The sequence below is a fragment of the Tetranychus urticae genome, chromosome 3 (genome assembly GCF_039701765.1).
Source record: "Tetranychus urticae isolate SD_2017Ah chromosome 3, NJAU_TeUrti_SD_1.0, whole genome shotgun sequence".
Classification (NCBI taxonomy): domain Eukaryota; kingdom Metazoa; phylum Arthropoda; class Arachnida; order Trombidiformes; family Tetranychidae; genus Tetranychus; species Tetranychus urticae.
The window spans coordinates 18,037,579-18,310,148 of record NC_142960.1 but is presented as its reverse complement, the minus strand read 5'-3'; the positions used below and the strand labels follow the sequence as shown (position 1 = coordinate 18,310,148).

The window sequence follows — 272,570 nt, the reverse complement described above, 5'->3', positions numbered from 1 at the left end:
ATGAACTTCCAATCATCATCCTTAAGCCACGGTAAGGATCGAAGCACAGAAACCTTTTCATTTTCATCATCGAAATACAACAATTCAATATAATTCCATGTAGGAACTGGTTTAATTAAATTAGGATTGAATATTGTTGGAACATGAAGAGCTTCATTGTCACCAAAAGCTATTATTGAATCACTCAATTCACCAGAATATCCAATTTCTTTGATTTCCTTTTGATCAATCAGAATTTGAGGTTTCTTTTTATGAACGAACATCAATCGGTCTTTATTGATATTGACCACTTTCCAATCGAGGATCTCAGGCACACCAACAACACTTGTTGGAATGTCAATTGTTATTGTTTGACCAGCCACATAAATACCATAAGATGTTGTGTGGTTATCAGGATTCGTTAAGGAAACACTTGCATGTGTTTTATAATAAAAAGCTATATCATGTTTGGGTGTTCTAAATGAATATGCTTTTGGAATAAACAGACAAAATTGAAAGATCCATATTAGAAGTTTAATAAACATGATGAGTTTTTTTGAAAATTTTATATTATTCTTGTTCCCTTCCTTGACATCAGCAAATGATCCATTAAACTATCAAATCCTGATACAATCCTGATGCTTCTATTAAAAAGCGAGTGAAAAGATTTTTCGAATGAAAATAATAATATTTATTTACAAAATGCAACTTTGTTTGAAATCTCCATTCCAAATGGATATTTTCATCATTATTGGATAAAGAATACAATTATTTTTTTTGTAAACAAAATGATCTTGAAATTGCTATTGCTTTAATAGTTGCTAGAGTTTGGTGATTATCTCAATGAATGTAATTGTTAAAAATACAAATGATAAGTTACAGATCGCATTGGACTCCGAATTCAAACAGTTTACTTAATGGGCCATTTGTAAATGATTGAATAAAGTTATTTCAAGATTTAACTAGATAACTCGTTCATTTAGGATTTTTAGTGACAATGATTTTCGAGGTTGACTTTATGGATGAACTTTTTTGATTTTATACTTTTTAATGCGATTTTACTAAACATCGAAGCAATAGATGAATGATCCATTTATTGTAATGTTGTTACAAAGGTTATGACAAGCTTGGGTAACTAGATGCTCTAGAGAAGCCTTAAGCTCTTGTACAAATGGTATTTTACTTTGAATATTTAACCAGTTTACGGGTTGATTTAGGATGTGCGAAGACAATGGTTTTTGAGCTTGACCTCCACGTTGAATACGAACGACTTCTCGACTGAGAGGAAAATGCTAATCTAATATTTTTGGCCATTTTCATAAAATTTTTTGAACTTCCAACTACAAGAAACTCATTTGAATTTTTATTATTACTATTGGCACAAGCCAGCATTAAAAATAAACTAATAAATGAAACTGAAAATAATAGTAAAATTACTACAAATGCATAATCATGTTTACTTCCAGGTGCTGAAATTTTAACCTTGTCAGTAGATACAGCACTAATGACCGCTGCATCTGCATATCTATCATTTCGTAAACTAACATTGACCTTAAATTGACCCGATTTTTTTAAACGCATAGAGCAATTGATGAATGATCCTTTTCCCTTGCTTACTTTGGTGCAACGATTGAGACCAGCTTGGATAACTAGTTGCTCTTGATCATCCTTATTCAGTGGTCTATCAAGTTGAATAGTTAGTTTTGTCGGTAAAGAAGAGTTGAAGATTAAGGGTGAAATGTTGCTGATTTTGAAGCAATAGCCGACTGTTAGTGCAGCCTTGTTCTTAGGTTGAGTATCATGAATACACTTAGAGTTTGACCAAATGCAGTCAAAATAAAGTCCATACATAATACATTGAGTACAAGTTTTTAACTGTGAACACATTTCAATGGGAATAAAGAGGATTTCATTCGTTTCTTTATCGATGAAATGATATCCAAAAGGGTATCTATTAATATGGAATCCTGCTTGCGAGGACGTTTCAAGCAGGTTTGAGTTGATCGAATAAAGATCTAAGCATTGAATGGACAAATATTCACAAATAGCAGTATGAACGAGTGGTGTTGTGTGCAATAATATGATTCTATTTAAATGAGGATATGGCAGCGTATAAAACTGAATTTTGTGGACAAAAGTTGCTGTTGAACGAAACAGTGTATAAGAAGTATACACACCGATTAAATTGGTGACATTCTTTGAAGGAACAATATTTTCCTTCGTTAGACAACTTTTATAAGAAGTCTTTATACATTTACCAACTTTTGATCTTAAATGATACTGAAGTAAGTTAATGTTATCAGAACCAGAGGCGCATTCATTTGCAGTTTGTTCAAACAATGGAACAATATCGCGAAAATAATAGATATGATAAATTTGCGTGTTGTTAGGTTGTAATTGTGTTGTGTGCAATTGGTAACGATCATCATCTTTACCATAAGATCCAAAAATGAAAACGAAAATCAAATCGGTTATCTGATTAGTATTGAATTCTGGTCGACTGAAATGAATCTCAACTGCACTTGAAATAAGTTCAATTCCTCTGCCAAGACACAATCGTATTATTGATATCTCTTGAGTAACAGATTGAGAATTTGCATTCGAAATACTTCGCTTTATTGCAAGGTACAATTTATTTTCGAAATGAATATAATCAGTCATTTTCCATTCTTTGATGTACTTCCAATCATCTTTAAGCCAAGGTAAGGATCGACTTACAGAAACCTTTTCATTTTCATCATCGAAATGCAACAATTCTAGATAATTCCAGTTATGAACTGGTCCTGTTAGATTAGGATTGAATATTGTTGGAACATGAAGAGCTTCATTATCACCAAAAGCTATTATTGAATCACTCATTTCACCAGAATATTCAATTTCTTTGATTTCCTTTTGATTAATCAGAATTCGAGGTTTCTTTTTATGGACGAACATCAAGCGTTCTGCATTGATATTGACCACTTTCCAATCGAGGATGTCAGATACATTAGCTACACTTGTTGGTATATCAATTGTTATTGTTTGACCAGCCACATAAATACCATAAGATGTTGTGTGACTAGTGGGATTCGTCAAGAAAACACTGTCGATTGTTTTGTAATAAAAGGCTATATCATGTTTGGGTGTTCTAAATGAATATGTTATTTCAACTAAAAGGCAAAATTTAAAGACCCATATTGGAAGGTGAAGAAACATGACGAGTTTTCACAAAAATGTATTATTCTTATGTCTTCTCACACTAGCATCAACAAAGAACTCAATAAACTATCAAATCCTAATATTTATTATTAATAAAAGCTTCATTATGAAATTTTAAAATCCAATTCAAATTTATTCGCAACAAACAAAAAATTGTAAAAAATCGTGTAAAAATTGCAACAATATCTGATGTGATCTTGCATTTGATCTTCTTTGGCAAATCTCATCACGATACTGATTTAGGTGTGCTTTTTATTAATAATAAGGACGTTTAATACTTGAAAGGAACGTTCGGTTAGTTTGACTGTAAGAAACAATTCTGTCTGCCGAATACTTTTATGCCCATACTTCAAGCAAATGGATTCACCGAATTCAGCTTCTTCTTCATGAAATGTTTCCAGACATTGGATTTATCAAACAAGCACATCAAGATCAGAACTTTTGTAACCAAAACGAAGGCGATTGCCATCACGAATCATTTCATTCCCTCTTCGGTTCTTCCTGAAATCTCTATTGCCAAATGGGTATTCTTCATTATTAGAACGAAATTCTTGACCAATTTAGCTCTTGGTCATTTTGCATAAAAGCGAGTTTGCTGTCGAGTTTAAATTTTGGTTTTCCTGGTTTTAGTCATTTTGATTTTCGGTTCAATCTGGCACTTCGAGTTATGGTAATAGTAGTAATAATTGAAACCTGTTTACCGGTTCATTTGTAAATGATAAAGTTATTGTATACAAATGGTATTGTACTGCACATAATTAACGGGTTGATTTGGAAATGCTGGGGACAGACATTTCCGTGGTTGATTTCGGTTCTTGAAAACTTTTTATCCTTTCATCAGACATCGTTTTTGAAATCATAGTTTTTGAAACTTTTCTTATAACTTTTGCTGCTTTCCTGAATTCCAGAAACTCGCTCGAATCCTTCTTATTATTCGCTTTAAAACCCAACAACAAAATAAAACCAATAACCAAACCCAACGATAATAGCACAAATATATACCGACCGTTGGAAACACTAATATAAACCTGATCAACAGACACAGCTCTAAGCATTACTGCATCTGCATATTTATCGTTTTGTAGACTAACTTCAATATTAAATTTTCCCGATTCAAGTAAATTTAAAGTGCAATTGATGGAAAATGCATCTCGAGTAATGTCAGTGCAATGATTATCACCAGCTTGGATTACTAGCTGCTCTTGGGAGTCCGTGAAGTCAAGTGTTTTATCAAGTTTAATTGTTAGGTTTGTCGGTGATGAAGAGTTGAAGATTAAGGGGAAAATTTGGATGACTTTGAAGCAATGGTCGACTGTTAGTGCAATCTTGTTCTTAGGTTGAGTATCAGGAACACAAAAAAAGTTTGACCAAATGCAGTTGTAATAAAGTCCATACATAATACATTGAGTACAAGTTTTTAGATGTGAACACATTCCAATGGGAATAAAGAGGATTTTATTTGTTTCTTTATCGATGAAATTAAATCCAAAAGGGTATTTATTAATATGGAATTCTGCTTGCGAGGACATTTCAAAAAAGTTTGAGTTAATTAAGAAAAGATATAAGCATTGACTGGACAAATATTCACAAAAAGCAGTAAGCTCGAGTGGAATTGTGTGCATTAATATGATTTTTTTGAAATGTGGATACGGCAGTGTAACAAAGTGAATCTTATGGACAAAAGTTGCTCGAGTATCAAAAAGCGAAAAATTATAAAACGTTCCAGTAAAGAAGTCACTGACATTTCTTGAAGGGACAATATTTTCCATCGTTGAACAACTTTTTTGAGAAGTCTTTTTACAACCACCAACTTCTGACCTTAAATAGTGCCTTAATAAAGTGCTTTCACCAGAAGCAGAGGTGCATTCAATTGCAGTTTCTTCAAATAATAGGACAAAATCGCGTAAAAAATAGATATCATAAATTTTTGTATTACTTGAAGATTCTAATTGTGTTGTGTGCAATTGGTAACGATCATACTCAGTTTCATGTGGTGCAAAAAGGAAAACGAAAATTAAATCAATTAACTGATTAGTAATGAATTCCGGTCGAGTGAAATGAACTTCAACTGCACTTGAAATAAGTTCACTTCCCTTGTCGAGACACAATTGTACTATCGATATCTCTTGAGTAACAGATTGAGAATTTGCATTCGAAATACTTCGCTTTATTAGAAGGTACAATTTATTGTCGAAATGAATATAATCTGTCATGTTCCATTCTTTAATGAACTTCCAATCGTCATCTTTAAGCCACGGTAAGGATCGCTTCACAGAAACCTTTTCATTTTGATCATCGAAATACAACAATTCAATATAATTCCATTTATGAACTGGTTTAGTTAAATTAGGATTGAATATTGTTGGAACATGAAGAGCTTCATTATCACCAAAAGCTATTATTGATTCACTCAATTCACCAGAATAATTCATTTGCTTGATCCTCTGTTGATCAATCAGGATATACGGTTTATTTTTATGGACAAACATCAACCGATTTTTAATGAGACTGACCACTTTCCAATCGAGGATCTCAGATACATTAACAACACTTTTTGGTATATCAATTATTATTGTTTTACCAGCCACATAAATACCATAAGATGTTGTGTGGCTAGTGGGATTCGTCAAGAAAACACTGTCGATTGTTTTGTAATAAGAGGCGATATCATGTTTGAATGTTCTGAATGAATATGTCAGTTCAATCAAAAGCCAAAATTTAAAGAACCATATTAGAAGTTGAATAAACATGACGAGTTTTTCACAAAAATGTATTATTCTTATGTCTTCTCACACTAAGATCAACAAAGAACTCAAAAAACTATCAAATCCTAATATTTATTTTTATATCAATAAAAGCTTCATTATGAAATTTTAAAATCCAATTCAAATTTATTCGCAACAAACAAAAAATTGTAAGAAAGTCATATGAAACAATATTTAATGTGATCTTGCATTAGGTGAGCTTTTAAATAAGTGTGTGCAAAGTTTTTGATTTTGATTGAAAAGCAACAATTCTGAATACTTTTATACCCATGGTGCAACAAAATGAATTTATTGATTCAAAATCGACCGAACATTTTTCGAAGATTATCGACAGTTTTCTTGATTTGCAAACAGCGAATTAATCATTTAGAAAGAAATCATTGGAAATTATTTTAATTTTGATGGATACAAAGGATAAGGAACAGATCGCATTGCAACGCGAACCCAAATTAAAACCTTTGCACTGGTTCATTTGTAAATGATAAAGTTATTGTATACAAATGGCATTGTACTTTAACCAACACTGTTTGATTTGGAAATGCTGGGGACAGACATTTTGGCGGTTGATTTCGTTGACTGAACACTTTTCACCTTTTCATCAGACACCGTTTTTGAAATCGTAATTTTTATAGCCTTTTTCCTAAGTTTTCTTGCTTTCCTGAATTCCAGAAACTCATTCGAATCCTTCTTAATATTCTTTTTATAACCCAACAACAAAATCGAACCAATCACCAAACCCAACGATGATAGCACAAATATGTACCGACCGCTGGAAACACTAATATAAACCTGATCAACGGACACAGATCTAAGCATTACTACATCTATATATCTATCGTTTCGTAGACTAACTTCAATATTAAATTTACCCGATTCAAGTAAATTTAAAGTGCAATTGATGGAAAATGCATCTCGAGTAATGTCAGTGCAATAATTATCACCAGCTTGGATAACTAGCTGCTCTTGAGAGTCCGAGATTTCAAGTGTTTTATCAAGTTTAATTGTTAGGTTTGTCGGTGACGAAGAGTAGAAGCTTAAAGGTGAAACCTCGACGATGGTGAAGCAATAATCGACTGTTAGTTTAATCTCGTCCCTAGTTTCATGATTAGCAACACAGTCAGAGTTTGACCAAGTGCAGTTAAAATGAAATCCATACATTATACATTGAGTACAAGTTTTTAGATTTGGACACATTTCAAAGCTAACGAAAAAAATCTTTTTAGCTTCTTTATCAACGTAATTGAATCCATATGGTTTTTTATTGATATAAAAATCTGCTTGTGCAAAATCAGCTACACCATCTAGGTTTGCAATAAAATTATAGCATTTCAGGGAATACGATGAATATTCACAAAAAGATGAGCTCATAATAGGTTTTGTGTTCATCAATAAGTTGGTTTTATAATATGGAAAAGGCAATGTAAGCACCTGAATTTTTTGGTATAAACTTTCTAGAATTTCGAAAGCGGGATAAAGTTCTGACGATACAAGTAGTAAGAGATTGACACTTTTTGAAGGAACAATATTCTGCTTGGTTGAACAACTCATGTTTTTAGTTTTTGTACATTTACCAACTTCTGATCTTAAATGTTGCCGCATTAAAGTGATGTTACCAGAACCAGAGGCACATTCATTTGCAGTTTCTTCAAATAAGGAAACAAAATTGCTGATGGAATAGCTTTGATAGATTTTTATATTGTTGGAAGATTGCAATTGAATTGTGTGCAACTGGTAACGATGAATCTCAAAATGTGTAGGTTGGAAAAGGAAAAAGAAAATCAAATCGATTATCTGATTAGTCTGGAATTCTGGTTGAGTGGCATGAATCTCAACTGCACTTGAAATAAGTTCCCTTCCTTTGTCGAGACACAATCGTATTATTGATATCTCTTTAGTAACAGATGAAGAATTTGCCTGCAAAATACTTCGATATATTAAAAGGTACAATTTATCGTCGAAATGAATATAATCAGTCATTTTCCATTCTATAATGAATCTCCAATCATCTTTAAGCCAAGGTAAGGATCGAAGCACAGAAATCTTTATATTGTTATTTTTTTTATTATCGAAATGCAACAATTCCAGATAATTCCATGTAGGAACTGGTTCAGTTAAATTTGGATTGAATATTGTTGGTACATGAAGAGCTTCATTATCACCAAGAGCTATTATTGAACCACTCAATTCACCAGAATATTTAACTTCTTGTATTTCCTTTCGATTAATCATAATATACGGTTTCTTTTTATGGACGAACATCAATCGATTTCTCTTGGTATTGACCACTTTCCAATCGAGGATGTCAGGCACATTAGCAACTTTTTTTGAAATGTTAATCGTTGTTGTTTCACCAGCCACATAAATACCATAATATGTTTTGTGATCTTTGGGATTCGTCAAGAAAACACTGTTTTGTGTTTTATAGTAAAACAATGAATCATGTTTTGGTGTTCTAAATGAATTTGTCATAACAATTAAAAGGCAAAATTGAAAGATCCATATTGGAAGGTGAATAAACATGACGAATTTTTGACAGAAATTTTATATAATTCTTGTTTTATTTGCAATTAAAATAAACTATCAAATCCCGTTACTTTTATTAAACAAGCGAGTGAAAAGAAAGAGCTTAGCTGACAAGTTATAAAATTTAAATTGAATCGCAACAATGAACCATTTAATTAGAAACGAAAGTTACTTGTATGTTAAATGAAACAATATTTCATATGTTCTTGGTCGTCAAGTCCTTCATTTAGGATGTCTGGTTACCGATTTTGATTTCATTGCTAAGGTTGAACTTTTCTTGGGAGGCTTAGAGATCTTTTTTGATTTCACACTTTTCGGAGATATTTTCATTTGTTTGATGACATTGCTTTTCGATGTCAACTTCTTCTTCGAAGGCAGACGTTTCATCTTAAGAGAAACGTTTTTTGCTTTCATAGTTTTTGCTTGCATTTTCTTTTGGCTGGTGACTGTGCTTTTTGAGGTCGACTTCTTCATTGAAGGCAAATTTTCTTTCGAAAGAGAAACCTTTTTTGATTCCTTAGTTTTTGTATCGATTTTCATTTGTTTGGTGACAGCGATTTCGGATGTCGACCTCTTCTTTGCAGGCAGAGTTTCCATCGAAAGAGAAGGCTTTTTTGATTTCATAGGTTTCAAAGCAACTTTCGATTGTTTGGTGACAGCGCTTTTGGATGTCGACTTCTTCTTTGAAGGCAAATTTTCCTTCGAAACCTTTTTTGATTCCTTAGTTTTTGTATCGATTTTCATTTCTTTGGTGACAGTGATTTTGGATGTCGACTTCTTTGAAGGCAGACTTTTCATCTGTAGAGAAACCTCTTTTGATTTCATAGTTTTTGTAGCAATTTGCATAATTGCAGTTGATCTTGCAAATTTGAGAAACTCATTCAAATTCATCTTACGATTTTTATCATGATTTGTATAAGTTATAAATACAAAGGCACCAATAAGTAAGCCAAACAATAATATAATAATTATTGTAAATGTATTACCACTTTCAGGTAAAGAAATATTAACCTTTTCAGTAGATACAGCACTAATGATTGAAGCATCTGCATATCTATCATTTTGTAGACTAACATCGATCTTGAATTCACCCGATTTTGTTAAATTCATAGAGCAGTTCATGAATATTCCATTCGTTGTTATGTCAGTGCAATGATTGTCACCAGCTCGGATAACTAGATACTCTTGAGGGGCCTTAACCAGTGGTCTATCAAGTTGAATGGTTAGTCTTATCGGTGAGGAAGAGTCTAAGACTAAGAGTGCAATGTTGATGATTTTGAAGCAATAGTCAACTGTTAGTGCAGCCTTGTTCTTAGGTTGAGTATCATGAACACAAATAGAGTTTGACCAAATGCAGTTGTAATAAAGTCCATACATAATACATTGAGTACAAGTTTTTAGATGTAAACACATCTCAATGGGAAGGAAAAACAAGCCTTTATTTTGTTTAGCAATGTAATTAAATCCAAATGGATTTTTATTTATATAAAACTCTGTTGAAGAATTGTAAATCAAAACTGATTTATTGAAAGGGTTGCAATCTATTGACGAAATCGTGTAGCTACAAACTGTAGTATTTACGACAGATATTGCGTGCGACAAAATATGGTTTTTAAAGTGTGGATAGGGCAGCGATAAAAACTGAACTTTATGAACTGCAATTTGTTGAAGGTTAAATTGCGGGAAAAAAGTGACCGACGGTAAAAGCATTTGGCTGCCATCTCTCGAAGGAACGATATTTTCATTCGTTGAACAGCTTTTATAAGAAGTTTTTTTACATTCCCCGACTTCTGATGTTAAATGATGCCGTAATAAAGTGATGTTACCAAAACCAGAGGCACAGTCATTTGCAGTTTCGTCAAACAATGGGACAAAATTAAAGAGAGAATAGGTTATTTGTGCTGGTAAACTGAGAGGAGATATAAACTGTTCAGTGTACAAATGGAAATCCTTATTCTCATGATCTGAAGATGCCAGAATTAAAAAGAACTTCGCCGCAACTACTTTAACAGCCGTGAATTCAGGTTTAGTGAAACGAATCTCAACTGCACTTGAAATAAGTTCAATTCCTTTGTCGAGACACAATCGTATTATTGATATCTCTTGAATAACAGCTTTAGAATTTGCCTTCGAAATAGTTCGATGTATTAAAAGGTACAATTTATTGTCAAAATGAATATAATCCATCATTTTCCATTCTCTAATGAATTTCCAATCATCTTTAAGCCAAGGTAAGTATCGAATCACAGAAACCTTTTCATTTTCAGCATCGAAACGCAATAATTCAATATAATTCCATTTACGAGCTGGTTCAATTGGTAGTGGACTGACTATTGTTGGTACATGAAGAGCTTCATTTTCACCAAAAGCTATTATTGAATCACTCAATTCACCAGAATAATTCATTTGCTTGATTTGCTGTTGATTAATCAGAATTTGAGCTTTCTTATTATGGACGAACATCAATCGTTTTCTATCGATATTGACCACTTTCCAATCGAGTATGTCCGTCATATTAGCTACATTTTTTGGTATATCAATTGTTGTTGTTTGACCAGCCACATAAATACCATAAGATGTTGTGTGATTATTGGGATAATTCACAGACACACTTGCATGTGTTTTAAAATAAAAAGCTAAGTCATGTTTTGGTGGTCTAAATGAATTCGTTTTTTGAATCAAAAGACAAAATTTAAGGAGCCATATTAGAAGGTGAATAGACATGGTAAGTTTTACAGAAATATAATATTATTCCCGTTTCCTTGCAAATTAAGAAAAAAAAGATTAATTAAACTATCAAATCCCGATACTTTCATCTAAAATTAATCAATAAAATCCTATTATTAACAATTCCGACAAAAAGCGAGTGAAATGAAAAGATTTTTTTTGAAAAGAGTTAACAAAAAAACTTTAATTTCTAGTTAAGAGTTTGGATTTTGATGGATTGTAGCGGCATGAAATCCAAGCCATTATTTTAGCCTTAATTTGAGAGAAAAACAAAAATTTTAGAAAAGAAAAAGATTTAATGAAAAAGTTATGAAAGTATGAAAAATTTACAATGAAATCGGACAAAAGTAAAGATATTTGAGAGCTGTTCGAGCTCTGCAGTTTGAGTCTTTGCCGATCGCATTGTACTCCAAATCGAAACCTGTTTACTCGATGGGCCACTTGTGAATGATTGAATAAAGTTAATGGATACGAAAAGTATTTTACTTTAAATATTTAACCAGTTAACGGTTCCATTTGAAATGTTTGGGAACAATGGTTTTTGAGGTTGTCCTCCACGTTGAACGCGAACGACTGCTCGAAAGAGAGAACAGTGATGATTTAATACTTTTTGTAGCCATTCGCATGATATTTGCTGAACTTGCAACTTCAATAAACTCATTTTGATGTTTAGCATTATGAATTGAATAACCGAGCACTAAAAATGTACTAATAAGTGAAACTGTCATTATTATTAAAATTAACACAAATGTATAATAATAATCATTCTCAGGCGCTAATATCTTAACCTTCTCAGCAGATACAGAACTAAGGATCGCAGCATCTGCATATCTATCATTTCGTAGACTAACATCAATCTTAAAACGACCCGATTTTGTTAAATTCATAGAGCAAATGATGAATAGTCCATTCATTGTTATGTCAGTGCAATTATTGTCACCAGCTCGGATAAGTAGCTGCTCTTGAGAAGCCGTAAAATTCAGTGATTTGTCGAGTCCAATTGTTAGTATTGTCGGAAATGAAGAGTTGAATATTAAGGGTGAAATATTGATGACTTTGAAGCAATGGTCGACTGTTAGTGCAGCCTTGTTCTTAGGTTGAGTATCAGGAACACAATTAGAGTTTGACCAAATGCAGTCAAAATAAAGTCCATACATAATACATTGAGTACAAGTTTTTAGATTTGGGCACACTTCGATGGGAATGAAAAGGATTTGATTAGTTTCTTTCGTTACGTAAACGAATCCGTTTGGATATTTATTGATATGAAAATCGGCTTGTGCAAATGGAGCGAAATAGTCCGAGTTTGCAATGAAATTTTTGCAGGTTGAGGGCGCAGAGGTAATGTATTCACAAAAAGAAGTGTAAAAATTTGGTTTTACGTGCAACAATAAACTGCCTCTAAAGTATGGATAAGGAAGTGAAATATACTGAAACTTTTGGACTGCAGTTGCTCGAGTTTCGAGAAAAGTCGTATTAAGTACGAAATTTCTTGAAGGAACGATATTTTCCTTGGTTGAACAGCTTTCATGAGAAGTCTTTTTACATTTACCAATTTCTGATCTTAAATGGTGCTGTAATGGGTTAATGTTAACAGAACCAGAGGCGCATTCATTTGCAGTTTCTTCAAACAATGGCACAATATCACTGAGAGAATAGGTGTGATAAACATTTACACTGCTTTGAGATTGTTTTAATACTGTGTGCAATTGATAGCGATTATTGCCGTCAACTGAGGATCCAAATATGTAAACGAAAATCAAATCAATTATCTCGTCGTTATTGAATTCAGCTTTAGTGAAATGAATCTCAACTGCACTTGAAATAAGTTCCCTTCCTTTGTCGAGACACAATCGTATTATTGATATCTCTTGAGTAACAGATTGAGAATTTTCCTTCGAAATACTTCGCTTTATTAGAAGGTACAATTTATTGTCGAAATGAATATAATCCATCATTTTCCATTCCTTAATGAACTTCCAATCATCTTTAAGCCAAGGTAAGGATCGAATCACAGAGACATTTTCTTTTTTAGCATCGAAATACAACAATTCAATATAATTCCATGTATGAACTGGTTTAGTTAAACTTGGATTGGATATTGTTGGCACATGAAGAGCTTCATTGTCACCAAAAGCTATTATTGAATCAATCAATTCACCAGCATATTCCATTTCTCTGATAATTTGTTGATTAATCAGAATATACGGTTTATTTTTATGGACGAACATTAATTGATTTTCATTGATATCGACCACTTTCCAATCGAGAATGTCCGACATATTAGCTACATTTTTTGGTATATTAATCGTTGTTGTTTCACCAGCCACATAAATACCATAAGATGTTGTGTGATTAGTGGGATTCGTTAAGAAAACACTGTCATGTGTTTTGTAGTAAAAAAATATATCATGTTTGAATGTTCTGAATGAATTTGATATTTGAATTAAAAGGCAAAATTGAAAGATCCATATTAGATGGTGAATAAACATGACAAGTTTGCAGACAGAAACATTATATAATTCTTGTTCCTTTCAAATTAACATAAACAAATGATTCAATAAACTATCAAATCCTAATATCTTTATTTGTAATGAAATTATAAAATTCAATTATACAATTAAAATTCAATGCAAATCGAAATCACAATAAACAATTTTTCAATTACAAAGAAAATTCGATTGGTTCATTTAGTAAGTTTGCTGGAATCGGTTACAGATTTTGATCTCATCGTTAAGCTCGAACCTCTCCTGGAGCGAGAAATCTTTTTAGATTTCGATTTTTTCGGTGCAATTTCCAATTGGTTGGTGACAGCGATTTCGGAAGTCGACTTCTTCTTTGCAGGCAGAGTTTCCATCGAAAAAGAAACCTTTCTTGCTTCCTTAGTTTTCTTAGCAATTTTCCCTTGGTCGGTGACAGTGATTTTTGACTTCTTCGATAAAGACTTCGGACTTTCCATCGGAAGAGAAAACTCTGTTGATTTCACAGAGATCGACTTCTTCTTTGAAGCCAGTCTTTTCATCAAAGGAGAAAACTTTGATTTCATTGTTTCTGTAGCCGTTTGCATAATTTTTGTTGATCTCGCACGTTCATAAAACTCCTTCAAATGTTTCTTATTCTGATCTGTATATGAAGCCACCAATATAAATGAACTAACCAGTAGACCGAAAATCAAAATTAATGTAAGGTTATTATTGTCATGTTCCCTCTCAGGCGCTGAAATATTAACCTTGTCATTAGATACAGCACTAAGGGTCGCAGCATCTGCATATCTATCATTTTGTAGACTAACATCAATCTTAAATTCCCCCGATTCAGTTAAATCCATAGAGCAATTGAGGAATGGTCCATTCATTGTAAAGTTGGTGCAATGATTATGACCAGCTCGGATAACTAACTGCTCTTGAGAAGACCTAATCACTGGTTTATCAAGTTGAATTTTTAGTAGTCTCGGTAAAGAAGTGTTGAAGATTAAAGGTGAAATATCGATGACTTTAAAACAATAGTCGACTGTGAGTTCAGTCTTGTTTTTGGGTTGATCACCAAGAGTACAAATTGAATTTGACCAAATGCAATCAAAATAAAGTCCATACATTATACATCTAGTACAAGAGTTTAGATTTGAGCAAACTTCAATGGAATCGGAATAGACTCGACCAGTTTTTTTAGATACGATGAGAAGTGCGTGTGGATGTTTATTAACATGAAAATCCGCTTCTGCAAATTCAGTGTAATTATCGACGTTTCCAATGAAATTTCTGCATTCTATGGTCACAGCGGAAAATACACAGATAGAAGTATTGTAAATAGGCTTCGTGAGCATTAAGATACTGGCCTTAATGTATGGATACGGAAGTACAACAAACTGAATTTTATGGAAAACAGTTGCTAGAGAATTGAAAGTATTGGCGAAAGAAGTAGTCTGTCCAACTAGGACTCGACTCACATTCTTTGAAGGGACCATATTTCCCTTTGTTGAACAACTTTTATAAGAAGTCTTTTTACATTTACCGACTTCTGATCTTAAATGGTATTGCAACAAGTTGATGTTACCAGAACCAGAGGCGCATTCATTTGCAGTTTGTTCAAACAATGCAATGATATCACTCATGGCATAGATGTTGTATACTTTTGCATTGCTTGGAGATTGCACTTGTGTTGTGTGCAGTTCGAGTTCATGACTTTCTCTGAACAAAGTTCCGAAGATGAAAACGAAAATCGCATCATTTATCTTATTTGTAGTGAATTCTGGTCGAGTGAAGTGAATCTCAACTGCACTTGAAATAAGTTCAATTCCTTTGTCGAGACACAATCGTATTATTGATATCTCTCGATTAATAGATTGAGAATTTGCCTTCGAAATACTTCGACTTATCGCAAGGTACAATTTATCTTCGAAATGAATATAATCAGTCATTTTCCATTCTCTGATGAACTTCCAATCGTCGTCTTTAAGCCATTTTAAGGATCGAACTACAGAAACCTTTTCGTTGCTATCATCGAAATGCAACAATTCCAGATAATTCCATTGAGGAACTGGTCCGGTTAGATTAGGATTGAATATTGTTGGAACATGAAGAGCTTCATTGTCGCCAAAAGCTATTATTGAACCACTCAATTCACCCGAATAAGCAATTTCTTTGATTGTCTGTCGATTAATCAGAATTTGAGGTTTCTTTTTATGGACGAACATCAATCGATCTTTATTGATATTGACCACTTTCCAATCGAGTATCTCAGACACATTAACAACACTTGTTGGTATATCAACTGTTATTGTTTGACCAGCCACATAAATACCATAAGATGTTGTGTGATTTTTGGGATTCGTCACAGAAACACTTGCATGTGTTTTATAATAAAAAGATGAATCATGTTTGGGGGGTTTGAATGAATATGATATTTGATTTATAAGGGAAACTATCCATATTAGAAGGTGAAAAAACATGATTTTGTTATGAATTTTATATAATTCGTGTTTCCTTCCAAAGTAACACCAACAAATGATTCAATAAACTATCAAATCCCGATACTTTTATTAAAAACGAGTTGTAAGAAAGAGTTTATTGAGAGAAAAGAACAAATTTTATGACAAAATTAAACAATATTGTAAGGGATCTTGCCGTCCACTGCATTTGACCTTCTTCAGCAAAGCCTCAATACAATACTCGTTTATTAAAGAGTGGCCTTTTGAAACGGTGGAAACAGTGTGGTTGTCATTTCAATGGCTATACTTAGATTAGTATCATTCCAGTTAACTTAAGGAATATATACCTTTAATAGTTGATAGAGCTGTACACATCTTGATGAAAGTGAATCTGCTGTCGAGTAAATCTTGGTCTTTGAGTTTTACGGGCATGAAAAATGCTTCTATCCGTGCTTTTAACCTATGGTTTATCCGATCGACAGTTTTAGAGATCAAAGTTGGCACTTCATTCGCATTTATAAAATTAGGGAACCAGATTTTTCCAATGAAACCCATTTTCTTATGTAACCTTTAATAGTCAACCAGAAGATACACTCTTTTCGTCAAATGAAATTATGTTTCCATACTTCAGGTTATTTTGATTCTCGGTTAAATGTGGCACTTCGAGTGGTGCTTTAGCTTGAACTTATTATCCCTCGGATAGAAATGATTCGGGAACTTCAACGATCAAACATTTTTTCGAGTATAATAATTAATATCTACAGCGATCGGTATTCTTACGATTCTTATCGTTAAATTTCAATTTCTACATTTAATTATGTTATTTGTGGAAAAGATTATTCGTGATTTTATGGAGATAGATATCGAAGATTTTGAACATAGTTTAAAAACGTAAAGTTTTGTGTTATATTTGAACAAAAATTTAGAATCGAGGTCTTCTTGTGTATTTTCAAGTAAAATCATTGCGAGTCAATCAATAATTATTTTATAATCAGAAACAAATAACAACTTTTTCATGAAAGAGTAAAAACATGACAAAAATTTTTCTAAACAAATTTTTACCCAACAGAAATTATGAATCTTTGGTTTCTTTAATTATAATTGCGGCCGCTACCGAACTTTACTTTAAACTACGAAAACTAATCCATAGACAGCGAATCAATCAAGAAGTAAAAATCGTTTTGCGATTATTTTAATCTTGATGAATACAATTGTTTTGATAAATACAAATGATCGGGAACAGATCGCATTGAACTCCAAAGGGAAACCTGTTTACTCGAAGGTGCATTAGTAACGGTTGAATCTGTTATTGTATTCATTGTTGAGGATAGTATCTTTGATCTAACACGAGTAATTGCACTTTGAGCACCAATGAACCGGTTCGCTTTTCTTGTTCGAGAAAACTTTTTGAATCTATTTACATATTTGTTTTTATATTTTGTACGGACTATAAATATAAATGAACTAATAAGTAAACTTATCAATAGAAATAATATCACTATAAATGTAAAATCATATTCACTGTCAGGTACAGAAATATGAACCTTGTCAGTAGATGCAGAACTAAGGATCGCAGCATCTGCATATCTATCATTTCGTAGACTAACATCAACCGTAAATTCACCCGATTCAGATAAAGCCATTAAGCAATTGATGAATGCTCCATTCATTGTTATGTCAGTGCAATGATTGTCACCAGCTTGGATAACTAGTTGCTCTTGAGAGGCATTAACATTCAGTGGTCTATCAAGTTCAATTGTTAGTACTCTCGGTAAAGAAGAGTTAAACATTAAAGGTGAAATATTGATGACTTTGAAGCAATGGTTGATTGTTTGTGTAGCCTTATTTCTGGGTTGATCGTCAGGCTTACAAATTGAATTTGACCAAATGCAGCCTAAATAAAATCCATACATAATACACTCAGTACAAGTTTTTGGTTTTTCACATACTGCAAGACGACCGAAAACGAATTGATTAGTTTCTTTCGTTACGTAAACGATTCCGAGTGGATGTTTATTGACGTGAAAATGTGCTTGTGCAAATGCTTGACCGGAATTAATCGAGTTTCCATAGTTTATACAATCTAATGGCGCAGAGGTATATTCACAAGCAATAGTATAAAAAATTGGTTTTGTGTGAATAAATAAACTCGCTGAATAGTATGGATGAGGCAGCGTGAAAAACTGAAGTTTATGCAAATCATTTGCTACAGAATGCAAAAATATATCGAGAATATTTTTATATCCAGTTACATTGATACCGACATTTTTTGAAGCAAGACAGCTTTCATAAGAAGTAGTCTTACATTTAGTAACTTCTGATCTTGAACGAGAGCCACACATTTCAATTAAAGTTTCTTCAAACAATGAAACAATATCGCGAATAGAATAAATTTGATAAATTTTTGTGTTGTTAGGTTGCAATTGTGTTGTGTGCAATTGATAACGATCATGGCCCAAAGGTCCAAAAATGAAAACGAAAATCAAATCAATAATCTGATTAGTCTGCAATTCCGGTCGAATGAAACCAATTTCAACAAAACTTGAAATAAGTTCACTTCCTTGGTCGATACACATTTGTATTATTGATATCTCTTGAGTGAAAGATTGAGGATTATCCCTTGCAATAGTTCGCTTTATTAGAAGGTACAATTTTCCATCGAAATGAATATAATCAGTCATTTTCCATTCTTTAACTTGCTTCCAATCTTCTTCTTCAAACCAAGGCAATGATCTAATTACAGAAACCTTTTCATTTTGATCATCGAAATACAACAATTCAATATAATTCCATTTATGAACTGGTTCAGTTAAATTTGGATTGAATATTGTTGGAACATGAAGAGCTTCATTATCACCAAAAGCTATTATTGAATCACTCAATTCACCAGAATAATTCATTTGCTTGATCCTCTGTTGATTAATCAGAATTTGAGGTTTCTTATTATGGACGAACATCAATCGTTTTTCATTGATATTGACCACTTTCCAATCGAGTATCTCAGACACATTAACAACACTTGTTGGTATATCAATTGTTATTGTTTGACCAGCCACATAAATACCATAAGATGTTGTGTGGTTATCGGGATTCGTCAAGGAAACACTTGCATGTGTTTTATAATAAAAGGCTATATCATGTTTGAATGTTCTGAATGAATATGTTAGTTCAATTAAAAGACAAAAATTAAAGATCCATATTAGAAGACGATGTAACATGATTATGATATGAAATATTATATAATTCTTGTTTCCTTGCAAATAAACATAAAAAAGTCAATATCCTTATATTTCATTAAGAGTTAGTTAAAATCAAGAGATTTGTTTTTAAATTTTTTATTGCATTTTAATTGGAATCGCAGCAAAGATTCATTTAATCGCAAAACAAAATTGAGTTAAAAATTGGAACAATGTTCCATGTAATCTTTGCGTAAAGCATTTGATCCTTCTTCAGCGTAACTTCAATACAATACTGATCTAGGTAAGCCTTTGAATAGAGAGTTATAACAATTGGAAGCAACTTTATTGTTTCTATCGAAAAGCATGAGTCTTTTGCCTTCTAAACACTTACAAACCATGATGCAACAAAATGGATTTCTTACAAAATTCAACAACGAATCACGTCGATTTAGATTGATTTATTAAAAGATATAAAGTATTGTGGTAATGAAAATAATTTATCAATATCATTTAGCTTAAACTTGTCTATACTCGATAATAATTATCGATGAACATCAACAATCGGTCATTTTTTCAATTTATCGAAAGTTCTCTTGTTTTTGACCTAAATCATTTAAAATCCATACTTCGAGAATGATATAAATGAATGTTTTCATTCTTTCATTTGCCAGTGTTATTATTAAATTGTATTTTTTCTTAACAAATTTTAACCAACAACAATGTTACATCTTTGGGATTCTTTGGATACTGATGTGGCTACTACCGAACTGGATTTCAAACTAATACAAAAAACAAATCACTAAACAGTGAATCAATCAAACAGCTAGAAATACAGTTTGGTGGTTCTTTTGGTTTTGATAAATTTCATTCCAATGGGCAATTTGTATATGATTGAATAAAGTTATTAACACGAAAGGTATTGCACTTCAAATATTTAGCTACAGTTAACTGATTCATCTAGGATGGTTGGTGCCAATTGTATTTGTGGTTGAAGGCGACCTTTTCCTTGAGCGAGAAAATTTTTTTGCTTTCATGCTTTTTGAAGCAATATTCATAATTCTTGTTGATCTTGTGAATTCAAGAAACTCATTCGCATATTTCTTATTATAATTTGTATAAGTTACCAACAGAAATGTTGTAAAGATTGAAAATGTTACAAATAATATCACAATCGTATATCCACCTTTGGAAACACCAATATAAACCTTCTTAGTAGAGACTGCGCTAATTACTACAACATCTGCATATCTATCGTTTAGTAGACTAACATCAACCTTAAATCGGCCCGGTTTTGTTGGACGCAAAGAGCAACTGATAAATGATCCATTCATTTTAATGTCAGTGCAATGATTTTCACCAGCTTGGATAACTAGATACTCTTGAGAGGCATTGATCAGTGGTTTATCAAGTTCAATTGTTAGTCTTGTTGGTATAGAAGGTTTGAACACTAAAGGTGAAATTTGGATGATTTTAAAACAATTGTTGACTGTTAGTTCAGCTTTGTTTTTAGGTTGATTATCATGAACACAAACTGAAGTTGACCAAATGCAGTCAGAATAAAGTCCATACATAATACATTGAGTACAAGTTTTTAGATTTGAACACACTTCAATGGAAATGAAAAAGATTTTATTAGTTTCTTTAGTTACGTAAAGAGCTCCGAGTGGATGTTTATTGACGTGGAAATGTGCTTGTGAAAATGCTTGACCGGAATTAATCGAGGTTCCATATTTTATACAATCTAATATCGCAGAGGTATGTTTACAAGCAATAGTAGAAAAAATGGGGTTTGTGTGAATAAATAAACTCGCTGTGATGTATGGATGAGGCAGCGTGAAAAACTGAAGTTTGTGCAATACATTTGCTACAGAATGCAAAATTGTATCGAGAATATTTTTATATCCAGTTACATTGATACCGACATTTTTTGAAGCAAGACAGCTTTCATAAGAAGTAGTCTTACATTTATTAACTTGTGATCTTGAACCAGAGCCACAGGTTTTGATTAAAGTTTCTTCAAACAATGAAACAATATCGCTAGTAGAATAGATTTGATAAATTTTTGTGTTGTTAGGTTGCAATTGTGTTGTGTGCAATTGGTAACGATCATGGCCCAAAGGTCCAAAAATGAAAACGAAAATCAAATCAATAATCTGATTAGTCTGCAATTCCGGTCGAGTGAAATGAACTTCAACATAATTTGAAATAAGTTCACTTCCATGGTCGATACACAATTGAATTATTGATATCTCTTGAGTAACAGATTGATGATTATCCTCTAAAAAAGTTCGCTTTATTAGAAGGTACAATTTTCGATCGAAATGAATATAATCTGTCATTTTCCATTCTTTAACTTGCTTCCAATCTTCCTCTTGAGACCAAGGTAATGATCTAATTACAGAAACCTTTTCATTTTCATCATCGAAATGCAACAATTCAATATAATTCCATGTATGAACTGGTTTAGTTAAATTTGGATTGAATATTGTTGGAACATGAAGAGCTTCATTATCACCAAAAGCTATTATTGAATCACTCAATTCACCAGAATAATTCATTTTCTTGATTCTCTGTTGATTAATCAGAATATACGGATTATTTTTATGGACAAACATCAACCGATTTTTAATGAGACTGACTACTTTCCATTCGAGAATCTCAGACACATTAACAACACTTGTTGGTATATCAATTGTTATTGTTTTACCAGCCACATAAATACCATAAGATGTTGTGTGATTGAAAGGATTCGTCAAGAAAACACTGTCATGTGTTTTGTAGTAAAAAACTGTATCATGTTTGAATGTTCTGAATGAATTTGATATTTGAATTAAAAGGCAAAATTGAAAGATCCATATTAGAAGACGATGTAACATGATTATGATATGAAATATTATATAATTCTTGTTCCCTTGCAAATAAACATAAACAAGTCAATATCCTTACATTCATTAAGAGTAAGTGAAAAGAAAGAGATTTGTTTTTAAATTTTAAATTCAATTCAAATTGGAATCGCAGCAAACATTCATTTAATCGCAAAACAAAATTGAGTTAAAAAGTGGAACAATGTTTCATGTAATCTTTCCGTAAAGCATTCGATCCTTCTTCAGTGAAACTTCAATTCAATACTGATCTAATAGTTAACAGTTAATAGTTGTAGCAATTAACAATTGGAAGCAACTTTATTGCTTTGATTGAAAAGCATTAGTCTTTTGCCTCCCAAACACTTATAAACCCATGATTCAACAAAATGGATTTCTTAAAAAATTCAACAACGAATTACGTCGATTTAGATTGATTTATTAAAAGATATAAAGTATTCTGGTAATGAAAATAATTTATTATCTGATGGGTAGAGTTATCCAAAATCAAATTAAATCATTTAATCATTTATCACAAGGTTGACAGATAAGAGTTAAAGTTTAAAACTTGCTTCATAATCCCTTGTGTATTGAACATAATTTCATTTTTTTCTTAAACCAATTTTGTAATCGAGACTAGCCATTTTTTAATACATAAGCAATATTTCGAGCAATAAGACTAAGTCTTTTTTCTCTTTCTTCATTTTTCATGTTTTTTGATTTACTGTCTAATACACTGTCGATTGCCTTTCGTCATTTGTCTAAATTTATGATATTGTAAAGGAAAAGTTTCCTTTTGGTTAATCATTATTTGTTTATTCACATTGTACTCTAAAGTCCGTGTGAACTTTAAGAGAAGTTGCTTTTTGGGTGTTGTAAGTGGAGTTGAACTGTTAAGTTAAATTTGAGAAGATGAAGCATTTTGTAAACAATTCTTGGAATTGTTGAGTAGTTCTTGAGTAGTTAAGTGTCGAATATACATCACCATCGTTTGGGATCCTGCGGTGCAGTGTAGGCACATAATGCGCAGCCAAGAGCACCCTCTTTTATCACTATAAACTCATCTACCAAGTCTCCTTTCATCGCCCGTAACTCCTGTAGTTTGTTAGTTGCATTGAAACCTTGTCTGAATCCAGATGGCCCAGGCTGAGGATTGACAACTTAGGCTATAAGCTTGTTGCACTCGTTCTGATCAACGCGTTTTAACCTGATCACCGGACCATCCTCTTCCAAGTCGCAACCAATTCAGACATCGGTCTTCTTGCAGGACGTCTTGCAGGGGTCCTTCTTGCTCTCATGGGACCACGTGTTCGCCTTCTATTGTACCTCCCAGGATTTCGTAGGTTGTTCAACCGAGGCTCGTATTCCTGGTCGTCAGGGTCTTCAGACTCGGATTCACCACTTAATAACACAATAGGCTCTTGTTGTTCCAACACATGTCACTGAGAAGGAGAAGCACGAAAAGGTTGCGGGCGTGGAGAAGAGGGTCCATCTCTTCTGTATCAGAACCATGAGCTTCTAAAAGCAAAAAAAGGACATTATTAGTATATCTACTACTATATCGTCTTGTCAAGAGCGGAAGGATGTAAAGGTCAAGTTTCCTTTTGGTTAATCATTATTTGTTTATTTACATTGTACTCTAAAGTCCGTGTGAACTTTAAGAGAAGTTGAACTTTGGATGTTTTAAGTGTAGTTGAACTGTTAAGTTAAATTTGAGAAGATGAAGCATTTTGTAAACAATTCTTGGAATTGTTTACTAGTTAAGATTTTATGGTTAGAAAACAGAAAATGAACTCACTAAAAGGACCCGATATAAAAGGTCAACTCAAAAATAAGATTAGTTAGTGTGTGTTTTATTTACGTTTAAGATTATATTGAAGTTATCTACTTTTTGTATCCTACACTTATAAACACTCTCAATAAAGTTTGTTACAAACTACCCTCACTTTATCTCAGTTTTTCTTTTAAACGTCCATTTTATTTAGTCCCCTTTCCCTTAATTTTATATTGTTGCCCCAAGACGTCCTGAGACGTCCCCCTTAAATTCAATCTTTACAATATTCTTTCTTTTTTCTTTGTTCAGAAGATGGGGTTTCCTTCCGATCTAATTGGTATAAACACCACTGATTTTTCGCTAATTAATTATGTTCTAAATGTCTTAATAATCTTCAGATATTCAAAATTTCAAGTTTAAAACTTCTTTATGTTACAGTCAAATTGATGCAAGTGAAACACATTTAAAATCTATGCTAAAACATCCTAAAATTCATGTTTAATTAAAGTTTTCCTTTTTGTATTCTAAACCAAGTTTCCAGTCTAAGACTAATAATTAGAATCTCAAGTTTTCTCGAGTAAATCTACAATTTCTTAAGTGTTGATAAATCTGAACTTTGATTAAGATTTGCCTTGTTTGATTAATGTTCAACAATTGTAGAATAAGTCTAAGTGTTCAATGCTGATAGAGCTTAAAGCTTATGAGTTGTTCCTAATTGTTCTCATATTACTGTCCGAGCTTTGCTGTTCTACGCTAAGTTTATTTTGGTTGGAATTTTCATCTTTATTGCTAGCTTTCTGACTCGTGCCTAGTAGCTCTAGTACGCTATCTACCTGTCCAGTTAATCCTGTCTAAGACCTGACCAACAACATTCTTTGGTTGAATTTGTGGTTACTAATCTTGGTTAGAGAAAGCTAATTCATCAATAGTCTAAGACTTATACCAGTTGAACTCTAGGTGTTCCTAAAAGAACCTGAGTATTCAGGATTTGAAAGGCTTGAATAATCTTCTGAATTAAAGTGAATTGTGTTTAAATTGTACGTAATTGAAGTGAATTTATTTAATTTGGTGAAAAAGTTTAAAACTATGAACTCTTCCTTCCTCTGAAAATAATTTATTAATATCATTTTCCATTCTTGAATTAACTTCTAATCTTTAAGCCAAGGTAAGGATCGAATCACTGCAACTGATGCCGAAATTCAAATAATTCCGTTTACGAATTGATACAGCCAAATGTGATGCAGGATTAGCAGCTAAACGAGCCAGTGGTGTGTTTGGTCATCCTCATAATGGAGCCGTCCAACAGGTCATTTCGATCTGCACTTAAATCAAGCGCTTTGAAGATTATAGCTAAAGAGCATAAACTCTATCCTCGATAATAATTATTGATGAACATCGACAATCGGTCATTTTTTCACTCGATCGCACAGTTCTCTTGTCTTGGACCTTAATCACTTAAAATCCATGCTTGGAGAATGATATAAATGAATGTTTTCATAATTTCATTTGCCAGTGTTGTTATTAAATTGTATTTTTCTTAACAGATTTTAACCAACAACAATTAAGCATCTTTAGGATTCTTTTGGTACTAATGTGGTTATTGTGCCTACTACCGAACTGGATTTTAAACTGATACAAAAAACAAATCCATAAACAATGAATCAATCAAGTAACTAGAAATAGTTTAATGCTTCTTTTGGATTTGCATAAATTCATTTCAATGGGCCATTTGAAAATGATTGAATAAAGTTATGCGAAACAGATGGTATTGAACTTCAAGATTTGACAAGTTAACTGATTCCTTTAGGATGTTTAGCGAAAATGGGTTGACTTCGTCATTATGGGTGAACTTTTCCTCGAAAGAGAAAACTTTTTCGATTTCATGCTTTTTGAAGCAATTTTCATAATTCTTGTTGATCTTTGGAATTCAAGAAACTCATTCGCATATTTCTTATTATAATTTGTATAAGTTACCAATAGAAATGTTGTAAAGATTGAAAATATTAGAAATAATATCACAATCGTATATTGACCTTTGGAAACATCAATATAAACCTTTTTAGTAGAGACAGCACTGATGACTACAACATCTGCATATCTATCGATTCGTAGACTAACATCAATCTTAAATCGGCCCGGTTTTGTTGGACGCAAAGAGCAACTGATGAATGATCCATTCATTTTAATGTCAGTGCAATGATTTTCACCAGCTTGGATAACTAGATACTCTTGAGAGGCATTGATCAGTGGTTTATCAAGTTCAATTGTTAGTCTTGTTGGTAAAGAAGAGTTGAACACTACAGGTGAAATTTGGATAATTTTGAAACAATTGTTGACTGTTAGTGCAGTCTTGTTTTTAGGTTGATCATCACGAGTACAAATTGAATTTGACCAAATGCAGTCAAAATAAAGTCCATACATAATACATTGAGTACAAGTTTTTAGATGTGAACACACTTCAGTATGACCGAAAAAGATTTGATTAGTTTCTTTCGTTACGTAAAGAACTCCCAGTGGATGTTTATTGATATGAAAATTCGCTTGTGTAAATGTTTCAGCTAAATTGAGCAAGTTTTTACAATTTAATGGCGTAGATGCATATTCACAAACATAAGTAAAAATAACAGGTTTTGTATGCATCATTAATGTGCCTTGATAAAATGGACGAGGCAGCGTGAAAAACTGAAGTTTATGCAATACATTTGCTACCAAAGAATACAAAGTTGTATCAAGAATATTTTGTGAATATCCAGTTACATTGTCATCGACTTTTCTTGCAACAAAACAGCTTTTAGCAGAAGTAATCTTACATTTAGTAATTTTTGATCTTGAACCAGAGCCACAGGTTTTGATTAAAGTTTCTTCAAACAATGAAACAATATCGCGAATAGAATAAATTTGATAAATTTTTGTGTTGTCAGGTTGCAATTGTGTTGTGTGCAATTGATAACGATCTTCCTCATAGCCCAAAGGTTCAAGAATGAAAACGAAAATCAAATCAATAATCTGATTAGTCTGCAATTCCGGTGGAGTGAAATGAATTTCAACAAAACTTGAAATAAGTTCCCTTCCTTGGTCGATACATAATTGTATTATTGATACCGCTTGAGTGAAATATTGGTTACCGCGCAAAAAAGTTCGCTTTATTAGAAGGTACAATTTATTGTCGAAATGAATATAGTCTGTCATTTTCCATTCTTTGAAGTTCTTCCAAGCGTCCTCTGCAAGCCAAGGCAATGATCTAATTACAGAAACCTTTTCATTTTTATCATCGAAATGCAACAATTCAATAAAATTCCATGTATGAACTGGTTTAGTTAAATTTGGATTGAATATTGTTGGTACATGAAGAGCTTCATTGTCACCAAAAGCTATTATTGAATCACTCAATTCACCAGAATAATTCATTTTCTTGATTCTCTGTCGATTAATCAGAATATACGGTTTATTTTTATGGACGAACATTAATTGATTTTCATTGGTATTGACCATTTTCCAATTGAGGATGTCGGACACATTAACAACACTTTTTGGTATATCAATTGTTATTGTTTTACCAGCCACATAAATACCATAAGATGTTGTGTGATTGAAAGGATTCGTCAAGAAAACACTGTCGTGTGTTTTGTAATAAAAGGCTGTATTATGTTTGAATGTTCTGAATGAATATGTTAGTTCAATTAAAAGACAAAATTGAAAGATCCATATTAGAAGACGATGTAACATGATTATGATATGAAATATTATATTATTCTTGTTCCTTGCAAATAAACATAAACAAGTCAATATCCTTACATTTCATTGAGATTTAGTTAAAATTGAGAGATTTGTTGTGAAATTTTAAATTCAATTCAAAGTGAAATGTAATCTTTCCGTAAAGCATTCGATGCTTCTTCAGCGTAACTTCAATACAATACAACGTACTGATCTAAGTACCCCTTTGAATAGAGAGTTTAACAATTGGAAGCAACTTTATTGTTTCCATCGAAAAGCAAGGGTTTTTTGCCTTCCGAACACTTATATACTCACGATTCAACAAAATGGATTTCTTAAAAAATTTAACAACGAATTACGTCGATTTAGATTGATTTATTAAAAGATATAAAGTATTGTGGCAATGAAAATAATTTATTAATATCATTTTCCATTCTTAGATTAAGTCAGGTAGTAAGGATGGAATCACTGCAACTGGGGCCGAAATTCAAACTAATTCCGTTTATGAATTGCTTCAGTCAAATGTTATGCAGGAATAGCAGCTAAACGAGTCAGTGGAGTTTGTGGTCATCCTTACTATGGAACAACGATTCCATCCCTATCAGCCGCCAGAGTACGGCATCGCTCTCTTCTAACCCGTTTCATAGTAGTTCGAAGGCTTCCAAAGGATTGTATTGCCGCAGCGACTTCATCTTTGTTGAAACGGCCATCATTGAAAATTTGATCAGTCACCGCATCGTAAACTTCACGCAATTTCGGGTAATCTGACTATTTGATAAGTTTCTTGGCTGCATCTCTGTGTTCATAACGAACAAGTTCGCCAATATCAGGCTCATGGCTATGTTCAGTTGATTTGATTAATGATGAACTTTGCATAGTTGCACTTGATTTGCAGTTTAATTTTATGCAATAAAAATATTCAGTTTCATTTACACACTTTTTCCGACGGAAAATATAATTATCAATTACTAAAAGTTTACCTCCTCTTGATGAGGACACAAAACGAAAATTTGATTCACTCATTTGGGTAACAATTGAAAAAATGCGAAAGATGAAGTTCAATGACTGAGTTTAAAATGAAAAAGTTTGACAAATTATGTGCTAAAAAGCTCTTTATTTTATTAAACAGATTAAATTTCATTTTCCAGAATTTGCTTAAAGAGCTTTCACCCAAAAGAGTTTAGCAAAATGATTTTCGCCCAGTTGCTACAATCCCCGTACATCAGGTCATTTCGATCTGCCCTTAAATCAAGCTCTTTGAAGATAATAGCTAAAGAGCTTAAACTTGTCTATGCTCGATAATAATTATTGATGAACATCAAAAATCACTCATTTTATCACTTGATCGCACAGTTCTCTTGTCTTGGACCTAAACCATTTAAAATCCATGCTTCGAGAATGATATAAATGAATGTTTTCATAATTTCATTTGCCAGTGTTGTTATTAAATTGTATCTTTTCTTAACAGATTTTAACCAACAACAATCAAACATCTGCGGGATTCTTTTGGTACTATCCTCGATGAAAATTATTGATGAACATCAACAATCGGTCTTTTTGTAACAGATTTTAACCAACAACAATTAAGCATCTTAGGACTCTTTAGGTACTAATGTGGTTATTGGGGCCACTACCGTCTAGATTTTAAACTAATACAAAAAACAAATCCATAAACAGTGAATTGATCAAGTAACTAAAAATAGTTTGGTGGTTTTGATCAATTCATTTCAATGGGCCATTTGTAAATGATTGAATAAAGTTATGCGATACAGAAAGTATTGTACTTCAAGATTTGACTGGTTAACTGGTTCCTTTAGGATGTTTAGCGAGAATGGGTTAACTTTTTCATCATGGTTGAACTTTTCCTCGAAAGAGAAAACTTTTTGGATTTCATGCTTTTTGAAGCAATATTCATAATTCTTGTTGATCTTTTGAATTCAAGAAACTCATTTCCATGTTTCTTATTATAATTTGTATAAGTTATTAATAACAATGTAGTGGAGATAAAAAATATTAAAAATAACATCACGATCGTATATGGACCTCTGGAAACAACAATATAAATCTTCTTAGTAGATACAGCACTAATGACCACAGTATCTGCATATCTATCATTTCGTAGACTAACATCAATCTTAAAATGACCCGATCTTGTTAAATGCATAGAGCAATTGATGAATACTTCATTGCTTGTTATGTCAGTGCAACGATTATCACCAGCTTGGATAACTAGTTGCTCTTGATCTTTCTTATTCAGTGGTTTATCGAGTTTAATTGTTAGTCTTGTTGGTAAAGAAGGTTTGAAGACTAAAGGTGAAATTTGGATGATTTTAAAACAATAGTTGACTGTTAGTGCAGTCTTGTTTTTAGGTTGATCATCACGAGTACACATTGAATTTGACCAAATGCAGCCTAAATAAAATCCATACATAATACATTGAGTACAATTTTTTAGATTTGAACACACTTCAATGGGAATGAAAATGATTTTATTAGTTCCTTCCGTTACGTAAAGAACTCCCAGTGGATGTTTATTGATATGAAAATTCGCTTGTGTAAATGTTTCAGCTAAATTGAGCAAGTTTTTACAATTTAATGGCGTAGATGCATATTCACAAACATAAGTAAAAATAACAGGTTTTGTATGCATCATTAATGTGCCTTGATAAAATGGATGAGGCAGTGTGAAAAACTGAAGTTTATGCAACTCATTTGCTACAGAATACAAAGTTGTATCGAGAATATTTTTATATCCAGTTACATTGACACCGACATTTTTTGAAGCAAGACAGCTTTCATAAGAAGTAGTCTTACATTTATTAACTTGTGATCTTGAACCAGAGCCACAGGTTTCAATTAAAGTTTCTTCAAACAATGCAACAATATCGCTAATAGAATAGATTTGATAAATTTTTGTGTTGTTAGGTTGCAATTGTGTTGAGTGCAATTGGTAACGATCTTTCTCATTTCCCAAAGGTCCAAAAATGAAAACGAAAATCAAATCAATAATCTGATTAGTCTCCAATTCCAGTGGAATGAAACCAACTTCAACAAGACCTGAAATAAGTTCACTTCCTTGGTCGATACACAATTGTATTATTGATATCTTTTGAGTAACAGATTGAGGATTATCCTTTGCAATAATAGTTCCCTTTATTAGAAGGTACAATTTACTGTCGAAATGAATATAATCAGTCATTTTCCATTCTGGAAAGTACTTCCATTGGTCCTCAATAAACCAAGGTAAACATCGAATCACAGAAACCTTTTCATTTTTATCATCGAAATACAACAATTCAATAAAATTCCATGTATGAACTGGTTCTGTTAAATTTGGATTGAATATTTTTGGAACATGAAGAGCTTCATTATCACCAAAAGCTATTATTGAATCACTCAATTCACCAGAATATTCCATTTCCCCGATAATTTCTCGATTAATCAGAATATACGGTTTATTTTTATGGACGAACATCAAGCGCTCTTTATTGATATTGACCACTTTCCAATTGAGGATGTCGGACACATTAACAACACTTGTTGGTATATCAATTGTTATTGTTTTACCAGCCACATAAATACCATAAGATGTTGTGTGATTAGTAGGATTCGTCAAGAAAACACTGTCATGTGTTTTGTAATAAAAGGCTGTATTATGTTTGAATGTTCTGAATGAATATGTTAGTTCAATTAAAAGACAAAATTGAAAGATCCATATTAGAAGACGATGTAACATGATTATGATATGAAATATTATATAATTCTTGTTTCCACGCAAATAAACATAAACAAGTCAATATCCTTATATTGTATTAATAGCTAGTGAAAAGAAATAGATTTGTTGTTAAATTTTAAATTAAATTCAAAGTGAAATCGCAGCCACAATATTTCATGTAATCTTTCCGTAAAGCATTCGATGCTTCTTCAGCGTAACTTCAAAACAATACTGATCTAATAGGCAAGCCTTTGGATAGAGATTTTAACAATTAGAAGCGAATTTTATTGAAATGCTTGAACCTTCTGCCTTCCAAACACTTATAAACCCACTAGTCAACAAAATGGATTTCTATAAAAATAACGAGTTACGTCGATTTAGATTGATTTATTAAAAGATATAAAGTATTGTGGTAATGAAAATAATTTATTAATATCATTTTCCATTCTTAGATTAAGTCAACTAGTAAGGATGGAATCACTGCAACTGGGGCCGAAATTCAAACTAATTCCGTTTATGAATTAATTCAGTCAAATGTTATGCAGGAATAGCAGCTAAACGAGTCAGTGGAGTTTGTGGTCATCCTTATAATGGAACAACGATTCCATCTCTATCAGCCGGCAGAGTACGAAATCGCTCTTTTCTAACCCGTTTCATAGTGCTTCGAAGGCTTCCAAAGGGTTGTATTGCCGCAGCGACTTCATCTTTGTTGAAACGACCATCATTGAAAATTTGATCAGTCACCGCATCGTAAACTTCACGCAATTTCGGGTAATCTGACTCTTTGATAAGTTTCTTGGCTGCATCTCTGTGTTCATAACGAACAAGTTCGCCAATGTCAGGCTCATGACTATGTTCAGTTGATTTGATTAATGATGAACTTTGCATAGTTGCACTTGATTTGCAGTTTAATTTTATGCAATAAAAATATTCAGTTTCATTTACACACTTTTTCCGGCGGAAAATATAATTATCAATTACTAAAAGTTTACCTCCTCTCGACGAGGACACAAAACGAAAATTTGATTCACTTATTTAGGTAAAAATTGAGAAATGCGAAAGATGAAGTTCAATGACTGAGTTTAAAATGAAAAAGTTTGACAAATTATGTGCTAAAAAGTTCTTTATTTTATTAAACAGATTAAATTTCATTTTCCAGAATTTGCTTGAAGAGCTTTCAACCAAAAGAGTTTAGCAAAAATGATTTTCGCCCAGTTGCTACAACCCCCGTACATCAGGTCATTTCGATCTGCCCTTAAATCAAGCTCTTTGAAGATAATAGCTAAAGAGCTTAAACTTGTCTATCCTCGATAATAATTATTGATGAACATCAAAAATCACTCATTTTATCACTTGATCGCACAGTTCTCTTGTCTTGGACCTAAACCATTTAAAATCCATGCTTCGAGAATGATATAAATGAATGTTTTCATAATTTCATTTGCCAGTGTTGTTATTAAATTGTATCTTTTCTTAACAGATTTTAACCAACAACAATCAAACATCTGCGGGATTCTTTTGGTACTAATGTAGTTATTGTGAATACTCCCGAACTGGATTTCAAACTCATACGAAAACAAATCCATAAACAGTGAATTGATCAAGTAACTAAAAATAGTTTGGTGGTTTTGATCAATTCATTTCAATGGGCCATTTGTAAATGATTGAATAAAGTTATGCGATACAGAAAGTATTGTACTTCAAGATTTGACTGGTTAACTGGTTCCTTTAGGATGTTTAGCGAGAGTGGGTTAACTTTTTCATCATGGTTGAACTTTTCCTCGAAAGAGAAAACTTTTTTGATTTCATGCTTTTTGAAGCAATATTCATAATTCTTGTTGATCTATTAAATTCGAGAAACTCATTCCCATGTTTCTTATTATAATTTGTATAAGTTACCAATAAAAATGTTATAAAGATTGAAAATAGTACAAATAACATAACAATCGTATATTGACCTTTGGAAACATCAATATAAACCTTCTTAGTGGATACAGCACTAATGACCGCAGAATCTGCATATCTATCACTTCGTAGACTAACTTCAATCTTAAAATGGCCCGATTTCGTTAAAAGCATAGAGCAATTGATGAATGGTCCATTAATTGTAATGTCAGTGCAATGATTGTCACCAGCTTGGACAACTAGTTGCTCTTGATCTTTCTTATTCAGCGGTTTATCGAGTTTAATTGTTAGTCTTGTCGGTAAAGAAGGTTTGAAGACTAAAGGTGAAATTCGGATTATTTTAAAGCAATAGTTGACTGTTAGTGCAGTCTTGTTTTTAGTTTGATCATCATGAGTACAAATTGAATTTGACCAAATGCAGTTGTAATAAAATCAATACATAATACATTGAGTACAAGTTTTTAGATGTGAACACACTTCAATGGGACTGAAATGGATTTTATTAGTTTCTTCCGTTACGTAAAGAGCTTTGTGTGGACGTTTATTGACGTGAAAATACGCTTGTGCAAATGATTGAGCGGAATTAGTCGAGTTTCCATAATTTATACAATCTAATGGTGTATCGGTATATTGACAATCATCAGTAGAAAAAATTGGTTTTGTGTGCATAAATAAACTCGCTGTGATGTATGGATGAGGCAGCGTGAAAAACTGAAGTTTATGCAACTCATTTGCTACAGAATGCAAAAATATATCGAGAATATTTTTATATCCAGTTACATTGACGCCGACATTTTTTGAAGCAAGACACCTTTCATAAGAAGTAGTCTTACATTTATTAACTTGTGATCTTGAACCAGAGCCACAGGTTTCGATTAAAGTTTCTTCAAACAATGAAACAATATCGCTAATAGAATAGATTTGATAAATTTTTGTGTTGTTAGGTTGCAATTGTGTTGAGTGCAATTGATAACGATCTTCCTCATTGTTCAAAGGTCCAAAAATGAAAACGAAAATCAAATCAATAATCTGATTAGTCTGCAATTCCGGTGGAGTGAAATGAATTTCAACAAAACTTGAAATAAGTTCACTTCCATGGTCGATACACAATTGTATTATTGATATCTCTTGAGTAACAGATTGATTACTGTCCAAAAAAGTTCGCTTTATTAGAAGGTACAATTTATTGTCGAAATGAATATAATCAGTCATTTTCCATTCTTTGAAGTACTTCCAAGTGTCCTCTTGAGACCAAGGTAATGATCTAATTACAGAAACCTTTTCATTTTTATCATCGAAATGCAAAAATTCGATATAATTCCATTCATGAACTGGTTCAGTTAAATTTGGATTGAATATTGTTGGTACATGAAGAGCTTCATTGTCACCAAAAGCTATTATTGAATCACTCAATTCACCAGAATAATTCATTTTCTTGATTCTCTGTTGATTAATCAGAATATACGGTTTATTTTTATGGACGAACATTAATTGATTTTCATTGGTATTGACCACTTTCCAATTGAGGATGTCAGACACATTAACAACACTTTTTGGTATATCAATTGTTATTGTTTATCAGCCACATAAATACCATAAGATGTTGTATGATTAGTAGGATTCGTCACGAAAACATTGTCATGTGTTTTGTAGTAAAAAACTATATCATGTTTGGGTGTTCTGAATGAATATGTTTTTTGAATCAAAAGCCAAAATTTGACGATCCATATTAGAAGGTGAATAGGCATGGTGCGTTTTCACAGAAATATTATATAATTCTTGTTTACTTTAAACTAGCATAAACAAATGAGCTATAAATTAACAAATCCCTTTGATTTTTTTGATGAAACTTCATTAAAATACTGATTTTAGCAAGCTTTTAAACATAGAGTTTAACATTTGAAAGGAACGTTATTGCTTTGAATGAAAGTATGAATCTTTTGCCCTCCAAACACCTAAATATACAACAAAATAGATTCACGTTCAACTATCAATTTTGCTACCGCAAGATTGCATGGAAAGTTACAAGACGTTTCAAGAAAACCAAGAAAATGTTCAAAAAATTATTCTAAAATTAAAAGTGGAATAAACATGGAACTTTATCACAGAAATCAAATGAGATTATTGCATAAAGATTGATCGATGTCAAGTTATTTAACCAAAAAAAACAATTTGCAACCAGAACTAAAGATGGCGCCACTTTAGCTTTTAAAGGTACAAGCTCTTTAAATTATCTGTAAATTTACAAACAATCCCTATCTGTTGCTTGTTGCTCTGTTGCACATAAAACTGTATCTACAAGGTCTCACTCAATTTGTTTTAGTTGGGAACATTGGGAACTTGTTTATTTCGTTGCATTAGTTTCTTCTCTACTTTCCAGATAAATTTGTTTTTAAAAAATCATGTTTCATGTTTTTTTGTTTTTAAATCTTATTAAGCTAACCTACAGAGAAATTGGCTGTTTTGCACTTGTTTGATTCACTTTTTTTTTGCCAGATTAGTTGCAACATTGGATTAAAGTCAATTACTTTAAGGTAAGTTTCCTTTAATTTACCCGATTCCTTATCTGTTTTTTGATAATACAAAAATATTTACTTTATTCCTATACAATTTTTTTCAAGAAAATGTCTGATTCCAATGTTAACATGATGATAACTGATGTTAGCGCTATGCAAGATGACAGCAATGTTACCATGGGAGGAGCTGCAATTAATGGAAGCATCAATGGTGGTCCTACTGATCTTGAGGCTCTCTGTCAATCCCAGGCCAAATTGATTGAGAGTTTGAAATTAACTCTTGAAAAGCAGAATCATGAGATTCGCGAGATTAATAGTCAACTGGATATGTACAAATCAATTTTTAATGTTGGTTCTTCTCGACGAAGTCAAGCTGTTGATTCATTTGGTGTTCCTCTACCTTTCAATGTGCAACCTAAACAAAATCAACCCCGAAAAACTCGTCTCATGGGTATTTCGGCTGAACCACAAGCTTCACTTAGTTTACTGGAATTGATGGAAACCAAATTTGCGGAGTATCCGAAATCTCAAGCGTATGAATCAAATTTTAACATTAGACTTGCAAACTCTCATTGATATCACCTTAAGATTATTTCGCCTATTGAACTCAAATGTTTATTATTAACTATTTATGAGCCTTAGTTTAGTTTATGCTAGATATCAATTTACTTGTCCTAGAAAAGCCAAGCTACGAACTTTAGTTTTTTTTGTTGATTTATTTCTAACAATTTATCACCATTTGATCCAGATAAGCTGCTGGGAATATATTTAGCTTATTATTATAATTTATCCAATGTTACTGTTATATCACCGGCATCATTGAAGGCGGGTTCCCATCAACAGTTGAATTAGGTTATAAATAACAACAATTACATTCAACTGTATATATTAACATAAAAAAACGTAAGGGGATGAGAAGTGATGAACGAGTTAATATGCTTTGAAACCTATGACAGCCTATGAAAGATTGAACTATTTTTGATTTTTAAATTTCAATTACCTTTATCCGGTTATAACTAGATGAACTAATTGCAATATTTTCTTTTATCTTTTTCTTTCCTTTTAACATTTTTAACCTGGACTTTGTGGACAATTAATCAATGTGACTGAATATTCAATGGACACCAACACACATCGCTAACATATAGAGCACGTGATTTGATTGTAGCAGCAATACTCGAAAATGATTTCATGAAAAACTTGGGTCAACAGCAGATAGAGGAAATTACCGATGCCATGTCTCCAGTTAGTTATCAGCCGGATGATTTAATCATCAAAGAAGGAGACATTGGTTCAGACGTTTTCATTCTCGAAGAAGGAAGGGTTGAAGTTAGCAAAGAAGGTCGAGTTTTGCACACAATGGGACCAGGAAAAGTATTTGGTGAATTAGCTGTGCTATACAATTGTACTCGAACTGCGTCCGTTAAGGCGATTGGTCTGTGCAAGCTGTGGGCAATCCATAGGCAATGTTTCCAATCAATCATGATGAAAACAGGCTTAATTAAGCAAAAGGAGTACATGGAATTTTTAAAGACTGTGCCAAGTTTCTCAAAACTTCCTGATGAACATATAACCAAAATAGTTGATGTTCTCGAAGAGGTATATCCATCTACTCTAATTTACTCATTACTTTTTATTCATTTAACACTTTCATCAGTCTTCCCTGTATACCCGTCACGTTACTTGCATCAACAAAAATCATGATGAAGCTCATGTGTTCAATCAACACTAGGTTAAGAAACGATCACTCTGTCTCCATATGATTTACAAGTCATGTCAAGGAAACAAGTCTACCAACAATTATCCTGTTATCTTTCTCTATTCCAAAATTTAACCATAAAACGTTACTTTCAACTGCTATTAGATAATATTTAATTTATTATCAATATGTAGTATCTGATTAGTGTTTAGCTTAATTGAATTTTCAATTAATTGAACCTTGAGGATGATGATTCAATGCTAGATTTTCATTCTCTTTCATTATCTATTTTTACATTTAAACTAGAAATTTTTCTCCAAATTTTATCACCTTGCGCCTTTCCACTCAACTGTCCATTGTTAACACCAGTCAACACCTTAAACACCAATTATTCCCGCCGAACTTTAATGTCAGCCGACCTCATTGATTTGAATTTCAGATGCAAATAAGGTCATGAAATTACTGTAATTGAAATTAGGAAGTGATTAGAGGTCAAATACACTTAAAGTTGCTCAATTTTCCCCTCTCTTCTGTCTTCTTTCTCCTATCTTTTGCTCTCTCTCTCTCTTTCCAAATAGACTTACCTTTTAGTCATCTCAGCTCATACCTTTCTTTCGACCTTTCCTCTTTTCACTTTAAGTTTTCTTCCCTAACTGTCATTTTTTTGTTGTTTATTTATTTGTTCAGCGTGTTTTCCATCCATCTATTAATTTATTATTTAATTACTTATATATTTTGTGTATATTTTGGATTAACAACACTTGCCAAGCTGATAGGCTGCAAATTTTGGTCAACAAAAGATTGAAATAGAGAGATCTCACAATAGACCTTTTACCCTTTGAGACTTTTAGGTTGACCATTTGTCACAACAAAGTAATTTTCACTATTATTTTTGGACTTTATCTTATCAGCTATTGAATATTCCAGGATTGACACTTTTTACAATTTAATTGATTTATTGTCATTGATCATCACTTTACATTAACAAAGTTTCAATCTCGCAAACATTTCCGTATTCACTTTTCATGATCTTTATTATGATCACTGAGTTGACATATAGTCAGATTAAGGTTTTAAATTTTTCATCATATGTTTGTCTATCATTGACCTCAAAGTTTACCTTTCATCCGATACCAGATGAGGTTGACAATCAAATCATATTAATCATAATCATCTTAGATCATTAAACCATCTCTGTCATTATTTTGATTGTTTATGGTTCTTTAGTGTCACCCATTTCCCCGTGTTCACTGCACAATTTTGACTCTGAATTTCATTGAATTTTTCTTTCTCTTCTCTTATTAGGCTGTTTATAAACAAGGAGATTATATTATACGACAAGGTGCCAAAGGAGTTACCTTTTACATTATCAGAAAAGGAACCGTTCGAGTGACAATCAAAGATCCGGATGAACCTGGTGACTTAAATTCACCGCCGGGAGAAAAATTTATCCGTACTTTAGGCCGAGGTGATTCTTTTGGTGAAAGAGCCTTGACTTCAGATGATATTAGGACTGCCAATGTTATCGCTCATTCTGAAGACGTTCATTGTTTGGTAATGGATAGAGAGTGAGTAAAAGGACTACTTGATTGATGTCTAATCAACAATCAGATTGACAAATTTTTACCCAACAAATTTACCCAACTCATAACCTTTACTCAAACCCAAACTGGTTAATGGTTTGAATAGCAATTTTGATCAGATTTTTTCCATCATTCCATGTAGCCATTAACTCTATTTGTCATTTGGTTTGCCAACGAAGCATTTTTGTCTCACTAGACGTTTCCTTGATAAACCATTTATTTGTATTTTGATCTTGCTAGTTATTTGTATGGTAACTTCAGAGTAGATATAAACAGAAGGTACTCAGAAGACAGATTTTCAAGATATTTTCTCTCTTTTATTTTCGCTTAGATTGCTAATTAAGACAGTCTCATCATTTACATCACAATAAATGGTAGGAAAAAATCTTTCCTGATAAAGTATCATGAAATAATAATGTAGACCTCAACACACCTCCTTATTCACTGATTTACCCGTGAAAACCTGCAAAGCTACAGAGAGCAATGTCTAACATTACAGTTGCCATTGGTTTTAAAATTAATTTATAAATAGATTGTTGTCTATCAACAACTTGAATTAATATTTTTCGACCCAAAAGTTGCTTATTTTTCTTCTTCTTTTTTTCTCACTATCTTATCATTAGCAGTGTTAATTCACTTTGATTATCACCATTGCCATTAGATTACTTGTTGTTTTGAGGTTTTCGTATCATTGGATTCAGTTTTTACCTTCTTCGATGCTCCAAGTTGATTGTTTTCAATCTCTTTTGTTATTTACAATTGATTAGTTACATGATTGATTTACTTGTTCACCATTTTCATTATCAATTAATCTGGTTAGTTTTGATGTAAAACATTCAATTCACACTCCAATTTTTTGTACAACTGGTTAATCTTAATGGATTTGTTGTTTACACCATTAGACTTTCTGGTCAATGTTTAGTAAATTCTGGTTATGAGTGTTGATTCTATCAAATTTACCAGATTGTGATTCAAAATAGATTATTTTAATTTCTAATTTTAATTTTACCGGCTATATTTAGTTCATTTCCTAGTAAATGCATTTCCTAGAAAGTGAATTTGCAAAAGCTTTCACCATTGCAAGTAAAATTATCAGATTTACTTGAATAATGATCACAAGACTTGATGTTTAAACATGGCTCAATGTTATCCAATATCTGTTAATTATGAATTGACACTCTAATCAATTAATCATGATAAAAACTTTCTCAATTTCATCAAAGGCAACACTAAATTTAATCAAATTGTGTAACCATTTCTGTAACTGGTAATATATATCAGTTTATTGATTGTTTCACTCTTTATGTCTATTGCTCTTCAAATTATCAAATGAAGATAACAATCAACAAAATTAAGATAATCATCTAAACTCAAGTCATTTGTTGCCAGAATTGAAATCTAACTTTTCATCTTAAACTGAAAAACATTGATCCATTGAAGTTACTTAAGTTCAGTCATATTTTTTTCATCGTTATCTTCATCTTTGGAATCATTTTGGTTTTCATTTTCAAACAAAGAAACTCATTATATAACATTAGTTACCAACAATTAACCTCAAATAAACTATTAACCTTCGCTGTTGCTATCTTATAACTTATTCAAGAGCATGTTGTCACCCCATTGCTATCATTTAATCAGGTTTTTTTAAACCAAAAAATTCATCATTCACAAACTTGCTTCAGTCAGAATCATGAGAATCATGACTGCGTCTAGTATTATTTAGCTTTTTGATCAATGATCATTAGCTAAATCATAAATTGTCTTAACAATGTCTTAATCATTCGCTGTGTGTTCAATGGCAATGTTTAACCACATTTGAATTTTTTGGACACTTTTTGCTTCCATTATCTAACATCAAAAGCTTGACTCAACCATCAATATCGTATCATAATATTATCATAACATCATCATTATCATCATTCACAATCACTTTCACTTTGATTTCTCCTTTCTTCTATCATCTTTTTTACCTGTTTTCATCTAGGTCATCCCTGTTGATGATAATTTATCAATTAGTTTCTCTTTTTTATTTACCTTTATCATTCTAATTATTACATTTCAATATACAGTCAATTCAATCTTAAAACACAATTTCATTTAACCCACCAATCAACCAACCAACTTTGCTTTTAAATTGTTTTTCCTACCAATCATTTGCCAAGTGTAAAAACAATATCACACTGAGGTTAACTCTATTTTTTACATTATTTATTATTCCTTAATTGACTCACCATAATCTCAACAATCTCAATCTTTCACTCAACTCTATCAATGATTTATTTTTGTTGATCCATCTCACCTTTTCAATTTTCACATTCTGTCTATTCTCGTGAAACTTTTAACTCATCATCTTGTGTATATCAGTTCATTTCTTGTTTGTTTACATACTCAACTTTGCAACTCTGTAATGACAGCTTTATCCTGTTTATCTAATAGTGTTCATTTAGATCAACTAGTGCCCAATGACAATAGGCAAACTCAAAGACCTTCAATTAATCTAATTTTATCAGCATTTCTCAAAGTTTCAGTGTTTGCTATTAAACTCATCATAAACAGATTACCTGGGTTAGTGGTTAAAACTATCAAATGACCCGATCGTCTCCATTTGTCTTGAACCATTCACCATTTCCAATCAACTTATATCAATCATTGCCTTATAATTAATTGTGTCTTCTTAATTTTCTCATTACCAGGTCATTTAAGCAATTGTTTAACAACCTCGAAGATTTCAAATCCAAACAATATGATGACTCAAATCTGCATCTCCGTCAAAAGTAAGTAAACATTTCTCTATGTGTTGACTAGCAAAATCAAAAGGAAAGGGATCCAAGCGGAATACATTTTTAAAGTTACCTTTTAATTACCTCTATATTGACCTCATTACAATTTAACTTAAACTAATCTTGTTAACCTAAACTCTTTCTCTTTCCAATATCATCTTATTGCTGCCAAATGATTAGAGATCATAGAAAAGGTACTTCATTCAGTGGTCATAATCTCGTTTTTCTTGCTCATTTTGCGTTTTTTATTTACATTTTTATCATTGCTTTTTTGTTACATTTTATTTTGCTTTTATTTCAATGTCAATTAATTTTCCTTGTTTCTATTCAATTTCAGGTTAGAGGAACAGTTTGAAGGAATAAACTTATGTGATCTTCGAGTAGTTTCCACCCTTGGTGTTGGTGGATTCGGACGGGTTGAATTGGTTACCCTTGTAAATGACAGTGATCGCAGTTTTGCTCTAAAAGTGATGAAGAAAGCTCAAATTGTTGAGACTCGACAACAACAACATATTTTAAGTGAAAAGACAATCATGATGGAAGCTAATTGTCCTTTTATTGTTAAATTGTTCAAAACTTTCAAAGGTATTATCAAAGGTTGAACCAGGATCCATGCGAAGCATATTTCACCAATTCCATCATTTTTCATTTGATTGTGTGCTTTTTCAATCAATTTTACTTGCTGCACAAATTTTGAAGCTTAGTTTAGTCACATGATGCTCATTCATTTTTAGACTTGAAATCAACTCTTTTTCATCAATACCTGACAGAAATCAAAAGTGTGAACATTTTTATTTCTTCAGTTGAATCAATAATTCACAGGAATAAAAGATGTTGCTTGGAAACACTTTTTTTAGTTATAAGATAATGAATCAAGTGAAATTGAATGAACAGCGTCAACAAGATTCATACAAAATTATTTGAAAAAGATGCAATCTTATGAAAATTTGACATTTTTGCATTTTTTAGCTTCAAAATCAGATTATCTGAGTTGAAAGAAACTAAGCTTTATTTGTAAGCTTTTCAGCTAATTCATTGACTTGATTAACTGATACAATTCACTTTTATAGAGTTAGATTTGCAGTTTTTAATATTTTTTGTTGAAACTCATAATTGTGTGAATGTCATCAACCTGTTGGCAACCTTTTCATGTCAACTATCTGTTAACTTGCCAATTTGTGTAGACAGTCAAGATTTCAATTTTGATAATTCATCTTTATTTCATCTTTTGATTTCTTTAACCTTAACCTTGCCATTATCATGAATTAGAAGAAATTTTTATTGTAGAATTAATTTGTTATTAAATTTAACTCTAGTCCAACTCTTATCCTTTATCAAGACACATTCATCTGCTCATCGTAAGCCATTAATATAAACTTATTGATTAATCTGTTTCTAATATCTAACCAATAGTTCATTGACTCGCCATTAATCATAGTTTCATCTGGTTGATGTTTATATTTTTGTTTCAATGTTGATCATAATCACAAGCTTCAATCTTTTTTTAATACTAAAATCCTAATTCTTACATTTACCTTTTATCTTCAATTTAGATTCAAAGTACCTTTACATGTTAATGGAGTCTTGTCTTGGTGGGGAACTTTGGACCATTCTTCGCGATCGAGGTTACTTCGATGAACCCACAACTCGCTTCTACACCTCATGTGTTATTGAAGCCTTCGACTATCTCCATTCACGTAACATCATTTATCGAGATCTCAAACCTGAAAATATGCTTCTAGACCGATTTGGTTATGTTAAACTAACTGACTTTGGGTTTGCCAAAAAACTTCATCCTCCTGGACGTAAAACTTGGACTTTCTGTGGTACCCCTGAATATGTTGCACCTGAAGTTATACTTAACCGAGGTCACGATTATTCGGCTGATTATTGGTCCTTAGGAGTTCTTATGTTTGAATTATTGACCGGTACACCGCCTTTTACTGGCCCTGATCCAATGCAGACATATACGATAATTTTGAAAGGTAAATATGGAAAAGGTGACAACAATTAAAGAAAGAGTTTCTTTTTTCGTGATTTGCCTTTTTATCTATAGAGACAGTTTTATCAATGAAAAACACTCAGGATCAATTTTGCCATCTTAATCAAACAAAACTCATGTTTTCGATTAATCTTTTAGCAATTGTTGAATTATATTTATCTGCTTATTTCACTTACACTATCTTTTCAAAAACATAATGAAAGATACCATTGTAACTATAAAATGTTTCAATGAATTCCTGATCATTTACCTTTGTATCGAAGATTCATTTATTGCTATCAACTGTGATCTTTCTCATAAAAACTAATGTTTATTTTATTTTTATGTTAATCTTTTAGGAATAAATGCAATCGATTTTCCTAGGATGATATCCAGTAATGCAAATCATCTAATCAAAAAACTGTGTAAAGACAACCCATCTGAACGTTTAGGCTATCAAAAAGATGGAATAGATGATATTCGTAAACATAAATGGTTCGATGGCTTTTACTGGGAAGGTCTCAGAAATAGAACCCTAACACCGCCGATAGTTCCTGCTGTAAGTTTTAATCGTAAAATATTCTAATGTTCAAAATACTAATTTTTTGTATTCTTTCAGGTTCGACATCCAACAGATACATCTAATTTCGATAATTATCCTGCTGAGACAGATCCTCCTCCTACGGACGACAACAGTGGCTGGGACGAGCAATTCTAATCTTGTTGATTCGAGATTACTTCAAGAAAAAATATACATATTGACCAGTTAACATTTCGCCATATATATAACATTTTTTCATATTTTGTTTTTTCTTTTGATGTGGCTTCTATCATCTTCCCTTGCCTTCCTCATTCATCTTTCACCTATGAAATTGATCAATGATTATGCCATGCAATCGCCTTATCTCTCTGCCTCTTTACCCTCTCTCGGCCACTTTCACTTGTACTTTTCAAATGGTAGTCATATACATATATATATACAAAAAACGAAATTTTTTCCACAAATTAGAAATTGAGCAAAAAAAAATGAATTGTTTTGCATTCCTCTATATCTGTGAATAATCACCATGTTTTGAAACTATTTTATCTAATTTTTTGCACTATTTACATTCTTTGATATTGGATATCAATATTGACACAAATTTTGATCTTGAAAATGGTAGATTTATTTGCATTGGACGAGAATCAACATCATGAATATTAAATTAAGGTATAATCGTAAATAAAGGCATTTTTTTGCAAAAAAAAGTGAGGTATGAAACGTAAAAAAATATTTACACAGCAAAAATTGAGAAAACTGAATTATTTTCTAAGCATATTGCCATTAGTAAAGTCACTGTTGAAGCTTATTGGGTTCGACAGACATCGCGATTCTTTTTATTTCGTTTCTCGGTTGTAATTCTTCGTTGACCTTGTACGGGTTGATAGGCAAGATAGGATGAACCATCGTCAATAGACTCGGGCTCAGGAATTTCATTAAATGGTTTACAGTTTTCAGTTGGACTTTGTGATGATGATGATGATGAACACGGTGATACTCGGCATAATTGAGCGAAGTGAACACCAGTCAAATCAGTGGTAATTTCGGGTTCAATTTTTTTATTACTTTTTTGGCGTTTTTTATAAGTTGGATCAAGATCCATTGCAACATTATGAAAGCTTGGTATCGGAGGAAGATCACGTTTAGCCAAATCATTATTATCCAAAGAAACATTGGATAAATTAGCTTCAAGAGTTGGTGAACAATTGTTATCGTTGAATGATGTTTCCGACACTTCCAATTCTTGATATGATTCTTGTATTGGTTGCTTGTAAGAGTCGATTCGCTCTCTCGAATAATAATGGCCTCTACTGCTGTTACTTTTTGAAGTATTTGAACTGGTAGAAGTTGCATCGTCACCATTAGATTTATTGTAATTATTTTCTTGTTCTGCTCTTCGCAACCTTTCTCGTTCCAATTTAGCTTGACGAGCTCTTTCCCGAGCACGTTTAGCTCGTGCTCTTTCTTCTTCCTGTAAAATACGTGCAATTTCATAATCTTGAGATTCTATCCATTGTTTCTTTTCCTTAGCAATAGCAGCTTTCCTTGTTGTCTCATATTGATGTAAGAAGTGAGCCAATTCTTCATCTTGTTCAGCCATAAAATGATTCATTTCTTCATCAGTCAAACCAGATGGAGGTTTCATACAAAAATCAGATAAATCGTCTTCAGTTATTCCTGCCGAGTTTGATGTCCCAGCTATTGGATTTCCGAGATCTCCAATAACATCAGCGTCTTCCATATCTGCAATTGTCCTATTAACAGCATCTAAAAGATCAGGGTTCATGGAGCCAAACTTTTCCAACCTTATCTTTTCAACTTGTAACCTTTCTCTTTGTAGCTTTTTCCTCTTTAATCGTTCCTTCTCCTTTTCTTGTAATCTTAGAGCTAATTTTTCATCTTCTTCGGCAATTATATTCAGTTCCTCTGCTTTGCGCCTTTCCTCTTCCAAAAGAGCTTCTTGGATCTCTTTTGCTATCCTTTCATCTTCATCTGCAAGTCTTTGCTTTTCTCTTTCAAATTCCATCATTCTTTCAAATTCCTCATTCTCATGAATGTATCTTGCTTGTTCCAAATCACTTCGAAATACTTGATTCTTATAACGATTGCCTTCGTAAAATTGGTTGACTAGAAATAAAAGTAAAATGAAAATAAAGTAAATACACATGTAAGTATACAACACAAAGAAACCTCACTTTCTTCATCCTGTAACCTGTAAGCAATTGCATTGTCCTCCCTCACAAGCCATTCACGACAAACTGTAGACGAAAAGAGAATAACTGAGTCAGTTTAAGGGCACTAACTAGGGTCACATTGTACTAACCTTGGTTAACTTTACCCTCAGGTATATCTTCTTCTGTTAATCCAGCTTGAGCCATGGTGAATCCAAGGTAATTTTCAGTGTATACACTTAATTCAACTCATTAAAGTTGTCACAAGTAAGGATGAAACACCTTGTCAAGGCAAACTGTTTAATTTAATTGTCACATCAACCTAACATCAAGATTGATCTGACTAACCATTTGCACGTTGTCAGTCTCACAAATTTACAATCAATATTCCCGTTTAGCCAAATTTATTAGATTATAGTAAGAGAAGTTGCAACTTTTTCCTTTCTTTTTGCTGTTGTTGTTGTTATTTACAAACCTTACCCCAAGATTGACGATGACTGATGGCTGGTGATTATGATGTTGATTATAATGATGATAGCGGTGGTGCTGAGAGGTTGAATAATGGTTTATCGATCAATCAAGTTAACTCACCTAAAAGAGGTAAGAAAAGGAGAAACAGTGAATAAAAAAAAATGAGTAAAAACAAATGTTGGAAAGGATTAACTTAAGAGTAAAAGGTAAACACAACCAACTTACTTGTTTCCAATAAAAGGCATTCAAACTTGATCATCAAGATGATCTTATAAACAGTAGTAGCAATTATTGTGGTTTACAAGAAATAGATGAACTTGCTACCTGTTGATGTTAAACCACTAAACATGATTTGTATAATTTAATTGATTTAATTGTCTATTCAACCATAACCAAGTTAACAACAACAAACTAGAGAGGCAAAAATTGTAGACAAAAACATAAGAAAACAACAGACAGCAACAAATGACCTGTGAGACGCATAAAGAGCGTGAGCTATTTTAGGTTAACAGGTTGTTATGGTAAGCATTAAGAATCAACTGGTACTTAACATCATTGATTTTAACTATTGTGGACATATTTTGTAAGCATCTTTTAGGTATTTCAATGTCTTTACAGGTGCAAGTATCTTCGCCTCTTTGACCAACACATATTCAAATACAAGTAAACTGCTATTCAAAGCCCATCTCCTTGAATAAAATCGGGTTTTAATCACCTTTCAACTCAAATATCTGATAAACTCACATTAACTTGAGGTGAATTCAGTTACAGCTTTGATCAGACTCTAAAATAGATATATTAGGTGGTTTGATCGTTGAAATTGTCAGGATTGATGAAATGTGCGTCAATTTTGAGTGATATTAGATTGATTGCTTTCTTGAAAGCAAATTATGAATTTTTGAAATAAAAATTGAGATATTTATTTTGATGCTAGCATTTTTAATGGTATTTTTTGGTATCTAGTGAATGTATGAAGATTCAGTCTTCGTCTTTTGATGATAGTTTTTTACAATTTATCATTTTACATTTTATTAATTTATATTTGATGAATGATTGTTTTGTTTTGTTTCTCCTCTAAAAGTGGGCTTTGACTGATTTTTGAGTGTTTATGGAATGAATTGTCATGTTAATGTTGAGCATTGTTGATTGCAATAAGTTAAAGGTGTTGTTAACGATGAAGATGGGGATGTAACCCAAATAACTGTTGTCAACAGAATTGAGTTGATTAAAAAGAAACAGGAAGAGTTTTTGTTATAAATTTTTGATTGAATTTTCAGTATTAAGAAGAAGCTTGATGATTATCGTCCAAGGTCTATGAATGTCGTTGATGGTGTTTTGATTGGCGTAAGCACGCAACCACACACCAAACACACAGAGGCATAGTCAGACACATAAGATTAATACAAACATAACATTTACAGTATCGCATAACAGAGATATAATGATCACCAATTGTAGCACAAAAGCTGATTTGAACAGTGAAGCAAAAAAGTGATTCAATTGTAATAACCAATTGCTAGGGGAAGATTAATAAACATGTGTTAATTCTTTGGTATGATGGAAATTAATCAGTTTGTTGAAAAGGCATTTCAGATCAATCAAGTTAGATTAAAAATCGAAAACAAAATGTTGAATGCATTTTAAGTGGTTTCTTTGTGAGTTGTAAACAAGAGCATGTAAAGCACAAAATAACAAGATTCATTTGGCTCATGGAAATCATGGTAACAGAGTTTCAGGTTATACATTATTAAGATATCATGATGGTTCAAATACCATTGGACGATGATTTAAATTTACCAGATAAAACGTTAGATGTGTTGGTAGACCTGGTTACAGAGGAGAAACGAGGTACATATGATTTAGATGAGGCACTGGTTAGACAGAAAAGTGACTTTATTGATGTCCGAAATTTTCGACTCAGGATGAAATGAATTATTGGATTCATGCCAGAATTAACAACACCCAACCAGATAGCAAAATTATGGATTGGAGCTAAAAATTGTGTACATTCAGAGCAAAGGCAAATTATTGTGGACACAATGAAAAATGGCGCCCAACAAACTATGAAGACCAGCATGATTAATCCTAGGGTAAAAGATAGCTTGTGTTGGATCATCAAAGCTGAAAAGCGTGACATTTCATTACCATCTAAATCAACACCATTATTAATTCCACTATTTTCATCATTTGTGATATAATTAAATTTAGTTTTCAACCGAGATCGTCTCCTTTTAAGTGTTAAACTAGCCAAAGCCAAACGGTATGTGCCAACATTGAAGCAAATCATTAGTATGAGTGGTAAATAGAAGATAAGGAGAAGGATTACAACCAGAATTTCTTTACCATGGAGAAAATCACAGATGGCTGAATCTTCGTCATGAGTTCCAATACAAGCGTAATCCATTATGTGTGGTAATTTAACAATAACCAGTGTGGAAAACCAAACCAGAAAGATGTTTATATTCACCTGTCTGGTAGTCAGTTTACGTGAATAACCGATTGGCTTACGGATGGCCATGTAACGATCCATGGACAATACCGTCAGGTTAAAGATGGATGATATAACTGAGATTTCTTGGAATAGAAAGAGAAGATGATATTTGGCTATTTCTAGAATGTTTAAGGGAATAACTATCACACCAATGGTCAAGTCAGAGACGGCTAAGGAGATGATATACCGATTCGTTGATTTGGATCCAAAACACTTATATCTGAAGGCAACAATTATTACTAACAAATTACCAATTATAATCTCTAAGCAGATTGATATGGAAAACAGATCTAAAACAAAATTGCCCGATTCATGGAAATGAGGATAATTAACTTGCGAGAAATTGTCAAATTCACTTTCCACATCCATGGTTTGGATAGAGAAACAAGTGGAAAAGGTTTATTCCAATGGTGCTGATCAGAAGAGTCTTCAAATTAAGTCACAATTTAAAATCACATTCATTTATCTATCAACTTGAAAAAAATGGCTACGATTAAAAGATGGATAATTTTATGTTGAATTTTTTTGAATAAAAATGTTCACACTGATAAATGTCTACACAGTAAAGCTAGTAACAATAAACCTGAAGATGCTGGAACGATTAAGGAGGAAGTTGTCAATTCAGGCTAATTGTCAAGACCAGCCTTAGTTGTTATTGTTGTCTGGTTAGCAATCAGTACTAAACATCGTCTTCAATCAGTTTTGCTTCTTCAATTTTTCACTCTTTTTCATCAGTATTTTAATGTTTTCATCTCTTTGGCCTTGTTTTAATGCTTCTGTGGGGCAAAATTTTTGCTGTTACGAGATTGTTGGAAACAATTTATAAAAGCAAACAACTTAATTTTATATTAAAATTACCAAATTTTAAATTTCTTGCAAAGCTAATTCATGCAAAAAAACATTTGTTTATAATCAACAGTGAAAAACACTTGATTGAGAAAAGATCATAAACTTTCATATTTATAACTCAAGAGCAGTTAATCACAAAATCATTAACAAGGTCTTCATTGATAGAAAATTGACTGTCAAATCAGTTGATGGTTTGATGAGTTAACTTTGATAAAGATGATTCTCTTGATCTAGAATACAAGAATCAAAACCTTAACCATGATATTTAGTTGCAAAAAATACAACTCTTGCACCAAAATTTGATTGAAGTGCTCGGAAAATTTGTAAGCTTCAGTCGTGAAAATAACGTCAGCAGAGAAAGCTTTTCTCATGTTTAAATAATACAAAATACGACACAAAAACAATTATAAAATGACAATTGCAATAACAATTTTTGAAACAACAATACAAATAAGATTGACAATCGCTCTGGCTTTGAAGACCAGGTGAAAATGGCAGGGAATTTAGCAATGATCAGAATGTTATAGAGCAAATGAACATCTCAATGAAATGTCAAACTAAAATTCTGATCAAGTATAAATAACAATGGAAATTTCGCTGAAAAGGACAGAATATTTTACCGATCGGTTGAATTATAATCACAAGGATGGATTTCAAATTAGTTTTACTGTTAGTTTCAGTCGTCTCATGTTCCTTTGCCTTAAAATGTAAGGATGAAGAGGGAAACGATGTCGACTGGTATGTCATCTACAAATTACCCCGAGAAAGCGACGAAAGTCTGCAATCGACTTTAGCTGGACGAACTGGTTTCAACTATGCTTACATAACCTCAGACGATTTCAAAGATGGAAAATGGAAGATCTCAGAAAAGTCTGTCAAAGACAAGGACTCAATGTGGGGCCAAACCTTAGCTGCAGCCTACAAAGACCCATCCAAGTACACATACGCTCTCTGGAATGACGCTCCATCCAAGGGAAAAGGTCTGTTCCATAGTATTTATATAATTTTGAGCTAATCGAGAAATATTAATCAATTGATTTCTTTTACTTTTTTGGATCCTGAATGCAGAAAGTGGAACCAAAGCTCATTCAAAGGGAGTTATCGTTATGGACAAGTCAACTGGTTTCTACATAGTCCACTCCGTTCCTAAATTTGTTAATACTTTTGACGATTCCTATGATTATCCTGAATCTGGACGAGACAATGGTCAAACCTCAATGTGTATTTCATTCGATACTCAATCAGAAGGACCAAAATTGGCTCAACATCTTCTTTTGATGAAACCAAATGTCTTTTCAAACAACTTGGTTGATGGAATCCCATCTGACTCTGAAGGTTGGGCCAATCTTTTCAATAAGAAGTACCGAGCTCCAAAAGATGCTCCAGAAAGCTTGGAAACAGTCATCACCAGTCTTGGTGGAACCAAATTCCGTGCCTTCTCCAAAAATCCTAAAAATCTTGTTGATTTGTATGGAGCCATTGTAGCCCCAGCTCTTGATGTTCCCATGTATGTTGAAACCTGGAGACGAGGTGCAGGTGGTATCTTGGAGAGTGACTGTACACTTGATGACATTGTTAACAATGTTAAGGGATTGAAGATTGAATTCAAATCTGGTGAAACTTCAGGTGATTGGGAATTCATTAAGGATCACTCCAAGTGGGGAATCTCATCTGATTCAAAGAACCCATGGACCTGTGTTGGTGATGTTAACCGTATGCTTTCTCAAGCTAAGCGAGGAGGTGGAACTTTGTGTTTTGATAACAAGAAAGTCCATGAAGCATTCAGATCAGCAATCAAAACTATCGAACCATGTACTGCTGATGCCAATGGTGAATCACACTCAACCGCAGTTGAAGACAGTCAAGAAGTTTAAATATTCCCTGAAATTATAGAGAAGATTTAATTTAAAATGAAATAACGAGTTTCATGTTTTGTTAAGCCATTTCTATAAAATAAAATTCTGAATTTAAATTAAGATTTACTACTGAAATGTTGATTAATCATAAAATATGTAAAGTAAATAGAAAGAAATTCTCAGGATTCACTAGGACCAGATTTTTATCATATGTTTTTAAGGGTCTCTTGAATTCAAATATGAAAAATTACAGCATTGTCTGAATCACAACTCATGCTGAAGTTTAAAAAAATCAAGTTTCAAAATTCGGGCCTAAATCGCATGAAAAGCTAGAGAGTGCAAGTAAAAATTAGCAAAAAATTCACTCAAATGTCAACAATTGAGGCCTATTGATGATTTTTGCAAAAAATTAACTCAAAATTTATACAGAAGGTTTGCTGAAATTCAAAGACTTAAGGTGGCTTCCATCAAATCTCAATTCATCAAATCGAGATCAATTTTTTAAATTGAATGAATCAAAGAAAGAAGATAAGAAGATGTGATGTCACACCATAGATAACGACATATTGAGATTTTTAATTTCAATAAATGGTTGATGGAAGTCACCTTTAATCGATAGGATAAGGAGTAAATCAATGCAAGATGCAATTTACTTCTTGTATTCAAGGTGTTTAAGACTATTAGTTAAAAATTAAACGCCATTATTCATTAACTATTATTACTCTCTCAAAGCATGCAAAAAATAAAATGTCTATCATCAATATTTACTGAGTTATTGAAGACTGAAAATTATTTCCATTTTTATTTTACATACGTTAGATAAACATTTGATGTTATGAATAGTCAACAGTTGGAAAGGTAAAATAGTTGAAAAAATAGTGATAGACAGAAGTATAATAGACAGAGAAGAAGGGGATGAGAGGGGATGATGGAATAGGTTGAAAGATAGTGTGAAAAAGAGATTAGGTTAATTGTATGAAAATAGTGGTAACCATATCATTTTTTTTCATCATCATTGACTTCCAACTAGAGACATTCATTGTTTAAATAACTCGTATAATTACCTTCTCCTGGAATTATTAACCTTTACCAAATTTAACCAGTAATTCAGAAGCTGAAAATTCCGTTAACCATGATCAAAATATCTTCAAAACGTTTATTAACTTCCATCCTTATTTGTAAGTAATATCACTTCGCTACCATCTGGTAACAGCATGACTTTCCTTCACCCAAAGTAGTCATCATTATTAATCCTTTGTTTTTTTCCAACCGTCTTCAAATGGAAAACACTTAAAATTTCTGGAACCATGGACCTGTAGATTCAACAATCATTTACACATTAATCTCGTTAGGTAAGTCAATTAAACTAATATAAAATAGGTTAGAAATGAAGACAAAAACAAAAGTGAAAGTAACCTTTAGGTGGTGTGAGTCTAATGAATTTGCTCTCTCTTTTCCAGTGAACGGTGCTCCAATTGATGATCCATTAAATGCTGAGACCAAAACAGCAAGGAAAGATACAACATCTTTCAAGTTACTGGCCTGGATATTTGGTGGTTATACAGTTATTTTAATAGCTTTCGGTAGCTTGGCATGTCTTGGCATTGCTTACGTTTGTGTCCGGCCCAAGGCGTAATGAATCATCCATTGGTGTGAACAAAAAGTGAAAAAACATCAACTGTGCCAAAACAATAATATTCAAAAATTTGCATCTAAATCAATCGGATGGCATCTAATTGCCTTTTTTACTATCCAAGTCTTCTATCATTCCAGAAATGTCTATTTCCTTGTCATCTCTTTTTTATCAATTTGTTTATTTAATAGTGGATAATCAGTTGTTTTGTATCCTCTGGATATAATGTATCATATTTAATCAAGTGTATTCATATGAACACAGATTGAAAATTTAATTACTTGGCCTTTTATACAATAAAAGTACCAAGCATATTTGTGTGAATAAATTTTTGAAACAGGATGCAGATAGAGGATCAAATTAATCAGATTTTTCAGTTGGATCTATACATTGTCAAGTATTTTTACTCAATCAGTTATCTGCTGGAATATAATTCAAGTCGTTGAAAGAGGTTCAATCAACTTGGCCAACCAGACGATCTCAGGCAAAATTTTCAATCAAAAAACATTTCTCCAAGAATCTCTTTTCTTCACCAAAGCACGGATTTAATAGCAATTAACACTTGAATTTGAATATAATCACAACACCACTCTATTAGCAACCAACTGAAAGGATCTGATAATCTTTAGTCAGTGATGCACCATTCATGACTGTTTAAACTAAACTGACTTGAAAAGATGATGGTTGGACAATTTATACCGATGACCATTTGCAACCTTTGCGTTTGATCTTTTGATAGCGATGCAACTAGTTTAATTTTCAGTTGATTGGCTGCTTTGTGGTGGATTGGTGGTTTTCAAATTGTAATTGAATTGTTGAGTTTGTAATAGCTTGAAGATCAAGATGATATACGGATGATATGAAGGATAAATTAGGGAGGGAAAATGATTAGACCTTGAGTTGAATGTTTAAAGGAGGTGTTAAATTTGATTTGATTCCTTTAGTTGTTTAGTAGGCCGAGTTTGATTGTATTTGGAGCTTGAAAGGCCAAGGGCTGGGCTGATTTAACCTCCAATTGGATTTTTAGGTGATGAATTGACTTTGATTTAGCCCATATTGACCCTGAAACATGGTTATCTAACCTGGTTTAACTGAAATCTTCCTGGATTGTGATCTTGGCCTATTAAAATGAAAGTAAAATTGAACATTCTAATTTTTTCTTCGTCTTATAATTAATAAAGTCACTTTAAATGGGACTCACCTGTTTAAAGGCATAACAAATGTTCACCTATTATATTGATGAAGGTCAGCAACATTAGGTCAACGATGAAAGTGAAATATAAATGTAAAAGTAAACCATGTCATTGTTACCTTTAACTAGTGGCCTTCAATCTTATCAAGGTAAGACTAGTTGGTTAGCACAAGTAAACAGACTAAATTGTATTTGTTGGTGTATTGATAAATCAACTAATTGCTCTTGTTGCTTCCACTGCTAACAGTTTAAGGGAGGGATTCAGTTCTTGGATAAAAAGTGAGGCTTCTCAGGTGCCATGAATAACCAAATTAATCCTTAAACAGCATAACAACAGGTGACTTCTTCATTTCTTGATACATTGTTTTTCAATTTCAACCATTCTCATTTTAATGTAACTATTTCAAGTGTTAATTTTAGGTCTCCTTAATCAACTATTTCAGTTTATAAACAAGTTGATGTGTGTTTGCATTAATCAGTCAAAATTTATTCGGTAACATTCATCTATTTACAACTATCAGTGTTTACTGGTTTCAATTAACATCTCTACGTCTTTCATCTTTAATTACCTAAATTAATATTTACCAGTAGATGATTTGAATATGATAGATTGCTAATTTGTATTTATTATGGTGAATTAGGAATTGATTAAAGACAAATTTCATGGGAACTAATTTCCCATTTCCGTTTGAATCATTTCAGTGATATTGTGATCAACCTATTTGCCATTTTTCTTGTGACAATCACTAATTGCTCATCATTACTCGGCTGAAAGTAATCTATAATCATTCGATATTTTATGACTAATGATTTTAGCTTTTGATACTTGAGCTCAAATGTTTTCTCAGACAATTCAACCCAAACTTAACGTTTCAACTTGATGTTCAGTTTAATCTCATTTTTCAAGTCTTATTCAAGTTACGAGTAATGATTCTATGGTTTACTGTCTATTGATTATTAACAAAACACAATTTTATCTCAATGGAGTTGATAAACAAAATAAATGAGGTTTTGTATCGGAATGAAAGATCAATATGAGTCAGCATATAAGGTTTATATCTTAAGGTACAAAAGGATACATTTAGATTTATCTTGGTTAACGAGTTCCTGGAAAGATAGAGTTGATAAAATTAGTGATGATACTGAAGACGTTGGGCTGTGGAGTTGTTAATGGTACTGAAGCGGCATAGTTTGGAATCGGCGTTGTACTGATGTCAGTGCATTGGCAGAATGTATAGAAGACTCCTTTGACCGGAGACTTTTTGGCCAAATCTGGATCACTACAAATCTTTGTACATAAAGATGGACCGAAAAGACCAGGTTTCCTGGTTGTAGTACTTGAAAAACCTCCATTGCCTGAATAGCCACCACAGTCAGCAACTCCGGCTGGTTCACAGGTTCGTCCAGCTAGATGAAAGTATAATCCATTGGGACAGTACTGAAGGTAAACTTCGTTGTTCCAGCAATAATAATATGATCTACAGTCTTGCGAATTGGCGTAATATGCTTCTTGCGATCCACAAGAGGGAGACGGAGTTTGTAAATAAACAGGTCTAATGATGAGTGGTGAGATAATTGTGTAGACTAATATTAGATAAACTCTTGAAACAAATGAATTTTGCTGATAAACCATAATTCCAGAGCAAATATAAGATCAGAAAATGATGTAACACTTTGTATAAGATAGAAGACTTCAAGTTACAAATATCCACAATGATTGTTACTTTGGTTAATTATGAATTGCAACAATAAATAGTCACATCGGATGAAATCAGGCAAATGGCGAATAAAAAAATAAAGGTTTCATCGGAATGATTGGTATAAATTGATTGTTTCAAGACCGTTAACAGCAGCAACACTTTTTGAATAATTTGTTATTAATTCATCTTGATGCATTTCATGGCTACCAAATCAATGATTCATTTGTGTATATCAATACATGCTCTTGGATTACCTGTCTTGTCTTGTACCAAACATGAATATTTTCCAGAATAATTTGGGACAAAATAATCATTTATCTTCAATATTGACTGGGTGTTGATGGAACTAAACTGATTTGATCTGCAATTGGAAAGAAGATAGACCGAACAGTACCAAAAATATGTGATAAATTGTGAGGATTGACTAAATTGTACAGGGTTTGTGCATCAAAGGACAATCCAACTAGCTGAGAGTCTTTATAAAGCCATCCCTTTGGTATTGATTTGACATTGGTAGACGTAAGGATAAGCTTTGACCCAAAGGTCGATTTCAACAATTCAATATCAGGAATATCGATTTCAGGCTGAGAGTTGACTAAAACACAGCAATTGCCGTTAAGTATTATACAAGCAATTAAAGTTAGAAACCAGTCATCTCCATACTCTTTACTTTTTTCATTCAAATGAATAAAAACAACTCCGATTGGTATCAACTGGCGTAGCATCAGACATTTGTTTATGCATTGGAAAGTAGATTGATTCGCCTTAACCAGACTAATCAGATTTTTAAAATCACTTTTACCCTGGGATGAATTGGAAACCAATGTTGAAAAAAGATCTGCCTCATTAGAGGATGTTGCCTTGTGACTAATATCCAGTGCTCTCTTGAAATCAAAGTTTTTTAAATTGTCGATGACTGAGCTGATTTGCACCACACTAGAGAAATCTGATTCAAAATCAGTTGTTAGCTGATAAGGCGTGTTTGAAAAATATAAATAGTTGCAATGGCCAGACAGATAAAAGTCATTGATTGTGTTGACGGTAAATAATCGACTAGTTTTTATTCCTTTTATCAACTCCAATGAGAATGAAATGTTGGAAGTCCAAATGCTCAATTCACGAACCAACTGGTAACGATTTATTAAGGCCAACAGTTCATCGACTTTGCGAAAAGTTAATAAATTTATGAAAACATCATTTGGGTCACAACTTGCGATAAGAATCGGATTGATTGCATCAGCCTGAATTATTGAAGAAATGCTCTTATGAGCTTGTGACTTTGATGCTTTCACTATAAACTTGTCAGCAAATTTTTTCTTGACACTCTGCTGGACCCAAATATCAACTTTGCGATGGACAATAGGTAGGTTGCTTAGCAGGTCGATCAATCTATCGACAGATGAAAAGACATCAGCATCGTCCATAACAACTGCTAAAGTTGGTGGATAGACTATAGACTTCTTCTGTATGAGATCAGGTATTGGACAAGTTTCATTGTATAATTTAATAGAGACTCCGGCCAGATTAGAATCTTTGATAGCTTTACATATCAACCAATAGGCTAGATAGGCATCAGGATAGTTTGGGTGAACGAAAAATTCAAAATTATCAACAATACCAATATTAGGAACCAATAAAGTTTCCAAAATTTCAACGATACTTTGCTTTGGATTGACCAAAATTTGTAAAGATGCTTGCTTCTTATTTTTGTTAAAGTTGAATGAATTGAATGGACTCGAGCCAAAATTCTTTATCTTACTGTTAACCAGACTATATTCAACTGATGTAATAACAGATTCAAGGATTGTCAAAATCTCCAGATTTTTAGGCGACAATAGCTCTTTTTGAAAGTTTCGTAGGTTGGTGAAAGAATCATCAGTTTCAACAGGCACATATTCAGTTTTTTGAAAGATAATGTAAGAAGAGAAAGAAGAATAACCTGGGATCAACAATGGTTCAGGTAAGTAGCCTTTATCTGCATGTAAATAGGAAACATTTGACAATTAGAACCTCAAAATCGAAATTAGTAATACATAATATCTGCTAATTTTAAGTTATCAATTAACCTGCAATATAAGTCGGCGAGGGATCAAATTTTTCCAATAATAGCCATTTCTGCAAAATATAAGTTCAAGTTAGTAATAATACTAAAAATTGCCAAGGAGGAAGAAAATAATAAATTACCAGCAAAGAATCAAATTTATCACGATCCATAATTTGCTATTTAAGAAAGCGTTACAAAAGATTACGACGGTTAAAATTAATATAAAAAATTGACGAAAATTAACGATAAAAACTGCTTTGAACTAACAATGATATCAAAAGGACATCTATTACTATGGTTACTTCAGAGTTTTGTTACCAACCGTAAGAGGGAGTTTAAATTTGTTTACAAAATTTGGATTATAAATGATGATGAAAGTGATAGATTCATATTCATCATATTATTATCATAACATCCTACAGTTCTCTGTCAGTTCTGATTATTCCTTCCATCTCCTGTTTTTAATCTTATTGCTTTTAATTTTTTCTTTTCGATATTTATTTTTTAATCATCTTTACAAGTTTTATTCAACTTATTCTACTTCTTACTTGTGACTTTTAATTATATCTACAATGAGCTCCAGAGGTGGTGGTGGCTATTATCGTGGTGATGGACCTAGAGGTGGCGGTGGCTACAGTAGAGGTGGCGGTGGAAATCCTAGAGGTGGGAGTGGTGGTTACTCTAGAGGTGGCGGCTCTGGATCTGCTAGAGGTGGTGGCTCTGGGTATGCTAGAGGTGGAGGCGGTGAATACGTTAGAGGAGGTCAAAGCAGAGGCCGAGGTGACGGCTATGGCAGAGGCCGAGGTCGAGGAGGCTATGGTGAAAGTCGGGACATAGTCGATCCTAAACTGATCTCTTCAGATAATATCCAATGGAATTATACCGCTTCAGCGCTTAATACAATTAAACCCGAATTCGTGCCAAGAAAAGGGCACTTGTCAACAAATTTTGCCCGTAGAATCCAATTGATGACAAACCACTTTGCATTTAAATTTTCGTCGGATATTAGCATTTACCATTATGACTTTTCATGGCTGTATCATGGTTCTGATCCAGAAAGTAAGGAAAAGCCAACCGAGAAAAAGTTGAATCGTGCAGATTGCTATCGTTTGTTTGATGCAGTTTTGAGCCATCATTCACAATTTTTCCAAAATCCATCTTCTGTTGGCTACGATGGCAGTAAAAATGTTTATACGCCATATAAACTTAAATGTACTGGCTCAAGACTTGGCGTTGCAGATGTTCAATTGGAAGATCGACGTGGCACATTTAGTGTTGCATTTAAATTGGCCAATACCATTCCGTTATCATCCTTGGACGAGTACTACGCCGGACGTTCATCAAATTTTCCTAAAGAAACCATTCAAGCACTTGAAGTAATCTTAAAGTTTCCTTCCCGCTCTGATATGATTTCATTGGGCCGTTACGCTATGTTCCCAGTTGATGGAGATCGACAACTTTTATCGAGTTGGATGGAGTTGGCCTTGGGGCATAGAAAGTCTCTTCGACTTTCTGAAATTGGACTGACTTTGGTAGTCGACAGGGCCGCTACAGCATTTCGTAAGTCTGGAAGTGCTATTGATTTCCTGAATTGGGTTCTTAATTCGGATCCGAGACGTCAGGTTGATCTCTCCAACTTCCGACCTGGAACGCATCAAATAGAGGCCATCAGGAGAGCCTTTCTTTGTGTCAAAGTGGTTACTGATCACCTCGGATTCAACAGAAATTATAAAATTAAGGGTGTCACTTATAATGCAGCTAATGTCGAAACCTTCCACTGGAAAGAAGGAGAGGTCGATGAAACTGTATCAGTTGCAGAATATTTTCAACGAAAATATGGAAAGACTCTTAGATATCCTAACTTGCCCTGTTTAAGAGCTGGTAAATGTGCAATGATCCCGATTGAACTTTGTGAAATCGTTGCAAATCAAACCCCATCGAGCATATTGACTCGTTTAAGTCCAGACGAGCAAGCTGAAATGATTAAGTTAACTGCTACGCCACCCAATGCAAGATTTACCTGTTTGTTGCAAGCTCATGAACAAATTCGTCAAACAATTAATGATACTCTAGAACAGTTTGGTTTGAATATTGATATCAAGCCGATTGGAGTCACCGGATTCGTGCTGGCTGCCCCCAAACTCATCTTTGACCAGAACAAAATGGTCACTCCAAGAGACGGAAAATGGGACCTTAGGGAATGCACATTCTACAAGAATAAGAAATTCAGCAAGTTTGGTGTCTTGAATTTCTGTGCAAGTCCTGAAGATGGTATAAACTTTTGTAAGATGTTTGTAACGAAAGCATGTGAAATGAAAATGATGGCCGCACCAAGTCAGCCTGTAATCAAAAACTGGCCACCGGAATTGCGAAATGAACAAGAAAAAGTCAAGTCGGCAGCAATTGCTGCAATGTTGAAAGAAATGAAGGACCAAGGCTGCGCTTTTGCCTTGTGCTTCTTTCCGTCTGATAAATCAATTTATAATTTAACGAAAAGAGTAGCCGATGTTAAGCTTTGTTTTCCTACTCAGGGTGTTGCTTCAAAAAATGTTAGAAAATGTTCACCGCAGCTCATTGCTAACATTTTAGCTAAAGTAAATAAAAAACTCGGCGGTGTCAATGTAATTCTCAAACAAGATGACAAGCCACCTCTTCTTAAAAAGAAAATCATGATAATTGGAGCTGACGTTACTCATCCAGGTGAAGCAGATGAACTACACTCATCAGTTGCTGCTTCTGTCTCTACCTACGACAAGGATCATACGATGTTTTATCCATCTGTTCGTGTCCAGCCAAAAAAGAATGCTGTCCAGTCGGTTACAGAAACAATTGAAGATTTTCAGGCAATGATTCAGGAACACTTGCAAAACTTCAAGGAATCAAATGGAAGTTTACCTTCTACAATTTTATACCTGAGAGATGGAGTCTCTGAAGGCCAATACTCTCAAATTGTGACTAAAGAGGTTAATCATTTATTAAGACCTTATGGACAGAGTGATCCTTACAAACCTGCAGTTACAGCAGTAATTATCAGCAAACGAATCCAGACTAGAACAAGGCCGGTCAATCCAAACGAGGGAGTTGGCAAACATGGAAACGTTCCTCCTGGTACCACAATCGATTCGATTATAACACATCCATCCGATTTCGACTATTTTCAATATGGACACGAGGGTATTCAAGGAACTTCACGGCCTTGCCATTATTATTTAGTTCATGACGATAATAACTTGAGTACGGAAGAAATGTCTCAAGTCAGTTTTCATCTGTGCCATCTGTTTGAACGATGTACTCGTTCAACTTCAGCTCCAGCCCCTGTGATGCATGCACACAATCTTGCTTATAGAGCACGACAATGGATAGTTGGTGGAGGTGAAAAGCAAGACCTCAGAGGAAAGAGCAGAGAGGAAAGAATTCGCGATGAAACGAATATCGCAACTCGTTTGAACGATCTAGTAAAAAGTATTGACACTAAATTTCGCAAGCAAAGCATGTTCTTTGTTTAAAAATTGACACTTGAATTTTTACATAACAATCAATTTTAATTTGTATTTTCAAGCATTTATTAACCCTAAATAATTTGACCATTTAATTTTACCTTCAATCAATTTATGTCAAATGTAAATGAATACGAATTTTAAATAAATAAATCTAATCACACCTAAAATTTTTATTGGTAATCATTTAATGAATTATTGCGCTAGAAAAAAATCAAATTTTTTGCTTGCACTGCAAAAGATTAAATTAGTCAAATCCCAACGGTTTAAATGGGTAACCAACACAATTTGATTCAAATTTAAAAAAAATGACTTTGAAGTTAACCTCTTCTACCGTTTGTTTACTTCAAAATTGGATATAAAAGCACTTGCTACTTGATTAGAGTTGTCATTATACCTCTTTGGTTCTTGGACATCACTTCAATTCCATCTTTTAACTTTTAATTGTGTCTTCCTCTCTCAACCTAAGTTGCTCTCATCATCCAAGTCATCTTAATAGTTCTAGTTTTATACACCTTATTGTTTTAATCAATTGGAAAATTTCAACTTTTGTTTGTTCCCAAGTTAACTTCATCATGAATAATAATCACAATAACCATAATAACCATAATAACAACAATAACTATAATATGCCCCCTGAAAGAGAAGAACGTGATAGACGTGGTCCTCCAGCAGAGGATGATGAAAATGCCGTTGATGTGGAAGAATTGATCCGTATTAATATTGCTGACGCTATGTTGGATCGAGCCGCTTTTCCGATCCCTGAAGTGCAACGCTTTTACGCTCCAGCGCCAGTGCCAGCGCCAGTGCTATTACCACCACCACGACGAGCACCAGCTCCACCAGTTCGAGTCTTGGATCTAGGAGTGGGTCGAGGCTATGTTCCAGTACAAGGTCAAGCCTATGATCTAGCACAACGCAATCGCAGAGGTAATGATAGACCACCAAGAGGCCGTGGTGGTCCTCCTCTGTCTAATGGTATTGATCCCCCGCCTGGCCAGGATAATCAGAATCAAAGATAGTTTCACGTTGCTAAACTAAAATAGGAATCATTTTGCAGCTAATTTCTTTTTAATTTGACCATAGTGTGATTACACATGTAACACTTGTGCGAAGTGTAGAGGAAACTTTACCCTTATGCACACATGTGCTTATTTCTATCTCATTCTTACATTTCAATACATTATGTAAATACCAATCAAAAATATTTGTACTTTATCAATTTGATAATAAATCGTCATTTTTCCTCGAAATTCATCTAGTAATAACACGAAAATATACGGAAATAAGTAACAGAAATATATGGTTACATGAGGAAAATTTAATCATACAATAAATAATCTGCTATTCCCAATTTCTGTGGGGACACAGTTGAATCGATTTTAATTTCATTTACAAGATTATTGCATGAATAGCATAAAATTCTATCCGAGCCATCATTTATAAAAACATCATCCAAATTCTTGGACAATTGATGAGACAATTGAAGAGCATTGGACGCAGAACATCTTTGTTCAGGATCGATCACGGACTATTAGACAATAGAAATAAAGAATCAGATTAATAAAATCTTAAGTTGGCTCCAAGCAATGTAACTTACTTTGCATAATTTACAGATTACTCCATTCGGATCAGGGAATTTCAATTTATTACCAGTTTTAAAAATTGTGTAAACAGTGGCGGGAAAATCATGTTCAAGCCCATTTATATAGCTCTCTGTTAATTTCATCAAACTCGCTTTATTACTTTTAAATGTTGTAATGGTTGACCATTCAACTGGTTCAGTTCCTCTTAAAATATTCCAGAAAAGCACTTCTTTTTTGATAAACTCTCTCATTGGCTTAAGAATCTCAACATTGAATCTACTATCGGTAAAAGACTAGAGAGAAAAAACAGATTAGCACATTGTGTCTATAATTGAACAAAAGTACTCACATGTTCTGAAGTAATTTGACTTCCTTTTCCTTGCGCTAGATCAGTCAACATCTGTATAGCTGTTTTTGTGCAGGTATTGCCAACGAAAATATATTTGAAATTTCCAGCCGTAGCAACCTTTTGTATCAATTGCTGTCTGAAATTATGAATCATAGATTATATTAATGTTTCTCGGAAAAGGTTTCCCGAAGATAATACCTTGAAATTCTTAAAAAGTCTTCTTTGCTCGTGTCTGTTGATAAACTATTGATTTTAGACCAAAATTTGGACTGTGCTTTATCATTGATGATTGGACAATCTTTATCTAAAGGATCAAAATCACCTAAATCCACAAAAGTTGGCTTTTCTTTGTCCTGGTAAATCATTTCCATCGAAGAAATCATTGATGACAAACATGATTTTTTTAGCCTTTCAACAATCTTATGTGTTTTTTGGGTGATAATTGCATCCGATTCATTTGCATAATTCAGTTCTAAAAAGGAAACACAAGAAATTTTTATCATTTACGCATCAAAATAATGTAAATAAATAAAATGTCAATTTACCTCTAATATACAAAATTGTTGGTGAGAACATCAATTTTTTGTGATTAGCAGATTTATTTAGACCATCTTCAATCATGTCCAACATAGCTGAAGATCCCGCACCTCCAGAAAAAGCAACCAGGATTCGATCACCAGGCTTAACTTTCCTCGTTTTGCCGATTGTTGATCTAAACTTATGAGAGCCATATTCATAAAAACAATCACGACAAAAAACATCCTTCCTTTGGATAACAACAAAAGGCTTTCCTTGACATCTTTTACAAAATTGAAGTTGGTCCAATCTGTAAGAAAATAAAAACAACAGCATTAAATCAAAATAAGTAATTGAATAATGATAAATATAATAAACAAGTTTATCTTACTTGATCTTTGACAGCGCGACAGGTATATCAGTATCAAGATTAGAGCACATATTTCTTGAATTGAAACCGAACCAACTATAGATAAAGTTACGATTTAGAATAAAACTTTTTAACGAAACAAAAATAACAAATTCACGTTTAAAAGCACAATTTTCATACACGATTCATCTGTTTTCAAAAATAGTTAAAGCTGAACAAGAATCCGTCGGCTGACTTTCGCCTTCTTGCTCTCGGCTCATAACCAAGGCAACATTTGAGCGGCATTTTAGAAAAACAAAAAAAGATTAACACAGTTAACTAATTACCGAAGCCCATGTTTGAGATTAAATATAATATCGACATTGATAAATGCATACAATAGTATTCTCACTTCTATTTTGAAACTCTAAGCCTTTTTACATTTTTTATACAAAAAATGACACCTTTATATTGTTTTATACTTCGGTAGATGTGCAATGTTATAAATAAAAATCTAACCAGCACCGTAAGGTCAGAAATAACTATTGAGCCTGATGAGACCAGAACAAACTGAAATACCGGTTAACTAGTAATAGGAAAAATCCAGGTTACGGGCAATCGATAGAGGGTCGAAATCATGTTTTACTAGAATAGTTGAGCAGCAAAGATGAAAAAAATTTGCTCGAGTTGATGTAAGATGCTTATTTTTCTTGAACAATATCCTCGAAATCTTATGATGCCAACAAATTAAATAATTTTATTTAAAATATCTAGTTTAATATACAGTTAATCGTGTTTCTAACCATATTGCTCGTCTCTATTCAATTCGTCCTCTGAATCGTCTCCTATTATCAATCTAATAAAGAAATTTAGGTTACAATTTTGATCTTCAAGATACAATATTTGTACTTACCAAACTACGTTTACAATTAGTCAATAGGTTCTTAAACTGGACACATTCATTGGGTAGAAGTTCATGTGCTCGTCTTAAGCATTCTTGAGGACGCATTCCATCCTGAATCGAAATAAAAAACATCAATATTGAATCTCAATTTGTTAAATTGTATACCAACCTTTTTAACACAGTCAGATTCAAGAACACAATGTTTCAAGTCCATTCGTGCATGGTAACATGGTCTTCCATCCCCTTTAGCATCCTCCTCAGTTTCCAAAACCCTCATTTCAGTGTAAAGATCAGATTAGTAACTATTTCAAGCAACGAAAATTTAGTTAAATTATTATGAACAATTGAAAATTGTGGAGAAACAAAAAATTTAAAACACACTTGTTTTGACTACATTTGACTCCGCCTTTATTCACCTTCATCATCAGCTGATTTTAAGCTGTTTTGCTGACAACAATAAATTTAGATTTAATTTAATATTGACTACGTTTAATCTACACCTTTAATTTCATTTTCCCCTTGAAATTAAATAAATTGTTGGTTGCTATTTCAACTTGTTCATTCTCATATTTTCCTTTGTGCCTTTCCTTGTCCAGTTTTGGTACCAAAGTTGTGGTTTATCAATGGGCTCTTTTTGCTAGCTGGGGAACTGTCAACTAATTATACTTGTCTCCAAATATTAGTAGGTAATTATAAAAGCTAATTAAAATCTCAATTACTAATTTCTTGTTTGAAACTCTGTTAATTAAACCTTATTCATTGCTAAAAAAATATTCATTTTGTAACATTAAATAATCCAATCTTCCTCATTGACAATACCCAACAATACATGTTACATAGCAGTTCATAGCTTATCTTCATTTCTGATTTGTATGGTTATCTCTTTTATTCATCTTTTTTACATTTCAGCATTATTTCAATTGTTTGATAGCAAAGTAATCAAATACTATCAGTTCTTTTATTTCAATTCCAACAGATTTTCAATTTCATGAAGCTTATTAATTTCTTTGTTCTTGTTTTATGTTTTTTCAACATTTAACTACATGTATCATGTTTTGACATGCTTTAACTAACTCTAATTTTGTATCAAGCTTCCCTCTTTTACCCTTTCTCCTCGCTATTAACGTTAATCAGTCAATTTAATGAGTCTTGAAATGTTTGGATTCGCTTGATGAGAGAAATTTGATTACATAACTTGTCAAGTTGATTTTCCTTAAACTAATCGCTATTCTCATTTTATTCAAACTAATATTTGTTGCATTCTGTTTTCACTTGATCATGTCATTTTTATCGATACTTTTCAAATTCTAATGTTGTTTATATCACTAAATCGTTTAATTTCCTCCATTTGCAGGCCAATCTTTGAAAAACAGCGTTAAGGATACAAGCTTTCAACAATATGTACAACTTATCAACAACCAATGCTAATGTGATTTATGGGTTTATGTGTTGACTTTACTTCCATCATTTTTACATCTGCCATGACAATCCTTTTTCTAATTATTGAATATCATCAGTGGAAAAAAATGAATCAATTGTAATTTATATCCAATAATCGTTGATTCAAAGACTTGATTGTATGAAGTGCCTATTCTCCTATTGTATACCTTTTGAAAAGGTCTTTACCTATTCAGTTTTATGGTCCTAAGACTTCTATTAAAAAGGTTTGTTCATAATTCTATAAAATTTGGCCTTCTTTTAATATTTTTCATTTTCTTAAATTTTCAGATTCACAACTCAAGGACCATAATAGACAGATAACCATGAATGCCTCGGAATTCATCAATTTTTACCAATACACTCCACCTTTAGAGTTGTACCATTTATCTATTGTTTATACTTTTTCTCATTTTTTGGTTCTTTCCATTTTAACATGTTATCCTATCCTCGATACCACCAAGTGAGTTGACCAAATTATTTTTGATTTTCTCTAGATTCTAATTCATGACTTTTTTGTCTCATCCTAACAGATATTTTCGTAGACGTATATTTATTGAATCAACTGCTTTGGCCATACCATTTCTACTAAGCATAACTCTATTTCAATCAATCACAACAACCATACCATATTTGCTTTTGATATTTTCCTTGCATTTACTATTCTCACATTCCAAAATTTTTGTTGTCCTCAAATGGCCTGAAATTGTGTTTCATTCTAAACCGATGCCTGTTAAATTGCCCTTTATCACAAACCTTTTGGCAAATGTTGTTTTAACAGTTAGCATTGTTATTCTGGCTGTTGATTTTCAAATTTTTCCTTATCGATTAGCTAAAAGCAAAGTGTATGGATGGACTTTGATGGATACTGGAGTAGCTTATTTTGTTGCACTAAATGCAATCCTATCTGCTGAATCTCGGCAAGAAACTCAATCTTCAACCTTGCACTATCGTTCCATTTCAATTTCCAAAATTATCTCACCATCTCTGCCACTGTTTATTCTTGGAGGTTTAAGAATGCTTCTTGTCAGATTGACGGATTACCATCAAGAAATTACCGAATATGGTGTCAGCTGGAATTTCTTTATCGTTCTCGGTCTAACAAGAGTAAGAATCTTAACCGTTCACCGTATTTTATCAATTTATCAACAATTAATGTTAACTTATTTTTTATTGTAGGTAATATCATCTGTCCTATTTCATTTCTTCTCATCATCCTGCAAAACTTCCATAATCATTGCTTCATGCCACCAGCTTTTCCTCTCAATGGGTTTGGGTTCATTTATTCTCAGCCCAGATCGTTCAGGATTTTTTCGAGCCAATAAAGAAGGAATCTTTTCCTTACCCGGATATATCTCTATTTATCTATTTATGATTTGGATTGCTCGAGCTCTTTTTGAGAAAAGGTACCTTAATTTACATGACATTTTTTAAATAATCATTTTAATAATTCCTTTATTCTCATTTTTCTTGCAGGCATCGAAGGTCTAACTTTGATAATATTATTTTTGTCTGCGATCTTACATTTATTGCTCTGATGTTAGGCAGTGTTGGATTATTCAGCCATTATTACATTGACCCGATCAGTCGACGAGAATGCAATCTTGCCTTTATTTGTGCCACTATAAGTTTGATTCTATTTATAATTGCTACTGAATTGATGGTCGCTGTAATGATTGACATTCTTCAATATTTTGGTTTCATGAAGAAGCCGCCTTTAGTTAAAAGTTTGCTCAATGAAGCTGTCGCCCGAAATGGTTTGGCAGTATTTCTATTCGCCAACATTCTCACTGGTTTAGTTAATTTAACCTTTCAACCTAAAACGAGAGGATCAATTGTATCTATCACATGCCTTATACTTTATTCATATTGTATATGTCTTTTTGCCATTTTTTGTCATTCAAAGAGGGTTAATTTAAAATCATTTTTCAGTTTCAGTTTGCGAAAATGAGCACGATTTTCGTGAACGATGTGCAATAATTATTCTACAAATTAAACTGACAAGTAAAAAACATTCTAATTAAAGTGTCTAAATTATTTTTCAACCAAATTTTCCCTGAAATCTTAATGGTTTAGTAAATCATTAGAAAGGTTTATTATGAATTTCTCATTCCTTAAATTCATTCAATGATAGCTTTGGTTGGATTTATTTTTTGGAGATGGAGCCACGTGATTAGAAAATTGTGTCTCTGAAAAGGTAAACACATTCGAAGCCCTTCTGATTTCTGAACTCTGACTTTTAATGACATTAGTTTATGTTTTATGCTTTGTGTTTTAATTAACACAGTTTAAATTTAAACTTCTACTACTTTCAAGATGCCTAACTGTCCATCTCAACAACAAGAACGGATTAAATTATGTGTTGTCAACGGGGAAAATATCAAATCATTACGCCGGTGTAATCAAGTAATTTTTCCTGTTGTTTATAATGATAAGTTTTACAAAGATGTTTTAGCATCCAATGAATTGGCTAGAGTTGTTACTTACGATGGTCTTGTAGTTGGTGGAGTTTGCTGTCGAATTGACAACTCAAACAATCAGAAAAGAGTATACATAATGACGTTAGGGTGTTTACCATCATATCGAAGACTTGGAATTGGTTTGTTATTTTTTATATCTTTCCGTCTTTTTCACTTATTTTAAGTTGAAATTTTCAATCTTATTAATTTTTTTCATATTTTTCTTTTACTCTCGGAACAGGAGCCTTGTTGTTGGAACACGTTTTAAATTATGCTCAAGAAAATGACTTGGACAGTTTATACCTTCATGTTCAAATCAACAATGAAAATGCCTTGGCTTTTTACAAGAAATTTGGCTTCGAAATCATTGACACGAAAGAAAATTATTATAAAAGAATTGAACCTTCAGCTGCTCACGTATTACAGAAAGAAATGAAAAAAAGTTGAGCTCAATATGACAACAACGGAAAAAACAATTTCCCTTTATTTCCCATTTATTTTCACATGCATTGGCAAAAACACACAAATTGATTTTTCAAATCACTCACATGATTAACTTTGGTTAATCAAAGTGATTCTCGACGCAACCAATTTTCACTATGGCTTTTTTGGCATTCCTTCAGGTGGACTTGGTGGGCCTCCTGGACCACTTGGTGGACCGCTTGGTGGACCGCCTGGAGGAGGAGGTGGTGGTGGAGGTCCACCGGCTGGGGGTGGAGGTGGCATTCCTCCTTCTGTATCAGGCTTGTCCATACCAGGAGCAAGATTCATTACCCATCGGTCACCACCATCTTCAATTGCATCGATTTGAGCGGCATTAATGCTGTAAGCTTGAGATGACTTGAACAGAGCCACGCAAATAAGGGAAACTGCCAACAAAAGTTTAACGTTCACCATAATTATTAACTTATTAAAAGATTTCACAACAAATTCAACTAAACAATTCAACTAATTTCCAGTTACTAACACGACTCATCTAAAATCTACTCTTTTATATCAATCGCTAATTTGTTTTACATTGTACACAGTAATTTAATAGGAAAATTTGAATGTTTGATTAGTTAACATTTCTTTCAAATTATTGTTATTCATATTTTACCGATATTTTAGCTTAAATAATACATGAAAACAAACAGTAATTATCACTCTGTCTTTTGGCTATTATTTCTTATTTTATTTACATTTTTCAATTTTTTATTGAAATTTTTTCCCATTGGGGCTCATTGATGTTTGATGTAGGCAAAGATAGCATTCAATAAATTAAATATTGCATCAAAACATCACTTTATTCAAACAAATTCATCAAAAGAAATACAAATTTGCTGAACAAAAGGCAAAAAAACATCTCATTTAATCCTTCTGAATACATATTTCCCAGGTAAATATTGATAGAATTAATTATTGAGCTAATTTTCTGGGTTTACAGTTTGAAATTAAAATATTATTCATAAACCAAGTGTAATAACTTATCCGCAATCATAAGCTAATATACAAGTTGTATGATAAATCATTTTAAAAATTGTGAACGAAATCGATTAGCCTTGAGTACTGAAGGTCAGTTTGAATAAATAAGTTGACATGTCAAATGACATGGTTTACTTTTTGCATTTTTTACTGGTTCATCATCTGATATTAAATTAAAAATGTAAAAACAGTGAATGACATTTGCAGGTAGACAAAAAACAGAGAGATCAAGGTTGAGTTGGTTAATGGGTTGGTAAAATGAACTGAACCATTGATGGAGTTGTGTTAATTTATATGACACTGAAAATCCAGGAAGAGAATGGAGAAAGAGAAAAGAAAGGAGGAAAGATAGGAAGAGAGGAAGAGAAAGAGAGAGTTGACTTGATTTACTAGGCCAAGATCACTATTGAGGAAGATTAATGTTAAATTGGGTCAAACTTAGCTTCTGCGAGGTCAATATGGGCTGAATGAAGGGCAACTCAGTTCAAATCAACTCCTAAAACACTGTTTGACGATCAAATATGCTTTGCCCTTGGCCTTACAATTTTGTTTGCTTTATTTAACTTGTTTTCAATTAACTTGGCCTACAATTCAAATCAAAGTAACCTCCTTTTTTTAACCAAACAGTTGATAGTTAATAACAATGAGACAATCATACCAATAGTTGTTATCAATGTAAATCTATTGATCAATCGCATGAAAACCTCGCCTTTTTATTGAAAAACTTTATTCAAGACGAGATTAACTGCTGAATAATTAATCAACTTATTTATTATTGTAAGTAATACTAAAAGCTGCAATAAAAATGACAATTAATTGACAAAAATAATTGTAATGCATCTTCAAAGAAAGGTCAGTTTATGTCAAATCAGGATTATTTTCAATTGTTAAGACCACATCAATAAGTTGAAGTCAATGATATTTTTAATAATTTTGATATCAAAAACCTTGTTCTTTACGATACAAACCAATTACAAGTGATACCTTGGATATTGAAATCATGAATCGGCAATGAGTTTCAAAGTTCCGTACAGATATTAAGCTTACATTTTTTCATCATTGAGACTTCATTGAAATTCAATTGAATTCAAATTTTCGTTACAGCTTGCGCAGCCATCTGCTGGTTTAAAACCGAACCTTCCACACATCGTAAATTGATTTAAGATCTGTTCATTAACTGTTAAATTACTGTTCGTTTTATTTCAACTTTGATTTATGGACAATTGATGTTCCAATTTTACTTTCTTTAAGTTTTCAAGTATTTAATGCATCTTTAATGGTCGATAAGAGTAAAATTAATTCAAAAATTAAGGTAATCTATGGAAAAATTTCATCATCTGAATAAAATGGACTCGATTATTCGCAGTTTATTGAAATGGCCATGTTTAATTATTTCTGATCGTTAAGATTTTTGAGTTTAATAAATCGATTTTCTTAGATATTCTTACATTATTTTGAACTGGGTAGAGTGACGTCTTACTGTTGATTGTTTACACCCGTTGACTGTTACTTTTCTTGTAATGACAGTTTTGCCAGTTGCACCCTTTGATATCAGTGAAAACATTACTTTAAAACTGCTGGATTATCGGATAATCTTTCTTTTTTCTAAGCTTCTAAAGTGACTCTATTATTGTTAAAACCATGGATCCGTCAAAGGTATGTTGAGTTTTCACAGAAGCTACAGACAGCAAACAAGATGGAACAAAAAGTAGGAACCAGTTAATGATGACCACAAGGAATACCACAGAAGCCGTGTCAACCTATGCTAATGAGTGTGTAAAGCAAAAATATTTGGACCGCAGTTTCTTTTACCATAAAAATATATACAAGGCCAACGATACTTTCAATAATGAGTATCAGTTAATTTATTAAAATTACTTTTACAATTCAAATATATGGAAATCAAAAACATTATATGGGCTTTGGAATCTGATGGTAAAGCCAATTAGATGTAATCTATTTCCTATTCGGACACTCATTTGTGGTTTCACTATTTTTCCTATGCAAGAAAAGGTAAATTTTTTCATAATCAATTTTACTATTTTTTTTACTTACAATTTACTCTCACCTTACTAATTACCTTGACAATAATAATTTTCCTACTTATTTCAATTCTCCATTACTTAAGTACACCATTCCCTTTGGCTATTTGAAGACGATCCACTCTTATAGGATATCTACTTCTGCTGTTGGATTACGTTTTATTTCTACCTACACCATACACGGTCACCATTCTTAAGTAATCTTATTAGGCTGCCATATTCAAATTTATGCTCACCTAACAGTCAATTATCTGGATTATAGTGAATTCCAGGTATAGTTATTGAAATTTCAGATGTAAATGTAAGCCACCATCTAATTTATTTACGCTTATTGCAATCTAATGCTTTCGTTTTTTCTTCTTCCATCATCCTAGGTTTATTGCAAATCTCCGAGACTTTATGGATAAAGATAACGTATTTGGTGAAGTGGCCCTTTCTTTACACTAAATCTAACGAGTTTTGTATTACCTGTTCATGAACTTAGTCAATTCTCTTGTCTGGGAGCTAATATTAGTCTAATGCATTTGAAACACTGTAAACATCGGTAGACAACCATTCGGACCATTATGCTTTTGATCAATCTTTCTTTCTCCACTGTCTTCATATTGTGTGTAAGTTGGTACTTTTACCTCTCTCATCATTTCTGTTTTTTTTTCTGCAAACTCTGTTAAAACAATTTAACTTTAGTAATGTTCCTCTTTTTTTTCTTGTTTAGGAAAAAACATAGACCCAGGCAAAAAGGAAGAAAAAAAATGTTTTGTTGCTTGTCAAAGTTGGCTCCTTAATTGCTAGTTGATCAAGGAAGAAGTAGGAGGAGGGATGGAAGAAAGAGAAAGTAAAATTACACATCATCATCATCATCATCATCATCAACAGCATCATCATAGTCATCCTCATCAATATCGAGCTTATCTCAGCCTCTTTGGAGCTTCTGGTAATCACTTCACCTTAAAATGGTTACCCTTTCATTATTAGTACCACCATCATTACCTGACCACTTTACTTTCGGACTCGTTTTTATTCTTCTTTTCACATCCTCGTCTTCTTTTGTCCTCTCTGTATGTTCAAATGTTACTCACAGTTAATGAGTTCTTAACTGTGTACCTTGTATTTAAATTAACCATGAACCAAGTCGAAGAGAGAGAGGGAGAGAAAGAAACAAAACAAAAAACAAAAAGACTGGCACCATAGAAGTGAATCTGAAAATTTGATTCTGACAATTTAAACAAATAATTTATGATGCATTTGAAAAAAATTTAGATCGCTTTTTTAACTGTTTCAAAAAAGGTTAAATTGCCTCATAAGCAAGTTGAAGTAGCTGTAATTATCTTCCTCTAAACCCCTTTAACCCTACAATATTTCACTAAATTTTCAACATTTCTTCTTCTTTTTTCTTACAGATTATTGAACATCTTTTTTTTCACTTGAATTTCATCTTGGTCTGGTCATAATGCAAGGAGTCAAAGTAAAAAGCTCAGGAAAAACGCTTGCAGTGTTTAATTGATGTTGATGGATTGCACTTTATATAAATATTTGTGAATTTTAACTTCTAGTTACTCTCCATTTATCAGCTATTTTCTCAAGCTAACTTCACTTGTTGGAGGAGGAATCAACTGTCAAGTCAACCTCTAAAAGTTCCGGGTCATCTATTTTTCTCTCTTCATCTTTATCGTCTCTTCTTTTTACTCCAGTGTAAAGGTTTACCTTAATATAAATGGGGTGTTTCATTACAAAGGTGGGGTGTAATTAAGTATATCACGACTTAGATCACGATCTGGTGTAGGTGGGTCCACATTCTAAAAATGAATATACATTTAAGTTCCAAATAATTTATCTTCTCTTTCTTTTCTTTCCCTTAGTTTCTCTCACTTTTCACTTACTCCTGCTCACCGATCATCAGCATTAGTTTACTGGTTTACCTGAAGACAACAACAGCAACAACAATAACATTACCGTCGTATTGACCAGAAGAACAGCAAGAAGACAAGCAAAAAAAAGAGGAAAATGACCCGTAATCTTACCTTTCATCTCCTTCTTTCTGTCCTTTCTTTCAACCTTTACCATGAATGTTTCCTCCCACCAAACCATGAATCTTCTGCTAATCTTTAATTAACTCTTTCTCTCCCTCTCCACCCTCTCATCTTCTCTCTTTTTTTTCTTACTAATAGTGGGTAATGTTCAATTAGACCAGAAAAAACGGTAAAAATGTATCTACAACAAAACCTAACCGTTGCTGGCTATTGAAATAGATAACAAAAGGTCTAATAATCATGGACTGAAGATGATTATGACTTACCTTCATCTTTGCAGATAAAACGTTTTTTACATTGACTCGTCTTCCCAGCAAACTAAGGTCCATCAATGTGTTAAAAGTTGACCATAGCTATTGGTGTATCTTTTACAAGCTTTTTTATCATTTTACAGTTTTTACAAATCAGATAGCACTATAGATTTATTTATAAACTAATATTTAGATTTATAACCAAAGTGTGAAAATCCATTGGCTTTTGGTGGACCAACATTGGGTGACCAACTGAAATTATTATAATAATTAATATCCAACATTGTTTATAATTATAATGTGCATAATATTATAATTACGTTTAACTCCTCAGATTTGTTACTCTAATTGTTACCTTAAGGTAAACAATAACAGTATTCAGGAAATGATTGAATATCAGGTTATATAATTTATATCTAGATGATGAGTTATGAAAAATTAAACATTGTTCAATGTAATGTCTATAATTAGTCTTGACGCTTATGATTAACGTTAAACATCAATTGACTTGAGCCATAAAAATGGCCAAAATCGTTTGCTTTTGGCTTTTTTGGTAGCTTTTGGATTATACTTGGTCACATAACCGATACTAGTAATTATGTCCACTCAGTTAATATTGTTAATCTTGTTTATCCACCTTGAGGCATCAAGTCCAGTTAAGGTAAAAAAAGCAAGATTAACAAATTGTCAAAATAGATTGAACATTATCATAGATTACATGATGAAACTGATGAATCAATAACTGGGCTCAAGTCAATGGTTTAATGCATTAAAAGGTTTAGATGATCAATAAAAGCATTGGTTAACAATGTAAATCAATCAACACCATTAACTCTAGTTTCTGGTGAATGTGATTTATGTAAATATGAGAAAATTTGGTAAAAGGAAAAGTCTTTTTTTATCAGAAAATTACAATTCCAACTTTCAATAGCCATTAGCTTTCAGTTTCAACAATTAAGGTTTTGTTTCATTGTAAATACATTTTTGCTTATTTTTTCCTCTTCTTAATTGAAGATTAGACAATAAAGGTATAATAGACAGTGAAGAAGAGTTGAACATTGAACATAAAATTCATGGTTCTTGTGGGAGGATAAGTTCATGGTAAAAATTTGGCAGAAACAATAATAACAACTAAAAAACAAAAAAGGAGGAGATTTACCTTTTCTTGCTTTTCTTTTTCTCTTTTCTTAAAAGTCTTTTCTAGGTTTGACAGTAAGGTTTTGCTGATGTCTTCAGGTAAACCAGTAAACTAATGCTGATGATCAGTGAGCAGGAGTAAGTGAAAAGTGGAAGATGGCAAAAATGGCAGAAAGAAAAAGAAAGAGAAGATAAATTATTTGGAACTTAAATGTATATTCATTTTTAGAATGTGGACCCACCTACACCAAATCGTGATTCAAGTCGTGATATCCTTAATCACACCCTACCTTTGCAATGAAACACCCCAAATATACAAAAGTAAACCTTTACACTGGATGATGATGAAAATGATGAGTAGAAAGAAGAAGAAAGAGAGAGAAATAGATGACCCGGAACTTTAGGGGTTGGCTTGTCAGTTGATTCCTCCTCCAACAAGTGAAGTTAAAGCAACTGATAAATGAAAAGTAAGTAGATGATGATGATGAAGTAAAATAACCATCAAATGTCCATCTATCTTTTCCTCCATCAACATCAATTAAATCCATTGTTTGAGTGTCTTTCTTCATCTTCATCATCATTATCATGTTTATTTTGGTTTACAATGTTTGTTTCTTGCCAAACTTCATCTTCATCACTGCCTTCATAGCCTTTAGCTTTAAACATTTTACTCTTTTCCATTTCTTCAATTTTTGAAATTGAATTTTTTCCCAATCATTTTCATATTACAATTTACACCATTTTAATTTCTCTTTCACCTTCTTTTTTCCAGGTTGCCAGATTAACAAGTGCACATTCAGTTTGATTTTCAATTAAGTCGACGGAAAGCTTGGAGAGAAGTTAATTATCTCGTTTATCATGTTAATACAATCAGGAAACTTGATTTGATTACATTGTATTATGATAAGGCCTAATACCTTTTTGTTTGCCTGGTGAGAAGCTGAAGAAAGATAAATATGTTTGCAGTTAAATTGAAAATGATTGAAGAAGCCCTTATTGGAATGAGCAAACAATTGAAATTACACTTAAATCGCAATCCATATTCATTGTCTCTCTCCTTGACTCAAATGATTTGACCTTTACCTTTGACCTGACTTAAAATTTGAGTAAATTGTTTGGAAACATGCAACAAATCCTTCAGCATATGGGTACTTATAAGTGAACAGTAAATGGCAGTAGTTTATACAATGACAATAATAATCAATGCTAACGCGATCATTGAGCGTTTCTTTTTTTTTTCTTTGGAACTGTAGATACAATTATATTAATGTTTCTCTTTTTGTTTTGTTTTGTTAACAGGTAATCACAATTAAAATCACTCAAATACAAATGGAAATGGAATTGTAATCAATAAGGTCAATAAGGAAAAGGTCAAATCGTTTGTAAAAATGTTAACATTTGGCACTCTTGTTGTTGATACTTCAATTATTCATTTCAATTGTGAAACTACTCGGCTAACCATTTACCGATGAATATGGATGTGGAATTGATTAACATGGTTAATAAGCTGGTTTGCACTGAATCTTTCGTGTTACCCGTTTCCGGAATTTATTCAATGAACCTCAATATCATTCGTAAACTAAATTAAATGCTACATTCTTGGTTAATGTTACAAATGTTGTTGATTGTTGTGATTTGTTTTTTGCTTCAAATAATCACTTGAATGATACTTATTTAATGCTAATTTTGACACATCAATCATTGGGAAAACCTTGATTAAGTCGTACCTTTAGTATCCATTTCAACATTTCAAAGCCATTTCATTATACGATTAATATGCTTCAAGATTGAGTTTATTGTCAACAAATGGCTACGGATGGAAAAGTGTTTCAGCTGAATATCAGGTGATAGCATTCAATATAATTGAAAGTGTTAGCAATTGCTAGTTGATTATAGCTATCTATTTACCTTGTTAACCATTTGAAACTTATTTGACTCCTATTGAGCCCATAACAAGCAAATTGAAAGAATGAAAAGTAATTTAATAACCAAAATGAAGAGCAATAAAATAACGATGATCATTATTACATTGATAATGTTACATGATCAACTCGAGTGGAAACGTTTTCACACCACAATTGGCAACAATAATACAAACCACAATAACAAATGGACAGAACAAAATTAAGGCCTAAAGCAAAACATATTTAACTGATTACAAAAAAAAGCAGAACAAAGCTATTTTCAATGTTCACATGCAATGTTACAAGTAGAAATATATATTGTTGATACTTTGAGCTGTTGTTGTTCCTGTTGTAACTGATGATGATGATGATAATAATGAAGATGATTATGAAGAGAGAAAGTAAATGCAATAATAAAGGTAAAATAATAGAAAGAAAAGAGAGTTAAATGCGTTAAAATTATTGAAACAAAGTGAAGTTGAATTGGTAAAAATGGTAAAGGAATCTAAGGTGCGGCTTATTCGTGCTAAAATTTAAAACATAAATTTGTTTGGCAAGACTGTAATCGAATGGTTATCTGTGTGTATTAAAAGATAAATGATGGCAAGGAAGATGAAGATGAAGACAACGTTGATGATGATGAAGATGAAGGTGACCAAATGGTCAGATCATGTTAACTTGGGAAAGCGCAAAGTACAAGAATCTTCACAATCTGCTTACTCTTCAAGCCAAAAATGAGCAATTATCAATATGAAAGTAAATACATTATATAAAAACTGATGAAGCTGAATACGATGAGAGTTTAGATGGTGATGATCATGATGACGGGGAATTACCATGAAAAGTAAAAAAAGGGCTTGGCTTTGAGTACGTGTAACACGTATTACACGAATGGCACATTCACTTGATTAAGGCTTCCGAGCGGAAACTGTAAACTCTCAAGGGAAACACAGAAAGAGAGAGAGAGTATAAATCGTGATTTACGTTCACTAAATGGTTAACCAGTATTTAATTGACCTTCAAATGGGACTAAAAAATCAATATTAAACATAATATAACAATAAAAGATGATATATAATTTAATAAGAAACATTTTAATGCAAAAAAATAAGACACAAAATTTCTTATTCAACCATTGAATCAATTTTAGCGCCTTCACCTTCTTGCCAATCATTTCCCTCCATTTTGTTGGTCACATGTTAATGTGAGTCTCTTGAGACATTTTTATTTTCACAGTTAATATTGTTCAATTATTATTTCCGTTTCTATTCAATTCTCATCTCATTGATTATCTCATCTTATAACAATCAACTTGTCAACAATTTGTTAAAGTCTACATTTTAAGTGTTGATAATTTGTTGAATCCTTTTTTTTGTGGTTATGTGTTTAAGCTTGTGTTTTGTTTAGTGTTTAGCAAAACCCTCCAAATCTTCAAAAATCAATTTTAATCATATTCAAGTTTCATGAGCTTGTATTTTACATGGTTTTTTTATGCTTTTTACGTTTTACAAAAAAAAACAAAGCTGTTAGTCATGAGTTAACTTAATTGACTTGTAATAAAGGTTAATCACGCATTGATTATGAATGAATTTACTCTCAACGTAAATAATACAAAGTTAGACCTACAACACAGTCAAGTGTTTGTTTTTGTTATATTGCTGTTTTTTCAACGGTACTTTCATTGGATGTACCACCAATATTGTGAATAATGTTTTCGCAGTATGTTATTCAATAAAGAGTGTTATCAAGTAATTTTTCAATTTAAATTGCTGGTCGAAATGAAAAAAACTTATCGCTGTTTCACTTACCCCGTAAGCTGATTATTTGCTGAGTTAAAAGAGTCAATGGGACACAACGTTTCCACCAATTCATCTAACTTTTAAGCTAAATCATTTTTAAGCTCACCTTGATTGGGATATAATCATCCTCCACTGAAAAGCATCACCCAGTGAAACAAGAGATTTACTTGTCTAATCAATCAAATTACAACTAAATGCGTACGATACATGGTTTTACATATGATTAGAAAGAACACCTTACACTATGGAGATTACGCCACCGCATGAATCTTTCGTTTGACTTTTTATATTAATCAATCAACGAAAAATCTTCGCTGTTGGTTTTATATAATGATGATGAAGTCGAACCTGATTGACCACAGCCCTTAAAAGACCACGGAAGAGACGAAGTAGATAAAGAGGGACAAGTTTAAAGATTCACTATGAGCTACCAAAAAGACTCAGAAGCATCTTATCTGAACTAATCTGACTTTTTGTTCGGTGATTGATGAAAGTTAAATTTGGAGGAATCCCGTTGATAAAAGGAGCGACATTCAGTATGGTTTGTTGTGGTTTGCTCTCAACTTGTTAAAACCATGATTATCAGACTTGTTACAAGCAAGAAAACACAAGAAAAATGAGCAAGTATGTAACTTGAATCATCATCGTCAATCCAATTAACCTGAACATTAAATCTAACTTTATGATTTTCTCTCTTATTAGTTAAAGAGTAATGCAAAAAACAAGGTAAAATGCCAAGGAAAGATAACAACTCATGTTAATCAAGAGTCATTTTGTATTCACTGTGATCAATTAAATTTGACACCAAGAAAAGTATTTATTCATAAGAAAAATGAATGCTGACCTCAATAATCTTTACATAATGCTTACTTTTTTTCAGTAACCAGTACAGAACCTTAATATAAGGAGTGGTTCGTCTCAATGATTCAAGCTTCACCCTAAGAAATGGATTCAGGAGGGAATCATGGCGATTAAGTGGAAAGACAATAATTATTCCAGAATTTGATGAAGATAAGTTACATGGGAAGAGACGTAGCAGATAATAGTGAAAAAGAAGGTGGAAAGATTGAAGAAAAAGTCTCGAGTTAAATACTGTGAGGGCGAACAAGATGAAAACAAAAGTATTTGCTAATAATGGTGGAAAATGCAAAGTTACAAAAATAATGGTGAAGGAGAGAAGAACCAGAATTTTTGATAATGATGATAATGATAATTATGCTGATGAAGATGATCCATCTTTCTCAACATCCTTCTCACTGAATTGCAACCATCATGTGAGCAACTCCCTTATCATGAGCTTCTTGCTTATTTCATCAGCATTATTTACTCCCCCGCCTCTACATGTTCAGTAGATGATAATGATGATGATAATAATAACCATCTTAAAATCGACCTTGGCTTACCGGTCACTTGCCTGAGCTTTCATCTTTCCATTTTTTGCTTCTTCATCATCCTTCTTGACCATCATCTTCAGAAGCCTCACATTGGTTACTCGTCTAATAAAATAATATTACAAACCACCCTACAGGGAGGGTGTGTTCAAATTCAGAAGAAGATGAGATCATTATTTTCAATTCTGATCATCTCTTCGCCTCGACACCAACCGTGATGAACTAACCAACAGGTTAACAACAACAGCAACAACGCAACATCAAAAACAACAGCAACCAAAACTTTTCATTTTAATTCCCACCGAGGCTTAAATTATGACAGGAAACAGTGAACTGATATATTAAGTAGTCCTGATAATATTTTAACTGATTACACTGAACCTTAAGGATACAGCACCAAAACCTTAACCATTTATAAATATTATGTGAGCATTATAACATACAAATGGTTAAACGAGTATCAATCAGCTTCTGCTTCCTCATCACCATCATCATCATCATCTTTTTTTTAAGTATTTTTAAGCTTTAGAATTTCATTTTTTTCTTCTATTTCTTTGTTACTTTGCATTATCTCTTCAGATGTATGATGATATGAAATATCTTCCAGAGTAACCCTGGGGGTAACAAAATGTATTTAAGGAAATCCGGCTCAACTTTCAAGCCCAACCTGTGAACATTAACAAAGCAACATTAATACAACTATTTGATTCAATGCCATCTACACTTGAAAATTATTAAACCACAGATAATTTGATTAATCATAAAGAATGAAAAGCTAAATTCAGACAAATAAAGATACGCAAAGAAAACTGAAACGTTTAACCCTTTATGGAAACGTTTACCAGACAAGATTTTTACTGCATTTACTTAAATTATCTGTGGGCACCCATCCAGTCAATTTGATACAATCAACTTCATATAATAAAAAAAATCAATAAAAGTATGAAACAATCACTTAACATGACTTAACGAGACATTCATTTAACCTCAGATTTTTGTTATCTACTTTCCTTTGTACTCAACCATTGTACTCAATAGTATCACTTTCAATTGAAATGATACAAATGATTTCAATTAACGATTATTAATATCTTGTGAAAAAAAACTGTTTTTTGCTGCAATTATATGTAATACAATAGATTGTTGACAGAAGACATTTCAATATCACAATTCAATCGCTTTTAATCAAACACCAATGGTGCTAGTTGATTAACTATTACCGATATCTATCCAGACCATCATGGAAAGCTGGATAATTCATGTAAAATTTGCTGATGATTAAAGACTATAAAAAATTTCTAACTCATGATATAAAGCTAATAATAAAATAATCATTTCAGCAAGTTATTGAGAAGCAAAGGCAATACAAATTATCAATAATTAGAGATCATTACAGATACAATTATTACTGGTTTATTACTGAATTTAATGTTGAAGTTATCATTTTCAAGATATTGGTCATTCCAACGATTCAGATGATTGTATTCATTATTTGACTTTTTTTGCCTCAATCTTTATCTCTGTTGATAATTGTGTTTCAATTAAGTATTTGAACCGATTCTTCAACTTGATATCTCACTTTGTTCGGAAGTTATAAGGTATAAAAATACTATTTTTTTACCACTCGAAGTTTGTTGAAACACTCAGAACAAGCATCTTTATCTTCATCACAATTATAATTGAAGCATCTCACGCTACTAACAAGTAAGTAACTAGCACTTATAATCATCTATCTCTCTCTCCCCTCATTTTTATCACTCATTCTCTTTCTCTTTTTCTCTCTGCATCTTACAAATGTTCATCAGCAAAACAAACTACCTAGCAACAAGGTAAAATTATCTTATAACATAAGAGATGACTTGTAATGATGATGATTGACATACACTTCAAGTATCTTTGATGACACATGATTTAATTTAATAATTTAGATGTTTTATTATTAAAAGATATGGAGTTGGAGAGAGAGAGAGAGAGATGAAACAAAAGGGAGATCCAATTTGGTTTACAATACAATAGATTTTAAATTTAAATTTAATAAGTATCAACTCATTGAGATGAGACACAAAAAGGAGAAAGATCAAGATTAAGAGATAAGTAATGGAAGATTCTTGGACAAAAAAAGTGGAACAAGTAAAGTCGATAGACACAAAAAAAACAAAAAAGTAAAGATCATCCATAGTATATTTGATTGTGTTGATAAAAAGGAGTTAATTAACAACATCGATATCATCCTCTTCACCTTCAATGAGATCATCTATTTTTGTTATCTCCATGGGTGATGATGTTGTTTTACCGGGGGTTGAAAGGTTGCTGGATATCTTTGTGGTATTGTTAGATGATGGAGAGCAGCCACGCACTAGACTGATTGGATGATTTAATTTGGTTGAGTCACCACCATTGGAACCAGAAAGAGAATCTTGTAAAGAACAGCAAGAATCATTGTTATCAGAATTTAATTGACTCTCAGATAAGCCCAAAGTATGGGTTGAGGTGTGACGACGAAGATCACAGTTACGTCTAAACTCTTTACCACAATCGGCGCAATTGTAGGGTTTAATGTCAGTATGGGTAAGTAAATGAGTCTTCAAGTTGCTTCGCTGGTTAAAACTTTTACCACAGGTATTACATTTGTGGGGTGAATCTTCCATGTGAAGGATTCGGTGGACAGCCAAAGTCCTGTTTTGACAGAAACCTTTGCCACATTCATTGCATTTGAAAGGTTTTTCCTTGGAATGGATATATCTAATAAAACAACAAAAAAGAAAGGCAAGAAACAAACGTTAGTAAATACAATTAGTAAATCAAACAATGAAATTGCACTAATGGTAAAAACCAAACAACAATAAAATCAAAATAAAGTTGACCAAAAAATTGTAATTAACATTGAAAAAATAAAACAACAAAGCATTGTCTTAAATCCAGCGCCATCTTATCGGTCAAAAGGGTTACATAATGACTTTTAATTGAACCCTTTTAACGTAAGATGGCAACAGTAAAAGGTTATTTTTCAGCCATATTGTCATCTGAATAATCTTAATCTAGAGTAACTTAAAGACAGTGGAAATTATTGCCAGATTAAATCCGATTATATCAAGTTATTTTTTATCCTCTTATCAAGTGACCTGATTCTGTGAATAAGATATCTTAAAGTATTTCAATACAATGAATGATTTGTGATTCGGACTGTCAAAGATGAAGGTAAACCTATGGAAAAAAGAAACCAATTTTTTCGCTCTTTTTCCTCATTTCCATCTTCATTTGCCACAACACCTCAAAACTAATCAATCAATTCAATCGACTAATTTTTTTTTGTTTTTTCAATCTTATCTAGGAAATTTTTCTCCCTTCTCATGTAATGTGTTTGTTTCACGGATAATCGCTACTTTTCTCACCCGATATGAATTGTGCTTTATCAAACAGTGATTCTGATATGGAGACTAACATATCCGGAATGAAAATGGAAATGAATTTCAGTTACAAATAAGTCGATAAGTACTCATCCCAGACACTCAATTTTTTTCATAGTCCAAGATATTGACAATAGCAAATGTATCAAGCCATTTGACTCCTCACAGTTAACACTAATCACTTTAATTATGACAATTTATTTTAATTTCGCATAATTAATTCAATGAACAATTCTGAGCTTATCTAGCAACCTATTAGCAGAATCTAACTTTTTTTCACTTCATCTTCCAACGGTAAGTATTTTGCATTCAAATTTCTTACCAAATTCCTTATTTCTGCTTAATTAACGACAATTAACTAATTTTTTGGACAGTTTTCACTAGCGCCCTCTAGCGTCTATCCAAATCTCGCCATTGATTTGACCCATAGAAGCAAAAATTTTGAAAACTCGACTCTATTTAAACTCATATAATGTAAATTCTAGCAACAATTACACTCTGATTTTTCATATTCAATATTTTCCTACTCTCAAGAACATATGATGAAAATTTCTTACAATTCTGTACAGTAAATCTCTAGTAATACTAGTTCAAAGCTCATCCATTACTATTCCAAATATGCTATTCGCACAAATTTTCAAAACCTTATGTTGATACAATTTGATTATTTTTGAAACTATTAGAGTCATTGTTTTGATTTTTATAATTTATGAACTCAAATGTGTGCTCTGGTTATTCTGAAAATTTGAACAAAATCCGATGGCCGATTCTCGAAAAAACTAACTTCAAACTTCATTTCCATTTTTATTCCGGATATGTTACTTCTGGATAACCAAGGCAGAGAGAAAGAGATTGTTGATTTATCAACAGGTAAAAAAGAGTGAGGGAGTAAAAAGTAACCACTTGAGAAGATGTCAACAAGCGAAAAGATGATTAACTAATGCAGAGTCGACAAAAAAAGGTAAGATAATAAACAAAATTGAATGCAACATTAACGATATAACAAGCATTAAATGGATTTGTTTTAACAAGGTCTGTTAGAGAAAAAGTCAAGAGAAGAAAGAGAGAAAAGGAAGAGAAACTTGAGGAAATGTAAAGAGGGAAATGATGATGAATAGTGAGAGGGAAGATGAGAAGATGATAAGAAATTCAAGTCTCAATACGGTTACAAGGATTTTGTTTTAAGCTTTTCAAACAAAACTATTTACCAAGTTAAAGTTATATCTTTTTTTATGTATATCATATATTATGATATATAATATATTCTGTATCAATTAATAACCTGAGAATTAGTTTACTGTTCAAGTGGAAAGAAAGATTGATTGGTAAGACAAAGTATCTAAGTTAACACGATTGGATTAACAGTGATTTAACTTGGGACAATTTTGTGTGAAATAACAATCAGATAATTATCTTGAAAACTGTTCATTTTTTTTAGATTATTGTTATTTTTATTGTCAATTTTAGGGTGTAAATGTAGTAAATGAAATGAAATCTTTTTTGCATCATGTTTTGTCAATGATAATGTAAAAATAATACAAACAATAATTGTTGAAATTGATCGATAATTTCAAATGTCAATTCAAGGTAAAATGAGTTATTTATCGCAAGTGTTTTTTTTTGTCAAGTTATTGGTTAACCAACTTCGTTGAGTCAAGTCAAGTACATGAATTATTGGGTTTTGATACCGATAAAGTTAACGAGAATGAAATATTGTAAGTAAGAGGTAACATGATGATAATAATAATGATGATGATGGTTGAAATGAGACTCAATTATTTGTAAATAACGTCAAGATAGCGAGCTACAATTTAACCAGCAATAATGCAGTCATGATAATAAAAAGCAGAGTTACATTAACAATGTAAACAACCTATGGGTGGCATTGGTCCTAATGTTGTAAAGGTAACAATGTTTTCTAGGTGCCGCTAAAGTTATCAACTAATTGTTAATGATAATAAAAGCGTAACAAGCAATTGATAGTTTTGGTTTGTTTTTGGTGTCTCCAGACTCCTAACAATCAAACTCGCAATCAATTGTTTGCAGTCTTTCAGTCTTAAATCTTACAGTCAACCTGTAACCGTCAAACATCCGTATTTTTTCAGTTTATTTTGTTTTGTCTTCTAATTCATATTGTCGCTTTGGTTGCTCCTAGGTGAGTGCTATTTCCAAGCGGTATCTTCACATTTAATTTGATCCCATTAATTGTGATCATAAAACAATAATAATAGCAATATTGTTGACTATGTACATCAAGTCTCATGATAATCAAACAATCGGTTAATTCAGTGCCATTGTGAGCACGGCAATTGAAACAAATCAAAAGTATTGAAAAGATTAAGGTAGTTAAGGATATCATTTGATAGTCGCTCTTTTAAGGTTATATTTTTTTTGTCAATGTTTACCCAATTTGATTGGTACTATATTGGTTAAGGTTGTTGGGTTAAATTTTGTTTAATGTGTTTAATTGTATGCTTACCGGTGATCACGAAGATGATCCTGTCGACGGAAAGCTTTATTACAAATTTCACATGAATAAGGTCTCTCATCAGTGTGGGTCCTCTCATGAATCAACAAATTGTAAGATTTTGAAAATTTCCTTTGACAATATTTACAGATGAACTCTCGTTTGGGCCTGGAAGAGCTTCTTGTCATCCGAGAAAGTCGCTTCTCAAGGGAACTAGCTGCACCACGACTCAGAGTCAAGGAAAGTGGATTATAAAAGTTTGGATAATTGGCGACTGATGATGATGAACCGGCTGATGATATTGATGAAACTGATGACACTGATGAAGGAGAAAGTGATGACGATGAGGAAAAGGACGATGATGAAGATGATGATGATTCGGCTTCCTTTTTAGCTGCCTCGGCCGTTACCGATTCTGCAAGTCGTTTAAAGTCAAATTTAAATTTTGACTGAGAGTTTCGATTGTTTTGTTGCAATTGTTGCTGCTGCTGTTGTTGTTGCTGTTGTTGTTGTTGCTGCTGCTGTTGCTGTTGTTGATGATGGTGATGAAGTTGGAGAAGAGGATGAAGATGATACAAATAGAGATGATGGTGATGATCAAGGTGATGTTGGTGAAGAGGAAGCAGATAAAGTTGAGGATGTTGAGATAAAGTCATATTGAAGCACTTTAACGTAAGTTACGTTTAGATTATTTTGTAGTTGTAGTTGTTAGTGGTGTTTGGTGTTTACTGTGATATCGTTGTTGTTACTGTTACTGTTACTGTTAATGTTGCCTGTTTGTGTTGTTGTTGTTACAAGCCTCTGTGAACGTGTGTTGATCAGATCACTTTGTTAGGTTTACTTTCACTGGGTTGGGCAGCAAAACAAAAAGTAACAGGTAGGAGGTGTTCACATTATATGCGTAGAAGCAAACAGTAACAGACTAACCTTATTGGTAGCTTTAACCAGAAAAGTCTCCACCTTTTACCAACTTTCTTCCTTCTCAACTCAGGTAACAAACAGTAGTAATATTATAATAATCTCAGGTAAAAACCCTCCAATAACACCAACAGTTCAATTTCAACTCAATGTCACTCAATCCATTCCAACTATTAACCATTCAGTTAATTGTTTAAACAATTATACAACATCACCAAACAGATGGATTAGAAACAACAAAATACAAGTTGAACTGTTGGATAGTTGCAAAAAATTGTTGGAAAAATTCAACTGAAAAATGAAATTCAAAAGCAACTTTAATGAAGCTGAAGCTTGATGACGATGAATAAGATGGAAAAAAATGATGAAAAAAGATGAGAATAAGAATGATAATGATGATGAGGAAAGATTGAAGGTGATCGTGTGTGATGGCGTTTTACTGAATGCGTGCTACAGCAAGGAGTGGCAGTTATATATCAACCTTTTTTTCATAATATTATTTTCATTCATAAAAAAAGCGTTCTGAATGTTTTTTACTAATTTTTCTTCTTCTTCTTTTCTCTTTCAGGCCTTTTTTCAATGAGGGAGTACAAACGATGATCCATACTCCCTCTCCTGCCTCCTCCTCTCTGTCTCTCGATGTTTACCAGTATTGGCATAACGTGATAAAGGAGCGCGATTCTTCCTCCAAGATCGTGATTGAATACACCTTAAAAATATTTAATACTTTACGATCCCAACTCTACAAAACTCAAATACCTTCTTTCCTCTCACCCAGAAGATTCAAGACATTGGCAAATGGACGAGAATGATGATGATGATGAGAAGCAAAAAAGACCAATCATTTGGCATCTGAAGGTGCTGCAATAATATTTCAAACAAGATTAAGATGATGATGAAAGAGAATAATACTGATTTTTTGTTTTGTTTTCTTTTCCATTCAAATTGCAGTTACCCTTAATTGCGAGTTACTTTAGTTTTTTTTCTTCATTACAATTCTCCCTCTCAATGCGCTCCTTGTCACGATGCGAAACACTCATAAGAGACCTCAATTACCATTTTATCCGTAATTAAATCGAAGCTGCTTCATCTTTCCTCAATCTCTTGTATCATCATCTTTACCATCTTCTGCTTCATCATCATTCTCATAACCATCATCTCCCTCCCAGCTTCATGGAGCAAACAAAAAAGTTAACAAAACAAAAGCAATTCTTCAAACCTCCCTCACCTCCGAAAATTCATCCTTTACTTTCATTCCAAACAGACATATAGAATAGATAGACTTTCCGAGATTCTGTTTGAAGATAATTTCTGTTTCATGAATTTATTTTTCTTCAACATTTCTTCTTCTCATCTTTTTCTTTGCTTCTGATGATTCTTTATGACGCCAACCACATCATCATTGTTCATCTTCGGGAGGAGATTTTTTTTCTACCTTTCTTCTTTTTCTCTTTCGTCTTGATCATTCTTTTCATTTTGCATTTTCAAGCTTTAATTTTGATAATAGCAGGTAACACAAAAAGGATCATCATCATCATTATTTATTATTATTTTCATCTTTCACATGCCATTTAGACAATGAGATGGCCCTGATTATTGCCAAAAGATACATTCACCTACAAAATGTGATAATGCATAATATATATTTCCTCCTCAATCTGCAAATGGATACACCTTTCATCTTCCTTCACCATCAACAAAATCATCATCTTTTTTCTTCTTCTTCTCCTTTGCTTTACTCAATTTTTTTCCTTAATGATTGTTGCAGTTTAATATTATAATTAAACTGCCTTTGCTTCTGATTAAGCAAATGTTGACGATCCTGATGTGGCTGATGAAGATGGTGATGAGCATGATGGTTGGTAGTTTACCTCGTACCAGTAAAATAAAGTTATGGCTGCTGCTGTTGAACGCTGCTGTTGCTGATGATAATGATGAAATTATTAAGATGATCATTTTTTACTTATCCAGCTTTTACTCCTAAAAGAGTTTCATTTTAAAGCCAAATGTGTTCAACAATACAAATCACATTATCACTTCACTCATCATCCGTCTATGATAATATTATTGACAGAATCCAAATTTTCTTGTTACTTGGGTGTTTCCTACAGTATTATTGCTCTCACTCTCTCTTGCTGATCTTTATCTTTACCTGAGTTAAAACAATCAGCTGACCAAACAGAAAGCCATCAATTGCTGTTTTTTTTACCAAACCTTATTAAGAGACGATAATCATCATCAGCATCAGCTTTAGTCTTTGAAAGTTGGCAAAAAACAGAAGACGAACAAAATTATCTACGGAAATCACGCATCCAATAATCAAAATACAAAAGATTAACTTCCTTCTTTCAACTTGAATCTCACTCTCTGTAACTACCTTTGTCAGTAATATTACCCAGTAACCTAACTGACACGAGTTGCAAAGTAAAACGTGTTAAAACGCGTGTTGAACGCAATTTTCATGTGCCCATAGAAACCATTACCTTTTTTTTAATATATTTTTGTACTTTGATTACATCTGCTTTTACCGTTGTTTACTGTTGTAATTTAGCGCTAAGTTTATTACATCTTTTACCTTTTCTCTCTTCTTTTTCCAGATTATTTCAAAAGGTGATTTTCCAGAGGCAAAACACGATTTATTGGTCTAAGGTCAATATCGTTACTCGATCAAGCCATTCATCTATTGTCAATCTATCATTCAAGCCAAAGGACATGAAGAGCGACACAAAAAGGCCCACAAAGTTTATAATCTATAATAGGCAATGTCATTATCAATGGTGACAATGGTAACATTATATAAAGATATTCAACTTTACATAATACCAAGTGATCGGAGAGACTGGCCAATAAGACCTTTATTAGTTGACCATTTATCAAGAGTAATGTCAATTGCCAATGGAAATAATTCAACAGAGAAAGCCTTTATTTCTGCACACTTTTACCTTGATCAGGTTTTAACCATTCAATCAACTAATCAATAAGCTAAAACTTGACTCAGGTTGGCTTAGTATCACTTCGATACATCATTATCATCATCATAATAATCATCCTCTTCTTCATCTTCCTTTCCTACAGTATTTTGTATTCAGATCTGTTGTTATTATGCTCTATCCAACTTTACCTTTTTGTCTTCAAAGATTGACTTTACTATTGTTTACCATTGTGTCCAGTTTGAGACCTTTTCAAGTCTCGTCCACACCCAGAACACAAAATAAAGCGATCAAATTGTTGACCACCCAATATAAACATACAATATAAAAGCACACCATTTACCTTTAAATTAATCACTTGAACACTTCTTTCTTCTCTCTCTCTCTTACCTGTAAAGTGAGGGCTCAAAGGTAAACAAAAACTCGCCATCTTTTCACCTTTACTTTAAACAAATATAAATATAAAATGCATTGATAACAATATCACTATCAATTTCAGGCCTACATTAACAGGTCTAAATGATGACACAATGGAGACCAAAAGAGCCAATTATTACATTATCTGACTTTATTCAATTGTTATTAAACCATTTTCTCACCTTTACAATTCAACCAATATATAAATCAATGGAAGAAACAATTTGGTCACAAATTTTAAACCAACACTTGACATGAACAATCAAGGAAAGGCCTGATATTGAAAAGTCAAATTTACAGTAAAAATGACTATTTTTACAATCGATTAGTGATTGAAGCTGGAAATTGCGGATTGACTTGAAAAATGCATTGATCAAGTTTGATTAGAGCTGTTAATCATTTTAACATTACAATGTTACAAGATGGTTAGTCTAAGTGGTTGTAATAATCAGTAAATCACTTGAACGTTACTAAGAAGGAAATATCAACAATTAGACAATAATTGACCTTGATTGTACTTTGGACACTTAACCAAATAAATAAATGGTCACCTCAAATAAGGTAAAATTACAAGTAAATTAGTAAACAAAATGTTGATTGTAAACGGAAATGTGTTTTTTTTCAGTGTTGGGTGAAAGTGTCTTGTTTACAGCATTTTTATATATTTTAAAAAATATATAAATTAGAGTAAATAACATTTATCGGAAAAGATTCAAGTTATTAAGAAGTTAAATCAATATTTGATTATGTTAATTAACAATATAAATATATATTTACCCTAATATAATCGACATTAAACACTTAAAACTGTCAAAATGGTTGGGTAAGCATTAAAGACAGAAACTACAAATTCAAAAGATAAGTCGAGGGTTTTATGATGATTTTCATGATGATTAGGATTAGGATTGAAAGGAAAGACAAAAGATGTTTGAAAAAAGTGTTCAAATGTTTATCATGATAATCATCACAAGATGATGAGAAACTTTGAACAGGATGAAAATGGTGAGGAAAAGGCAAATGGTAAAGTCAAGTTTGATGGGAAAAGTGTTTGATAAAAGGCAACATTGAGCTTGTCAAGGGATCCCATTAATCGACTGTTGACAGAATCAACTGAAACTATTAAAACCTTTCCGGTTCAGTATTGATGAAGGTGATGATCAAGATGATTGGTGTTACTCGGTAAAAAAATGATGAGAAGGTGAAAAATAGGAAAAGGAAACACTTGAAAGTAGGAGAAGAAGGAAAAAAGCTGAAAATGTGAATTAAGAATCTTTATGACAACTTGTCGCCTTGCAGGTTTCCCTAGATACTCTTGATACTTGTGATTACAGGATAATCATGATGATTGCCATGATGATGATGGTGGTGGTAAAAAAGATGACCTAGAAACAGCAATCAATCAACGCCAAGTAGCTTATGCACAATCAACAATTCATCTGATAATCATGTTGAAGGCGTGAGCCAAGCCCTTTTCTTCTCGTGATCTTTTCTCATCATTTTCATCATCATGTTCCTATCAGAATCTAAATAATTTAACTAAATGATTATGATAAATTTAATTATTAAACAGCAAAACCATCAACAACAGCAACAACAGCAACAAAAGTGAAATATCTGATTTTCATGCTTTCCTTTTGTTACCCATTTTTATATTTTTACACAACCAGAATGGTTGACCTTTTTTTGTGTTTCTTTCAATTTAATTTAATTTTTCTTGATTGATTTCAACTGATTAACAGTCAACCTACAAATGTTTAAAAATAATTGCTGTTGGACTGGAATCTTTCAACTGGTTTTATCCTTCAATCCTTATTAAACCTTTTGCCTTGCATTTCTCATTGTTGTATCATTTAGTCAATTTTATGGAAAGGCTAATCGTATAAATGAAGATGATTGAACAAGTGAATGAAACATTATTGTAATGGACATTATTATTATCATTACAATCAAGAGGAAAATGGGTAAATCATTGGGCTTTAGGTGTGTCCAATCAGAGTTTTTCATTCTCATTTCCAGAATTTGTCTGATTTATTTGCTTTCATCACACAATGATTACAATTGAAGAGAAATGCATTTCACCTTTCATTTGCCATTCAAGTTGAACATTATTGCATTCTAGATGAATATCCAATATTTACTTGTATCATGCAATAGACCATTTAAAAGTTGTTCAAAGCCAATCATTTGCCATGATAAGGATGAGGATATAAAATGATGAACACTGAATAAATGCTCAAGCGCAAAACTAGTTTTAAGGCGTGATATTGAAACTATTTTGTATGAAATAAACCAATGAAATAGTGTTTAATAACACTCACGTGAGTTGAAGTAGCCATTCAAAAGGCGTTTTTTGTGCTCAATTTTAACATAAAAAACTGAAACCGGTTTCAATTATTCAATAATTATATACACAAGAAACACTGAGAATCAACAGAATGGTAAAATAGTTGCTCAAAATGGGATTGATTAACTACTGTCGGTTTCAATTGTATTTGACAACTAAACATTTCAATCTAATTGCAACCGGAAATTTTCATTTACCGGTTACAATAAATAGTAAATGATTTACAAATCAATTTGTCAAAGGAAGTCAATTTGCCAGTTAGTTAATCAAATTTATTGTTGTTTAATCAAAGGGCTTAACAGTCAGGCAATTGTTTACCGAAGAGAAAAGGTTTTGCCGAGAAAATTCATTTTTTAAAGAAACTCTTTGATTCTAAATTTGCTCGAGACTGGTTATTGTTAATTGTAATCAGTTTTGCTTCTTTGGTCACGATTGGGTTTACATCAACATTTTAATTGTTGAACAGAGTTTAATTGAAAAGAATACAATTTAAGTGTTAATGTTGGTTTCAATTCAACAATTGAATTTGTGATTGAAATTTTATTGCAACTTTAATGTCTAAGGTTGGTTAAATGGTTAATCAATTTGTTTCGGGTCTAATTGTGATTCTGATATATTGTGTTCAGTTATAATCAGATAAACAGATTATAATGTAAAATCTGTAATACAAAAAGCTTTAATCAGATTAACGTTTTTTGGTTAATTATTTGTGGTCAAACACTTGGAACACTTTGCCAATTTAAATTGTTACCAACAACTGTGATGGGTGATTATTCAATTTAAATTAGCTGATTAACTGAACTATTTAGGGTTTGGTGTTGCAGCTTAGCTTTGATTGATTCCAATCACTTTCAATTAGCTCCCCTGTTGATATGAATCTTAGGTAAAAATTAATAAACAATTCAAGTGTTTCTATCAATTTGGTTTAAATGTATTCCTCCATTAAAAGCACAATCAATTTTCCAAGCAACAATTAGACAAATTGGAATCAAAATTGATTCTTTCAATGACACTTTTGGTGAACCTTCAAACATTCAAGTTAAGGTGTAATAATCACGATATTTGGTATCTTTCATTGAAGACTTTTTTTGAGGCTTTTTTGTGCTTTTTTGTTAAATTAATTCATGACTTTTTACAAACCAATTAAGACATGATTGGAGTAAATTTAGCTTAACTAATGAGCCTCATCAGGCTTTGGTTTAAAAGAAAAGCTTTAAGCTTTAAACTTTCCTAATTGTAACAATTAACATAACCATTAACAATTTGTAAAGAAAACACGTTTTTCTTAGTTGTATTAATTAAAGACACACGAATGTGATTAACGGTTAAACTTGATTATAATTGATCAAGAATCTTCATTCAGTGTTTCCATTTGTGATTTGAATTACAATCGTTTCTCAGTTTTGTTTGAATTTTTGATTGAAATTATTTTCCTTTTTTTTGGTGAAAAATTTAGCAAATGTTGAAAATTGATAAATTAGTAAATTAATTGTGATTAAAGAGAGTAATTTTTAACGTCAATTGAGATGCTTTTGTTTTTGTACCTTCAAGGTTGAAAATAATGATATTTGATTGTAATTGAACAGTTAGTTAATAACGTTATTTTAGTTGATCTAAATTGTTTTGAGTGAAAAAAGGTAACAATAAATGCAATTATAATCCATTTAACGAGACAAATGAAAGTTAAAGAGCAACTAAATTGTAACTAACTGAAAGTAAATTGTAATTGAACTGGCCAACTTTAATTGCCATAATGATAGTTATGGATCCTTTAACTGTGTATAACAAGGTAAGAAAAAAAAGATTCATTTTTGAGGTGAAAAAGGCAAAAAAGGAACTCGAAATAAAGTATTATTAAACCCAATTATCACAACATATTTTAAGACCAAGCCTAGTTGCAATTAACTGTGACAATTGAGAGAAAATGATGAAAAATTAAGGAAACAATTAATTTGGAAAAATGTTGAATATTTGTTGATAATCTCAATGGTTAATGTGGATATTGATGTAAAAGGTTTAAAATTGCCTTTAAAAATAATCAAACATTTTACCATTTGATTTATAACCAAAGTGTGAAAATCCATTGGCTTTTGGTGGACCAACATTGGGTGACCAACAGAAATTATTATAATAATTAATATCTAACATTGTTTATAATTATAATGTGCATAATATTATAATTACGTTTAACTCCTCAGATTTGTTACTCTAATTGTTACCTTAAGGTAAACAATAACAGTATTCAGGAAATGATTGAATATCAGGTTATATAATTTATATCTAGATGATGAGTTATGAAAAATTGAACATTGTTCAATGTAATGTCTATAATTAGTCTTGACGCTTATGATTAACGTTAAACATCAATTGACTTGAGCCATAAAAATGGTCAAAATCATTTGCTTTTGGCTTTTTTTGGTAGCTTTTGGATTATACTTGGTCACATAACCGATACTAGTAATTATGTCCACTCAGTTAATATTGTTAATCTTGTTTATCCACCTTGAGGCATCAAAGTCCAGTTAAGGTAAAAAAGCAAGATTAACAAATTGTCAAAATAGATTGAACATTATCATAGATTACATGATGAAACTGATGAATCAATAACTGGGCTCAAGTCAATGGTTTGATCCATTAAAAGGTTTAGATGATCAATAAAAGCATTGGTTAACAATGTAAATCAATCAACACCATTAACTCTAGTTTTCTGGTGAATGTAATTTATGTAAATATGAGAAAATTTGGTAAAAGGAAAAGTCTTTTTTTATCATGAACTTTGTCTGATCCTTTCTTTTAATGGTCATTTTCAGCATTGATTATGGTTTTTTTGGTCGTTTTGTTAAAATGTTTTTTGGCCATATTTTTCCTCTTACAAATCTAATTGACCATTAACAATCTTTGAAACATCTATAAGAGTGGAAACAACATAAAGAGTTAATTGAAGTTTATTAAAAAAGATTCATGGTTCTGTTTGGGAGGAAACGTTTTTCATGGTAATGTTCAGATGAAAAGGCAGAAAAAAGGTGGAGAGATTTACCTGTTTCTAGCTTTAATATCTTTACTTGTGAGTGCTTTTTGCTTGGTAATGTTGTTGTCAAGTAACCAGTAAACTGAGCCTGATGATCAGTGAACAGGAGTGTAAGTGAAAAAGAGATTCTTGGCTCTTGAATGAGAAAAGGTTCAGAATAAAAAAGATTCAGAACTATAGAGAGACTTTTGTGCAAACTCAACTTATTCACATCAACAATTTAAAGCTATAGTTTGAAACACTATTTCACCCTTGAACCACATGAAATAACCTAAAATAATGTTAAATCAAAATTGATCATTTCTTTTGATGACAGGGTAAAAGTCATATGTTATTAATGTTGAGATGAACATCAATATTAAGTATATTTCATGTGATCATTAAAGAAGAATCAAGATGAACCTTTTCCTTATTTTTTGATTGAACTTTGCACATCAGTTATTTTTGGCTTATCATTTGGTGTCTTTCATCGTTACATTAAAGCTTTGTATTATGGCTTGACCATTCCACGGTTATTCATTTGTTTGACTTCTTTAATATTTGATTATCACGATTCCATCCAATGAATGGGTGCTTCAGAAGATATGAATTTTGTTTTCTGTAAAAAAAGAAGAAAAAAATTGAAATATCATGATGACCTGAAATACAATGATAATTATCATCATTAAAATGATTACAATGATTATATCAAAACAGTTATTTGATTTGAAACATAAAGCATAGCTTACAAATTAACAGCAACATTGGATCAATCACCAAATATTAGGTTTTTGTTAAATAATGATTTGTTGCTGTTAAACTTTAATCAAGTCTGGTTAACTTGAAAAGGAGTAAACAGCTCAAAAACATTATAAGAGTTTATCAAATTGTATGTAATATGTATAACAGCAAAACAAAATGACTGTTAACATCAATAATAATGGATAAAAACACAATCAAATCTCCGTCGCCATTAACTTTGAGAGCAAAAAAAAGAGAAAAAGTAAAATTATTCCTCTCTTTAATCATTACATCTGAAAAGAATGGGAATGAGAGTTGAGATGATCATTCGGATGATTATGATGAGAGGGAGGTTGAGGGCGAGATGAAGATTAGTATGAATATCCATAGTTTTGGTGGGAGGATAGATTCATGCAAAAATGCATCTTTCTGAGAAAGTAGAGATTAAAAGTCATCATAATCATAATCATCAGCGTTTCTTCTTCTTTTGGCCCTTTTCCTATGCATTTGTGTGTCTCTCTTTTTTTGTACTCCATTTTGATACTTTCGTGGTCAACGGTAAGGCTTTATTTTTACAGGTAAACCAGTAAACTGATGCTGATGATCAGTCAGCAGGAGTAAGTAAGAAAAGACTCTGTATTGAAAAGAAAAGATATGATAGAGGTTATTTTCATCTTTAAATGTTACATTCATTTTTGACTCAATGTGGACCCACCTACACCAAATCGTGATTTAAGTCGTGATATCCTTAATTACGCCCTACCTTTGCCATGAAACAACCAAAGGTAAACCTTTTTTTACAGTAGAATTGAAAGAAAGAAAGAGATTGACCCGGAACTTTGAGAGACTGGTTTAACAATGTCAGTTGATTTCTCCTCCAACAAGTTGAAGTAAAGTTGAGAAAAATAAATAACTAATAAATGTAAAGAGAAAAAGAGAGAAAGGTAGACAGAGAAATGGAGAGACAGGTAGAAAGGCAATCATGGAGAGGAAAGGTAACATCATCAAACGTCCATCTATCTTGCCAACCTTCAACACCATCTTGGATCCATTGTTTGCTAGTGTTTGCTTATATTTTGCTGACCACTTCCCCTTTTTGACAATTACTTTGATATCCAATTGAAAGGCAACGTTATCCAGTTGTACAATATAACCATGAAGACTGGAATGGAGGAAAAAAAGAAACAAAAAATTAGATTTTGCATGAATTTTTCATCAAAAAAAGTGCATTACCGTTTCTTAAACATACAAACCACAATGATAGGTTGGTTGAGGAAATTATTTGATTTCAATTGATGGTTAACATTTCATCAAAATTTCTTGCTCTTTTGCAAATGGTTGATTCTGCAGAGCATTTTGATAAATGTCTTTTCTAATTGTTTGAAACAAAATGATACTCAGTGTGTGAGCCTATCATAAATTATTTGTGATTCTGTCAAAATCAAAAATTTCAGTTTCTATGTTTTTTTGGTAAAAAACAAAACAAAACAAGATTCATTGTTTTTTTTGACTTTGTTCATGGTTAATTTAAATTCAAGGAACGGTAAGAACTCATTAACTATATGTTAAACTTGGAAACACACAGAGGATGAAAGAGTAAAACTAAAGTGGTCAGGGTAATAATGAAAGGGTAAATATTTTTTAAGGTGAAATGATTACCAGAAGCTGCAAAGAGGCCGAGATAAGCTATTGATGAGGATTATGAAGATGATGTTGATGATGATGATGATGATGGCGATGGGCTTAGGAGCTTTTACTTTCTCTTCCTTTTACTTTTCCTCTTATTGATCAACTAGCAATTAAGGAATCAACTTTGACAAGCAACAAAACAGTTTTTTCCTTCTTTTTGCTGGATTTGTGTTTTCCTCTAAATAAGAAAAAAAACTGAGCATTACTAAAAGTTAAATTGTTTTCAAGATTTTAACAGAGTCAAGCCAAAAAAGAGATGCAAGGGGGTGAAAGAAAGGTAATAGGTCAACACAAGATTAGAGAAAGTAAAGTAAAAGATGATCAAAAAGTATAGTTCACAGTGGTTCAAGAGGTTGTCCGGTAATGTTTACTGTGCTCAAAAGCCAATATTAGACCAATATTAGCTTCCAAACAAACGAATTGATTGAGTCTATGAATAGGTAGTAAAGGTTCGTTAGGAATGTAAGGAAAGGGAAAATTGCTCATATATAGCTTTGAAAATTTACACAGATAAGTGAAGAGAAGAGATGTTGAAGAAAATTGACTTAGAAAAGTCATGTTTTTAAACGACAGAAGCAACAACACCAAATAACACTAACTTGAAGTATAATCCATTTGAGGTATATTCGCCTTCTTCTTCTCCTTCATCCTTTCTTTTTCACTTCAACTTTACCAAGAATTTGTTGTTTTTAAGATTGTAGTCCATGTTACTTTAGCCCCTGTAATTAAGGTTTAACAGCATCTCGATAACTTTTGTGTTGACCATGAATTGTGTTAGTTCAAACAAAAGTAGGGAAACGGTGCAGTATAAATTGTCAGCTTTTTTTCCTCCTTGATACTCGAATGGATTGAAAGAGCTATAACTTTGTCAATTATCCAAAAATATGTAAGAATATCTTTCAAGATTCTTGAGTGATATTAAGTGTCATCGTAACCTTTCTGGGTGCCTTGGGTTGAAGCAATAAAATTCACTCCTTTTAACATTGTAAGAAACGCTGGCCAACTGAAAATTTGAGACGGATATCAATGCTAAAATAAATAGAGAAAGATGATTGAAGGTTAAACAAATAAACACCAAAAGGTAAAAATGTTTGTTGTTCATACCGGCTAGTTTTAAATTTTACAGGATTGGTGAAAAATATGCATGGAGTGATCATTTAAATGAAATTGACATGCAACTGCAACCACAATCAATTATATAAATCAACTTATAACAGTTTCTTTATTTTATTGACGGACTCCGAGAATTGATTAAGAAATCTTGACCAGCGTAATGATGTAAGTGAAAGCTTGGCCCATTTTAGGTGAAGAATTGTTGAAAAATTGATTTACTTGTATTGTGAGAGGAGTTTTTAACGCTTATTTAATAACTTGAAAGAAAGGAAAACTGTTGTTGTAGTCGTTTCGGGATAACATTTACAGTTCACCAATTTAATAATTTAGCACATTGTCCGATAAAGGCTGCAATCAAGATCTCCATTAAAACTTGAATGGTTAATGCTATTGAGTGAAATCAGGATGAGAGGAAAAAGAAAAAATGAAAGAATTAGATTGGAATGAACATAAACAAATTAGATGGTGGCTTACATTCAAAATTTCAATACCTGGAATTTACTATAATTCAGATAATTGACTGTTAGGTGAGCATAAATTTGAATAATATGGCAGTCTAATAAGATTACCAAGATAAACGGAGAATGGTGTAGGTAGAAATAAGAAAATAATCCAACAACAGGAATAGTTAAATGATGAAAAGTCCTATAGAAATACATGTTATGCTAGGGCATCGTCTTCAAATAGCCAAAGGGAATGCTATAATAAGTTGTGGAAAATTAAAATAAGTAGGAAAATTATTATTGTCAAGGTAATTAGTAAGGTGAGAGTAAATTGTAAGTAAAAAAAATAGTAAAATTGATTACAAAAAATTTACCTTTTCTTGCATAGGAAAATAGTGAAACCACAAATGAGTGTCCGAATAGGAAATAGATTACATCTAATTGGCTTTACCATCAGATTCCAAAGCCCATATAATGTTTTTGATTTCCATATATTTGAATTGTAAAAGTAATTTTAATAAATTAACTGATACTCATTATTCAAAGCATCGTTGGCCTTGTATATATTTTTATGGTAAAAGAAACTGCGGTCCAAATATTTTTGCTTTACACACTCATTAGCATAGGTTGACACAGCTTCTGTGGTATTCCTTGTGGTCATCATTAGCTGGTTCTTTCTTTTGTTCAATCTTGTTTGCTGTCCACTTTGTGTTTGGTCATGCAGCTTCTGTGAAAACTCATACATATTCTCGATGAATCCATTTGACTGTCAAAAAACAAAACGAAACACAAGACTTGTTAACCTGAGTAGAAGAAAGAAAAAAAAATATTAGAATGGTAACGGTAACCAGTGTTAAGTTAAAAGTTCATGAAAACGTTGAGCACGAGTTTGCATTTGTATTATTCCGATAATTGATTTGATTAGCACATTTTCAATTTCAATCTGTCATAAACGGAATGATTTACGAGGCTAAAGTGTGTCAAAATCTACGGTTCAACGTGATGATTTGTTCACTTTTACAACTAAAGTAGAGATCACATTTTGAGATTAATTATTCGATGAAAAGATCTTGAGCTTTATTTAATTCAATGATTAATGAAAATTTAGCATTGTATATAAGTTAATTAAAATTTATAATGCACAATTCTAATTAATTTGATTTAATTAGCAATTACATAAGAGTCAAGATAAAAACTGAATAAATTTAAACTCAGCTTTTCCTGATTTGTATACTTCAGTTGCTTAGCAACTTTGATTGTTTTAGATTTTGTAATTGCATGTGGCTGTAAAAACTACAAATCCTCTTGTTCAGTAATTCTGGTCTGCATGCATTCATCAAGAATATAAAATTGGACGAATCGTCATGAGAATCAGTCGAGATTCAACCAAACTTACATAATGAATTTTGCAATTGGCGCCTGTAAAAGCTATAAGTCTATTCCACTAAGAGACTGGACTCCTCCCCAATAAATAGCTTATAAGAGGAAATCTGCTTGAAATCATCAAAACATTGCTAGATTAAGTGTATCTTTATTTTGTTAATTTTCAGTGTCATCTCTTTATTAAAATGGACCAAGCTGAAGGTTTAAGTAGTCCTGAAGAAGCTCTGCTTCGCTTGGAAGAACGTGTCGCCATGATTGAAGGACTTGTCATGGGATCAAAGGCTAACTGTGATGATGAGAACAGTTTGGTTGATCCGCTGCTTGAAATCATAACTAAACTGAGGTCTCTTACTGCTAGCCGAGATAATTATAATCAACTTGCCAAACAATACGAAGAATATGGTGACTTTATTGATAAACTAGACCAATTTGAAGGAAACGTTGAGCCAGATGCCGTTAAATGGGAACATATTTTGGCCCAGGAAGATAAATTGAGAGATAAAGCTACATTAATTGAATCAATCGTTTCCAAAAAAGATGTCGTAGATTCAAATGCGTTAAAAGATATTGATCCTCTTTTACCTAAATTGGAAAAAATAAGAGAGTTACTTATTCGTCAAGATGAGCAAGCCAGCAAATTGAGTGAAGAGACACAAGATCTCATACGAAACTATCATCAGCTGATGTTTAGACTAAAGAATAAAATGATTACCTGGGAAAAAATGTTAGCTGCTATCGAAATAAGTGAAAAGTCAAGTAAAAAAGAACCTTCAATGATCGATTTCGACTAAGACCTTGCCTTGACTTTGTATAAAGGGTTTTTAAAGGATGCAGCCAATGTAAATCCTAGCAAACACAAGAAAACTGGTCAGCTTTAAATAAAAAAGACTCTCTTTCATCTTGATCTTCATAGCCAGTTCCTCAATTTGCCCTTAATTACTCCTTTTTGATATGTAAAGGTATCATTTCATCCAAATTCAGATGGTTTTCTCACTCAAGACATCTAATTTGATTATTTCCATTATAAACTTTTATTTATGTTTACACTGATTCAAATTTTGACAAGTTGAAAATCTTTAACGATATTTTGTCACTGTAGCTGATGAAATTGTTAATGATGACTCAATAAATGATTTAAAAAAGTAAACTTAATTTGAATGGATCGCACAATTTTTCAAAAAATGTCATTAGTATTTCTGTTACAATCTGAATATTTCATTCTGCCCTTTGTTAACTTTTGTTTCGGTAGCCATAATGGGTTTAAATCAAAACTAAACAAATCTTAATCATAAATATAAATAATTAACAATTTATTGGTAGCATAAACTTTACATTGGCGGAATACTCAATCAGATACGTCTTCAATAAAATACAATTTTTCATCATCACTTTCATCGCGCTCATTTATCGGTATATCTGAGGTTTCGCATCGCAATTGAACTGTTGATGGACGCATAACAAATGGCTCATGAGTCTTGTTAAAACCACCATAACTTATATTGGGAAAACATGAGATTTTCAAAAGATCACCAGTAAACCTTTTCATTGAAATATTCATCACTGATGCATATGGAAGAAAATCTAAAATGAAATCCTGGTAATTTAGAGATTTAGATTTCTCGTTAATACAAGCTTTTAAAGTTGATTTTGTCTCCTTAATTTTTTCTTGATTAATATGCCAGGGCCTATTGGAAGATATTAAGGATGGCTTGGAATGGGTATCCTTAGCTTTTCTTGTATCGAGATATTTCACTTTAACCGGTCCATTTGGACTTAAATTAAACATTAAACCTGCTCCTGATAGAGCCTTTTGGTAACTTTCTAATGGAGAATTGCCATCATATACATCATCTCTTAAACAATCAGATTGACTCAACCATTCAATAGAGTTAGCTGCGCTTTCCAAATTTTCAGAATGATTTAGATAGTTTTGATGTAAAAATAGATTCAGTGTATTAGAGGAGATGTCATGAGTTTCAACTAATTGAAAAGGGTCTTCAACTAAAGGATGGCGCTCAAATTTCAATAGTTCATCGGGCAATGTTCTCTGCACTGGTTTATCGTAGTGTCGCTTGCTGAATAAAATTTTTCCCAAAAAGTGGTACAATTCTAAAGATACATCACGACCCCAAATTGCACTTGATCCAGGATCCTTAGACAGATTATCGTCAGTTTTTAGCTTTTTGGCCCCTCTTTTGAAGTTAGTAAAGGATCTTTGTTTTGCGAGACTTGAACTGCATTTTAGCTCAAAACAGTTGAGTATATTCCTGAAATCACCTTTCCCTTCGTCGACAATGGCCTCAATATCTGGTTTTGATACTTTCTTCTCCAATTTATCAGTCAACCATTTAACTATACGAGTTTTAACGAATGGATTAAATTGAATTTCTACTACATTTAGACGCGACCTGAGCTGGCTCGAGAAAATTTTGATTTGTTCTCTACTGGGATCGTTTGAGAGAATGAAAACAACAGGAACTCCATCTGCGCTGAATTTTTCATAATACCACGTCCATAATTTATGGTATTTCTCTGGCTCTTTCACCAAAGTGAAAGGAAGATCTTTGAAGACTAGTAGTTTTTTGTTTTTAGGACTTTTATCTACAATAGATTTAACGTTAGCTTGGATGAGGAAATTTCTAACGTTTTCACTTTGACTACGATTATTCAGATGCTCTCCATAAGAATAACTTTTCTCGTCTTCCACTGAGAAAATTTCTTTGACGTAACTGACCTCCGAAAATTCAATAGTCTTGATTCCACGTTCTCGTGCAAGTAACTGAAGAGTTGTCATTTTACCAGACCCTGAAGGTCCACTAACAATAAGAAATAATTTCGGATTTGAAGATCTGGTGCCAAAAATGGAGGTTAACCAGCAATCAACCTCACTTATTTTTTTCGGGTGGACTAAGAGATCGCTTCGCGACGTAGGCTTTAAAATGTCAACAAATGGGAGTCCTTTTTGATTATCAAACATTATCTTTTTAAATCCAGTGGGACACAGCTCAGATTCTGGGGGAGAACCATCAACCATTGGCCTCTTCTTGTCTTTTTTTAATGACATAGAATGACAAGTAAATGCACCAGCAAATTTGTCAAGAAATCCCTTTCTTGAATTACTTGGCGGAGGTTCCATTTTTATAGCTCTTGTATCTATAGGATTTTCAGGATTATGGGCTTTTATTCAATCAACGAAAAGAACACTTGATGAACTCTGACATATAGCATAAGTTAGTCCTATGAGCAAAGATAAAAAGTATGCAGTTAATTTCACATATTATAGAGCTTATGAATGGGTGAATCAAACTAAAAGTATTTCTTACCTTGAATGAAGATATTAAAAGTATTTAATTGATGAGGAATCAAAACAATCAAAGGATTTATGAGATATACACGAATATTAATGTTAACCAGGCAAAGGCACACAGAAATGAAAAGCCAAAAAGGATGAGTTTCGTGAGAGCAGAACAGTTTTGAATTTTCTTGAAATAATGTAATAACCAAGAGATCAGGCTTAAGATGAACTGAGATGGACGAAGTACGATATCAGTGAATGAACAACAAATTAAAACGTAAATTACAATAAAGATTAAGAAAGAGCTTAGCAGTATGGAGTAAATAATCACATAAAGACTGATCCTGAAGCCAGAAAAAACCCGCGCAAATAGGTTGCCATGGCGTGTCTATGACAATAAGAAGAGAGATTTTTTGACTTTTACTTTTAATGTTTCTCATTGGAAGTTGTTTTGATTGTGATTTTGTTTTGAAAACATCAACTAGATTTTAAATAATAATTCATTCAATATTTTCATTCTCAAATCATTCGTATTTTAAAAATGATTTACATTAACAATCACAAGTTCACTTAAGTCTACCTATGTTTTATATCCAAGTTCAAACTGCTATCCCTATTGCTATTAAACTTTAATCAGCTTATCAGCTGATCGTGTGATAAATATCAAATTTATCTAAATAATGAGTAAACATCTAAATAATTTCATTTGAAACAAAATTATCTTCTAGGTGGTAATTTACATCTACAAAAGTAATCAATATTTCATCTTTAATATCTTTACTATCGTGTGTTTTGGATATTACCATGCAAAGACTGATGGATAATGGTGATAATAGTTCTAGCGAAGAAATAATCTATGATAAACTGCGAGATCTGTATTCCCTTATTGAACAGTGTCATGAAGAAAGGAATAAAAGTGAAGGCAATCTATCAAATATTCGGAAAACTCACGAGAAGATGCAAAATGAGCCACAAAAGCCTTACTTCAAGCAAAAATTGAGAACTCTGTATAAAGGTGCGATTCAAGATTGCGATTCAGAAATTGAAGTCCTTTCTAAATCTTTGGATCAAATATTTGAAATTCGGACGTTAATCAAGAAACGCCCCCGAAAGAGTGGCCTTAGCCTGTTTACCAAGGAAACGTCAATAAGAAGAGGAGCTTTAATGAAGATGTTGCAACAAAGTGCTTTAACTCTACCACTATTTATCCGTCGCAACAAGGAGGGTAAAACTCCTCCACTTTGTGGCTCTGTCCCTGCTGAACCCAATTATGTCGGAAAAGTTGGTGACATGGTAGCAGCGCTGGTCAAAGGTCCTGATGAAGATGAGAATTGGATTCTCGCGGAAATTGTTTCCTACAATTCGAATACAAATAAGTACGAGATTGATGATATTGATGAAGAACAGAAGGAAAGACATACATTGAGTCGAAGAAGAGTGATACCACTTCCATTAATGAGAGCCAATCCTGAGACAGATCATGAAGCCCTTTTCGAGAAAGGAACCCTCATCTTAGCTTTATATCCTCAAACTACATGTTTTTACCGAGCAATAGTCCAAGAGCCACCAAAAAATGCTCAAGACGAGTATCAAGTTTTATTTGAAGATTCAAGTTATCCTGATGGGTATTCACCTGCTCTATCTGTACCTCAGCGTTACGTTATTGTTTCCAAAGATCTGCGTCGAAAATGATTTATCAAGTTACATTATATTAATAGGAAATTCAAATTTCTTAACTCTTATCCTTTCTCTTTCATACCTTTTTTCTTTCTCTCCTTCCTTGATCTCTTCATATTTCTTATTCAATCATGTTTTTGTCTAAACTCCACCAAAGCCGGAACACATCAAACTTCACTTCACACACCATTATTCATCAAATTTGTAATATCTACCATCGGAAGCGAAAAAAATAGACAACCTCTTATTTTATTAAAGATTAATGATCTTCCAATAAAAGGTTAAGAAATATTGTATTTAAACATATCTTCAAACAGCAATTAAATAAGTTATTTGGATCGTATTTTACTTTTTCTCGATTCAATAGATCTTAATTTCTCATTCTCAAAATAAAAAAAATCTTTATTTGAACAATTAAAGCTTAAAAAGTGTGAATCATTTAGTGTTTGACTTGCATTCCCTTATTGTTTGAAAAACAAATAAATTTATTGAAATGGAACAATTAGAGTAGAACATTTTTTTGCTTTCATGATTGCAGATTTTAGGGACTGAGAACTTGGTCGGAGGCTGAAATCAATGAATCTAATAAATAATTTCAGACTTATTGGACAGATTGCAATTTGAATGCTACAGAATGAAAGCTGTGCTTCGAACTAATTATCATTTAAAGTCAATACAATTTTGTCATTTTTTTACTTTTGCTCTTTAAATGGTTTGAACCTTTTCTCGTTAATCTCGCCTCATCTGTTAAATTTCATATCAACTCATGTAGTTTTTAACTACCTCTTGTCGCAGCCGTTACCGATCTTGGTTGCTCTAATTGGCCATTTTGAAAGGTAAATAAAAGTTCTTTATTCAATCTTTATAAAATTTCGTTTTTTAATTTTCAAATCTTGGCGCTTTAAATTGTAACCATCAAGCAACCGCTAACAAACAATTGGGGGTGAGTTAACTGTTAACTTCTGTTACTTACCACACTTATGTAACTGCTACGTCTCTATCGTATGACAACTTTTGATCTCTTTTTATTCTAGTCTAAATTACTTTTAACTATTTTTTTGTGTTAAAATGACCGAAAAGACCATTCTCCGTAGGAAACCATGCGAGTTGAAGGACCATTGGCTTCTGAGAGAAGGTTTTATCAAGGCCCACAGTGAGAAATTTGCAGCCGAAAAATTAACTACTTTGGCTCAGCTATTCGTCAACATTGAAACTTTAGGAGTCAAATACCACCGTGATATCATGAGAGACATCGAAAAATTGGGTAGCAAAGTCCCTTATCTTTCCGAATTTAGAACCATGAGGAAGAAAAAGGAAATTGAAAAGGTTCATCTAAAAGAATTAGTCAGGCTTTTTCATAACAACTCTATTCAAGATAGTGATTCTCGTGGTGATTCTCGCGGTGAAAATCGCAAATACGACAAAAGAAATAGCTACAAGTCAAACTATTTGGCTAATTACGTTTTAAACAACGAATCGGACCAAAGATTTACCAATGTTCCACGCCATAAAGTTTCTACAAGAGAAAAAGGTTTTAATAGTTGGTGCTCAAAGAGATTATAATCCTGTGAATCATTTCCAAGATCTTAAACTTAAAACAAAATTTCTGATGATCAAGATGAACATGGACTGCCAATTTATTTTTTGATATCCTGATTTTGTTCTGAGGCAATAATTCTCATTCCTTTCTCAAACTAATACATATAGTAATAAAGTAATAAAACGTTTTATGAGTCTTTAATTGTTATTATAGCATCTATGAATGCTATTACAATTTTTTAAGCTTTAATAAGCCCCATAATTGTGCGAACAAACTGAGAATGTTATTTAATACTGATTTGTAACTTATTTTCAAATAAAAAAATTGATTGTACGAACAATTTCAGAGTTATGTTTAATCACACTTTTGGGACGATTTAATTAGCACAAGGATAACGTAATGATACAATGATAACATAATGGATGTTAATAGTCTTTTAACATGATGGAAAAGGACGTCCGAATTCTTTGATTGCTTCCGTAAATCTATTCCTCACAAGGAAAGTAGCAATTGTATCAGCAACCTGTAAGTGAATAGAAAACAAGAAATTAATAATTCCATATTTTTGAATAGTAACCTAACTTTGATCTGATAATTATTACAAACCTTTTCTGGCACATCTTCATGAACAGCATGACCACATTGCGGTAAAACTTGAAGTTGAAATTTGCCTAGAAATTGAACGTTGTGTAAATTTATACAATTTTAGTAAGTGAATTTCTGTTATATTGTGAATAAATTATTAACAAACCTTGCATCTGACCAATTGTCAACTGTCTGTCAAGATTATCAATTCCGGCAAGTAATAACATTTTGCCATGAACTGGAGCATTTAGGAAAAGTTCAGATAAACCTTGAAACCATCCTTTCCAATATGACTCTGTTTTAGATAAATTTATCCGCCATACATACTCTGGTTTCTGTCTATCATCACTTTCAGGAGACTTTGGCGTTTCTTGTTCTTCGTGTTCATCTCTTGGTGTTAGATTTGCTGTCGTAGTTGATTGACTTGTTTCGGTCTCTTCTTCATCGTTACTTTCGTTTTCTTCTGGTATTTGATCACTAGAGTCAAACAGTCTTCGCCCACAAGTACTTTTGTCAGCTTCGTCTTCTTTACTATCACCAGAGGTGTCATGTGTCGTATGTTCGGTTATATCATCAGTAGCTGGTGAACCAGTGAGTGAACTAATAATTGTTAAATAAATAAATTTATTAATAATCAGAAGTTTCTAAATGAGTAACAATACTTACTTTGTTAGCTGACCAGGCATTGATACTCGAGCTGACTCCAAATTACGTGTTTGGCCACTTTTTAGACTATTAAGAAATGGATAAATGTTTCGATTAAAAAAATTAAGGGAAGATGAACTGATAGATTCGTACTTACCACCATTCAATAGCATTTTCTAGATTTTGGAATGATTTTGGGCGACCTTTTAATAAAGATTGCATCGATTGTAAAGCATCTAAAGCTGTTCCTTCGACTACATCAATGACAATAATACCCATAATTGATGGCAGTATTTCCTGCAATTGATGTGCACAATGTACTGCAAGAGCACCCCCCATACTATGGCCGATAATCACGATTGGTGGTAGTTCAATGTCTTCATTTTTTTCATCTAAAACAGCTGTAAATTTAGGAATAGAAAATTGTATCAACATTTTTTTACATGACAACTTGCATTTAGCTTACCTTTACACACTTTTCCAATATCACTAGTTAAAGTGGATACTGATAAATCACTTTCATTTTGGCTCAAAGATCCTCCATGTCCTCGGAGATCAATAGCAATTACACGACACACACACAATTCTCTAATATGTTTTGTGAATAAAGACCAAGTCAAACCGGAATAACCACCTCCATGAAGAAGTACCAAAACCAATGAATTTGATGGCTCGACTTGAAATCCGGACAAATAAACCCTGAAAGTGTCATCCGAATCGGGTAATTTGATTGTTTTAAAGCAATCAAAATAATCTTTATACAGAATGGGACTAAAATCTCTTTTATAACGAGAACCTCCAGAACGATTAGAGCTGCCAGTTGGTAATCCAATAGGTCTTGGTGTTAGTTTGTTATACTGTAGTCGACGAAGATCTTTCTCTAAAACGGACATCTTAAGATATTTTTATAAATTGTGAAGATGTAAGACGAAAACAGATATAACACAAGTCAAAGGTATGTCGATTGTTCTTAAATCCTTTATAATTGATTTATTATCATTTACCAGCACCATTAAAGTTTAAAAACAATTACGGATTACAAGTTGTAATTTACAACTGAGAACATATGTTGAATATCAGATCCTATCAGATCCAACACAGATATCTCCTCCTCGTCAAGCATTATTTGTTGACATTTAACATTTGCTCTTTTTACTGTAACAGTAAGTGTAAAATGTTAATAATTTATTTCCTCATTTTTTGGTCTAACTCAATTATATAAATAATGGTGTGCAGTAAAATTATATCAAGACATGTAAATCGCGCAAATGTAGTACCTGAACTGAATGTTTCAATAATTCAATCATTAATTTTATCTCTTCTTGTACCGTTACATACTCATTAATTGTGAATGCAAATTAAACAAACAACTTGGTGTTTTTGAACATCAGATGAATTTTACATTGACATTACTAATGTCACATTAGCTCTTCAAATATTAATCGATTGAAGCATCTTGTTTCTTGTTTTTTTGCCAGTTTTCAATTTTACGGTAATTGTTAGACACATCAAGATTATAAGAAAAAATTCAAATTTTTATTGAGTAATCTTACAATAATTTTATCTATCATAATATGAATGAATTTAATTAGCTTCGATAATCAAAGTATTTTGTATTTTACTAAATTTTTTGAAAATCTAAAAGATTGATAAACAAAACTAGAGTCAATCTTTGACAAAAAAAGATGAAAGTGTAGATCAATAGTCATCGCCCCGGCTAACAACTTCCTTACAGGTTGGTCTTAAAATTATTGTATGCTCATATTGAGCTGAATAACTCTTCTTTATATCAAATAATGCAGGGTATGGTGAAACGATTCCTTTTTGGCATAAATCATTGAGAGAAAGAAGGTATTTGCTCTGGCCCAGCCTGTCTAACCAGCGACGGCAAAAAGCTAATGTGCCAAAATTTTGGTTGATTACGTTTAGCAATTGCTTGGACTTTGTTGATCTGAAAATATACAACAAAATAGAAAAAATTAGCACCAGAAATAGACTTGTGGCACTTAATATGACGATACAAACCTCATTGGAACATTGACAGTTTCGTAATTTTTCATATAATGAGAAAACTCTTGATCAGCAGTAGCCACAGCATAACCACGTCCAGTGCTACCAAAAGTTTCAATTGCATAGATTTCACCTTCCTTTAGAACAGAAAAATTAAAGTTAGATAAATCAAAGCGATTGTTAATGAGAAAATTATCACCTCCATCCTTGTTTGATCAGCATTTTTCGTGATTGGAACATTTTTGTCAGCATGAACTCGATAAGGGTGTATTGAATGACCACTTAAATTACGAATCGGTTTTACTGAAGCGAGAAAAAAGATTTCTTGGTTGAAAGCTAACAAGCGTTTAAACATAACAGCGTTCCTACCTTGGTAAGTTTTCCCATCGATTTCAACCTCATATGATTCCATAACTTCTTGAATTTGTTCACCAATATCACAGAGTCGTACATCAATACCAGCTGCTTTGATACCAGTATTGGTTGCTTCACGAACAGCCTCCAAAAGTTTGTCATACTTTGAATTAAATGTCATCGTAAAAGCGGAATCAATTATTCGACCATTTATATGAGTTCCAATATCAATTTTGCAAACATCGTCGTATTCAAAAACGGTATTATCTCCACTATTTGGTGTATAATGAGCAGCACAATTATTTAATGAACAGCCTGTCGGAAAAGCAAGTCCGGCCTCCAAGCCTTTTTCATCAATCAATTTACGAGCAATATCTTCCAAAATTTCACTAAACCCAAACAGAAAAGTAAAAACAATTAGCTCAAAATTTCTAGATAAAATGCTTGAAAATATAATACCAAACATGCTTAATGTAAAAAAATAACCAAAATAAAAGTCTTTAAAGAGCTGAACAATCTGGTGAATTACCAAATATAAATCATCTTCATTCCTGGTTTTATGAATTTTTGCATAAATTTTCGAGTTTGACGATGAGCTTCAGCAGCTTGTCTTAATTCTTTGTACATATCGATATTAGCAGAGTCCAAGGCCTTCTTTTCAGCATTACTTGTTCGGTTAATGGCAGTGCGACTAGATGAAGGGAACAAAGAAACAATCATAAAATACATGAACCAATTCAATAAGAAACTATTTCTCACCTGTCAAGTTCAACTTTAGGATATTCCATAATTTCACCTATGGGATAGTCTGAATCGGAGAAAAGCTGCTTAACAGGAATGAACAATGGAACGGTTTTATCATTTTCAACAGAAGTTGATTCTTTTTCTTCAATCTTAACATCACTTGAAGTTTTTTTCTTTCGTTTTTTATTCCTTTTCTTTATCACACAATCCGTTGCTGGTTTTGGCGCGTAACCTTCTTGAGATTTGTCACTTTCATGGCTTCCAACCTTTTCATTGCTCTGTAATAATGAACCCAACTCGTCAGTTCCAGTTCCAATCCCTTTAAAAAATACGAAGAGATGGGAATGAAAAACACATTATGAATATCAAAATAAAATTAAAAATTGTTAAACAAACCTTTCTTCTTCTTCTTCTTCTTTCGCTGCTTTCTAACGGGTATACAATTATTAGGTTCATTCTCGTTTAAAATTTTTTCATCAACTGGCTCTAAAAACACTTTAGAATCGATTTCTTTAGCTTCCAAAAAATGATTATCTTCATTCACCATAACAATCAAAGAATAGCTACTCTTTGATATAACAGTTTATAAAATGTTTCAACTTTAACTGTAAAACAAGTGAATCACGTGTAGAGGGACCGTTGATTAAAAGCGCGACTAGCAGAAAATTAAGTCGATGATCAAAAGAAAGTGAATCTTAAAATGAATTTTTAAAAAATCACAGATAATTCCTTTGAAACTTCATCACAATGAACTATCATGTCTGGACGATAAGATTTTTTTTCACAATTTAAAAGTTTATCAGGAGATTGATGGAACCAAGATTAAACTTTGACAGTTAAAGTTGGTAAAAATTGTCAACGATTGATGAGTAAAGGCTAATTTAACAACTAATTTGATGTTGGAAGGATAAAAAAGTTAAAAGAAAATGAAAAGACAAACTGAAAAAGTTGAATGCACCAGGCAGAACAAGAATGAAATTGAGTTGGATCAGTTGGTTGATGATTAAAAGCCAATTTAACTTGCGTCCAATTTGATTATCTTGAAGATTTGAATAGCTGTTATCTAGTAACGAGTGAATCTCACCAAAATAGAGGCAAATGATTGTTCGCAATCAAGACAACCCAGCGCATGTTTAACTAGATGTTGCTAAATTAGACCTTTTTTGGGAATAAAGTGACTCAAATCATTTTTTCTTCCTCTTCTCCTCACATCATCATCATTTCTTTTACCCTTTTAACCATCTCTTGGTATTTTATTGATTAGATTGTCATTGATCTTTTATTTTTACTGTTCAGCCTTTCTAGTTAAATGGTTGACCAATTTCATCTTGTCAACCTTTAATGGTAAAAGATGATCAGCATAAAAAGGCAGCAAATAAATCAGAAATGTCAATTTTGTTTAATTATCATTTCAGTATACCAACCCTGCTGCTGTGATTATCAAATGACACTAAATGAACGTTGATTGTCCGATGAAAGCATCATTTGATATATTGACACATAAAAGCAAAGCCATTATGATTGATTAAAATATCAACAAAGTTCACATCAATCTGAGGTAAATTAATCTTCACCCAACATAATTAAACCAGATTTCAGTCTATTCCTATCAAACTGTTTTCATAACTTAAGTCCAATCTAAATGGTAGATAATATCAAATATGGAAACTCTAAACTAAATTTGAGTCTAAAATTGTTTCAATTATTGTAATAGTTTTGGAAGGAAGATAACAATGAAATTGGACACGATAATCCATTAGAATTATTATCTTTCAAATATCGTGTTATTTGTAAATTTCAAGAGATAATCATGAAAGCTTGAGAAATGAAGAGTCGGATGGACTGAAATTCAGATGGTGATGATTTAATCATAATAAGTGGTAATGCAAAAAAGGTTGAAAGATTGACTCTTTAAAATAATATTAAAGGCTGAATCGGCCAAGTTAACTCAATCCAATGCATTAACATTTATTGGTTAAAGTTGATTAATGTTTACACATGAATTGAGTTAGCAAATTGTGACAAATACAGAAACAAAAACAGATCAAATCTCAAGCTATAACATGAAATGCTGCTAATCAATAAAACTGTAATCTAATTGAATCTTCAGCAAAATGGATTCTTTCATCCGTCTCTCGTTTAATGATAATCATGGATTCTGTTTCAAGTTGAATTTCTCCTTTTTTTCTGTTTTTCCTGAGACACTTTTGTCATTCATTTAGGAAGACAAGATTTGAACATGATCATAATCTAAGTTCATTTCATTGTTCCTCATTCCCATCTTCAACTCACAAGAGTTGCTTTTTATCCAGTTTTTTTTTCTCGGTTAATGATCATTTGTTGTCTATTGATTTGATAAATCATATTCACAAACAAATTTTCATTCTTTAACATCATAATAATCATCTTTATATCTTTATATTCAAAGAAATTAATTTTCTTCTTTTACTCCAAACTTGAGCGTTTTTATCATTACCATTGTAGAGGGAAGCAATTCATATCATGAGATGTTTCTAACTACTATTGATCGGATTTGCTTGAGAAGTTTTCTAGATTTTCTGTTTCCATTTATCTTAGGCTTTTAGCTTTCATCTAAATAATTCAAGACTACAGCATTTGGTAATTTAATTTAATCGCTAAGTAGATAACTTAAACGTTGAATGAAATTTAGTATCAAATAGAGATTTTGTTAAAAGCTTTTAAATTGCGAGTGAAATTTTTGTAAAGTCTTGATCTGTTTTTTAAAAAAACGTTCATCACAAACCAAATTTTATTTATAAATTCAAGTTGACTTGTTCAGACATCCAATAACATTGATTTAAATTAAATTTCTGGGATAAAATACACATAAAAAAGTCAATAATTTTGTTCGAGAAATATTCGGAGAGTCTGATGATTGTAATATCTTGAAAAATATCTTTAAAAATTGTATTTCAAATTAAATTGAATTGTTCCAAGGCTAGGTAGCTTCTTCATCTTTGGTGAAAATTACATCTAATGAATAATCGGTTGCAGCAGCCAAAGTTGATTGACGGAACAGTTGAGCTTGCTGCCATCCAATGTTTCCAGAGCCACCTGATAAAGTCATGGTCATTATTATGTAGTCAACATCTTTTTTTAGACAAGATTTTTTCAATCCATTAACACTATCTGGATCTATTTCTTTGTTTAAAAATTCAGGTTCACTTGTTAATAAAATAGATACTCGGCCAGTATCGTAAACTTTTGTGTTTATTTTAATTATCATTGCTGTCCAGTTGAATCGAACATCAAATTTGTAGGTTAAAGTTCCTTTTTTGGAGCAATCACTATTTTCTTGGCGAGAAAGGTAAATCATGTTCCAGTCCTTTTCAACCTTTTTAAATATATTATCAAAATTAAAAACTGCGCTTTCCCAGCCATTTAACTGAAAATCATTGATAAAATATTTATCAGAAACAGAATGGTAAGTAAAACGATATTTTCCATCCTTTGTATTGTCATTAAATTTAATGATAAAATTCTTTATCTTGGTTTGAGTAGATGAACATTCACCACGAGCAACGCGCCAATCAATGGATCCAGAAGAGCGCCCTTGCTTTTCACTTTCTTTCACTTGTTTCTCGATTCCAGGGATAAATACGAGGGAAGAAATTTCTGCTAAACGACGGTCAAGAAATTTGGATTTTAGAGTTGGATCACAGTTACGTTGAAGGCGAAATGAAACGTAAAGAAGATAACGATTAAGCCAGTCTGGACGACATCGACCTTTTCTTCTTTCTATCAGTTCGTGATAGTCATGAATGTATCTCATAGTAATATCCTGACTTTCAAATTCAGAGGTACCAATACAATAAACAAATTTCTTTCCCCATCCAGCTTCATACATCAATGGAGTATCGAAGGCATTCTCACAACAGTCACAATGAATCCATCTTTTCTGTGATTCAAAGTACACTTCATTCCAAACATGGTCTTGAAAGTCATGTACCAAACGTATTTCATAATTAAAAGCGACACAAATTGCTGAGAAACAGTTTCGCCATTCTCCACATCGACCTAATGTTTAAATGTAAGGAATAGGAAAATTAATCATGCTATTTTCGTTAAATAGTTATGGCATGCTTACCTTTACGGGTCTCTAATAACTTCATTGGGTGGTTATAACGGGGAAATCTTTCAATGGCTAAGCAACTGTCACACCGATAAATTTCAACATTAGCGGCATCCCAAAGTGTCTCTTCTTGAGTTGGAGGACTTCGACCGAATAGTTTCATTTGTTTTTGACACTCTTTACAATATGCACAATCGAACCAAGTGAAAAATTCCTTTTTAAACCATTCTAACAGAAGGAGAAAAAAAACATCACGACTTTCTAATTGCTGTTGACTGTTCCCATCCACGGAATTTCCTGACTGAGCTTTAAGTTGCAACAGCCTTTGGGCACATTTGTTAGTCAATTCAGTTAGAGGAACAACCTTTTTAATTTTATCGAATAGCTTAGGATCTTTGTACAAACGAAACATTTTTTGATCAGCGGATATCATTTGAATAACTTCCAATTCGTATTGATTAGCCGGCTTAAGACTAGGATCAGCTGCTATAAGTTCACTCAGTGAAATCATGATTTTCTAGCAGCGTTGGAGCAATCGTGGAGATAGAATAGTTCTGCAAATAAAATAAGACATGATGAAATATGGAATTAAAAATTAAATACATTCAGAAAGATTTGTTTGAAATTAAACCACTGCAACAACAAATGCATATGTACAAGTAAAATTAAAGATACAAATGACAAAAATGAAAGTACTCACATTATGATATAATAGATCAAGTTGCAAAACAAATCAAGTCTACTTAATGAAAAAACTATATCGTAAATAATGGAATGAAATTAAATTGAGCTACAGTCAAATTAATTTCAAGATGAATACAAGATTGACATTTAGCAAAAATTGAATTTAAGCTAAACTAAACGTAAACAAACAAATATCGATATCGAGATATCATTTCGATATATCTACAGTTTTAATTCTTGAAGGTTTTGTTTACTATTTTTGAATCTAATATGAATGGATTGAAAGTTAGTTATCAAATGATTGAAATCATTACAATAGTTATCAGAATCTATTAAATGAAATTCTTACTTCTTACATCACACGGGAAATTATGTGGAAAATTATATTGGAATGGTTTTATTTAATTGGTGGAGTGAATAATTGTCACACAGAAAGTTCAACTTTAAGGTAGAAATGAAAGTAACTTTAATTTTGTGCATAAATCTTTATAAAGGAACTGTTGACTAGCATTTTCTTTGTTTGTATGCTTAGGGTTAGGTTGATTAATTCAATTATATTCAATATCAACTCACAAATTGTTAGTTTTTTCAATAACTTGAAAGCGTAATTTTGACATATGTTTCATGCAAAGTACATCAATCATTGTAACTTGAATTTGAACATTAAATATCTCGGAATCGCTTCTTAAAGCTGATTGAAAATCAATTCTAATTTTTGAAACCTGAAAGTCAATGTAATTACAAACCAGAAGTCACTTTATTTTAATTGTCCAACCAAAAACTTTGATTTAAGTCTACTGAGAGAACATAGATGGCAGTGAATGTCATCGGTAAAAATTTAAGCCACGCAATCATGAGTTAAATATTCTGTGATTCATGTTTTCAACTGTTAAATTAACCAAAATTAACAGCTGATATATTTGAAGGTGAGTAAATTTTAATCTTAATTTACATTAATTTTGTTCAAATAACGCCGTAATTCATTGCCTTTAATTCGATATTTCATTCTTGTCACTCTTGATTCGTTTGTCTACAGGTTTATTTACACTTAAGTTTCACATACACTTGAAGATGTTTCAAAGCGACTTTACTGCCTCCGGGTGTCTTATATTAAGTGTTTTCCAATTATTTATGACACCCGTCTTCACCCAATACCAAGGAGCTTCCCATCAACACGCACAACAAGCCGTTCCATATGGTCAACCCGGTCAGCCACCAGCACAACCTCAGCATTATGGTCAACCAGCACAACCAGGTCAAAATTTATTGCACGATAAAGCTAGAATACAAGACCGTGAACACATCAAAGAACATTTAGGAGGAATCATTGGTGATCCAGATTTAGGTAAAATGTCTGAGGAGGAATTGCAATTTCATTATTTCAAAATGCATGACAGTGATAACAACAACAAGCTGGATGGCAGTGAATTGATTAAATCTCTGATTCATTGGCATGGTAAGTTTCATCTGCAGCGAAACAACTTGACTTTTTTTATACAAAAGTTAATGTCTACTGCTATTTTATATCTGAAATATCTTTTATTCAAACTCATTGAAATGTAAATACAACTAATTAATTCTTTAATCTCTTCCATAGTTGAGGAACACAAACATCTTGGCCAAAATGCACCACCCGGTGGTACAACAAAAATTTTTACGGATGCTGAATTGTCCAACATGATTGATCCTATTTTACAAATTGATGACCGTAATATGGATGGTTTTATTGATTATCCAGAATTTGTGGCGGCTCAAAAAAGTCGAGGTTTTTAGTCAATTATTTTTTGTTTATTTCTGAGAAGTATTAAAAACTCAAATTTTATATTTTTAACTTTTATTTCATTCCGTGTTTTCGATTCCAGACAAATTATCTCTAAATCATTGAAAACATGTTTATCAGAGACGAAAGTGAAACACAAAAACAATTTTTGCCAAGCTAAACGTAAACAAAACATGTTTTCGATATATCGATGATTTTATTTGATAAATTCAAGTCTGTTTACAAATTTCTTATATCTATGATTAGAGTCAATTAATTTGTGAAGTTTACAGATCTATTGATTGTTTAAAGTGAAAGCATAATTGAAATGGTATGTAAATACTTAGGTAACCGGCTAACTTCATTATTTTCAGGAAAACCACTCTTTTCATCATGAAACTCCAGCTGTATACTGAAATTAGCAAAGGTTGTGCTTAAGAGTTTTTTATTTGTGCCTTTGAAAATGACTTTTTTGCTGTTATTACTTAAAATATTGGATGAAAACAGTTTACTCACTTGTAATAATAATAATGTGTCTTTCCAATTCTCTAATAATATAAGGGAAAAGTTCTATTGGGATCAACAATTATAAAAGCTCGTTTCTTTGGACCATTTTTCTGATCATTGTGTGATTTGTCGAAGCATTTATTCAGAGTTGTCAATCTTTGTTTCAGTTTAAAGAAAACATTAACACCAAAGTATATTGCCAGAATACTATACAAAGAAACTAAAAATTCAACGAATGTCCATTTTTCATGTGCTATAACATGCAAATCAGGATCAATTGGTTTATCGACTATCATCGTACTCATCGTACTTGAACCAGCAGCAGGCGCTGAATCAACGTAAATTTTAGCATTTGTATGATAAGCAACTTCACGACATTCAGGTTTCTCAACAAGCTTGGTGCATTGGCCTAAAAATTCCATGAACAGACCAGAAGACTCCAAAAATCCATTTGTGAATCGAGTATTTCTGGGATAATATTTAAACGGTATAACAGAGTCAAGAGAGATTGTTGGCTTAGACAGATTAAGAAGATGACTGTTCAAACATTCGGCCATAGTTTTATCCTTATTGTAATTAATGCATTTAGTTTTGTATGGCCAAGGTAAGCTGGTTGTGACTTGTCGATTGAAGTAAGCAAAAACAGAATAAAAATGATCTTTAGACGGCTCAATAAACAAATATTCACTCGCTTTACTTTTTATGTTCCTCTTATGAGATGCAAATCGAAATCCAAAAGTTTGATCAATCCGATGCTGAATAGTGAGGATATAATTATTTCCACCAAGACCACCTTTTTCGCTTGTTAATGGAAGGGAACCATTGCGACAAGAGATTCGAACGAAAACGCCAAATCCACAAAGAAAACGTTTTTTTGTGCAAATTTTTCTACTAAACATTTCATATGGAGTGCCTTCCATGTTGGTGATTCCATCAATTACTTCTCTTGGATCTTGAGTCAACTCTTCAACATCGCCAACTGTTAACAGTGCTGGTAACCATGTACTGGATTGAGTTATCAACAAACTCAGATTGGAACAATGCTGATCAAATTCTTGAACCGAGTTTATCGTTACATTTGGTTTGTTGAATAAAGTCTTACACCAATAAACCAGTTCAGTTGGACGCCGGTGATAAAACGCACTGAAATTCAATAAAGTAACTATTGGAAAGAAGAAATCCATATCTGGAACTTCAATTGGCTCAGAAAAATTGTAAATAATTTCGGATCGAACATCAAATTCAATAAAATTTTTAATTAAATCATACGATTGAAGAGCGCATAAAATAAAACAGCAAATCCAAATTTTTGGTCTACCTTTTAGAAACTTGAACTTCATTTTTCTCGACTTGACTTGATTGTGAATAAACCTTTTTCCAAAAATTGAAATATGAACATAATATAATCAATTTTTATGCATTTTCAATTTGTTATTTTGAATAGGCAAGATTTCTCGATAATAAATGGACATTTGTTATCTATTCATTTCAACAATGGACATTATCCATTTTAAGATTAACAATAAAAGTTTTGATTGATTAGAATCGAGATGTTTCCTTACAAAAATGGAAACAATTAAACAACGACTGAAAAAACTGACTGATATTCATGTGAATTGACTGGGTGAACCAGTGACATTTGAGCCCGATTTTTGCATCGATTTAATCATAATTCAACTAGTCTATACGATCAATAGCAATCAAATTATGATATTTATAAATATCAATAGTTCACTATAACAAAATCTGTAGCTCTCTAAAGAGACAATTTTATGTTGATCAAAAAGTTCGCAATTTTCAAATTGTTAGATTGATTTAAAGATTTAAATTTAACTTGACGGTTAGACTGTAGGTTGCAAATTGTATAATAATAACAATGGGTTAACTGAAAATCATAATACATCAAGTAAATTGGCTGGGAATTAACATGTCAAAATAATCCAGCTAATCAGTTAACAATCTGTATTTTGTCAATATCATTCAATTGTTAACAATCACATCGACAGCGATCAAATTACAGATTATTTGAAAGATATAGAAGTCTGGATAAATTTTTGGCAATTCACTTGATTTTGCATTGACAAACTGTTCAGTGAGTGTAAAAACGTAAACTCATTCACCAACAATGAAAACACATGGATTATGTAATTAGTAACTGATGAGACTAAAGGTCTCTTTGATTATAAATCGCGAGGATTGAAGGCGAAAAAATACAAACTATCAAAATTAACAATGTCTACCATTCTTTAACCATAAAAAAAAACTAAATTAAAGGTCGTCTCTTTAAACTGTACAATATGTGAACTCGGTAAATTTAATAAGGTGAAAAAAAGATCATTTGAGGACCAAAAATAGCGGAAAATGTTATTTAAACATTGTGAGATCCATATTTCCTGTGATTTTGCCTTTCCTTCACAATTGATGGTGTTGGGTAAGAAAATTTTGCGCCTTTCCTCGATCTAAATTTAGCTTCCAAAATTAACCAACTTGCTTCCATTTGATGCAGTTTTCACTATTACATGTACAAGACAGTAAAGATGTAAAGATGTAATGATGTAATGATGTAATGATATCAAAGTAATTACAAAAATTACAAAAGCTTGTATCTCATTGTTTACAGTAAACAATGTGGAATCTGGTTCAGGTAAAGTTGGTGCACCAGGAATCCTTTGTAGATTAGTAAGAAGGAAGCAATTTCAAAGGAATATTTCCAATATTCGCCCAAAAAATACTGATTTTCCAAGTGAAAATTGAAACTCCTGATTGATGAGTTTTGCCTTTTCCACAGAGATAACAGACGGTAAGAGGTTGGACGAGAGGCAGATTGAAATCAATTGAGTTCAAAGGGAGAGTAACTAGAAGAACCACTTTTAGATTTTTTGGTATCTATTGGTATCTATGAACAAGTTTATGTTCATCTTCGACTCTTAAACTTATATGGTTCGAGTTGTGAGGAAAAAAAATCATTCAATCAACACGCCTCTTGGAGGAAAAAGTTAACCAAGCCTTGAGAGTTGCATGATGGTGGTGATGAGAATGATGATGATGTTTATGATTAGGATAATGGCGAGTCGCTCGATTTATCCAATAAACCTAAGAAAATAAGAAGAGAAAGATAGGTGAGAAGATGAAGATCAGGCTTGTAAATAGTAGGAGGAGAGAGAGATGAAGAAATGTAAGAAGAGTAAGACAAGAGAGAAACAGGGAATAGAAAGAGAAGTCACTTTTAGCGAACGAAATACTCGCATGTAATCTATGACTTTTTCTCTTTCTTTTCTTTCTATTTCTCTCTTCTCTTCTCTTCATCTCATGTTGTCTGCTAGCGCCTGTACTCTTTGCCTATTACTTTTAAAACCATCGGTGTCAACCAAATAGTAAATTTTTTGGCTGAAGAATCTGAAAAAAGTGAGAAAAAAACATTTCGCTCTTCAGTTATTGAGCCTTACCTTAAACGCCTTGCTTTAAATCTTTGATTGTCACTTTTTTCACTTTCTTCCATAAAATTGTTTCCACTCAAATATTTTGGGTGAAATATTGTGAGATTATTTTTTTTGTTTTGTGTCTTGTTATACATTTCACCAGTTTCCAGTTTGATTTGACCGTTGCAAAGTACCAATAAGAAATCAAAATGGATGCCATTAAGAAGAAAATGCAAGCCCTTAAAATTGAAAAGGACAATGCAATGGACCGGGCTGAAGCTGCCGAAAACCAGCTTCGTGATGCTAATCTTCGGGTTGACAAGGTAAGATTGATAAGACCATTATCAGATAATCAATCTTTGGATCATTGCCTTGGTGAATCCCATGGAAGTTTATTCGGTAACATTAATCCTGGGGTCGATGTAATTTACCATCCATCCAAGTGAATCCATTGTGATAATGTTGCTCCTCCATTGTTTTTTGACCATTTATCAATGATTCCTAATTGTGATAAGTTAAAAATTCCAATGAAATCGGATTAATCTTTGAACATTCCTTATACAGGCAAATGAAGAAGTAATGAATCTCCAGAAGAAGTTGGAACAAATTGAAAATGAATTGACAGAATCTCAACAGGAATTGGAAAGAGTCAATGAACAATTGGATGAAAAGGAAAAGGCTTTTGCTAATGTGAGTCTCAAAAATTTCTCAAAAAATCAAAAATATCTCATGAAAATAAACTAGATACAGAGGAAAATGTTGATTTAAAATCAAAGTGATGAATTAAAAGTTAAGTAAGCAAAGAAAATCGTATTTACATAGTTGATTAAGGGGTTTGTTGTTTACGGTGATTGTAATGTAAACTACAAGATACATCAAATCAATGTCAACAATGATCGATGTTATCATGACAAGAGAGTGAAAACACTTAAATAGCTGATTAAATAATAGCAGGTTAACTAAATTGGTATTAAACGGTTAAGATTTTCGAGCCAAGTTACAGAAGCAATTTTTCATCAACTTATTCAACTGTATCTAAGTGTTTTCAAGAAAACATTGAAAAGCTAAAAAGAAAAATAAATTCTAATCAAAATATCATTAATTCTTTCTCAGGCTGAGGCTGAAATGAATGCTCTTAACAAAAAAGTTCAACAATTAGTGGAAGATTTGGAAAGATCCGAGGAGAAAACCAAAGTTGCTATCGTCAAGATGGAACAAGCTTCAGCTGCTGCCGATGAAAGTGAAAGGTTAGCTTTTAGCTGGCAAACCATAAATCTAACTGTTATTGAGCCAATTATTTGATCCTATTCATTTGTCTATCACTTTATCTGTCCACTGAAAATAGAATAAGAAAAATGTTGGAACATCGTAGTGCAACGGATAATGATCGTATGAGACAATTGGAGGCTCAATTGAAGGAAGCAAGGAATGCAGCTGAAGATGCTGATCGTAAATATGATGAGGTATTTACTTTGTCTTATCTTTAAGTGTATCCAGGTTGACAAAATGATTGGATTAAGCCAGAGGTCATCTTTCAAAAAGTGTATCTTTGACCGTCAAGCCTTTGATTTTCCTGAATCCTGAATGGCTTTGGAGATCTATAGAGTCTGTAGAGAAGGAAAAAAGCATAAGAAAGGGATTTGTTGAAACGTAAAAATCACCAAAAATACCATTGAAAGAGGCAACTTTTTCTAGGCCAATAATAACACCATTGACTTAGTGAGTTGATTTCCAAAGAGAGTAATCAGGAATATTCCAAGGAATAAAAATCAGCAAGATAACAGTTAAATTTTCAGCATAAACAGATTTCTTGGAAACAGTTCAATTTTTATCAGGGAGACCAAGAAACGAATGGAAAAGGAGAGAATCAATCATCCATGTCAACATTAACACTACATACTAATTTAGCTCAGATGAACCGAGAATCGCAATGATTATACTGGATGAGTGTTGGTTGAATAAAAGTTATCCAATTTTTAGCTTTCTTTTCCAAAGCCACAATTATGAAAATGAATTGATAGCTTCTAATGTGATACTTTGCCTGTGTCTTTCAACAATTGACATTTTCAGGTTTCTGCTAAATATTCAGAGCGAGTGGGTTGAAAAGGGTTAAACCATTATCATGTTCAACAGTCAATTGGTTCTATCGACGAAAAAAAAATGTAAATATCAATGATTCATTAGAGATTTAGATTAGTAACGCAGTAGCTGCGCTTAGAGTAGCTTCAACTATTCTCACCTTTTCATGGCTTGATCCCAATCCTGCGAGTGCTTTTCATCGTAGAGGAAGGAACACAAAAAATATTAGCTTGTCACTTGAAAATAATATTGAAACTATTGATTTTAAATATAAAAATAATTTTAAATATTAATTTGTCTAACAATTACATATGCTACTTAAGAACGGAATAATAACGGATTTTTTCAAATTGATGCCTATTGTTTTTAAAAGGTTGCTCGTAAATTAGCTCAAGTTGAAGATGATTTGGAGAGAGCTGAAGAGAGAGCTCAAACTGGTGAACTGTGAGTACTTCAATTTACAACAACAAAGGTTTAACGTTTATTTATTTTCTTTTAATTTAATTAATTTTATTGATTTTGTGCTTGATTTTCAATTTACAGTAAAATATTAGAGTTGGAAGAGGAGCTTAAAGTTGTGGGGAACAATGTCAAATCATTGGAAGTCAGTGAAGAAAAGGTAAGTCGACAATTTTTAAAAATATGGCAACTTTAACCATCCACTACATTGTAATGTAATAAGAAATAAGTTGAGCCAATTTGCTTGATAGCTAAATAAGGATAGCTATTTAATTATTTATTTTTACATTTTTTCTGTTTTTTTACACAGGCAATGCAAAGAGAAGATGCTTTTGAACAGCAAATCAGGATAATCAGTGCTCAACTCAAAGAGGTGAGTATTTTTATTCCAAACAACATTTCTCTTTACAGTCAAGTAATTTTGTCTTTACCGTTTCATTTTCAGGCTGAGGCTCGAGCTGAATTTGCCGAACGAACAGTCATGAAATTACAAAAGGATGTAGATAGGCTTGAAGGTTGGTTTACTTTTGATCGCTTCGAAACTTCAATACTATTGTTTAAGGAGTTTACTAATATTTTAAATTTATTTGGCTTTTCAGATGAATGGGCCCATGAAAAGGAGAAATACAAAGCTATCAGTGATGAAATGGATCAAACTTTCGCTGAGTTGACTGGATATTAGGACTGGATCTTGACCGAAAAGCAAAGGATTTAATTACTTGATTTGATGGTTATATCAAACTCTATACAATTTCCGCTTTTCTTCACTTTCTGTGGTAACTCCTCTTGTGATTATTCACTACATATGATAAAAAAATACTGACCCGCAGTGTGCTCTTATTATTGTGACATGATTGAAGCTCATTGACCAACAATTAGTTAACAGTAATGGAGCAGAAAAACTTCATGATCAATTTATTGTTTTCAAAATTACAGCATCACAATAAAAAACAAAACTGTTCAATTCAAGTTATAAATAAAACAAAGTACACAAACCTTTAGCAGTGCAGCTTTCAATTATTTGCAGAAATGTTCAAATCATGAATATCATGACCATAATCTTATTTTACAAGGAAAATTCGAAAAGCTTTCCATTGAATGTCGATACAAATGATTATATTTGCCCATCACCATTCCATCAACTTGTACTTAATCGAGAAATGATAGCTAACTAGTTAAAAAATGATTCAAATTGTCTCAGACTGGCCCTTTCCTTTTACGTTTCAACCTAGTCACTCGATTGTTAACTTGATGCACCAAATTACCTGTGTTTGGATCAAATAAACAGCTTCTAGTGATTCTGAAACCTGTTTCAGGCGAAGCCATATATTGAACATATTTTATCAACCCATAAGGATCTTTATACGAATAATATCCTCTAACATGTCCAGATTCATCTCTTTCTTCATGGCGACTTTGTGGATTAACTTTAGAAAAGGAAATGAAACCGAATTCATAACTATCTCCGCCATTATAACCCTGAAACAACAATAAAACAAGAGGTAGAATCAACCTTATCAATAAAATTGGAAATAATCAACTCACATGTCTATGATATTGAATCCTTCCAGGACGCCTTCCAGATGAACCAAAAATTGAAACAATCAGAATAATCACAATACAAATTTCCACTGAGCCCAAAATGACGGTTGCTTTCATATTAATCAACTAATTTGATTCAACATATTAATTTGAAAGAGTCCAACTTGTTCAATTGTGGCACACAACAATATAACCGTAATCCAACTGACAACTCGATGCTCGGATGAAATTTGAGCAATTATTGATAGACTGTAATGAAACAAAATTTGTGTTTAAGTGAGCAAAACCCGTTATTGATGAATGTTGCTATTTAATACTGCAAATTAAATTTTTAATCATCTTCAGTTGAAACAAACAAAAATCATCTTCGCTACGCTTCGAGAAATCTTCATTAATCATCAGCTGTTTTTTTCTGACGCTATATTATATAAATGATTTTGATGATTTTTTAGATGATTTCATTAATGGCAAACTTATTAGGCTTACTTAAACTTGATTCAATCTATTTTCTGCAAGTAAAATAGTCAATCATTATTTCATTGATCATCCGTCAGTTACTTCATTAATTGAAGTGACAAAAAGTAAAACATTTTTGAGCTGAAAAAAATGTTTAGTCTGGGTTTCCGGACTTACAGTTAGAATCAAGTGATTCGAATTATCTCCCAAACATTAACTACAATTGAAGTGGCCATTTTAACTTAATCTCTTGATGCTCATTTGAACAAGTCAAGAGTCAAAGAAAAAAGGATTTCTTTCTTAGATAGTTCAAGCCTGGAAATTCACCTTAACAGAGCATTTCAGCAAAAATTTTAGGAAATATCCAGGTTCAGTGATAAGAGGAAATCCTTTGATAAAGCATTGGAAAAAAGAAAGAGAATGAATCGAAGAGAAAGAGAGAGAATTGCATAAGTCTTGCGTAGTTTTGATATTTTTTTCAACAGGGAGTTCAATGAAATTTCAACTCCACTAGATTCCTGGTTTGATGTAGACTGGTTGTTTTTTTTGTTACTTGTTTTTGTTCAATTCATAATGTTTTCAATTGTGATAACTCATATTTTAGGTTTAATAATTGTTGAAATGGTTGGTCCAACCTTGTGTTTCATACCATCCAGAATACCGACTCAAGCGCTTCCCAAACCATTTGTATTTAATCAATCTTCCTCGACATCTCTGGAAACAACAACAGAAATGCCATTAACCAAGCTTCATATTGGAGGTTTATTTCCAATGACTGGGACTGGAGGTTGGCTCGGAGGCCAAGGTTGTCAACCAGCAGTGGAAATGGCACTGGAAGATGTAAATAGTAGACCGGATTTACTCCCGGGTTATTATCTTTCCCTTACTCCAAACGATAGTAAGGTAAGTGAAATAAGAGTAACATGAAAGGTTGAATGCAAGTCAGTTTACAGTCTCTTTTCATTTATTCAGTGTGATTCTGGTTTAGCCTCTGCTTTACTTTATGAACTCGTCTATGAGCCACCAACTAAAATAATGATACTGGGTGGTTGTTCAATTGTATGCTCAACAATTGCTGAAACAGCTAAAATGTACAATCTCGTAGTCTTTGGTTATGGATCCTCATCTCCAGCTTTATCTAATCGAAGTCGCTTCCCAACCTTCTTCCGCACACATCCATCTGCAACTATACACAATCCAACTCGAGTTAAGCTTTTCAAGGAATTCAAGTGGCAAAGGATTGCAATAATTCTCGAAGCTGAAGAAGTTTTTGTCACCGTAAGATATCATAACCTTCATTTCAGGGGTGCATTTGCATGATACATTATTAAATCCTAAAGTAATCTTTTATTTCACTTTATCTTTTAACCCGAATTTAGACTGCCAAAGATTTGGAGTATCAATGTAAAAAGGCTGGAATTGAAGTTTTGACTCGAGTAACATTCCTTTCTGATCCATCGGATGCCGTCAAAAGCTTGGCTCGACAAGACGCACGAATAATTGTAGGCATATTTTACGGTGGTGAAGCACGTAAAGTCATGTGTGAAGCATATAAACAAAATCTTTACGGAAAACAATATGTTTGGTTTCTTCTTGGTTGGTATGAAGATAACTGGTATTTACCAGTGAAAGGACTCAATTGTACCAAAGAAGAGATGCTCAAAGTGGTCCAGGGCCATTTTACGACAGAAGCCATTATTTTGAATCGAGACAATAAACAAACAGTTGCTGGTATAACTGCCCAACAATGGCTGGATAAATATCATCAACGTTTGAACCAAAATTTAGGAACTTCTGTAAGACCTGAAGGTAACTTTCCATTATCTTTATTGCAAGGGTTTATTTTCATTGATGGGTTTTATCATTTTGACTTTGGATATTTTTAAATGGTCTAACTGTATTTCATGTTAATCTTACTTTGAATGGTGATCAGGTTACCAAGAAGCTCCGTTAGCCTACGATGCAATTTGGGCCGTGGCCTTAGCTTTAAATGCGACTATGCACAAACTTAAGAAACGCGGGATCGCCATCGAAAGCTTCAATTATGAAAATAAATTGATTAGCCAAGAGATTCAAAATTCATTGCGAGACACTTTTTTTCTAGGAGTATCGGGTGAAGTCAAATTCACTGATGAAGGTAAAATTGCATTGAATAATTGTACAGATTATCCAAAAGAAATAATCGATTTGTTCCATTCAAATTTCAGGTGATCGTATAGCTTTAACTCAAATTGAACAAATGGTCAATGGTAATTACAATTTGCTGGGCTATTATGATACTCAAGATGATAATTTAAGTTGGGCGAGTGCACCTCAATGGCTTGAAACTGGATCACCACCAAAAGATCGAACAGTAATTGTTGAACAACTGAAAACAGTTTCACTCTCCTTTTTTGTAACCCTCAACGCAATAGCCGCCATAGGAATTATCTGGTCAATCGGACTTATCTGCTTTAATTTCAAATTTAGAAAATTTCGGTAAGTGTTCAGACTAACAGCGTATCTTGAATTTTTCGACTCTAAATATTTTAAACATTTCTAGATACATCCAAATGTCACAACCATTATCCAATTATATAATGTTGGTAGGATGTATCGGCTGTTTATCCTCAGTGATACTTTTTGGCCTGGACAGTCAAAAGATTAATGCGAGAGATTTCACCAAACTCTGTCATGTAAGCTGAATTGAATCCTAATGATGAAGTATATCACCCAAATATCCAATTTTAAATCCTTTCTTTTATTCTTGATTTTTTAGAGTCGAGCTGTGTTACTTTCAATAAGTTTCTCTCTCTTTTTCGGAGCCATGTTCACAAAGGTCTGGTTTGCATACAGATTATCCACTCAATTGGAGCAATCGAGTAAATCAAAGGTAAATAGTGACTCTCCGATGAAATCGCCAAATTGAAGACACTCAATATAATATTTGTTTTTCAATACACAGCAAAAGGTTGAGAATGCTCAGGTAGTCTTGATGATATCTTTATTCTGCTTGATTGATGTCGCAATTTTGACCAGTTGGTTTATCAAAAGCCCAATGATCCGGATAACTGAAAAGCTGGAACAAGAAGATGTAGATCCAAATGATGAAAATATCAAGGTAAATTTTGAGTCACTAGTGTCTTAATTATCTTTCATAAATACTAACCTCTTTTCCTATCAATCGATATAGATTGTTCGGCGATTAGAACGATGTGACGCCAATCTAGTTTGGTATTGCATTCTCTTCGGTTATAAGGGCCTTCTTCTACTTTTTGGCCTCTTTTTAGCCTACGAAACTCGAAGTGTTAAATTGAAGCGACTCAATGATTCTAGACTCGTTGGTATGAGTATATACAATGTTGTTGTAAGTATTGACAATACGACGAGTTGGATACTTAACCCAATAAGGTTTGACTAATTTAACTTCCATTTTTGTTAACCTTTATTATGTATAGATCCTTTGTATGATTACTGGCCCGGTATCACTTGTTATAGTTAACCATGTAGATGCTCACTTCGCCTTCATAACATTCACTATAATCTTCTGCTGTTTCATCTCCATGGCACTGATATTTATACCCAAAATAGTTGAGCTGGTTAGGAAGCGCGGTTCCCATCTTTCCTTTGGTGGGTCCTACATGAATGGAACTTTCCATGAGACACTAACAATTCAAGAACAGGAAGAAAGGTTGAAAAAGCTAACCTTAGAAAATGAAGAACTTCAGGTAAATGAGTAATGAGCGCAATAATTTGAATGGTCATTAATTTCAACTTACCTTCACTTAATCTTTACAGGCCAAAATAGCTGAAAAAGAGTCTCAAATTGACGAAGTACGTAAACAAATGGAAGAAATAATGAAAAAGAAGGAAAGCGAACCAAAACACACGAAAAAAGCTGTACGAATTCAAGAGCCTGATGAACCAAGGACTATTGGTACAATCCATGTTGACCCAGCAACTGACTCAGGTTATCAATCTGCTCGTGGCTCCAGACCATCAGATTTTGAAATATCAGAATCATATCTTTGAACCAAAACAATCAAAATTGAAACATAAGATAATGGTTGCTCAGCTTAAAACAAAGGTGATTCAAGTGCTTATTTTGAACGTAAGGTTGTGCTGCGTTGACTGCTAATCAAAGAGTAGAGAAGCTCTAATCTTCTTAGCTGCTAATGCTAAGAAGTTGGATTATAAAATTGGCTGAAGGCTTTTATTCAACGAGTATTTCTGGTTATAATTGTATCAGAAGAGACCAAATTAATAATTATTCAAAATGAGATTTATATCAAATTTTACCCTTGCCTAATCCATTGATCAATTGAATGTTGGTTAACCATTTCAAAATGTTTCAACGCAATATTCAACCTGAACATTTCTCAACATCTGTAATCATTTGGAGCACCTTAAAACCCTGTGATAATTCATTAAATGGTGGTTAATCTGACTCAAATGAAATAATTCATCAATCTCTACCTTAAAATTGTTGAACAATGGATTGGAAAACTCATTGTTAGTCAACAATTTCCTATCTAGTATATCATGCTCATGAAAAGACCATCAACTCTTTCATCTCATTCCATCTTCACCTGCTATTCAACACAATCCATTGTTAACATTCATCATCCATTTGTACAAATCATTGTTTTTTTTGGTTTCGCACTCAAAAAATGTACATTGAAAATTTTCGAACAAGTCAAGCAATTGGATTAAATCAACGCAACAGTATCAATTGCCTGAACGGCTAACACTCAGCAAACCCCAACCTGCCAAACTAGAATCTTTAATTTTACCCATTTGAATAATATTTTTACTGTGTTTCCATGGTGTAGCGGTCCATTCAATTAACAAGCATGATCGATCGGCACTGAGTGGCATCGATCTAGGAATTGATCTACCAATCCAATGCAACATTTAGCCAGCACAAACATCTGTAATTGAAAGCCATTACAAATACTGAATGGACTTGATTCCCAAAGATGTTCACTCATTGATTATTTTAGTTGCTTTCCTAAATTATCGAGTCACCATCAACACTGGTTTTGTTAAACAGTAAACCACTTGTTAATTTAGTTGATCATTTTTTTATCGCATTGTATCTTATTCAAACTGATCAAATGAATGCAAATCTGTTCATCACCCTACAATACAAAATCAATTGTAAATAAATAATTTATGGCATTTTTTATTAAAACACAAATTGAAACAAAGAGTAACAGTTATACTTTTTGAATTGAAAGCAAAAGTGAAGCCAACCAGAAATGCTGAAATATTATTTTTAGTATGAAGGAACGTGCCTATTGGGACGTACAATTATGAAAACCCGTTCTTTTGGTACAATTTGCTGCTGATTGCATGATTTCTTGAAGCATTTATTCAGACCTTCCAATCTTGATTTCAATTTATCGTAAACATTGACACCAAAATAGACTGCCAGAACACTATATAAAGCAACTAAAAGTTCAGTCAGTGTCCATTTCTCATGTGCAATGAAGTTCACGTCTGGATCAGTAGGTACATCGACGAGCATCATACACGAAGCAACAGCAGGCGCTTCATCAGTATAAATTTTAAAACTTGTACGATAAACAACTTCTCGACATTCAGGATTCTCGGCCAGCTTATTGCATTTGTTTAAAAGATTCACAAACACACCAGAAGAATCCAGATAGCCATTTGTGAATCGAGTATTTTTGGGATAATGTTTAAACGGTACAACAGAGTCGATAGATATTGCTGGGTCAGACAGGTTAAGCAGATGACTGTTCAAACAATCGGTAATAGTTTTATCCTTGTCGTAATGAAGGCATTTAGTCTTGTATGGCCAAGGTAAACTGGTCGTCACTTGTCGGGTAAAGTAAGTGATAACAGTATAGTATTTATTTTTCGGTGGTTCAATGAAAATATATTGACTGCCTTGATTCCCAATGCTTCTATTACCAGATGCGAATCGGAATGTATAAGGGAACTTGATTCGATTCTTGATACCGAGGATGAAATTGTTACCACCGAGACCACTTGTGTTTTCTCTTGTAAATGGAAGGGAACCATTGCGACAAGAGATTCGAACGAAAAGACCGTATCCATTGAGGAAACGTTTTTTCGTGCATATTTTTGTATCAAACAAATTTTTTCGAATGTCATTGAAAGAGTAAATTTCATCAATAAGTTCCCTCGGATCTTGAGTCAACTCTTCAACATCGCCAACTGTTAACAGTGCTGGTAACCACGTACTGGATTGAGTTATCAACAAACTCAGATTGGAACAATGTTGATCAAATTCTTGAACCGAGTTTATCGTTACATTTGGTTTGTTGAATAAAATCTTACACCAATGAACCAGTTCAGTTGGACGTCGGTGATAAAACGCACTGAAATTGAATACAGTGACCATTGAAAAGAAGAAATCTATATCTGGAACTTCAAGTGGCTGAGAAAAATTGTAGATAATTTCGGATCGAACATCAAATTGAATAAAATTGTGGATTGAATAAATGGATTGATAAGCGCATAAAATAAAACAGAGAATCCAAATCTTTGATTTATTTTTTAGAAACTTGATGTTCAACATTTTTTTCAACTCGACTTGAGTGGGAATCAACCTTTAGCAAGAATTGAAAATAATATGAATGAACATAATATAATCAATTTTTATCCATTTTCAATTTGTTATTTTGAATGAGCAAGACTCCTCGATAATCAATGAACAATTAAATTTATATAAATATTCATTTTGAGATTGACAGTAAAATTATTTTCTTTTGATTGATTAGAATCGAGTTGTTTTTTCATAAAAGTCCACTTCACAAGGAATGACTTTCATTTGAATTGACTAAACTTAATCATCTCCATAAATCGTATCCTTTATTTGATTCAATGATTAAATATCTTCGAGCTTCGAGTCTTCATAAGTTATTAGTGAAACCGAAAACAAAATATAATAATAACCAGAATATATGAATAATAGTTTGTTTCAGACATTCAGATGAATTTATCAATTTTCAGTCTGCTCTGAGCGTAGCGCAGATTTGGTCCCCAAATGGTCCGCAGATTTGCTGAAATATAATATTAATACAAATAAATACTTGAGTTAGAGCCACCTAACAATTTTTTATTGACTTCAGTTCTTAAACCAGGGACCGACGGGGTCCCTTTAGCTTTCGAAATCGGCCCTTTGGATACGTTGGTGGTCGATTTTCCGATCGATGGAGATCCTCTATCCAATTAAAAGTCTTTCTTTTTCATTAATTTTGGTAAGTGATCATTTATTTAAATGCTTACGATACGCTTATCGTTAGTCATAAAAAGGCGCAACAAGTCGGGATTTGAAAAGTAGGTCAGGTTGTAGAGGAAAGTTTAGTGTACCTTTAAATCTGCCCAGAGTGCCCTAAGATGTTTGACCTGAGCTACAGTGTTCTGAATTCGACCTTTTGGTCTGAAAAAGTTTTTATTTCGAGAAACGTTAAAAAGAGAAAAGAGACAGAGTTAGAAAATAAGAAACCCAATTCGAACAGTCAAATCGTTTCTTGATCATTTGAAATTCATGCCCATAAACTTGACTGTTCATCAGATCTGGTCTTTGATATTAATTGATCGTCACACGTATACAATAATGAAATTTGGTTCACATCAAAATGACTTTTAATTTGAAATAAGTAATTATGGTATTTTTTTATTATTATTATAAAAAACAAATTCTGGAATGCATTAATATTATTTAATAATATAAAGGTACCTCTCTATTGGGACCAACAATTATAAAAGCTCGTTTCTTTGGACCAAGTTTCTGCCCATTGTCTGACTTCGTGAAGCATTTATTCACATCTTGCAATCTTAATTTCAATTTATCATAAACAGTTACACCAAAATAGACTCCCAAAACACTATATGAAGCAACTAAAAGTTCAATAAGTGTCAATTTCTCATGTGCAATGAAGTTCACATCTGGTTCAATTGGCACATCGACTGCAAACGTACTGCTGGAACCAGAAGACTCTTGATCAATGTAAATTTTAGCACTTGTATGATAAATAACTTCATAACATTCAGGTTTATCAATAAGCTTACTGCATTGGTTTAAGAAGTTCATGAACGCACCAGTAGAATCTAGTAAGCCATTTGTGAATCGAGTATTTTTGGGATGCTGATTAAACTGTATAACAGCGTCAAGAGATAATGTTGGATTAGATAGATTAAGAAGATGCTTGTTCATACATTGATTCAAACTTTTATCTTTATCGTAATGAAGGCATTTAGTTTTGTATGGCCAAGGTAAACTGGTCGTCACTTGTCGACTGAAGTACGAAATAATAGTATAGTATTTATTGTTTGGTGGGTTAACAAACACATATCGACTGGCTTGCGTTGCAATGATTCTCTCACCAGATGCAAATCGAAATAAAAAAGGTTTTTGGATGCGATTTTTAATACCGAGGATAAAATTATTACCACCAAGGCCACTTGTGTTTTCTCTTGTTAATGGAAGGGAACCATTGCGACAAGAGATTCGAACATAAACACCAACTCCATTGAAAAAACGGTTTTTTGTACAAACTTTTGTCTCAAATAAATTTTTTCGAATGTCATTGAAAGAGTAAATTTCATCAATAAGTTCCCTTGGATCTTGAGTCAACTCTTCAACATCGCCAACTGTTAACATTGCCGGTAACCATGAAGTGGATTGAGTTACTAATAAACTCAGATTGGAACAATGCTGATCAAATTCTTGAACCGAGTTTATCGTTACATTTGGTTTGTTGAATAAAATTTTGCACAAATAGACCAGTTCGGTTGGACGCCGTTGATAGTACGCACTGAAATTCAATAACGTGGCGATTGGAAAGAAGAAATCTATATCTGGAACTTCAAGTGGCTGAGAAAAATTGTAAATAATTTCGGATCGAACATCAAATTCAATAAAATTTTTAATTAAATCATACGATTGAAAAGCGCATAAAATAAAACAGCAAATCCAAATTTTTGGTCTATCTTTTAGAAACTTGAACTTCATTTTTCTCGACTTGACTTGATTGTGAATCAACCTTTTTCCAAAAATTGAAATATGAACATAATATAATCAATTTTTATGCATTTTCAATTTGTTATTTTGAATGAGCAAGACTCCTCGATAATCAATGAACATTTGGAATATATTTATTGAGAAATATTGATTCTGAGACTGACAACAAAATTATTTTATTTTGATTGATGAGAATCGAATAGTTTTTTCTAAAAATCCACTTAGCTATGACTGACCTTTGGTCGCATTGAATACACTTGATCATTGTAAACCCACAGATCGTATCCTTTATTTGATTCAATCAAACTAAAACCCGTTATAAGGGATCAGTACATCGGTAAAACTGAAAACAAAATATAAATATGACCAGAAAATAATTTTTTTGCAGACTAATTTCACAATTTTGTAATTGACTTCTCGTAAGATTCCCGAAACTAGATTCTTTAAGTACTTTAAGTTCTTTAAGTTCTAGAACTAGACCCCAACCTGCCAAAACTAGAATCTTTAATTTTACTCATTACAATAATATTTTCCCTCTGTTTCCATGGTGTATTGGTCCAGTCAATTAACAAGCATGAGCGAACGGCACTGAGTGGCATCGAAGGAATTGATCTACCAATCCAATGCACCATTTAGCAAGCACAAAACACCTGAAATTGAAAGTCATTAAAAATATTGAATTGAGTAGTAATAAAAATATATGACAGTAGTATATTAGGGAAACCGGAAAGTTTTTGCACTCTTGAAGTGTATTAATTTGAACAATTAATTAATTTAGTAAAATTTATTCGAATGATTCGATTTTTTCTAAAATATTAAATCAATGTTTTTTCTTTAATTTAAATCTAATTTCATGATTGAAAACATTGATTAACGTGTTCAAATTTTGATTTAATTAAATCATCATTTGTTGAAATTTTGGATGATCAATTCAAATTGTTGATTAAAAATGATCAACAATTCAAAATTAAGAAAAATTAGTATCGACCGAAAGCTTAAATTCCATATAATCACTGATAAAAATTTCAAAATTCTAATCATTATCATTAGTTAATTATTTCATGTTAATCAAAATTCAGTTTAACATTGAATCTCCATAGAGAGGGTATTTTTGATTTTTTTTGAGATTTCAATAAAAATGCTATTGAAAAATCTCATAGAAAATGGTCAAAAATACATAATTTTATCAGCAATTAAACTGAATAATTAACCAGTGATAATGATTAGAATTTTGAAATTTTCATCAGTGATTATATGGTAGTCAAGCTATCGGGCGCTATTCAATTTTTCTCAATTTTGAATTGTTGATCATGTTTAATCATCAATTTAAATTGAGCGTCAAAAATTTCAAATAATTATGATTTAATTGTATCCAAATTTAAATAAGTAAATCAATGTTTTCAATCATGAAATTGGATTTAAATTGAAGAAAAAACATTGATTTAATATTTTAGAAAAAATCGAATCATTTGAATATATTTTACTAAATTAATTAATTGTTCAAAATTAATACACTTCAAGAGTGCAAAAACTTTCCGGTTTACCTAATAGAAACATACGCTTCTTCAAACGGCCGTTTCCGGCTTCTGGCTCAGAAACCGAAAACGGACCTCAGTCACTGACCCCATCTTTTAACGGCTATTTATACCCTGAGGCACTTCCGCTTGAATGACATTTCCGGTCGAACACCGTCTTTCAACGACTATTTGAAGGTCATGTTTACAGTTGACACCATTTTTAACGACAATTTAACACCCTAAGTCTTGTTCTTTTTATTATATACAGACAAGTATTTTGATACCGCAATTATCTTCCTAGACCTAATATTTCACCAGATATGATGAAAGGGACATTTACCTTCTAACCTATGTAAAAATCACATTCTGTGCTCAAATCATTTTAGTCATGCCCAAACATTCCGAATTAGTCGACACAAAATTTATCTTACTATATCATATATTTGTTCCATCGAAGCGTTACAGAATATCATGTGATATTGTAGTGTATTAGCAATACAAATGTAAACGAGGTTGTTAGTCTAAAATATGAGTATTGAAAAGAAAGAAATACATATTATAAAAGTAGTTTATGGTAATACAATTTCATTCAGTAGATATTTCGGTAAAATTTCCCTGAACCACTGATCTTTCATGTCCTGTGGATTTGTTGGTGAGCCGTCTGGATTTGACTCCTTCACTAGTTGGAGATAAATATTATATATATGCTCAAATCATTTTTTATGCACAGAAATCATAGTAGACATGAATATCTATCAAAAGACATATCGTTTATCTTTTCATGGTGCATATTACTCATGCCTGACTTTCTCGAATCTTATTCCATGCTCGAATGATTCAATGCATTTGGATTAACTTTTTTGCATTTATGTGACAGGAGGTAAATGAAAAATTATCGAACTTTTCGTTTCACAAGCAACGGGAGTTAAATGAAGTGATTGAATAAATGGATAGACACTTTCACTTGAAGCTGAGCAACGCAAAGCCCCAATGTTCTTCGGAATAAGCTTCGGTTGTGAAGGTTGTCATGTCGTTAGTATATACACGGAATTTTCGGTGAGAGGCAGAATCAATAGGTTTATAGTCACTTTTGAATAATGGAGAAGGTAAATCTAGGATAGATAGGCTAGAACATGTTCTTTGATTTGCTCGGTATCGTGCTTCATTTACGTAGCTTTTTTACATTTTGCACATTCTTTTTTCATTTTACGTGCTGATGGCCTTGACACATGGAGCATCCTGAATCACAAGTTCTTTGTCAAAAAAGGTTCAAGCCTTTTGCAGTTAGTTTCACATGTGCATTGATGTATCAGATATTCAGCTAAGTGCTCAGCTTCCTTTCCACAACAAGGACATCTTAAACAGTCTTTTTTTGCTGGTGGCTCTTCAACAGTATCAAAAATTTTACAATTCGGTATCTACAGTTACAGTTGTGAATTATTAAATCGCCCAACGTCTTATAAGCTTTTTTGCAACAAGCACACATCTAAAATAGAAAAGAACGCGTCGAAATCAGTCAAAATTTAAATACAAAAAATGAATCTTTATTGTTCAAAAATGAAAAAATTATATATGGGTAATGGTATAATCACGCTTGATTGTCCTCTTGACAATTCACAAGTGAACATCAAGGAGGTCACATAACATTTTTGTTTCTTCTGAACCAATTTTTTTCAATATTTTTCTTTCTCGTTTCATGTATGCAAAGGCTTTATTACGAAGTCGCAGTCACAGCATATTCCTTAGCGCATTCAGAGATTTCCTTCGCTCGTCTTCATAAGTTATTTTATTAATTTTTTCAATCGCCTCATGATTTCACTCATTTCAAAAAGGGATAGATTTATAATGGTATTCACCTCCTGCAAAGTTGCAAAAAAACTGATATCAGTAAATTTAAATTTAGGACAACACAAAAGAATTTGTTATAAATGAAAGCAAATTTTTGTCTAAATCGTTCTGAAATTTCTTCGTGCTATTTATTTGCTCAGAAATTAGCAAAGGAAATCGCTCATGTACAACGTTTGGTAATCGAAAATCATTGCAGGAAGCCTTTTGGCTATATGCAAAATTGTAACATTGAATTACTCAAGCAAGAAATGACATCAGAAAAGCAACATGATCGCATTTATTGATATTTGAAAAACTAGATAATTTCACCTATTTATGAAAAGCTTATCGCTTTGAATTGACCGCTCAAAAAATTTACTGCGCGTGTGCACATTGTTGCACAGCAACGATAAATCAGCTGTTTGTATAGACATAGACTGACAAGTTAAATAGATCAAATTTGTGATTGATGTCTTCATCTTTAATCAACAAAAATGAATTGCTTAATTACTGTATTTTTTGTGTTAATGCTGACAGGTAAGTTTTGCGTATGTTTTATCAATAGATTATTGTTTTTAACCATTGGATTAATGTGTTTATTCAGGAAGTGACAATGAAGTGCCAATATCACCAACCTCATCATATTGATGAACAAATGACCAATGAAATGGATGGACAGGTAAGTGGACAGGGTGATGAACAATCTGGAACGGTGGACAATGAACCAACACCTTCGACTTCAACTAGAAGAATACGACATCTTGGACTTCTTTCTTTTCAAAGTAAATTTATTTTAAACCTGAAAAACTGGTTCTTGATAGATAGATTTCCTTTAGAGTCTACACCAAAAGGCCCAGTGTTTTGTGAGGTAAGTTGTACTAAATCTTTATGGAAAGTTAAAAAAATAATTGGTGTTTGGATTAGTAAAACTGGTAATGCTTTGATCAAATTCAAATGCGGAAAAATGTTTTGCACACCGGAATCAATGCAGATTTGGGTGATCTAGACCAATACCCACAACTAACGAAAGAAAAGGTAGTCGAGGATGCAGAGTGCTATGAGGAGGCGGAAGCAGCTGCTGTTGAGGAAGTTAAACAGAATCCAACTATATTCCAATGCGATTATTGTAAAGGTACCTTCAAGGCTTTGAAAGGATTGAAAGAACATCTCTTTGGTGTCGTAAGAGAAGGAAACGATAAAAATAGGTATAGAGTGGTCTCCTGTCCTCAAAGTGATCGGGTACGACAGATTGAAATGTCCGGTAAAGTTGCATAAAGATCATCCCGTTGAAAAGCTGATCGCACCCTTAAGAATTTTACACCTTTATTCTACTAAATGTATTTACTTATACATCTTAGCCTTGTTTTTCTAAATATCGAAATTCTGGGAACTTGAATCCGTAGAAATTCATTTCAAACATGATTTATTTGATAGCTCAATAGTTAATATACCATAGTCTATCCCCTGTAAACTTATCTACATGCCGCTAGAAAGATGGTTAAAGCATCAAATTGATTCATTTGTAAATTTTGATGCTTTACGGCCTTCAAGAAGGGAAAGGGTATTAAGGTATTAGGGTATTAGGGTATTAAATTGTCGTTAAAGATAATGTGAATCGACAAAAAGAATGCAAGGTTAAATTAATACGTTAAAAGATGGTGTTCAACCGGAAATGTCAGACGGTGTTCAAGCGGCAGTGCCTCAGGGTATAAAATAGCCGTTGAAAGCTGGTGTTTGTCGAGGGGTCAGTGACTGAGGGGACGTACGAGTTTTTCCCCTATTTCCGTTTCCGTTCTGTGGCTCAGAAGCGTATGTTTTTATACTACTGACATTGGAAGATGTTGAAGCCCTAGGATAAAAAAAATTTCGTTGAACTGTTGTTAGTTGTAAACATAGATGACCATACATGCAACAAATTCTTCAGGTCTTAGTAAACTAAGAATGAAGATCACACCACATCAAATACTAGTTGAAAGACGGAGTTTAACCGGAAGTGCCTCAGGGTATGAAATAGGCGTGAAAAGATGATGCGCGAGTTTTTCCCCTATTTCAGTTTTCGATCTGTGAGCCAGAAGCGTGTGTTTCTATACTACTCATACAATAATGCAATTTCATTCTCATTAAAATGACTATTCAATTTAAAATCCATTGAAATAAGTAATTAAGTTATTTTTTTATTAAAAAAAAAGTATTGGAATGCATTAAGTTTTCTAATAATATAAAGGTACCTCTCTATTGGGACCGACAATTATGAAAGCTCGTTTCTTTGGACCAAGTTTCTGCTCATTGTCTGACTTCGTGAAGCATTTATTCACATCTTGCAATCTTAATTTCAATTTATCATAAACAGTTACACCAAAATAGACTCCCAAAACACTATATAAAGAGACTAAAAGTTCAGTAAGTGTCAATTTTTCCTGTGCGATGAAGTACACGTCTGGATTAATAGGTATATCGACTTGAAACATGCATGAAGACTTAGAATATTCTTGATCAATGTAAATTTTAGCACTTGTATAATAATTAACCTCATAACATTCAGATTTATCAATAAGTTTACTGCATTGGTTTAAGAAGCTCATGAACGCACCAGTAGAATCTAGTAAACCATTTGTGAATCGAGCTTTTTTGGGATAAAATTTAAACGGTGCAACAGAGTCGATAGTGATTGCTTGATTGGATTGATTAAGCAGATGACTGTTCAAACAATCGGTCATAGTTTTATCCTTATCGTAATGAAGGCATTTAGTTTTGTATGGCCAAGGTAAACTAGTCGTAACTTGTCGAGTAAAGTATGAAGTAACTGTATAATATTTATCGATTGGTGGGTCAATTGAAATATATTGACTGCCTTGATTCACAATTCTTTTACTAGATGATAATCGAAATCCAAAAGGTCGTTTGATTCGATTTTTAATACTGAGGATAAAATTGTTACCACCGAGACCACTTGTGTTTTCTCTTGTAAATGGAAGGGAACCATTGCGACAAGATATTCGAACCAAAAGACCGTATCCATTGAGAAAACGTTTTTTCGTGCAAATTTTTGTATCAAACAAATTTTTTCGAATGCTATTGAAAGTGTAAATTTCATCAATAAGTTCCCTCGGATCTTGAGTCAACTCTTCAACATCGCCAACTGTTAACAGTGCTGGTAACCATGTACTGGATTGACCTATCAACAAACTCAGATTGGAACAATGCTGATCAAATTCTTGAACCGAGTTTATCGTTACATTTGATTTGTTGAATAGAATCTTACACCAATGAACCAGTTCAGTTGGACGCCGGTGATAAAACGCACTGAAATTCAATACAGTAACCATTGGAAAGAAGAAATCTACATCTGGAACTTCAAGTGGCTGAGAGAAGTTGTAAATGATTTCGGTTCGAACATCAAATTGAATAAAATTGTTGATCAAATCAATCGATTGACAAGCACATAAAATAAAACAGCAAATCCAAATCTTTGATTTACTTTTTAGAAACTTGATATTCAACAGTTTCTGCATCTCGACTGAAGTGTGAATCAACTTTTTCTACTAACAGAAAAAACATTATTAATGATACAAAGGACCTATTTTTATCCAGTTTCGATTTTTAGTCTGAATGAGCAAGATTTCTCCCTAATCAATGAACATCTGTTTTATATGAATATTCATTTTGAGATTGACAATAAAATTATTTTCATTTGATTGATTCTTTTGTCTGACCTTTGGTCGCATTGAATACATTTATAGATCGTAACCTTTACTTGACTCAATGAAGCTATAAGACGTCATAACTGATCAGTGAAACTGCAAACAAAATATAAAAAAGATGAAAAATACAAGAAAAAAAGAACATGGAGATATTAGAGGTTCTAAAGGAACCATGCTTTCTCGAACATTGAAAGCTTGCACAGCATCGAAAAAGATAGTGTTTTTCATGATGTGCAATGACGAATTTTTTCAACAGTTTAATGCCTTTTAATTTTAATCAGAAAATTAGTTCAGTTGAAGATGAATAGGAATAGCAAAGGTTCAACAGCAACAACATCAATGAATTGATTTTCAAACTCGAAATCAATTTTCAAGACGTAATCCTAAATGGTCCTATTTTATTGATCTCCAGAGTAATCTCAATGAATCTTTAACAAATTTAGAGAAAAGAAATGCTTGTAAAAATATGAATCAATGCAGGTATGCAAATGATATATTTGAAATATGCATGTTATGGTTAATTTAACGACCATTTATTTTGTTGGGAATTATGAAAAGTTGATTAATCGAAGTAAAAAACGATTTAAACATTGTTTTTGGTTGACATGAAAAGGCAAGAATGACGAGAATAAGGTAAAAACAATGAGAAAAGTTCATGTTTCAAATTGATTACATAAATTGGTAAACAAAGGCATTAAGAAGTTTTTTGTTTTCGAAAAAATCGCAAAAAACCACGAAAACAGTCGCTAAAAATTTCTGGATAAAATTCAAATATGAAAAAAAACTTTCTTTAAAATGAAGCTTCAATACAAACATTTATGCGGTTTTTTGCTATTTTTTCGAATTTGCGACCCTGTAACTTTTTTCAGATCGATTTCCTCCACGGGAGATTAGTGTTTTTAAGGGTTTTCTGACATGGGCTTTCCATTAAACCCACTTTCATTTCGATCTGCCCGTACCAACGAGGTTACTTCCCTTGTTAGACAAATGACGAACTAAGTCGATTCGTTTCCCAAAAGTTGAAATTTTCCATTCCATTGAGCAAATGCAATAACATTTAAAATTAATTTTAAAATTTAACCAATGACTGCCATTTGAATGTCTTAGGCTACACGACGAGCACCAGAAAAGTAAATCATGGTTTAATAGTCGACTCGGACAAGAATAACAATGAATAGATATCCTGGTTTTCGTCGTTACCTAAACTATCAACTGGTTGATTTAACCTATTTAGTGACTGATGAATCCAAGTCTTTCAAGTTGTTTTTCCCATTATCATTTGCCGTTTGCCTAACAAATATGATCAAACAACTGATTAACTTGAATCAAAGTGAAGTTACCAGTTTATCCTATTACCTCGGTGATTTAACACTGGTTGTTGGTGCAACCAGAAAACACTTGACTTTAATATATTTTGGTTTTTCCTGTGCATTTACTTGTTCACTGGCACTTTATGCTTCACAGTTTAAACCTTCATTGCAAAAATGGGTTTCCATTGGAGTCATTTTTGATGAATTTGGTTCAACCAAAGTTCACCCACATTCTGGTTTACCAACAATTGTACACAAATACTTTATCAAATTGAGTCACTTTTCGTATATTCTTGGTGGTTTAGCTGCTTTCCTTTGTGGCACACCTTCGCTCTTTATTTATCCATCACAGTTTATCATTTACTTGGTCTTCTGGTTGCTCATCACAGCCGTTGGAGGTTTAGTTGTGCTTGGTAATGCTGCTAACTTTGGTCCTCTTTTTGGCTTCTCAGTCTATCTTTTTGGCAAACACTTAACCAGTGAAAAGGATAACTTGATAGTTGGACTTAGAAGTTATGAGAAAGGTGAAGATTGGAATAGTATTGTAGCCATCGAAAGCTATCAATTTTAAATTATAGTCAATCAGTTCTTATTCCTGGATATGGATTATATGGAATCCTTGGTGCCTATGGACAGCATAAGGTATTACTTATAACTTCAAATTGAATGGCGAGACAATTTATCGATCTTTATTTAACCATTTAGTCCAGATTTGAAACAAAAACTAAAACATTAAACTTGTAACCTAAAGGGTGTAACAAACAAAACTGTCTGAGGTCTAAATGTTGACTAAACCTAATTGGGTGCCTGTTATCAATAAATTTGATAACAAAATTGAAAATTTACTCCATCTATTGTCAATTAAATTAAATTAAATTAAATTTTTCGTGAAAATAAGAAATAAATTAAATTAATAAACAAGAAAGAAAGAGAGAGAAAGAAAGAGAAAAGGAAAGAGAGAAAGAAAGAGAAAAGGAAAGGATCCAAAATTATTAGACAGTACAGCCACGGAAAATGAGATGCGAATACTTTTGGTATCAATTGCGCATATAAAGATTACATTTTATTTATCAGTGATGATAGTTTGTATCAGTATTTAATCAGAAATCCATCATTTTCAGTATTTACATTCACCCCAAACATTTTCAATTGATTTGAATGCTGTTGAATAAGGTGAATCAATACAACAAGCCTTTAATCTTTAATTTTTATCAAAATCAAGTTGATAAGTTATCAATTTATGCGTCAACTTTCTCAAAAATTTTCGCATCTCATTTTCCGTGGCTGTATTTTGGCTTTTACAATATGAACCCAAAAAAAATCGAAAATGAGCCTACCACTTGGGATACTTCCCTCGTAAGTAATTCAGGTATTCTGAGTATTGTTTATTTCAAGTTCTTTGCGAAAACATAACAAATCTTCTTCTTCTAATTGCATCCTTGTCTGGTAGAATGGGTCATTGAATGGACATGCAAGAACTTATTCTTGGGATAGGAAAATTTTCACTCATTTATTTTAATTTACTGTCTGAAATCTGTTTAGTGTCTGAAATTTGGGCCTTTGGATTTTTGCAAATTGAATGTTTGAACAATTTTTGAATAGAGCAGAGTACGAGTAAACTGTATCCAGTCAACTCGAAAGATAATCGGTATTCTGTTGCTGAGCTTCTTGTTGGATAAATTCAAATTCTAGCAACTCTACATGTAATCTTACGATAGAAGTAGCAAAATACGTAGTTGACGAGAATATAATTTCTTCCTTTTCACTCTTTTTTAAATGGCAATATTAGGATATGATAGTTGCTTTGAAAGTAATCAAGAATTATATAATGTAGCATATCATTTATAATAGTCATGTTTTTTCACCTTCTAATATGGACCTTTCAATTTTGTCTTTTGATTCAAAAAACATATTTATTCAGAACACCCAAACATGATTCAATGTTTTATTATAAAACACATGACAGTGTTTTCTTGACGAATCCCAAAAATCACACAACATCTTATGGTATTTATGTAGCTGGTAAAACAATAACAATTGATATTCCAACAAGTGTAGCTAAGATGTCCGACATCCTCGATTGGAAAGTGGTCGATTTCAAAAAAGATCGCTTGATGTTTGTCCATAAAAACAAACCGTATATTCTGATTAATCAAGAAATTATCAGGGGAATGGAATATGATGATGAATTGAGTGGCTCAATTATAGCTTTTGGTGACAATGAAGCTCTTCATGTTCCAACAATAAAGAATCCAGGTTTATTTGAACCAATTCCTAAATGGAACTATATTGAATTGTTGCATTTCGATGCTGAAAATGAAAAGGTTTCTGTAAGACGATATTTACCTTGGCTGTCAGAAGATGATTATCAATTCATTATAGAATGGAACATGACAGATTATATTCATTTCGACAATAAATTGTACCTTCTTATAAAGCGAAGTATTAGCAATGATGATCAATCTGTTACTCAAGAGATATCAATAATACGATTGTGTCTCGACAAAGGAATAGAACTTATTTCAAGTGCAGTTGAGATTCGTTTTACTCAAGAAGCGTTCCAGTCCAACAAGATAATTGATTTGTTTTTCGTTTTCCTTTTTAAACCTTTATATAATGACACCATTCGTTACCAAGTGCACACAACACAATTAAAGACTTCAGATAATACAAAAGCTTATCAAGTCTATTATATTGGCAATTTTGTTTCATTGTTTGAAGAAACCGCAAATGACTGTGCCTCTGGTTTTGGTAACATCACTTTATTACGACCCCATTTAAGATCAGAAGTCGGTGAATGTAAAAAGACTTCTTATAAAAACTGTTCAACGAAGGAAAATATTGTTCCTTCAAGAGATGTCAGTCTCGTTGTAACTGGAGAATTATCAACTTCTCTTAACTTGCGTAATAATTTTCGGTTAACTGTAGCTCATAAGATACAGTTTGTTGCACTGCCCTATCCATTTGATACAGCGAGCATAATAATGCCGGATAACCCTGAGCAAACTGATATTTGTGAATATGATTTCGCTGAACAACCAATATGCATGAGTGTTTCTGCAAAGTCGTCCTCTTTTATAAATGCATCCAGTGAAGTCGTTTTTCATACTAATAAACGTCCATACGGAGCTCTTTTCGTAACGAAAGAAACTAATAAAATCCTTTTCATTCCCATTGAAATGTGTTCACATCTAAAAACTTGTACTCAATGTATTATGTATGGACTTTATTCTGACTGTATTTGGTCAAATTCAATTTGTACTCGTGATGATCAACCCAAAAACAAAGCTACACTAACAGTCGACCATTGCTTCAAAATCATCAACATTTCCCCCTTAATCTTAGAAGCTTCTTCACCAACAATACTAACAATTGAACTCGATAAGCCACTGATTAAGGAGGATCAAGAGCAACTAGTTATCCAAGCTGGTGACGATCATTGCAATGACATTATAATATATGAATTATTCATCATTTGCTCTATGAATTTAACAAAATCGGGCAAATTTAATATCCATGTTAGTCTACGAAATGATAGATATGCAGATACTTCAATCATTAGTGCTATATCTAATGACAAGGTTCATATTTTTGAATCTGATTACGCATTAATAATAATTTTACTATTATTTTTATGTTTGATTATCACTTCATTCGCATTAATATTTTATTATAGAAAGATTTATAAGGAACTTTTAAATAGATTCAAAAAGGTTTCTCGACCAAGAAAAGTGGAGCGATTCGTTGGTACTCTTAGTGATGCAAAGTTCATAAAATTTTTTGACTCAAAAAAGAAAAGTAAATTAAGCGCTAAAAGTCGTGTTAGTGTGCCAATAGTATCCTCAACAATGGATACACTAGACGACTCAACCATTACAAATAAACCATCGTGGGAACAGGATTCACTTGGGAGGACAATGCGATCTGAACTTCGTCAAATGTATCCACGAAGAAAATTACTTTCATCAAAACGAAAATAATCACCAAACGATTTCTCGCAATTTGATTAATTTGCTTTGCGCGATTTACGTTTTTCATAGTTTAGGATCAAGTTCGTTGCTACAATTTAACCAATGACTATCATTTGAATGCAGAGGGCTACATGAAGAGCACCAGCAAGTTGAGACATGGTTTAATCAATCATTAATAGATAGCTTGCTTTACGGCATTACCTAAACTACCAACTGGTCGAATTAACTTATGTAGTGACTGATGACTCCAAATGAAGTTATCAGTTTATCGCATTACCTCGGTGATTAAACACTGGTCATTGGTTCAACCAGAAAACACTTGAATTTAGTCTATTTTAGCTGGTTTTCCTGGATTCTAATCAATCAATTTTTTTCGTTGAAGTTCATAAGTTTTTACGAGATTGAAAGGCGATACAATTTATCGACCCTTTATTCAACCAAAAAGTCCAGACTTGAAACATAAACATTAAACTTGTAACTTAATATCGCGAATCAATTGATGTCAAAATTTCAATTTTTCACTTTTCCATTCAGATCAATAAATATTGTTCCCAACTGAGAAAAGCACTTCTTACTAATGGTTCTATTGACATGGAGTGAAACATCATAATCTATCTTGAACACGTTGAAACTTGCTATTTCTTTCTTTCTCGATATTTGCGGCCTTACGGTATTCATTATTTCATTTTATTCTGGTTCGTATAGTTTTACTAACTAACAAAAATCAACTTAAAAATGGCTAATGGATTAAAGTGTCTAAGTATTTAAATATTGTTTATTTGCGAAAACAAATCTTTGGCTGGTGGAATGGGTAATTGAATGGACAATATGGTTATGCAAAAAGCCAAAAAGGAGTGAACAATCGATTTCAAAGTTTAGCAAAATTTTGATGTGACGACTCGGTCAAGAATCGACTCAGAAATGGTCTTGTGAGAGTTTAATTCATGGAATCATAGACTCAAATAAATCGTCAAGAAAGCATATTGAATAGGTCAATAATATTCAAAAAGAGTATCTGAAAAACTGATTAAATTTGTTCATAAACATCGTACATACCCTTTATAATCTTACGATAGGAGTATTATTATACGGGGTGTTAGAAAATCAACTAGACCTGTTTGAATGATAATAACTTCGAAATTGCTGGGCCATTTTTTTTATTTTTGGTATCATTAGAAAGCTGAAAGTCTAACTTAAAAAATTTGTTCATTTTCAAAAAGGAAAATTCTAGGCCGAACTACCAATCCCAGACGATGCAAAAAAATTGGGAAAATTTTAGGTGAAATTTGAAGAAATTTTGGTTAATTTTACTATGGGATGAAAATTCAATAATAGGGAAAATTTTTGCTAGATAATTAATTGGAATAAAAAGTTAAAGCATATTTTTCGACATGCATTCAAGATTCTTTTGACCCTAAAAAGTAAGAAAAATTCGAATCCGAAATCAATGAAAAATTCGAAAAACCAAAAGAGAAAAAAAAATAGTTTTCGTCCATTTTTGAGAGCTAAAGTAATGCGAAAGTTCTTTTTTTCATTCTAATATGTTTTCTAGTCAAAGACGATTCTAAAAATATATCACGAGTCTGTTTACTCTGCTTGGTTCGAAAAATATTGAAGCGCAAACAGGTCTAGTTGATTTTCTAACACCCTGTATATTGAAATTCGTAGTTGACAGTATTATAATTTCTTCCTTTCCACTCACTTTTAAATGGCAATATTAGGATATGATAGTTAATTTGAAAAGAATCAAGAATTATACAAGATGTATAATGATGCATATCATTTATAATAATCAGGTTTATTCACCTTCTAATTTGGACCTTTCAATTTTGTCTTTTGATTCAAAAATCATATTCATTCAGAACAGCCAAACATGATTAATTGTTTTATTTTAAAACATCAAGGCATTATCAGTGAAATGACATATCCAGGCGAATTGAGTGATTCAATAATAGCTTTTGGTGATAATGAGGCTCTTCATGTTCCAACGATATTCAATCCAAGTTTAACTAAACCAATTCCTGATTGGAATTATATTGAATTGTTGCATTTCCATGATCAAAGTGAAAAGGTTTCTGTAAGTCGATCCTTACCTTGGCTTAAAGATGATTGGAAGTTCATTAAAGAAATGGAACATGACAGATTATATTCATTTCGACAATAGATTGTACCTTGCAATTAAGCGAAGTATTTGGAATGAAAAGTCTGCAAAAGTTACTCAAGAGATATCGATAGTACGATTGTGTCTCGACAAAGGAAGTGAACTCATTTCAAGTGCAGTTTAGATCCATTTTACTCGAGAAGCATTCGAGAATAATAAGATAATTGATTTGTTTTTCGTTTTCCTTTCTGGACCTTTGATTACCGAAGATCAGCGTTGTGAGGGGAGTAGTAAGGAAACATACGCTTTAAGCACAGGAAGTCGAAAATAGGGAAGACTTCCGGTTTCAGTACTAAATCACCGATTTACAAAATTGGTGCAGACATATTCCAGTTAATTTTTTTTTGTGTTTGTGTTGGCTGAGAAACCTAAAAATTTGTGGATAAGCATAAAGATGATGTTGTTCTGACTCACACAAACACACCGAGTTCATCAGTGACTTCAAGTTTGATGATTGCACCAAACTTTATAATATTTATAACATGGATGTCAAAACCGCTCAAAACATATTCCGCTTCTGCACTGGCACAGGCAATAGGGCCAACATCCATGAAAAATAACAAATAATTTTGAAGTTCAGCTAAAGAGTAAAACTTCAATTTATGTAATATTCTGTCTTTCAAAGAATAGTAGCAAGCATAGTTATCTTCTCTCCTCAATGCAAAGAGACCACACACTTTATCCATGTTACATACACGGATGATGATGAATGAATGAATGATTGAAAGGATAGTTCTTATTGGTATATATATAAGAAAACAAATTCAAAATGTCATTTGTCGACTTTCAGCGTACTTGTCTTTATAATTGTATCAATATGAAGAAATTAACCTTACTGAAAGTTGTTAATATTGTGACTCTTTGTGATCTCGGTAGAAAAACAAATATTGTAGGGGAATCCGGTAAGACAGACAAAAGATTCAATTCTGATGTTGTCAAGAACGGAAAGAAAAGTTTACTGTATTTTCGAGTCTGGCAAGATCGTTGCAACAGGATTCACTTTGATCAAGGATGGAGGTAAGTTCATTCAGCAAATTTTCCCGCTCGACAAAATCGAATTCATTAAAGTTGTGAATATGACCGGAACAGGAAAAACCAAATATTTGATTGATGTTACAAAATTGGTACAATCTAATAATAATGTTTCATATGAACCGGAAATCTATCCAGCCATTTATTGGAGAGATAAACAAATATGTATCACATATTATCCGAAACTTTACTATCTTATTTGGAAACATTTGTCTAGCCAACATTGCGGAAATTGACTTATCTCTAGGATTTTTGAAGAGCACTATGTAATGTGCGTTAAGCGATATATTACGGCTTTCTGCACCTTTGACGAATAAATTTTGAACGATAAGTATGACCGAAAGATTTTTATGGTTACTACCACGTGTGGAAAGCTGTGAAATTAACTTTGAATTCGAGGATTCTGTCATCATATCGTCTATGATTACCAATTTAGGCGAATTTTTATTTATTTTCTCAAAAGCAGGTAAACCTAGTATGAAGTTAACGTTTTGCATTGTGGAAAACAGCTGTTGGTACTCAGCATAAAAATAGTCGACTGTTAATGATATTGGGTGAATAAATTAATTCAAACTTTTCAAGAGTGAAGCAAGCCAAAACGTCTTTCCACAGCCACTTGGACCAGCATACAGCATGGTAAAAGGATGCTTTAAGTAAATAGTGTACATCTTTTATCAATGCAGATAAATGTATATTCTGAACTTCTTATTTAATTTTTTTTTAATTTGAGTTGATTCAATTTCCAATTTTTTTTGCTTTGATTCTTATTTATTTGGAATGACATTAAAATCCTCAAACTGATTAAACTTAAATGAACTTTCAAAAGGTTACTTGCACGAGTTTAAACTCGTTGATTGGTTGTTTTATGCGCAACAAATTTGTTGTGAATACTTAGTTTGATTGATAGAAGTAAAATTGATACATTGTGCAGCTGAGAAAATAAACCAAGTTGTCAAAAACTCCAAATCCAATTTAGAGTTGATTCTTAACAGTATCAAAATTGATACATTTTAAAGCTGAACAAATAAAACAAGTTTATTGGAAACCGGTTTGCTTCATGTGGAACAAATCACCATGAATTTGGGCCTTTTTCAAGTGGAAAAATCAATTTAAATGCAAATTATGTTATTAAAATACAGCAATTGGAGGTTCAGCTTGCTTGATGGTAGCAAAATTGTTGAATAAATAATGAGCAAATGAAACAACTTTTTTCATCTAAGTCCACATCATTTTAAGTGCATATAAAAACAAATTTTGAGCTGATTTTTCTAACACTATCAAATGTAGTTTTAAACTAGTAAGTTAAAACATGATTTATATTGTGCTGCTCAAATTTTATTACAAGTGCTCTAAACATATTTATCAGATTAAAACGAATCCTGTTAAAAACAAGTGAGTTTAATTTATCAAAATATATATATATATATATATAATATCCTGATTTTAATCTCTTAATCTCTGAATTTGTGTAATCCATTTATTTATTTTTTATTTAGCTCACATCAGATGAACATAACTAAGATGGAAAATTTCTACTTGTTTGGATCATTATTATGTGGTGACCAGCTTTTTATTTTTATTCTAGAGGTGTTCGATATGAGTATTTGCACCATATAGATAAATATCATATCGTTTGCTTTGATATCAACATTTTGATGTTAAAATGTACCATGTTTATTTTTAAATTTTCAACTGACCGCAAACATTTTGTGGACTTGTTTCAGTCATTTTTCGTTGATGATTAGTTAGTGCACAATTTGTGATTAAAAAATAATTTTTAAATTTGAATTTAGATGAAAAATAACGTTTTGGATTTTTGGTTTAATAATGACTGATATTGTTTTCGACACCAATTTAAACCTAAAAATAAATATTTAGTGGTTTTTGCAAATAACATACATTTATTCATTCTTAGATCAATAATGATAAATTGCAATCAAAAAATAATTTTTAAAATCTCTTTTTCATGTTAGGAATTATTGTATTGAACTCTGCTGCAAAAACAAAACGTACTGACAGAGAAGCTCAACCGCAAGCCACTAGACTTCCTTTGGCTACAGTGCCAGATATGTTTCAGCTTGACGGTGAAGATGATCTCATCATGGATGTAGATGAGTATAATAACGATTTTGGTGAGGCCGGGCCGAGTCATGAATAGAGGAACGAGGGTAATAATGAAGAAAATGATGACACCCATGAATATCAGAATGAACATGAATTTGAATCTGAATCTGGATTGAACATGAATATTCAGACTCAGAGCCATGTGCTTCAACTTCCACTCAGGTAAAACATAAGAAAAGAAAACGTCGAAATAAAAAAACCAATAAAACCACAACAAACTGTAGCCGTCTCCTCTTGCATGTTACACTATCCTGTCACAACACCTATTTTTGCAATCACTCCTGACAATCAAATTTTAAAAGGTGATGAATGTGATCGATCCATAATCCCTGAAGATAGATTTTGTGGTCCAGATGAGCTGGAAACCATGGAGCAAGTTAGTGTGGAAGCATTGTATAAATGGGCTGGAGGTTCTGCAAATCATATCGACAAGTAGAAAGACATTGCTTTAAAGGAAATTACAGAACAGCCTATTGTATTCAAATGTGCCTATTGTGAAACTACATATGAACAACTTAAAGAACATGTGATTGGTAGAACCAGAGATTCTCTGAATTTTTAAACTATAGCCTGCAATTCTAGAGCAGTAGAATAAGGTATTAAAAACTTGGAAAAGTAAAAAACTCTCGTCCCTGTAAATTTCCATAGGGACAGGTCTTCTGTAGAGACCCGTCGAAATTCAAAGAGAGAGTTGACGAAGCTGGAAATAAAATAAAATATTTTAATGTACCTGCCGAGATAAAAAAATAAATGGATGATTTAATGGTGGATGAACGTCACCTCAATTTTTCAAGAGTTGTGCGCCCAAAAAAATAAATTATATCAATTGTTTTATTAAACAATATCAACCAACATATTGTAACTGTGGTCAAATCCGATTTGCACCTAAAAACCGTTAAAACGACCAGGCAAACATAATAAAAAATGATTAAACATTAAAAACTGATTTCTTTGATCTGCCGTAAACATGGAAATCCTTAATCTCGCGAGTTCAATGATATCCTTGTTCTCGCGGGTTCACGGAAATCAACGCTAACAATGATCTCGCGAGTTCGGCGCGCGCGCGTTTTTCCTGAATCACTTTCAACTCTCAACTCATTGCTTGTTTCTTTTTTTCAATCTAGTGTGTGTGTGTTAGAGTTGGTGTGTTTGTGTGAGTCAGTACAACATCAACTTTATGCTTATCCACAAATTTTTAGGTTTCTCAGCCAACAAAACACAAAAAAAAATTAACTTGAATATATCTGCACCAATTTACAAAAATCGGTGATTTGGTACTGAAACCGGAAGTCTTCCCTATTTCCGACTTCCTGTGCTTGAAGCGTATGTTTCCTACTACTGAGGGGTACTGAGGGGCGCGCGAATTTCCCCCATTTCCATTTCCGGTTTATGAGCCAGGAGAATATGTTTCAATACTACTAACAGCAAATCTTTTATTTATCGGTTGGGGCATAAGTCAGGTACAGCATATCTTTGTGAATAACTATTGATAGAAACTACTACAAAACTCAACCGGCTCGAAAAAAACACCTAGCACACGATAGCTATCACAGTTACTGAGAAAAAGCGGAAAATAAGCTGACCATGACTTTTGCCACATCCGGTACTTTTGGAAACTTGATATTCAACAGTTTCTTCATCTCGACTGAAGTGGGAATCAACTTTTTTCACTAACTGAAAAAACATTATTAATCATACAAAAGGACTTATTTTTATACATTTCAATTTGTTATTCTGAATGAGCAAGATTTCTCACTAATCAATGAACATTTGTTTTATATGAATATTCATTTTGAGATTGACAATGAAATTATTTTGTTTTGATTGATTCTTTTGACTGACCTTTGATCGCATTAAGTACACTTATAGATCGTAACCTTTAATTGATTCAATGAAGCTATAAGACGTCATAACTGATCAGTGGAACTGACAACAAAATATAAAAAAGATGAAAAATACAAGAAAAAAAATAAAGATGGAGATTTAACATGGAGATATGAGGGATTCTAAAGGAACCATGCTTTCGTAAACATTAAAAGCTTGCACAGCCTCGAAAAATATGATGTTTTTCATGATGTGTAATAGAGATTTTTTACAGTTTAATTTTAACCAGAAAATTAGTTCAGTTGAAGATGAATAGGAATAGCAAAGGTTCAACAGCAACAACATCAATGAATTGATTTTTAAACTCGAAATCAATTTACAAGACGTAATCCTAAATGGTCCTATTTTATTGATCTCCAGAGTAATCTTAATGAATCTTTAACAAATTTAGAGAAAAGAAATGCTTGTAAAAACATGAATCAATGCAGGTATGCAAATGATACATTTGAAATATGCATGTTATGGTTAATTTAACGACCATTTATTTTGTTGGAAATTATGAAAAGTTGATTAATCGAAGTAAAAAACGATGTAAACCATTGTATTTGGTTGACATGAAAAGTTAAGAATGACGAGAATAAGGTAAAAACAATGAGAAAAGTTCATGTTTCAAATTGATTACATAAATTGGTAAACAAAGGCATTAAGAAATAAAAAATCGATTCGATAATTAACTTAGACAAATGACGAACCAAAAGTTGAAATTTTCAATTCCATTGAGCAAATGCAATAACATTTAAAATTAATTTTAAAATTTAACCAATGACTGCCATTTGAATGTCTTAGGCTACACGACGAGCACCAGAAAAGTAAATCATGGTTTAATAGTCGACTCGGACAAGACTAACAATGAATAGATATCCCGGTTTTCGTCGTTACCTAAACTATCAACTGGTTGATTTAACCTATTTAGTGACTGATGAATCCAAGTCTTTCAAGTTGTTTTTCCCATTATCATTTGCCGTTTGCCTAACAAATATGATCAAACAACTGATTAACCTGAGTCAAAGTGAAGTTACCAGTTTATCCTATTACCTCGGTGATTTAACACTTGTTGTTGGTGCAACCAGAAAACACTTGACTTTAATATATTTTGGTTGGTTTTCCGCTGCATTCACTTGTTCACTGGCACTTTATGTTTCACAGTTTAAACCTTCACTGCAAAAATGGGTTTCCATTGGAGTCATTTTTGATCAATTTGGTTCAACCAAAGTTCACCCACATTCTGGTTTACCAACAATTGTACACAAATACTTTATCAAATTGAGTCACATTTCGTATATTCTTGGTGGTTTAGCTGCTTTCCTTTGTGGCACACCTTCGCTCTTTATTTATCCATCACAGTTTATCATTTACTTGGTCTTCTGGTTGCTCATCACAGCCGTTGGAGGTTTAGTTGTGCTTGGTAATGCTGCTAACTTTGGTCCTCTTTTTGGATTCTCAGTCTATCTTTTTGGTAAACACTTGACCAGTGAAAAGGATAACTTGATAGTTGAAACTAAAAGTTATGAGAAAGGTGAAGATTGGAATACTATTGTAGCCAATTCAATGAGATCAAGCACAAATCAATTGAAAGGATTGATCGAAAGCTATCAATTTTGGATTCTAGTCAACCAATTCTTATTCCTGGCAACTTATCTCGCTCAGTTCATTTTACTTTATCTAATTTTTTTCGTTGAAGTACATAAATTTTTACGAATCTCTTTGATTGCCTTTGGAGTAATCAATTTCATTAGTGGATTATCCGTCCATTTCTGGCTTGGTGCTTATGGACAGCATAAGGTATGACTTGAACAATTTATTGGTTGAGATTGAATGGCGAGACAATTTATCGACCCTTTATTTAACCAAAAAAGTTGCTTTCCTTTTAGATCAATCAATATTGTTCCCAATTGAGAAGAGCACTTTTTACTAATGGTTCTATTGACATGAAACTAAACATCATAATTTATCTCGAACACGTTGAAACTCGCTATTTCTTCACCATATTTGGGGCCTTACGATATTCATTTTTTCATTTTATTCTGGTTCGTATAGTTTACCAATTTTATCAACTAAACAAAATCAACTTAATGATGTCTAAGTATTTAAATATCGTTTATTTCAGGTTATTTGCGAAAACATAACAAATCTTCTTCTTCTAATTGCATCTTTGGCTGGTGGAATGGGTCATTGAATGGACAATATGGAAATGCAAGAACTTATTCTTGGGATATAAAAATTTTCATTCATTTATTTCAATTTACATTGCATACTGTATTTAATTGCAGTCTGAGTGCCTGAAATTTAGACCTTAAGACTTTTGCAAATTAAATGTTTGAACAATCTTTGAATAAAGCAAAGTACGGGTGAACCGTATCCAATTCAACTCGCAAGATAATCGGTATTCTGTTGCTGAGCTTCTTGTTGCATAAATGCAAAGTCTCTTAACTCTACATGTAATCTTACGATAGAAGTGGCAAAATATGTAGTTGACGAGAATATAATTTCTTCCTTTTCACTCTTTTTTAAATGGCAATATTAGGATATGATAGTTGCTTGAAAGGAATCAAGAATTATATAATGTAGCATATCATTTATAATAGTCATGTTTTTTCACCTTCTAATATGGACCTTTCAATTTTGTCTTTTGATTCAAGAAACATATTCATTCAGAACACCGAAACATGATTCATTATTTTATTATAAAACACATGACAGTATTTTAATGACGAATCCCACTAATCACACAACATCTTATGATATTTATGTGGCTGGTAAAACAATAACAATTGATATACCAACAAGTGTTGTTAGTGTGTCTGAGATCCTCAATTGGAAAGTGGTCAATCTCAATGAAAAAAGATTGATGTTCGTCCATAAAAAGAAACCTCAAATTCTGATTAATCGACAGACAATCATGCAAATGAATTATTCTGGTGAATTAAGTGATTCAATAATAGCTTTTGGTGATAATGAAGCTCTTCATGTTCCAATAATATTCAATCCAAGTTTAACTAAACCAATTCCTGATTGGAATTATATTGAATTGTTGCATTTCGATGCTGAAAATGAAAAGGTTTCTGTGATTCGATCCTTACCTTGGCTGGATGAGGATTGGGAATTCATTATAGAATGGAACATGACAGATTATATTCATTTCGACGATAAATTGTACCTTCTTATAAAGCGAAGTATTTTAGATGATGATCTATCTGTTATTCAAGAGATATCAATAATACGATAAAGGAAGTGAACTTATTTCAAGTGCAGTTGATATTCATTTTACTCAAGAAGAATTCAAGTCCAACAAGATAATTGATTTGTTTTTCGTTTTCCTTTTTAAACCTTTATATAATGACACCATTCGTTACCAAGTGCACACAACACAATTACAGACTTCAGATAATACAAAAGCTTATTATGTCTATTATATTGACCATTTTGTTTCATTGTTTGAAGAAACTTCAAATGACTGTGCCTCTGGTTTTGGTAACATCACTTTATTACGGCATCACTTAGGATCAGAAGTCGGTAAATGTAAAAAGACTTCTTATAAAAGTTGTTCAACGAAGGAAAATATTGTTCCTTCAAGAGATGTCAGTCTCGTTGTAACTGGAAAATTATCAACTTCTCTTAATGCGCGTTATAATTTTCGGTTAACTGTACCCCATAAGATACAGTTTGTTGCACTGCCCTATCCATTTGATACAGCGAGCATAATAATGCCGGATAACCCTTTCGTGCAAACTGATATTTGTGAATATAATGTCGCTGAAACACCAATATGCATGAGTATTTCTGCAAAGTCGTCCTCTTTTATAAATGCATTCGGTGAAGCCGTTTTTCATACTAATAAACGTCCACACGGAGCTCTTTTCGTAACTAAAGAATCTAATCAAACCTTTTTCATGCCCATTGAAGTGTGTTTTCGTCTAAAAACTTGTACTCAATGTATTATGTATGGACTTTATTTTGACTGCATTTGGTCAAATTCAATTTGTGTTCATGATAATCAACCTAAGAACAAGGCTGTAATAACAGTCAACAGTTGCTTCAAAATCATCAACATTTCCCCCTTAATCTTCGAAGCTTCTTCACCAACAATACTAAAAATTGAACTCGATAAGCCACTGATTAAGGAGGATCAAGAGCAAGTAGTTATCCAAGCTGGTGACAATCATTGCACTGACATTATAATATATGAATTATTCATCATTTGCTCTATGGATTTAACAAAATCGGGCAAATTTAATATCCATGTTAGTCTACGAAATGATAGATATGCAGATACTTCAATCATTAGTGCTATATCTAATGACAAGGTTCATATTTTTGAATCTGATTACGCATTAATAATAATTTTACTATTATTTTTATGTTTGATTATCACTTCATTCGCATTAATATTTTATTATAGAAAGATTTATAAGGAAAATTTAAATAGATTCAAAAAGGTTTCTCGGCGAAGAAAAAAGAAGCGATTTGTTGGTACTCTTAGTGATAAAAAGTTCATAGAATATTTGGACTCGAAAAAGACAAGTAAATTAAGTGCTATAACCCGTGTTAGTGCGCGAATAGCATCTTCAACAATGAGTACACTGAGCGACTCAACCATTACAAATGGACCATCGACTGAACAGGATTCACTTAGGAGGACAATGCGATCTGAACCTCGTCGAATGCACCCACGAAGAAAATTACTTTAATCAAAACGAAAGTAATCACCAAAAGATTTCTCGCAACTCGATTGATTTGCTTTTTACGATTTACGTTTTTTAAGTTCAAGATCAAATTCGTTGCTACAATTTAACCAATAACTATCATTTGAATGCAGAGGGCTACATGAAGAGCACCAGCAAGTTGCGCCATGGTTTAATCAATCATGAATTGATATCCTTGTTTTTCGGTGTTACTTAAGCTACCAACTGGTCGAATTGACCTATTTAGTGACTGATGAGTCGAAATAAAGTTAGTAGTTTATCTTATTCGGTGATTAAACGCTGGTTGTTGGTTCAACCAGAAAACACTTGGCTTTAATATATTTTTGTTGGGTTTCCTGGATTCTAGTCAATCAGTTTCTATTCCTGGCAACTTCTGGTTAATCATCACAGCCGTTGGAGGTTTAGTTGTGCTTGGTAATGCTGCTAACTTTGGTCCTCTTTTTGGATTCTCAGTCTATCTTTTTGGTAAACACTTGACCAGGGAAAAGGATAACTTGATAGTTGAAACTAAAAGTTATGGGAAAGGTGAAAATTGGAATACTATTGTAGCCAATTCAATGAAAACAAGCACAACTCAATTGAAAGGATTCATCGAAACCTATCAATTTTGGATTCTAGTCAATCAATTCTTATTCCTGAATATGAATTATATGGAATCTTTGGTGCCTATGGACAGCATAAGGTATTACTTATAACTTGAGATTAAATGGCGAGACAATTTATCGATCTTTATTTAACCAAAAAGTCCAGATTTGAAACAAAAACATTAAACTTGTAACTTAATATCACGAAATTAATTGATGTTAAAATTTCAATTTTTCGCTTTGCCTTTTAGATCAATCAATATTGTTCCCAACTGAGAAGAGCACTTTTTGTACCAATGGTTCTATTGAAATGAAACTAAACATCATAATTTATCTCGAACACGTTGAAACTCGCTATTTCTTCACATATTTGGGGCCTTACGATATTCATTATTTCATTTTCGTTTTAGTCGCACCAAATTTATCAACTAAACAGAATCAAACTTAACAATGGCTGGTGGATTGAAGTATTTCAATATTGTTTATTTCATGTTCTTCGCGAAAACATAACAAATCTTCTTCTTCTAATTGCATCTTTGGCTGGTGGAATGGGTCATTGAATGGAGAATATGGACATGCAAGAACTCATTCTTGGAACAGAAAAATTTTCACTCATTTATTTCACTTTACATTGCATACTATATTTATTAATAATACTGGTTTAATAATTAAAGTCTGAGTGTCTGAAATTTCATGAGACATTGGAAGTTTGTTCATGTTCTTACAGCTTTGAAATTGCTTTGCTAATTGAATGTTTGATCAATCTTTGCATAAATCGAAGTACGAGCGTACTGTATCCACTTCAACTCGCAAAATGATCGGTATTCTGTTGCTGATGTGCTTGCTGGATTAATGTAATGTCTCGTAACTCTACATAGGCATTTACGATGTTTATAAACAAATTTGAGTACAGCGATATCGAACAAAAAAGAGTAAACAATCGATTTCAAAGTTGAGCAAAATTTTGATGTGCCGAATCGGTCAAGAATCGAATCAGAAATGATCTTGTGAGAGTTTGATTCATGGAATCTTAGACTCAAAGAAATCGTCAAGAAGGCAATTGAACAGGCAAAAAATAAATAGTATCTGAAAAAAAACTGGTTAAATTTGTTCACAAACACCGTACATACCCTTTATAATCTTACGATAGAAGCATTTTATTAAAATTTGTAGTTGACAGTATTATAATTTCTTCCTTTCCACTCACTTTTGAATGGCAATATTAGGATATGATAGTTAATTTGAAAGGAATCAAGAATTATATAATGTTGCACATCATTTACCATGAACATGTTTATTCACCTTCTATTAATAATATGGACCTTTCAATTTTGCCTGTTGATTCAAGAAACATATTCATTCAGAACACCCAAACATGATTCATTGTTTTATTACAAAACACATGCAAGTGTTTTCTTGACGAATCCCTTAAATCACACAACATCTTATGGTATTTATGTGGCTGGTCAAACAATTACAGTTGATATACCAACAAGTGTAGCTAACGTGTTCGACATCCTCAATTGGAAAGTAATCAATGTTAAAAAAAATCAATTAATGTTCGTACATCAAAATAAACCGTATATTTTGATTAATCAAACAATTATCAGTGAAATGGAATATTCTGGTGAATTGAGTGATTCAATAATAGCTTTTGGTGATAATGAAGCTCTTCATGGTTCAACGATATTCAATCCAAATTTAACTAAACCAATTCCTGATTGGAATTATATTGAATTGTTACATTTCGATGATCAAAGTGAAAAGGTTTCTGTAAGTCGATTTTTACCTTGGCTTAAAGATGATTGGAAGTTCATTAAGGAATGGAACATGACAGATTATATTCATTTCGACAATAAATTGTACCTTGCAATTAAGCGAAGTATTTGGAATGAAAAGTCTGCAAAAGTTACTCAAGAGATATCGATAGTACGATTGTGTCTCGACAAAGGAAGTGAACTCATTTCAAGTGCAGTTGAGATTCATTTCACTCAAGAAGCATTCGAGAATAATAAGATAATTGATTTGTTTTTCGTTTTCCTTTCTGGACCTTTGATTACCGAAAATCAACGTTACCAATTACACACAACACAATCGCAACCTTCTAACTTTACAATATATTATATTTATTTTATTTATGATATTGTTTCATTGTTTGAACAAACTTCAAATGAATGTGCTTCTGGTTTTGGTAACATCACTTTATTACGGCATCATTTAAGATCAGAAATCGGTAAATGTAAAAAGACTTCTTATCAAAGCTGTTCAACAAAGGCCAATATTGTTCCTTCAAAAAATGTCAGTCTCATTGTAACAGGACAGATACCGGATCTTCTCGATGGAGCTCTTTACGGTCTTGCAATTTTTATGCCAAAACCTCAGTTTGTTACACTGCCGTCTCCATTCGATAGAGCAGCCATATTAATTCGCGCAAAGCCTTTCTTTTTGACTAAAATTTGTAAATATCGTAACCTGTTCTCTGTACCCTTAGAATGCATAAATTTGCATGCAAACTCGATTTCCCCAGATGATATAAGTGAATTCAATGAAGCCGATTTTCATACTAATAAACTTCCATATGGAGCTGTTTACGTAACTAAAGAAACTAATAAAATCCTTTTCATTCCCATTGAAGTGTGTTCACGTCTAAAAACTTGTACTCAATGTATTATGTATGGACTTAATTCTGGCTGTATTTGGTTCACTTCAATTTGTGTTCATGATAATCAACCTAAAAATAAGGTTACACTAACAGTCGACCATTGCTTTAAAATCATGAACATTTCACCCTTAATCTTGAACTCTTCTTCACCGACAATACTAACAATTGAACTCGACAAACCACTGATTATGGCTTCTCAAGAGCAACTAGTTATCCAAGCTGGTGATAATCATTGCACTGACATAGCAATGAATGGACAATTCATCAATTGCTCTATGCGTTTAACGAAATCGGGCGAATTCAATATCGATGTTAGTCTACGAAATGATAGATATGCAGATACTTCAATCATTAGTGCTGTATCTAGTGACAAGGTTCATATTTTTGCATCTGATAGTGATTACACATTAATAATAATTTCGGTATTATTTTCATGTTTAATTATCAATTCATTTGCATTCATAGTTTATTTTAGAAAGTGTAATAAGAAACATTTAAATAGATCCAAAAAGGTTTCTCGACCAAGAAAAGTGAAGCAATTTGTCGGTACTCTCAGTGATAAAAAGTTCATAAAATTTTTCGAACCAAAAAAACAAACTGACTTAAGTGCTATAACTCCTGTTAAAGCGCAAATAGTATCCTCAACAATGGCTACACTAGACGACTCAAGGATTATAAACGAAACATCGAGTGAACAGGCTTCACTTTGGATCACAATGCGATCTGTACCTCGTCAAATTTTTCCACGAAGAAAGTTACTCCAATCAAAACCAAAACAAAGACCAAACGATTTCTCGCAACTTGACTGATGAATCAATCATGAGCAAATATCTGGGGCAACCAGAAAACACTTGGCTTTGATATATTTTGGTTGGGTTTCCTGGATTCTAGTCAATCAGTTCTTATTCCTAGAAACTTATCTCACTCAGTTCATTTTACTTATCGAATTTTACTAATAGTTCTATTGACATAAAACGAATTATCATAATCTATCTCGAACACGTTGAAACTCGCTATTTCTTCACTATATTTAGGGCCTTACGGTATTCATTACATTTCACTGTATTTCATTTTATTCTGGTTCGTATAGTTTATCAATTTTATTAACTAAACAAAATCAGTTTAACGATGGCTAATGGATTGAAGTGTCTGAGTATTTAAATATTGTTTATTTGCGAAAATATAGCAAATCTTCTTCTTCTAATTGCATCTTTGGCTGGTAGAATGGGTCATTGAATGGACAATACGGAAATGCAAGAACTTATTCTTGGAATAGAGAAATTTTCAATCATTCATTAAAATTTGAATTGCATACTGTGTTTGATTAAAGTCTGAGTGTCTGAAATTTGGACCGATGTGCGATTACGATAGAAGTAGAAAAAATCGTAGTTGACGGTAATATATTTTCGTCTTTTTACGCACTTTTGAATGGCAATTTTAGGATATAATAGTTGCTTTGAAAAGGATCAAGAATTATATAATGATGCATATCATTTATAATAATCATGTTTATTCACCTTCTAATATGGACCTTTCAATTTTGTCTTTTGATTCAAAAATTCATTATTCATTCAGAACACCAGATGATTCATTGTTTTATCTTAAAACTCATGATAGTGTTTTCTTGACGAATCCCAACAATCACAAATCATCTTATAATACTTATGTGGCTGTTAATGCGTCTGACATCCTCGATTGGAAAGTGCTCAATCTCAATAGAGATCGATTGATGTTCGTCCATGAAATGAAACCTCAAATTCTGATTGATCGACAGATAATCAAGAAAATGCCTTATTCTGGCGAATTGAGTGATTTAGAAACAGCTTTTGGTGATAATGAAGTGTTTCGAAGTGAAACGACTGTTTCCCTTCTTGGAGGCAGTAGAGCATTAACATTTTCAAAAGAATCTTTCTGAATCAAAAGAATCAATCTTTCAAAAGAATCTTAATGTTTCAACCATTTTTGTAGCTGGTCAAATAAGCTTTATCTCATGATATTTCCATGATGAATGCAATTATGTTTTAAAGGGACAATATATGATAGATCAACTGTTGTTCTATCGTTTGAGACCAATTGCACCTAATTCCAGATATTATTTCAGGTCCAGATTCAGTTCTGTATTTTGCTGTAAATAACATTGAAAAATGTTCAGAATTCATGAGATAATTAATTAATGTCATGTTTTCTTTTTGATGAACAGTAAGCACTGTAAATGTATTAATTTGATACTTCAATTACTGCACTATTCTGAGATAAGCTCAGAATTGACAAAAAAACAAATTTCTGAATTTCCCATTATTCAATTTCTATTGACGCAAATGCAGTTAAATAAGGAACTAATTCACGTCAATAGTCTTATTGTATTTGTCGATTTTAGACAAGAGTTTTTTCTTAATATCAACTAGATTAATTCTAACTATTTAAATCAAGAGAAACACTAAAACTATTTTACACACTCTCTAAGTCAACTCTAAACTGTTCGGAACTCATTGTCTGAGTTCTGACTGAACAACTTACCATCTTTAAACAACCATCATATTTATTAACACAAGTTAAAAACCATCATTTTCTTCGTCAGGGAATTAGTAAAATTCTTTTATCATTATTACCTGTTGCAGTCAACAGACCAATAATCGATTTCAGGCATTCATCATGACTAAAAATCCTACCTAAGGCACTCAAAGTCCCATTTTTGTAAACTCAGTTTCAGGTAAGCAAAATATCAACATCACCATCCAACCATTCAGTGAAGATGGAGATGTAGATATTTTGGATTGTTTAGCTGATTTTGAATATGCAGCCAAAATATTAGGGTGGTCAGATGAAGCTATGGTGAAAGCCTTGCTTGCTTATCTGACCAGAACAGCCAGAAGCCAGAAATAACCCCACGTTACTCCGTTACTCTTCACTATTCTTCACACAAACATTCTTTTTAACGGGATGATCTTTATTCAGCTGTACCGGAAATTTCAATCTGTCATACCCAGTCACTTTGTCTCGCGCACATCTTTGAGCACATGAGACCACTCTATACCTATTTTTATCGTTTGCTTCTCTTACGACACCAAAGAGATGTTCTTTCAATCCTTTCAAAGCCTTGAAGGTACCATTACAATAATCGCATTGGAATATAAACGGATTCTGTTTAACTTCCTCAACAGCAGCTGCTTTCGCTCCTCTTAGCACTCTGCATGTTCGACTACCTCTTCTTTCGTTAGCTGTGGGTATTAGATCACCCAAATCATGCATTGATTCCATTGTACATAACATTTTTCCCCATTTGAATTTGATCAAAGCATTACCAGTTTCTCTAATCCAAACACCAATTATTTTTTTAACTTTCCATAAAGCTTTGGTACATCCACCCTACAAAATACTGGCCTTTTGGTGTAGACTCTAAAGAAAATCTATTTATCAACAACCGTAAATCAACTTTCTCTTTCTGTGTATTGATCGATAATTTCTTTCATCTCCGTGAAAGTGCCTTCAATTTCATTATTGATGTATCACCGGGGAGTAAAGGTTTCATTGTTGAAGGGATTTCGCTTCAATCAATTCAATCATGGATAGTTTTTGAAAATATACTTTACAAATTAAGTAAAATTTAATTGGTCCGAGAACTAAAGTAAGTAACATCAGATTGCTGATAACTCTTTGTAAACAACCGATAACATCTTCAGAACGGCGTGAGAAGGTATTTCACACGTGAATTAATTGCTCATTAAATCATGCAAATGATAAACAGTAAAATTAACGAATTTTTTTATACGACTAATAAGCTTGAATTGACCGCTTGAATGACCACATAATTTTTATGGCAAAAATCAATTTGTTAAAAGCTTGAAATAAAGTGTTGATACAAGTGCATTTTAAATAAATACAAATGTTCAAATTTCTGTAGTTTCTTGATGAGCAATTGTTACATTTGCCATTGATTTTCAATGGGAAATGCACTTGGTATATGATAATCAGCTTTGCAACTTTCCTTGTATGTCAAACAGCAAATTAGTCATTGTTTAAAATGCTTTGGTTTCTTCATGAGTGCACTTGTTTGGGTTTGAATAACGATTTAAGATACTCTGATCTCTCTTCAATTTGCTGCTCATAAAAATTTTTTTGCCGCACTTGGAATATTTGCATTTTGCAATGAATAGAAAAAAAATGATTGTAATATGTATCTAATTTAAATCTAATGTGGAGTTCAATAATCTTTTGATCATACAGATGGAGATCAATCTGTTTGACGTGAAAAGAAATGAAATGAGTAATTTTCATGAAAAAATTATTTATTCATTCATTCGCATCAGGTTCACAGTTTTGTGGCTAATCAATATGGTATAAATCAAATTTATTTTGCAATTTTGAATCAATAGTAAATTTTTCGACTCCCTCCTCATAATCAGCATCGACACAGGTGAAACCGTCCCAAGGAAACATCATTGGAAGGTAGAAACCTTTCTGGACAAATCCATCATCAGAGATTATTTCTCTTATCTTTCGGACCATGCATTGAATATGCCAAAATATGCAAAATTTTCTCTTGAGTGCTTCCGACCGACAACATGCTCTTTGAAGCTCTTCATTTTTTTTAAAGTTGAGCCACAATACAAGCATGTGAATCGAACGGGATCATCAGTTATTGATGTCCTTGCATCCGCTTCTTGTCGGTACAACGTTTTGATTTTACTCATTTCCGTCCAGCTGATTCCGTCCTCAGGCCTCAATGGGTCAGGATTTTCCAGGTCACTCGGAGCAACTCTGGCCTGGTTGAAAGCGACTGCCTCCTGGATGTTTCCTTCAGTATCAATGGCCCAGCAAGTCGTCCTGCAGCCCCATTCTGAACACTGATCGCGTACGCGAACGAGCTGTCGAGAGGTTTCTTGGACTGGTTGTTGTTGTAATGCCTGATTGTTGCGGCAGGAGGAGCGAAGGGTCAGTTGAGTGTTGGCTGTATAGGAAAAACAAAAATAAAACAAAATTAGATTAAAACAAATCATGGAGTAAGAAAAAGAATCCTTACCGTTTTCCATGGTTGAAGATAAGAACGGAGATGTAATGTTGTAAGTAAAGAGTCAAAACTAAGTGATACTTTACTGAAGAAAATTTCAGTTTAAATACAAGACTCCCAAACAACTTTGAGATAAATTTAGGGCACCTGACAGCTAAGTAATTCCATTAATCACTTTACAATTCATGAAAAGGGAAAAACCAGCTCATGAATAATCTCCTTATTTGGAAGTAAGGTGATTTCATTAGCCACTTTGAATTTCGAACAACATGCACTCATTATTTGATAAATGAAGTCTCATGTTTGCGGAATAGTAAATGTGATAAATCACCTCATCTGTCAGCTCAAACTGAACCAACATGCTTAAGAAAACATGAACACAATAATCAAATCATTGAACTCATATGGTGAAGATAAAACTTCAGCAGGTGCAGAAATCAAGCAAAATTAGGTTGATAGACAATTGAGCATTGAAATAAGCTTAAAATGAGAGAATTAGCATAAAATAAGTGGTAAAAGCTAATTTTGATATTTCGACATTTGACCCACACTAATTCTTGTTCATTAAGCTATCTGTTAAATAAGCTCGATAGTCTAAGGAACAGAGATCTTTGATTAGTTCTGTTTTGAGTGCCTTATAGTCTTGTGGTTTACTTTTATAAGTGACTCAATAAGTATACCAGTCACTAGCCCTTTCTCTGAGATAGGCTGGTAGAGTAAAGTATTTAGTTCGCTCCTAAGGCTTCAGCAAGGGATTCAAATTCAGCTAACCAATCTATTATTTCCTCACCGTCTCTATCAGTGAAAGGTTTAATTTCAACTGGGTTGTCAGCGAGGTTTAATGGACTAACATCAGCCGACATAAGCATCCTGACTTGTGTTAGTCATTCTTAATCAAGTGACTCGTAAGTCAAACAGAAACTTATTCCTAGCAATTTCTAAAGAAAAGAACTCAACAACCGTATCGCCGTCGTTGAGGTTGACACAAAGGACGTAAAGGGAATGGGACAAACACAAAGATAAGGGAAAGGAGAACCGGAGTAACTTAAAATTGGCCTACCGGGCCTTGATGGTTCATCTCTCTAAGTCAGTCACCAACTGATGCTGGAGTGCAATGGAGCTAATAACTGAAGACAATCAGGACCAGCGGCAAGGATACAGTCTGGGGCTGGATAGTCGTAAGAACCAATAACCGGAACTGGATGATTTAGCAGGACCAGGATCAATAGAACCAAAGACCGAAAGTATAGTCGGCTGGAGCTGGATGAACGTCAGATCAGTTGAGAAGCCAAATGAATAAATGACTGGAGCCGGATGAATCGTCAGGACCAGTGTATAGCAGGAATACGGATCAATATAAGAGTGGCTGGAACTGAATTAGCGTCAGTACCAACAGTAACAATGAATTCAGGTAAAGATCAGGAAAGATCAGGCAGCAGAGATCAGGTACAGCAGGAACAATGGGAACTAAGCCCTCATAATGGCCACCAGATGAAGAAGAATTAAAGAAAACCGAAGGTTTAATATAAAAAGACTTTATTTAATCTCTTCCGAGTCTTCGCTGACTCAAGGAATAATGACTGTAATGTTACGATTTTGGTCTCTCTTTATATATTGAAATTTATCTCTAATTAACATCATTTATCTTAAATTACATCTAAAGAAAAGGGTGAATAGTCTAATTATCTATTTCTAGAATTTTCGAGATTATTCTAATCAAATCATTAATCTAGTCATTACATAATTAATAACTTCAAGTAATTATTGTTTATTGTTTATTTATTGTTTCACAAGAAAAACAAAAGGTCAAGTGTAAAATTCATTGAAGCATTTAAAACAATAGATACCGTAAGATGATGTCAAAAATCATTGAAGCATTAGAACATTAATATCGAAAGACGGTGTCAAGGTCAGCCGTTAGGTCAGTCGAGCGTAAAATCAATCATGCGAAAGGGGGTGGAGGTATTTCCGTTTCAATCTGAGGAGTTGAAGCGTATGTTTTCATACTTTTCACCCACGAAGAAAATTACTTTAACCAAAACGAAAGTAATCACCAAAAGATTTCTCGCAACTCGATTGATTTGCTTTTTACGATTTACGTTTTTTAAGTTCAAGATCAAATTCGTTGCACAATTTAACCAATAACTATCATTTGAATGCAGAGGACTTCATTACGAGCACCAGAAAGTTGAGCCATGGTTTAATCAATCATGAATGGATATCCTTGTTTTTTGTGTTACCTAAGCTACCAACTAGTCGAATTGACCTATTTAGTGACTGATGAGTCGAAATAAAGTTAGCAGTTTATCTTATTCGGTGATTAAACGCTGGTTGTTGGTTCAACCAGAAAACACTTGGCTTTAATATATTTTTGTTGGGTCTCCTGGATTCTAGTCAATCAGTTTCTATTCCTGGCAACTTCTGGTTAATCATCACAGTCGTTGGAGGTTTAGTTGTGCTTGGTAATGCTGCTAACTTTGGTCCTCTTTTTGGCTTCTCAGTCTATCTTTTTGGTAAACACTTGACCAGTGAAAGAGATAACTTGGTAGTTGGACCTAGAAGTTATGAGAAAGGTGAAGATTGGAATAGTATTGTAGCCATCGAAAGCTATCAATTTTAAATTATAGTCAATCAGTTCTTATTCCTGGATATGGATTATATGGAATCCTTGGTGCCTATGGACAGCATAAGGTATTACTTATAACTTGAAATTGAATGGCGAGACAATTTATCGATCTTTATTTAACCAAAAAGTCCAGATTTGAAACAAAAACATTAAACTTGTAACCTAATATCGCGAAATTAGTTGACGTTAAAATTTCATTTTTTCGCTTTTCCATTCAGATCAATCAATATTGTTCCCAACTGAGAAGAGCACTTTTTGTACCAATGGTTCTATTGAACTAAACATCATAATTTATCTCGAACACGTTGAAACTCGCTATTTCTTCACCATATTTGGGGCCTTACGATATTCATTATTTCATTTTATTCTGGTTCGTATAGTTTCGTAGTTGACGGTAATATAATTTCTTTTCCCTCACAATTGAATGGCAATACATATATTAGGATATGATAGTTGCTTTGAAAGTAATCAAGAATTATATAAATTGCATATTATATAATCATGTTTACTCACCTTCTAATATGGATCTTTCAATTTTGTCTTTTAATTCAAATAACATATTCATTCAGAACACCCAAACATGATGCATTGTTCCATTATAAATCACATGCAAGTGTTTCCTTGACGAATCCCACTAGTCACACAACATCTTATGGTATTTATGTGGCTGGTAAAACAATAACAATTGAGATTCCAACAAGTGTTGTTAATGTGTCCGACATCCTCAAATGGAAAGTGGTCAATCTCAAAAAAGATCGATTGATGTTCGTCCATCAAAATAAACCGTATATTCTGATTAATCGAACAATTATCAGGGAAATGGAATATTCTGGTGAATTGAGTGGCTATATAATAGCTTTTGGTGATGATGAAGCTCTTCATGTACCAACAATATTCAATCCTAATTTAACAGGACCAGTTCCTGAATGGAATTATATTGAATTGTTCCATTTCGATGCTCAAAGTGAAAAGGTTTCTGTAAGGCGATCCTTGCCTTGGCTGGAAGATGATTGGAAGTTCATTATAGAATGGAACATGACAGATTATATTCATTTCGACGATAAATTGTACCTTCTAATAAAGCGAAGTATTTCTAAGGCAAATTCTTCATCTGTTACTCAAGAGATATCAATAATACGATTGTGTCTTGGTAAAGGAAGGGAACTAATTTCAAGTGCAGTTGAGATTCATTTTACTCGACCAGAATTCAATACTCATCAGATAATCGATTTGATTTTCGTTTTCCTTTTTAAACCTTTGTATAGTAACACCAATCGTTACCAAGTGCACACAATCACATTAGAACCTTCAGATAATACAAAATATAATGTCTATTATATTGAGCATTTTGTTTCATTGTTTGAAGAAACTTCAAATGACTGTGCCTCTGGTTCTGGTAACATCAATTTATTACGGCATCATTTAAGATCAGAAGTCGGTAAATGTAAAAAAACTTCTTATAAAAGTTGTTCAACAAATGAAAATATTGTTCCTTCAAGAGATGTCAGTCTCGTAGTAACCGGAGAAGAATCAAGTCATCTTGATTCGGTGTATAATTTTCATGTACACTATAAGATTCAGTTTGTTGCACTGCCGTATCCATACAATACAGCCAGCATATCAATGCACGTAAAACCGTTCACTACAACTGATATTTGCGAATATTATGACCCGTATGGTGCACCGCCAAGATGCATGCTTATTAATTTTAACTGGATCACTTCTGTTGTAAGTGAATTCAATGAAGCCGATTTTCATACTAATAAACTTCCATATGGAGCTGTTTACGTAACTAAAGAAACTAATAAAGTCCTTTTCATTCCCATTGAAGTGTGTTCGCGTCTAAAAACTTGTACTCAATGTATTATGTATGGACTTTATTCTGGCTGTATTTGGTTCACTTCAATTTGTGTTCATGATAATCAACCCAAAAACAAGGCTACACTAACAGTCGACCATTGCTTTAAAATCATGAGCATTTCACCCTTAATCTTGAACTCTTCTTCACCGACAATACTAACAATTGCACTCGACAAACCACTGATTAAAGCCTCTCAAGAGTATCTAGTTATCCAAGCTGGTGATAATCATTGCAACGACATTTTAATATATGGATCATTCATCAATTGCTCTATGGATTTAACGAAATCGGGTGAATTTAATATCGATCTTAGTCTACAAAGTGATAATTATGCAGACACTTTAATCATTAGTGCTGTATCTAAGGACAAGATTCGTATTATTGCATCTGATAGTGATTATACATTAATAATAATTTTGGTATTATTTTTATGGTTAATTATCAATTCATTTCTATTAATATTTTATTATAAAATAAAGAATAAGAAAAAGAGTAATAAGGAACATTTAAATAGACCCAAAAAGTTTTCTCGACCAAGAAAAGTAAAGCGATTCGTTGGTACTCACAGTGATGCAAAGTTCATAAAATTTTTTCACCCGAAAACGAAAAGTAAATTAAGTTCTATAAGCCGTGTTAGTGCGCCAATAGTATCCTCAACAATGGATAAACTGACGACTTAACCAAACTTTACAAATAAACCATTGAGTGAACAGTGTCCACTTTCGAGGACAATGCAATCTGAACCTCGTCAAATTTATCCATGAAGAAAATTACTTCCATCAAAACGAAAATAATCACCAAACGATTTCTCACAACTTGATTGATTTGCTTTTTGCGATTTTCGTTTTTTATAGTTCAAGATCAAATTCGTTGCTACAATTTAACCAATGACTATCATTTTATTCTGGTCTGGTACAGTTTTACCAATTTTATCAACTTACGATGGCCATTGAAGTGTCTAAGTATTTCAATATTGTTCATTTCAGGTTATTTGCGAAAACATAACAAATCTTTTTCTTCTAATTGCCTCTTTGGCTGGTGGAATGGGTCATTGAATGGACAATATGGACATGCAAGAACTCATTCTTGGAATAGAATAATTTTCACTCATTTATTTCAATTTACATTGCATACTGTACTTAATTAAAGTCTGAGTGTCTGAAATTTGGACCAACATGCGATTATTATATTAATATTTAGAGACATTGCAAGTTTGTTCATGCTCTTACAGCTTTGAAATTGCTTTGCAAATTGAATGTTTGATCAATCTTTAAATAAAGCGTAGTACGTCTAAACTGTATCCACTTCAATTCATTAGATAATCGGCATTCTGTTGCTGAGCTTCTTGTTAGAAATGCAAAGTCTCGTAACTCTACATGTAATCTTACGATAGAAGTAGCTAAATTCGTAGCTGACGGTGTCGAAAATTGGGTTTAAAAGTTGTTGAAAGACAAAAGTTTTACGCTTTGCAATCAAAGAAATAACCTTCCTTTATTTGTTAAACAAGCATTTCAAAAGCTGAACTAATCAGAATTTGTTTCTGATCTTTCGCTGAAGAAGATCAATGTCGGATTAATGCAATGTCTCGTAACTCTGCATAAGGTGCCGAGTTAAATGCGTTGGCGGTGATATAATCTCTTCCATTTCACTCACTTTTGAATGGCAATATTAGGATATGATAGTTAATTCACTCATTTGTTTATGTTAATTTAAAAGAAATCAAGAATTGTATAATGTTTCATATTATTACACTTAAGTACCCGGTTAAAACAATTTTTTCTGAGTCTCCATCTATTGATAATGGGCTTCAGAAAGTGACAGCGCTTAAGATTCAGGTGGAAGCAAGGATTATATAAATTATAAAAACAATGGCAATTTGTAGAAAATCATTGATGGTGACTAGAGCTAATAAAAGTCTAGGCTTTAGAGCTAAATGGTTAGATTTTAGCTTGGGCATCTAATTATTTCTTTAGATTTTAGTTTAGTCTTGGATTTTATTGAAAACTTTAGTCTTAGACCTGATCTAAAGTCTAAGTCTAAGTCTAATTTGATGTTACTACAGATTCAAAAATTGACAATAAGATTTAAACAAAACCAATGGTTTTACAGTTTCGCTTTTTAAGCTTGATCTTTTTTTCGTTAAAATATTTACTGCTACCGAAAATGTCTCTTCAGATTTGACACTAGAAGCAGGTAAACAAAAAACTGAAACAGCCATTTTGCTCAAAACAGGGTAACGAGCTTGATTCAGTTTCCACCATTGTAGTGGCTTAACACAGTGACTCTCAACAACAGTAGTTAAATAATCATCAACTTCATTTTGTATTGAAGTATCGGAAAAGTCTTTGAATTTTTCAGATGCAAAATTTGCGTCTTCAATTGGTTCAGATTGGGTTACATCGGTCGATTCATTGAACTTGGTAAAATATTTATCAATGATGTCTTTAGCCATATTTTCAATAGGACTTTTTTTGAAGCAGTTTAATTTGAATCTTGGATCCAAAACAGTCGCAAGAATTTAAATTTCATTGGTTAACTTTTTTTCGTAATCATTAAGCTTGGATTCCATTGAACTGACACATTTGATCAACATGGGCTCGTTAAATTTATCGAGAAATTTTTTCAATGTAAGGTAATTAGGCCAAATTAAATTAAGGGTTGGATAGCTTGAAGAGCTCATTTCCAATGTTATCTCTTCAAATGGTTTCAAAAGCTCAATCAATTTACTTGCTATTTTCCAATCATTTTCTAAAATATCAAATTGTTTGAAGTCATCATCATTTTTAGTTAACCAATTCAATACTGATTTTAAATGAACAGCACTTTCCAACATATACAGAGTTGAATTCCAACGAGTACAAACGTCAAGTTTAGGTGTTTTGAAAGTAACTTCGAGCTTCAAGCAAGTTTCTTTAAGAGTTTGAAGCTTTTTCGGCGAGTCGTGTAAAGTCGAGACAATTTTACGGATTGATTTAAAGTTTTCTTTACATTCATTTAAACCGGATTGAACAATTAAATTTAAAATATGGCAAAAACATCTTTGATGGAAATCGTCGAATAAGACTGGACCAAACATATTTTTCAGTTCTTTTACTGCTTTCAAATTGTTTGTTGCATTGTCAGAAGTAAAACCAGTAAATTTATCTTTGATCCCAAAAAAAAGTAAACACTCATATAATTTTGAAGCGATTTCTTCACCAGAATGAGGAAAAGGGATAGAACAAAAATCAAGGACAAATGAGTTCAGTTCGAAGGTTTCATCAACAAAATGAATAGTGATACTCATGAATGGTTGACCGTTTAAAGCTGACCAAATATCAGTGGTAAATCCGAAGTTAAACTTTTCATAAGATAAAATCCTACTCTTCACTTGTCTCCGCATTTCATTGAATTTGTTGATCACTTTTGTTTTCAAGCTATCTTTATGTGGTATGTTCAACGTTGGATTGATTACATTCAACATTTGGCGAAAATTTTTATCATCAACTGTAGTGAAGGGTAAATGGGCTTCGGTGATGAATTTAACTAAGTAATCATCAAATGTTTTTGTAGGCCGATTTGATTGAAGATGTTTATCCAATGTATAGTTATTTAACACTTTTGTATGGTTATTAGCATGATATTTCAGTGAATCAGCACTTGTTTTCCCACTAAATGTTTTATTCCAAAAGTTTACACTTTAAACGTTGTCCATCAATTTCGTCGAAGTTATCCCATTTCCAACACTTACGTTTTTTAGGTTGCGAATCACAATTAACTAAACTATCAAAAGCACTATCTTGAGAATTAGACATTACTTTAATTTAGACACTAGTTTATCAAAAATACAAAAATTCTATCAATATAACAGACACAGAAAAAAGCAGAAAGATTTGACTTGAAGTTAACTCTAAGTAAAGTAAAGTAACCCAAAGTAAAGCCAACCAGAAAGATTTATCAATTACTAAGAATCTGTAATTTGAATCTCAAAAGCAATGGTTTCACAGTCACCATTGGTGACTGTGAAAGTTGCTTTAACCGGGTACTCTAGTCCCTGTACTAGTGACTCACTAGAGTCTAGTGTAATTGAGATAACAAATTCATTTAGAACATTCGAAAATGATTTAGTTTTTTACTACAAAACACATGCAAGTGCTGCCGCATTCCAAATATCACTAAATTGTTTGCAAGTTTCGCTGAAAAAGATTCAATGTAGTTCACAAAGCGACTATACATGTCATGTCACTTTTTACATCAACTTTTTTGTTTGAGATCAAATGGATTTTTGTTGTGATTTTGATTTAAATTTAATTTTATAATTTCTTCCTTTTAACTCACTTTTGAATGGCATATTAGGATTTGTCAGTTTATTTGCTCATTCGTTTATCTTAATTTGAAAGAAATCAAGGATTATATAAAATTTAACATCATAATCATGTTTATCCACCTTCTAATATGGACCTTTCAATTTTGTCTTTTGATTCCAAAATCATATTCATTTAAAACACCAAAACATGATTCATTGTTTTATTACAGATCACGAGACAGTGTTTTCTTGACGAATCCTTTCAATCACACAACATTTTATGGTATTTATGTGGCTGGTCAAACAATTACAGTTGATATACCAACAAGTGTTGTTAATGTGTCTGACATTCTCAATTGGAAATTGGTCAATACCAATGAAAAAAGATTGATGTTCGTCCATAAAAAGAAACCTCAAATTCTGATTGATCGACAGAGAACCAAGCAAATGAATTATTCTGGTGAATTGAGTGATTCAATAATAGCTTTTGGTGATAATGAAGCTCTTCATGTACCAACAATATCCAATCCAAGTTTAACTAAACCAGCTCATAAATGGAATTATCTGGAATTGTTGTATTTTGATGATAAAAATGAAGAGGTTTCTGTAATTCAATCCTTACCTTGGCTCAAAGATGATTGGAAGTTCATTAAGGAATGGAAAATGATGGATTATATTCATTTCGACGATAAATTGTACCTTTTAATATTTCGAAGTATTTCGAAGGCAAAGTCTAAATCTGTTACTCAAGAGATATCAATAATACGATTGTGTCTGAACAAAGGAAGTGAACTTATTTCAAGTGCAGTCGAGATTCATTTTACTGATGAAGCATTCGAGTCTAAAAAGATAATTGATTTGTTTTTCGTTTTCCTTTCTAAACCTTTTTATAATGAAACCAATCCTTACCAAGTGCACACAATCACATTACAACCTCCAAGTAATACAAAAGCTTATCATATCTATTATATTGACAATTTTGTTTCGAAGTTTATTGAAACTGCAAAAAAATGTGCTTCTGGTTCTAGTAACATCACTTTATTACGGCAGCATTTAAGATTCCAAGTTGGCAAATGTAGAAAGACTCTTTATAAAAGTTGTTTAACAAAAGGAAACATTGTTCCTTCGAGAAATGTCAGTCTCGTTGCAGCTGTCGTTTTTGAACAGCCTCACCATACGCATGTTAATTTTTATGCTCCATATAAGATTGAGATTGTTACACTGCCGTATCCATACGATTTAACGAGAATATTAATCCACGTGAAACCGTTAACACACAGTGTTATTTGTGAATATTTTGTAGGGTACGCTGGATCGCCAAAATGCGATTTTCCATATCTAAATTCCTCAATTTCCTCTTATGATATCAGTGAATTCGATAAAGCCGATTTTCATACTAATAAACTTCCATATGGAGCTGTTTACGTATTTAAAGAAACTAATAAAATCCTTTTCATTCCCATTGAAGTGTGTTCACGTCTAAAAACTTGTACTCAATGTATTATGTATGGACTTTATTCTGGTTGTATTTGGACAAATTCAATTTGTGTTTCTGATGATCAACCTAAGAACAAGGCTACACTAACAGTCGATCATTGCTTCAAAATTATCAATATTGCACCTTTAGTGTTTAGACCTTCTTCACGGACAAGACTAACAATTGAACTCGACAAACCACTGATTAGGGCTTCTTCAGAGTATCTAGTTATCCAAGCTGGTGATAATCTTTGCACCAACATAAAAAGAAATGAAGTATTCATAAATTGCTCTATGCGTTTAACGAAAGCGGGTAAATTCAATATCAATGTTAGTCTACGAAATGATAAATATGCAGATACTTCAATCCTTAGTGCTTTATCTAATGACAAGGTTCATATTTTTGCATCTGATAGTGATTACACATTAATAATAATTTCGGTAACATTTTCATGTTTAATTATCAATTCATTTCTATTAATATTTTATTATATTAGAAAGAGTAAGAGAAAGAGTAATAAGGAACATTTGACTAGAATTAAAAAGGTTTCTCCATCAAGAAAAGTAAAGCAATTCGTTGGTACTCACAGTGATAAAAAGTTCATAAAATTTTTTGTCGCAAAAAAGAAAAGTGGAATGAGTGCTATTACCCGTGTTAGGGCGCCAATAGTATCCTCAACAATGGATTCACTGGACGACTCAACCATTACAAATAAACCATCGAGTGAAAAGGATTCACTTAGGATCACAATGCGATCTGAACCTAGTCGAATGTATCCACAAAAGAAATTACTTTCATCAAAAAGAAAATAATCACCAAACGATTTCTCGCAACTTGACTGATTTGCTTTTTGCGATTTTCGCTTTTCATAGTCTAAGATCAAGTTTATTACTACAATTCAACCAATATTGTTTGAATGCAGAGGACTACATGACGAGCACCAGCAAAGTGAGCCATGGTTTAATCAATAACATATTGATGATAAAAATGAGACAAAAATTAAACGAATTTAGCATTTAAACTATTTAAGTTTATGGTTTTAAATTCTTTACATAGAATAGTTGAATCATCTAGATTAGTTCAGAAACGAAAAAATGGTCAATTTTGCATAGTATTCATCATGGCGAAGCGAAATCAAAAGGAAATTTAATTTGTGCCAAAGTGTACCAAAAAAATTCTGAAATTCTCAAAAAAGTGAATTAATAAAGAAATTTATCGATCTAAGTTTGAGTAGAGCAACTTCATATCATATTTATAGCAAAGAGTCAGGGTCAAGTGAAATACGGAAACAAGGGTCGGGATTAAGTGTGTAAAACAATAAATCCTCTATTGACGTAAATGAAATTATAACATACTAATTCGCGTCAATAAGACGTTAATAGTTTTTAGATTAGATTTTCCTAAATATCAAATTGATAAATCCTAACTATTTAAACTTAGAAAAATCATACATTTTATTCATTCTAGTCTTCAACTCTGTACAGTTCGGAACTCATTGTCTGAGTTCCAACTAAACAACCAAACCATCTTCACACAAACCAGCTTATGTATTAAACTAATGTTATAACCAAGCCTTTTAAAATAAAGTCAACTTTAATAAGTAAACCCCGTGGAAATTCTTCAAAACTCTTCATTTTGGTGGCTAGTATGAGGGGCGTGAAGTTGTTCTCATTGACTGAGCGCAACTCTAACCCAAGTGACCTGTTCAGTCCAGTCCTTCGACCGCTGACCATTTGTGACCGTTGTCCAGTCCATTTTTGTTCATTTGACCGCTGACCACTGTCCAGTCTGGCCTTTCGACCACTGACCATTGTCCAGTCCAGTCCATTTTGACCGCTGACCGTTGCCCAGTCCAGTCCAGTCCAGTCCATTTTGACCGCTGACCGTTGTCCAGTCCATTTTTGTTCATTTGACCGCTGACCACTGTCCAGTCTGGCCTTTCGACCACTGACCATTGTCCAGTCCAGTCCATTTTGACCGCTGACCGCTGTCCAGTCCAGTCCAGTCCAGTCCAGTGACCGCTGATTGACCACTGACCATGGTCCAGTCCAGGCCTTTCGACCGCTGACCATTGTCCAGTCCATCGACCGCTGACCATTGTCCAGTCCTTTTCCAAATTGATTTACTTTTGCCAGCATCATGGTAGGGTTTTTTTAACTAATCACTCTTCTCCTTACCCATTTCTTTCCTAAAATTCTATTCTTCACAGCACCGTTTGATCATTGTCTGATCTTCGGTTTTCTTGTCAGGGAACTAGTAAAATTCTTTATTGATTATTGATTATTGTCTGTTGGAGTCAACAGACCAATAATCGATTTGTAGTTATTCATTATGACTACAAATCCTATTTTAGGCACTCAAAGCCCCATTTTTGTTAACTCAGTTTCAGGAAACCAAAATATCAATATCACCATTCAACCATTCAGTGGGGATGGAGATGAGGATATTTTGGATTGGTTTGCTGATTTTGAATATTCAGCTAAAATATTAGGATGGTCAGATGAGGCTATGGTAAAAGCCTTGCCTGCCTATCTAACCAGAACAGCCCGAAGTTGGTACCTTCATAATTATGTCCACAAAAATTTAGTTCCAACAACTTTCGATGTCCTTAAAAAGGAAATGGTCTCAGGACTATGTTCGTCAGATTTCAGGGGAGTGTTAGAAGCTAGATTGTTGAGAAAGAAACAAGAACAGGGTCAATCAACTCTCAGTTTTATATATGAGGTCAGAGAACTTTGCTATCGTCTGGACGAGCAAACTCCAGAATCAGTTGTAACCATGATCATTAAACAGGGTCTCTTACCTGATTTACGTTACAGTATAGCAATGAAAAACCCAAAAACTATTGATGAATATATAAATGCAGCTAAAATCGCCGAAAAAGCTAGAGAAGCTTCAGAAAGTCATCTCCAAACTCAAGTTGTTAATAATGAATTAGATCAACTAAAGCAGACTATCAGTGAGATGAACCGTAAAATTAGAGACCTCGAGAGAACCCCAACTCTTCTGTGTAATTACTGTGGTAGACGTAATCATACAGAAGATAACTGTAGACAAAAACAAAGGTTTGCTCAGGTTCAACCAATTCAAATGAACTTACCTCAACGAAATCAAAACTATCAAGAAACTAGACAGCCTAGGGGTAATAACGATCAAAACCAACCCAGAGGTAGAAATAGAAGTCCAACAAATTGGAGAAATAACCAAGCAGAGCCTCAACCCAGTACAAGCAGACAAGATGTTAGTCCAGTCAGAAGGTCGGGTAGAGTTCGAAGACCCTCTCAAAAAGCAAGAGAGACATCAGGATTGCAACAAACACAACCAAAAACAAGAAATAATGTAGTCCATACTTTAGCAGATTATCAATCTAATTCCAGTTACTCTTCTACTGAATCATTAAACACTAGTCCACCCAGACACGTCTCTACGGTAACTAGAAATGATAGTAACCTTATTACCAAAAAGATCAGAGTAAATAAGGTAAAGACTGAGTCCATGATTGACACTGGTTCATCGATTAGCTTAATTACGCAAGATTTCGCTCACCTATTGAAGGTACCAATCAAGGCCTACAAGGGTCCAATAGCATTAACTGCTGATAAGAAACCATTAAGAGTTCTTGGTGAGGTGGAAGTTGATCTTATCATCAGAGATGAGAAAACAGCTATCCTTGTAAAAGCTAGTCTACAAGTTGTCAAACATTTACCAATGAAATATAAAGTTTTGATTGGACAAGATATTCTTGTCGATGCTGAGATTGTAGTTGATTGTGCAAGAAAGGTAATATCAATTCAGAGGGAAATGGATCAACAAAATGGTTGGACAAAGGTAACTGAACCCGATAATTCAAATGAAGCTTCGGAGACAGAATCAACTTTAAATTACAATTCAGAATTAACCACCAGCGATGAATCGAGTTGCTCTGATATTGAATCAGATGTAAGTGGGTCAGATGAATACCGGGCGTTTTTTCTTCATTTTACGCCTTTATGCAGGCATAACACACGAACGGTTAGGGCTACAGACACCACACTTGAACCATGAGCTTATCTAGATTGCACAACGATAAGTTCAAGTGCTCAAGGTTATTCAAGGTCAATTCTTTATTTGACCTCTAATTGACATTGAAAGGTCATTTTTTGAAATCGCAAAATTTTTCTGATCCGATAGTGTTAGTTACATGTTCATAACTCATACTGGCTAAAGGATATGGGTGATCCCTTAACATTCAGATGATCAGGAAAGATTAATTCCATCTTTCCAATGGTATGAGTTATGGATATGAAACTAGCACTATCGGATCAGAAAAATGCGATTTCAGAAAATGACCTTTCAATGTCAATTAGAGGTCAAATAAAGAATTGACCTTGAATAACCTTGAGCGCTCGAACTTATCGTTGTGCAATCTAGATAAGATTATAGTTCAAGTCTGAAGTCTGTAGCACTAACCGTTCGTGAGTTATGCCTGCATAAAGGCGTAAAATGAAGAAAAAACGCCCGGTATGGAACTGACACTAGCAGCCTTACCGATAATTTGATTACTTCAAGTATCAATTCCTTGGACCTAGCTATTGAAGAAGGCACACCTGATAACATCTGTAAGGACTTTGATTCACTCGTTTCCAGTTACCGTGATGTGTTTGCTCTCACCCCACAAGAAATTGGTCGCACAAGTCTTTACGTTCACAAAATTCAAACTGGTGACCACCCTCCGATTACACAAGCTCCTTATCGTCAAAGTATCCAAAAGCGAGAAATAACACGCACTCAGGTCGAAGAATTGCTGAGAGATGGAATCATCATCGAATCCCAGTCTCCTTGGAGTGCTCCTGTCGTTTTGGTCAGTAAGAAAACTGGTGATTGGCGACTTTGTGTCGATTATCGTAAGCTGAATTCAATCACTGTCAAGGATTCTTATCCCCTTCCTGACATCAACACTTCACTAGATTGTCTTCAGGGAGCAAATTATTTTAGCCTGTTAGATTTAAGAAGTGGTTATCACCAGGTAGAGTTAAACCCTGGTGACCGTCAGAAAACAGCTTTTGTAACTAACTTTGGCATGTATGAATATCTTACAATGCCCTTTGGTCTCTGCAACGCACCAGCAACTTTCCAACGCCTGATGGACACTTGCCTTGCTGGTCTAAAATACAAAATTTGTTTGGTCTACATCGATGACATCATTATTTACAGCAAAACTCTAAAGGAACATCTTGATCGCCTTGAGGCTGTATTTCAACGTCTTCGGCAAGCTGGTTTAACACTGAAACCAAGTAAATGTAACTTTTTCAAAACTAAGATACTTTACTTAGGTCACATTATCAGTTCAGCTGGCCAAGAACCAGATCCGGAAAAGATTCGAGCTGTTCAAAATTTTGCGGTACCAGTAAATCTTAGAGATGTAAGATCATTTGTTGCCTTATGTTCTTACTATCGCAAATTCATCCGCGATTTCGCCAAAATTGCCCGACCTCTTACCCAGTTAACAAAGAAGGAAGTCCCTTTCATTTGGGGAATTGACCAAATAACAGCTTTTGAAACACTCAAGAAGTGTTTAACTACAGCTCCAGTTCTTGCTCATTTTGAACCTGGTAAGCCTATTCAGCTGAGAACTGATGCATCAGATGTTGGTGTTGGAGCAATATTACTTCAGCAATTCAACGATAAATGGAACCCAATCGCCTTTGCGAGCAGACAACTTCGTGGGGCTGAACTAAATTACCCTATTTCCGATAAAGAGTGCTTAGCCATCATCTATGCAGTAGAAAAGTTCAGACCATATTTGGAAGGTTTCAAGTTTGAGGTCGTAACTGACCATTGCGCCTTGTGTTTCCTACGTAGCAAAGCCAAATTACCAGCTAGATTGATGAGATATGCACTTACTCTACAATCATTTGATTTCGAGATTACTTACAAGTCTGGAAAGATACACGCAGACGCAGATTGCCTAAGCCGGTATCCTACAATTGACCCGGAGTATAATCGCTTGGGTTTAGAAGATGAGGAACAAGGAGATGACATCTTCACACTCCTAATCTCTGAAGAATCTGAAGACAACGGGGAACTTTTGTCTGAACAAAGGGCGGATCCTTTCATTCAGACGATTATCAATCAACTAGATAATATGGAAAAACTATCAAAGAAAGCAAAAGACAAACTTCAAATGTTTCACAGGATGAAAGATGGTATCCTGGAAAGGAAGGTAACTGATGAGTTTGGAGATTCCTGGGTAGCAGTCTTACCAGAAAAACTGAGGAAAAAGGTCTTACAGTCGTACCATGATGATGTTACTGCAGGACACACTGGCCTTTATCAAACTTACAGAAAAATTCGGTCAAAATATTATTGGCCCAAGATGAACCAAGACATTACTAAATACATTAAACAATGCTCATCCTGCCAACTAAATAAGCAAGGCCTTGGTAATTTAGACGCTCCTCTTAAACCTATCAATGTTTATGCACCATTCGATAAACTTGGTATTGACATTGTGGGTCCACTGTCCAAGTCCGCGGGGAAGAGCTACATAATCGTCGCTACTGACTATTTCACTCGATGGGTGGAAACAAAAGCTTTGACCAACAAAAGCGCCCAAGGTACAGCACGATTCTTGATTGAAAATATCTTATGCAAACATGGTTGCCCAAAAACAATTTTGAGTGACCAAGGACGAAATTTCATTGCTGATATAGTTCAACAACTCGCCAAGTTTATGTCCGCCAAATGGCATTTTTCCACGCCATATCATCCTCAAACCAATGGGTTAACCGAAAGAGTAAATCGTACTTTATGTCAAATGTTAATTCATTATTGTCAAGAAAATAAATCCAATTGGATTAAAGCACTACCTTTAATAACATTTGCATACAATACCAGTGCAAATCAAAGTACTAAAATTTCTCCTTTTTTCCTTTTATATGGAAGAAATCCAATTTTACCAATCGATGTTCAACTTAACAATCGATTAACACCCACTTCTTTAACCGAACATCAGAGATTCATCAATAATCAATGGCAAAGTATAAAAGAACAAGTTTCAATCTTCTCTGACACATCTAAAGAAGCTCAGAAGAATTATCACGATGCCAACAAAAAACTAAGAACTTATGAAATCGGAGACATGGTCCTCAAGTTAAAATCAGTGAGAACCAATAAATTGGAATCACGTTACGAAGGACCGTTTAAAATCGTCGATAAAATAGGCGAAACAACTTACCTGATTTCAGAACCAAACAAAAAGAACCCCATCCGAGTTCATGGTTCCCAATTAAAGCCTTTTATAATGGAAGATGAACCCGAAATCGCTCTTGAAAATTCAGAATTGGAAAAGCCAGAAGAAAGCAAAGATATAATAATACACTCAAGAAGGCGAAAACCTAACGTCACAAGTCTTCTTCTCTTTTGCCTTTGTTTGTTCCCAATGAGTAATTGTTTTGAATATGGTTCTCCTTTAATATGGCGAGATACAGACCATCAAATACTGGTTGGAAGGAAAATGGTTGATCTCACCCTACTTTTATTGAACCCTTGTAAAGATATGGGTCCATACCCAACTAAGGATTTCAATGGAACATCATGGAAACATTGGCCTTTCTTCTTGCACAACCCTGAATTCGACGAACAAAGAGAACGCATTAAATGTAACCCAGCTTTCTACGACTGGTTCCTACCAAATGCAAGTTATTCAGAATGTATCAAATTGTCTGCGAAATATGGTTGGATAAGTACAGATTGTAGTACAGACGAATGTTGCAGATTAGCCATATTTGATTTATATCTACGAAAACTCAATAAATATTGCTTGAAATATTCAACAAATCTGATCGAATCAACCATCACCCAAGCTTGCCCAGCAAATGTCACACGAGTTAAAAGGGTAGAACCATTCACAATGTTTCTCTTGGGGGTAGTAGTAGTTGGAGCAACCACCTTTGTGGTCAATACGGCAAGTGCTCCAGTAATCCCAAGTTATGACTATCGGAAAATCGATGCAGAATTTAAAATCGAATTGACGCGCATTATTCAGTCTATGGATGAAAACATTGCTAAACTCACCGATGAATTAATAGATGCGAAATTGGATATTAACATTTTAGAAGAAATGTTACCAACCACAAGCTGGAAAAATAGCGAAATCACGCACAATCTTATGAAGATTAAATCAGTCTTTGAAGCAATCGCTGAGAAACCTGGATTTTTACCTCCTAATTTCTTTGACATATTGAAAATCAAACTTCCTTGTGGTAAAGCATGCGACCTCAAGACAATTGAGAAAATTCAATGCTCTTCGACAAAATTAAATAATTCTGATTATAACATCAGGTTTAAATTCACCATAGAAGTAATTGATCCGAAAATGCGAATAGTCAAAGCAGATCCCTTTACTCTTTTAACAAAAAACAATTCGGAAATGTGCATTAAAACTTATCGAGGTCCCAAATACTTCATGATTAATGAAACAGATTTCGCCACCTGTGAATTATCAGAAAGTGAAATGGAAAACTCAAAACTTCACTTCATTATTCCTGGACTATGTACAGCACCTAAAATTCATCTTTGGGAGGTTCATAGTTGTGTCCAAGCCGACAATGCAGTTGTAAAACAGCCACAAGTCAAAATTGTTGATGATAACTTTTACATCTATTGCAGGGGTCATAATATCACTCTGTTTAAAATCAATAATACATGTCCTGATCAAATTCTAAAGATTTCCAGATCCATCAATTTTACCTTAGCGAATCAACCTTATACGGTATCCGCTGTTTCTACTTATCATACTGAACCGATATCGCCTTGGACAAATTTGATAAATCTGCAAATTATGCCTTACGAACCTTATCAGCTAGATTTGACTCCAATAAACGTAAAATATCTAGAAAGTCTAATTAAATAACAAACAAAATCTTCCAAATCAATCAAAAAGTTATCTTGACATTCTAAAAGAATATGCAATTTCACTAACTTTCGGATTCTTGGTCTTTCTAATCATCATCTTTATAATTCAACAAGTCATCACAGTTGTCCTGACCAGAAAAAGACCTGTTATTGTATCAGTTATTGATCAGACACCACAACTTTATCGAAGGAAGTCATCAAAAGAAAAACCGAAGATCAGAACAAAGAAGATCAAAACACGGCGACAACCATTAGAAGAAATTCCTCTTAGTTCTTTATATTAATTCATATTTCTCTTTACTTATATTTTCTTTTTAGTTTCCATCCTCTAGAAAGCTGTTAGACCAGCCTACAAAATATCATAGACCGGCCCAACCTCTACAATGTTTAACATTCTCCGTATGTTCATATTTCTTATTCCTGTCAAATGAAATCTGGACGTTCTTTAAGCCTGACGGTACACCCAAGGACAGCCGTTTAACCTGGACCACCTTTAATATCACTTGCACCCAACTCAAAGAACGCAGATTTGCCAAAGTAACTGTATCAGCAACGAATCAGGAACAGCTAGAGAAGGGTGAAAAACGCTTGAGAGAAGTTTTGGAAAAGGCTACCACTGGTGTTAAGAGACTACCGCCCAGCCATTGTACTATATGTTTCAGTACCGACCATCTGAAGCTCGACTGTCATCATTGTGCCGCGTGTGGTAAACCTGATCATAGGGTCAAAAATTGTAAATTTATTCAAAAAACCCTAGTTAAACCAAATCAAGTTCAACCACCTAAACTAAAACCTACTGGCATCCACCTCTCGAGAAAAGCTAGAATTCAATCAATGAAAAGAAAAACACTCAATTTAAACAGAATTTGGTGGACAATGTTAGGTACATTTGACAAGTCATTACTTGATCACCTTAAACCAGTTGGCCCGGATGATGATTTAAAAGAAACAATCGCTATTAACTTCATTGGTGAAACACACAATGGTAAACCAATCCTGACGATAATCACAGGATATTTTGGAGGTTCACATGGTGTTTGTACTCTTTATTGCGCTGCCACTAAATTAAATGACTTGCGAGACTTTAAAACTCCAATTACTGGTATCCAAGGTAATACTGAAACAACAGAATTCAGTGAAATTCAAGACAACATCCTTACTTGTTGCACTAATCGAAGAGTTGTTTTCTTTGGAGACATCGCCGAATCACTCAATAAACTTTGGCTAGATTATGGTACCTTTCTCAATGCTAACACTGACTTCATCAGCCTTAAGAATTGTATGGCCCCGAGCGAGTTCCACTGACGCCTCTAATCAAATTTCACTTTCCCAACTCCGAAACCTACAAAGCCAATCTAGGACCAATGGATGGAGCTAATCATGAAAAAGAAACAAGATTCATCCTCCGGTTGTATGTGAATTATTATAACCTACTTAAAACGTATGGACAAGTTCCAACAGGATTAGAATCCAGGAATTGGTTAGTGGATGGGAAAGATATCAATTGGTGGAAACAGAACAGGGACTGTTCCGAAAAGCGACCGGCAGATGTAAAACAATAAATCCTCTATTGACGTAAATGAAATTATAACATACTAATTTGCGTCAATAAGACGTTAATAGTTTTTAGATTAGATTTTCCTAAATATCAAATTGATAAATCCTAACTATTTAAACTTAGAAAAATCATACATTTTATTCATTCTAGTCTTCAACTCTGTACAGTTCGGAACTCATTGTCTGAGTTCCAACTAAACAACCAAACCATCTTCACACAAACCAGCTTATGTATTAAACTAATGTTATAACCAAGCCTTTTAAAATAAAGTCAACTTTAATAAGTAAACCCCGTGGAAATTCTTCAAAACTCTTCAAGTGCATCAAAGTTATATCATTCAACGATTGAGAAAATTAAGAGAGCAAATTTTTCATTCAATTTAGAGATAAATTAATAATTTTATTGAGCATTTACTTTTGTCTCATTTGTCCATTGTTCACATTCATCATCCATTTGTACAAATCATTGTTTTTCGGTTTCGCACTCAAAAAATGTACATTGAAAATTTCGAACAAGTCAAGCAATTGGATTAAATCAACGCAACAGTATCAATTGACTGAATGGCTAACACTCAGCAAACTCCAACCTGACAAACTAGAATCTTTAATTTAACTCATTTCAATAATATTTTTACTGTGTTTCCATGGTGTAGTGGTCCAGCCAATTGCACAGACATGATCTATCGGCACTGAGTGGCATCGAAGGAATTGATCTACCAATCCAATGCAACATTTATCAAACACAAACATCTGTAGCTGAAAGCCATTACAAATACTGAATGGACTTGAATCCCAGAGATTTTCACTTATTGATTATTGAGACAAACTCAGTTCCAAATTGATTATTTTAATTGCTTTCCTAAATCATCAAGTCACCATCAACACTGGTTTTGTTCAACAGTAAAACACTTGTTAATTTACTTTTTTTTATCACATTGTATCATATTAATACTAATCGATCCTCAAACTGATCAAATAAATGCAAATCTGTTCAGCATCCTACAATACAAAATCAATTGTAAATAAATAATTAATGGCATTTTTTATTAAACAAAATTGAAACAAAAAGTAAAGTTAACCAGAAATACTTTGAATATTATTTATAATATGAAGGAACGTGCCTATTGGGACGTACAATTATGAAAACCCGTTCTTTTGGTACAATTTGCTGCTGATTGCATGATTGCACGAAGAATTTATTCAGACCTTCCAATCTTGATTTATCGTAATCATTATCACCAAAATAGACTGCCAGAACACTATCAAAAGCAACTAAAAGTTCAGTCAGTGTCAATTTTTTACCAACAATCGGTGTTAGTTTTATCCTTATCGTAATGAAGGCATTTAGTCTTGTATGGCCAAGGTAAACTAGTCGTCACTTGTTGGGTAAAGTAAATGATGACAGTATAGTACATTACTATATTACTACTTACAATTTTACTTATTTGTTAGTATAGTGTATTTATTTTTCGGTGGTTCAATGAAAATATATTGACTGCCTTGATTCCCAATGCTTCTATTACCAGATGCGAATCGGAATGTATAAGGTACCTTGATTCGATTCTCGAGGATAAAATTGTTACCACCGAGACCACTTGTGTTTTCTCTTGTAAATGGAAGGGAACCATTGCGACAAGAGATTCGAACGAAAAGACCGTATCCATTGAGAAAACGTTTTTTCGTGCATATTTTTGTATCAAACAAATTTTTTCGAATGTCATTGAAAGAGTAAATTTCATCAATAAGTTCCCTTGGATCTTGAGTCAACTCTTCAACATCGCCAACTGTTAACAGTGCTGGTAACCATGAAGTGGATCGAGTTACTAATAAACTCAGATTGGAACAATGCTGATCAAATTCTTGTACAGAATTTATTGTAACATTTGGTTTGTTGAATAAAACTTTACACCAATAAACCAGTTCAGTTGGACGTCGATGATAAAACGTACTGAAATTCAATACAGTAACCATTGGAAAGAAGAAATCTATAGCTGGAACTTCAAGGGGCTGAAAAATTGTAGATAATTTCGGATCGAACATCAAATTGAATAAAATTGTGGATTGAATAAATCGATTGATGAGCGCATAAAATAAAACAAAAAATCCAAATCTTTGATTTATTTTTTAGAAACTTGATGTTCAACATTTTTTTCAACTCGACTTGAGTGTGAATCAACCTTTTTCAAGAATTGAAAATAATATGAACATAATGTAACCATTTTTTATCCATTTTCAATTTGTTTTTTTTTTGAATGAGCAAGATTCCTCGATAATCAATGAACTAGAGACAAAGTTAGAAAATAAGAAACCCGATTCGGACAGTCAAATCGTTTCTTGACCATTTGCAATTCATGCCCATGAATTTGACTATGCGATCAGATCTGGCATCAGTAGTATAGAAACATACGCTTCTGTGGCAAAGAACGGAAATGGGAACTACTTCTGGTTCATTAACCCCACTGAAGACCATCTTTCAACATCTTAATTTGACCTTGAATTCTAGTTTAAAAACACCATCTTTCAATGGCTTAATTTGAACATTTCAACGACTTTCAGCGACTTAATTTAAATCTTACAACCGCTATCTTCAGCTTAATTTGAATTTCAACAGCTCATCGACTTAACATTGAGTCAACGCGGGGCCCGAGCTGAACGTCAGATGATTTCTAAAACTAGTCTAAAACTGTATAATTATGGATAACGTATTATTATAATTTTTCCATACTGTTAACAATGATAGTGTAATCTGAGAAACATTTTGATCTTTGTTCAAATGAAATTGGTACAATAGTCGACCTGGGCAAGTGATTATAAATTTACGGCCGGTTTGATTGTTTTTAGATCAGTTATGCTAAGTCTATTGTTGTAAAGCTTTGGATTCACATTGATAGTTTACTAGAACCGTCTACTAGAATATCGAGAAAGAAAAAATGACGTTCATCACCTAATTGACAAGTGTGCAACGATATTGCGGATTCAAGAACTTGAGGCGTGTTTTACTGAAATGAAGGAAATTATTGACCAAGTTACAGAGAGAGGATGTGGTTTCATCATTGTTGACATTGAAAAATTGATATATGGGCAGCTCGTTTCCAACCTCAAAAAGGTGGATGTCATCAATTTAAATTACCTGATGAACTCTCTAAAAAACATGCTATCCTCACAATTGAGTGTGAAACTTATTGTTTCATGTATTCGATCTTGGCTGGACTCCATAAAAATCAATATCATTCAAAACGGTATCAATGTTATGATGAATTCATCAATCATTATAATTTCTTAAAATGGAGAGGACATGTTGATCATCATTGATCAAAATTCATGCACTCAAAATTACGTGATACCATTTTATGTCACCAAAAATGAAAAACCTATTCATGTACGCTTATTCCTGTTCAATATTCAGTATAATCTAATAACAAATTTTGCAAGACTTTTAGAAAGTCGGGGAAATTATCGACACATTGAAATCGGTCCATTTATCAAACCGAGAATTCTTATTCCAAGTGTTAAATTTTCTCCTTTATCTGATTGAAAAGTTTGCATTTTACTCTTTCTCGGTGTAATTGGGGGTGGTCTGTCTACTTCTGTTTCAAGCTTCGGTGACTCCATAGCAAAAGATTGCATGAGATTTGTTCTTGAAGAAGATGATGCATTTAGTGGTGTTGTCTGTTGTGGTGCTTGTTGTGAAGCAGGAGTCACAAATTCACTTCTTGTTGTAGAAAAAATATTTTCTTCTACACCATCAGGTTCTTCAGATTGAAGACAGAGTTCGACTGTTTTTATTGTACTGTTTTTTATTTTACTGTTAAGTTTGAATTGATTATTGCTTTCAAGTTGATTTTCTCATGTTGGTTTTAATAATAATGGTAAAAATCCTCCCTTTTTGATTTTCACACTATTTTTATGTTTCGCAATTTCTATTAGACCATTTTTCAATAGCTTCAATGCTTTCAGTTTTTTATTGGTTTTTTATTACACATTTCAATATGTTATTTGCAATTTCTGATAAGACATGAAAAACTTTACATGGACAAGAAGGTAAAACACTTTCTTTCAGTCTTTTTCTTTGTTTTGTTTAGTTTACTTTGTAAAGTTTTTTTGAAGTTGGATAAACCTAGATGAGTATTTGAAATCGATTCACTTATTTAAGTTGATGAGGAATTATTGGTATTGAGAAAATATTGGTTGATAGTCTAATCTCACTTACTGTTTATGCTTAAATCAATGAATAAATATGAATAAGGCTGAGAAGTAGCATGTTCAAAGACAGAATTGCATATTCAAACCAAAAATGATCAAAAAGAAGAAAAAGAAGAAATTGAGCCAGAACTCAAAAATTTACAAAACGTAATTTGGAGTAATTGAAATTAAGCATAGACATAGTTAATTATTATAATAGTTTTATTAAGTTCATGCAATTTAGTTCATAGTGTATTTGTACAGAAAACACACTAACAATTCTTAAATTTACTCGATGTCATCAAGTTAGAAATCAGGAGGACAAACAGCATTACAATGCCAGAGATCATCTAACCGCAAAAAAGCAGTTGTCATATACTTCCAAACCTTTTATAGCAGAAAGCTAGTGTACCACCCAACCAAAAGAAATGTTGGATTAAGGAAAATTATAGCCAGTCAGGTGCCGATAAATCCGTTAGCCGTCCAATCGAGAGCTGTTCCATTTGACGCCTAGCATGATCAATCAATTGCAGGATAAGTTCCTTTTCTGAAAAAGAAAAAAATAGGAAATTAGAAAAAGATACGATAATTAGATTGATCAGAAGAAAAGAGAACCAACTAAAAATAATGAACACTTACCATGAACACCAAGGTTCCTTGCATTCATCTTGAAAGAAAGAAAAGAAAAGAAAAAAATCAGAAAAAATTAGTAAAGATAACAGATAAAGAATCAACAATTAATGATGATCTAACCAGATTTACTTTAGTTTTATATGTTAACAAGGTACTCACGCATTTCCATTTGCGGAATTCATTTCTGCAAACGATTTTTCAGGGAAATTTTAATATGAACACCATTATGGACAGGATACATTGTGCTCAAATATGTAAAATGAATTAATGAAAAAAAGAGGAAATAAAGAAAGTTAGAGATGAAAATTACGAAAAATATGAAAAACAGTGTAACTCAATTTGGTATTCAAGTGTTTTGCCAGCATTATGTTATTTTTGCCTGCGCACTCGCTATACCGGTGCATACTGTTTCAAATTTTGCACGCGCTCACATATCACGATTTTCTTCTCCCATTTCATTAAAATTTCGAGACCTTTTCCGTCATTGTCTAGACACCAGTACTTAGTTGTGCAAAGCCAAGGTGACACACTATCAGGCATCAAAGTAGTTTGGACCAGGTTCTTCTTCTGCTTCTCCATCATTGTCATTCGAACCATGTCCAATTTCCTGTTGCTCTCCATCATTCTGTTGACCTTGTTGTTATTGATTTTGTTGACTGTCTACAACCTGCTCTGAGTTTTCAGCCGATGAATTTTGTTGGCCATCTGGATTATCGTCACTGGAGGGGACAACAGGATTTGCATGAACTGAAACAAATGAAAGAAAGAATGAATATGTTCGTTTAACTGAGGCATCAAATCATGAAAAATTCTAGTTATTTTCACCTTAAAGTAGTAAAGAAAGACAAAGGAAGGCCAAGAAGGACGAAAATAGACCAAACATGATTTTCCTGTTCAAAGTTAGTGCCAAAAAGATAATAACTTTCCTTTTCATAAACAGATAGCACTAGTAATACCTATAAAGGTTTGAAAGGGAGCTTTAAGGGAGCTATGGAGGAAATCGAAAACCTGTTTGACAAGAAGAAAGACAATAAATTAGAGCATAGCAGAGAAAGTATTAACTTACCTGAAGGCCATATCTGAATCTCCTCTTCTTCCCCTGCATTTTTTCACCTTTTGGTTTGATACCAGTTTAAAAATAAGGCACAAAGTAATTGAAACTTAAGATGTTGGAAATTACACAGGATATCTAAAGAACTTTTTACCTAAACTGACCAACCAGCTGTTTTCCCAACAACACCTTCAATTTCTACATCTACCAACAGCGCGTGAATCAAATGCGTCGCATGAAAATGAATCAAATCTATGCTAAAATTCAATTATCATTCTGCTGACCTTATACGTAACCGGAGGACCGATTCTTGTTTTAAAAGTGGGGTGATGTGACGAAAGTTGTATCCTTCTCTGTTACTCATTCACTCAGATCTTCCGTTCCCATCATCCGTTTACTCCATATTTGAAATATCCTGTCATTCACAATCATGTTTAACTTTTCATGGTGTCAACCTTAAAAGGACTGATTCTAGAATGTATCACTTATTATTACTTACAAGGGAAGTAACCCAGCTGGTACGGGCAGATCAGAATGAATCTGAATCGAATTAGACGATCTGTTTAATTGATTTAACTAAATTAATGATTAACAGAATTTAACTAAGTATAAATCTGAATTAAAGCAATGATTATCGAACTGATCAAGGATTAAGTTAATTAAGGTGATTAATTGAATGAAGTAATTGATTAAAACTGAATAGAATTAAAATAAATTGATGAATCTGGTCAAACTGATTAAACTGAATTAACTAAATTGAATCAACTGATTAAACAGAATTTAACTGATTAGTGAGACTGAATTAAATTCATTGATTAAACTAAATTAACTGATTAACCTGAATACAATTAACTGGTTAAGCTGATGATAAGCCCAACTACAATAATATTTTTCATTGATAGTGAAATAGTTATCCAAGTGTTTTTTCCCCTAAGTATATTATTAATAGTTATGTACTACTTAATGAACACAATCGCATTAGAATCAAACTAAAACCCGGTGATTGGGTGTGTAACAAATGAAATAATCACTTTATTGATTATGCAATTAATTGAAAGTTTGAATATTAAATTATGAATAATTAAGTACGCCTGGTTCACCAGAGATAACCATCAAGTATTATTATTATCAAAGTAGTTAAACCTTTCCACTAGTGTGATTAGACTCACCAAATTAGAGTCACCTCACTTTATTAGAGACACCTAACCAAATCAATTAACTGAATTGAAATTAAGCATTAATTAATCACATAATGGTCGATAAAGTGAGCTGAATGGAGAGCAGAAAAGAGCTGAATTTTTAGTATAAAAGGGATGATGTTTTCAATTCAACGGTGAATTCGATGGTTTCCCCACCTTCCTTCTCTCCTACCATTACCTTTACTTGTTAACCATATTATATTGTAAACCGTAAATTGTATCAGTATACAGCTGCGAAAATGGAGTTAGACCTCGACACCATATCTTTGGCGCATTGTTTTGGTATCCGCGCATGCCGATAGTCAATTTTTTGAGATAAATTAAGCACAATCAACATCGATTCAATGCCTTGACCAATAAGTATTGATTTGATGTTGATTAGCAAAAATCTCAAAAAATTGACTATCGATATGCTTGGATACCAAACAATGCGCCAAAGATATGGTATCGAGGTCTAACTCCACTTTCGCAGCTGTATATTCTATCAGTGTTCTATTATAATATTTATGTAACCAAGTTTATTGCATTCCTAAAATTGCTAACCTTCATCCGTCCTCTAGCTCAATAAACGCTTTCGCTCCAGCAACAAAATCTCCGTCCAGTTTCCTCGGGCTTCTTTCAGGGTGTATTATCTATTACTCGGTCATGAGTGGGCAAAAGTAAAATGTGTAAAACCTTTTGTTGTTTTATCATTTTAGTCTTTTGGATTTTAGTAGGAATTCTAGTATGGAGGACAAAGTATATGAAATTCAATTGAATTCGTATAGCTCATTAGAAGATTCAGAAACTGAAGAAACTCAGATTCATTTAACTTTTACTATTAATGAATCAAGTATTAACGTAATAGTTTTAATTAATTTAAGCTTACCAATCTTAGTACTTATTTACAAAATATTTGCTGACATTTACTACATGTACACAGTTTATCATTAGCCTGCTTAAGTAAAAGTCAAATTAACATGTCAATACCTCAGAACAAAGAAACGCAAGTAAGCAGTATGACTAAAAAGTCAAAAGAACGTCAACCAGTTAATCAATTTATTCACATAAGTAACTTCTCTGGAGATGATAAAGGAGAAGATTTACTCGAATGGTTAGAATCATTCAAAGCCTCTGCTGCTGCTTTAGAATGGGATGATGAAACAAAACTGAAAGTTCTTCCAGTTTATTTAACTGGAACAGCCGCAAAGTGGTATAGATGCTGCATTAAAACTCTTGAGGCAAAAGAGAAACCTGACACGTTTGCTAAATTGCAAGCAATAGTCATCTTTTATTGTTACAATTTTTGAATGTGACTATTGTAATGGAACCTTCAAAGCCACACAAAAATTGAAAGAACATCTCTTTGGTGTTGTACGACAAGGGAATGGCAAAAAATAAGTATCAAGTGAGGCCTTGTCCTCAACGATTTGTCAGAGATAAATTGACTGGATATGACAGATTAAATTGTCCTGTTAAATTCAATAAAGATATTCTGTTAAAAAGAAAGTCTGGGCCTGGGTTTACTGTCAGGATGATACATGTGTTAAACCTAATGCCAATTTCGATGTTTCACCCAAAATTCAAAACAGTGGTCCAAAGAATTCATGACCTGGCTAAAAACAAATGAAATGTGAAAAAAGTCAGAGAAATCAGAAATGGTCCTGGCTTCGAAACTTTGCATATCTTGTTTTGGTTGGTTTTCATGTGCGTTCACTTGTTCACTGGCACTTTATGTTTCATAGTTTAAACCTTCATTGCAAAAATGGGTTTCCATTGGAGTCATTTTTGATCAATTTGGTTCAACCAAAGTTCACCCACATTCTGGTTTACCAACAATTGTACACAAATACTTTATCAAATTGAGTCACATTTCGTATATTCTTGGTGGTTTAGCTGCTTTCCTTTGTGGCACACCTTCGCTCTTTATTTATCCATCACAGTTTATCATTTACTTGGTCTTCTGGTTAATCATCACAACCGTTGGAGGTTTAGTTGTGCTTGGTAATGCTGCTAACTTTGGTCCTCTTTTTGGATTCTCAGTCTATCTTTTTGGTAAACACTTGACCAGTGAAAAGGATAACTTGATAGTTGAAACTAAAAGTTATGAGAAAGGTGAAGATTGGAATACTATTGTAGCCAATTCAATGAAATCAAGCACAAATCAATTGAGCGGATTGATCGAAAGCTACCAATTTTGGATTCTAGTCAGTAAGTTCTTATTCCTGGCAACTTATCTCGCTCAATTCATTTTACTTTATCTAATTTTTTTCGTTTAAGTACATAAATTTTTACGAATCTCTTTGATTGCCTTTGGAGTAATCAATTTCATTAGTAGATTATCCGTCCATTTCTGGCTTGGTGCCTATGGACAACATAAGGTATGACTTTAAACAATTTATTGGTTGAGATTGAATGGTGAGACTATTGATAAATCCTTTATTTAACAGAAAGTCCAGATGTGAAACAAAATCATTAAACTCGTAACTTAATATCGCGAAATCAATTGACGTTAAAATTTCAATTTTCCTTTTACGATTCCCTTGTTAGATCAATCAATATTGTTCCCAAGTGAGAAAAGCACTTTTTACTAATGGTTCTTTTGAAATGAAACGCAAAATCATAATCTATCTCGAACACGTTGAAACTCGCTATTTCTTTACCATATTTGGGGCCTTACGATATTCATTATTTCATGTTATTCTGGTTCGTACCTGGTTGGTATAGTTCGCAATTTTATCAACTAAACGGGATCAACTTAACTATGGCTGGTAAATTGAAGTGTCTAAGCATTTAAATATTGTTTATTTCAGGTTATCTGCGAAAACATAACAAATCTTCTTCTTCTAATTGCATCTTTGGCTGGTGGAATGGGTCATTGAATGGACAATATGGACATGGAAAAACTTTTTCTTGAAATTGAAAAATTTGTGTTTAATTAAAGCCTGAGTGTCTGAAATTTGGACCAACAGGTGATTATTGTATTAATATTTAGAGGCATTGCAAGTTTGTTCATGTTCTTACAGCTTTGAAATTGCTTTGCTAATTGAATGTTTGATCAATCTTTGCATAAATCGAAGTACGAGCGTACTGTATCCACTTCAACTCAAAAAATTATCGGTATTCTGTTGCTGATGTTTTTGTTGGATTAATTTAATGTCTTGTAACTCTACGCATAATCTTACTGTAGAAGTAGCAAAATTAGTAGTTGACGATAATATAATTTCTTCCTTTTCATTCAATTTGAATAGCAATATTAGGATATGATACAGTTAGTTGATTGGCAAGCAATCGAGATATAGTATTCAATATCATAATAATGTTTATCCACCACCTTCTAATATGGACCTTTCAATTTTGTCTGTTGATTCAAAAATCATATTCATTTAAAACACCCAAACATGATTCATTGTTTTATTATAAAACTCATGATAATGTTTTCTTGACGAATCCCACTAATCACACAACATTTTATGGTATTTATGTGGCTGGTCAAACAATAACAATTGATATACTAACAAACTTATTTAATGTCTCTGAGATCCTCAATTGGAAAGTGGTCAATCTCGATGAAAAGCAATTGATGTTCGTTTATAAAAATAAACCGTATATTCTCATTAATCGAGAAATTATCAGGGAAATGGAATATTCTGGTGAATTGAGTGATTCAATAATAGCTTTTGGTGATAATGAAGCTCTTCATGTACCAACAATATTCAATCCTAATTTAACAGGACCAGTTCCTAAAGGAAATTATATTGAATTATTGTATTTCGATGATCAAAGTGAAAAGGTTTCTGTGAAGCGATCCTTACCTATGCTTGAAGATGATTGGAATTTCATTTTAGAATGGAAAATGACTGATTATATTCATTTCGACGATAAATTGTACCTTTTAATAAAGCGAAGTATTTCGAAGCAAAATTCTGTTACTCAAGAGATATCAGTAATACGATTGTGTCTCGGCAAAGGAAGTGAGCTTATTTCAAGTGCAGTTGAGATTCATTTCACTCGGCCAGAATTCGAGACTCATCAGATAATCGATTTGATTTTTGTTTTCCTTTTTAAACCTTTGTATAATGACACCAATCGTTACCAAGTGCACACAACACAACCTTCAAGTATTGTTAAAGTTTATCGTGTCTATTATATTGGCAATTTTGTTTCATTGTTTGAAGAAACCGCAAATGACTGTGCCTCTGGTTTTGGTAACATCACTTTATTACGGCATCACTTAAGAGCAGAAGTCGGTGAATGTAAAAAGACTTCTTATAAAAGTTGTTCAACGAAGGAAAATATTGTTCCTTCAAGAGATGTCAGTCTCGTTGTAACTGGAGAATTATCACTTGTCCTTCATACCCAATATAATAGTAATTTGCGAATCTTACCCCACAAGATTCAGTTTGTTACACTGCCGTATCCATACGATACAGCGAAAATATTAATCCACAGAAAACCGTTCTTTTACACTGATATTTGTGAATATTATATACTGTCACGGCTAAGATGTATGCGTATTGATCCAAACTCAAATGATATCGGTGAAGCCGATTTTCATACTAATAAACGTCCACACGGATCTCTTTTCGTAACCAAAGAAACTAATAAAATCCTTTTCATTCCCATCAAAGTGTGTTCAAATCTAATAACTTGTACTCAATGTATTATGTATGGACTTTATTTTGACTGTATTTGGTCAAACTCTATTTGTGTTCATGATGATCAACCCAAGAACAAAGCTACACTTACAGTCAACCATTGCTTCAAAATCAGCAACATTTCCCCCTTAATCTTCAACTCTTTGACACCGACAATACTAACAATTGAACTCGATAAACCACTGGTCCCGGATTCCAATTCCCGAGAGTATATAGTTATAAAGGCTGGTTCACATAACCATTGCAGTAACATAACAAGAAACGGGCCATTCATCAATTGCACTTTAAATTTACTTGAACCGGGTAAATTTAAGATTGAAGTTAGTCTGCAAAATGATGAATATGCAGATTTTCCACAATTAGTGCTGCATCTATTAATCAGGTTCATATTTTTTCGCCAGAAAGGGATCCTGATTATACATTTCCAGCTATTTTTATATTATTTCTAGGTTTACTTATATGTTCAATTTCACTAATAGCTTATATAAAGTTTAATGAGGAATATGTAACTAAATTCAAAAAGTTTGCTCGAACAAGAAATTTGAAGGGATTCGTTGGTACTCAAAGTGCAATTACTCGTGTTAGATCAAAGTTATTATCCTCAACAATGAATACACTAACAGATTCAACCTTTACTAATGCACCTTCGAGTAAACAGGTTTCCCGTTGGAGTTCAATGCGATCTGTTCCCGATCAATTGTATTTATCAAAACAATTAGATTCATCAAGATTAAAATAACCACAAAACAATTTCTAATTCTTGATTGATTTTCTGTCTATGGATTATTTTTTGTAGTTCAAAGTAAAGTTCGGTAGCAACCACAATTACATGAAATATGCCTTACATAATGCAATTTCAATATATCGAACGATTTGTTAGCTTATTTGTAAATCTTTCTAGATCGATGTATCTTTGCGAATAAAGAATCTTATTTGAATTCTGTAAAAAATTTGTCATGATTATTCAACTTAAGTAACAAATCTATTAAATAGCAAACATTATCCTCGACAATGAACTCAAGTAAACTGGTTAATGATCGACTGCAGAGCCAAGCACAATCTTTTGTTGAATATAGTGTTGTATTGTTCCAATATTTTCAAGGAACAAGAACAAAAAATGTTGTTCCTAGTTCTTAAAATCGAGAACAAGAACAATAACAAGAACAGTACAAATCGGAACAAAAAAAACCTAGCGGAACAAAACACTAAAACTGAGAACAATTTTGGTGAAAATTTTAATTTATCAACAGATTTTGGGCAAAATAGGGTTCGACTTGAATCCCTCTGATGTTAATGGGTTACTTTAAGCACTTATTTAGCATTTTATTGCGTCACCTTTGTTCTTTGTTCTGTTCTAGATTTTGGGTTGTTCTGTTCCTAGGTTGTTCCTAGTTCCGATTTTTCGGAACAAAACAACGGAACAGAACAAAGAACAATTGTTCCTGGCGCTGGAGAACAAGAACAATACAAGACTAGTTGAATATTGGCTTGCTAAAAAATTTTATTCTGGGCTATTAATAATCTAGTCTCGTTGTAACTGGGCAGATACCAAATACTCTCGATGGAGCTCTTTATTGTATTATTATAATATTATTGTAATATTTCAATTTTTATGCCTAAACCTCAGTTTGTTACACTGTCGTATCCATACGATAAAGCAGGCATATTAATTCGCGCAAAAACCTTTCTTTTTGACTAAAATTTGTGAATATCATAATCAGTACTCTGTACCCTTAGAATGCATAAATTTGCTGGCAAACTCGATTGTATCAAGCGATTTAAATGGATTCATTGAAACCGATTTTCATACTAATAAACGTCCACACGGATCTCTTTTCGTAACCAAAGAAACTAATAAAATCCTTTTCATTCCCATTGAAGTGTGTTCAAATCTAAAAACTTGTACTCAATGTATAATGTATGGACTTTATTTTGACTGTATTTGGTCAAACTCTATTTGTATTCATGATGATCAACCCAAGAACAAAGCTACACTAACAGTCAACAATTGCTTCAAAATCAGCAACATTTCCCCCTTAATCTTCGACTCTTCGGCACCAACAATACTAACAATTGAACTCGACACACCATTGATAACGGCTTCTCAAGAGTTTCTAGTTATCCGAGCTGGTGATAATCGTTGCACCAACATTACAATGAATGGAGCATTCATCAATTGCTCTATGAGTCTAACAAAATCGGGTGAATTCAATATCGATGTTAGTCTACGAAGTGATAGATATGCAGATACTTCAATCATTAGTGCTGTATCTAATGACAAGGTTCATATTATTGCATCTGATAGTGATTACACATTAATAATAATTTTGATATTATTTACATGTTTAATTATCAATTCATTTGCATTAATATTTATCTATGGAAAGTGCAATAAGGAACATTTAAATAGATCCAAAAGGGTTTCTCGACCAAGAAAAGTGAGGCGTTTCGTTGTTGCTCATAGTGATAAAAAGTTCATAAAATTTTTTGAATCAAAAAAGAAGAGTGGATTTAGTGCTATAACCCGTGTCAAAGCGCAAATAGTAAATTTTTTTGACTCGAAAAAGAAAAGTAAATTAAGTGCTATAACCCATGTTAGTGCGCGAATTTTGCCCACAACGGATACAATGGATAAGTCAGCCATTACAAATAAAGCTTCGAGTGAACAGGGCTCACTTTGGGGGACAATGCGATCTGAACCTCGTCAAATGCATCCACGAAGAAAATTACTTTCATCAAAACGAAAATAATCACCAAACGATTTCTCGCAACTCGATTGATTTGCTTTTTCGTTTTCAAGTTCAAGATCAAATTCGTTGCTACAATTTAACCAATAACTATCATTTGAATGCAGAGGACTTCATGACGAGCACCAGAAAGTTGAACCATGGTTTAATCATAGATTGATAGCCTGGTTTTCGGTGTTACCAAATGGTCGAATTAACCTATTTAGTGACTGATGAGTCGAAATGAAAATATCAGTTTATTTATTGCCTCGAAGATTAAACACTGATCGTTGGTCCAGCCAGAAAACACTTGGTTTTAATATATTTTGCTTAGTTTTTCTGGATTTTAGTCGATCAATTGTTATTCCTGGCAACTCACCTCGCTCAGTGCATTTTACTTGTTAATATCGTTCCCAACTGAGAAAAGCACTTTTTACTAATGGTTCTTACTTATTATTAAATGTAATGTCTCGTAATGTAATGTAATAAAAGAAGACAAATTCATAGTTGACGGTAATATATTTCTTTCTTTTCACGCACTTTTGAATGGTAATACAGGGTGTTAGAAAATCAACTAGACCTGTTTGCGCTTCAATATTTTTCGAACTAAGCAGAGTAAACAGACTCGTGATATATTGTTAGAATCGTCTTTGACTAGAAAACATATTAGAATGGAAAAAATAACTTTCGCATAACTTTAGCTCTCAAAAATGGAGGAAAACTAAATTTTTTTCTCTTTTGGTTTTCTAACACCCCGTATAAGGATATGATACAGTTAGTTAATTAAAGGAATCAAGAATTATATAATATTTTACATCATAATCATGTTAATTCACCTTCTAATATGGACCTTTCAATTTTGTCTGTTGATTCAAAAATCATATTCATTTAGGAACCCCAAACATGATTCATTGTTTTATTACAAATCACGAGACAGTGTTTTCTTGACTAATCCTGAAAATCACACAACATCTTATGGTATTTATGTGGCAGGTCAAACAATAACAGTTGATATACCAACAAGTGTTGTTAATGTGTTCGACATTCTCAATTGGAAAGTGGTCAATCTCAAAAGAAAACGATTGATGTTCGTCCATCAAAATAAACCGTATATTCTGATTAATCAAGAAAATATCAGGGAAATGGCATATTCTGGCAAATTGCGTGGTTCTATAATAGCTTTTGGTGATAATGAGGCTCTTCATGTTCCAACAATATTCAATCCAAGTTTAACTAAACCAATTCCTGATTGGAATTATATTGAATTGTTGCATTTCGATGTTAAAAATGAAAAGGTTTCTGTGCTTCGATCCTTACCTTGGCTGAAAGATGATTGGGAATTCATTATAGAATGGAACATGACAGATTATATTCATTTCGACAATAAATTGTACCTTCTAATAAAGCGAAGTATTTTGAATGATGATCAAGCTGTTACTCAAGAGATATCAATAATACGATTGTGTCTTGACAAAGGAAGGGAACTTATTTCGAGTGCAATTGAAATACATTTTACTCAAGAAGCGTTCGAGTCTAACAAGATAATTGACTTGCTTTTCGTTTTCCTTTTTAAACCTTTTTATAATGAAACCAATCGTTACCAAGTGCACACAACACAATTACAACCTTCAAGTAATACAAAATTTTATCATGTCTATTATATTGACCATTTTGTTTCATTGTTTGAAGAAACCGCAAATGCATGTGCCTCTAGTTCTGATGACATCACTCTATTGCGGCATCATTTAAGATCAGAAGTCGTTAAATGTAAAAAGACTTCTTATAAAAGTTGTTCAAACAAGGAAAATATTGTCCCTTCAAGAGATGTCAATCTCGATGTAACTGGAAAATTATCAACTCCTCTTAATGCGCGTTATAATTTGCGAGTAACTGTACCATATAAGATTGAGTTTGTTGCACTGCCCTATCCATTTGATGCAGCGAGCATATTAATGCACGATAAACCGTTCATTTTTTCTGATATTTGTGAATATTATGAGGCTAGACCCCCAAGATGCATGGATATTGGTTTGCACTCGATCTCTTCTGATATAAATCAATTCGGTGAAGCCAACTTCCATACTAATAAACGTCCATACGGAGCTCTTTTCGTAACTAAAGAATTCAATCAAACCTTTTTCATTCCCACAAAAGCGTGTTCAAATCTAAAAACTTGTACTCAATGTATAATGTATGGACTTTATTTTGACTGTATTTGGTCAAATTCAATTTGTACTCGTGATGATCAACCCAAAAACAAGGCTACACTAACAGTCGACAATTGTTTCAAAATCATCAACATTTCCCTCTTAATCTTCGACTCTTCGGCATCAACAATACTAACAATTGAACTCGACAAACCACTGCTTACGGTTTCTCAAGAGCATCTAGTTATCCAAGCTGGTGATAATCGTTGCACCAACATTACAATGAATGGAATATTCATCAATTGCTCTATGAGTCTAACAAAATCGGGTGAATTCAATATCGATGTTAGTCTACGAAGTGATAGATATGCAGATACTTCAATCATTAGTGCTGTATCTAGTGACAAGGTTCATATTTTTGCATCTGATAGTGATTATACATTAATAATAATTTTGGTATTATTTTTATGGTTAATTATCAATTCATTTGCATTCATATTTTACTATGGAAAGTGCAATAAGGAACATTTAAATAGATCCAAAAAGGTTTCTCGGCCAAGAAAAGTTAGGCGATTCGTTGGTACTCATAGTGATAAAAAGTTTATTAAATTTTTTGACTCGAAAAAAATAAGTTCTATAACCCGTGTTAGTGCGCGAATTGTATCTCCAACGATGGGCGCACTGGACAAGTCAGCCATTACAAATAAACCATCGAGTGAACAGGGTTCACTTTGGAGGACAATGCCATCTCAACCTCGTAAAATGCACCCACGAAGAAAATTACTTTGATCGAAACGGAAATAGGCACCAAATGATTTCTCGCAACTTGATTGATTTGTTTTTTGCGATTTATGTTTTTTATATTAGGTTGGCCGAAGCAAACGAGTACGTTTTTTTGTTTCATCAAATTTGATTTAATTGTCGTATGGAGATGAATATTCGTGGTTAGCATCTTACACCATTCATGCATTTTTTGCAATCAACAAAAATTGATTATCTCAATTAATTGCTGACATATTTAAATTAAATTGGAAAATGGGAAAAATTTTCAGCTCCCATTGAATAACATTGATTTTAAAAAAACACAGTTTATGCATGGGTCCCTTTGATCATTTTTCAAAATACAGCTCGTTTTTGATTTTTGTCTTTTCCCATTTTCCAATATTAATATTCAGTTACATAGTAAATATTGACACATAGATGGCAAATCTAAAACATTTAGAAAATAATTTTTGACGTTTGATGATAGTATTCAGGGTTGTGAACAATATGCACTAGGTCTGAGTTGGTCTTCATAGGGTTTTTAAGAAATGCCATGGCTTTGAATATTCAGTAACATAGTAAAATATTTAGATGTAGATGGCGAATATAAAACCGCACATTTAGAAAATTATTTTGACGTTATATGATCCTATTGAGAGCGTTGAACAATATGTACTAGGTCTGAGTTGGTCTTCATAGGGTTTTAAAGAAACGCTACGGAATTTAATATTTTTTTCATTATGAAAAACGTCTAAAGTGAAATATCTCGCAAAGCCGCAGGTTGAGGGTCGCATGCATATCATTATTGGAATCAGCATAAAAAGTTCTATCTGAAAAATTATGTGCGATGTGGTCTTCACGGAGTCCCAAGGCATTTACTGAATAACTCCCCAGGGAATGTGAATTTCGATCTGATTTTTAGAAAGGAGACTCTACTCATTATAAGCTTTCGATTGATATATGGTTCAATTTATTCTGAAAATCGCACATTTTGGCTGGTGGGATGGGTCATTGAATGGACAATATAAACATGCAAGAACTTATTCTTTGGAAAGAAAAATTTTCACTCATTTATTGCAATTTACATTGCATACTGTATTTAATTAAAGTCTGAAATTTTGACAAAAATTCGATATATTATTAATATTTAGAGACATTGGAAGATTTTTCACTTTCTTACAGCTTTGAAATTGCTTTGCTAATTGCATGTTTGATCAATCTTTAAATGAAGCTAAGTAAGAGTGAACTGTATCCACTCCAACTCGAAAGGTGATCGGTATTCTGTTGCTGATGTGCTTGTTGGATTAATGTAATGTCTCGTAACTCTACTTACAATCTACTGTATAATCTTACGAAAGATCAAATAGATGTTTGTTGTGATTTTGATTTGAATTTAATTTTATAATTTCTTCCTTTTGAATGGCAATATTAGGATATTATACAGTTAGTTGATTGCGCAAAAAACAAGAATTATATACTATTTAACATCATAATCATGTTTTTTCACCTTCTAATATGTACCTTTCAATTTTGTCTTTTCTTTCCAGAAGCATATTCATTCAGAACACCAAAACATGATTCATTGTTTTATTACAAATCACGAGACAGTGTTTTCTTGTCGAATCCTTTCAATCACACAACATCTTATGGTATTTATGTGGCAGGTCAAACAATAACAGTTGATATACCAACAAGTGTGGCTAATATGTTCGACATCCTCAATTGGAAAGTAATTAATCTCAATAAAATTCAATTAATGTTCGTCCATCAAAATAAACCGTATATTCTGATTAATCAAGAAATTATCGGGGAAATGGAATATTCTGGTGAATTGAGTGGCTCAATAATAGCTTTTGGTGATGATGAAGCTCTCCATGTACCAACAATACTCAATCCTAATTTAATTGAACCAGTTCCTAAATGGAATTATATTGAATTGTTATATTTCGATGTTAAAAATGAATCAGTTTCTGTGATTCGATCTTTACCTTGGCTTAAAGATGATTGGAAGTTCATTAAAGAATGGAAAATGATGGATTATATTCATTTCGACGATAAATTGTACCTTTTAATATATCGAACTATTTCGAAGGCAAATATTGAAGCTGATACTCAAGAGATATCAGTAATACGATTGTGTCTCGACAAAGGAAGTGAACTAATTTCAAGCGCGGTTGAGATTCATTTTGCTCGAGAAGCATTCAAGTCTATCAAGATAATTAATTTGTTATTTGTTTTCTTTTTTGGAACTGCGAATAACCAAACTCAGAACCATTATCGTTACCAATTGCACACAATCACATTAGAACCTTCAAGTAATACAAAAGTTTATCGTGTCTATTATATTGGCAATTTTGTTTCATTGTTTGAAGAAACCGCAAATGAATGTGCCTCTGGCTCTGGTAGTATCACTTACTTACGGCACCATTTAAGATCAGAAGTCGTGGAATGTAAAAAGACTTCTTATGAAAGCTGTTCAACGAAAGAAAATATTGTTCCGTCAAGAGATTTCAGTCTCTTTGTAACTGAAGGTTCATCAAGATCATCACCTCCTATTGCGCATAATAGTCTTCAAGTTGTAATCCAGAACATGCAGTTTATTACACTGCCGTATCCATACCATACAGCGCGCATATTAATACAATTAAAACCTTTTGAATCATCTACATTTTGTCCATATAAAGATACTTACGCTAAATCCTCGCATTGCGAGGATATTAGGTCAAAATCGATTTCATTAAGTGAATTGAGTGAAGCCGATTTTCATACTAATAAACTTCCACACGGAGCTCTTTTCGTAACTAAAGAAACTAATAAAATCCTTTTCATTCCCATTGAAGTGTGTTCACGTCTAAAAAATTGTACTCAATGTATAATGTATGGACTTTATTTTGGCTGCATTTGGTCAGATTCAAATTGCAAGTATGACGATCAACCCAAAAACAAAGCTATACTAACAGTCAACAATTGCTTCAAAATCATCAACATTTCACCCTTAATCTTCAACTTTTCTTCATCGGCAATAATAACAATTGAACTCGACAAACCACTGAATTTTACGACTATGCAAGAGTATCTAGTTATCCAAGCTGGTGATAATCGTTGCACCAACATTACAATGAATGGAACATTCATCAATTGCTCTATGGATCTAACAAAATCGGGTGAATTCAATATCGATGTTAGTCTACGAAGTGATAGATATGCAGATACTTCAATCATTAGTGCTGTATCTACCGAAAAGGTTCAAATTTTGGCGCCTGAAGCCCCGGATAATATTGAAATGGATGTTTCATTTACAGTAATTTTGATATTATTTTTATGGTTAATTATCAATTTATTTGCATTCATAGTTTATTTTAGAAAGTGTAATAAGAAACAATCAAATAGATTTAAAAAGGTTTCTAGACCCAGAAAAGTGAAGCAATTCGTTGGTACTCGTAATGTTAAAAAGTTCATAAAATTTTTCGAACCAAAAAAACAAATTGATTTAAGTGCTATAACCCGTGTTAAAGCGCAAATAGCATCCTCAACAATGAGTACACTGGACGACTCAACCATTACAAATGAACCTTTGAGAAAACGAGGTTCACTTTGGAGGACAATGCGATCAGCACCTCGTCGAATGTATCAACGAAGAAAATTATTTTCTCCAAAACGAAAATAATCACCGAACGATTTGCCGCAATTTGATTAATTTGTGGTTGTTCGTTTTTTATATTTAAAAATCAAGTTCATTGCCTTAATTTAACCAATGGCTATCATTTGAATGCAGAGGGCTGCATTCAACTCGCAAGATGATCGGTATTCTGTTGCTGATGTGCTCGTTGGATTAATGCAATGCCTAGTATCTCTACATGTAATTTTACGATAGAAGAAGAAAATTGGTAGTTGACGGTGTCGGGTGGATGTATTAGGGTGTCAAATATATTTTGCGGTTCACTATGAAAAAAAGATTTGATTGTGATCTTTTTTGGCTAAAACATTACTTAGCCTTAATTAATCAGTATAAAACAAAAAAATCAAAATCGCACAAATATTCACAAAATTATTGCATTTTTACAGCTTTTTAAAGGGTACAAAAATCGACCAAAATTTTTTTTTTCACCAACTTTTTTCATCAAATTTTCTAGCGACGCGTCACAAAATTTTTAACCTCAGATTCTCAATACTTGCGAACCTAACCTAAGTACCTGATCTCATCTCTATGGACCCCAATCTATCTTAATTTTTAGAAAATTCATTCAAAGAAGACTAGGTCTATTCAGGAACGGAGGTCAAAATCAATTTTGTCGATTTTTTCGGTATAAATATTCGGACGCTCACAAAAACGACATCAATTATTCGATTTGGAAAATTGAAACGATATTTTAATACTACGAGTCCATAATTTGATTGAATGAAATTTCAGTCAATTCTAAGCTAAACTTCATACCCAACCGCAAAACTTATTTGACACCCTAATAAAAGTTCATTGTTTGAAGAAACTGCAAATGACTGTGGATAACATAACAAATGTGGTTCTGGTAACATCACTTTAATGCGGCCTCATTTAAGATCAGAAGTCGGTAAATGTAAAAAGACTTCTTATAAAAGCTGTTCAACAAATGAAAATATTGTTCCTGCAAGAGATGTCCGTTTGCTTGTAACTCGAGTTTCATTCAAGCCTCCTGTTTTGGATAGTATTTTGCAAAGTGCTGTAGTCCAGAACATGCAGTTTATTACACTGCCGTATCCATACGATACAGCGAGCATATTAATGCAATTAAAACCTTTCTATTTAACTGTAATTTGTTCATATGAAAGGCGCTGCATATACTTGGATCCACCAAGTGAATACGATGATGTCGTTTTTCATATTAATAAACGACCACACGGATCTCTTTTCGTAACTAGAGAAACTAATAAAATCCTTTTCATTCCCATCAAAGTGTGTTCAAATCTAATAACTTGTACTGATTGTATAATGTATGGACTTTATTTTGACTGTATTTGGTCAAACTCTATTTGTATTCATGATGATCAACCCAAGAACAAAGCTACACTAACAGTCGACCATTGCTTCAAAATCATCAACATTTCATCTTCAACTTTTCTTCATCGAAAATACTAACAATTGAACTCGATAAGCCACTGATTAAGGCCTCTCAAGAGTATCTAGTTATCCAAGCTGGTGATAATCATTGCACTGACGCAACAATAAATGGACGAATGCTTTAAGATGAATATTAGAAGATCATTAACGAATTGAAAATAACAAATTATTTCATTCGCACACTAAATCTTTTAATAAATCGAAGTACGAGGCAATTTTAACTAAAATATCTGCAAATGTAACTGAAAGAATATCAATAAAATGATTATGCCTCGATAAATGAAATTAACTTATAACCAGTGTAATTATAACTGTTTTTATTTGAGTATAATCAGGTAAAATTAGTTTAAAAGATCGAAGGAGCCGCATAAAATATTGTATCGTTTGTAATTTTTTTGGTTAATTGGTTGTTTGTTGCGATTTTCATTTTAAGTTTAATTTTAAAATTTCAACAAAATAACAAATCTCTTTCTTTAAACTCACTTTTGAATTAAAATATTAGGATTTGTTAGTTTGTTGGCTCATTTGTTGATGACAATTAGCAAGTAAACAAGAATTATATAATATTTTTGTGAAAACTTAACATGTTCATACACTTTCTAATATGGGTCTTTAAATTTTGTCTTTTAATTTGTATCACATATTCATTTAGAACACCCAAACATGATTCAATGTTTTATTATAAAACACATGACAGTGTATTCTTGACGAATCCCACTGGTCACACAACATCTTATGGTATTTATGTGGCTGGTAAAACAATAACAGTTGATATTCCAACAAGTGTTGCTAATGTGTTCGACATTCTCAATTGGAAAGTGGTCAGTCTCAATAAAATCCGATTGATGTTCGTCCATAATAATAGACCGTATATTCTGATTAATCAAGAAATTATCAGGGAAATGGAATATTCTGGTGAATTAAGTGGTTCAATTATAGCTTTTGGTGATAATGAGGCTCTTCATGTACCAACAATATTCAATCCTAATTTAATTGAACCAGTTCCTAAATGGAATTATATTGAATTGTTGTATTTCGATGATCAAAGTGAAGAGGTTTCTGTGAAGCGATCCTTACCTCGACTTGGAAATAATGACCAGGACTGGAAGTTAATTACAGAATGGAAAATGACAGATTATATTCATTTCGACAATAAATTGTACCTTCTAATAAAGCGAAGTATATGGAACGAAAAGGCTGCAAAAGTTACTCAAGAGATATCAATAATACGATTGTGTCTCGACAAAGGAAGTGAACTTATTTCAAGTGCAGTTGAAATACATTTTACTCGACCAGAATTCCAGACTAATAAGATAATTGATTTGGTTTTCGTTTTCATTTTTGGACCTTTGCTTCTTGAATATCCTCGTTACCAATTGCACGCAACACAATTGCAATCTTCCAACAATACAATTTATTTTATTTATTTTATTTCCAATTTTGTGCCATTGTTTGAAGAAACTGCAAATGAATGTGCCTCTGGTTCTAGTAAAATCACTTTATTGCGGCAACATTTAAGATCAGAAGTTGGTGGATGTATAAAGACTTCTTATAAAAGTTGTTCAACCAAGGAAAATATTGTTCCTTCAAGAAATTTCAGTCAAGTTGGAATTAGACGCGTACCAACGAGTTTCAATGCGATTTATAATTCTCGAGCAGCTTTAGTCCATAAAATACAGTTTGTTACACTGCCGTTTCCATACTTTACAGCACACATATTTATGCATACAAAGCCTATCTTTTCTACTGCTATTTGTGAGCATAAAAGTTCTTCAACTATACCAACATGCACCAATTTTATTAATAATGCAAACCCAGATGATTTCCTTCAATCTGCACAAACAAATTTTCATATTAATAAACATCCCTACGGCGTTCTTTACGTAAATAAAGAATCTAATGAAATCTTTTTTGATGATGTTAAAACGTGTGCAAAGATACACAAGTGTACTGATTGTATAATGTATGGACTTTATTCTGACTGCATTTGGTCAAATTCAATGTGTACTCGTGATGATCAACCTAAAAACAAGACTGCACTAACAGTCGACCATTGCTTCAAAATCATCAAAATTTCACCCTTAATCTTCAACTCTTCTTCATCGACAATACTAACGATTCAACTCGATGAACCACCTGTCCCGGATTCCAACTCTCGAGAGTATATAGTTATAAAGGCTGGTCCGCATAATCATTGCACTAACATAACAAGAAATGGGCCATTCTTTGATTGCACTTTAAATTTACTTGAATCGGGTCAATTTAAGGTTGATGTTAGTCTGCGAAATGATGAATATGCAGATGTTTCCACAATTAGTGCTGCATCCATTGATCAGGTTCATATTTTTGCGCCTGAAAGGGATCCTGATTATAAATTCCCAGCTATTTTTATATTATTTTTAGGTTTACTTATTAGTTCAATTTCACTAATAGCTTATATAAAGTATAATAAGAATAAGAAATATGTAAATAGATTCAAAAAGTTTTCTCGGACAAGAAAAGTGAAGAGACTCAAAAAGTTTTCTCGAATAAAAAAAGGGAAGCGATTCGCTGGTGCTCGTGTTAGATCAAAGACACTATCCTCAACAATGAATACATTAACAGGTTCAACCTTTACTAACGAACCTTCGATTAGACAAGTTACCCGTTGGAGTTCAATTCGATTTGTACCTGATCATTTGTATTTATCAAAACAGATTAGTAAAACAAATCAGTAATTAAAAACCCAAAGTTACATAATTGTTGTTGGATAAAAATTTGTTCAGAAAATTTTTCTCATTTTTTTACTCTTTCATGAAAAAGTTTGTTTGTCAATTTAAAACTGATGCTTTTATTTGAAAATACACAACAATACATCGAATATAAATTTTTGTAATATATTCAAAAAGTTTTCTCGAACAAGAAAAGTGATATCGATATCTTCGATATTTTTTTGACATGGGACATCAATGGTATCCTCAACAATGAATACACTGGACGACTCAACCATTACGAATAAAGTTACGAATCGAGTGAACAGGGTTTACTTTGGATGACAATGCGATCTGAGCCTAGTCAAATGTATTTATACATTCATTATTGAATTACTTTCATCAGAACGAAAATAGCCACCAAACGATTTCGTTTTTTATAGCTCAAGATCAAGTTCGCTACTAAAATTTAACCAATGACTATCATTGGAATTCAGTGAGCACCAGCAAAGTATGCCAAGGTTTAATCCATCATGAATAGATATACTGGTTTTCGGTGTTACCTGAACTACCAACTGGTTGAATTAACCTATTTAGCGACTAATGAGTCGAAATGAAGTTAGCTGTTTATCTAATTACCTAGGTGTTTAAATACTGGTTGTTGGTTCAACCAGAAAACCCTTGACTTTAATATAATTTTTCGACTTTGAGCGGCAATTGTTCAATCTGCGCGATGCGCAGGTAAATCAAAGTAATGCCAAATAAAACTTAAACATTTTTTCGATAGAATAGCCGAAACAATATTTCAAAAATATGTTCCCATCGTGGACTAATAAGCCTCCCAATAGTTTCACTATTGACGTTGACACCTAGTAGATGTTTGTTAGGATTTTGATTTGAATTCAATTTTATAATTTCTTCCTTTTCACTCACTTTTGAATGGCAATATAAGGATTTGATAGTTTATTTTTCATTTGTTTATGTTAATTTAAAGGAATCAAGAATTATATAATGTTGCACATTATTTACCATAATCATGTTTATCCATTTTCTAATATGGACCTTTCAATATTATCTTTTGATTCCAGAAGCATATTCATTTAAAACACCCAAACATGATTCATTGTTTTACTATAAAACACACGAAAGTGTTTTCTTGATAAATCCCACTAATCACACAACATCTTATGGTATTTATGTGGCTGGTAAAACTACAGCTGTTGATATACCAAGTGATGTTGCTAATGTGTACGACATCGTCAATTGGAAAGTGGTCAATCTCGATGAAAATCGTTTGATGTTCGTCCATAAAAATAAACCGTATATTCTGATTAATCAAAAAATTGTCAGGCCAATGGAATATTCTGGTGAATTGAGTGATTCAATAATAGCTTTTGGTGATAATGAAGCTCTTCATGTACCAACAATATTCAATCCTAATTTAACAGGACCAGTTCCTAAATGGAATTATATTGAATTGTTATATTTCGATGATGAAGATGAATCAATTTCTGTGATTCAATCTTTACCTTGGCTGGAAGATGATTGGAAATTCATCAAAGAATGGAAAATGATGGATTATATCCATTTCGACGATAAATTGTACCTTCTTATAAAGCGAAGTATATGGAATGAAAATACCGCAAATGTTACTCAAGAGATATCAATAATACGATTGTGTCTTGACAAAGGAAGAGAACTCATTTCGAGTGCAGTTGAGATTCATTTCACTCGAAAATCAAACAATTCTAACAAAATAATTGAGTTGTTTTTCGTTTTCCATTTTAAACCTTTGTATAGTAGCGGCTTACGTTACCAAGTGCACACAATTACATCACAGCCGTCAAATAATACAAAAGCTTATCATATCTATTATATCGGCAATTTTGTTTCATTGTTTGAAGAAACTGAAAATGAATGCGCTTCTGGTTCTGATAAGATAACTTTATTACGGCACCATTTAAGATCAGAAGTTGGTAAATGTATAAAGACTTCTTATAAAAATTGTTCAACGAAAGAAAATATTGTTCCTTCAAGAAATGTCATTGTAATTGAAGCTTTTGCAAAGAATCTGTATGAGCAATATAATTCAAATGCTCCCCATAAGATTGATTATGTTACACTGCCGAATCCATACGATTCAGCGAGAATATTTATCTACGTAAAACCGTTAATTAAAAGTGTTATTTGTGAATATTATATAAAGTACGCTGATTCGCCAAGATGCATTTTTTTTTATACAAACTCCATTTCATCAAGTGTTATAAGTGAATTCGATGATGCCGATTTTCATACTAATAAACGACCACACGGATCTCTTTTCGTAACTAAAGAAACTAATAAAATCCTTTTCATTCCCATCAAAGTGTGTTCAAATCTAATAACTTGTACTGATTGTATAATGTATGGACTTTATTTTGACTGTATTTGGTCAAACTCTATTTGTGTTCATGATGATCAACCCAAGAACAAAGCTACACTTACAGTCAACAATTGCTTCAAAATCATCAACATTTCCCCCTTAATCTTCGACTCTTCGGCACCAACAATACTAACAATTGAACTCGACACACCATTGATAACGGCTTCTCAAGAGTATCTAGTTATCCGAGCTGGTGATAATCGTTGCACCAACAATACAATGAATGAAGTATTCATCAATTGCTCTATGGATCTAACAGAATCGGGTGAATTCAATATCGATGTTAGTCTACGAAGTGATAGATATGCAGATACTTCAATCATTAGTGCTGTATCTAATGACAAGGTTCATATTTTTGCATCTGATAGTGATTACTCATTAATAATAATTTTGATATTATTTTTATATTTAATTATCACTTCATCCGCATTAATATTTTGCTATATTAGAAAGAGTAATAAGAAACATTTAAATATTGATAGATCCAAAAAAGTTTCTCGACCAAGAAAAGTGAGGCGATTCGTTGGTACTTACAGTGATGCAAAGTTCATCAAATTTTTTCACTCAAAAAAGAAAAGTAAATTTATTCGTAAAAGTCGTGTTAGTCTACCAATAGTATCCTCAACAATGAGTAAACTGGACGACTCAGCCATTATAAATGAACCATCGAGTGAAAAGGATTCACTTCGGAGGACAATGCCATCTGCAACTCGTCAAATGTATCCTCAAAAGAAATTACATTCATATAAATCAAAATAAACACCAAACGATTTCTCGCAACTTGACTGATTTGCTTTTTGCGATTTTCGCTTTTTATAGTTTGTGATCAAGCTCGGTTCTTCAATTTAACCTACACTGCGCGTCATAAGTATAACAACACTAAATTTTTTGTTGAACACCTAAATTCAAATAATTGAAAACCACTCTCGGTGAACGAGTTATTTTAGCAGCAATTTGACGGATAGATAATCCTTGGGTCTTGAATGAATCAATTTGACCCTTTTCATAATCGCTTAGTGATGATCCTCGGGGCATTATGTAATGATTAACAATTACTAAAAATTAACTTGTAGAAAATTAAAAAAGAGTTTTATGCAAAAATGGTTCACACTGGTTGAAAGAGCAACTAAAAATGACCCAGAAAACAAATTTGCATGGAATTCTGTCGACTGATTTGACCCTAAATCAATTGAATTTAATCTGTTGTTATACTTTTGTCCTAATACAAAACAGATGTGCAGCTAATCTTGTTAATTAATAATCAACTTTTTGACAAAAACCGACAATTGTCTGATGCCTAAGCCAATTCTACTCTTAATCCACTAAATCCTAATCCCAAACTACCCTCTATTAGCCTTAAAATCAGTAAATTCAATAAAAATCTGGTGTTGTTATACTTATGACGCGCAGTGTATATCGTTTGAATACAGAGGGCTACATGACGAGCACCAGCAAAGTGAGCCATGCTTTGATCAATAAGGTATAGATGTTTGTAAAGTTACAATTGAACGATTGTTGAAATGATTAAAGGTGAAGGTAAAACTTAGGGTTAACACAAATTTTGTATAAAATTCTCTTTTTATTCATTATCATTATCAACTGAGTTGAACATTTACCACAATTTCAAGATGTACCAAGGGTTAGGAAAAAGATGATACCGATTTCAAATTGACTTATCCTTTGAACTGAATGTCATATTTATTTCAAATGTTCAATATTTTGCCCTTTACAATACCAAATTTTACTACAACGTCGTTGCCAAGATCGCAAAGCATTATCAATTAATGATTGCGGCAATTTACGCCAAGCTAACCTTATCGCGTTTTTTAAAGCAGGTAAAGATTGTGGGTTTCTCTGGTCTACAACTCGTTTCATGTAAGGCCAAATAGCGTAGTTCATCGGTGCACAATCAGGGGAGTTAGCTAACCATTTTCTTGGTTCGAGAAACTTGATCTTTTGACTTTTGAGAAAACGGAGAGTACTTTTGGCCGTGTGTGAAGGGGCGGAGTCCTGTTGAAAGATGTAATCCTTTTCGGGGTATAATTGACCTAAATCATTATTGATGAATGGTGTTAAAATGTTGTTTATGTAATATTCTGCATTGATTTTAGCTTTCTGGTCGACAAAAATTAGGCTCGATTTACCAGCAGCCGAAACAGCAGCCCAAACTATTATACCTGGTCGTTTGTGCCCACTTTTTTTCTAGTTTTTTTGGGCTCTTTAACGGTGGGATCAGCATAGTAGAAGTCAGTTTCACTCCCTCCATCAGCTAAATAGAACATTTTCTCATCACTTGTGATAAATTTATTCCAACCTTTTTTCATGATTAAGCGGTACAAAGGCCAGCTTCGACGACGTCTTTGTAACACTGCACTTGCATTTAACGCGTGAATTCGTCGCTTTTTGAATTTTTACAGGTTAAATATCTTGTCGTTGTAATAGATTATAGTTGGAGGACTAACTTCGAACTTGGTTGATAGGCTAGTAATCGTTGGAGGATTAGGTTGTCGCAGCAATCGGTACAATCGATTTTGTTGACGCTTGGTTAGCTTGCGTTTTCGTCCTCTTTACCAATTTTTGGTGGCCTTTTTGATCTTCTTTCGATCTCTTTCTTGACAGTAGACACTAAATAAGCACTAACTTGTAAAGGAGGGTCTCCAAAAATCTTCACTTTTTTGTCTTTGCTAGTTAAGATCTCAACTTTTTTTTGAGAGCTAATGTATTTATGAAGATTACAAAAATCTTATGTATTTTTCTCTGAGATCAACAGTTTTCGAGATTTTTAAGGTCAAAGTGCACAACTTTCGGGTCTCTTGCAGGCCAAACCAAAGCCTATTGCATCTTTATATTTCAGTTCTATGTAGTATATATTTAGTACAATTGATCCAACGTATGAAAAGTTTTCTATCAGTTACCCGTGCTGAGATAATTGAGTTTAGAAAAATTCTGAAAAAATGCGCTCATATGATTACTGCTTTAGATATCAATACCTGTCTTTGTTAAAATAATAAAATCAAGATTGCCCATGCAAATGACCTTCAACATTTTGATTATCTATTAACATAAGCGAAAAAACGCAGGTTGAATATAACGCTAATGCCCATGTTAAACCCCATAGGAGAAAATAAATGTCATCTGAACCTGACCATTTTCGATATTCTTATACTTCTCTGTAGCACGGATTCAAATCTGAAAATCGAAAACTCATGCAGGCAGCAGATTTATCGATAACCTAGTTAGAAGCATTGCATTGAAAAACTTTGTTACATGATAACTTTTTGTCAAAGACAGATATACTGAATTAGATTACATATTTACAATGCTTAAACAATCGAAAGTATGTGAGTGACCTTGATGGTACTATAGAGGTCAAAAGATAAAAAGACCTTGTATGACCTTCAAACTTTTCTTTTTGACATCTGCGCAATTTTTTAAAATATGAGACTAAAAATCAAGTCTGAATAACTTCAGGTTAAAAAGTTCTCCGAGCAAAAGCCGATAACTTGATGTATACATGAATGCTTATTGACTAGATTATCTTTCATATTTTTGCCCAGCAGTTTTTAGATTTGAATCCGTGCTACAGAGAAGTATAAGAATATCGAAAATGGTCAGGTTCAGATGACATTTATTTTCTCCTATGGGGTTTAACATGGGCATTAGCGTTATATTCAACCTGCGTTTTTTCGCTTATGTTAATAGATAATCAAAATGTTGAAGGTCATTTGCATGGGCAATCTTGATTTTATTATTTTAACAAAGACAGGTATTGATATCTAAAGCAGTAATCATATGAGCGCATTTTTTCAGAATTTTTCTAAACTCAATTATCTCAGCACGGGTAACTGATAGAAAACTTTTCATACGTTGGATCAATTGTACTAAATATATACTACATAGAACTGAAATATAAAGATGCAATAGGCTTTGGTTTGGCCTGCAAGAGACCCGAAAGTTGTGCACTTTGACCTTAAAAATCTCGAAAACTGTTGATCTCAGAGAAAAATACATAAGATTTTTGAGATCTTCATAAATACATTAGCTCTCAAAAAAAAGTTGAGATCTTAACTAGCAAAGACAAAAAAGTGAAGATTTTTGGAGACCCTCCTTTTCTTTCATTAATTCTTTTATTATCATACTTCTTGAGTATGAAAGGCTTAAAAGGTGAGAAATTTTTGCTCTCACATAATCAGAAGATTTTTTGCCTGTCATCTTCACACTTTAACAAATTAACAATAAATGAATTTGTTATATTCTTCCTGTCAATTTGATACCAAAGAGACGTCAGTCCGACTAGACAGTCTGGCGCTATGGCGAGATGAAAATGGTATCATTATTTCCTAACCCTTGGTACTGATGGTAGATTAGAGGTTAATTTCACTTAACTATGTTATCGATGATTCTCTGAAAACTCAAAATCAATTCTTATATCCCTTTTCAGCTCAACTTTCTCTCCTTCTAATCCTTATTTTCTTCTTCTTTTCCTCGTTTATTCGTCTTTTTTCCTCGTGGATTTCCTGTCAGCCTTTTCTATCTCTTTTTTCCTAGTTGGCTACGGAATGAGTTAATCTAAGTTTCATTTAAATTAGCTAAAACTAAAGAACATCTTTTTCTTGTTACATGTTAAAAATGATTTAATACTGGTTTTTTTGTCTAACCAAAAAACACTTGACTAAAATACCTTTTGGTTGGTTTTCTGGTCGTGTAATTCTTATTCCTGGAAACTTATCTTGCTCAGTTCATTTTACTTTATCTAATTTTTTCGCTAAAAGTACATTTGCCACGAATCGGTTTGATTGCGCTTGGAGCGATCAATTTCATTAGTAGATTATCCGTCCATTTCTGGCTTGGTGCATATGGACAGCATAAGGTATGACTTTAAACAATTTATTGGTTGAGATTGAATGGCGAGATAATTGATCGATCCTTTATTTAACCGCAAGATCTAGACTTGAAACAAAAACATCAAACTTGTAACCTAATATCTCGAAATTAATTTGCTTCAAATTTCAATTTTTCGCTTTTCATCAATCATCGCTTTTTGGATCAATCAATATTGTTCCCGACTGAGTAGAGCACTTTTTACTAATGGTTCCATTGATATACAACTAAACATCATAATTTATCTCGAACACGTTGAAACTCGCTATTTCTTTATCATATATGAGGCCTTGCGATATTCATGGCCAAAAATTGGTGTGTTGGTCGAATTGAGCAAAAAGATTTGAGCAAAATCCGTTTGCGCTAAGAAGATTTGAGCAAATTTTGCTCAAAAATTGTTGATAATTTTCAGAAATCATTCTTAAATTTTTAGATCATTCAAGATCCTACAAAAAAATATATAATATTATTTTTATAATCGATAATAACATCTAATGAATGGTCAAAATCAATAGAACTGTCGATAAAGTGAAAAAGTGTTAAAACATTGGTGTGTACCAACAATTTTTATCGACGAATGATAAGTTTAAGCTCTAACTTTTACGGCTACAGAAAGCAGTCGATCTAACTGAAAATCGAAGTGATCGGCTGTACATTTTCGAAATTTACATCATTTTATTGAGTTTGATGAAAAGTTCAAATGTTCAAGTTTCAAATTTGATCTCGATTATCACGAAAACTAAACCTGAGTTTAAAATTGTGTTTGCTCTAATCAGTTTTGCTCTTATATGTCTTAGCGCAAAAGGTTTTTGCTCAAAGCTCTTTTCTCAAAATAACCCAAATCAAAATTGGTATTCCTAGAAAGCTTAAGATCTGTGGAGTTTAGTTTTATCATTTAAATAGCTTAAATTATTTCAACAACAATTATAAAACGCTTATAAAGTTTGTCACCTTACTTCTATGTCAGCCTTTATTTAGATACATTGGAAGTTTTTTCATCCTCTTACAGCTTTGAAATCACTTTTGCAAATTGAATGTTTGAACAATCGTTGAATAAAGTGAAGAACGAGTGCACTGTATCCACTTTAACTCGCAAGATGATTATTATTCTGTTGCTGGTGCAATTATTGCAATGTCTAATGACTTTTCATGCAATCTCACGATGAAAGTAGCGAAATTCGTAGTTGACGCTGTCATAAAACTGGGTTTATAAGTTGTTGAAATGAAAAAGTTTTACGTTTTTCAATTTTGATTGTTAAACAAGCATTTTAAAAGCTGAACCAATCAGTATTTGTTTTGAAGTTTTGCTGAAGAGTGATTGCAGTCCACGAAAAGACTGAATGAAATATTGAATTTTAACATAATGTTTGTTGTGATTTTGATTTAAATTTGTGAGAGTACACGTACGATACTAGATTACTAGACGTGTACATGACGTAATCATTGCGTCCTCATGGCAACCCTTCTAGAAGCTTCTGTTGTAACCTTATCACATGTATATATAAGAGAGTGTGCTTTACACCTATGGATACACTTACTTACTGTACTTCCGTCTCATCATCTTACCCTTATTGTTAACCCCTTTGTATATAATTATTACCCAATAAACCTAACCTTTGGCTAAACCATATCCACTCTCTCATGGTAGCAGAGCGTGGTTAGCCAGTCTCTACCTTAAAGTAATTTTGCCATTGTGTTTTAAGTAGTTAAGTACTGTGTTACAATTAAGTGTTAAACATGGCAAACAGCTCCTTACTTCAAGTCGATAAGCTCAGTGATTCAAATTATGAAACGTGGAAGATCCAGATGCAAAGTGTACTGATCCATAACGATTTATGGGAAGTTGTCACTGGTACTAAGGACGCTGAGGACAAGCAATGGGACCGTAAGGACGCTAAGGCTAAGGCAGAGATTACTCTAAGTGTTAAACCATCAAACTATCGCCTATTTAAGAACGCGCAGTCTGCTAAGGATGTATGGACCGCGTTAGGTGCAGCGTACGAGAAGAAAGGACCTTCGCAGTTGGTAACAACGTTCAAGAAGTTAATCAAGATGAGTTACCAGACTGAACAAAGTATGTCAAGTTATCTGGAAGAATTCTTCTCTACGGTTGATACGTTGACTAATTTGGGTCTTACGTTGGACGATAAGTTTATCTCAGTGATGTTATTGGTTAGTCTGGGTGATAATTACGAGATGTTTGTAGTTGCCATCACAAGTCATAATGAAGTACCGTTGCCTTCAGTACTTAAGTCTAAGATTTTAGAAGAGGAGTTAAGAAGGACAAATGGCAATACTGTTACTACAAATACGGCGTTTGGTATTAAGTACTCGCAACAAGCGAAACGTAAAGGACTGAGAATCAAGTGTTACAACTGCAACAAGTTTGGTCATATTGCAGATAAGTGTGGTAACGTACGTAGAGAGCGTACTGTTATTGACAGAGGTCAAAGCGTCTCAAACTCACAGACGATACTGTCTCTTGGATCTAGTACTAAAGATCACCATCTTTGGGTGTTGGACAGTGGAGCAACGGCTCATGTATGCTGTGAGAGAAGCTATTTCAAGAATTTAAGTATTAACAGAAGTGTTATCTCAGTCGCAGACGGAAGATCAATTCCAACGATTGGAAGTGGTGACATTGAAATGATGATCGGTGGTCGATCAATGTTAATTAAGAACGTACTTTATGCTGAAGAAGTAGATTGTAATTACTTATCAGTAGGTCAACTCACATCGAGAGGAAGTAGAGTTGTATTTAAACCAAGAGTTGCGTACGTGTTAAGTAGTAAAGGACAAAAGGTCATCGAGTTTAAATTGGAGGATAAACTATACGTTTATAAACACGTGTATGTGAGTAAATTAGCAACAATCAAGTCCAGCACGTCCAATGAAATGATGTTGATCCATAGGAGGTTTGGACACGTCAACTTTGATACTATTAAAGACATGATTATGAGTAAGCCAGTTCATGGACTCAGGCCTGAGCGGGTACGTGACGCTCGTTGTGAATGTTGCTTAAGGAACAAGATAAGTCAGTTACCATATACGAGTTCAACCACCAAGACGCATCGAGTACTGGAATTAATACATTCGGATGTCTGTGGACCGATGCGAGTCGAGTCGTTTGGTGGAGCAAAGTACTTGATTACATTTATTGATGATTATTCACGTGCTGTTAAAGTTTACTTTATGAAGTGTAAAAGTGAAGCTCTGAATTGTTTCAAAGACTACCAACGTACTATGTAACGCTCAACGGATGAAAAGATTATGAAGTTCCGTACTGATAATGGAAAGGAGTACGTAAATGGAGCGTTTGATCAATACTTAAAGGATCAAGGTATCAAACATGAATTGTCAGTAGAGTATACGCCTCAACAAAACGGTGTTGCAGAAAGAGCAAACCGTACTTTAGTGGAAATGGCTAGATCAATGTTAAATGACACAGGTTTGGACGAGCGATTATGGGCTGAAGCGATATCTACAGCCGCGTACTTACGTAACAGAATCGCGTCTAAGGCTATTGATGGGATGACTCCGTTTGAGAAGTTCTATGGTGAGAAACCAAACGTACGCCATCTAAGAGTCTTTGGTTGTCCAGCAATTAAATTGATCAAGAAGCCAGGTTTAAGTAAATTTGATGAACGTGGTGTTAAGCTAATCATGGTTGGTTACTGTTCAGAATCAAAAGCGTACAGGCTGTTTGATCCAAGTACGAGCCGAGTAGTGAAAGCTCGAGACGTGAGATTTATGGAAAATCTTCAGTCACCAACATCAGCAGAGATGAAAATTGAATTTATAACCACGTCAGATACTCCGTACGTTGAAAGAGTGACTGAATCACAGATTGAGGAGGCGTCTTCAGAGGAAGAACAAGTTGATTCAGATAGAGAAAATAACGTCCAAGATGAAAGTACTCAAAGTGAAACTAGACGTAGTTACAAAAAGAGATACAGAGACCTTCCACCGAGAGAGACAAGAGATAGGTCTTGTAAACGTACTACTGAAAATCGTGTTGGCAAATTGAAGGTGAGCAAATGTGAGGAAAATGTTCCTTCTACATTTGAGGAGGCGATAAGCTCTCCTGATGCCAAACACTGGTGGCAAGCAATGAGGAACGAGTACGGATCATTGATGAAGAACAAGACGTGGACGTTAGTACCAGACTCAAGTACGAAACGTGTTGTAGGATGTCGATGGGTTTATTCGATGAAGTACAAGCCAAATGGAGAAATAGACAGATACAAGGCTAGGCTAGTTGCTCAAGGTTTTAAGCAACGTTACGGAAGTGATTACACTGAGACTTTTGCTCCAGTAGTTAATCCAGTCAGCCTGAGAACCTTATTTGCTCTATGTGTTGAAAATGGCTACCTCCTACACCAAATGGATGTCAGTACAGCGTACTTGAATGGTGATTTAGAAGAGACAATTTTCATGCAACAACCAGAAGAATTTGAGAAGCCTGGTGATTACGTATGCCACTTAAACAAGTCAATTTACGGGCTCAAACAGAGCGGGCGACAGTGGTACGTGAAGTTAAACTCAACATTAATTGATGATGGCTTCGAGTGCATGAAAAGTGACCAATGTGTTTATAAGAAGAATGGAGTAATCATAGTTGTGTACGTAGATGATTTACTCATAGCTGCTGCAGACTTGGATGAATTGAACAAAGTCAAAAGAAGATTATCCGAGCATTTTGAAATGGTTGATAAAGGCAGCGTACGGAACATTCTTGGTTTAGAGGTTGAACGAACAAGTACGTGCATCAAAGTCAGTCAACGTACTGCAATCGAGAAGTTAATCGAGACACATGGATTGAAGGATTGTAAAACTGTCTCGACACCAATGGAAGTAAACCTGAAGTTCAACCCAAAATCAGCAAAAGTAGACCAAGAAACGTATAGAAGTTTGATTGGATCTTTACATCACATATCAACTTACACAAGACCTGATATTACGTACGCTACTAACAAGTTATCTCAGTACAATCAAGATCCAAGAACAGATCATTTAGTAGCAGCTAAAAGAATCTTAAGGTACTTAAAAGGAACAGTATCTAAGAAGTTGGTTTATACGAGAAGTAGAAAGCAAATGAACGTTTATGCTGACGCAGATTGGGCGTCCGATAATATTAATAGAAAGAGTACAAGTGGTTACGTACTGATGCTAGCAGGAGCTGCCATCGCCTGGAAGTCGTCACGTCAATCAGTAACGGCGCAAAGTTCAGCGGAAGCTGAATACATAGCATTAGCAGCGGCAACAAATGAAATGCTAGGCATCAAGCAATTACTAGAAGGATTAGGTCAGGAAGAGTACGTGAAGCAACCAGTACAAGTATTTAGCGACAGTACTAGCGCTATTGCAATTGGAAAGAATCCAGTAACAAACTCACGTACTAAACACATCGATATCAAATGGCATGTAGTTAGAGAACGGATCGATAAAGGCCTAATAAAGGTTGATTACGTACGATCAGAGGACAATGTTGCAGACGTACTCACAAAGAGTCTTGCTCGAGTGAAGCATGAAGGATTCAGTGAAAAGTTAGGACTTCATGATTAAGCGGGCGTGTGAGAGTACACGTACGATACTAGAGTACTAGACGTGTACATGACGTAATCATTGCGTCCTCATGGCAACCCTTCTAGAAGCTTCTGTTGTAACCTTATCACATGTATATATAAGAGAGTGTGCTTTACACCTATGGATACACTTACTTACTGTACTTCCGTCTCATCATCTTACCCTTATTGTTAACCCCTTTGTATATAATTATTACCCAATAAACCTAACCTTTGGCTAAACCATATCCACTCTCTCAAAATTCTATTTTAAAATTTCTTCCTTTTGAATGGCAATATTAGGATTTGATAGTTAATTTGAAAGGAATCAAGAGTTATATAATTCTGCATATCATTTACCATAATCATGTTTATCCACCTTCTAATATGGACCTTTCAATTTTGTCTTTTGATTCAAAAAACATATTCATTCAGAACACCAAAACATGATTCATTGTTTTATTACAAATCAAGAGACGGTGTTTTCTTGACAAATCCCACTAATCACTCAACATCTTATGGTATTTATGTAGCTGGTAAAACAATAACAATTGATATTCCAACGAGTGTAGCTAATGTGTCCGACATCCTCAATTGGAAAGTAATCAATCTCAATGAAGGTCAATTAATGTTCGCACATCAAAATAAACCATATATTCTGATTAATCGAGAAATTATCAGGGAAATGGAATATTCTGGTGAATTAAGTGATTCAATAATAGTTTTCAGTGATAATGAAGCTCTTCATGTTCCAACAATATTCAATCCTAATTTAACAGGACCAGTTCCTAAAGGAAATTATATTGAATTGTTGTATTTCGATGATCAAAGTGAAAAGGTTTCTGTGAAGCGATCCTTACCTATGCTTGAAGATGATTGGAAGTTCATTATAGAATGGAAAATGACTGATTATATTCATTTCGACGATAAATTGTACCTTTTAATAAAGCGAAGCATTTCGAAAGCAAATTCTCGATCTGTTATTCAAGAGATATCAATAATACGATTGTGTCTTGACAAAGGAAGTGAACTTATTTCGAGTGCAGTTGAGATTCATTTTACTCGAGAAGCATTCGAGTCCAGCAAGATAATTGATTTGGTTTTCGTTTTCCTTTTTAAACCCTCTTATGATGAGACCAATCGTTACCAATTGCACACAACAGAATTACAATATTCAAGTAATACAAAATTTTATTATGTCTATTATATTGGCCATTTTGTTTCATTGTTTGAACAAACCGCAAATGAATGTGCCTCTGGTTCTGGTAACATCACTTTATTAGGGCATCATTTAAGATCAGAAATCGGTAAATGTAAAAAAACTTCTTATAAAAGCTGTTCAACAAAGGAAAATATTGTTCCTTCGAGAGATGGCAGTCTCGTTGTAGTCGAAGAAGTATCAATCATTCTTGATACGATTTATAATTCTCATGTAACTGTACCCCATAAGATTCAGTTTGTTGCACTGCCATATCCATACAATACAGCGCGCTTATTAATGCACGTGAAACCGTTCCTTTTAACTGATATTTGCAAATATCATGACCTGTACGTTGGATTGCCAAGCTGCATGATTATAAATTTAAACTCGATTTCCTCTGATGATATACTTGAATTCGGGGAAACCGATTTTCATGTTAACAAACGTCCACACGGATCTCTTTTCGTATCTAAAGAAACTAATAAAATCCTTTATATTCCCATTGAGATGTGTTCAAATCTAAAAACCTGTACTCAATGTATTATGTATGGACTTTATTTTGACTGCATTTGGTCAAACTCTATTTGTGTTCATGATGATCAACCCAAGAACAAAGCTACACTTACAGTCAACAATTGCTTCAAAATCAGCAACATTTCCCCCTTAATCTTCAACTCTTTGACACCGACAATACTAACAATTGAACTCGATAAACCACTGGTCCCGGATTCCAATTCCCGAGAGTATATAGTTATAAAGGCTGGTTCACATAACCATTGCAGTAACATAACAAGAAACGGGCTATTCATCAATTGCACTTTAAACTTACTTGAACCGGGTAAATTTAAGATTGAAGTTAGTCTGCAAAATGATGAATATGCAGATGTTTCCACAATTAGTGCTGCATCTATTGATCAGGTTCATATTTTTTCGCCTGAAAGGGATTCTGATTATACATTTCCAGCTATTTTTATATTATTTCTAGGTTTACTTGTTAGTTCAATTTCACTAATAGCTTATATAAAGTTTAATAAGGAATATGTAACTAAATTCAAAAAGTTTGCTCGAACAAGAAAAGTAAAGGGATTCGTTGGTGTTCAAAGTGCAATTACTCGTGTTAGATCAAAGTTATTATCCTCAACAATGAATACACTAACAGGTTCGACTGTTACTAATGCACCTTCGAGTAAACAGGTTTCCCGTTGGAGTTCAATGCGATCTGTTCCCGGTCATTTGTATTCATCAAAACATTTATATTCATCAAGATTAAAATAACCACAAAACAATTTCTAATTCTTGATTGATTTTCTGTCTATGGATTATTTTTTGTAGTTCAAAGTAAAGTTCGGTAGCAACCACAATTACATGAAATATGCCTCACATAATGCAATTTCAATATATGGAACGATTTGTTAGCTTATTTGTAAATCTTTCTAGATCGATGTATCTTTGCGAATAAAGAATCTTATTTGAATTCTGTAAAAAACTTGTCATGATTATTCAACTTAATTAACAAATCTATTAAATAGCAAACATTATCCTCGACAATGAACTCAAGTAAACTGGTTAATGATCGACTGCAGAGCCAAGCACAATCTTTTGTTGAATATAGTGTTGCATTGTTCCAATATTTTCAAGGAACAAGAACAAAAAATGTTGTTCCTAGCTCTTAAAATCGAGAACAAGAACAATAACAAGAACAGTACAAATCGTTCTTGTTCTCGATTTTAAGAACTAGGAACAACATTTTTTGTTCTTGTTCCGAAGAAATTTTTCTTCTCGTTGTTCTTGTTCCTTTAAAATATTGGAACAATACAACACTAGTTGTATCCATACGATAAAGCAGGCATATTAATTCGCGCAAAAACCTTTCTTTTTGACTAAAATTTGTGAATATTATAATCAGTTCTCTGTACCCTTAGAATGCATAAATTTGCTGGCAAACTCGATTGTATCAAGCGATTTAAATGAATTCATTGAAACTGATTTTCATGCTAATAAACTTCCAGACGGAGCTCTTTCCGTAACTAAAGAAACTAATAAAATCCTTTTCATTCCCATTGAAGTGTGTTCAAATCTGGAAACTTGTACTCAATGTATAATGTATGGACTTTATTTTGGCTGCATTTGGTCAAACTCTATTTGCTTTCATGATAATTATCCTAAGAACAAGGCTACACTAACAGGCGACCATTGCTTTAAAATCAGCAACATTTCATCCTTAATCTTCGACTCTTCTTCACCCAGAATACTAACAATTGCACTCGACAAACCACTGACTAAGGATTGTCAAGAGTATCTAGTCATCCAAGCCGATCAATATCGTTGCACCGGCATTAAAATAAATGGACTATTAATCAATTGCTCTATTCGTTTAACAGAATCGGGTGGTTTCAAGATTGATGTTAGTCTACGAGTGATAGAAATGCTGATACTTCGGTCATTCGTGCTGTATCTAATGACAAGGTTAATATTTTGGCGCCTGAAACCCCGGATCATATTGAAATGGATGATACATTTACAATAATTTTGATATTATTTTTAGGTGTAATAATAAATGCATTTGCGCTAATAGTTTATTATAAGTGTAATAAGGAACATTTGAATAGATTCAAAAAGGTTTCTCGACCAAGAAAAGTAAAGCAATTCGTTGGTACTCACAGTGATAAAAAGTTCATAAAGTCTTTTGACTCGAAAAAGAAAAGTAAATTAAGTGCAATAACCCGTTTTAAAGCGCAAGTAGCATCCTCAACAATGGATACAATAGATGACTCAACCACCACAAAGGAATCATCGAGTGAACAGGGTTCACTTTGAAGGCCAATGCGATCTGAACCTCGTCGAATGCATCCACGATTAAAATTACATTCAACAGAATCAAAATAAAAACCAAATGATTTCTCGCAACTTGATTAATTTGCTGTTTGCTATTTTCGTTTTTTATATTAATATTTAGTAATAGTTATAGATGTAATTAAGATCTAAGGTCTTGTTACACAGCTTTAACTTCAAATATCGGAGGAACCGAATAGAATATTGTGCATCTTGTACATATTTTTGGTTAATTGGTTGTTTGTTGCGATTTTCTTTTTAAGTTTAATTTTAAAATTTCAACAAAATAACAAATCTCTTTCTTTAAACTCTTCTTTGAGTTGAATATTAGGATTTGTTAATTTATTGGCTCATTTGTTGATGACAATTTTCAAGTAAACGCTAATTATATAATTTTTTTGTGAATACTTATCATGTTTAATTACCTTCTAATATGGACCTTTCAATTTTGTCTTTTGAGTCAAAAAACATATTCATTCACAACACCAAAACATGATTCATTGTTTTATTATAAAACACATGACAGTGTTTTCTTGACAAATCCCACTAATCACTCAACATCTTATGGTATTTATGTAGCTGGTAAAACAATAACAATTGATATTCCAACGAATGTAGCTAATGTGTCCGACATCCTCAATTGGAAAGTAATCAGTGTTAATGAAGATCAATTAATGTTCGCACATCAAAATAAACCATATATTCTGATTAATCGAGAAATTATCAGGGAAATGGAATATTCTGGTGAATTGAGTGATTCAATAATAGCTTTTGGTGATAATGAAGCTCTTCATGTTCCAACAATATTCAATCCAAGTTTAACTAAACCAATTCCTGATTGGAATTATATTGAATTGTTGCGTTTCGATGCTGAAAATAAAAAGGTTTCTGTAAGGCGATCCTTACCTTGGCTTAAAGATGATTGGAAGTTCATTATAGAATGGAACATGACAGATTATATTCATTTCGACGATAAATTGTACCTTCTTATAAAGCGAAGTATTTTAGATGATGATCTATCTGTTATTCAAGAGATATCAATAATACGATTGTGTCTCGATAAAGGAAGTGAACTTATTTCAAGTGCAGTTGATATTCATTTTACTCAAGAAGAATTCAAGTCCAACAAGATAATTGATTTGTTTTTCGTTTTCCTTTTTAAACCTTTATATAATGACACCATTCGTTACCAAGTGCACACAACACAATTACAGACTTCAGATAATACAAAAGCTTATCAAGTCTATTATATTGACCATTTTGTTTCATTGTTTGAAGAAACTTCAAATGACTGTGCCTCTGGTTTTGGTAACATCACTTTATTACGACACCATTTAAGATCAGAAGTCGGTGAATGTAAAAAGACTTCTTATAAAAACTGTTCAACGAAGGAAAATATTGTTCCTTCAAGAGATGTCAGTCTCGTTGTAACTGGAAAATTACCAAATTCTCTTAATTTGCGTTATAATTTTCGGTTAACTGTACCCCATAAGATACAGTTTGTTGCACTGCCCTATCCATTTGATACAGCGAGCATAATAATGCCGGATAACCCATTCATCGATACTGATATTTGTGAATATGATTTCGCTGAACAACCAATATGCATGAGTGTTTCTGCAAAGTCGTCCTCTTATATAAGTGCATTCGGTGAAGCCCTTTTTCATACTAATAAACGTCCACACGGAGCTCTTTTCGTAACTAAAGAAACTAATAAAATCCTTTTCATTCCCATTGAAGTGTGTTCACATCTAAAAACTTGTACTCAATGTATTATGTATGGACTTTATTCTGACTGCATTTGGTCAAATTCAATGTGTACTCGTGATGATCAACCCAAAAACAAGACTGCACTAACAGTTGACCATTGCTTCAAAATCATCAACATTTCACCCTTAATCTTCAACTCTTCTTCATCGACAATACTAACAATTGAACTCGATAAACCACTGGTCCCGGATTCCAACGCTCGAGAGTATATAGTTATAAAGGCTGGTTCACATAACCATTGCAGTAACATAACAAGAAACGGGCCATTCATTCATTGCACTTTAAATTTACTTGAACCGGGTAAATTTAAGGTTGATGTTAGTCTGCAAAATGATGAATATGCAGATGTTTCCACAATTAGTGCTGCATCTATTGATCAGGTTCATATTTTTGCGCCTGAAAACGATCCTGATTATACATTTACAGTAATTTTTATATTACTTTTAGGTTTACTCATTAGTTCATTTTCATTAGTAGCTTATACAAAGTTTAATGAGGAATATGTAACTAAATTCAAAAAGTTTGCTCGAACAAGAAATTTGAAGGGATTCGTTGGTACTCAAAGTGCAATAACTCGTGTTAGATCAAAGATACTATCCTCAACAATGAATACACTAACAGATTCAACCGTTACTAATGCACCTTCGAGTAAACAGGTTTCCCTTTGGAGCTCAATGCGATCTGTTCCCGATCATTTGTATTTATCAAAACAATTAGATTCATCAAGATTAAAATGACCACCAAACGATTTTGCGCTTCTTGTTTGATTTGCTGTTTGTATAGTTTTTAATCAAGTTCGGTAGCAGCCACAATTAAATATAATAATATGTCTTACATAATGCAATCTCAATACTCAATATAAGAAATGATTTGTTAGCTTATTTGTAAATCTTTCTAGATCGATGTATCTTTGCCAATAAAGAATCTTATTTGAATTTTGTAAAAAATTTGTCATAATTATTCAACTTTAGTAACCAAACACAATTGTTAAATTACAAATATTATCCTTAACAATGAATTCGAGTAAATTGGTTAATTTATCGAATACGAAGCCAAACACAATCTTTTGTTGAATGTTGCCTTGTTCGGAAATTTTATTCTGATTTTCGAAGAAAAAATTTACCATGTTCAATTCATCTTTGTTATTGATCATTAAACTCTGTCTTTTGATTGTAATTGCACATTCATTTGATGCACCCAAACATGATATAACTTTCTACTACAAAACACCGAGCAATGTTTTCTTGCCGAATCCTGAAAATCTTACAACCTTTTATGGCATTTATCTTCTTGGTAAGACCATTTACATTAATGTACCGAAGAGTGTAGTCAATGTGTACAACATTGTCAATTGGAAAGTAATCAATCTCAATAAAGATCGATTAATGTTTGTCTATAATAAAAAGCCTCAAATTCTTATTGGCCAAGGAACTATCAAGGAAATGGAATATTCTGGCGAATTGAGTGATTCAATCATAGCTTTTGGTGATAATGAAGCTCTTCATGTTCCAACGATATCCAATCCAAGTTTAACTAAACCGGCGGTTAATTGGAATTATATTGAATTATTGCGTTTCGATGATAAAACTGAAAAAGTTTCAGTAATCAAAAGCTTATCTTGGCTTAAAGATGATGACTGGAAGTTCATTAAGGAATGGAAAATGATGGATTACATGCATTTCGACAATAAATTGTATCTTCTCATAAAGCAAAGTATATGGAACGAAGAGGCTGCAAAGGTTACTCAAGAGATATCAATAATACGATTGTGTCTCGACAAAGGGAGTGAACTTATTTCGAGTGCAGTTGAGATGCATTTTACTCGACCAGAATTCGATGCGAATGAGCTGCATGAAGTAATTTTTGCTTACTTTTCTGGACGTTACAATGGTGATAATGAATCAAAAAGCTTTTACTTGGTCACGAATCAGCACTTCAATCAAAGCGCAATTATTGTCTATTACTATTTTGATCATCTTTTTCCATTGTTCGAGCAAACTGCAAAATCATGTTCTTCAGGTACCAATAATGTCACTCTGTTACGCCACCATTTAAGATCAGAAGTTGGTGGATGTAAAAAAACTAATCATGAAAGATGTTCGACGAAAGAAAATATGGTTCCTTCAAAGGATATATCGAATCTCGCCGTGATTGGAAAGCTACAGTCTCTTTCTTTCGCACAAAAAAGTGTACTCGATAAAATTGAGCATGTTGCACTACCATTTCCACTTGATTTCAATGCCTTATTCATTTACTTGGGATCTGATTTCTATAGTTTAATGAATTTAGTTAGGTTTGATGAGCCGAAAACTGACCTTAAACCGGAAGTCAAACCCTTTAAGCAAACAATTACCAGTTCGTCAAAGATTATTCATATCAATAAACGTCCTTTCGAAGGCTATTACCTGACTCCCGTAGCTAATCAAGTCACCAGAGTCTGGTTTAGTGAGCTTTGTCCTCGTCTTACAACTTGCACTCACTGTATGATGTATGGACCCAGTCTTGACTGTGTTTGGACAAATGGCAATTGCACAAATACAACTATTAATCATCAATCTGCAAATGAGACTGGACCAGTTAACAATAGTTGTTTTAAAATCAACAAAATTTCCCCTTTAATAATCAACTCATCATTACCGACAACTTTAAAGATTGAATTAGATGAACCGGTGAATATAACTAAAGCACAAGAAACTTTGGTTATCAAAGCTGGTCCACATAATCATTGTACCAACATCAAAATGAATGGAGCAACCATTGAGTGCTCTATGAAGTTGAATAAATCGGGTGAATTTAATATCGCTGTAGATCTGGTTAACACTAAATATGCACATGTTTATAGCCTTGGCGCTGTGTCTGTTGATAAGGTTACTATTACTGCTGCTGCTGACCGAAACAAGACCGAAACTGGTCTCGTTTCCAATCCTAAGAATAATACATTTGCAATTATACTTGTATTATTTGTAGGTTTACTCCTTAGTACATTTTTGTTTGTAGGTTATACGCAGTGTGGTAAGCAACAGATGGAAAGGTTAGTTCCTGGCTCAAAAAATGCGAAACAACTTGTTGCTAGTCAAGAGTTCATACCGCCTGCTGGTCCAAAAATATCATCTAAAATGAATGCACAAACCGGAAAAGACTCAGCTAAATTGAAGGAATCAACTAGTAAACTTGATCAAGCATCCAAATTAAAGCCAGCGGATAAATCGGGTAAATCATCAGAGGCACTGCTATCAAAGAAAGGGGGTAAATCATTGAGCTCGAAGCCAAAAGGTAAACTGGAAAAACCATCGAAATCATCTAAATCATTGAAATCAATGAAATCTCAAAAATCATATTCAGGCCAATGGCCACCATTATTATCGAAATCAGTGAATAGAAATATGAAATTTTAGCTGTAATAGCTATACTTGAGCTATCCTATTTTAACCCAGCGAAATTCCATGTTATCTCATCTAATCCCATGAAGCATGTATTATATAATAAAATCTCAATATTCAATATAAGAAGCGATACTTTAGTTTATTTGCGAATAAAAAATCGTATTTGATTTCTTTATCACATCGACAGGATTATTCAACTATCGTACTCAAATCACAAATATTATCCTGAACAATAGATGCAAAAACAGCTCGAAAAGATAAATAAACTATCAAGTAAACTAGTCAAGTTAAACTGTTTAGTTATTAAGTGGTCGAGTAAGAATGTAGTTGTATTATAACACAATATTTGGTTAAATAATGTCATGTCAATTTCATCTTTTTTATTAACTATTGTACTTTGTCTCTTCAGTCAAATCGCAAATTCATTCAGAACACCAAAACACGATATGATTTTCTATTACAAAACACCAAGTAATGTCTTCTTGACTGATAAAGACAATAGTACAACATATTATGGCATTTATCTTGTTGGCAAGACCATTTACATTAATGTACCAAAAAGTGTAGTTAATGTGTCAGACCTCGTCAATTGGAAAGTAATCAACGTCGATGCAGATCGATTGATGTTTGTCCATCAAAATATACCTCGAATTCTCATCGAAAGAAAGACTATCAAAAATATGACATATTCTGGTAAATTAACTGGTCCAATAATAGCTTTTGGTGATGATGAAGCTCTTCATGTTCCAACAATACTCAATCCGGATTTAACAGAACCATCAGTTGATTGGAATTATCTGGAATTGTTGCATTTCGATGTTGAAAGTGAAAAAGTTTCAGTGATTGGACGCTTACCAGCGTTCCAAGATGATTGGAAGTACATTAAGAAATGGAAAATGACAGATTATATTCATTTCGACAATAAATTGTATCTTCTTATAATGCGAAGTATATGGGATGAAAAAGTCTCTGATATTACTCAAGAGATATCAATAATACGTTTGTGTCTTGACAAGGGAAGTGAACTTATTTCAAGTGCAGTTGAGATGTATTTTACTCGACCAGAATTCGATGCGAATGAGTTGCATGAAGTAATTTTTGTTTACTTTTCTGGAAGTTACAATGATGACAATGAATCAAAAAGCTTTTACTTGTGCACGCATCAGCACTTGTCTAATCAAAGCGCAATGATTGTCTATTACTATTTCGATCATCTTTTTCCATTGTTCGAGCAAACTGCAAAAGCATGTTCTTCAGGTGCCAATAATGTCACTTTGTTACGCCACCATATAAGATCAGAAGTTGGTGGATGTAAAAAAACTATTCATGAAAGCTGTTTAACGAAAGGAAATATTGTTCCTTCAGTTGATATATCGAATCTCGCCGTGATTGGGAAGCTACCGTCTATTCCTTTCGCACAAAAAAGTGAAGTCGTTAAAATTCAGCATGTTGCACTACAGTAGTATAGTATACATTTGTAACACTCCACCTTGCAGGCGGAGCGTTACAAATGAAACTGAAATTATGATGATTAACCCTTGACTTGAACCCTCGATTAAATATCATATGAACCTTAATTATTCAGCAAATGATAAGTCGAATTTAAGTAAAGCAGCTTTATTAAAATGATGATTAATTAATTTAAATACATTTAAGGGGGCTAAAAAACAAAGGATAAAGTTTGTGGGGAAAAATAAAATAAAAGCAAAAATAAAATGATAATTTGCCATTGAAAATTAATTAAAGTCAGTTGCTACTGAACCTAAATGATCGATCTGTAAAAGATTATCATATTCGCTGAGAATAAGTAGTGTTGTAGCCTTTGTCAAAGCTTTTGCGAAGTTTAAGTCGAATCTAATCGAACCAAATCGTTGCTTGTTTATGTATTTATCTCCACCTGTAGCCCCATCACACGAAAGATCGAATGCATATATCGGAAAAGTTTCTTTGTAGGTATCGTAGGTATAATTGAAGTTACAATCAGGCTTAAGTGCGTCTAATAAGCCTAAATAACAATGATTGTATATATCCTCAGAGTATTCGGGCTGATAAGGTCTCGACGGATAAAGTTCACCATTCACTAGGCATGAAATTTTATTAAGATCTTTGTTTCCGAAATGGAAAGGAAAAGTATCATAGGAACCTTCAAAAGAATTCGCATCTAATAGAACAACAAAACACCTTCTAGGCAGCTGACCAACTATAGCATTGTCAATCACAACACTTGGAGAAGTGCTGTTGATGGTGAAATATTTTATTTCCCGTCTGACTATGGGGTATTTCAGTGAGCTTAGCTTTATCGCACTATTCAAAGCTAGCTGCATATCTCGAGTTATTTTGTATTTATGCACGCTTAAAAAAGCATCTTGAAGAACCAACTTAGGTATGAACTTAGCTGAATCACTGGTTGTGAAGTAAAATTCTGGTTTATTAGGGTAAAGTTTTATTCTTATGGGGATTTGTCCAGGTATGGGTCTTTTTTGATTGAAAATTTCCGTCTCCAGAGAGCCACAAACTTCCACAGTTCTTCCATTTTCTAGCGCAGATTCTGCTGTTACAAATCTAGGATAAAGAGCACTTGACCTCGATGTTGAAATAACGCTGGTTAATGAAGTTAGGTTCTCAAACCAGAATGCCCCTCTACAGCTTGAATTTTTTTCTTCCTTTGACTTATACAATAGAGTAGAAAGAAAAGCGATGTATGGATAGGTTCCAAAGGTGGAGTTGATTTTTTTGTCACCAATGTTGACCTCTACATCTTTGAAAATTGAGTGAAGAGCATTCTGACAGATGTCGAGCTTTTGCCAATCTGTACTTTTTGGTTTATCTGCGCCGACTGCTTTATAGAACACATTGAAGCGAAGATAAAGCTTAGACTTGTGCAGGGAAACAAGTTCATCTTCTGTACCAGTTATGAAAAACTCAATTGGGCAATCGGATTTGAGAGCTGTTAGTGGTCTATAATCAACTTGTAATGATTTTTCAACTTGATAAGACATATGAGGTAGTTTGAATAAATCAAATTCTGGAAGTACACAAGGTTCAAAAAGTTTTTCAGTTGACATTTTCGAGGAAGTCAAAGTTTAATTTCTTTTCGCTTTTCTTAGACTTTTTGTTTTTATGTTTCACTGCTTTTTTAGCTGGTAGATCTTTCTTCACCGTCCGCTGTTTGTTGACTGGCTTTTTATTCATAGACTTTTTAGTCACTCTGCTTTTTTTGCGTTTTAGATCTTTCACGGGAGCACACTCCTTTTTGCTCTTTGTCCTCCTCTTTCTGCTTTTGACACTATCAGAGATTTTATTACTTGATTTAGCTACTGAAATTTTTGGTTGGTTTACTTGTTCTTTATAATAATCGAATAAGTTAGTAATACGGGTCATGTTGAAAGCGTAGTGTTAACACTGACGTCCCAAATCGAAATGGTGGTGGAACGCCTTTCAAGTTACTTATATTTATGTCTATTGATTCAATATAAGACACTTTGATCTTCCGTTTTTGTGGCTTAGCAAAATTGAATGACAGATTATCACCAAAATCAGGCAATCCTTTAGGTATTAAATAGCGTAGAACAGGTCTTTCATCTGAGCCAACATGGATTGGTTCTATCAAATCACTTTCAACAGTAAAAATATCTGCATAGTCATAAAGATTGGGAGGACGATAAGCTATCACTTTTTTGTTTTTCAGTGTAGTTACTATATACAAGCCCAGAATTTCTTTAGAATATTCATCAAAAACTGGAGCGATGATACTTTGAACATAATCCTGTTTTTTCACACCATTTGTTATTGTTAATTTACCATTCTTATCCAAACCAAATGTTACTTGCGAATCCAACCCGTCTAATTTAGCAGCATTATTCAATTTAGCAGTGATATCTGTATACGCATCAGTTGTTAAAAGCTCAACTGATCTCTCCTCACCAATTTGTTGCGATGTAGTTTCATCCACTAGATGAAAACTTATCGTTCTACTCGAAACCCACGTTTTTGGAACACTGATCTCTAGCAAGCTAACATACCATGATCCTTGAAGATTAAGTTTTTTCGATAGTTTGTTACGAAAGGAACTTGGGTTGTTTTTTGGAAAATCATCTTTATTAAAGTCACTTGACAGTACAATATCAAACTCTCTACTTTGATTCATTTGTTTAGAGGTGTATCAGTTTTTTTAGTTACAACAAAAGGTGATGGAAGTATGTATCCTAGACAGCTACTCATTAAAGAAACCCAAAGAGACTCTCGTTCAGCTCCAATGCTTAGGTTGATGACACTTACAATAACAACTGCAACGATAATGATTATCTGCGCTAAAAATAGAATATATTCGGGAGATTTATTATTAGGATTATTGATATTTCGAGATCGATCTTGCGGGGATCCATTTGTTGAAAGTTGGTGGATAATTTCTCCATTTGACTTTGACATATTCAACTCCATTAACTGTTTTCTTCTCAAGAACTTTCTCGATAACGTACGTTCTTTTAGCTGCTTTGTTTACTTTTTGTATTTCCTCGGTATAGTATCGTTGAAGGCTTTCTTTACCAGATTGTTCACTGACTGTATATTGAAATTTATCGTCCTTTTTCAAATAATTAGTAACATTAAATAGTTCAGTTGACCAGTTTGGAAGATAACCTTTGTTGAATGCACTGAGATGCTTTGCTATGCGAACTTGATCACCTAATAAAAGTTTTCTGTGTTTTTGTTGAGTATTAGGAAAACGATTGCCATAAGATGATGCGAACAATATGTCACTGCGCATTTCCTTAGCACTTTCAGGGGTAACACCTATTGATCTATGGATGGAATTATTGTATGATTTTGCGAAATCTTGCAAATGAGGGTACCATCTTTTGGTATTATTAGCTGTCATGAATTTGTAAATCTTGTTTTTCAATGTTCTATTAAATCTTTCAACTAAAGCACATTTAACTGTTTGATTTCTAGTGGTGAAAAATTTAACATTTTCTTTTTCCAAAAAAGACTTGAATTGGCTGTTCACAAATTCTTTACCTCTGTCAGTTTGTAAATAAAGAGGCTTTTGTTGAGCGAATACGATTTTGAAAGCTGCTATTATGCTATGAGGTTTTTTGTTTTTTATTGAGATCGCCCATGCGTATCTGGAAAGCACATCTATTATTGTTAAAATATATTTATGTCCATAATTGCTGCTTGCTAAAGATCGCATATCTGCTAGATCTGCTTGCAATTGAAAAAATTGATGAGGAACCCATGTTTTATTACGTTTGAACTTCCTTATAACGGGTTTATGTAGTGTATATGCTTTTTGTTTAGAAAGATAATCAGTCACATATCTCTTACTGATTCCATATTTTTTCGCAGCAGCATACAATGAATTGATTCCTCCAAATCCTGATGGTAAAGAAGGGTCATAAAACAACTCTTTCAAAATGGTATCTTTATTAGGCATTTCAAGGGAATAACCAATTCCGTTTCTTTCTTATCCTCGGATTTTGTTTTTGTCGTTTTGCCACAGAATCATCAACTGACACGGTATCCTTTTCAACTGGACTTTGGTCAACTGTATCAAAACCTTCAGACTGATCGTTAATTATCTCCTCTTCATGAGTTCTTCGCAATTCAGTCTCTTTATTGTCTATAAGAATCAGTTTATTAGGTATATCGTTAATTTCTGCTTCACGTAAAATAGTAGGTAAATATTCATATCCTTCCACATAATTTTCAGGTTTAATTGCGTGTATTAGAATCTGGACGATATTACTTTCTTTTATCACTTTACCATCAGGTTTAATAACTTCACCATTAACATTAATTAGTCCTTTATCAGCGAGTTTTAACAGAATGGTACAAAGATCACTTATCTCATTCGAAGTGAAACACCTTTTGCTTTCCTTTCGCATCTCTTTTTGTACAGAATTTTCTGTTTTAGTTTTGGTTTTTGTAACCAGGTTGTCATCCTCAGTTGGAGTTACAATCATCTTTTTAAACATTATCCAAGATGTCAGCAAGAGAAGGCTTGAGAATGTCGAAAAGTTTACAATACTTTTGGAATTCCTTAGCTCCAACTTTTTTACTTGTTTTTACTTTAGATTTAGCTAATTTAGCAATTAAACTTTTCATAGACTTCAACTGTTTTCTTTGTGTTTGCGTGAGGGCTATATTACCATTTAAGAGGTTCACTGTTAATTCATGAAATGCAGAGTTTATGCACTTTTCACATTTAAGAATTTTAATTATTTCTTTTTTGTTTATTTTGTGTTTAGATCTAGAAATTAATTCAATCAAAGTGGAGCAATATTTCAAATCACAAGACATATTAAATTTTATAAATTATTTGAGTTGATGAATCCTCGAATATTTGAGTCCGCAATCTTAGCGCCTCTGGCGTTGTTTGTTGTAAATCTATCAACAAGTAACTAAAAGGTTCTTTTGTTGCATCAAGATAAACTGCGACAAAATCTTTACTTTTTCCTGGGTATATCTGCTGCGCTAAGGTGTTTATCTGACGCAAGTCTCTGCGGTTTTTCATCAGCACAATTATTTGACTATTTAATGATATGTTCCTCATTTCTTTTCCTTTATTAAATAGGTTTTGTACAATCATCACAACACTATAACCTTGATGATGACTCCCTCTGGTGAAAAATTGTGATACTTGTACAGCATTGGATGATTCAGTCATTAAATCATCTAAAACAATCAAGTCAGGCATAAAATTAGCAATATCTTCCTCGCTGGGTATTCCGCTAACATAGTTCACCTCACAAGCTGGAATAGGGTCATTGTATTTTTCTTGGAAAACTCCGTAACACCATAAAACTCGCAGGTTGTTATTAAGTTTGATGTGAATAGTTTTAACATGAGAAGCAATAAGATTGCGAACAAAAATCGTTTTACCGCTAGAGGTAGGACCTGCAACAATGCATGTGAATGGATGCTTGAGCATTAAAGTTGTTCTGGCTATTTCCACTGGCTTTTGTTTAATCATCTTGATATACATCTTTTTATCTTTATACACTTTAGTCTAAATTACTCAACAAATCCAAACGGTAAAGTGGTGAGATCAGATGTGATGATTCGTCTTTTATCATAAGTTAGTCTATATCTTTTACTAAAGTTTGAACTTTTAACATCATTCTCTCTCGTAGACTTGAAAACAAGTTGCTCTAAATGGATTTCCTCCTCCTCATCATTTTCAATGCTCTTTCTTATCAGGTTTTCTATTGCATTAAAATTTAAAACATTTTTTGTTTTATGATTTAACGTTATACCTTTAATCTTACAGCAGTAATTTGATTCTTCCGTTGCAGGTGAAATAGCTTCATACGCATAGTTTTTAGGCCCTCCAGAAACAAATTTCGTTATATATGATCCCTCACCATATTCTTCTAATTCATCAGTCAACTCACCTAAAAAGTTCCCGATAGCTAAATCAAACTTATCACATTCTTTCTCTAAATATATAATAGAATCAGTATCGAAATAAAGGACTCTATCTTGTAAAATTTGTAAAGCTTCATAAAGTTTTAGCCTAGCGTAAGCAGTAGTGTATGCTGCAATGACTATGTTCGAATGCTTAGGGTCATCTGTGTAAGCTTCTGTACTTTCATACTGGACCATCATTGTACCATTATTCACAAGATAAGCATCTAAAACAATTTTTTTGGAATCAGCAAGAAGCTTGAAAAAATCACTAGGTTCATTTAAGTAAACTACTTTTGGAAGATTCGGTCTTTGTGCAAATTTTCCCCAGAAACTATTAGCCATTAATTTTGCTTGAGTTCGCAGGGCAGCATTTTTCTCTATCTTATCAATATTCAAAGCAATACCTTCTTTTTCTTCATAAATTTTCAAGAAATCCTGTTTTTGTTTATCTGTTTCAATATTTTTAGGCCATCCTGAAGCTTCTACTTTTAGTTTAAGCCATTTATTAATGAACTCGGCAAATAATCCCCCATCTTTTTTAGCGGGATCGTATTTTGAGAATTCTTTGAAGTGCCAAATCTCGTAAATTTTCAGTACTTTATAACCTAGTTCGATAGCTTTCCTCAATTCAGGAGTACACCATGTTCCAGTAAGTGTTCTGTCTGCTGAATTATGTGTACATGAATCTTTATTTTTCTCGCTTGCACAAACCTGACAAAGTGTAAAGATTAATTTATTACGTATTTTGGCTGGTAAAACTGGAATTAAAAGTTTATTAGGAGGGAGGATCGTGCAAAAAACAAAGCCCTCATAATCTTTTAAGTCAGAAATATTATCCTCTTCTTTGAAGCGAATGATTTGAGGATGGCCAATTGGATAAGCACAATATTTTATAACATAAGGATAAAGGCTGGTAAAGTCATAATAGCGTATTTTTTCATTATCCTTAGTTTGATGGAATAATTTGATTGCATTAGTTCTTCCACCAAAAAAAGCTTCTCTTGGATCAAGAGGTAACTTTGATTTGAATAGTTTACTAGAATGAAGTGCATGAAAACTCTTTAATTCAGGGTCAATTTTTACTTGATGATGATACTGACATTCCCAAATTGATATGATCTTATAGCCCATTTTTTCATGTCAGCAGCTCTACTACTAGTTCTTTCAAAAAGGTAGTCCATTGTTTTATCCAGATATTTCGATGTGATGTAATGTCTATTCATTGGATAACAAGTTTTGCATCCATGAAAAAAACAACCATAAAACTCGTAAACAGTTTTTGTTTCAGCGTTAAATCCATCAACAAAATATTTTCCTAATCTCTTCTCTCTATGCAATATGATTTTTTCTGTTTTTTCCAGATAAGACAACCAAATATTAGAAACAACAGAACTTTTACGCTTAGGATCATAACCGAATGACGGAATCACAGCTATTGTTTTAGGCATCAAAAAACAAACTTTGTAAACTTCCATACAAGCTTGAGCTATAGTAATACATCTTGAGATAGGATCTAAACCAGTTTCTTTAATAAAGCTATCTCTGAAGCTCATAAAAGATTTTAAAAGTATATCTACATCCAGATTACAGTATTTGAGTATCTCTGACTTGAAACAAAAATTTTTATCTTTCACTTTTTCATACCAGTCAAAAAACTTAACCCTTTCATTACTTGTCATTAAATCAGGTTCATAATACATACTCGATGGATAATTACCATTGTATGACCAATTCTCAACACAGTTAAATTTATGAGGAAACCAACCTTTTTGCTCTTCAAAACCAAAAGCTTTAGGAAGAGCTTTCAATGGCATAGGCAAAAAAGACACTGAATCAATAAACTTAACATTCATGTATTCCATTGATATTATCTTAGATCCAGTTTTAATTATATTTGGAGTGCCTGCAATCTGATAATCGTTCAAGTACTTCAATATGAAATGAAAGTCATAAGCTTTGCCGTTGTGTGCAATTACATATATCTTAGGATTTTTAACAATCTGCCTTTTATCTTGTTTGACTAGAGAAGCTCTCAAATCCTTAAACAGCCAATTACAAAAAAGCTGAATACAATTTTCTCCTAAATATTCTAATTCAATTTTTTCACAAAACTCACAATGATAATCAGGCATAGAATAGCATTTACAACACACACATTTAGCTATCAAAAGCATCGGTTTATGCGTTCCATTATCAACAACATAGCTTTCAATGTCGTAAAAAATGAACAATTTTACACATGAATCTTCTTTGTTCAACTTGATTAACGATGGTTTGCTAATATAGCATAAGTGATTTTTAGAAGAAACCATCTCACGACAAGTAGTACAATAAAACTCTCCACATTTATGCTGCTTCTTCGATCGATAAGTTCTTTTGCATAGCTCACAGAATTTTAGTTTTGAGCAAATTGAATTCTGTATATGATTATCAAAACAATTTACATTATTAAACTCCCTGCAGCATTCATTACAGTATTTAAGTTCAATTAACTGACACTGTGATTCAGTGAAACATTTTTTACAAATTGACTGACAATGATGTTGTGTTTTTTCCCTAAACCCTATCAGACAATAACTACAGAAGTATTCATAACCTAAAAATGCCTTCATAGATCTCGTTGGAAAATAATGATTATCATTATAAATTAGATAAATATTGTTTTTATCAGGATCACTGGCAAATATTATTTTCTTAGTCTTAGCATCTGTTACTACTATTCTATAACCTGAAAGTACGTTTTGAAACTTTTGTAACTCTTCTATTCCACAATTTGTGTAGGGAAGAACATTGGCTAAATTACACAGCTTCTCTGCTGCATCCTTCTGTTGACGGCCAACATCATCTTTAATTCTGCGCCAATCATTGCCAGTGACTTTATCTGCTATAGCTTTACCAACAATTAGAGATCTTGCACAGCATAAACCATCCTTCTCAATTTTTATTGTTTTTGGAGAAAGTCTCTCGTACGATGCTAAATCTGTCACTCCATATTTTCTTTTATGACCCCCTCCTGATGGCATTTTTATAATAACAATATCAATGATTAAAATACCTTCAATTAAAAATTCAAGTTTTGACTGACAAACTTTGAAAATAGCATTAAATATAACATTTCTTGTTAATTGAGAACCCTTTTTGAATGATACCCAGATGTCATGAGATAGACTTTCATTTTTGATGGCTATTCTTATTCTGTCTTCTGGTTGTACATCATAATCAATACTAGAGATTACAGCAAATAACGTTTCCTCTATATCTCTTATCAATTCTTCTAATGCAGTTATTCGTTCTTCACCATCATAAGTAATTCTAACAGTGCGCGTTATCTCTATGTAATTCCAATCATCATTCCTTCGCTCATTTGAGGATAAAAATTGATATTCAAGCATTTTAAATATGGAAATTTTTTATTGTTTTTATTGTTTTTAGTTTTTTTTGTATTTTTGCAAATTTTTTGGTTTTTTTGGTTTTTTACAATTTTATGGATAATGATTATGCGTTATGATTAATTATATATCGTCATGTAATTATAATAGTTTTAGTATATAATAGTATTATTATTATTCAAAAATTATATGTTTAAAGATGTAAGCAAAATGTAAATTGATTATTATATGTGTAATATTATAAATAAGAAATGGAATCAAAATTTAAAATAATTATTTAGTATCAATATATGAGTTACGCTTTGGATTGCGTGATCATCGCTTACGTTTCTGTGGGGAAAGAGAAGCAGGATGAGGAACATCTTTTAATAAGTTTTCAGTTGCAATGCCGTAGACAAGCTCAAAACAATCTGACCTATCATCGTTCAATACTGTTTTAACAGCTGTGCGGAGATACATGTCCTTTTTAAGGTTACTGTAATGATCAACAATATGATCTATCGCAGCAGTCCTTGAAAGCTCAAAAAAGTTCATCACTTTAATGAAAAGTGTGTGGCTTTCTTTATCTATCACATTATTAGTGAACAATTCGTCAAACCATTTTGAGTTGTCGATATCGGCTCTGATGATACTGTTACAGGAATGATCAGCAGGTGAAAGAACTTCAATTTCATCGTTTTTCCCCTTCTGATTGCAAGCTTTACAATCTTTTTTCATTAAAGCCTTTGCTTGAATATGAAGATTGTAAACAATACAATTGAGTAAAATTTCTTTACATGCTTCAACATCAGGATCAAAGTTGTCGATGAAGTATGTCATAGCTGGAATAATTTTACAAAGCCTATCTATCTCTTTTTTAGTAAGCATAATTCCAGAAACCTTGTCTTTTTCGAGCAGGACTGCGAAAGTAGTAGTTGCATTATCATCTTCATCTTCAATTAAATGAAAAGATCTGCGATAATAAGCATTGTTTGTAAAAGATCTTACAGAGTGTTGATCATTAAACAAATCTTTCAACTTTTTGAGCTCATTTGATTTAAGTCTCAAACCTGTTGGAGTCCAAGTCCCATCTTTTTGCCATATCCTTAGATCAATGCTCAACCATGCTTTAGGTTTTTCCTCATCATCAGACTCTTGCGTTGTTCTCATTATTCTGATGGATTTCGTCTTGTTGGCCAGAGTTCCTGTACCACGCGAAATTAGTGCAAACATAAGGTTATCGAATTCCATTTCAATGATAAAATGTAGAGCTAGAGGGCGCGAAGATTGTAATATAACGATCTAACTTTTTTTCTTTCACAGTTGGAGAATTGTTTAACGATTAGTTGAGCGATTCTTTCACCTTTTCTTGCTGTAAATGTTTTCCTACCAAGATTGAATAAAACGACTTCGACTTCGCTTCTATTATTAGGCTTAATAATACCACCAACAGCCGTAATTAATGCAGATGGAGGACAATCAGCAACTACTTGGCCGTAATAACCTTCGTCAAAGCCAACACAGATTCCGGTTTTCAATGTGATATAACCTTTCGCTTTAATTTCAAATTTTTTAAGACAATACAGGCTTAGACCAAATGAAGATTGTTCAACTGACGAGAAAGAAACACCTCTAGAAATGATTTTCACCTTCAGCGACATGGATCAACCTACGGAGAGAAAAAGACAAAAAGACAAAAGATTTAGAACTGTAATCAAAAATTAACAAGTACTCTAACTATGAATCAATATCAGAATAAAGCTACAGCAATCAAAGCTACGTAACTTTATTCGTAGCTACCGAGAGCTAAGACCTGGCCATCGAGCCAAAGGATTGCTTGTTGTAGCTACCGAGAGCTAAGACCTGGCCATCGAGCCAAAGGATTTCGTGTTGTAGCTACCGAGAGCTAAGACCTGGCCATCGAGCCAAAGGATTGCTTGTTGTAGCTACCGAGAGCTAAGACCTGGCCATCGAGCCAAAGGATTTCGTGTTGTAGCTACCGAGAGCTAAGACCTGGCCATCGAGCCAAAGGATTTCTTGTTGTAGCTACCGAGAGCTAAGACCTGGCCATCGAGCCAAAGGATTTCATGTTGTAGCTACCGAGAGCTAAGACCTGGCCATCGAGCCAAAGGATTTCATGTTGTAGCTACCGAGAGCTAAGACCTGGCCATCGAGCCAAAGGATTTCATGTTGTAGCTACCGAGAGCTAAGACCTGGCCATCGAGCCAAAGGATTTCATGTTGTAGCTACCGAGAGCTAAGACCTGGCTGTCGAGCCAAAGGATTTCCATCGAGCGATTAAACGCTGATATTGATTCAAAGTTAGAGTTTAATGGTGAACTACTAACCTCAATGAATGATTTTAGCTTCAAATTTGTCTCTTTATATAGCAATCTAACAGCTAAAAAACAGCCCAAGTTCATCCCATCTATGAAGCTATTGGTTCTACTAAATTTTGTAATAGTTACAGCGCTAATATTATTATTTATTATTATTATTTATATTCAATTTAATTTTTAAAGGCTTCTATTATATAAGTGTTTTCGTTTATCACCAAAATCAATTTGAAAAACTTAACACAAGTAGAGTTAACTTATTCTAATATACAGGCCTGGATACCTTTGAAAATTATCATCACTTTGAAATGCAAATTGAATGCAACTTCAAACTTGTCATCTTCATAAACTGTTTTTCTTTGTAAATATCAACATAATATTCTCACAATGAAGACCTAGTATAGATACGATAGCTGAATTTAGTGTATTCATGACTTTCATCTTTGTTATAATTTTAAATTGAATTTCATTTAACTCGATTGAATTGAATTTAGCTCAAGAAAAGTTTATCTTTTCTTAACATTACATTATGTGTCACAGTAAAATAAACTATACAATTGCTGTTGCAGAATGCCTGGACAAACTAGCTCCAATTGTATCAAGATTTTACATTTGAAAATTATTATTGAATTATATTTAATTTTTATGTATTCTCCATCAAAAATTCAGGCACAAAATTCCTTTAATTCGAGTAAAGAGTAAGTAAAATTTTACTTATTGTGAATAACAAACGCAAATTTCTTTGTTATCTTGGTTTTCCAGCGTTAAATATGTATATAATTGTTCAATTCAATAATGACAATAATAGTTTTGTTCAAAATGTAAAATTTGTTGGGAAAATTTTGACCCTTCAACTAAATTCATATTAACTCTTATAAAGATTGAAGGCCTTTGTAATTAGTAGGTCATTGTAAAAAAATCCTAGAAAAACCTTTCTTTTGTTAAACTTGTCATCTTTGAGACCCTCTATTTGACAACGAAATTCTATTGTTGTTGGCAAATGATGTTAGGTCCAAGCAACTCTATCTTTGTCCTTGTGACTGTAAAATCACATTTCAAATAACCAAGTTATAGTTAAGACGTCGTTCCACCACTAACTTTCAAGTGATTACTAATTTAATTTAACTTAATTTAATTTAATTTAATTTAATTTAATTTAATTTATTTAATTTATTATCATTCAATTCAATTCAATTTGACTGTGCCTGAAATTATTTTAAGTTTCATCATAACTTTGTGTCTAATTATGAATCAACCGATCCCTAAAAAACCTAAAACAACAATCACTAGAGTGACCTCAAACAAGCAACCAATCGGGCCTGAAAACCTTATAAATCATCAACCTTCAACTAACAGACAACAAAATTTTGTGAACTCTAATTCAAGAGGCAAAGATTTGGTGAATCTTAAAAAGAACATCAAAAGAACCAAACATCGAGCTGGCCTGTCAAGACGAGTTGACATGCATTTTGATGATGTTAAAGAAACATCAAGAAATATCTTGAAAATAATTTCAAAATTAACTCTTGAAATTGAAATTATCAAAAAACATGTCACCGAAAACAACACATTCGTCAAAACAAAGATGAATGAAATCAATGATGATTTGAAGATACTGAAATTCAGGAAATTTTGCTGCTTATCTAGTGACGGTGAATCTCTTTGTTCGATTCCGGTCCAAGAAGTCAATAATCCTGTAATAACCAGTGAACCACCAATGAATAACCAATAAACAGGTAAAATGATTTCATTTTGATAAAAATACGTACACTTACAATGTTTATGAATTAGAATAATACGTATTTATTAAGTAAACAGTTTAAGTAGTTTTGACCAATGTGAAAATAATTGAATTGAATTCAATTTAATTGACTTCTTATTGAACAAGCTTGTTTGCAAATCAAACTTTTAATGGAATATCGCTGCAGTCAATCTCTCCAATATCGCTTATTGCCTGGATCTTTTGATTTAAATTTATCAAATTTTCGTTTTTTTTCAGGGCCTCACTGTTTGCTGGTGTTTTCATATCCCGATTCTGAACCTGGAGCTGAATAATTAAATTAAATTAATAATGAATTAAATAATTTTTGAATTAACCTACATTATCTTTGAATACAGCATATGTATTTGGCTCTGAAGCTATCATTCTTTTTAGGCACCAAATTTTGCAAAAAACAATACTTGTTAACAGGACCATCAATATTAAAATCAAAAGAACCAGCAACAGCTTGAACGTACCATCCATTTTGACGCGAATGAAATTTTCTTCAATTTTTGAATTAAATAAAGAGCCTTTTTGGTTATCCGTTAATTTAATTTCTGGTGGTTCACTACTCAATACAGGCATGGTTTTTTGCGAGATTTGCTTGATCTCTATACGGTCCGCAAAACCTATGTTGGAATAGAAATTCAATTCAATTTAATTTGATTCGGTTTAATTAGATGAGATTGAATTAAATAAATAACGAATTATTCCTCTGATTAACTCACAACACATAGCCAAGAAAATTGTGGAGTTGCAGCCGAATCTCAATTTGCATCTTCTGCCAGCATTGATTTCTATTTTTAGCCCCTTGATCTCATATACACAATCGCTCTCGTAAATTTGGACTTCATTTTCACAATTAAAATGATTTTCTTTGCCTGTGTATATCGCTGAAATAAGAAGAAAACAATTAAAGCCTTATACTTAGTAATACACACGCAATTAGGTACATACCTATGAGTTTATCCTCAGAATTGGCAACTGAAGCTCTGTTTGAGCTAAAAAATATAACAATATATAGAATTACGAGTTTCCAGTAACTGGTAAACATGTTTTCACACAAAACAATTAAAATTGAATTGAATTAAATAAAAATTTAATTAAATGCAACAGCAAGAAAAATTATGCAAACAGTTGGTGATGGCAGAGTCAGATGAGCCTCAACGGTTTTTTCGTTGTCTTGGTGATGTTGAGAAAGGGATTTGAAAAAAGAGCGATTTTCAAAAATAATTTTTTAATTTGAAAATAATCGTTAAGGTTTTTTATCAGAAGTTCAGTTTCATTTGTAACGCTCCGCCTGTAAGGTGGAGTGTTACAAATGTATACTATACTACTCACTACCATTTCCATTTTATTTTAATGTCTTATTTATTTACACAAAAGTTTCTCCTTTTGCTCCTATCGTGGTGCATCTTTTTTCGTACAATAAATCCAAACTCTGGCAAGACTTCATTAGTGGTTCCGTAAAGATTTTCCATATCAATAAACATCCATTCGAAGGCTATTACTTAACAAACGTGTCTAATCAAATCAATGGAACCTGGGGTACTCCACTTTGTAGTCTTCTCAAAACTTGCACTCAGTGCTTTATGTATGGTTCCAGTATTGACTGTGTCTGGTCAAATTCAATTTGCACAAATACAACTATTATTCATCAACCCAAAATCAAGATTGAATCAAATTCCAATAACTGTTTCAAAATAATCAACATTTCACCTTCAATATTCAACTCATCGTTACCGAGAACTTTGACGATTGAATTAGACGAACCGCTGCTTATAAATAAATCACAAGAAACTCTTATGATCAGAGCTGGTCCACATAATCGTTGTACCAACATTAAAACGAATGAAGCAGTCATTAAATGCTCTTTGAAGTTGGTTGAGTCGGGCGAATTTAATATCGTTTTAAATCTGGTCAACGATAAATATGCAGATGTTTATAGAATGAGCGCTGCATCTGTCGATAAGGTTAATATTTCTGCACCCAATGCTACGAATACATTTGCAATAGTATTTATATTATTTGCAAGTTTGCTTCTGAGTGCATTTTTATTTTTAGCTTATAATCAGTGGAATAAGCAACGATTGGATCGGCTCAAAATATTTGCTGCTCTAAAGAAGGCTACCAAACATGTTGAAATCCAAAGGTCTATTAAGCCTTTTGATCTAAGAATATTACCTAAAATGAATGCACAATCCCGCACCGAATCAGCTAAATCAATGAAATCATCGAGTAAACTGGTTAAATCATTGAATCAAAAGCCAGCTCGTACAAAGCATGGTAAGAGGCAGTCAGATAATTTCAGAGAAAAGAAGAAATCCAAGAGAAGAAGTCCAAAAAATACGAAAAAACTTGTTGCTAGTCAAGAATCTAGTATGGTTGTTAAACCACCAATATCACCTCAAATGGATACAGGAACCCAAATCAACCCAGCTAAATCAAAAGAACTATTGAGTAATTTATTCAGGGCATTGATTTCAAATCCATTGGTTAAAATTAATCGAAAATTCAACTTCAATTCAACGGATAAATTGGTTAAATCATCGAACGAACTGTCAACAAGGAAAGTGGATAAACAATTGAACTCAAAGCCTCAACTCAATGAACTGGAAGAATTAGCGAGACCAAAGAAACCAAAGAAATCAAAGAAACCTCGAAAAACAAATTGAAATCAATTGCCACTAGGAATATCAAAATCTATGACAAATATACGAAACGTTTCTTCTCTATCAAAGTAATTTGTAAGTATTATGTAAGTATTAAGTAATCATTTGATTCTAATGCCTTATTGATCACTTGAGATCCGATGCCATTAGTCCCATGAATTTAGTTAGGTATTGTAAAAATACGACTATTGATCATCAACCTTAAAATGAGACTAAACCAGCTACCATTAATTGTTTTAAAATCAAAAAAATCTCTCCTTTAATATTCAACTAATCGTTACCGACAACTTTGACAATTGAATTAGATGAACCGGTGAATATAACTAAAGTACAAAAAACTTTTGTTATCAAAGCTGGTCGCACAATCATAGTACTAACATCTAAATGAATGGAGCAGTCATTGAGTGAAGTTGAAAATCGTGTGAATTTAATATCGCTGTAGTTCTGGTTAACGATAAATTCTCACAAGTTTGGCGATTCTTTTCATTGTTGATTAAAGTAAAAAAGTTCATGAAATAATTGATTAAATTGATAATTTTAAACCTTACAAATTCCATGTTATCTCGTCTAATCCCATGAAGCATGTATTATATAATAAAATCTCAATATTCGATATAAGAATCGATATGTTAGCTTATTTGCGTATAAAAAATCGTATTTGATTTCTATAAAATTATTCGACATGATTATTCCACTATCGTACTCAAATCACAAATATTATCCTCAACAATAGATGCAAAAACAGCTCGAAAAGATAAATAAACTTTCAAGTAAACTTGTTAAGTTAAATTGTTTAGTAATTAAGTGGTCGAGTAAGAATGTAGTTGTATTATAACACAATACTTGGTTAAATGTTGTCTTGTCAAGGAATCTTATTTTGACTTTTGTAAAGAGACATTTGTCATGTCCATTTCATATTTTTTATTAACTATTGTAATTTGTCTCTTCAGTGAAATCGTTTCATTCAGAACACCAAAACACGATATGATTTTCTATTACAAAACACCGAGTAATGTCTTCTTGACAGATAAAGACAATAGTACAACATATTATGGCATTTATCTTGTTGGCAAGACCATTTACATTAATGTATCAAAAAGTGTAGTTAATGTGTCTGAACTCGTCAATTGGAAAGTAATCAATGTCGATAAAGATCGATTGATGTTTGTCCATCAAAATATACCTCAAATGCTGATTAATCAAAAGACTATCAAAAATATGACATATTCTGGTAAATTAACTGGTCCAATAATAGCTTTTGGTGATGATGAAGCTCTTCATGTTCCAACAATACTCAATCCAGATTTAACAGAACCACCAGTTGATTGGAATTATCTGGAATTGTTGCATTTCGATGTTGAAAGTGAAAAAGTTTCAGTGATTCGATGTTTACCGGCGTTCCAAGATGATTGGAAGTACATTGCGATATGGAAAATGACAGATTATATTCATTTCGACAATAAATTGTACCTTCTAATAATGCGGAGTATATGGGACGAAAAAGTCTCTGATATTACTCATGAGATATCAATAATGCGATTGTGTCTCGACAGGGGAAGTGAACTTATTTCAAGTGCGGTCGAGATGCATTTTACTCGACCAGAATTCGATGCGAATGAGTTGCATGAAGTAATTTTTGTTTACTTTTCTCAATCTTACAATGATGACAATGAATCAAAAAGCTTTTACTTGTGCACGAATCAGCACTTGTCTAATCAAAGCGCAATTATTGTCTATTACTATTTCGATCATCTTTTTCCGTTGTTCGAGCAAACTGCAAAATCATGTTCTTCAGGTGCCAATAATGTCACTTTGTTACGCCACCATATAAGATCAGAAGTTGGTGTTTGTAAAAAAACTATTCATGAAAGCTGTTTAACGAAAGGAAATATTGTTCCTTCAGTGGATATATCGAATCTCGCCGTGATTGGAAAGCTACCGTCTACAATGTTTGTAAACAAAAATCAAGTCCTTAAAATGAATAAATTTGTACTATCATTTCCATTTTATGCAAATACCTTAAATGTTTACACAAAAGTTTCTCCTTTTGCTCCTATCGTGGTGCACGTTTTTTCGTATTATGCATCAACAACTGATATTCAATTTGAAACCGATCTATGGGAAAACTTCATTATTGGTTCCGTAAAGATTTTCCATATCAATAAACATCCATTCGAAGGCTATTACTTAACCAACGTGTATAATCAAATCATACCAACCTGGGATATTCCACTTTGTAGTCGTCTTACAACTTGCACTCAATGCTTTATGTATGGTTCGAGTATTGACTGTGTCTGGTCAAATTCAGCTTGCACAAATGCAACTATCAATCATCAACCCAAAACTAAGATTGAATCCAATTTCAATAACTGTTTCAAAATCATCGACATTTCACCTTCAATATTCAACTCATCGTTACCGAAAACTTTGACGATTATATTAGATGAACCGCTGCTTATAACTGAATCACAAGAAACTCTTATCATCAGAGCTGGTCCACACAATCGTTGTACCAACATCACAATAAATGGAGCAGTCATTGAATGCTCTTTGAAGTTGGTTGAGTCGGGCGAATTCAATATCGTTTTAAATCTGGTTAACGATAATTATGCAGATGTTTATAGCATGAGCACTGTGTCTTTTGATAAGGTTAATATTGCTGCATTCAATGCAGCCAATGCTACGAATACATTTGCAATAATATTTATATTATTTGCAAGTTTGCTTATGAGCGCATGTTTATTTTTAGCTTATAAAATGTGTAATAAGCAGCAATCGGGTTTGGTCAAAATATTTTCTGGTTCAAAAAAAGCGGCAGAGCATGTTGAAAGCCAAAGGTCTATTAAGCATGTTGATCCAAAAATATCACCTAAAATGAACGCACAAGTCCAAAACGACATTGCTAAATCAATGAAATCATCGAGTAAACTGGTTAAATCATTGAATCAAAAACCAGCTCGTACAAAGCATGGTAAGAAACAATCGGATAAGCTCGGAGAAAAGATGAAATCCAAGAGAAGCACAAAAAATACGAAAAAACTTGTTGCTAGTCAAGAATCTATAATGGTTGTTGAACCTCCAATATCACCTCAAATGGATACACGAACCCAAATCAACCCAACTAAATCAAAAGAACTATTGAGTAATTTATTTAGGGCTTTGATTTCAAATCCATTGGTTAAAATTAATCGAAAATTCAACTTCAATTCAACGGGTAAATTGGTTAAATCATCGAACGAACTGTCAACAAGGAAAGTGGATAAACAATTGAACTCAAAGCCAATGGATAAACTGGAAGAATTAGCGAGACCAAAGAAACCAAAAAAATCAAAGAAACCAAATAAATCTAAGAAACCTCGAAAATGAATTGAATTTAATTGCCACTAGAAATATTAAAATTCATGAAGTATATACGAAATAGTTCTACTTGATCAAAGTAATTTGTGATTAATAACTTGATTGTAATGCCTGTTTGATCCACATAAGATCCGATGCCTTTAGTTCCATGAGGTATAGTATCCGTATAGTTAGGTATCGTAAAAATACAACTATTAATCATCAATCTGCAAATGAGACTGGACCAGTTAACAATAGTTGTTTTAAAATCAACAAAATTTCCCCTTTAATAATCAACTCATCATTACCGACAACTTTGACGATTGAATTAGATGAACCGGTAAATATAACTAAAGCCTAAGAAACTTTGGTTATCAAAGCTGGTCTCACAATCATTGTAGCGACATCAAAATGAATGCAGTATTCATTGAATGAATCGGGCAAGTTTTTCATCGCTGTAGATCTGGTTAACGATAATTATTCACACGTTGAGCTATTGTTCAATTGGTGATGACATATTGGAAAAGTTCATGAAATGATTAAAAATTGATAATTTTAACCCATAAATATATTCTCAATATTCAATATACACGCATGAAGCGACATTGCTGCAGCGTTAGATTATTTGCGAATAAAGAATTGTATTTGATTTCTGTAAAAAATTTGACACAATTATTCAACTATCCTACTCAAACAACTCGCGTTAAATCACAAATATTATCCTCAACAATAGATGAAACAAAAAACTCAAAAAAAATAAATAAACTATCAAGTAAACTAGTCAAGTTGAACTGTTTAGTTGTTAAGTTGTTTTATTTTGTAACACAATATTTGCTTAAATGTTTTCTTGTCCAGGAATCTTATTTTATCTTTTGTAAAGCGACATTTGTCATGTTCATTTCATATTTTTTATTAACCATTGTACTTTGTCTCTTCAGTGAAATCGCATATTCATTTAGAACACCAAAACACGATATGATTTTCTATTACAAAACACCGAGTAATGTTTTCTTGACTAATCAAAATAATAAAACAACATATTATGGCATTTATCTTGCTGGCAAGACCATTTACATTAATGTACCAAAAAGTGTAGTTAATGTGTCTGACCTCGTCAATTGGAAAGTAATCAATGTCGATAAAGATCGATTGATGTTTGTCCATCAAAATATACCTCGAATTCTCATCGAACGAAAGACTATCAAAAATATGACATATTCTGGTAAATTAACTGGTCCAATAATAGCTTTTGGTGATGATGAAGCTCTTCATGTTCCAACAATACTCAATCCGCATTTAACAGAACCACCAGTTGACTGGAATTATCTCGAATTGTTGCGTTTTGATGTTGAAAGTGAAAAAGTTTCAGTGATTGGACGCTTACCGGCGTTCCAAGATGATTGGAAGTACATTGCGATATGGAAAATGACAGATTATATTCATTTCGAAAGTAAATTGTATCTTCTTATAATGCGGATTATTTGGAATGAAAAGACCGCAAATTTTACTCAAGAGATATCAATAATGCGATTGTGTCTCGTCAAGGGAATTGAACTTATCTCAAGTGTCGTCGAGATGCATTTTACTCGACCAGAATTCAATACAAATGAGTTGCATGATGTAATTTTTGTGCACTTTGCTGGACTTTACAATGGTGACACTGTATCAAAAAGCTTTTACCTGTGCACGACTCAGCACTTGTCTAATCAAGGCGCAATGATTGTCTATTACTATTTCGATAATCTTTTTCCATTGTTCGAACAAACTGCAAAATCATGTTCTTCAGGCGCCAAAGGGGTCACTCTGTTATACCACCATCTAAGGTCAGAAGCTGGTGAATGTGAAAAAACTATTCATGAAAGTTGTGTCACGAAGGGAAATATTGTTCCTTCAATGGATATATCGAATCTCGCTGTCACTGGCAAACAATCGTCTACAAGCTACACAGACAAAAATCAAGTCCTTAAAATGCATAATATTGTAGTACCATTCCCATTTAATTACAATTACTTATTTATTTACACAAGATTTGGCCTTTTAGAACCTATCGTGTTACAGCAAATTGAGTATAATGCGTCCACAACTGACAGTCAATTTAAAACCAATTTATCTGGTACCAACATTGCTGGTGTCGTAAAGGCTTTCCATATCAATAAACATCCGTTTGAAGGCTATTACTTAACAAATGTTTATAATCAAGTCAGAATAGTTTGGAATCTTCCACTTTGTAGTCGTCTTACAACTTGCACTCAATGCTTTATGTATGGTTCCAGTATTGACTGTGTCTGGTCAAATTCAATTTGCACAAATGCAACTATTAATCATCAACCCAAAACTAAGATTGAATCAAATTCCAATAACTGTTTCAAAGTAATCAACATTTCGCCTTTAATATTCAACCCATCATTACCGAAAACTTTGACCATTATATTAGATGCACCGCTGCTTATAAATAAAACACAAGAAACTTTTACCATCAGAGCTGGTCCACATAATCGTTGCACCAACATTAAAACGAATGGAGCAGTCATTGAATGCTCTATGAAGTTGGTTGAGTCGGGCGAATTTAATATCGTTTTAAATCTGGTCAACGATAATTATGCAGATGTTTATAGCATTGGTGCTGTGTCTGTTGATAAGGTCACTATTTCTGCACCCAATGCTACGAATACATTTGCAATAATATTTATATTATCTGCAAGTTTGCTTCTGAGTGCATTTTTATTGTTAGCTTATAAAAAGTGGAATAAGCAACGATTGGATCGGCTCAAAATATTTGCTGCTCTAAAGAAGGCTACCAAACATGTTGAAATCCAAAGGTTTATTAAGCCTGTTGATCTGAAGATATCACCTAAAATAAACGCAAAAGTCCGAACGCACTCAGCTAAATCAAAGGAACAATCGATCAAACTTGTTAAATCATTGCATCCAATACCGTCACATTCGAAGTCGGGTGAGAAAGAATCGGATAAGTCCGGAACATACCCTGGTCCAGGAAAAGTGACAGGACTTGTTGCTAGTCAAAAGTTCATAGCGCCTGTTGAACCATCAATAGCACCTAAAATGAATGGACAATCCAAAAGCGAATCAGCTAAATTAAAGGAATCGGGTAAACTGGTTAAATCATTGATTCCAATGCCAGCTTATACAAAATCGGGTATGAAACAATTGGATAAGTTCGGAGCTCATCCTGATTCGAAAGATGCGAAGAATGCAAAATCCCAAACCGACTCGGCTAAATTAAAGAAAACATCGGGTAAACTGGTCAAATCATTGAATCAAAAACCAACAACCACCACCAAAAAGCGTGGTAAGAAACAGTCGGATAAGCTGCGAGAAAAGATGAAAGCCAAGAGAAGAAGTCCAAAAAATGCGAAAAAACTTGTTGCTAGTCAAGAATCTATAATGGTTGTTGAACCTCCAATATCACCTCAAATGGACACAGGAGCCCGAATCAACCCAGTTAAATCAAAAGAATCTTCGAGTAATTTATTTAAGTCTTTGCTTTCAAATCCAATGGCTAAACTTAACCAAGCATCCAACTTAAACTCAACTATGCCAGCAAAATCTAAAGAACCATCGAGTAATTTGTTGCAGTCTTTGCTTTCAAACCCAATGGCTAAATTTGGTCAAGCACCCAACTTCAAGTCGAATGAATTGGTTAAATCATCGAACGAACTTCCACCAAGGAAAGTGGATAAACCGTTGAAAGAAAAGCCAATGGATAAACTGGAAGAATCAGCAAAACCAAGGAAACCATCGAAATCAAAGAAGCCAAAGAGACCAAAGAAATCAAAGAAACCTCGAAAATCAAAATGAAATGCATTGCAGTATCAAAATCGATGGCAAATATGCATACAAAATAGGTATACTCGATCAAAGTAATTTGTAAGCACAAGAAACTTTTTTTACCATAGCTGGTCGCACAATCATTGTACTAACATCTAAATGAATGATGTATGAAGTTTCAAGAATCGGGCGAGTTTTACATCGCTGTAGATCTGGTTAATGATAAATATTCACATGGTTGGCGATTCTTTTCATTAGTTGATTAAAGTAAAAAAATTAATGAAATAATTGATTAAATTGATAATTTTAATCCTTGGAAATCCCATGTTATCTCATATAATCCTAGCAAGCATGTTTTATATTATAAAATCTAAATATTCAATATAAGAAGCGACACGTTAGCTAATTTGCTTATAAAAAATCGTATTTGATTTCTTTAAAATTATTTGACATGATTATTCACCTATCGTACTCAAATCACAAATATTATCCTCAACAATAGATGTAACAAAAAACTCGAAAAACTAAATAAACTATCGAGTAAACTAGTTAAGTTAAACTGTTTAGTTGTTAAGTTGTGTTATTTTGTAACACAATATTTGATTAAATGTTGTCTTGTCAAGAAATCTTATTTTATCTTTTGTAAAGCGACATTTGTCATGTCCATTTCATCTTTTTTATTAACCATTGTACTTTGTCTCTTCAGTGAAATCGCATATTCATTTAGAACACCAAAACACGATATGATTTACTATTATAAAGCACCGAGTAATGTCTTCTTGACTGACGAAGACAATAGTACAACATATTATGGCATTTATCTTGTTGGGGAGACCATTTACATTAATATATCAAAAAGTGTAGTTAACGTGTCTGACCTCGTCAATTGGAAAGTAATAAATCTCAAACAAGATCGATTGATGTTTGTCCATCAAAATAAACCTCAAATTCTGATTAATCAAAAGACTATCAAAAATATGAAATATTCTGGTGAATTAACTGGTCCAATAATAGCTTTTGGTGATGATGAAGCTCTTCATGTTCCAACAATACTCAATCCGGATTTAACAGAACCACCAGTTGACTGGAATTATCTCGAATTGTTGCGTTTCGATTTTAACAACGAAAAAGTTTCAGTGATTGGACGCTTATCGTCGTTCGAAAATGACTGGAAGTACATTAAGAAATGGAAAATGACAGATTATATTCATTTCGACAATAAATTGTATCTCCTTATAATGCGGAGTATATGGGACGAAAAAGTCTCTGATGAGTCTCAAGAAATATCAATAATGCGATTGTGTCTTGACAAGGGAAGTGAACTTATTTCAAGTGCGGTAGAGATGTATTTTACTCGACCAGAATTCGATGCAAATGAGTTGCATGAAGTAATTTTTGTTTACTTTGCTGGACTTTACAATGGTGACAATGAATCAAAAAGCTTTTATTTGTGCACGAATCAGCACTTGTCTAATCAAAGCGCAATTATTGTCTATTACTATTTCGATAATCTTTTTCCATTGTTCGAGCAAACTGCAAAATCATGTTCTTCAGGCGCAAATAATGTTACTTTATTGCACCAACATATAAGATCAGAAGATGGTGTATGTAAAAAAACTATTCATGACAGTTGTTTTACGAAAGAAAATATTGTTCCTTCAATGGATATAGCGAATCTCGCTGTTACTGGCAAACAATCGTCTACAATGTTCATAGACAAAAATCAAGTCCTTAAAATGTATAATGTAGTTCTATCATTTCCATTTTGTGACAATGCCTTATTTATTTACACACAAGTTTCTCCCTCTGCTCCTATCGTGTTGCATTACGTTGGGTATAATGCATCAACAACTGATAGTAAATTTAAAACTAATCTATGGTCAGGTTATAACATTACTGATGCCGTAAAGGTTTTCCATATCAATAAACATCCATTGAAAGGTTATTACCTAACTAATGTGTCTAATCAAATCAAAAGGGGCTGGTATTTTTCACTTTGTAGTCCTCTCAAAACATGTACTCAATGCTTTATGTATGGTTCCAGTATTGACTGTGTCTGGTCAAATTCAATTTGCACAAATACAACTATTAATCATCAACCCAAAACTAAGATTGAAACAACTTTCAATAATTGTTTCAAAATCATCGACATTTCACCTTTAATATTCAACTCATCGTCACTAAAAACTTTGACGATTGAATTAGACGAACCGCTGCTTATAACTGAATCACAAGAAACTCTTAGCATCAAAGCTGGTCCACACAATCATTGTACCAACATCACAATAAATGGAGCAGTCATTGAATGCTCTATGAAGTTGGTTGAGTCGGGCGAATTTAATATCGTTTTAAATCTGGTCAACGATAATTATGCAGATGTTTATAGAATGAGCACTATGTCTGTTGATAAGGTCACTATTTCTGCACCTAATGCTACGAATACATTTGCAATAATATTTATATTGTTTGCAGGTTTGCTTTTGAGTACTTTTTTATTTTTGGCTTATAAAAAGTGGAATAAGCAGCAATTGGATCGGTTCAAAATATTTTCTGCTTCAAAAAAGGCGATCCAACTTGGAAGCCAAAAATTCAGCAAGCCTTTTAATCCAAAAATATTACCTAAAATTAATGCACAAGCCCGAATTGACTCAGCTAAATCAAAGCAACTGTCGATCAAACTTGTTAAATCATTGCAGCCAATGCTGTCTCATGCAAAGTGGGGTAAGAAACAACCTGATAAGCTCCGAGAAAAGATGAAATCCAAGAGAAGAAGTACAAAAAATACGAAAAAACTTGTTGCTAGTCAAGAGTCCATAATGGTTGTTGAACCACCAATATCACCTCAAATGGATGCACTAACCCGAATCAACCCAGCTAAATCAAAAGAACTATCGATTAATCTGGTTAAATCATCGTTTCCAATGCTAGTGAGTAAACTTAACCAAGCATCCAACTTAAACTCAACTATGCCAGCTAAATCAAAGGAACGATCGAGTTATTTGTTAAAGTCATTGTTTACAAATCCAATGGTTGAATTTGGTTACGCACCCAACTTCAAGTCAAATGAATTGGTTAAATCAACAAGCGAAATGCCATCAGTTAAAGCATTAAAATCGAAGCCAATGAATAGACTGAAAGAATCAGCGAAATCAAAGAAACCTCCAAAAACACATTGAAATCAAATTGCAAATATGCATACGAAATTGCTATACTCGATCAAAGTAATTTGTAAGTAATCACTTGATTTCAATGGCTTATTGATTTACTTGGGATCCGATCCCTTTAGTTCCATGAATTTAGTTAGGTATTTAATATTCAACTCATCATTACCGACAACTTCAAAGATTGAATTAGATGAACCGGTGTATATAACTAAAGCACAAGAAACTTTTGTTATCAAAGCTGGTCAACAATTAAATGAATGGAGTATTAATTGAATGATCTATGAAGTTGAATAAATCGGGTAAACTCAAAATCGCTGTAAATCTGATTAACGATATATATTCACATGTTTGGCGATTCTTACTATGAACTACTATTATATATAACTAAATGAATATAACTAAAGCACAAGAAACTTTAGTTATCAAAGCTGGTCGCACAATCATTGTACTAACATCTAAATGAATGATGTATGAAGTTGCAAGAATCGGGCGAGTTTTACATCGCTGTAGATCTGGTTAATGATGAATATTCACATGTTTGGCGATTCTTTTCATTAGTTGATTAAAGTAAAAAGTTCATGAAATAATTGATTAAATTGATAATTTTAATCCTTGGAAATTCCATGTTATCTCATATAATCCTAGCAAGCATGTTTTATATTATAAAATCTCAATATTCAATATAAGAAGATTTGATTTGAATCGTATTTGATTTCTGTAAAATTATTTGACATGATTATTCAACTATCGTACTCAAATCACAAATATTATCCTCAACAATAGATGCAACAAAAAACTCGAAAAACTAAATAAACTATCGAGTAAACTAGTCAAGTTAAACTGTTTAGTTGTTAAGTTGTGTTATTTTGTAACACAATATTTGATTAAATGTTGTCTTGTCAAGGAATCTTATTTTATCTTTTGTAAAGCGACATTTGTCATGTCCATTTCATCTTTTTTATTAACCATTGTACTTTGTCTCTTCAGTGAAATCGTTTCATTTAGAGCACCAAAACACGATATGATTTTCTATTACAAAACACCGAGTAATGTTGTCTTGACTGATAAAGACAACAGTACAACATATTATGGCATTTATCTTGCTGGGAAGACCATTTACATTAATATATCAAAAAGTGTAGTTAATGTGTCTGACCTTGTCAATTGGAAAGTAATCAATATCGATATAGATCGATTGATGTTTGTCCATCAAAATAAACCTCAAATTCTGATTAATCAAAAGACTATCAAAAATATGAAATATTCTGGTGAATTAACTGGTCCAATAATAGCTTTTGGTGATGATGAAGCCCTTCATGTTCCAACAATACTCAATCCGGATTTAACAGAACCACCAGTTGATTGGAATTATCTCGAATTGTTGCATTTCGATGTTAACAATGAAAAAGTTTCAGTGATTGGACGCTTACCGGCGTTTCAATATGATTGGAAATACATTGCGAAATGGAAAATGACAGATTATATTCATTTCGACAATAAATTGTATATTCTTATAATGCGAAGTATATACGACGAAAAAGTCTCTGATATTACTCAAGAGATATCAATAATGCGATTGTGTCTTGACAAGGGAAGTGAACTTATTTCAAGTGCGGTCGAGATGTATTTTACTCGACCAGAATTCGATGCGAATGAGTTTCATGAAGTAATTTTTGTTTACTTTGCTGGACTTTACAAGGGTGACAATGAGTCACAAAGCTTATATTTGTGCACGAATCAGCACTTGTCTAATCAAAGCGCAATGATTGTCTATTACTATTTCGATAATCTTTTCCCATTGTTCGAACAAACGGCAAAATCATGTTCTTCAGGCGCAAATAATGTCACTCTACTACACCAACACATAAGATCAGAAGTTGGTGGATGTAAAAAAACTAATCATGAAAGTTGTTTCACGAAGGGAAATATTGTTCCTTCAGTGGATATATCCAATCTCGCTGTGACTGGCAAGCAATCGTCTAAAACGTTCATAGACAAAAATCAAGTCCTTAAAATGTATAACCTTGTACTATCTTTTCCATTTTGTTATAATTATTTAGTTATTTACACACAAGTTTCTCCCTCTGCTCCTATCGTACCGCATTTAGTTAGGTATAATGCATCAACAACTGATAGTCAATTCGAAACTGAACTATTGCCAGGTGATAACATTAATGGTGCCGTAAAGGTTTTCCATATCAATAAACATCGATATGAAGGCTTTTACCTAACTAATGTGTCTAATCAAATCAAAAGTGACTGGTATATTGAACTTTGTAGTCGTCTTACAACTTGCACTCAATGCTTTATGTATGGTTCCAGTATTGACTGTGTCTGGTCGAATTCAATTTGCACAAATGCAGCTATTAATCATCTTCCCAGAACTAAGATTGAAACAACTTTCAATAACTGTTTCAAAATAATCAACATTTCACCTTCAATATTCAACTCATCGTCACCGAAAACTTTGACAATTGGATTAGATGAACCGCTTTCTATAACTGAATCACAAGAAACTCTTACCATCAGAGCTGGTCCACATAATCGTTGTACCAACATCAAAAGAAATGGATCAGTTATTGAATGCTCTATGAAGTTGGTTGAGTCGGGCGAATTTAATATCGTTTTAAATCTGGTCAACGATAATTATGCAGATGTTTATAGCATTGGTGCTGTGTCTGTTGATAAGGTCACTATTTCTGCACCCAATGCTACGAATACATTTGCAATAATATTTATATTATTTGCAGGTTTGCTTCTGAGTACTTTTTTATTTTTAGCTTATAAAAATTTGAAAAAGCAGCAATTCGATCTGGTCAAAATATTTTCTGCTTCAAAAAAGGCTATCAAACACGGAAGCCAAAAATCTAGCAAGCCTGTTGATCCAAAAATATTACCTAAAATGGATCCAGAAGCTCGAACCGACTCTGCTAAATCAAATGAACAATTGATCAAACTTGTTAAATCATTTCCCCCTATGCCGTCTTATTCAAATGTGGGTAAGAAACAATCGGATAAGCTGCGAGAAAAGATGAAATCCAAGAGAAGAAGTCCAAAAAATACGAAAAAACTTGTTGCTAGTCAAGAATCTATAATGGTTGTTGAACCACCAATATCACCTCAAATGGATACAGGAACCCGAATCAACCCAACTAAATCAAAAGAACTATCGATTAATCTGGTTAAATCATCGTTTCCAATGCTAGTGAGTAAACTTAACCAAGTATCCAACTTAAACTCAACTATGCCAGCTAAATCAAAGGAACGATCGAGTTATTTGTTAAAGTCATTGTTTACAAATCCAATGGTTGAATTTGGTCAATCTCCCAACTTACAGTCAAATGAATTGGTTAAATCAACAAGCGAAATGCCATCAGTTAAAGCATTAAAATCGAAGCCAATGTATAAACTTGAAGAATCAGCGAAATCAAAGAAACCTCGAAAATCAAAATGAAATGCATTGCAGTATCAAAATCAATGGCAAATATGCATACGAAATAGCTTTACTCGATCAAAGTAATTTGTAAGTAATCACTTGATTTCAATGCCTAATTGATTTACTTAAGATCCGATTCCTTTATTTCCATGAATTTAGTTAGGTATGGTAATAATGCAGCTATCAATCATCAACCTGCAAATCGAGACTGGATTAGCTACCAATTATTGTTGCAAAATCGCCAAAATTTCACCTTTAATATTCAACTAATCGTTATCGACAACTTCGACAATTGAATTAGATGGACCGGTGAATATAACTAAAGCACAAGAAACTTTGGTTATAAAAGCTGGTCAACAATTAAATGAATGGAGCATTCATTGAATGATCTATGAAGTTGAATGAATCGGGTAAATTTAAAATCGCTGTAGATCTGTTAACGATAGATATTCACAGGTTTGGCGATTCTTTTCATTTGGTGATTAAAGTAAAAAATTTCATGAAATAATTGATTGAATTGATAATTTTGACCCTTGCAAGTTCAATGTAATCTCATCTAATCCCATGAAGCATGTATTATATAATAAAATCTAAATATTAAATATAAGAAGCGACACGTTAGCTTATTTGCGTATAAAAAATCGTATTTGATTTCTGTAAAATTATTCAACTATCGTACTCAAATCACAAATATTATCCTCAACAATAGATGAAACAAAAAACTCGAAAAACTAAATAAACTATCGAGTAAACTAGTCAAGTTGAACTGTTTAGTTGTTAAGTGGTCGAGTAAGAATGTAGTTGTATTATAACACAATACTTGGTTAAATGTTGTCTTGTCCAGGAATCTTATTTTGACTTTTGTAAAGAGACATTTGTCATGTCCATTTCATCTTTTTTATTAACCATTGTACTTTGTCTCTTCAGTGAAATCGCATATTCATTTAGAACACCAAAACACGATATGATTTTCTATTACAAAACACCAAGTAATGTCTTCTTGACTGATAAAGACAATAGTACAACATATTATGGCATTTATCTTGCTGGGAAGACCATTTACATTAATATATCAAAAAGTGTAGTTAATGTGTCTGACCTCGTCAATTGGAAAGTAATCAATCTCATAAAAGATGGGTTGATGTTTGTCTATCAAAATAAACCTCAAATTCTCATCGATCAAAAGACTATTAAAAATATGACATATTCTGGTGAATTAACTGGTCCAATAATAGCTTTTGGTGATGATGAAGCTCTTCATGTTCCAACAATAGTCAATCCGGATTTAACAGAACCAGCAGTTGATTGGAATTATCTCGAATTGTTGCATTTCGATGTTAACAACGAAAAAGTTTCAGTGATTAGACGCTTACCGGCGTTCCAAGATGATTGGAAGTACATTAAGAAATGGAAAATGACAGATTATATTCATTTCGACAATAAATTGTATCTTCTTATAATGCGAAGTATATGGGATGAAAAAGTCTCTGATATTACTCAAGAGATATCAATAATACGTTTGTGTCTTGACATGGGAAGTGAACTTATTTCAAGTGCAGTTGAGATGTATTTTACTCGACCAGAATTCGATGCGAATGAGTTGCATGAAGTAATTTTTGCTTACTTTTCTGGACTTTACAATGGTGACAATGAGTCAAAAAGCTTTTATTTGTGCACAAATCAGTACTTGTCTAATCAAAGCGCAATGATTGTCTATTACTATTTCGATAATCTTTTTCCATTGTTCGAACAAACGGCAAAATCATGTTCTTCAGGCGCAAATAATGTCACTCTACTACACCAACATATAAGATCAGAAGTTGGTGGATGTAAAAAAACTAATCATGAAAGTTGTTTCACGAAGGGAAATATTGTTCCTTCAATGGATATATCGAATCGCGCTGTGACTGGCAAGCAATCGTCTAAAACGTTCGTAGACAAAAATCATGTCCTTAAAATGTTTTATGTTGTACTAGCATTTCCATTTCATGAGAATACCATATATATTTACACAAAAGTTTCTCCCTCTGCTCCTATCGTGTTGCATGCAGTTGATTATAATGCATCAGCAACTCATAGTCAATTTAAAACTTATCTATGGCTTGAAAACATTACTGGTGCCGTGAAGGTTTTCCATATCAATAAACATCCATTGGAATGCTATTACCTAACTAATGTGTCTAATCAAATCATAATTGACTGGTATATTCCACTTTGCGTTCATCTCAAAACTTGTACTCAATGCTTCATGTATGGTTCCAGTATTGACTGTGTCTGGTCAAATTCAGCTTGCACAGAGCAAATTATTAATCAACAGCCCAAAAACAAGATTGAATCAAATTCCAATAACTGTTTCAAAATAATCAACATTTCACCTTTAATATTCACCCCATCATTACCAAAAACTTTGACGATTGAATTAGATGAACCGCTGCTTATAACTGAATCACAAGAAACTCTTTTCATCAGAGCTGGTCCACATAATCGTTGTACCAACATCAAAAGGAATGGATCAGTCATTGAGTGCTCTATGAAGTTGGTTGAGTCGGGCGAATTTAATATCGTTTTAAATCTGTCTAACGATAATTATGCAGATGTTTATAGCATTGGTGCTGTGTCTGTTGATAGGGTCACTATTTCTGCACCCAATGCTACGAATACATTCGCAATAATATTTATATTATCTGCAAGTTTGCTTCTGAGTGCATTTTTATTGTTAGCTTATAAAAAGTGGAATAAGCAGCAATTGGATCGGTTCAAAATATTTTCTGCTTCAAAAAAGGCGTCTAAACATGTTGAAAGCCAAAGGTCTATTGATCCAAAAATATCACCTAAAATGAATGCACAAGTGATCAAATTTGTTAAATCATTGCATCCAATACCGTCACATTCGAAGTTGGATAAGAAAGAATCGGATAAGTTCGGAACATATCCTGGTCCAGGAAAAGCGACAGAACTTGTTGCTGGTCAAAGGTTTATAGCGCCTGTTGAAGCACAAATACCACCTAAAATACATGCACAATTGCAAACCGACTCAGCTGAATTAAAGAAATCATCGAGTAAACTGATTAAATCACTGAATCAAATAATAGCTCGTACAAAGCGTGGTGCGAAACAATCTGATAAACTGCGAGAAAAGATGAAATCCAAGAGAAGAAGTACAAAAAATACGAAAAAACTTGCTGCTAGTCAAGAGTCCATAATGGTTTGTGAACCACCAATATCACCTCAAATGGATACAGGAACCCAAATCAACCCAACTAAATCAAAAGAACTATCGATTAATCTGGTTAAATCATCGTTTCCAATGCTAGTGAGTAAACTTAACCAAGCATCCAACTTAA

At 32.9% G+C, this 272,570-nt stretch overlaps 26 protein-coding genes and 8 long non-coding RNA genes across 53 annotated transcripts; 17 read left to right on the top strand and 17 right to left on the bottom strand.

Moving 5' to 3' along the window:
- Positions 1-35,588: 35,588 nt before the first annotated feature.
- Positions 35,589-44,912, top strand: for (cGMP-dependent protein kinase for). The gene is made up of 9 exons (XM_015930275.3): positions 35,589-35,801; positions 35,889-36,316; positions 36,932-37,382; positions 38,788-39,050; positions 41,759-41,839; positions 42,183-42,430; positions 43,399-43,830; positions 44,186-44,385; positions 44,446-44,912. Exons 2-9 carry the CDS (start codon positions 35,892-35,894, stop codon positions 44,542-44,544), a joined length of 2,199 nt encoding a protein of 732 aa, XP_015785761.1. The 5' UTR covers positions 35,589-35,801; positions 35,889-35,891; the 3' UTR covers positions 44,545-44,912.
- Positions 44,913-44,968: 56 nt separating this feature from the next.
- Positions 44,969-47,762, bottom strand: LOC107363106 (uncharacterized). The gene is made up of 4 exons (XM_015930276.3): positions 47,235-47,762; positions 46,691-47,129; positions 46,563-46,625; positions 44,969-46,494 (listed from the first exon to the last, which is right to left on the bottom strand). Exons 2-4 carry the CDS (start codon positions 46,743-46,745, stop codon positions 45,173-45,175), a joined length of 1,440 nt encoding a protein of 479 aa, XP_015785762.2. The 5' UTR covers positions 46,746-47,129; positions 47,235-47,762; the 3' UTR covers positions 44,969-45,172.
- Positions 47,763-47,927: 165 nt separating this feature from the next.
- LOC107363108 (putative G protein-coupled receptor No18) lies at positions 47,928-50,021 on the bottom strand. The gene has a single exon (XM_089268546.1). It carries the CDS (start codon positions 49,867-49,869, stop codon positions 48,775-48,777), a length of 1,095 nt encoding a protein of 364 aa, XP_089124672.1. The 5' UTR covers positions 49,870-50,021; the 3' UTR covers positions 47,928-48,774.
- A 944-nt stretch (positions 50,022-50,965) lies between these two features.
- LOC107363107 (plancitoxin-1) lies at positions 50,966-52,325 on the top strand. The gene is made up of 2 exons (XM_015930277.3): positions 50,966-51,329; positions 51,418-52,325. The coding sequence occupies exons 1-2, from the start codon at positions 50,996-50,998 to the stop codon at positions 52,221-52,223; spliced, it is 1,140 nt and encodes a 379-aa protein (XP_015785763.2). The 5' UTR covers positions 50,966-50,995; the 3' UTR covers positions 52,224-52,325.
- A 643-nt stretch (positions 52,326-52,968) lies between these two features.
- LOC149093531 (uncharacterized) lies at positions 52,969-53,762 on the bottom strand. Its single transcript, XR_016199392.1, has 2 exons — positions 53,622-53,762; positions 52,969-53,518 (listed from the first exon to the last, which is right to left on the bottom strand). It is a non-coding gene; the product is annotated as an uncharacterized LOC149093531 (long non-coding RNA).
- LOC149093530 (uncharacterized) lies at positions 53,185-54,152 on the top strand. Its single transcript, XR_016199391.1, has 3 exons — positions 53,185-53,383; positions 53,525-53,557; positions 53,666-54,152. It is a non-coding gene; the product is annotated as an uncharacterized LOC149093530 (long non-coding RNA).
- A 666-nt stretch (positions 54,153-54,818) lies between these two features.
- Positions 54,819-55,251, bottom strand: LOC149093529 (uncharacterized). Its single transcript, XR_016199393.1, has 3 exons — positions 55,150-55,251; positions 55,040-55,066; positions 54,819-54,958 (listed from the first exon to the last, which is right to left on the bottom strand). It is a non-coding gene; the product is annotated as an uncharacterized LOC149093529 (long non-coding RNA).
- An 814-nt stretch (positions 55,252-56,065) lies between these two features.
- On the bottom strand, positions 56,066-59,039 carry LOC107362983 (uncharacterized). Its single transcript, XM_015930141.3, has 3 exons — positions 58,915-59,039; positions 58,797-58,845; positions 56,066-58,705 (listed from the first exon to the last, which is right to left on the bottom strand). Exons 1-3 carry the CDS (start codon positions 58,942-58,944, stop codon positions 57,051-57,053), a joined length of 1,734 nt encoding a protein of 577 aa, XP_015785627.2. The 5' UTR covers positions 58,945-59,039; the 3' UTR covers positions 56,066-57,050.
- Positions 58,998-63,524, top strand: LOC107362982 (protein argonaute-4). Its single transcript, XM_015930140.2, has one exon. It carries the CDS (start codon positions 59,347-59,349, stop codon positions 62,278-62,280), a length of 2,934 nt encoding a protein of 977 aa, XP_015785626.1. The 5' UTR covers positions 58,998-59,346; the 3' UTR covers positions 62,281-63,524.
- A 48-nt stretch (positions 63,525-63,572) lies between these two features.
- Positions 63,573-65,287, bottom strand: Ctu2 (Cytosolic thiouridylase subunit 2). Its single transcript, XM_015930142.3, has 6 exons — positions 65,114-65,287; positions 64,752-65,032; positions 64,405-64,678; positions 64,207-64,342; positions 63,872-64,150; positions 63,573-63,802 (listed from the first exon to the last, which is right to left on the bottom strand). The coding sequence occupies exons 1-6, from the start codon at positions 65,161-65,163 to the stop codon at positions 63,593-63,595; spliced, it is 1,230 nt and encodes a 409-aa protein (XP_015785628.1). The 5' UTR covers positions 65,164-65,287; the 3' UTR covers positions 63,573-63,592.
- A 521-nt stretch (positions 65,288-65,808) lies between these two features.
- Positions 65,809-66,370, bottom strand: LOC107362986 (cytochrome c oxidase assembly factor 5). Its single transcript, XM_015930147.3, has 3 exons — positions 66,145-66,370; positions 65,985-66,086; positions 65,809-65,927 (listed from the first exon to the last, which is right to left on the bottom strand). Exons 1-3 carry the CDS (start codon positions 66,250-66,252, stop codon positions 65,889-65,891), a joined length of 249 nt encoding a protein of 82 aa, XP_015785633.1. The 5' UTR covers positions 66,253-66,370; the 3' UTR covers positions 65,809-65,888.
- Positions 66,371-66,410: 40 nt separating this feature from the next.
- Positions 66,411-69,431, top strand: LOC107362985 (phosphatidylinositol-glycan biosynthesis class W protein). Of its 2 annotated transcripts, none has more exons than XM_015930144.3 (6): positions 66,411-66,661; positions 67,330-67,639; positions 67,704-67,875; positions 67,946-68,519; positions 68,592-68,818; positions 68,889-69,431. In XM_015930144.3, the coding sequence occupies exons 3-6, from the start codon at positions 67,739-67,741 to the stop codon at positions 69,361-69,363; spliced, it is 1,413 nt and encodes a 470-aa protein (XP_015785630.1). In that variant the 5' UTR covers positions 66,411-66,661; positions 67,330-67,639; positions 67,704-67,738; the 3' UTR covers positions 69,364-69,431. The 2 variants fall into 2 exon arrangements, with proteins under 2 accessions (XP_015785630.1, XP_089124671.1); XM_089268545.1 differs by lacking the exon at positions 66,411-66,661 and adding an exon at positions 66,779-66,910.
- Positions 69,432-69,594: 163 nt separating this feature from the next.
- Positions 69,595-71,010, top strand: LOC107362987 (putative N-acetyltransferase san). Its single transcript, XM_015930148.3, has 2 exons — positions 69,595-70,011; positions 70,113-71,010. The coding sequence occupies exons 1-2, from the start codon at positions 69,729-69,731 to the stop codon at positions 70,316-70,318; spliced, it is 489 nt and encodes a 162-aa protein (XP_015785634.2). The 5' UTR covers positions 69,595-69,728; the 3' UTR covers positions 70,319-71,010.
- A 1,491-nt stretch (positions 71,011-72,501) lies between these two features.
- On the top strand, positions 72,502-78,317 carry LOC107362989 (uncharacterized). Of its 10 annotated transcripts, none has more exons than XR_016199384.1 (8): positions 72,502-72,647; positions 72,946-73,348; positions 73,464-73,678; positions 73,752-73,988; positions 74,093-74,311; positions 74,778-75,160; positions 75,237-77,262; positions 77,568-78,317. It is a non-coding gene; the product is annotated as an uncharacterized LOC107362989 (long non-coding RNA). The 10 variants fall into 10 exon arrangements; XR_016199386.1 differs by lacking the exon at positions 72,502-72,647 and having other exon boundaries at positions 72,691-73,348; positions 75,237-75,388; positions 75,546-77,262; XR_016199389.1 differs by lacking the exon at positions 72,502-72,647 and having other exon boundaries at positions 72,692-73,348; positions 77,568-77,727; positions 78,095-78,317.
- Positions 78,318-79,900: 1,583 nt separating this feature from the next.
- Positions 79,901-82,848, top strand: LOC107362991 (uncharacterized). Its single transcript, XR_001568776.3, has 3 exons — positions 79,901-81,122; positions 81,201-81,311; positions 81,379-82,848. It is a non-coding gene; the product is annotated as an uncharacterized LOC107362991 (long non-coding RNA).
- A 951-nt stretch (positions 82,849-83,799) lies between these two features.
- On the bottom strand, positions 83,800-88,566 carry LOC107362988 (uncharacterized). Its single transcript, XM_015930149.3, has 2 exons — positions 87,776-88,566; positions 83,800-84,631 (listed from the first exon to the last, which is right to left on the bottom strand). Exons 1-2 carry the CDS (start codon positions 88,417-88,419, stop codon positions 84,097-84,099), a joined length of 1,179 nt encoding a protein of 392 aa, XP_015785635.1. The 5' UTR covers positions 88,420-88,566; the 3' UTR covers positions 83,800-84,096.
- On the top strand, positions 88,295-92,604 carry LOC112538965 (uncharacterized). Of its 3 annotated transcripts, none has more exons than XR_003082437.2 (3): positions 88,295-88,435; positions 89,250-92,022; positions 92,111-92,604. It is a non-coding gene; the product is annotated as an uncharacterized LOC112538965 (long non-coding RNA). The 3 variants fall into 3 exon arrangements; XR_016199379.1 differs by lacking the exon at positions 92,111-92,604 and having other exon boundaries at positions 89,250-89,539; positions 89,633-91,961; XR_016199380.1 differs by lacking the exon at positions 92,111-92,604 and having other exon boundaries at positions 89,250-90,191; positions 90,257-91,961.
- A 4,372-nt stretch (positions 92,605-96,976) lies between these two features.
- LOC107363346 (uncharacterized) lies at positions 96,977-102,114 on the bottom strand. 5 transcript variants are annotated; one of them, XR_016199377.1, is made up of 11 exons: positions 101,740-102,036; positions 101,414-101,621; positions 100,914-101,309; positions 100,409-100,838; positions 99,780-99,987; positions 99,150-99,282; positions 98,836-99,033; positions 98,129-98,754; positions 97,803-97,998; positions 97,410-97,488; positions 96,977-97,279 (listed from the first exon to the last, which is right to left on the bottom strand). XR_016199377.1 is itself a non-coding variant. In XM_089268544.1 (4 exons), the coding sequence occupies exons 1-4, from the start codon at positions 99,365-99,367 to the stop codon at positions 98,725-98,727; spliced, it is 327 nt and encodes a 108-aa protein (XP_089124670.1). In that variant the 5' UTR covers positions 99,368-99,515; the 3' UTR covers positions 98,129-98,724. The 5 variants fall into 5 exon arrangements, 1 of the variants encoding a protein (XP_089124670.1); XR_016199376.1 differs by lacking the exons at positions 96,977-97,279; positions 97,410-97,488 and having other exon boundaries at positions 97,587-97,998; positions 101,397-101,621; positions 101,740-102,114; XR_003082356.2 differs by lacking the exons at positions 99,780-99,987; positions 100,409-100,838; positions 100,914-101,309; positions 101,414-101,621; positions 101,740-102,036 and having other exon boundaries at positions 97,410-97,535; positions 98,836-99,155.
- Positions 102,115-102,933: 819 nt separating this feature from the next.
- LOC107362852 (dynactin subunit 3-like) lies at positions 102,934-103,895 on the top strand. The gene has a single exon (XM_015929990.2). It carries the CDS (start codon positions 102,934-102,936, stop codon positions 103,537-103,539), a length of 606 nt encoding a protein of 201 aa, XP_015785476.1. The 3' UTR covers positions 103,540-103,895.
- Positions 103,896-104,034: 139 nt separating this feature from the next.
- LOC107363230 (cell cycle checkpoint protein RAD17) lies at positions 104,035-106,373 on the bottom strand. The gene is made up of 2 exons (XM_015930425.3): positions 106,072-106,373; positions 104,035-105,985 (listed from the first exon to the last, which is right to left on the bottom strand). Exon 2 carries the CDS (start codon positions 105,882-105,884, stop codon positions 104,094-104,096), a length of 1,791 nt encoding a protein of 596 aa, XP_015785911.1. The 5' UTR covers positions 105,885-105,985; positions 106,072-106,373; the 3' UTR covers positions 104,035-104,093.
- On the top strand, positions 106,340-108,063 carry Sgf29 (SAGA-associated factor 29). Its single transcript, XM_015930426.3, has one exon. It carries the CDS (start codon positions 106,848-106,850, stop codon positions 107,733-107,735), a length of 888 nt encoding a protein of 295 aa, XP_015785912.1. The 5' UTR covers positions 106,340-106,847; the 3' UTR covers positions 107,736-108,063.
- A 1,537-nt stretch (positions 108,064-109,600) lies between these two features.
- LOC107363315 (protein phosphatase methylesterase 1) lies at positions 109,601-111,511 on the bottom strand. Its single transcript, XM_015930532.3, has 6 exons — positions 110,957-111,511; positions 110,648-110,891; positions 110,512-110,577; positions 110,012-110,445; positions 109,867-109,931; positions 109,601-109,783 (listed from the first exon to the last, which is right to left on the bottom strand). Exons 1-6 carry the CDS (start codon positions 111,381-111,383, stop codon positions 109,697-109,699), a joined length of 1,323 nt encoding a protein of 440 aa, XP_015786018.1. The 5' UTR covers positions 111,384-111,511; the 3' UTR covers positions 109,601-109,696.
- Positions 111,512-112,004: 493 nt separating this feature from the next.
- LOC107363243 (methionine aminopeptidase 2-like) lies at positions 112,005-114,679 on the bottom strand. Its single transcript, XM_015930438.3, has 7 exons — positions 113,995-114,679; positions 113,614-113,917; positions 113,384-113,545; positions 112,870-113,243; positions 112,700-112,803; positions 112,516-112,637; positions 112,005-112,441 (listed from the first exon to the last, which is right to left on the bottom strand). Exons 1-7 carry the CDS (start codon positions 114,143-114,145, stop codon positions 112,189-112,191), a joined length of 1,470 nt encoding a protein of 489 aa, XP_015785924.1. The 5' UTR covers positions 114,146-114,679; the 3' UTR covers positions 112,005-112,188.
- A 1,534-nt stretch (positions 114,680-116,213) lies between these two features.
- Positions 116,214-118,557, bottom strand: Pngl (N-glycanase Pngl). The gene is made up of 3 exons (XM_015930437.3): positions 118,392-118,557; positions 117,707-118,245; positions 116,214-117,636 (listed from the first exon to the last, which is right to left on the bottom strand). Exons 2-3 carry the CDS (start codon positions 118,200-118,202, stop codon positions 116,558-116,560), a joined length of 1,575 nt encoding a protein of 524 aa, XP_015785923.1. The 5' UTR covers positions 118,203-118,245; positions 118,392-118,557; the 3' UTR covers positions 116,214-116,557.
- Positions 118,558-119,249: 692 nt separating this feature from the next.
- On the top strand, positions 119,250-120,206 carry LOC107363244 (multiple coagulation factor deficiency protein 2 homolog). Its single transcript, XM_015930439.3, has 3 exons — positions 119,250-119,301; positions 119,412-119,831; positions 119,973-120,206. Exons 2-3 carry the CDS (start codon positions 119,447-119,449, stop codon positions 120,146-120,148), a joined length of 561 nt encoding a protein of 186 aa, XP_015785925.1. The 5' UTR covers positions 119,250-119,301; positions 119,412-119,446; the 3' UTR covers positions 120,149-120,206.
- A 2,661-nt stretch (positions 120,207-122,867) lies between these two features.
- LOC107363166 (uncharacterized) lies at positions 122,868-126,517 on the bottom strand. Of its 2 annotated transcripts, none has more exons than XR_001568822.3 (5): positions 126,300-126,517; positions 125,731-126,203; positions 125,532-125,667; positions 124,088-124,561; positions 122,868-123,734 (listed from the first exon to the last, which is right to left on the bottom strand). It is a non-coding gene; the product is annotated as an uncharacterized LOC107363166 (long non-coding RNA). The 2 variants fall into 2 exon arrangements; XR_003082360.2 differs by having other exon boundaries at positions 124,088-125,395; positions 126,300-126,470.
- On the top strand, positions 124,001-127,599 carry LOC107363163 (uncharacterized). Its single transcript, XM_015930343.3, has 9 exons — positions 124,001-124,383; positions 124,625-124,750; positions 125,174-125,307; positions 125,406-125,523; positions 126,513-126,583; positions 126,683-126,758; positions 126,909-126,971; positions 127,044-127,113; positions 127,198-127,599. Exons 1-9 carry the CDS (start codon positions 124,270-124,272, stop codon positions 127,278-127,280), a joined length of 855 nt encoding a protein of 284 aa, XP_015785829.1. The 5' UTR covers positions 124,001-124,269; the 3' UTR covers positions 127,281-127,599.
- Positions 127,478-129,372, bottom strand: LOC107363164 (uncharacterized). Of its 3 annotated transcripts, none has more exons than XM_089268541.1 (3): positions 129,232-129,372; positions 128,144-128,389; positions 127,478-128,077 (listed from the first exon to the last, which is right to left on the bottom strand). In XM_089268541.1, exons 2-3 carry the CDS (start codon positions 128,255-128,257, stop codon positions 127,796-127,798), a joined length of 396 nt encoding a protein of 131 aa, XP_089124667.1. In that variant the 5' UTR covers positions 128,258-128,389; positions 129,232-129,372; the 3' UTR covers positions 127,478-127,795. The 3 variants fall into 3 exon arrangements, with proteins under 3 accessions (XP_089124667.1, XP_015785830.1, XP_089124668.1); XM_015930344.3 differs by lacking the exon at positions 129,232-129,372 and adding an exon at positions 128,774-129,120; XM_089268542.1 differs by lacking the exon at positions 129,232-129,372 and adding an exon at positions 128,924-129,120.
- Positions 129,170-133,787, top strand: LOC107363162 (gamma-aminobutyric acid type B receptor subunit 1-like). The gene is made up of 11 exons (XM_015930342.3): positions 129,170-129,499; positions 129,569-129,874; positions 129,976-130,405; positions 130,530-130,733; positions 130,804-131,074; positions 131,139-131,271; positions 131,355-131,468; positions 131,541-131,696; positions 131,769-131,942; positions 132,034-132,303; positions 132,374-133,787. Exons 1-11 carry the CDS (start codon positions 129,170-129,172, stop codon positions 132,605-132,607), a joined length of 2,622 nt encoding a protein of 873 aa, XP_015785828.1. The 3' UTR covers positions 132,608-133,787.
- Positions 133,788-157,194: 23,407 nt separating this feature from the next.
- LOC112538937 (uncharacterized) lies at positions 157,195-159,463 on the top strand. The gene is made up of 3 exons (XM_025161025.2): positions 157,195-158,903; positions 158,993-159,148; positions 159,229-159,463. The coding sequence occupies exons 1-3, from the start codon at positions 157,971-157,973 to the stop codon at positions 159,295-159,297; spliced, it is 1,158 nt and encodes a 385-aa protein (XP_025016793.1). The 5' UTR covers positions 157,195-157,970; the 3' UTR covers positions 159,298-159,463.
- A 22,955-nt stretch (positions 159,464-182,418) lies between these two features.
- On the top strand, positions 182,419-191,068 carry Arc1 (Activity-regulated cytoskeleton associated protein 1). The gene is made up of 2 exons (XM_089269932.1): positions 182,419-184,286; positions 184,831-191,068. The coding sequence occupies exons 1-2, from the start codon at positions 182,659-182,661 to the stop codon at positions 189,218-189,220; spliced, it is 6,018 nt and encodes a 2,005-aa protein (XP_089126058.1). The 5' UTR covers positions 182,419-182,658; the 3' UTR covers positions 189,221-191,068.
- A 4,118-nt stretch (positions 191,069-195,186) lies between these two features.
- Positions 195,187-197,163, bottom strand: LOC112538947 (uncharacterized). Its single transcript, XR_016200313.1, has 4 exons — positions 196,420-197,163; positions 195,754-196,341; positions 195,601-195,628; positions 195,187-195,508 (listed from the first exon to the last, which is right to left on the bottom strand). It is a non-coding gene; the product is annotated as an uncharacterized LOC112538947 (long non-coding RNA).
- Positions 197,164-252,846: 55,683 nt separating this feature from the next.
- On the bottom strand, positions 252,847-253,985 carry LOC107362905 (uncharacterized). The gene is made up of 4 exons (XM_015930042.3): positions 253,787-253,985; positions 253,558-253,722; positions 253,169-253,458; positions 252,847-253,114 (listed from the first exon to the last, which is right to left on the bottom strand). Exons 1-4 carry the CDS (start codon positions 253,881-253,883, stop codon positions 252,968-252,970), a joined length of 699 nt encoding a protein of 232 aa, XP_015785528.1. The 5' UTR covers positions 253,884-253,985; the 3' UTR covers positions 252,847-252,967.
- Positions 253,986-267,716: 13,731 nt separating this feature from the next.
- Positions 267,717-269,757, top strand: LOC149093527 (uncharacterized). Its single transcript, XM_089268537.1, has 2 exons — positions 267,717-269,313; positions 269,386-269,757. The coding sequence occupies exon 1, from the start codon at positions 267,805-267,807 to the stop codon at positions 269,242-269,244; it is 1,440 nt and encodes a 479-aa protein (XP_089124663.1). The 5' UTR covers positions 267,717-267,804; the 3' UTR covers positions 269,245-269,313; positions 269,386-269,757.
- The last annotated feature ends 2,813 nt before the right edge of the window (positions 269,758-272,570 follow it).

Excerpts from the sequence above, each read along its gene's own strand:
- for (XM_015930275.3), top strand. The coding sequence starts at position 35,892 with ATGTCTGATTCCAATGTTAACATGATGATAACTGATGTTAGCGCTATG. Across the intron at positions 37,383-38,787 it reads TAGTTGATGTTCTCGAAGAG|GCTGTTTATAAACAAGGAGA; the intron begins GTATATCCATCT and ends TTCTCTTATTAG. Across the intron at positions 42,431-43,398 it reads ATTGTTCAAAACTTTCAAAG|ATTCAAAGTACCTTTACATG; the intron begins GTATTATCAAAG and ends TCTTCAATTTAG.
- LOC107363106 (XM_015930276.3), bottom strand. The coding sequence starts at position 46,745 with ATGGCTCAAGCTGGATTAACAGAAGAAGATATACCTGAGGGTAAAGTT. Across the intron at positions 46,626-46,690 it reads TGAGGGTAAAGTTAACCAAG|TTTGTCGTGAATGGCTTGTG; the intron begins GTTAGTACAATG and ends TTTCGTCTACAG. Across the intron at positions 46,495-46,562 it reads CAGGTTACAGGATGAAGAAA|TCAACCAATTTTACGAAGGC; the intron begins GTGAGGTTTCTT and ends TTTTATTTCTAG.
- LOC107363108 (XM_089268546.1), bottom strand. The coding sequence starts at position 49,869 with ATGGATGTGGAAAGTGAATTTGACAATTTCTCGCAAGTTAATTATCCT.
- LOC107363107 (XM_015930277.3), top strand. The coding sequence starts at position 50,996 with ATGGATTTCAAATTAGTTTTACTGTTAGTTTCAGTCGTCTCATGTTCC. Across the intron at positions 51,330-51,417 it reads CGCTCCATCCAAGGGAAAAG|AAAGTGGAACCAAAGCTCAT; the intron begins GTCTGTTCCATA and ends TCCTGAATGCAG.
- LOC107362983 (XM_015930141.3), bottom strand. The coding sequence starts at position 58,944 with ATGGATCGTGATAAATTTGATTCTTTGCTG. Across the intron at positions 58,846-58,914 it reads ATAAATTTGATTCTTTGCTG|AAATGGCTATTATTGGAAAA; the intron begins GTAATTTATTAT and ends TATATTTTGCAG. Across the intron at positions 58,706-58,796 it reads CTCGCCGACTTATATTGCAG|ATAAAGGCTACTTACCTGAA; the intron begins GTTAATTGATAA and ends ATTTACATGCAG.
- LOC107362982 (XM_015930140.2), top strand. The coding sequence starts at position 59,347 with ATGAGCTCCAGAGGTGGTGGTGGCTATTATCGTGGTGATGGACCTAGA.
- Ctu2 (XM_015930142.3), bottom strand. The coding sequence starts at position 65,163 with ATGTGCTCTAATCTTGATACTGATATACCTGTCGCGCTGTCAAAGATC. Across the intron at positions 64,151-64,206 it reads GTCAAATTACTTCAGAACAT|TCTTTTACCGATAGTAGATT; the intron begins GTGAGTACTTTT and ends TTTTCTCTCTAG. Across the intron at positions 63,803-63,871 it reads TAATCTGTAAATTATGCAAA|TCCGTGATCGATCCTGAACA; the intron begins GTAAGTTACATT and ends ATTGTCTAATAG.
- LOC107362986 (XM_015930147.3), bottom strand. The coding sequence starts at position 66,252 with ATGAGGGTTTTGGAAACTGAGGAGGATGCTAAAGGGGATGGAAGACCA. Across the intron at positions 66,087-66,144 it reads AATCTGACTGTGTTAAAAAG|GATGGAATGCGTCCTCAAGA; the intron begins GTTGGTATACAA and ends ATTTCGATTCAG. Across the intron at positions 65,928-65,984 it reads CTAATTGTAAACGTAGTTTG|ATTGATAATAGGAGACGATT; the intron begins GTAAGTACAAAT and ends TTTCTTTATTAG.
- LOC107362985 (XM_015930144.3), top strand. The coding sequence starts at position 67,739 with ATGAATGCCTCGGAATTCATCAATTTTTACCAATACACTCCACCTTTA. Across the intron at positions 68,520-68,591 it reads TCGTTCTCGGTCTAACAAGA|GTAATATCATCTGTCCTATT; the intron begins GTAAGAATCTTA and ends TTTTTATTGTAG. Across the intron at positions 68,819-68,888 it reads CGAGCTCTTTTTGAGAAAAG|GCATCGAAGGTCTAACTTTG; the intron begins GTACCTTAATTT and ends TTTTTCTTGCAG.
- LOC107362987 (XM_015930148.3), top strand. The coding sequence starts at position 69,729 with ATGCCTAACTGTCCATCTCAACAACAAGAACGGATTAAATTATGTGTT. Across the intron at positions 70,012-70,112 it reads ATATCGAAGACTTGGAATTG|GAGCCTTGTTGTTGGAACAC; the intron begins GTTTGTTATTTT and ends CTCTCGGAACAG.
- LOC107362988 (XM_015930149.3), bottom strand. The coding sequence starts at position 88,419 with ATGACTTTATCTCAACATCCTCAACTTTATCTGCTTCCTCTTCACCAA. Across the intron at positions 84,632-87,775 it reads GATCATCTTCGTGATCACCG|ATATATCCATTCCAAGGAAA; the intron begins GTAAGCATACAA and ends TTGTTTTATTAG.
- LOC107363346 (XM_089268544.1), bottom strand. Across the intron at positions 99,034-99,149 it reads GATCCAAGATGGTGTTGAAG|TTATTTATTTTTCTCAACTT; the intron begins GTTGGCAAGATA and ends TACATTTATTAG. Across the intron at positions 98,755-98,883 it reads TTGGTTGTTTCATGGCAAAG|AGTCTTTTCTTACTTACTCC; the intron begins GTAGGGCGTAAT and ends TTTTCAATACAG.
- LOC107362852 (XM_015929990.2), top strand. The coding sequence starts at position 102,934 with ATGGACCAAGCTGAAGGTTTAAGTAGTCCTGAAGAAGCTCTGCTTCGC.
- LOC107363230 (XM_015930425.3), bottom strand. The coding sequence starts at position 105,884 with ATGGAACCTCCGCCAAGTAATTCAAGAAAGGGATTTCTTGACAAATTT.
- Sgf29 (XM_015930426.3), top strand. The coding sequence starts at position 106,848 with ATGCAAAGACTGATGGATAATGGTGATAATAGTTCTAGCGAAGAAATA.
- LOC107363315 (XM_015930532.3), bottom strand. The coding sequence starts at position 111,383 with ATGTCCGTTTTAGAGAAAGATCTTCGTCGACTACAGTATAACAAACTA. Across the intron at positions 110,578-110,647 it reads GAAAATGCTATTGAATGGTG|TCTAAAAAGTGGCCAAACAC; the intron begins GTAAGTACGAAT and ends ATTTCTTAATAG. Across the intron at positions 109,784-109,866 it reads ATGAAGATGTGCCAGAAAAG|GTTGCTGATACAATTGCTAC; the intron begins GTTTGTAATAAT and ends ATTCACTTACAG.
- LOC107363243 (XM_015930438.3), bottom strand. The coding sequence starts at position 114,145 with ATGGTGAATGAAGATAATCATTTTTTGGAAGCTAAAGAAATCGATTCT. Across the intron at positions 113,546-113,613 it reads CCTAAAGTTGAACTTGACAG|TCGCACTGCCATTAACCGAA; the intron begins GTGAGAAATAGT and ends CCCTTCATCTAG. Across the intron at positions 112,804-112,869 it reads CGATGGGAAAACTTACCAAG|TAAAACCGATTCGTAATTTA; the intron begins GTAGGAACGCTG and ends TTCTCGCTTCAG.
- Pngl (XM_015930437.3), bottom strand. The coding sequence starts at position 118,202 with ATGATTTCACTGAGTGAACTTATAGCAGCTGATCCTAGTCTTAAGCCG. Across the intron at positions 117,637-117,706 it reads GTTATTAGAGACCCGTAAAG|GTCGATGTGGAGAATGGCGA; the intron begins GTAAGCATGCCA and ends TTTAAACATTAG.
- LOC107363244 (XM_015930439.3), top strand. The coding sequence starts at position 119,447 with ATGTTTCAAAGCGACTTTACTGCCTCCGGGTGTCTTATATTAAGTGTT. Across the intron at positions 119,832-119,972 it reads ATCTCTGATTCATTGGCATG|TTGAGGAACACAAACATCTT; the intron begins GTAAGTTTCATC and ends TCTCTTCCATAG.
- LOC107363163 (XM_015930343.3), top strand. The coding sequence starts at position 124,270 with ATGGATGCCATTAAGAAGAAAATGCAAGCCCTTAAAATTGAAAAGGAC. Across the intron at positions 125,308-125,405 it reads GCTGCCGATGAAAGTGAAAG|AATAAGAAAAATGTTGGAAC; the intron begins GTTAGCTTTTAG and ends CACTGAAAATAG. Across the intron at positions 127,114-127,197 it reads GGATGTAGATAGGCTTGAAG|ATGAATGGGCCCATGAAAAG; the intron begins GTTGGTTTACTT and ends TTGGCTTTTCAG.
- LOC107363164 (XM_089268541.1), bottom strand. The coding sequence starts at position 128,257 with ATGAAAGCAACCGTCATTTTGGGCTCAGTGGAAATTTGTATTGTGATT. Across the intron at positions 128,078-128,143 it reads GGATTCAATATCATAGACAT|GGTTATAATGGCGGAGATAG; the intron begins GTGAGTTGATTA and ends TTGTTGTTTCAG.
- LOC107363162 (XM_015930342.3), top strand. The coding sequence starts at position 129,170 with ATGTTTTCAATTGTGATAACTCATATTTTAGGTTTAATAATTGTTGAA. Across the intron at positions 129,875-129,975 it reads CTGAAGAAGTTTTTGTCACC|ACTGCCAAAGATTTGGAGTA; the intron begins GTAAGATATCAT and ends ACCCGAATTTAG. Across the intron at positions 130,406-130,529 it reads AACTTCTGTAAGACCTGAAG|GTTACCAAGAAGCTCCGTTA; the intron begins GTAACTTTCCAT and ends AATGGTGATCAG.
- LOC112538937 (XM_025161025.2), top strand. The coding sequence starts at position 157,971 with ATGAATAGATATCCCGGTTTTCGTCGTTACCTAAACTATCAACTGGTT. Across the intron at positions 158,904-158,992 it reads GTGCTTATGGACAGCATAAG|ATCAATCAATATTGTTCCCA; the intron begins GTATGACTTGAA and ends CTTTCCTTTTAG. Across the intron at positions 159,149-159,228 it reads CATTTTTTCATTTTATTCTG|GTTATTTGCGAAAACATAAC; the intron begins GTTCGTATAGTT and ends CGTTTATTTCAG.
- Arc1 (XM_089269932.1), top strand. The coding sequence starts at position 182,659 with ATGACTACAAATCCTATTTTAGGCACTCAAAGCCCCATTTTTGTTAAC. Across the intron at positions 184,287-184,830 it reads GTAAGTGGGTCAGATGAATA|TGGAACTGACACTAGCAGCC; the intron begins CCGGGCGTTTTT and ends AAACGCCCGGTA.
- LOC107362905 (XM_015930042.3), bottom strand. The coding sequence starts at position 253,883 with ATGTTTACCAGTTACTGGAAACTCGTAATTCTATATATTGTTATATTT. Across the intron at positions 253,459-253,557 it reads AATTTTCTTGGCTATGTGTT|GTTTTGCGGACCGTATAGAG; the intron begins GTGAGTTAATCA and ends ATTCCAACATAG. Across the intron at positions 253,115-253,168 it reads ATGCTGTATTCAAAGATAAT|CTCCAGGTTCAGAATCGGGA; the intron begins GTAGGTTAATTC and ends TTAATTATTCAG.
- LOC149093527 (XM_089268537.1), top strand. The coding sequence starts at position 267,805 with ATGTATAACCTTGTACTATCTTTTCCATTTTGTTATAATTATTTAGTT.